This window comes from Toxotes jaculatrix, chromosome 19 (genome assembly GCF_017976425.1).
Source record: "Toxotes jaculatrix isolate fToxJac2 chromosome 19, fToxJac2.pri, whole genome shotgun sequence".
Taxonomy (NCBI): domain Eukaryota; kingdom Metazoa; phylum Chordata; class Actinopteri; family Toxotidae; genus Toxotes; species Toxotes jaculatrix.
The window spans coordinates 21,020,961-21,261,668 of NC_054412.1; the positions used below are offsets into that span (position 1 = coordinate 21,020,961).

At 42.5% G+C, this 240,708-nt stretch overlaps 7 protein-coding genes across 8 annotated transcripts; 3 read left to right on the forward strand and 4 right to left on the reverse strand.

Moving 5' to 3' along the window:
• The first annotated feature begins 115,306 nt into the window (after window positions 1-115,306).
• On the forward strand, window positions 115,307-127,501 carry hsf2 (heat shock transcription factor 2). The gene is made up of 12 exons (XM_041064787.1): window positions 115,307-115,491; window positions 115,956-116,064; window positions 117,805-117,932; window positions 119,996-120,120; window positions 120,868-120,943; window positions 121,638-121,699; window positions 122,430-122,508; window positions 122,691-122,824; window positions 123,837-124,109; window positions 124,894-124,996; window positions 125,191-125,257; window positions 125,428-127,501. The coding sequence occupies exons 1-12, from the start codon at window positions 115,399-115,401 to the stop codon at window positions 125,757-125,759; spliced, it is 1,581 nt and encodes a 526-aa protein (XP_040920721.1). The 5' UTR covers window positions 115,307-115,398; the 3' UTR covers window positions 125,760-127,501.
• Window positions 127,502-128,840: 1,339 nt separating this feature from the next.
• Window positions 128,841-137,424, reverse strand: serinc1 (serine incorporator 1). The gene is made up of 10 exons (XM_041064369.1): window positions 137,293-137,424; window positions 136,202-136,363; window positions 135,277-135,470; window positions 134,327-134,406; window positions 133,851-133,988; window positions 133,287-133,456; window positions 132,970-133,060; window positions 131,596-131,737; window positions 131,225-131,449; window positions 128,841-130,078 (listed from the first exon to the last, which is right to left on the reverse strand). Exons 1-10 carry the CDS (start codon window positions 137,329-137,331, stop codon window positions 129,940-129,942), a joined length of 1,380 nt encoding a protein of 459 aa, XP_040920303.1. The 5' UTR covers window positions 137,332-137,424; the 3' UTR covers window positions 128,841-129,939.
• Window positions 137,425-142,545: 5,121 nt separating this feature from the next.
• slc35f1 (solute carrier family 35 member F1) lies at window positions 142,546-149,097 on the reverse strand. Its single transcript, XM_041064475.1, has 8 exons — window positions 148,738-149,097; window positions 146,905-147,080; window positions 145,185-145,312; window positions 144,847-145,006; window positions 144,418-144,574; window positions 143,995-144,047; window positions 143,746-143,900; window positions 142,546-143,382 (listed from the first exon to the last, which is right to left on the reverse strand). The coding sequence occupies exons 1-8, from the start codon at window positions 148,830-148,832 to the stop codon at window positions 143,149-143,151; spliced, it is 1,158 nt and encodes a 385-aa protein (XP_040920409.1). The 5' UTR covers window positions 148,833-149,097; the 3' UTR covers window positions 142,546-143,148.
• A 2,949-nt stretch (window positions 149,098-152,046) lies between these two features.
• Window positions 152,047-163,053, reverse strand: nus1 (NUS1 dehydrodolichyl diphosphate synthase subunit). Its single transcript, XM_041063701.1, has 5 exons — window positions 162,504-163,053; window positions 161,449-161,580; window positions 155,346-155,498; window positions 153,203-153,302; window positions 152,047-152,993 (listed from the first exon to the last, which is right to left on the reverse strand). The coding sequence occupies exons 1-5, from the start codon at window positions 162,901-162,903 to the stop codon at window positions 152,903-152,905; spliced, it is 876 nt and encodes a 291-aa protein (XP_040919635.1). The 5' UTR covers window positions 162,904-163,053; the 3' UTR covers window positions 152,047-152,902.
• A 2,721-nt stretch (window positions 163,054-165,774) lies between these two features.
• rad51b (RAD51 paralog B) lies at window positions 165,775-204,366 on the forward strand. The gene is made up of 10 exons (XM_041064445.1): window positions 165,775-165,927; window positions 167,067-167,180; window positions 167,390-167,494; window positions 169,699-169,835; window positions 171,649-171,768; window positions 171,985-172,168; window positions 174,302-174,344; window positions 183,420-183,538; window positions 184,409-184,487; window positions 203,404-204,366. Exons 1-10 carry the CDS (start codon window positions 165,844-165,846, stop codon window positions 203,505-203,507), a joined length of 1,089 nt encoding a protein of 362 aa, XP_040920379.1. The 5' UTR covers window positions 165,775-165,843; the 3' UTR covers window positions 203,508-204,366.
• Window positions 204,367-209,263: 4,897 nt separating this feature from the next.
• On the reverse strand, window positions 209,264-219,403 carry zfp36l1b (zinc finger protein 36, C3H type-like 1b). Of its 2 annotated transcripts, XR_005896457.1 has the most exons (3): window positions 219,246-219,403; window positions 216,390-217,866; window positions 209,264-209,309 (listed from the first exon to the last, which is right to left on the reverse strand). XR_005896457.1 is itself a non-coding variant. In XM_041064555.1 (2 exons), exons 1-2 carry the CDS (start codon window positions 219,297-219,299, stop codon window positions 216,838-216,840), a joined length of 1,083 nt encoding a protein of 360 aa, XP_040920489.1. In that variant the 5' UTR covers window positions 219,300-219,403; the 3' UTR covers window positions 213,917-216,837. The 2 variants fall into 2 exon arrangements, 1 of the variants encoding a protein (XP_040920489.1); XM_041064555.1 differs by lacking the exon at window positions 209,264-209,309 and having other exon boundaries at window positions 213,917-217,866.
• A 13,510-nt stretch (window positions 219,404-232,913) lies between these two features.
• ptger2b (prostaglandin E receptor 2b (subtype EP2)) lies at window positions 232,914-236,174 on the forward strand. Its single transcript, XM_041064651.1, has 2 exons — window positions 232,914-233,721; window positions 235,698-236,174. The coding sequence occupies exons 1-2, from the start codon at window positions 232,921-232,923 to the stop codon at window positions 235,944-235,946; spliced, it is 1,050 nt and encodes a 349-aa protein (XP_040920585.1). The 5' UTR covers window positions 232,914-232,920; the 3' UTR covers window positions 235,947-236,174.
• The last annotated feature ends 4,534 nt before the right edge of the window (window positions 236,175-240,708 follow it).

A 240,708-nucleotide genomic window follows, 5' to 3' on the forward strand; every position in this document is an offset into this window, starting at 1 on the left:
CTTCGCTGGGATGGATGGATTATTTTAGGAATACTACACAATGAACCTTGGGTTATTACCCAGCATGCTATTTAAATGGAAACTTTGGAATGAATGTTACTGTGCGGCTGGAGAAGATAGCAGAAGTCTTTGCATTATCAGCTGACAGTAGCAGCTGTACAGTAGGAGTTAACCTTCAGAACCTGATGAGGCTGTCATCTGAAAAACAAAACAATTACACTCACGCTTTGTGAATGCAGTCATGCTATGGAATCAATTTATTTTGCCATATTATTGTAAAGTTGAAATCTTGAAGAGCTGACTTAAATTTCAGTGTGGCACTTTCCACGCAACCCTCAACTGTTTTAGATCTGCTTCAAGCTTGATGTGAAAAACATAACCTCAGCTCTCTCACTAACTGTCTGGTACTGTAGGCCCAGCCTGCAGAAGATGATAGTAATTATCTCAATGGTTTAAGTGCCACTTACAGCTGAAGAATAGAGTTTTGGCCACAACATAAGGGAGTGAGGATATCAAATGAGAAATATCATTATTTACAGTGTGATCTCAGCAGCCAGTCAGGCTCTAAATGAGGGTTTGATGTTTGCACTGACATCCACACACTGAGATAATTACTGCTCTCGAGCTGGATGATGATAAGGCACAGAGCTGATCACACTGTCTCACTGCAGACTGAAAAATAAAGATAGACGAGAGAGAGGACTGTGCAGCTTGGACACACAAACTACATACACGTGTGTGTGTGTTCACAAAGCAATCTTGCCTACGTGTGTGTGTGTGTGTGTGTGTGTGTGTGTGTGTGTGTGTGTGTGTGTGTGTGTGTGTGTGTGTGTGTGTGTGTGTGTGTGTTGACATTCTCCAAGTTGCCTGGTCACATTCAGCACTCCTCTGTGCCTTGCTTATGAGAACAGTAAATGCCGTCATGGGTTGCTTCTTCGTGTAATTGCCTTCCCAACTCCCTTTTCTACACAAACACACACACACACACACAAAGTCAAATGATCAAATCATGCCCTCCTTGCTCCGCCAGTGTATCCCACCGTTGCTGAGTACAAATAACAGTCTAGGCAGGCTTCATTAACAGGGAACAGAGAGCAGAGGAAACCACACTGAGGACAGATGTTTCCAACCATCACTGGTTGTAATTTAGACTCTAAACTCTATGGGGGAGTCTATTGTCTGAGAGGCCAATACACTCAGGAAATCCATAAAAATCCCAACTCCAACAATTGCTGTTCTAATAAAACCCTTTGTTACAAATAAATCAGCATCTGCGGGGTCCATGAGTGATGGGCTTCACTAACCTTGAACCTCATCGTTTTATTTTTGGGCTTTTAGAGAAAACAATCTTCAGCACACCGTGTAACAGATGAAGCACTGTTGGGAGCAGTAGGATATTTCCATCAACTGTAGAGGTGAGTGTAAGAGTTGCAACAGTAAAAATGGCCATGCATTCATAGTTTGACAGCCAGAAAGCAACACCATCTTTTTTCCCTTTGTCTCTCACTCTCTTTTCTTGGCTCTCAGCAGCACTAAGAAACTGGCAGGTTTACCCATACAAGAAAAAAAGATTTTATTGCTCACTCAGAAAAGAGACTACTTTTCAAATGTCATTTTGCTGTGAGCAGCACAAACTAAATTCCATTCACCTCCATTGTGTTGTAGTCGGGACAAATATGTCCAAACACGGACAAATAAAAAGTGTGAAAAGAGTGATACCACTGAAGATAAGTGAGGAAAATATATTGGTTTTGTAACCATCACCATAGTAAATACAATACACCAGCTGTATATTATGGTAATTTATCCGTCAAAAACATACAGTTTCCAGTCACTATATATTTTTCCCACTAACGTCTGCTATATCTCTATTGTTCAGTGTCTTATGACTGAGAAAAACGCACAGAAATGATTGTGCTCCTTAAGTCCTCTATGAACATCCTGCAGCTGAGTGCAAAGCAGCAGAGTCAGCTCCTCCCTTTTGGGAGTGAGTTGCTGAACCAAAGGAAGAAGTATCTAGGAGTATGATGAAAGATGTGGATTGGTGTAGTCTCTTGCTTTACATCACAGTGAAGTATCATAGTGAAGAGGGAGCTGAAACGCTCGGATTGACCAGTGGATCTACATTCAAACCCTTACCTATGTTTATGAGCTTTGGATAGTGACTGAAAGAATGAGATCACAGATTCAAGCAACTGAAATTAGTTTCCTCAGCAGGGTGCTGGCCTCACTCTGGGGAGTAAAGTTTAACAATGGCATGTAAAAGAATCACTTTTAAAAAAGTCATATCTATCAGTGTAATGTAATATATTCAAATATCTCTCGTCTCCAGACAGTAATTCAGAGCTGCTCCTCTGACCCCCTGTGTAACATTCCTGAAGGACATCCTGAAGACGAACAATGGGAGAGAACCAAACTAGTCAGTGGTTCCCAAGCTCCGCTCCTTCCCCATGCTCAGCACTGACAATAATACCAGGATGGACATCCATGGACACTGTGCTAATGCTGGTCTGGACTGTTTGAGAGCAACACCCTCTGACGAGTTCCTGCATCGAGGGTATTTCCTCAGACACATTAGTCACATCTGTTCCAGTGAAACACCAAAGAAACCTGGAAGTGACATTCTTACTCCACATCAGCTGAGGTTTTCCAGTTTGAATTCAAACATTTTGTTTGATTAAAGATTGTAATGGTAATAGTATAACTGAAGCTCCATGCAGATAGCAAATTGTTAAAATGATATTAGACCTACTAACTCTGGTTTACTTTGTCATAGGTCTCATTTTTGTAGTTTAGGGCACCATTTTGATGAATATATATATTATTCAAAGATACACAGATTTTATCTCCGCTAAATATAAATATAAATATAAATATAAATATAAATATATAATAACACTTTATTCAACTTACTTGCTGAGATCTGTAAGGTGACATCACTACAACTGTAAATGACTCTTAAGAAGATCCGTTTTTAATTTCAGCCACTTCCTGTATGCTTTTATTCTTTTAAATGCCATTTTGTTACAGGACTTTTATTTTAAAGGTACTTCCTGTTTGACCGCTTTACTGACCTAAGGAAGCTTAATGGTGTAAAACCCCCTTTTGTTAGCACCTGGCTGGAATGGGAACAAGGTACATTTACAGAACATTTAAATGTATTTCCATTGTAAAAGTTACGCCGAGAGTTAGCTTCTTCTCTCTCTTGCTAGCTTTAGCATTTTCATCTCATCTCTGCTAAGCAGTTTAGATTAGCGGTTCTGTAATTAAGGATGATTTATATAATTAATGCAGTGTACGGATTCTTTTTGTGTTTGTGTGTTTGTAAGAGCTTATTTTTTGTTATTTGTCTGTCCTTTAGCTCTTACTGTGTTTACAGAAGGAAGGAGTTTAAGGAAGAAAACATAGTTCTGTTCATATAAAGGCTAAAGGCTGAACATAAATAAAAACTTCTAGAAACATCAGTACGCTTCATCTGGCCGGGGTTTGCTACAACAACAAAATCTGATGGGTCAACGAACAGGCAATAAGATGATCAGACAGGTTGGAAATAGATCAACAGTTTATCAAGATTATCTGATAAAGTACAGCTCTACCACATCATTAAGGTATACAGTATTACTTTATTGTGCAGAGGAAAACACTGGACTAAGTCTAACCCCCCACCACCCCCACAGAAAAACCTCTAAACCGCTTCTGTCAGGAAGAAAGTCTGTCCAAGTGTACCTTCACTGAATTTATAAATGACAGTGTTCTGCAGGCCACACAAACCACACGCACGCACACACACACACACTTTCTGAGATCTTGACTATTAGTGCGAGTAAGCATCAGGACACCAAACTAAAAGTAGACAGACTGAGATGTGGTTTGTGTTTGCATGCATTTGCGTGCATACAGTACATGTGTGACCACATGGCTCCTCCTGTAAGATGCAGAAACATTTTCTAAACTTGATTAAGGATGTCTGCACACCACAGTTCACTGCGGGCTCACAGCACAGCCATCTGCTTCCGTTTGTCATACACACAACACAGATTTTATCTCCGCTTGAAACATTCCAACTCTCAGCTTTGTCATCATTGCAGAAGAAGATTAGCCTTTGATTTAAGCAGGATTCAGAGGTATTCAATCATAGCTGAAAGCATAGCTTTTTTAGCCCTGCTAGCAGTACAGCTTCATGGATTCCAGTCAGTAAGTTTGTCCAGTTGTTTGTCCACAACTGGGCAAACTTACTGATTATCTGTCTCAGCTACTGGATGGGTACAGTGGAATTTTGGTCAGACACTGGCAGATGCCCCGAGGAAGTAACCTACTGACTTCAGTGGTTCCCTGATTTTTCTTTTGGTGTCAGCATGCTGATGTTAGCATTTTGCTCAAAGCACCAATGTGCCTACACCCTCACAGTGCTGCTAGTATAGCCATATTCTTAGTCTTCACTAAGACTAAGAATATGGACCCTTCAGGGTGACCTAAACTGATCTGTCTGACTTGCTTATTCATGCCGGAGAGCAGAAACCATCCCATCATGCATTAGAATTAATTGCAGGACATTTGTACTTTCTAAATAGGGTTGATTTCTTACATTGTTGAATGGCCAGACTGCCTCAAAGGTACTCTGTGGTGAATTAGTCCAAAGTCTATCATGTAACCTACACCATCTCCACCCACATATGACCACCATCTCGCGACGAAGGCTTCATATCTAGATCACATGATGACAACAAAAACATCTCCATGACAACTAAGCAAACTTCTTTCACTGATGAAGGCCATGAAATCTGGCAGAATGAGAAATCCAAGTAAGTGGACCTTGTGGTAAGTTTTGCTGACCTTAGAAACAGCAGTTTCTAAGGTCAGCAAAACTTCCCCCATTTTCCTCCATCTTGACCTTAGAAACAGCAGTTTCTAAGGTTACATCACTCTGTTTGCTGACTTGCTGAAAATACTAGTTTATATCAAAGAGAGTGTTGGACCAAGGAGGTCTGCTGCTTCCCCAACATCTGGCCCTGGATCAACAGGGACATTAAGGCCTTGTTGAACAGGAAGAAAATTGTTTTCATGGCAGGGGACACTGAAGATGCCAAGAAAGAAATCCAGAAGGAACTGAGGAGGGAGCTGATGAGGGAGATGTGGAAGGATAAAGACTGTTACAGGAACAGAACAGAGGGGAAGTTACGGCAGAAATATCTGAGAGACATGTGCGGGGGGAGTGAGGAACATTACTGGCATGAAAATATCAGAGGAAGCAGTAGAGGGAAGTTGAACATTTTTCAACAGGTTTGAATCACAACTGAACACAGGCTGAACCTCTGTCCACCTTTTCTAATGTCCCCATTCACACCTTGGCTGCTCCCTTCTCCGCATGCCTCCCTGTGGCACCACAAAACTGGGACAGGGCAGCCACTTCCTGTCTCCTTCCAACATTACCCAGCCCCCGGAGAACAACACCACCACCTCCAGCAAACCTCCCTCCTCCTCATACCCCTCAATCCCATCTCTCCCTCCCCTCCCTCCATCTACTCTCCCAATCACCCCCACCACCCCTATCCCTCTCCCTCTACCCCCTCCCTCCCCTCCCCCTTCACACTACTCCCTCATGTTCCCATTCCATTCCTCCCCTCATTCCCTCTCCTTCAACCCCTAACCCTCCTCATTGTGTCCCTTTCTGCCCAGCGCCTGCAATCAAAAGTACAATGGTACAGCCGTAGCATAACCCAGTGGCCGTGGCGCAGCAAGTTAAGAGCTTCGGACTTTGGACCGCCCGGAGATCGGAGTCGCTGGTTCCATTCTTCGACCAAGCCCAACGGATATGGGTACTAGTGTGGGAGATGCCCCCCAAGTTGTGTGTGAGCAGCTGGCAGGAGCATTCTGGTACCTTTCTGAGCTCTCGCTAATGCTGAGAAAGGTGCCAAACATCTGGAAGACATCCTGCATTGTCCCTGTGCCCAAGAAGGGACGTGCCAGTGCAGGTTCTTCCTGAGGAGGCTCAGTTCTTTCAGTACATGTTAGGCTGCTACAGATGCTCTACCCCACAATGCCACAGCACGCAGTACCTCCTACCTACACTGACTGAGACTCACAACCATACACCACTCATAGTTAAACTGTGACCACCACAGATATTGCACACATATGCTGTATGAAGCCAGACCAAGTCTGACATTCTCAGTCCACCCAGTACCAAGCAGTAGTAGTAGTAGTAGTGTGCTGTGCTCAGCAGAGGGACAAATTAGTCAACATAAACTTGTAAGTGGCTCATTTTTCTGATGCATAGGTATTTATGGAAATTTCTTCCTGTGATGTTAACTACTGTAAATCCCTGCCATGACCTGCCATGTCAAACTGAATTTCCAGTGCAGGGATCAGTAGAAGTTCAGACCCACAGTAAACATCCATCAAAGATTACATACTTACTTCCTGCGTCAGCTTTGACCTGTTGCATTAACTATAAAGTTCCAGTGTAAGGACGGATTACTTAAGGTGCAAGATTTAAGGTGGTCTCATTTCCAGTTTAACCTCCAAATAATGTGGTTTTCAACTCTGGATGAACTGTGGGCTTGTGTTTGACTGATTGTGTTTCTAGATATGTCACACTTCACTGTGTTCTCAGATCTCAACCATGACTTTGGCAAGCAGTACACTGCAATTATAACAAAACCAAATTATAATAAAACAGGATTATCTTTTAGTACAGACATAGTGTTGAAATATGCATCGGGAAAATGGGAATACCTAGCTCCTTCAAAAATGCACTTTGGCAGAGTACTTGAGTTAAGTACTTCCCACCTCTGATGTCAACACCATTCAGCCAGCACAAAAAAACAGGTTTCCTATGTTGCAGTTTAGCATCTGTTGCTGCTCTCTCACTCGAAGAGAAGATGTGGGTTTAACAGACTCTCCCTCATATTTATTTGACTTGACACATCTGCTCAAACAACCATGTTCAACAAAGATCAGAGATTGTTTATTGATGGAGAGAGCCATCTGCCCCGCCTGTGAGCTTTGCTCTCTCCCTCCCAGCAGCTTTCAGAGGGGCCTCTGATATGACAATAATAACAGTAAGGTGAATCCTTTCACTCTGACTTTGATAACAGTACGGTCACCACTGAGCTCCGGCTCCATGCTGCTGCACCCCACTGAACCAGCAGGTGCTGAGATGTACAGGAGAACAACAGCAGAGGCTGTTTTTCACAGTTAAACCGAGAAGAGGTGTCTACGCAGCGGGCTTTCAGAGAGCTGAAGGATAAAACTGAAATCATGAGCACAGTGAGGAAATACTGGGAAACCTTAGGAGGATCTGAGAAGCCATGCTGAAGAGTGCAATGAGTCCACCAGCATCCCAGATGTGGCACTTCGCTGACTGGAGGCAAGGGTATCGACAGTAGAATGGTATTCAAGGGCATGAGTGGTCAAGAGAACATAAGAGAGAGAGGGAGGAAGTATCACCCACCTTTCCTATTTGTAAACCACCAGTGAGGATCCTGTGATGGTGAGTCATCCCAATAGTTTTACATGCTCAGTTCTTTTGGGAACTTTAGCCATTATCACTCCATCATCTACCAACAAGGTGTAGCAAAGTTTTGAACATGAAAGAAGTGACAGGTGTTATCATGAAGATGAGGAATTCCACCTTGCAGAGGAGGGAAGAGACTGATGTGGAACACACACAGTTGCTTTCAGGTGCAAACTACAGCTACTTTCAACCAAGCTGAAGCATCATGACCTGCACTACTTCCAAAGCATGCATTAATTGATTATGAGAATCTACCTCGTTCATCCTCCCAACACCAGAGATCCTATGAAAGTAACCTCTCCCTTCTCTGAAATGGACCACATGTCTGCTGTGTAACAGTAGATTTTATGTAACGTAGAGAGACAGAGACTAGTGTCATGACTAGCCCCTAGGGGGCAGATTTTGGATCATTTTGGGACTCTAGAACTCTAGTTCCTGTTTTATTTTGAAATTTCTGCCCTTGTGTATCTGGTCTTGTTGTACTTCCTGTCTTTGTCTTGTTTCCCGCTTTTGTAATTGTTTTCCCCGCCCTAATTGGTTCCACCTGGTTCCCCCTGGTTCCCCTTACCTGTTGTGTATATATAGTCTGCGTTTCCCCTTGTCCAGTGTCAGTTCGTTTTTGTCTCATAGTATTGTCTCATGCCGTTGTCACACGTTTTGCCTTTTGCCCTTGGCTCATGTCTTTCGCTTTTGTTCCTCGTCTTGCCTCTCCTCATCGTATCCCCTGTCAGGTTGTGTATTTATTGGTTACTTTGGTTCTTGTTTAGTTTTAGTTCCTTGATCCATGTTTCTCCTCTCTAAGAGTGATTTTGCGTTTGCGTTTTGTGACTTTTGTTTTAGAGCCTTTTTCCCTTTTATGGGTGATCTTTTGTTTGTTACTTTGTCCAGTTAGCTTTCCTCCTGTTCCGTGAGCGATTTTCTGTTTGTTACTTTGTGAGAATAAACTATTATTATTTTTGACTACGTCTGAGGGGTTCATGCATTTGGGTCCTAGTCCTTGCCTCCCACAGTCCTGACAGAACGAACTGACCAGAATGGACCCAGCAGACCCCATCACAGAGACGGACTTGAAACTCAAGTTCTTGTCCATGTCAAAGGATTATTTAGAAATGAAAGCTGTAAGTGAAGAGCTTTCTGAAACCTCTCCCCGTCTTAGCAGGCTGTTTGAGCTTATGCAGCCCGGAACTAGCTACTGGGAGTGGAATTGGGGTCGGGAAATGCTCCGCGACCTAGTAATGGAAAAACCTCTGTTTCCAGAGATCGCTGTATTGTCAGGACTGTCTCCGTCTGATCCGGCTCTGGTCGTCACCCAAGGTTTTACAAGCAAAATGGTCAAGTACCTCGGGAGTAAGATAATTCCCCGGCCAGCCTCCCAATCAGCTAGCCTCGGTCCTACTAGCCTTCTGCCAGTCTCCCATGCCCCTGCATCGGGGATCCTGGCCATGTCTCCTGTCGGCGGTCCGGCCGACAACAGTTCCTCGTCTCCCGTCAGCGGTCCGGTCGCCATCAGTCCCTTGTCTTCAGGCGACGGTCCGGCTGACACCTGTTTCCCGTCTCCCGTCAGCGGTCCGGCCGACATCAGTCCCTCGTCTTCAGGCGGCGGTCCGGCTGACACCTGTTTCCCGTCTTCTGTCGGCGGTCCGGCCGACAAGAGTTCCTCGTCTCCCGTCAGCGGTCCGGCCGCCATCAGTCCCTCGTCTTCAGGTGGCGGTCCGGCTGACATCAGTTCCTCGTCTCCCGTCAGCGGTCCGGTCGCCATCAGTCCCTTGTCTTCAGGCGACGGTCCAGCTGACACCTGTTTCCCGTCAGCGGTCCGGCCGACATCAGTCCCTCGTCTTCAGGCGGCGGTCCGGCTGACACCTGTTTCCCGTCTCCTGTCGGCGGTCTGGCCGACATCAGTTCCACGTCTCCCGTCAGCGGTCCGGCCGCCATCAGTCCCTCGTCTTCAGGCGGCGGTCCGGCTGACACCTGTTTCCCGCCTTCTGTCGGCGGTCCGGCCGACAAGAGTTCCTCGTCTCCCGTCAGCGGTCCGGCCGACATCAGTCCCTCGTCTTCAGGCGGCGGTCCGGCTGACACCTGTTTCCCGTCTCCTGTCGGCGGTCTGGCCGACATCAGTTCCACGTCTCCCGTCAGCGGTCCGGCCGCCATCAGTCCCTCGTCTTCAGGCGGCGGTCCGGCTGACACCTGTTTCCCGTCTTCTGTCGGCGGTCCAGCCGACAAGAGTTCCTCGTCTCCCGTCAGCGGTCCGGCCGCCATCAGTCCCTCGTCTTCAGGCGGCGGCCCGGCTGACACCTGCTCCACGCGCCCCGCCGGCGGTACGGCCGACACCTGCTCCACGCACCCGGCCGGCGGTACGACTGACTCCTTCTCCACGCCTCCTGTCGGCGGTCCAGCCAATCCCTGCTCCACGCGCCCGGCCGGCGGCACGGCCGACCCCTGCTCCACGCGCCCGGCCGGCGGCACGGCCGACCTCTGCTCCACGCGCCCGGTCGGCGGTCCGGCCGACACCCGCTCCACGCCTCGTGTCGGCGGTCCGGCCGACACCTGCTCCACTACTCCAGCCGGTGATCCGGCCGTCACCTGCTCCCCAGCCAGCTTCCTCCTCATCTCCGGAGGAGACTCGTCTTCACCACCGTCGACCTCCAGCCTCACCTTCAGTGGTGGCTCACCTTTACCTCCATCGTCCTGCAGGTTGGTCATCCGAGCTGCTTCACCTGTCTGGTCATTCTCCCAAGTGCCATCACCTTTCTGTCCAGCGTCCTGGTCGGCCTCCCCAGTGTCTTCCCCATTCTGTCTGGCCTCTGGGTCGTCATCAGTTCCAGGTGACCTCAGGGTCGTCCACCTGAGGTCACCTCACCTGCCCTGGCTCAACCTCCTGGCCGTCCGCCTGAGGTCTCCTGTCCTGCCCTTTTTCAACCCCCAGGCCGTCCGCCTGAGTTCCCCTGTCCTGCCCTGATTCAACCTCCAGGCCGTCCGCCTGAGGTCACATCATCTGACCTGGCTCAACCTCCAGGCCGTCCACCTGAGGTCTCCTGTCCCGCCCTGTTTTGGCACCTAGGCCGTCCACCTGAGATCTCCTGCCTCTCTCACCAGCTCTCTGGTTGCTGTCCACTGACTCCCTCCTCCAGACCCCCTCCACCCACCCTGCTTAGTGTTGCATGTCTGACTGTGGGCCGTCTGGAATCCGGCCCTTAAGGGGGGGGTACTGTCATGACTAGCCCCTAGGGGGCAGATTTTGGATCATTTTGGGACTCTAGAACTCTAGTTCCTGTTTTATTTTGAAATTTCTGCCCTTGTGTATCTGGTCTTGTTGTACTTCCTGTCTTTGTCTTGTTTCCCGCTTTTGTAATTGTTTTCCCCGCCCTAATTGGTTCCACCTGGTTCCCCCTGGTTCCCCTTACCTGTTGTGTATATATAGTCTGCGTTTCCCCTTGTCCAGTGTCAGTTCGTTTTTGTCTCATAGTATTGTCTCATGCCGTTGTCACACGTTTTGCCTTTTGCCCTTGGCTCATGTCTTTCGCTTTTGTTCCTCGTCTTGCCTCTCCTCATCGTATCCCCTGTCAGGTTGTGTATTTATTGGCTACTTTGGTTCTTGTTTAGTTTTAGTTCCTTGATCCATGTTTCTCCTCTCTAAGAGTGATTTTGCGTTTGCGTTTTGTGACTTTTGTTTTAGAGCCTTTTTCCCTTTTATGGGTGATCTTTTGTTTGTTACTTTGTCCAGTTAGCTTTCCTCCTGTTCCGTGAGCGATTTTCTGTTTGTTACTTTGTGAGAATAAACTATTATTATTTTTGACTACGTCTGAGGGGTTCATGCATTTGGGTCCTAGTCCTTGCCTCCCACAGTCCTGACAACTAGATGTTCTGACGATCCAGCAATGCAAAGGAGTCCTGCTGGGACGTGTTCTCTCGTTTCTTCTTGGGAAGGGTGAGATTCTCAGTGTTTACTCCCTGTGTCTGTTTGTGTGGAGTGCCCCTCAGACCTGCCTCACCTTCCTCTCTCTATCCTCCTCCTCACTAACAGATGTTGTGCCCTGTGTTGGAGGGTCCTCACCACTGAGCTTTGATGTTGTAAGTGCTGGTTGGAGTGCACATTAAGATGTTGGTTTGTATGAGTGGGGATCCTGTAAATGGTGGTGTTTATGCTCCTATCAGTCTTCACATGGACACAGGTGTCTAGGATGACATGTGAACTCAATATGTAAAGAAAGGTACTAACAAGTTTATGATTATTGTTATTGCTTTTATTATCATGTACTTTGTACAGTCTGCCTCACGCACAATATGGACTTCATATGTAACCAGCATCACTGAGATCAGCAGCATAGCATTCACAAAATGAATGCATGGGAGCATGGCAGCAGGAAACAGGATATGACATCAGAGCAGCCCAACATGAGTCACTCAGTGTCACTTCCAGTTAAACCACCAGTCTGTCCACTGTTCCACAGCAGAATGACCACACTTGTATTTGCTTTGTGTGTGTGTGTGTGTGTATTTTACTCATCTGCTCTATAGCAGCAAAAAATAGTTGGAACCTGAGGAAAAGCAGGAAGGATCAGAGAGTTAATTTTCTTCCTCTCTGGTCATTAGCTCACAATGACTTGGTGGGAAGAGAGAGAGAGAGAGAGAGAAAGACAAAGAGATACAGAGACAGAGAGAGACAGGGGCAGAGACAGAAAAAGAGAAAAAGACAGAGACAAACAGAGAGAGACAGAGAGAGGGACAGAGAGAGAGAGCGACAGACAGAGAAAGAGTCGGAGGAGAGAGAGACAGTGGAAAAGTTTGGAAGAGAGAGAGAGAGAGACAGACAGAGTGGAAGAGAGAGAGAGAGACAGACAGAGACAGGCACTAACACAGCCAGTTTCCCTTCAGTGCTTTCACAGAAGGACATGCACTGATCTGGGGTGATCCCATATCTCTACATCAACACACACACACACACACACACACAGGGTGAGAGGCCCTCGGAGTATCCCACTGACCAAGGATCAGTTATGAAATGACTCCTCAGGTAGGAGAGCAGTTCCCACCAGCATTAAATGCTGACATCGACTGGATGAGAGCGAGGTTCTTCATCCATACTGTGTGGGAGCTGCTGTTTGACTTTAATAAACTGTATTCTCCTCTGTCTTCAGCTGGCAGGGCTCCAGGCCTCAGTATGTTCTCACACAAAGACCAGAGGGCCAGCCAGTGGAAAAGCTAACAGAGGACCAGAGACAGACCAACCAGATGGATCCTCCCCATCCAGGCCTGTCCGCTCTCTTTTGTCACACTGTTTACACTGCTCTGTGATTCACTGGAACCACACCTCAGACTTAGAAATCAAAAACTGATAACAAAGAACACAGATATCCATGTTGCTCATTCAGTTGTTATCACGTGATCTATCTGTGGCCGTGTGACATGATAACAGGAAGTGACGATGGGACGCGATGTTAACCTCAACGATGGTCTCCGGTGTCAGATGTGAACATCCTCTTTCATCTCCACAGTTACAGTTGCCAACTCTAACTGTGGATGGAGTTGGCAACTGAGCAACTCTATCCACAGGAAAGCTATGAGAGATGTTGAAGTCATTTTGAATTAAAACATAGTCACTATATTTACCTGACAGCAACAAGTCCGCAGACTAAACAACAAAACATTTTGTTTGTCCTCTTAGACGCTATCAGAGTCCATCGGTCAGTGTCTTCTATTACAAACATAGTTTACAGGACTGTTTTCAGTGTGTGTTTCCTGTGATTAAGGTTTGGTTGAGTTTGGGCACAAACACTGCTTGGTAAGGGTTAGAGAAATACGATGTTTGCAGTTCAAAAAAAAAAAAAAAAAAAAGTATTCCTTCAGTGTGAAAGTGGATGACCTTGGATGATGTCGTTCTCCATGTATATCTGTCTTCAAACAGTACTGACATGCTCATATGTCCACTGAAATAGTCTTTGGTTGCTATGATTGTGTTTCCTTTCTGTACTGGTCATTAAGAGATTCCTGCCTAAACAAGTAAATGATGGTGGACAAAAATCCAGTCCTCATTCTGTGTTAGTAACTCTCAATTTGACCATGAAACACATTAGATCCAGACAGACAAACCACTGCAGACCCCCTCACCTCAGGTGTAGACTGACAATCCCTGCATGTTGCAACAGCACGTACCTGTGTTTTACCTGTTCAATTAAAAACATATCAAATTTCAAAAGGTGAGGGCCTTGTTGACAGTGAAATCCATCACACCTTGCTTTTAGGAGGTGTTTTCCAAAAGTGTTGAAAATTAAATTTAAAAATTTTTAGAAACGATGGTAGATTAATGACAAACTCTCTCTCTCCATTTTCCATTTATCTGCTCAACACAGCTTTGCTCTGTGTGTCAGTGTCCACATCACGTAGTAGCAGCATTGCATTCTGGTTCTGCCATGGCTATGATTACATTCTAGCTGTGTGTGTGTCCCGCTCTTTTCCCTACTATATGAACCTTTATGTTCTTGGTCTACTTGTTGGAACTTGCATCGCTGATGCGTGAAATTGACTTAAAATTCAGTTTTGACTTAAATTATTATTGAATCAGTTTTCATAATGCATATCATTTGTTACCAAGTTTACTGACTTTGTCTTATACTGCAAAACTAGTTTTTCATGTTTGTAATTTTAAAGAGAGAGAGAAGGAGGGAAGGAGACGGTTTCCTTCAAAGCTCCTTCACAGGCATAAACTTATTAAATTAAACTGTAAACAGTCAATTTCCAAGCATCCTGTTCTATTTACAACTCTCAGCTACTGCTACTTTCTGCATGTACAGCTGAAGACTTTTATTATTTTCGTAAGAGGAAGTGTTGGACACCTCTGAACACAACTTCACCAGCCTTTCTCCCTCAGAAGAGATCAAAAGCAAAGTGGGAGGGCTGTTTTTTAACTTTACTACGATTTCTATCATTATTTGTTGTTTTGGCACTCCCTATGGGAGATCATCCTGAACACACAGACTCCCATCTCCAGTCATCAGAAAGCTTTACGTTGGGGTAGAGGGGCTTTCTCAGCAGCCTGCCTCACACCTTTGTGGTTGCAGGAGGCGTGTTTTGACTGAGTTCAGAAGAATGTGCTGATGGCCTGTGGCTTCAGGGCTCCACCATAATAACAGCCACATTCCTTCTAGCTACTGACCAGTGAGGATGGAATGCAATTAGCACCTATTAGAGAGAGCCTGGAGGAGGCCTGTCAGGCCCACTGGCATACCCAAGCTACCAGCTCAGACCTGACCTGGGCACAAACACACCCTGGCTGGAATTTACTGTATGCCCAACACAACTTCAGTACTTTACCAACACTGACAATCATCAGCAGAGGAAATTCACTATCAGTGTAAGCTGAACAAAATGAAATCTTATCACTATTATCAACTCATCCCAGAAAAATTGGAAAAATTCCAGCAACTCTTGTAATATATAGCAACTTTGATGTTAGATGATAGAATGTGGCCTTCATCAGAGTCATCAGAAAATATACTATAGACAGTATTTAAATAGGGCAAGAGAGGTAAGGGGAGCCTCCAGTAGAGGACATGGGTAACACCACCAAACAAACTGAGCATCCTTATGGCACGTTGCCACATCTGGGGAAATCTGTAGAGCTCTGACAGTAAAAGCTGCTGGAGGAGGAGGAGGAGGAGGAGACTTCAATAAGACCTTCAAAACACTCCTGTTGCACATCCCGTCCCCCTGTTCTCCTTCTTCATCAACAGAGAAAGAATTTGAGAACAGGTTCATGTTTTCAACGGCAGCAAAATCATCAAAGTGACACATGATGTGAGCACACTCACATTTTTGGTGATGGACAGTAACTAAGTGCATTTACTCAAGTACCGTAGCACAATGTATTACCTAAAGTAGCTAATGTTACTCTATTTTCTGCTACTTTATACTTCTAGTCCATTACAGAGAGAAATATTGTGCTTTTGCACTTTTAGCCACTACATTTAGCCTACTAGTTCCATTTCAGATTAAGAATTACATTGAAAAAAATGAGAAATATAAAATATAATACACTGTTAAAGAAACTAACAAGCTGTACATAAAGTGGTTAAGTTCAGTTCCACCTCCACCATCTACAACAGTACAATGATTTCTGACAGGAAAGCTCCCAGATAGTGCTGCTGATTAATTACTGACTCAGGCAAGCAAAACTTTTTTTTTTTTACCTGCAGATAAATTGCATTAAGTAATGTGTCTGACCACTTTCAACATAAGCAACAGCAACTCACTTTACTGCCAAACCAATACAGGCAGGCGCACATTTCCCCGTAAGACTACTGTGAACCGAGGAGGGTAATGCCAGTGACGTTAAACTCTCACTGTCTCACTGGAAACTGCTGAGCAGGTTTTCAGCATCAGATAAACCTTCAAACTCATCCTCAACACAGGTCCTTCCATTTCCCAGCGCAGTGCTGTTTACAATCTCCTCTCCTCCTCTTTCCTTCCCTCGCTTACCCTCCAAGTTCACGTCCTCAGTCATCTGACATGGAAGTATCCAAGCCTCACCATGACCCCCACATTTACAGAGGCCACAACAACTCCCTCCCAGGCACACACACACACACACACACACACACACACACACACACACACACACACACACACACACACACACACACACACACACACAACACATACAGATATACACAGCTTAAACATGCTACCAATTAAAATAATCAGTGATCGAGTCAAACTGGCATCAGTTTAAGTACCCAGCTCATTGGCACTGGATTATAACTATGTGAAGAGATTCTTACTTTGTAACTTTGTAATTGGTACGTGTCATTTGATGGTTTAATTTGTCCCAGATTTATTCTGAAGCCACAGTAAAGAAGTCGTTTAGGCGTAATTAGCATCATGCTGAGCCTGCCATGTCTCTGGCTGTGGAGAGGTTTCCCTCCTGAAAAGAACATGTGTTCAAACACGATCTGGGAATTAAAAGAAACTGACATTTTCACTAAACATCTGAACACAGATCACTGGAGACAGCTCAGTTCAGTTCATCACACCCTGGTGTGTTGTGTAGAACTTGTGTCTCCAGACAGCGTCATTCCCTGAACAAAATCCTTTGCCATATGAGCTGATAAAATACTAACATTAAGCTTTTAAGTAATTAGTAGTAGTTAGACAACACAATGCAACCAGTAGGATCTTTTCATTATACCTTCTCCACCTGGTAAATACCCAGATCTGACAAACTCCAAACCTCCAAGCCTAAAGTGACGACATCAGTTTAAGATTTTTTTTTACAGAGCCATCTTCACAGGCTGAGCAGATGAGTAAATCTGAGTTTGTTGATACTCAACTCAAATATTCAGTCAGATCTCCACCTGGATAAAGGTTTACTCAACCATCTAAAACCTCTAAACTTTGATGCATTTTACTGTGAACCAAAAGGAAGAAGTGGTGCACCACTTTTTTGATCCCCACCAAAGTTTCTCAGAGATCCAGCTCATTACCATCAATGTAACTGATGTTGCCATGGTCTGCCCTTTGAATGACTCTTTGTTTGGACTCCTTGTTGTTTTGGTTTCTCTGTTTGTTTGGGATTATTGGTTCCTGTTTTACTTTGACTTTTACTGACCTTGTGTGTCTGTTGTTTTACCTCCTGCCCTTGTGCGTGTTTCCCGCTTCCGTGATTGTCTGCTTCACTGTTTCACCTGTTCCCAACGACCCCTGCCTCAGTTGTGTATTTCGCTGTGTTCCCTTCACTCTTTGTCAGTTCGTCTGTTCAGGTTTTTTGAGTCACCTCAATTCTGCTTCAGTTCCTGCTCCTGTTTTTCCTTGCGTTCCTGATTCCTGCCTGAGTTTTTACCTACCAGTGCTCCTGCATCATGCTCATCTGCTTGTAATCCTACTCTTTTTGTTATTAAAATATCATCTCTAAACCCGCCTGCCTTCAAGTGTGGGCTCCAGCCTGCCTAAACTATTACAGATGGTTTGCTGCATATGATGAAAATACATCAGAATTCCGAGAGTTTTTATCTCTTTTTTACGTGTTTAAACAGCAGTCACAGAGACTCTGTGGACATTAAAAGAAAACTCTAACAACTTAATAGCCAGTTTACAGTCATGAGTCACATGCAGTATGAATCAGTTTTTGCTTTCTTTCTTGTGCAGTTACAGTGCAGATGGGCAGACTACAGAAATTTGGTCAGTCCATGAAATGCAGGTACCACTCCGGCAAAGTTCCATGACAAATGCTAACAGGACAGAGAAACGACGGATATCATTTAAACTGTTGAACAGTGTAACTGAATCCCAGTTCAGCTCCAATGATCTATGGCTGCTTTTTCTGTGTTTGTGTGAAAAATGACTGTTATCTGTCTGAAGCAAAGGTGGATGTACAGTGACACTGTAGTCTATTAACTGTAGTCTTTTAAACCAGAGATCAAGTTTCACGTCTCAGCTCCTATCTACACTCAACATTTGTTTCTTTTAAAAGTGATCACTGTCACAGCATCAGTCGTTTCAGTAAATGCCCCAAAATGACACATGTTTACGCTCAATTGACAAAGTCATCCCTCAGCTTTGGGAATCATGTCAGGAGTGACGGAGGAAGGAAGGTGGTGTTGTTACAGAGTCAGCAAAACATCAGACTTTCCTGTTTCCAACCAACAGTCAACACTGGGTACTTTTAACAAATGCCATGATTGTTTCCTCACGCATTGTTACCGCTGTAACTATGTTGATAACTTCAACAAAGGTAAATTTGTTTATATGGCACTGGATCATAACAGAAGTTTTCTCAGGGCACTTTTCATATAGAGCAGGTTCAGACCGAACTCTTTATAATATTATCTACAGAGACACAACATTTCCCCCAAGAGCAGCAGCACCTGGTGACAGTGGAGAGAAAAAAAAATTCCCTTTAACAGGTAGAAATTTTGAACAGAGCCTGGTTCATGGTAGATGACTGTGTGCCATATCACAGGGCAGGTTCCACATAATGATGATAGCAAGACTAAAAATAATATAACAATAAAAACAGTAGAACTAATGACAGCAAGACTAATAATAGGATTAATAATCACAATTAATGAAACTAATAATCTGGCAGTAGGTGGTCCACAGCTACAGATCCAGACTCTACAGCTCCAGAGGCAGATCAACCTGCAGGGAGCGACAGGAGAGGAGAAGAGAGAGGAAAGAGAAGAAGCTGAGTTAGTAACATGTATTAATACCATTTGAATGAGAACAGATGAAGAAGAAGAGGAAAAAAGAGGAGCTCAGTGCTTCATGGGAAGTCCCCTGTCAGTCAGAGCCTAAAGCAGCATAACTAGATGCTGGGTCAAGGAAAGACTGAGCCAGAACTACGTATGAGTGTCATCACATCATTGAACAGATTTAGTTTTCTACACTAACTACTGTAACAATTTTGGATGGAACAGACAAATGAAATCGTCATGTTTGGTGAAACTTGTTTAGACAGTGTAGACACAGAAGTGTTTAGCCTCTATCTGGAAATTATATTCTTTTGAACTACCATACTTCAGGCATGTCTTAAAGACATAAAGGCCTGGATGACCTGTAACTTTCTTCTTCTGAATTCAGACAAAACTGAGGTTATTTTGTTTGGTCCCAAACACTTCAGAAACAGTTTATCTAATCATATAGTTACTCTGGATGGCATTAATTTAGCCTCCAGTACAACTGTGAGGAACCTTGGAGTTATTTTTGATCAGGATCTGTCCTTTAACTCACATATAAAACAAGTCTCTAGGACCGGCTTCTTTCACCTGCGCAATATCAGTAAGATTAGGAACATTCTGTCTCAGAGTGATGCTGAAAAATTAGTCCATGCTTTTGTTACTTCTAGGCTGGACTACTGTAATTCCCTATTATCAGGATGTCCAGTTAACTCTCTAAAAAGCATCCAGCTGATCCAAAATGCTGCAGCGAGAGTACTGACTGGAATTAGCAAGAGAGATCATATTACTCCTGTACTAACTTCTCTTCATTGGCTTCCTGTAAAATCCAGAATTGATTTTAAAATCCTTCTCCTTACATATAAGGCCCTCAATGGCCAGGCTCCTTCATATCTCAAAGAGCTGATAGTACCATATCATCCTAACAGATTGCTTCGTTCCCAGAATGCAGGTTTGCTTATGGTTCCCAAAATCTCTAAAAGTAGAATGGGAGGCCGAGCCTTTAGCTATCAGGCCCCTCTCCTATGGAACCAACTGCCAGTTTGGGTTCGGGAAGCAGACACCCTCTCTAATTTTAAAACGAAGCTTAAAACCTTCTTGTTTGATAAAGCTTATAATTAGTTGTAGTTACAGTCTTAGTTACTATGACTAAACCTATAGTTAGTCACAATTATTTCTATAGACACTGTTACAGTTAAGGATATAGTCCTTAGTAGGGCTGGCTCAGGCAACTGAACCATCCCTTAGTTATTCTGCTATAGGCCTAGGCTGCTGGGGGACATCCCATGATCTTCTGCACACTTCTTCTTCTTTCTCTTTCTCTCCTCAGACCCACTCTCACATTAGCTTTTATTACATGTCATTAACTCTGTGTCCTCTCTGTCCCGTAGTCCTGTGTTTGTTTCTCTCTGGTCTCTCTTTCTCTGTACCTTACTGCAGGTACCTCTGGCTCCGGAGCTGCATGTCCTATGGTCCTGGCTCCACCCACCTGCTGCTGTTTATTGTTTACAATGATCTATTTCTAACATGTTTAATGTTCCGTTCTGCTACAGATAAATATTTGATTAATATTCTTTGCAAACTGTAATGTAAATAATTACCAGTCATGACAGCTTTTTGCCTCCGTGCTCTGTTTCATAATTCTAATCTGCTGAGCACACATTATCCAATAACTGTTCACTAACTGTAATGTAAATACTAACCCACATTGTCTGTATTATGCTGCATGTCTTTCTCCCCCTCTCCTCCATTCCTAGCTGTCCTATCTTCCTCCTTTTCCTCCTTTCACCCAGCCCGGCCATCGGCAGGAGGGTCCCCCATCTGAGCCAGGTTCTGCTCAAGGTTTCTTCCTGTTAAAAGGGAGTTTTCCTTGCCACTGTCGCCTTAAGTGCTTGCTCTGGGGTCAGGCTCTGGGTCTCTGTAAAGCGCTTTGAGACAATTTTGATTGTGGAAGGCGCTATATAAATAAAATTGAATTGAATTGAATTGAACTACTCTGCGTGTTCCAGACAAACCAAATCACCCAAATTGTTTGACTCATTCGTGATACATCTCTATGAAATTTTCAGATATCGTATATGAAGCCGGCTTAAGCTATTAGAGAATGCAAATAAGTATGTACATCCTCTTACACAGAGGACACCATTTGTGTTCAAAGAATGTGGTCATATGTGGTGCAAGCCACCTCTGAATATGGTCTGAGTGATCAGATCTCAGTGTGCCCTCAATGCTTCTTGGGTCCACTTGTCCACCAGATCACCTGAGACAGATGTTAATGCCAGGTCTGAACATGGTCATAGTTGTAGTGCAATTCATTAATTCATTGACAGACTAAATGGGGCAGATGTGTGTCCTTCATTAGTCACATATTCTTCAAGCTGCTGATGAGGTAAATGAACACTTAAGATTACATAATGAAGTTGACATCTGCAAATTTTTCCAATCTGACCTCTTGAATTCAAGCCTTTAACAAAAACAAGAAAGTGAGCTCTCTGACCAAAATAGGTTACTATCTGAAGGAGCAGGACATGCACAGCTACTTTTAAAATAAGAGCAGCACTTGATAAAAACACATTACAAAAAGTAACAAAAAAACAAAAAACAAAAACGTAATGACAGCAGATCCTCACACCACATGTATTTAGGTTAGTGAAGAGTCCACCACTTTATATAGTTCAGCTTTCTCAGTGCTGGCTTCCATCTACGTTCTTAGAGTGGATCTGGAGACTGGATGTTTTCATTCAGAGCAGAGCGGAGACGGCATTTGACAGTAATTACTCTTCATGCTTTGACATTTCAGTGATGCATAATGTTTGAAAAGTAAAGTGGCTGCAGGAAAGGTTAAAGGTTGTTGACGCTGTATTTCTGTTTATTTCTGAAGATATCTGATGGTAACCAGTGAATGTGCAAATGTTGCAGAAATGCAAGTAATTTAAATTTGTACCTAAGCATGAAGAAAGTAAAAAAAAACTTTGAGCGTGTTATGCATCAGAACCTTGTTTCATCAAGAGTGACCCGAAACTCCTTCACAAAGTAGTCTGCACTGTAAAAACAGGAAATTGTACAGTGGGCTATTGAAATGGTGGAGTGTAGCAGGAGTTCTGGACAGAATGGTCACCAGAATGGTCAGATGCATCAGACAGGACAGGACGGTGGGGGTGGTGGGCACAGTGCCTCACTTTAGAGTCCAAAGGCCCCATGAGGTCCCCCAGAATTCAAGGATAGAGAGAGGTAAAATGAGAGAGATAAAGAGGAAAGAGTTGACCTGGTTTAAATAGAATGATCAGAAGCGAGAGAAACAGGATGCAAAGGTGTGGTCCTGCTCCTTAGTGTGTGTTTACATGAGCGTCATTCGTGTTAATCCTCATAACAGCAGGAGTGCTTAAACTGTCATCTTTAAAAAGCAGATTTGTGAACTAAGACCATAACAGATGTCTGATGAGAATCTGAAGTCATTCTTTGAGAGACTGTGGTCCTGGTGGTCTCTCGTCTTCACAAACAGCCTGGAAGGTCCCACAAACAGGTGGACTGTTTATAGGACCTCGCCTAAGGCCTTGAATAAAATATTTAGCTCACTAAACAAACTGGTCAAGAGCCTGGAGTGAGATGGATGAAGTTAAACTTGAGTTAATGCCAAGGATTCAAAGAGTCAGAGGTTTATTTGTCACAAGTCTATAGCCATGATAGAGGATCTGTGAGGATGGTCTGGTACAGTGGTACCTGATCTCACCAAATCCGGCCAGTGCTCACGTTCCTCAAGCTGACTAGTGAACATTGTTTTCTATACATTATTGGAATTGTGTCATTCTTTCAGACCTACTATTGCACAATAGTAGGTCCTCCTCCCTCCTCCCCATCACCACCATGACCACCATGACCTCCATGACGTCCAGGGACACTTGTCCAAGCATGGCCATCAACCAGCCACTCACTCTACTCGACCTGATGATGGCGACAGATAAAAAGCCAGTAGATACATTGTCTGAGGATCATGAGAGTACAAAATTTGGGATGGGGTGAGAGGCTCAAATCCTCAAAAGGGCTTTAGTTTTTCATGTACCCCTACCTGAGGCAGAAAGAAAACATGACCATGTTTTTTTTTTTCAAAATTTTGATACGTCCCCTTCATGAAGTAGATGGTTGTAATAGACTAGTACACCAGTAGAATCATGTCAACGTGGAGCAGAAGCTCAGAGGAAAGTTTCCAACAGCTCCTGAAATCCATGAGAGCAAAGGAAGAAACAACCCAGTTGGTGTGGTTTTCCTGATGAACTCTGAGTGTATGAACTCATTTAAATTTTGAAGAAAATGAAAGAAATAGAATGAACATATGATTGCATTTGCTGTTTATTTGAACTTAAACATGTATAAATTTGCAGAGCATCTGTTGGCTTTTACTCTGAGTAAGTTATATATAATATAATATGATATGATATGATATAATATAATATAATACAATACAATATAATATAACTACTGGCTTGATGTTGTGTTTTGACCCTCACATTCACTGTTCTTATCAGAAAATGTACAGAATTGAATTTTAATCAGCTAGAATTGCTAAAATTTCACAGCAGTTTTCATTTCACTTGACAGAATTTACAGTCACTGGCTAAAAGCTAAAAAGGGAAATCCCGAATGATACTGACACTGCCTTTCAGAGGACTGATGAAATTATCAGTCACTGCAACTCTCAGCTGATCAGTGAGACCTCATATTACTGTATTCTGGCACAGCTCATTCTTAACTCATCAAGTGGCTTGTGAGACAGCATCTATCTGCCCTTTGAAAAGAATCTCCTCTAAGATGATTTCAGCTGATGGTGGCCAATCAAAGCCACATGACAGCACAGATTTAATTTCACACACACACACACACACACACACACACACACACACACACACACACACACACACACACACACACACACACCATACGTATGAGCTCAGTGCCTTGGCTTTCCAGTCATGTCTGAAGGCAGAGACAGTAGTAAATGTGACACAGTGCTCAGAGTTGTTAAAGAAATTAGTTAATCTCCAGGCAGGGGTCACTCAGTCACCTGTAAACAATTTAGATGACGCTGAAAACAAAGAGGCCGCCGACAGGGATTAGTGTGTGTGAGGCTTTCATGCTATGGAAGGCAGATGCAGACTGCTCTGTGTGTGTGTGTGTGTGTGTGTGTGTGTGTGTGTGTGTGTGTGTGTGTGTGTGTGTGTGTGGGTGTGTGTGTAACCCTGACGGAGGAGACAGAGCATCTCCGCTCAGACAAAATGAGAACTAAATACTAAACTGTTGAGAGACAGAAGGCGGAACAGAACTGCCACTGAGTTTAGGAGTGACAACCCAATCGTACTACCTTCAGCCTGACACAGTGACATGGACTGAACCTATGCTGGCAGTCAGTCTGAATGGGTCGGTGAGAGAAAGTGGGTCAGACACAGGTCAGAATTGGTGAACAAGTGTTTCTATTAGAGAGGGCCACAGAAAACCCAGAGTCCACAGGACGACTTTGGTCACAGCAATGCTTTAAATGCTATCAACATGCTATAAACATGAATACATTGACAATGCTACTATGTCATACTATGTTTTCCAGGTACAATGTTTACCATATTTATGTTTACCATTTTACTTAGTTTATTAACATCTCATAATTAAAGCTGAACACAACCATCTTTAGTCTTGCTAGTATTTAGTCATAAACCCAAGACAATTTAAAATAAATGGTGCTAGATAATAAGACAGAGGATCACCAGAAACATTACAATTATGGCTGACCCATCCCACCCCGGTCATAAAATGTTTGAATCACTCCCCTCAGGGAGTGATTCAAACAGCAGGAGGCTGTGGTCCATCAAGACCAAAACCTCACACCACAAGAAGAGCTCCTACTCCACTGCAGCCACCCTAATCAACAAAGCCCAAGACGACCCCCCCGCCGCCCAGAAAGAAAAGTGACACTATGCAACACATTGATATTTTGATCTCATTTCACATTCTTATCTATTTCTGTTTACTGTATGCACCAACAATGCCACAGCAAATTCCTCATATGTAAAAATGTACTTGGCAATAAAACCTGATTCTGAACCTGAATTCATCATGTAGGGAGAATGAATCCAGTCCATCCAGTTCTGTGGACTTAGTTTAGTCTGAAATAAATAAAGTGACAAACTGATTGCCCAACCAGAGCTGTCATCTCTAGGGTCATGCCACTACTTTGGCTAAAATGATTCAGTCTGCAGCTTCATGTGTAATATAACACTAATACAATTAATACACTTGAATTCACTTGAACACAATGAAATGACCATTTATTGCAAGGTCAAAGGTATAGGTTAAATCTGGTGGCTCTGTCCTCTTTAAGGGAGCTTTCAATGAAAGAAGCACCAAAGGGTCTGCTTCTCCCCCATAATGAACACATACAGAAACACTGCATCTCCATTAAGCTCAGCACATAAGGAGGGAGACCACCCGCTTTGTGTTCAGTGGTGAGGTTGAACTGTGGGTTGATATTGTTAAAGTACTGGAGGAAGATGTCAATACCGGGGAATTGCACTGGTCTTACTGTAGTCTGATTAGACTGGGAAAGGTCACCAGTTTTTTAGGTGATCCATTGTGTGCACTGATCAATTTGCAATGCCGCTCTGCTGCACAGGTCAGTTTTACAGAACATGAATATTAGCATGAATATTACATTCATGCTAATATTCACTGTTGTGATTGTGGGCTTGTCAGTTTTCAACAAGTTACAAAAAGTTGTCAGAAGCAGCTCTCCTAACTCTGAAAAAGTGTGGGAGGAGTAGTTTTACTGTAACATTACATAGCACAAGGCAGTGCCCTCCTCTGTTTTGTGACGTGATATGAGATATTTCCCCAAGGAGCTGGAGGAGACCAAAAACAGAGCTAAAAGTAGAGGACATACTGGACTTAGATTCATCTGGTGGACTCAAACACCACTCCAGATGAAGGACCATCTTTAATAATTTTAAAACATCTATAATTGCTGGAAGAGGAAATAAACAAATGTTTGTAAACAACATATCAAAAGATGATGACATGTCAGTGTCTTGTTCACTACTTGTTTGTGCTGTGGACAAGTGGACGAAAAAATCAGTAAACGCAGCTTTAAGAAGCTAGATACTTTACTTCAATTATAACATTTTTAAATGGACTTTCATGTATAAAGGGTGCCATGTACTAAAAGGAGCTGCATACGCTGTCTGTCTCTTTAAAGAGAGTAGAAGATAACAGAGCTAGACTGATATCATCACCACATCTGTCAGGCTAATGTCTGGCGCCTGTTGAAGACACCACTATCTTGATGACCCAGTGTGCATTGTAATCAGAGAGCACAGTCCTTCAGATATTGGAAAAATGCATCATTCTCCAATAGGTGTAATCAAGTTCTAGTTTCTTTCCAGGGTCAAGTCCAACAATCCACCAAGGCAGCTGTCCACATTTTCAGTTCATCAGGCACGCATGAGCCTTGATCTGCTCTTATCTTGTCCTTTTTCCTTTGAACCTTTACACTGTGCTCTTTCATCTCAACAGGAAGAGTTGGACAGAAGTGCTCCAGGCACGATCACACTGCAGAGGAAGTGCCCATGGTCTAGTTTGTTATGCCGAGATAACATTCTGACTGGCTGACACAAAGCTGTGTCAGTAGTTTTGTTTTCTCTGAGTGTGTCCAGCATTCAAAATGCATATATGTAGGCAGGTACAAAGGAAGATTGCTGTCTCATTGCCTGGAATGAACTAATTAAATCTGAAACCAGCAGACTTGAATCATTTGCTGTCATACGTCTGCATAAGGCTTTCAACACAGCTAATATGTAACTTTAAATTTCATTCATTAATGATAAACAGGTTTGGACCAAAGCAGTATTTCATATTTACTGCACAGAAAGCCAACTGAGTGTCAGTAACCTGCTCTTTAGGACTCTTCTTCTGTGATATGAATGTAATGTTTTAGCTTACATCAGGATCTTGTGAGAATAAGGACTCAGTTTTTCTGGGGAGCTGACTGGTGAAGAGGCAGGCATTTTAATCCTTTAATTTTTATTCAACTTGCAGCGGTCAGTTTAGCTCAAGATAAAGCTTTGAATTGAGGGAAGAGACAGCCATGTGTTGCTGCTGTTAGCTCTGGTATAGAGCAGCGCCACATCAGCATGAATCATGGCTATCAGCATAGCTATCCCCTGCTGTGAGGCTACAGTATAAACGTATGTCATGAAGGCTTGGCGTGGATTGGTGCAATTAGAGACTGGCAAACAGCATTTCATGAGGCAGTGCTAAGGTTCAGCTTCTCCGAGGTGCAAATATTAACTCCTAGTTTTACATTTCACTCGCCTAAATTTATCTGCAACATAAAGGAGTGTGTGTTTAGTTAACCAGCTGGTATAGGTAACCAAAACATGTAATGTTTCAACTGTGTAACTAAAGTTGTTTCCATTGAACATTCTAAATCTACACCTTGCACACTAAACAAATGAGAACACAGTTTGTGTAGAAAAGTGTAGAATAAAAAGCATGTAAAGTGTTAGCTATTCTACAAAGCAGCTAAGATGCTTGAATACTCTATGCATTATACTCCATGAGCCATACCATGGGTTGTGCAAGTGGTGCATCTGCATAGGGCCTTGCACTGCAGTTTGTTTTTTGTAGTTGTTGTAGGGCTTGTCTCTATACTTGTCTTGTTAGATCTTCTTGCTGCATTTGATAACACTAACCATCACATCCTATTACAGAGACTGGAACATCTAACTGGCATAAGCTGGTTTAGCTGGTTGAAGTCCTACTTGTCAGATTGATTTCAGTTTGTACACATAAACAATTTATCCTCCATGTGCGCACAAGTTAGAGTTCCACAAGGTTTTGTGCTTGGACCAATTCTGTTCCCATTTTATATGCTTCCCTTAGGCAATATTAGTAAGAAATACCCCATTAACTTTCACTGTTATGCAGATGATACCCAGTTGTACCTGTCAGCAAAGCAAGAGGAAAGTAGTCAGTTGACTAATCTTCAAACTTGCCTTAAGGACATAAAGACATGGATGCCCGCTGTTTTTCTGCTATTAAACTCAAAATTGAAGTTATTGTAATATGGTCTCCAGGACCAGTCTTAACTTTTTTCGCTTCTGTTACTTATAAGTTGGCTTGTTGTAATTCCTTATTGTCAGGCTGCCCAAACAAGTCTCTCAGGGAAAAAATTTGGGTCGGGAAGGCAGACATCCTCTCCACTTTGAAGAGTAGCCGAAAAACTTTCCTTTTTAAAGCTAACACTTAGGGCTGGCTCAGGTTCCTCCCTCCTCCTCTACATCTGTATTCATTTATATCCTATTAATGCTTGTTACTTCTCTTCTCTCTTGTAGTTTTGTGCTTTCTTGTCTCTCTCCTCCTGTAGTTTTCTGCAGGTACATCTACTTCCAGAACCACAGAGTCTCCCCCCTCTCTCTCCCTCTCGCTTCCTCCCTCAATCCAACTGAAAACTGACATCCACTTGTTGAATCCAATGGCCATCCACCATCTGTAAATAATATTATAAAAATACAGTCTGGATCTGCTCTATACGAAAAGTGCCTTGAGATAACTTCTGTTATGATCTGGTGCTATATAAATAAAACTGACTTGACTTATTACCATGGGTGGCATTATCTTGGCCTACAGCTGTACTGTAAGGAACCCTGGGGTCATTTCTAACCAGGATATGTCATTTGCCCCACACATAAAACAAGTCTTTAGAACAGCCTGCGCAACATTGTGAAAATTAGAAACACATGGACTAGTGTCTTGAAAGGACACTAGTCCATGTGTTTGTTACCTCTAGATTGTTATTCCTTATTATCAGGATGTCCCAATAACTCTGAAAAGTCCTAAAATCTTGCTGCACGAGCACTGACAGGAACCAGGAAAAGAGATAATATTTCTCCTGTATTAGAATCAGAGTCAGAAACACTTGATTGCCAGGTATGTTACACATACAAGGAATTTGACGTGGTGTTGTTGGTGCAAAAAGAAGAAGAAGAATTGGACTGACAAGTCCCATAACACACTCAAGTGAAACATACTAAATAAAAGAAAGAAGTAAAAAAGAAAGAATAAGAGGAAGAAAAACGAAACAGTCTGTACAAATAATAATAATGTGCAGAATAGAATTTAAAATCCTGCTCCTTATGTACAAAACCCTTAATGACCTACATCATATCCTGAAGACCTCATAGTACCCTATCATCCCAATAGACTACTTTGCTCTCACAATGCAAGCTTATTTGTGGTTCCTAGATTTTCCAAGAGTAGAATGGGAAACAGAGCCTTCAGCTCTCAGGCTCCTCTACTGTGGAACTATCTACCAGTTTGGTTTGAAGAAACAACTTTAGGGTTGGCTCAGGTGAGCCCTAAACCATCCCGCCGAGGCTGATGGGAAACTCCCATGATGCACTGAGCTGGTCTCTCTCCCCCTCTCCCCCATTTCTTCTTTCTATAATATTATCAGGTCTTGACCTTAATCTGTATTTTGCCTTGAGAAAATATATGTTATGATTTGGTGCTATATAAATCAAACTGAATATATTGTAATGTATATTTGCTTTTAAAAACCCTCCACCAGCCACTGTCTCAGTGATATGGATTTTCTTTCTTTTCTTTTTCTTTTTTTTTTTGCAGGCTTGCTGATGGGTAGTGTGATGCCCAATCTTACATTCTTGGGGGCTTTTAGGGCTTTTGATGAAACAGTAGGGGAGAGAGGCTGGCGGTCTGGGCTGAAAAGCTGGGGAAGGTAATTAGTGCAGAAATCCCACAGAAATATCTCTCATTAAACTCCAGTCAGACCACCATCCCTGCTTCCATCTGGAGGCCTTTCCCTCACTCTCTTTTAATGACAAATGTAGGGTAATTTTATGACACTTTTTTTCTTTATAGCCTCCATTAGAAATCCATCTGGCTATATTAATTCAAACATACGTTAAAAAAGCCTGTTGAGATTTATAGTGCAGGCCCCCAGGACATATACAGTACTTGACAAGTTCATAAAAATAGCACACATACTTCAATATTCATTTTCCAGTTAGTTGTGATTTCTTTCTTCATATATATATTTGTTCTACACTTTAATGCCTGTGTAATTTATGTTTTATGAACCTAAGCTTAGTAATACAGAACTATAACAGCAACATGTAAGAAAACATTATTAAATGAAACCTGCGTCAGTGCAGTCAGGACTCTGAGTGACCTTTGTTTGGCCCAACGCAAAGTTTTTATAAAACAATTACCAAGTACGACAAAATTAAATTTCAGCATTTACTCTGCATTTCTGCTTGTTTGCATATTCTGGGTAAGATTGTTACGAGATTATTTATGACCACTGACTCTCAAGTGGATCTGTAACACACAGCAAATGACACATTACATTTAGGCTGTAGCTTAGGTTGTTAACAGCCAGATTTAGCCAAGAGACAACCTTCCTCCATACAGAGAATTTTCCAACACCAAAGATCACTTTTCTTTTTCAGTGAAGTTAGGGGGCTGGTGCAAAGTTGATTTCAACACTTTTCCAGGGTTGATATGGCTCCACACTTTGTGGAGTTAAATTAACACTTTCAAAATAGTTAAACATTCAACACTCTGTCAGAGTTCCTTCTTTAACTCCCACAGCGGAGTTATATTAACACCTAGGGATTTGATAAATAACACTGGTCAGAGTTACATTTTTCTTTGGGTAGTGTCGATTTCACTCCTGAAATTGGCAAGCTATTAACACTGCAAAAGTGTTAAAATTATATATAAAAATAATAATAATGAATTCAACCAAATATTATTTATTAATAAGATTTATTTTCCCCCTTGCAGTCATGTACACAACTGAATTAAAACATTGTGAATGAAGGAATAATGTACAAACATTCATGTTAAACACAGTATGAGCTTTGATTATCAAATGGTTTATGAAATTTAAGCTCCGACATTTTTATTAAACATCTTTCCTCACTTTGTACACATACCCATGATTATCAATCATGTGAGCCACTAGTATGTTGACCATTTGTTTTCTTGTGGCATCTGTTGTCAGGTTTCGCCCTGGGAGCCAGGGCAGTTTTATTTTGTTCATTTAGTGTTTCCTGTTTTATTTTGGTAATGCTTGAGTTTCCAGTTGTTCACTGTTTTTTCTCTCGTTTCAGGTGTCTTGACTTCCCTCTCCTCGTGTGCTCCTCCCACCTCCTGATTACCCTTCCTCCCTTAATGTGTTTCACCTGTGTGTAATTGTCTCCCCTCCTCCTGATGTATTTAGTCCCCGTCCTCCCTGCACTCACCGCCAGATTGTCTTGTGTGTTCCTTGTGTTTCTACCAAGCTTTCCAGCGTTCCTTTGTTGTACTAGTTATTCAGATTGTTTGACCTCTGCCTGGATTTTTGGATTTCGAGTTTGCCTTCTCCCTGTTGTACCTCTGCCTTATTGGACTGACTTCACATGTATCCAACCTGGACTGATTAAACCGTTTTTTGGTTATCACAAACTCTGACTCTGCACCTGTGTCCACTCCACTACTTACCCAGCCCTGACATCTGTTAGGGGTTCTGTTGTTTGGTACTCCTGCAGTACCTCTTCACCACCAGACTTCTTAGCACATCCTCAATCAACTAATGACAAAAACATGAAAATGCAAAACAAGGTGATAAACAGCTTTTCTAGAATCAAGAATGAAAACCCTGAAAGTAATAAGAACTCATTAGAATGAACCCTTGTTACCACCTGCTTAGCAGACACTGAACGTATATCCTCAATAGGTAGTTTTCACATGACGTCACAACACAGCGGTGCAAGGGTGTTTCAGCCGTTAGCTGACTGACACTGAGAATCTACTGTGTGGAAAAATGCCTATGTTTTGTCTAGTTTACCTGTGCTCAAATCGTTCCAATAGAGAAAAAGAAAAAAACTATTATAAGGTATCAAAAGTCACCCACAAAGGTGAGAAATAAAATTAAAAAATTTACAGAACAACGCAGTAAAAGGTGGATCTTAAACCTACATCTGCAGTCAGGAGGAGCAGTCTGCTAATACCTGTGTCTGCAGTGACCACTTCGTCAAAGGTATGTTAGCTAGCTAACTTGGTTTTTGTGGCTGTGTTTATATCATTAGGTTTTCGCTTAATGCTCATTTACATAGTAATAATTATTAAGTTGCCGGTAGTCTAATATGGACTTCCCTGGGACTTTTTAGGCTGCCCTAGCATTTTAGGGGACAGAGAAAATCCTTTATTAGTCCCTTGCATTTAGCAACAGCAGGGGTACAGCACAGTAAGTAAAAGTAAAATATAAGTAAGAGACCAATATGGCCAGAACAAGATTAAATAAACATTATTCCAATAGTAGAATAACTAAGAACCTAAACTAAGAAAATAGCTGTTGTATATACATACATACATAAATAAATAAATGAGATTGTTGAGTTGTGTGACTATAGTACACAATAAATATTGCACATTGATATTGCACTAATAATTGAATTATTGCACATTGATATTACACTGATAGTTGCATAGTAGTGTAGTCCAAATGCTATTTCGCTGTCATTAATATTTCTATGTAACTGACAAATAAACCCCCTTGTATCCCTGTAAGATGTGTTTGTTGATATTATAGCTGCTATTGCTAGCTGCTAGCTATACATAACCAGTATAAGAATAAACACTCACCCTGGCGAAGACCAAACGTCTTGGAGCCATTTGGTAACAAGGTTGTGGACCCACCTGCTCACAAAAAAGTTATATGCCTCCAGGCTTTTGTAGGCTTTCATTTGCTGTTTCGTATAATAAGAGGTCTGAATTATGAGATAATTGGTGATCTTAACACCCTCGATTGTCGGCAAACGTCCGTTGAAAACTCGCTCATCTTCATGATTAATCGTGTGTATCTCCGTCTCGACACAGGATCGAAACCCATACAATACAGACTCTCTGCTAATATTTCCTCCATTGGCTTCGACATGTAACTTACTTCCTGCCCTCCATGTGAAATCGCTCCACCTACAGTACATGCATCATCATGATCACATGACTGAAACCCAGCTATTCTTTGTCTCTTGCAAGTGTAGCAGGATGAGATGTTTCGCCTTGCATCCCCCAGTGCAGATTTGCGCCGTTTTGTTCACCTCAGTCCTCGTTGGCCTATCACCGCATGAGGGAACTCTATAAAAGAGTGCTGTGGCCAACCTGACCCTCTCTTGCTCCTGGCTCCGAGGCCCACTTCCTGGTCACCCGCTTCCTTCCGCCTCATCGTCGTTGGCGCAGACGCCGGACGGCCGGTCTTTCACCGACGTGCGCGGCTCGTGGGTTATTCCCTGTGCCGCAAACTAGCCGCAGGTTGCTGCTAGCCTCCACTCGTGCTGAGAGAGCACGCGCTCGCTTCCTCTCCCGGACTCATTTGCCAGCTGCTTAGTCCTGTCTGGTCGGAGCAAGAAACACTGCTGCTTTGCTGTGCTTTGCTGTGCCTGCTTGGCTTGTTCTGCCTTACTGGGGTTGTTTCTGCCGCGCTTCCCCGCTGCGGTGTTGCCGGTCACTCGGGCGCTCCGGTGTTGCTGCCGTCGGGCTGCGCAGGTGGACAACGCAATCACCCCCTACCTACGTGGATATTGAATGGGCAGTTTCGTCCGCTTTGGGCCTGGACTTTTAAAAATTGAATGCATGGGTTGCTCCTCATTTAATGTCCCCATTTCCTTTGCTGAATTTAGTTAGAATGGGTTTTGGGTTATTGTTTTGATTATTTTGTTTTCCTTATAGCTTTGTTTCTGTTAGGTTAGGTTATTTGGTTTATTAAATATCCTGTTTAACTAGGCCCTGGGCTGGCTTGTTTGTTTCCTCTTTTTTTCTTTTTTTTTCCTTTCTTTTCTTGTTTGATTTTTGACATTCGGTGGTTCAATTAGCCCTGACATTCGGTTTTGGTTTTTTTTGTTCCTTAACCATTGATTTCCTTTGTTTGTGACAAGAATTTCATGTTATGTTTAGTCATTGGTGCTTTGATTAATCTGTAAGCATTGATTTATTGTTTCTTTTCTTTTGTTATTGTTTGTATATTGGTTGTTTGTTTTCTTGTGTTGGGAGTGACTCTAATTTTATTTCCTTGTCCCCTTTTCAGTGGCTGAGAGCTGAAGGTGGTGGCGGTCGTGGTGCCGGGTGGTGGTTTCCCCCTTTTTCCCGTGTCGTGTGCCTCCCCTGGTCCTGGGTTCCTTTCACTACGTGTGCGTGAGTGTGTGTGGCTGTCACGTGTGGCTGGGGTGATAATTTTTTTGTATATTATTAGGGATCCCTCACCCTTCTCCTCGAGCTGGCCCCCTGGTAAGCCTCAGCCCTGATAGAATCTCCCCCTTTCCCCTTTCGTCCCCTGTGTGTGCATGGTGTTTTATAGTATTTTAATACTCTGTGTGTGTGTGTGTGTGAATGGTGTTTTACCATGTTTTAGCCAGGTGTCAACTATGTGGAATAAAATACATTGATTATTGTTTGGAACGACGTCTCTGTCCCGTTGTAAAACGAACCTGGGTGCCTTAGAGTTGGTACAGTTGTCTAAACTATTTCCTTGGGCGAAATTCCCAAGGTGGCGTTGTCTGGCTTATAGGTTGTTCATAGTTGGGGTGTTGCAGTGCTCGATACTATTTGCTACCACCCCCTATTATCCTCTTATTCCTTCCCCCTTCGCTCGCCACACAAGGGACCTCATCCATGATTATGGTTGATCCACTTGAATTGAAGTCAGAAGCAGAGGCCATCCTGCAATTGCAGAATTCTAAAAGGAACAGAAAAATGTTTTTCTTATAAGGTGTAGAGTGCTTTATCATAATTACCTTAATATCTCACCATCATTTGAGAAAACTGTCAGCACCACATTGCCTTGTCCAACAAGGTCACTGAAAATTTCAGCATCAACTTCTGTCCCTGTTGCATCCTTGAATGTAACTTGTGCATCAGGTGGCAGGCAAAATCGCTCGATGACTGCAAATTATCATAAGATGAAAGTTAATTTTATATCAGCAATGTTTATTGAATGTTAACCTTAAAAATATTCATCCATAACCATAGAATTATTACAGAGACCTAGCTCAGTTTCTCCTCACAAAACCAATCAATTTAAGCCCATTTATGAAATAGTTTGCTAAAGGCCTGACAAGAAATCAGTCCACAACAGTAAGGAACATGAATAAAAAAGTTTTCAATGAATATGGGTGTATTTTTAGGGTTGAAGCTTATATTGGGATTGGGTAGGGAGAGCAGAGAGCGTGACTCGCGTCTCTATCTGCAGCAGCAGCCTCCACGCGGGTGGATGCACACCGACAAAACACCCGCAAAAACCAGTTAGGCGGCTAGCGGGTCTGAGAGGAGGAAGAGATACTGCCATCTGACGTACTCTCCTTACCCCTTTCTCCTCTCAGACCGCAATTCCATTTTTTCGAAGCCAAACTGAAGAAAAAGTACATACCTTTTTGGTATTTCCTTCAACTTCATTCAGCTTCACAAATTTTTGTTCTTGGCAGTACTTGACCTGGACCAGCATTTTACATAATGACGACTGTAATGAAGTTTAATAAAAGACATGTCTTGGTCAAACAGACTGAAACATGTTCGTTTTTTCACAGTCCCTCTCATGTTCATGCAATTTCCCCACTGAGGGACTAATAAAGGATTTTCTTTTTCTTATCTTCTTATGTTCTACAGTTCTTCGGCTAAAAAATAAAGCTAACATAATTATTAGCTCCAGTCGCACACATTTTATGCAGTAAAGAAAAAATATATAAACCTTATCGTTTTGAGCTTGCATGCAAAATACTGTTAAAGTTAACTCTTCACTATTAAGTTAGAGATTGACTTTACTATCAATTAGCTAGCTAGCTAGCCTAGCAGGGTTGAGTTAACACTAATGTGATCAAAAAACTCCACAACTGGACACCATTTAACTCTGAATGTGTTGAAATTACACTTTAGGAGTTAAAATCAACTCCTAAATATTTAACCCTGAAATTTTAACTCTCCAATTTTTGCTGTGTATGATATAGTTAGCCTCTAAATGTAGCAAGTACTTCAAGTTTTCCTGAAACAATATAATTTCTAGTAAGTATACGTTCTAGTAAGCTGCCAGCTACATAAAGTGCATTTTAACAGTTAATAAAAATACACAGTGGGGGCTTAGTGTGTTTCTTCACCTGATTGTACAGAGATAGATAAAAGGATGTGAGCTGGAGCATGTTTCCCATGTCCAAACTGTTAATAAGCTGCTGACTGAGTTAAAATGCAGCAGCGCTTGATGCAGGACTTGTTTTGCTTCATGTTGTTGAGTCTTTTGTCTAAAGGAGAAGACAGTTAATTCACAGAGGAAACCTTCTCTGATGTATCTGTGCCATCTAGGAGTCAACACAAGTCCTTCAGCTGTGCAGGTCCATGAAAAAACACCGGGTAGTCCCTGCTGTAGTTGTGCAACCATCAGCAACAAAAGCACCGTGGGACTTCTATTTTGGATGTGCCTGGGAAAACGTGAAAAGCACACTGAGAAGCCCAACCTCCATACTGCCTCTTTTAAGCCCCACTTTGATAGAGACTTTGCCAAAGTTGGAATGAAAAGCTCATTTTGCTTCTTCCCCTGAACAGCAAAGTACTCAGAAACCCCTCTAAGGTCTCCTCTCAATCCCAGCGCTCTGTTTTATGAAAAGGCAATATGCTTTGAACACTTTGTGGACCTGTTTGGCTTAGGGTGTAATGCCTTTATTATTTAGACTGCAAGCTGTGGAGAGCAATAGTGTGTTAAGGCAGTTATGTTCAGAAGGTATACACACCTACACATTCAGTGGTTCTGGTATCTGGCAGATGTCCTGTGACTTCAGGACCACTCAGCCTAGGAAAAAATATAATTTTATAAGGAAAGTTTCATGAAAAGTCAGGGCATCATGCAGGTAACCAGAGGAGAAAAAATCCTATCATGCTGCTGTCCCGTCACACTGACATCTGAGCACAGACACCGTCATACAGTACTTTGAGTGAAGTGACCGAGGGGGTGGTCCTCGGGGTGGTTGAAACTTGGTTGTGATTGGCCAGTGAGGCCAGTCCGGGAGCACGCGCATAGCACGCTCTCATGCACACCCCCTGAATGGATTTGGTGACAGTCCACTGGCCCACCAATGCAGGATTTGTCCCAGTCCGACCATGGATGGAGCTGTGTAAAAACATATAGATAATCTGTTGTATTTTACCACTTCTGAAATATCAGCAGTTCAAAATTGTTTTGTAAGCAATTTTCATAAAATTAGGGGGAAAAAAATCATTAAAATTGCAGTAAGTGATTTTGACACCTGTAGCAAACAGACATTCAAATAAACCTTTCTTCAAATATTAATCGACTGTTAGTTTTTATTTCATTAGCTAATGAAACAGCATTTGTGACGTGCAAACATTTGAGCACCTCCTCATAACAGAATGAGACTTTTTTTTTTCTTCCTCTGGTCAGTCACATGTACAACAACCACACTGACTAACTCTTCCACCGAAGTCATACTCAAGTCAGGCCAATAAAGTGACAGGGCCTTCTGATTGTTTTTTTTTTTTTTTTTCATTCATTAGAGCATCTTGCGGTGGTGGAAACTTTAGGGTTTTGGGGTGGGGCAGTGACACAGACACAGTCATTGCACAAACAGAGGAAAGAGCGGATTCCATTAAATATCAGAAAATTCTATCACTATCCTCCTCTTAAACTCAAAGCACATTTTAACAAACTTACTTTTCAGTTTTGCTTGAAAAAACCTTCTTTAAGTAACAGGACTTTTACTTGAGTACAGTTTTCCAACACTCTTTCCATCCCTGACGCTGACAAAGAGAGAAAGAAGACAGCAAAGACCGAAAGGTCATTTTTTTAATACTTAAAATCTGAAAAGATGATATTGGAGGCATTGTTACTGGACAAGTGATGTCAGGTCTTCTGCTCTAGAGATAGATATGCGTAGCGTTTTAAAAAAAAACTGTAACCTGTAACCAGTGTTAGTGTTAAAAATTCAGCATTTGCCATTCAGCAGTTGTCATGAGCAGAATACTATTAAAAAAAACCCTAAGTAAACTGTCATTAAATATAATTTGCAGTTTTGTAGTCTGACAACAGATCTTTTTTTACACACACATATATTTATATGCATCTATGCAAGTATATTTTACAAAGTACTTATGTATGTCTATGTATTATATATTTTATATATGTGGGAAAGTAGTCTCAGGCTTTTGGACCCCACTGCATGTTACTTAACATCATCAGTTCCAGTATATCTGTGAACCATCTTGTTGTTCATGTAATAAAAAAACGACTGACTGGTCCTTTATTTGAGCTGTTTGGTCAGTTTGGGTGGCCACAGCATCTTTCATGCATTACTTGTATTTACACCTGTATTTTATGTGTTTGTGCTCTGTCTAATCCAATCACCCTGAACACGGGTTCAAATGAGTTGGACTTTGGTTTTTGCACATAGCAGGTCAATAAAGCAGAGGAGTCATTTTATCCATGCCTTCAGGCCATGTGTGTCAAATCTCACATTTAGAAAGCCGCTGCTCTGCTACATTTAATAAATCTGTTACTGAGCCTCCTCTAGTACTACCGCTGGAACAGGCTGACGGGTTGTTTAGAGGGCAACATCATTATTGGAGAGTGAACAAAATAACATGAAATCCCTCATAAACAGAGTGATTTTGTAAGTCAAGAGCAGGTTTAGATCTGCTGACGGCTCAGTGGTGTGTGTCCTCACATGCCCCGGCCCTTTGGAAGAAATGAAAAAGTTTCACAAAGACCAAGCGCAGGCATGCACGCACATGCGCGCGCACACACACACACACACACACACAGACACACACGCACACATAGTACCTTCAGCTGACTGTAGACACACCCAGCTTCTCAGACTCAGAGAATGAACTGACATTTATCACATCCAACGTGTTCTGTCTCTCTCTCTCCCACACACACACACACACACACACACACACACACACACAGGAAAAACCTTTTACAGTATGTTATATAGTAGCAGAGGGTAGTGTACAAATGGGTAAGTGCTGCTCTCTCTCCCTCACAGAGGCAGCGTATGTCTCTCTCCCTCTCGTCTCATTCATCTAGTATGTAGTGTGGCTGCTTGTAAAGTCCTCCCACCCCGACATGACTTTCAGACTGGCATGCTAATTGAAAACAGCTCTGTTTCCCTGCTTCCTGCCTTTTCAACTGCCTCATATAGCACAAACACACATACACGCACACTATCGAACCTTCTCCCTCACTCAACACACATGCCACACTACATGAGTGTACGCAGTAATAGCTTGAAAATAGCATTGCTAGCTGAGCAGTAAACCTGTTCTTTGTACCCAAGTTAGCAAGTGAAAATATAGAGCCTCAGTGTGTTCTCTGCTCCACTGTGTGCCATGGAGACAGGAATGAATAAAGGCTGGATTCGCCAGGATGCAGTTTTCTGTGAAAACACTGAACACAGAGGAGACATGACATGTCACTTCAAACCAAGACCAGGTGACAGCAGCCTCTGAACTCCCTGCTGCCTGTTTCCTGTCTGTTGATTTAGTTTTCCACTGCTGTAAAGTCTCACACTGCAACACTCATGGTTGCTAACAGTGTCATTCTAATCAAAGAACTTATTTTGAAAACAAATATCACTACTACTTACTCTCTAGCTACTTGCTACATATTTTAAAGAGACTATAAACTTGATGTGAATCATGTGAAGACAATAACTGTAAACAGTCATTGTCTTTTTCCCAGATAATAACAGTTTACAGCAAGTGTAAAAGGGCTGGACTCAACAAAGTGGTGTTTTTGTGTTTTTGCTGGTCACGAATAGGGTGTTCTCATCCAAACATCACACAGATACACACTCACAGACACACACATACATGTTGATCAATGTCAGTTTTGAGGACATTACATAGACTTGCACTCATTTCCTGGAGACTTACTCAACTCTGACTATAACCACCACTTGCCCAACCCTAACCCTTACCCTAAACTTAACCACCAACCCAAAAGTCTGCTTTTTCACAACAGAGGACAGTTTTTGTCCCCAAGTGGACAAGCCCTCCCCCCAGTTAACTAAAATTTGTCTTCAAAAGTAGCCTATGACAGACAGACACACACACGCACGCACACACACACACATCCATTCATTCCCAAGCCTTTTCTTTTTAGCATCTTAGCAACCATCCACAGCAGCTCTAACAGTTACAAAAGCACAGAATTTTAACCCAAAGCAGTGGCCAGTGTTTGCTGCTCAGTCTGGTTGGCAGCATAAATGCAGATGTACGCTGATGTCAGTGAATGACAAATGTGCAGGGAGTGTGTAACATGCACCTCCGCTGTAACAGTGTATGAATGCAGAGGATATTGTAGGTTATTCTACATATTAGAATATGTTGTCAGGGCCCAAACTGATTGTAAGAACCAGATTAATCGCAAAAAGAAATTTAACAGTAAGATCAACAGAGTTTAACATTCTACTAGTGTGAGACCATGCTCCCATGGGACAACACATGATGAGCTACAGCACACACAGTCTGAACCTAAGGACAGATGACGTGCTTGGAACAGGAGCACCTGCCAACACTTTGACTATCTGAGGTGGATTACATCACTGTTGACGTGGTAGTGTTGGTATTCCTCCTCATCCTCACCAGTCCACTGATTTGACTAAAATGCAACCTAAAAGGACGTTCGGCAGGAGTGTTACATTTATGTCTAAATAGCTGACAGTGTTGTGAAGTTTCATTGGCTTTTCAGTTCAATGTTTCACTTGATATTTTCAACTGCAGGGTGAATACTGGTGAGATTTTCAGTTTAGGGCTCTTTGTGGTTTATTTGAAGTTAAATATTTTATAAACTGTGTTCATGTTTGGATGATTCCACATCTCACGTCAGTCTGTGTGATCACTCACTTTAAATGTCAGTACACACAGGAGGTTCTGAGATGATGGACAGGTTGTACTTATGAGCCTTGATCACTGCTCTGCAGGTTCTATTGTCTGACAACAGAAAGAGAAAAATTGTCTGTCTGAGTTTGCGAGACTTAGACTGAACAGAGTTACTGAGCTGTGTCTGCCGCAGTCCTCACCAGATGTTGGTAGACATGCATGGGTTTGTTGTTTGTGCTGACAGAAAGAGGAGGAACATTAACATTTTCCTAAAGTTTAGGCATTTTTGTGTGGATGGAAATCTTTTCAAAATGCTGGAGCAGCATTCTCACATTTCCCCGGTTTAGGGTGGTATTTAGTGTTTTCTGTCATTAGCTTCTTACTGAAAGGTGGGAAATGTAATTATGTGTAAAAGGACACCTACCTGGGAGCTGAGTGGTAGAATAAAGGAGGCTAAACTGTAAACAGTGCTTTTACTTGAACTATAACTAGAGGCTGTGGCAGCCCTGCTGGTCCAGGATGATGCCAAGAAGGAAGCCAGAGGTGGGCCGGTAGAGCCCACAGTAGTCTTTACAGTGTGTCATCAGTGCTGTGAGTTTCACTGTGAGCTGTTAGTTTTGGATGGTTTGTGTGGTCGACATCACTGCAGAGGGAGTGCCAGCATGTGTTACACAGGGGCTTCAAAGTACAACTTCAAACAAAAACCAGAGTACACACACCCAATACCGTCTTTTAGTCGGAGTCATTAATAACACAGCACACTAATCTCCCCCTATCACTGCTCTGATTGGCTGTCAGGCTGGGGGGAAAGGGGTGGTGTCATCACTTGCTGAGTAGAGGACATGCTGAAATAACTTGAGAGTTTCTAAGAACTGTCCACATTCTGTTAATGAATGTGGGTTTGTGAAGGTTGTGTTTCTCTGCAGAGCTATAAGTGCGTAAGTGCACAAAGGAACTGTGAACAGCAGTGCTCTGGACTCACGGGCTGGAGAAGGGACTAGGATGCAGGAGGGTAAAATGACTGGGAGAGTAAGATAAAAATGAAGCACCCATATTTTTTTGAATTCCAACTGATTACAAAACACCCAGATTGTTCTCATTAATTTGAATTCTGACAGATTTCATTGGAACTAAGAATTAACTAAGAGAATTGAGAGTAACTGGGACAATGAGTGTGCAAAGAGATGCTGATTTGCTGATATGCGGAAATTTTTCAAATTTTATTTGTCAGTGCTTTTAGCACCACAAACTAAATTCCATTCAGCTCTGCTGTATTGGGGTTGAATCAGAAATCTGAGGTGTCTGAAAACCTGCATTGAGAGATACCAGTAGAGGTAAGATAGAAAATATGTTGTAATTTAGGTGAACTAACCTTTAGGTTCCACTGAATGAACTGTCCCACGCCACCTGTGGAATAATATAACTAAGAACAGGAATTTCTAAATCTGTTCAGTAGTCCAGGTAACATTTGCCTTCATGTATCTTCTTATAAATAGTGAGTGAATTAAAAATGTATGCAGTTTTATGTCAGTGTTGTTGGCACTCCATATACAAACTGCCATATTAAAAATACTTCACCTAGAAATACTGCGAATGTGAGCTTGGTGTGTGGAATGTTACATTGATATCTGTCCATGCGTAACGTGGCTCACATTGAACTGAGCCTTGCTATACCAACAAATGCAATCCATTCCCGTCATGTAGTCTTTAAAGTAAAGGGATTTGCTTTGAAATGTAGTAAACAGATCATGTGTAGGTCTTTATCTTTGCATTATCTAGAGATGTGAAACAATGGCTACCCCACTCTGAATCATGGTTTAAACAGAGTCTATAAAATCTTTCTTTGACTTTTTCTATTAGTAGCTCTGGTGTGGGCAGCAGCATGTTAAATGCCACAGCAGACCATCAGTGGTTCTGGTGACCAGGAAATGTTACAGAGCTGCTCCAACATTCCTCTGACTCACTGCCACAACCTACAGTCAGCAGACATGGGAAAAAAAAGGGAAAGCATTTTGAATTTTTTGAAAATGTTTGAAAATTTTCCAAGATAAACATAATAATATTCCTCGTGTGTAGAACCTTTGGCTATAATTGCTTTTTAAAAAAAATATATTTTATTCCAAATCCCATCAGATAATTGGCCTTTAAGTCACGGCAGATAAGCAGGACCAGTACTGATGGTGCCATGATGTGTCAAGCTGCAGTACAGAGGAAATGTTTTTACTATGATCTAAATTAAGTGTAAAAAGTATGCACCAAATTTAATATCAGCCCTTTTTTTAACACCGACTCCACAACCAAACTCCCATCCAGACAGAAAAATACCTAGCTGCACTCTGCTTTAATAAAAAACATTTATGCAACCTTAGGTCATGGTTGAACAGTAATTCTTCCTTTCAGGAAAGCAGCCTCTGGCCATCGTGACTGAAAGCTGTTGGCTTCATTCATCCACAATTTGGTTTGGAAAATTCCACCCTGCCACAGGGACATAATACCAGATCAATGGAGTCTAGACTCACTTTATTCCTTTCAGCTGACGTCAAAAGCTTGACAACATGGCACATTAGCCACCAATGGTCCTCCGAGGCTTCTGCTGGCTGAAACCTCCTCATGGTTTGGCTGGCTTTTCTTAAGGTCAGATCTTTGTAACCCCCTGTTTTTCTGCTCTTCAAAAGTTCACGATACACTAAACTGAACTGACTGTCTTCTGAACTTCTTGAGCTTTCTGTTTTTCTAATTGTGTGGCTATGTGTGCATCCTGGCCCTCGTTAAGATGGAAAATATAATGGGTGCTTTATGGGCGGAAAATGTTTAGTGACAATTTGGATGGCTTCAGATTTGAACATATTAGCATAGCACGGTTAACATACCATTTTGAAGAAGGGCAGGCTTGGTTTAGTTGTTGACTGTTCCCTTTTTTGAAGACAAGGCAGCAAAATATGCAAAAATCTAATGGGGTCTTGTGTTGACTAGACCTCAGAGCCACACAGCAAAACACAGTTAACGAGTGTGGGTTTTTTTTCTTTAGACATTTTCTTTGTTGATGTGGGCCTGGATTTAGCATCTTAGAGGGAAATTGGTTCCTACTGGTGCAAAATTCATCTTTCATTCTATTTTTAGGCTTACAAGCAAAAGTCAGGTCAGGTCATTATAGACTGAGGACACTTTTCATATATATATTTTCATAAACGCATGCCATTAACAAATGAAGACTGAGACTATCTTGAACATGCAAACTCGATCAACCTCATTTTCTCTGGCATTACAGAAAAAAATCATGGAAAAATAAAAGACTGAGCTCAAACAACATCAGACAAGTCACCTTCCACAGAGGTCACCGTCTAGTCACGCCATCCAACAACAGACCTTGATCTATCATAGTAAAATTCAAACACTCCACGAGAAAACAGGAATAACGAAACATGTGCTACCCTTGTAGCTCATAGACTGTAAATATTAGGTTTGGCCTATCCATGACTATCATACTCACTTAAACCTTTTACCCAGTATCTGCTCCCACCTAGAACAGTAGATATTTCTCTCCAAGTGTCTTACCATCTGCCAAGTTTCTTACTTGAAAAAGCTATGGACCTAGGCCTGCGCTCACTCTCAGGTACCAGGCTCAAGACTGTGCCTAACCCATCCACTGATGCCTCAGCCTACGAAAGAAGTAGCTTTTCTGAAGTCTGGGTGGCCTTCTCAAACAGACAGACTCCTATTTGAGAACAAGCACTGTTTCAGAACAGGCACTGTTTGATGTTTTCTACAGCCACTCCACATTCAGCAATCCACCCTCAGGCTTCAACCTTCTTGGATGGGTAGAATCAGGTTTCCTTTTCACATCTTTATGCTTGATTTTGCTGACTGGTTGTCAGCTTGAATGGTGGTTTAGCCACAGCTGACAGGCCTGCCATAAAGTGAGAATAATAATTTTCTGTGACTGAAATTATTTAATTTTAGCACTCCTCATATCTGCATGCAGAAGTGTCCTTTGGGACAATGTGGCTTGTAGTGTTAAGTGCTTTGAGCAATCGCTAAAACTTAAAAAAGACAAATTCTGTTTATCTACCATTTGGCTTGAGTTGATTATGAAGTGATGGCAGGCCAATCCAGACGAAAGTCCTGGATTCTGGGATTGAGTGTTGACTGTAGAACTGGAACCAAGAGCTGCTCATCCCTCTCATTGGATAAAAAGATCACAAACTGTATAAGGCCAGCACTTTCTATACTCAACTTGCACAGTTGACCAATTTCCACACTCTGCCCCCCCCCCTTTTGACCTTATTTGAAAAGGACACATCCCTTACCTTTCATCTCCAAACCCATTTCTTGTGCCTGTGGAAGGACAGGGTATTATCATTAATACAATTCACTGTTATGCCTTTGTATAGAGATCTTGCTGAAAGACAAATCTGATGACTTTATGTTGTATTTAAGTTGGAACTTGGATGAGCAGTGTGTTGTAAAATTGTCTCCAGCCAACTTCTCCAGCAAGATTCCAAGATACACATATCTGGGTGCACCCCAGGTTGAAGGGGTAGTCGAGGATAACTCATAGATTCAAACCCCAGGAAGTGCGACACTAAAGAAGATTGTTTTTAAGAAGATTGTTTTTAAGTTTTGCGTTTTTTAAGTTTTAAGATTTTTTTAAGTTGTTTTGTGGTAGGAAAAAATCAAGTGTTACATTGGGCTTGATGTAATTTAATGTATATGTGAATATACTGAGCCATTAACTTTAATTCTTTTCAAACAGGTTTCCGTCTTGTCATTTCTGCCTCCTGCTTTAGTCTAGTGGTAACTTACTGTATTGCCTCACTACCAGCAGTATTAGGAGCTGCAGTGGAGGAAATAAGACCAGAATAAGGAAGTGCTGCAACCAAGCTGAAATGATCAAACTTGTACTGCTAGATTTTAGCAGATGTTATGAAAAACAAATAACAACACTAAGTGAAGGAAAGAATCTACGTTACTGTAACTATCTGAACCTTCACCACAGATGTAATCAAAAGCATTTCATGAGGACGGCAACACCTGTAATAAAAACGGTTTTATGTGGGCTGACTGAGTTCATCCCCACAGGAAACAAATGTTCACAGAAGAAACAATCTCTCTCTCTCTCAATCTGCTCCTCTGGGAACAGACCCCGCAGAAAGCATCAGTTCTAATGGTGTTTCCTTAGAACTAAAACCCTTCCACAGCACAAATACACAGAGCAGAACCTAAGCAGTGTAAAACTTGGGTGCAAGGCAGTTTGTTGCCTTCTAGTGAAAGCCTTAGTAGTCTGTCAGTTTTACTGAAAATGCCCAGTACCAGTAACTGTAATATAGCACAAGAGCATGGCTTACCTAGAAAACCACAAACTGTCCTCAAGCACATATAACCGCGTACACAGTCTGGAGTACACAGTGGAGACTGCCAAAGTAACACACTGATGAATTCAACATGGCTCATTTCTGAGGCCATCAAAAAACAATGCAATGTTCCAATTAAAAGATTAATATTCAAACACATAACACAGAAAATGTACCAGTAGCTGGTCACTCTTGGTCACTTCATCTCTATTGGTCTTGAAGAGATTTTTTTTTTTTTTGACTGACTTAAACTTAAATAGTTAATCACAAAGTAAAGCTGCACTGATCAATATTTTTATACAACAAATGAATGGAAATGATGAATGGAAAGGTGCTGCTCATAGTGATGAACCCACAGAAAATTACCGCCAACTCTGAGGACTACAGAGCTGTGAAGCCTATGTTATCTCATTGCTTTGGTCTTTTGGCCCACAAACTCTCAAGGATGCTCTCATTATCCTTGTTTCCAGCAGCAACACTATCTGATTTCAGAGGAAAAAAGCCTCTGTGCACTACCTGCTCAGCAAGCAAACAGCAGACACACTCAGAGAGCAGCTGGTGAACATGGTGAAGCATGTAGCAGCTAAAGAGCCATCAGGAGCTGGTGGAGATCAAAAATGGAGCTAAAAGAAAGGGAATACTGGACTTAGATTCATCAGGTGGACTCAAACACCACTCCAGATGACTCCACAAATTTATATGACAATAAATATGTCTGACATTATGTTTTCCAGCTTGTTCTGCTGCCCCTACACGACCACGACAGTGGGTTCATGACGTGTTTTGTTTCAGTTGGCTTCACAGTTTGAGCTGCATGCAATCTGACCTTTGGTTCACGTCCTGCTACTAAAATTGCTCCTTGCAAGCATTCAATTTTTTTTTGTGCAAAGTGTTGTGTTTGGACTAATCCTGCGTGAACTCTTAAATGTGTGTGTTTTGCCATTGAACATGTGTTGCACAAGAAAGTGGTGTTCACAAACTCATGGGAATATTGAAAGTCATGAGGGAATTTGGGAATATTGAAAGTCATGTCATGACTAGCCCCTAATGGGGTTGTTTTCTGAACACTTTTATGTTTTGAACCCCTTTGTGGACTCTGAGACTCTTGTTTAGGTTGTTAAATTTTGTTAGTAGTTCCTGTTTTATTTTGAAATCATTGCTCTAGTGTATCTTGTCTTGTTATACTTCCTGTCTTTGTCTTGTTTCCCGCCTTTGTAATTGTTTTCCCCGCCCTAATTGTTTCCACCTGTTTCCCCTTACCTGTTGTGTATATATAGTCTGCGTTTCCCCTTGTCCGGGGTCAGTTCATTTTTGTCTCATGCCCTTGTCTCGTCACGTCTTTCGCCCGGTCTTGTATCTCATGTCAGGTTGTGTACTTTCATTGTTTTCCTAGTCAGGTTAGATATTATTTGTTACTTTGTTTCTGATTTTGTTTTGCACCTTGTTCAGTCTTCCTCATCTCAAAGAGTGATTCTGTGTTCACGTTTTGCATTTTTGTTCTCGTGCCTTTTTTCCCCTTTATGGGTGATTCTGATTCGTTTGTTACTTTGTCCAGTTGGCTTGCCTTTTTCCTTTGTGAGAATTTTCTGTTGATACTTTGTCAGAATAAAAAATTATTATTTTGGACTCTTCTGAGAGGTTGTGCATTTGGGTCCTAGTCCTTGCCTCCAAGTCGTGACAAGTCATGAGGAATGGCTCCACATTTTGAATGCCAGGTCAGTGGAGGTTACGAAAATAAGTTGCTGTGGCATCATGTGGTTACAGGTACATTAATTGCCACCTGCTCGACAAGCATGTCATGTCTAAAAAAATGCCAACACACAGTACACTTCACACTTGATCACACTGATCCTAAATGATCACACAATGCAGTGGGTGGTGATAACACACCTACAAGCTGGTTTTACCACAGGTTAATAATCAACAGAGATGAAGAAGCTGCAGTTTATTACATGGTGGATTCAGCCTGAATATTACATGTCCAACTCATGGCAGAACTTCCACAGTGGTGTTATCTTTTAATATCACAAATTTGTTCTTAGTATCAATAATATTAATATCATATTAGACTCTTATCTTCAGTAAATTTGAGAAATACATTGACGAACTTGAACGAATTGAGCTCTGATGAACCCTCACATGCTTGAAGTATCCAACAGCCACTGGGGCCACTGTTGGCTACCTGCAAGTACCATAAGTGTGGGTATTAGAACAGTCTGTGGAGTGATACTTCATGAAATCTAGCGTGGGGCTACTGTTTAGAACCAGGATGGTGGATTTTCTCATTCAGGCACTATGTGATTACACTCAGGTGGTGTTTCAAAAATCTGAATGTGAAGACTCAAAAGGTCATTGTGGGTCGAAAGGCCATGCTGTTCCAGAGGTTCAGAGAAATGTGACTTTCGTTAGCCTGAACTCAGAGGATATAACCAACCAACAATTGTGGTAGGAGAGAACAAGCTCACACAGAGGATATCAAACATCCAGAACACACCCAGAGAGAAACTCAGCAAAGCCTGTTTCATACTGTGTATATCCTGTAGAGCCTACAGCACTGCTTCTCCCTGCTCCACCTAAACCAGATGTCTGACCTGTTCACCTCCCCCACTCTCCCTGTACACTGAGAGTGACCCACAGGATGTTGGCTGTTCTTGATCATCACCATACAAATCAAATACTTTTTTTTTTCATCAGTTGCTGAATTTGCTTTGTTGGCACAAAAATAATGTGATGTTTTCCTACATTTCTCCATGAAACTGTTGATGTTGATCATCCCCATCACATCATCACTACAAATCCTTTTGTCAAATTAGTGTCACGTTTTTTAAAACACCAAAGGTCTGATATTTTTGTTGTTCATCCCTGACACAGAGTGCAGTGTTTTGTCATCTGATCCTATTCACATCTCTCTCTTAAACAACTTGAATTTGAAACAAACAAAAAATTTGTGGTATGATGTATGTATGCTGTTTCAGGGATTGTTTATTCACAAATATCAATGTAATTTTGTGGAAATGGGCAAATAAACAAGTGATGAGGGTTTTGTTCCACATGATGCCATCATTTGGCTGTTGATAAAGAACTTCCTGTCGTTGCCTGTTCCATACAAATTGCAGAGGCATTCTGGGTTTGATAGATGTCCATTATTGTTTTTGAGAGTACCACTAGATATAGACTACCTAGTTGATAGTACTACTGCTTCATTACGTTCGACCCTTGATTCTGTTGCCCCTCTGAAGAAGGAGGTCATAAATCGGAGGAAGCTAGCTCCATGGTATAATTCACAATTCCTATATATAATTCCTATTCACAAATACATACAAAAGCTGGAAAGGAAGTGGTTATCCACTAATTTAGAGGAATTCCGCCTAGCCTGGAAAGGCAGCTTCATAACGTATAAAAAAGCCCTTCGTAAGGCAAGAACTGTCTATTATTCATCATTAATAGAGGAAAACAAGAACAGCACAGCTTTTCTAGTCTTTACAGTATCTATTTAGCGGACCTTACAGACCAATTGCATGCGAGTTAAGCCATCCCACGTGACGCTGCTCAGCCAATCAAATTTGAGAGTGAAAACGTGACTCTGAATACAGAGATGAGAGAGATGAGAGGTGAGGGACAGGTGGAAAGGGAAGTTAACGATACAGGGAGATGACATTTATAGACAAGTGAGCCGGAGACAGAAAGAGAAGACAGAGAGACGAGTGAGCGGGAGACAGCGAGAGAAGACAGGCGAGTGAGTGGGAGACAGGGAGAGACAATGGCCCTGACACCATTCCAGCCCAGATTTACTTATACTTAAAAAATTAAGTGACAATAAATATTTTTGAATTACTACTCTCATATATATATATGTGTGTGTGTATATATATATATACACACACACACACACATACATATACATGTATACATATGTATACATATACATATATATATATAAATTGCTATGCTGATGATACCCAGCTATATTTATCTATGAAGCCAGATGAAACAGATCAGTTAACCATACTTCAGGCATGTCTTAAAGACCTGTGTGTCAAATGACCTGTAACTTTCTTCTTCTGAATTCAGACAAAACTGAGGTTATTTTGTTTGGTCCCAAACACCTCAGAAACAGTTTTTATAGTTACTCTGGATGGCATTACAACTGTGAGAAACCTTGGAGTTATTTTTGATCAGGATTTGTCCTTTAACTCGCATATAAAACAGGTCTCTAGGACCGCCTTCTTTCACCTGCGCAATATCAGTAAGATTAGGAGCATTCTGTCTCAGAGTGATGCTGACTAGTCCATGCATTTGTTACTTCTATGCTGGACTACTGTAATTCCCTATTATCGTAAAGAAAGAATCAAAAGGTTTTCTGCTTTGTCACCAAAGTTCTTCTTTTTCTCAGTGTCTTTCTGTAATTTTACCACCAATTTTGAATCATGAATCACAGATTTTATTCACACAGTCTCATTTTTGTCCAAAAACAAATATTTTTCTAAACTTACACAAACTTGAATGCAAGTTTGTTTTATAAAGGTGGATTTAAGATAAGATAAGATAAGATAGATACTATTCCAACAGTAGACTAAACTAAGAAAATAGCTGCTGTAAAAATATACAAACATACATATATACATTTATGTATGTATGTATGATTTACAGCTCCAAACGTTGTGCCCATAGAACATTGCTTACTTCCAATTTATGACACAGGTGATGTGAGTCTTGTAACATTACTCTGGATGTATCATTATCCATAATCCATTATGACACCTATTCATTAAACATGAGCACTCAGCCCAAAGCTCTGACTAACCTTATATATATATGGTGAATCATCTCTGACTGCCTGCAACTAAAGCAGTTAGATTTATGAATCCAGTTGGGAGGGCTGCCTGGCCTGCCTGACAGATTCCACTCAGGGCATAAAAAAAGGCCTTCAACCTCCTGGCTGCTCTTCTCTTCCTGTTTATTAGCAGTTTTAGAGCATTAAAGGAGCTGTGGTCTACAAGCTGACTGGTAATGTCCAGTCATTTTTGTAAAGGTGTACACAGCAGCTGCTCTTATATCAGAGAGGAGCAATCACGAAAAGCTAATGAAATAAAACCTAGATTCTAAAAACTATAAATATAAATGTTTTTCACAAAGAGATAATGACAGTTTTTCCTCATTTCTACTGACAATAAAGCTGCAGTTTATAGTTAATGCCTGCACAGAGAAACTGTACAGAGTTACTGAGAATAGCTCCCATACTCCCTCAAGTATAATTGTGGATGATTTGCATGTTTCCACCACAGAATGGAGGATATGAGGCATGTTTATACACAAACAAGAATTGTGTGTGTGTGTGTGTGTGTGTGTGTGTGTGTGTGTGTGTGTGTGTGTGTGTGTGTGTGTGTGTGTGTGTGTGTGTTCAGCTCTCTGAGTCTTGCCGGAACCTTGTGTTCCCCTCACACAGTCAGTTCCCATGGTGAAAAGTTCCTGTCATCACACACACACACACACACACAGACTGAATAACGTGGAAAGGCATACAGATTAGTTCATAGACGTTGTGCCATGCTGGAGCTGGGCTGTAGTTCTGTCAGATGTCACTCAGCCGTGTTTTTCTGTCATCTGTCTCCTCACAGTTGACTTTTTTTGTTTGTTTTTTCCTTCGTAGCAGGATGTTTGGCTGTGTGTCGGAACTCTCTGCACGTGCTTTGACTGTCGTGGGCAGGGAAGCAGACACCACATGTGACATTCTTCCTGATCTTCTGAAGATGCAAACACCCTCTGGTGATTGAAAATAAAACTACAGGATGCTGCATGTGCCAAAAATAAAAAAAAGGTTTAATAATAATTGAAATTATACATTGTATGTATGTACTGTAGCATTGCATGTAATAATGTATTTCCAGAGTAGTTTGTGTGTGTTGTTGTTGTCTATCTAATGTATTTAACCAAAGCTCTAAACACTGGGGTTCTCCAGGATTTTGAATGATTTCTGTTTTCACGTGTTGCCAACACAAACACCAAAATCCTCTAGTGTTAACGGCTCAGTGGATCATGCTAACAAGATACACGGCTACTATGATGGATATTATTTGATGGTCATAATACAGCAGAGGGACATAGAGGCTGTTGTAATGCTGTTTTTTGAGAGAGAGCTGTGTCAAGGTTTACAAGCAGAGCCTCATACAACATATGTTACATATGTTACATATGTTCAGAAGGTACTTGGTAGACTTGTTTACCAAAATCTACAAAAAAAGATGCTAAGGAGTTGCATTACTGGAAATATGGGAATAACACTGTTACACAACCACGAAACAGATAGAATGAAGGCCTAAGTGTTTATAAAGCATGTAGCAGTGATTATCCTGTTTGCTTTAAAAAGAAAGATAAACTGGTGCCGTTATCCTGCTTCATGTAAGCTTCAGTTATTCAATCAATTTGCAGCCTAACCAATCATGTTCAGTAAAACCAATCAGAGTTAGAAATTAAATCATGACGCAGTTTCAGCTACTCATGATCGATGGCTGTCACCCAACTCCATTTATAGGTCTCCTCCCAACCCTAATTCCTCACATCCTCCTGTACATTATAACAGCACACATCCAGTCGTTTGTACTACGCAGACACTCAACACACACTCACATGACGGACTGCTAAATTAAAGTCTTGGACTGCCATCAGCCTCTGTTCTGAGCTGCACATCTGGGACAGTAAAATTAAAGGCTTGTGGTTGGTAAATTCTGCAGCAGGCAGCTAACTGGATTATACAAAAAATGTCAAAATATTGCAGATCCAAAAGAGAATCCTTTTCTTTACTGTTCTGTCCCAAATAATGCAAATAAATATCCTGCATGTAATACTCCTTCATTTTTGCACTTATGTGTTACTATGGCGATCTAAGCAACACAAATGCATCCAGTTGTAAATTAATATAAAGGCAGAGAAAGGTGGCACAGAAAGGTACAGTTCATCCCTGAAATCTTTTTAGCCAGCCCTGGTGCTTCTCCTGCAAGAGCCAGAGGTTGGCAGGTACTTCTCATGTGAGTATTACAAAATGAAGAACATAGAGAACAGTCTCATTTAAATTCAGAGGGTATTCATACATTTTGCTACACAACAACATTGTAGTGGTTTGCTGCAGTTGTTGCAACAGAGATTCAGATACAACAGAGGACCTCATTTATCAAAGCATGTGCGCATACTGTCCTCACTAACATAAATACCCTCAGAATTCCAAATATGGTCAACCACATGTCTCTTAAAGTCCTAGTAGTTTTATTGCAGAATTACTTGTTATGGACACAAAAGTAGCAAAGAAGAATGAGTAAGATGGAAAAACATCACAGACAATAAAGTTTTCTACCCGTGTGGGTGGGGAGAGTTTAGCAATGAACTTGTGAACATACGTCTTATTTTTTTTACATGTAATTCCATATTGTCTCTGGTGCGCCTGTATTTTACACCATTTTCAGTGATGTGGTGTTCACAGTTCATCAAGATCTGCCCACCATACACCATTGTGGTCTGGCTGACATTACATTGTGTCTGTTGTTAGTGTATACACTGTGTAGTGTTGGACATTGTCTCCATGAACGTTTTGTAGCTGAACCCCTGATCACCACGGGTTCCAGAAAACTAGAGAGGCATACTCAGGTCTGGACCTCAAGTACTTTTTTTTCCAGTATTGGTACACACCTCTTATGTTTGATGTTTCATTAGAGCTGCAGAAATAAGCAATGACTTGGGAATGATAAAAGTATTTCAATCATAATGTAAAAAAATTCTTGAAACTAACCAGTTACTAAAAGTTGTCTATCAACTGAGCAGTGCATCTCGACAAACACCACAGGCAGCAGGAGTAGGATCCACAGACTAACCAAGCTTATCATGTGACTCTGGTTTATGAGTGAGTCCAGCGAGCCCTGAAGCTCCCTGTCAGTCTCCTCTGCATTCTTGGGTGCACAAGCTGCAGCTCAACAGGAGTCACTCCTAAGTTCCCAGGGTCCTATGTTCCCCAGATTTATGTGGCACATATTGGGAACGTGACAAAGGATCCCATGTTCCCATGGGTTCGCCAGGGGTCAGGGTTAGGGTAAGAGGGATGGTATCAGCTGCAGCTGAGTGGAGCCGAGTGCACAGGTTGGTTATGGTCTTGTAATTCAGAGAAGGTAGCACATAGAACTACAGTATCAGTCAGTCACCACCACAGCACTGAGTGAGTTTGGAACACTGGTTCAGGTCATAATGCTTCCAGTTCTTATACAGCTGACAGTTAGTTTGGTAACATACAGTTTGAAAGCTGAGTAGCGGGGAGAAGTGTTTGTCAGCATTGGGTTTTAAAGAGCCAGCATATGTCTATTTCCTGGAGGAAGCACAAAACGATTTAGACCTGACATGACTGGAACTTAATAATCAGTGGACAAATCCTATTTTGATTTTCAAACCAGCAATGTAAATGAATGAAATTCCACCAAACTAAACAGTTTGATTTTGGCTTGTCCAAAAATAAACAGGGAATGTATTGTGCTCTGTGAACCACCATTAATGAGATAAAAACAAAAAAACAAACTTTCACTAAGATCTGGGCTGGAAACCACTTTTCCCTTGTTGTTTATGCTTATTCAGAGTTACAAATGGTAGATATGCATCTGCATAGAAGAAGAAGAATCATCATGGGGACAGGTAACTGTCAGAGGATGCACTTGATATACTGGTCAATAAAGAAATGCAGAAAATCAGATACTGTAGATATTGCCCACAGTAACACTATACTGTGCTCAACAGATCATTTTAATTTGCTTTTGAATTGTTGTACTGTTTTAACGGTTTCAGTTGATGAATAACTGCGATCCTCTGCATTAAAAAAATGACAGTTCACACAGTTTGAACAGAAAACTGTGTCCACATGGTTGATAAATGAAGTCGCTGGTTTGCATTTTTTTTCCCCATGTGGCTTTAATTGGCAGAAGTGTGTGCACACACCTTTCCAAAAGTACTAAACACCAGCACAAAAGCAATTCAGCTATTAATGTACTATTTATTGCATAGAGCCAAGACTTTAAAGGATACAGCCAATTTTCAACACTCAGAACTTGTTGAGTGTTGAATTGTGCATAGACAAAAGCAGTGATAGCTGCAGAAACAAGAGACTGTAGAACTGCTGCAGCTTCTCACCCTCAGTGTGTTATGCTCTGTGCACCACCATAAGTCAGACTCACATGAAAACAAGCTTACGTTAGTGTAACAAATCCTGCTTCTTCTGCTCAAAATGAACCTGTATGTGTCCCCTTAGATGTGAATGTTTGGTTTGGCTAAATTCTCTCATCATGGTTAATGGCCCCTGCCTAACCATGACTGTGCAGCTGCTGCATCAAGTATAAAAAGCAGAACACTGGCAAGCTGTAGCCCTAGTTTGTGCCTCTCACACATGGCTGCTGGTTATTAGCAAGACTAATAAGGGCCGATGGAAAAACATCATACACGAATGAGATTTATACCTCTGCAGTGGCAGTAAACACATGGGCTCACCAGTAACACTCAGGACACACTGACTGCATTGCGTGGCAGTTGCAGAAGCAGAACATCTTGGTTTTCATTTTAGTGTGTGTTAACAGGTTACAGCAGCCATAGAGACCATTTTTCACGCTGACGCTCAGTTTTCAGCAGAAGTAGACAAGAAAACGATCTGCTGACAGTGATACTGACATCATATCAGCAACATTACAGGCAGCTGACACTTCTCACTGTGGTTTCAGTGTCTATCTGTGTTTATCTGAATATGACACAGACGTGAAACATATGTAAATCTTATACTTTTTAACCATTTTAGCAATTATATGTTATTACAGGAGAAAGTGGAGCCACGTGTATTATACAGTCATAGCAGAAACCCAGTGTAGGCTATAATTATATTGTGTCAATAATTTCACAGGTGAAGGGCAGTTGTTTTCCAGTGTGCTCTCTTTGTGTGTGTGTGTGTGTGTCTGGTGAACCAGGGTAAACAAAAATCCTATGACTGCTTTTGTTATAACCAGGCAGTCTGTTCCTAATCTGGACCCAAATGCAACACTCAACACACAGAGAATGAATTCCAGTGGTTTATTGCCACAAGAAGTGAGTGAATCAAGGGCTGTAGGTCTGAGTTGGGCAGGCGGCTGGCATCAGACGAGCAGGAGGAGGCTCAGAGCGTGGACGGGCTGGATGGCTGAGCGAGGGCGATCCTGCAGCACAGGTAAGAGAATACAGGTAAGTAATCCACAAAACGAACTGAGGGTTTCTCAATACACATATACACGAGACACACATATGAACAGGTAGAGAAAACATACAGGGACAAACACAAACTCAGTGTAGAAAGACAGGGATGGCAGACACACACACAAACACAGACAACCCCACACCCACACACACACCTGTGCACCGCAACAGTTCAGCAAAGTGGCTATCACCCACGAGCTATGCAGGCAGTTTTTTCTAGGCGTAACTGTGCTATAATTAAATCTTAAAAAGAATTTTAAGGCTCATGAACAGTACAGTGTTCCATGACAAAAAAAAAAAAAAGGCAGGGATCATGGGAAATAGTAACAGGTGTGTAAGTGGGCATGGACGGTGAGTTGGTAGAGAAAGGTAGAAAGACAGGTTTCTGCAGGGCAGGTGAATGAACATGTCAGGTAATGTGTCAGAGAGTATCTGGTAGATGGAAGGGGAAATGTCAATGGCTGAAGGCAGGAAGGACCGAGGCGGTACTCATAACATCATAACACCAGCAGACCTTCTGTCTCTCCAGACAAGAAGCAGAGCATCTGACAGCAGCTTCTCACAGCTGGTTAGCTCTGACCACCAGCTCTACGTCCACTCTCTGTGCAGGCTCCCTCACACCTCCATGTTTTTTGGGCCCACTGAGCATGCTCCCTTAGACTCTTTCTTCAGTCAAATGGCCTGAGAGCTGTGCGTCCGAGGATTCCTGTGGTTCTTGCTGGCTCCCTACATACATGAATGGGATAAAGTAAATTAATAACATGTCTCTTCTAGACTTTTCAAACGTTATTGAACTAAATGATTTTTTTTTAAAATCATAGCAAAAAGATTTGTTTCAGGGGCAGTGTGACCCTCAGAAAAATGTCAAATACAACCTCTTTCTTCGCCCCAGTCTGCTACCCCCCAAAAACATTTTTGACCAGGAAGTGAAAGGGTTAATATTTGGGATGACATGAAGTCAGTGCCACGTAACCGGGGCTTCAGTCAGAGAGGTAGGTCAAAACATGGGCAGCTCTTCGTGCAGGTGATGAGAGACATGAGGATGTGGAGAGGCTGATTCAGTCATCTCATGCAATGCCTGCTGACCATCTGGCCTCAGTGTCATGATCAAAACCTGACAGAGCAACAACACACACACACACACAGCAAGTTCTGAATGAGGCAGGAAAATATATCTTTCATGTCATTGTTGTTACCATGCTGTTTTCCCTCTTCTTCTTCACCCTCTCCTTCTCCACAGCTCTCAGTCAGCCCAGAGACTAAAGCCTGCAGCTATGTCTTTTTAACCTGGCAGAATACTAAATATTTAAAATGTCCAGCTGAAATCGGTGCTGGACACAACAACAGGGGTTAGTCATCAAAACGTGATGTTTGTGTTGTGAAAAATTACCTTCTTCTAGTTTGTTCTGAACATTGTTAACACCAGACTCATACACACAAACATTTACATATCTGACTGTTCCAAACAAACAGGACGGTTTGTCTTCACGGAGCTCTGCTTCTCAGCGTCGGGTAACGTCGTGTATGTTTGTGTGCTCAGTGGTCTCTTGTTTTGAACTGTTACAGCGGTGGTCACACTGTCCAAGGTGCTCCACCTGGAGCATGTTGCAGAGAGGGACTCTGATTCAATGAACATTCAACATTTACTGACCGTGACTCACCCATGACGCCAACCAAACACCAACTCACTTTCATTCTTGAAAATTACCACTGAACATCCATCCAGCTGACCAGAGGAGATGACAGAGCTAGTAGAATGAGAGAGGGAAGACACAAGTTAAATAAATTAAGATAATGTGAAGGGGTTGTAAATAAGGAAACCTCCCCCAGCTATATGCATGATTTAGCTGGTGAGTCCTGACACTTGAGAGAAATTTGAGCAGAGAGGTTATGTTTAGACCACATATTTAAAAGCATCTGTTGTGATTAAACCAGTACCGGGACACAGACTAAACTATCAAACACTGAAAGAGATTTTACATCATTGCAATATGAAATGAAACCACTGGTGTGTCATGCTAACTGAGAGGCAAAAGGCAACTGTGCTGCCAAATGTGACCCCGGGCACATCATGATGGGATAACAGGGCAAAAAGAGTGGTCAGCACTAGCAGATAATTACAGTATATAACACTTTTAATAGGCTAATTCACAGCAGCAGAAAGAAAGTGATGCATTTCAGCCCTAAACTCTGAAGTGATTCACCATAGTTACTGACTGAATGAGGCACTGGAGCTCTTCACTGCAGACTGAGCTCCATTGTCAGCTCAGCTGCGATTCACACTGTTACTTCCTCCTTGAAAACATCTTATAACAAAAGCAAAGCCGCAGAGTCAGTCATAATCTGGTTACTCTGCTGCACAGTAAACTGCTGTACTGTGCTCACATGGCTAGTTTAGAAATGAAGTGAAAGTAACAACTGTGAATGAATTCAGAATCAGAGCAGAAAGTCAGGCAAGCTTTCCTAATGCTGTCTGTACTCAGATGCATTTGATCAGTGATGATTAAAGATGATTCACTTACTGTGCCGAAGAATCTGAACGGTGACGCCTTCACTTACTGTTGTAACTGAAGTTCTTGAACAGTGATGCGTTCCCTTACACTTGTAACTGAAGTTCTTGAACAGTGATGCGTTCCCTTACACTTGTAACTGCATTGACTTGAATGGTGATACCTTCACTGCCTGATGCAGGAATAGGATGCCTTGAGCAGTGATGTGCTCCTACCAGTGCACAACAAAAAAAAATCTGTTTGTACAATGGACTGCGTTTATATAGAACTTGCATCTCATTCATGAATTCACACACACAGATGGCAGTGAGTTACCATGCAAGCCAATAGAGTAACCACTGGGAGCAAAGGTACCTGAGAAAGACACTGGCTCATGCATCGAATCAGTGACCCTGACAACCCCAACCCTGCTTTACCTGCTGAGACACAGCTGTCAGTTTCATACTAGATCTGGTACAGCGTGAAAATTTAAAACCTTTTTCTCAAAGCTTAACCTGAAGACCCAGGGCAACAGTAGGACTCAGTGTGTTTTAATAGTTTCTAAACAACAGTGGAGCCCTGTGGCACAGAAGAATAAGATGACCGTCGGATCCCATATCTAAGTGATGCTTCATGTCCTTATGTCTATGTGCAGTCATCTAAACGTGATGGAAAGTTTCTGTTGACAGTTCTGTGCAACAGATCACAGAACATAGAAAACAGTGTTTCACTGTTTTAATGGTGTGGCCAGCTGAGCCCCTCTCTGCTGTTGGTTCTCCATTTAAGCAGCAAAACTTGGCAGCAGTTCAGATCCTCTCTGTTCATGCCAGCTCCTCTCTCGTTCTCTCACCCTTTCCCTCTCTCTCTGTGCTTCTGCCAACCTTGACGCCAGCCTGCCTGTCAGGGCTAATGCTTCAGGCTGTCATTAACAGGCCAAGCACAACTATTCAGACATGCCTCAGTGTTCGGAGTTGCTAATGTTTATCTTCTGGCCAAGTTCCTGTCACCCTAGAATCAGGTATCAGGTATGTCATTGCTTCATATGTAAATGTATGAAGGATGCAAGTGGTGACCTGCTTGTGATTTAGGTGAAGTTGTAGGTAATGGCTGTGATAATTGTTTACTCACCAGTTATGCTGCTGAAACTCGGGGATCTGGCGACCCCTCAAGACAAAGGTTTAATATGAAGGCAGCTCGATGACCCCCCTGCATGGAAAGAGGAGTTAAAAAGAGTGAAATGTGGACTATGGAAGTCCAGGATACACAACACATCTTGCAATCATGACCTTTACTAAACTTTATGTCCCCTCATCACCAAATCCATACAGTCAATGGATCAATAACAAGTGTGAGCAGAAAATGGAGGTGATGTACCAGGAGCATCTCCATACCTTATCCATTTACATTTCACACCTTGGTGAGGGTCTAATGTGCCTCCATGTTGATTACTAGACTGAAACTCTGATTGGTTGCACTCGCAATACCTTCAAACAGCTGAAAGAATTCTCCCTCACATGCATTGTGTTTCCTTAGGAGTGATGGGATTGGCTTCACTGAAATTTACCCCTCCCACTCATTCAAAATGAATGCTTCAAAGTGACACCCAATGTCATTATTGAGGAGAAGGACATAGAGATGGAGGTGCAGCATGTCCGGGGGGGTTACCCCAGGCTGACAAGTACAAGGAGTGGATGATTAGAATCCTGCCCCAAATCAAGAGCAGACACTGGTGGTCTCCTCTGGGACCACCTGAAACATCCTAGCGGGACTCCATTACATGGATGGACTGTCAGAACATCGGGCCTGATGTTCTGACTAAAACTGCTGGAGAAAGTCCACATTTGTATCTGACACCAGAGGCCACCAGAGACAGAGGTTACTGTCTCACCCCATATACAACTGTTATCACATGACTTACAGTGTAGTTACAGTGTACAACAGAACTGAGTACAGTATCAATTAATGTTAAATCATTCAAAACTGTGTCATTTTACAAAAATTGTGTTATTTTTGAAAGAGCAAGAAGATGTCATTTTTGCTGAGCAGCAGAAACAACATCTGCAGCCACAAGTGGCAATTTACAAGACGAAGATTGTTGTTGTCTTTCAGTGTCAGTCCCTCTCTCTCCAAACCCAACCCTCCGCGCATCATAACCTTAAGTTAAGGACATCAACTTGGACAATTATCAATAGCCTCCCCAGTGCTGACAGTTTTTCTACCCCAGATGAACTACTCTCACATTATAACAACAACCTCCATAACCTTCTAAATAGTCTTGCTCCACTCAAAACCAGATCTGTCTCCTTTACCCTCACTGCACCTTCGTTCACTCCCACTCGTAGACAGTTAAAAGCAAAAGTACGTCAACTCGAAAGACTCTACAGAAAAACTGGTCTCACTGTGCATGCTGTTCATCATCATCTGTTCATCATCTACCTTCTCCCCCTGGTCACATTTTCCGCAAATATCACATTCATTTTCACTGCTACGCGGATGACACCCAGCGATACCTTTCAACCAAACCCAACATTACACTCCCTCCCTCCTCCCTTACCAATTGCCTCCTTGAAATAAAATCCTGGTTCACCTCAAACTTCCTCAAATTAAACAGTAATAAAACAGGACTTCTCTTAATAGGCACAAAACACACCTTAAGCAAACTCCATAACTTCTCTATCCCCATTGATAACTCCTCCGTCTCCCCCTCCCCACAGGTAAAAAGGCTGGGTGTCATCTTCGACAGCACTCTCTCCTTCACCTCCCACATCAATAATGTCACCCAGTCTGCCTACTTACATCTTCGTAACATCAACCGTTTCCGTCCTTCCTTCACTCCTCATTCCACTGCCATTCTGGTCCACAGCCTAGGTACCTGCTGTCTAGATTACTGTAACTCTCTTCTGTTTGGCCTCCCTCATAAAACCCTCCATAAACTACAACTGGTTCAAAACTCTGCTACAAAATACTTCTCCTCCCTTTTAAAGCTATCCACAACCTCGTCCCTCCATATCTCTCTGACCTCCTCCATGCTGTCACACCTGTCTGCACACTCAGATTCTCTTCCTCTATTCATCTCGCTGTCCCCCCTGCCCACCTTGTTACCATGAGGAGCAGAGCATTCAGTCGCTCTGCCCACCAGCTCTGGAACTCTCTCCCACCCGACCTCCATAACACTGACTCACTCCCACATTTCAAATCTAAACTCAAAACCCATCTGTTCAGATTAGCTTACTCCCTCTGACCACAACTGCATTGTCTATTTTAAACTGTATTGTCTTTGTTGTTTTATTGTGTCTATTTTTGTAATGTAAGGTGACCTTGAGTGTTAAGAAAGGCGCCTATAAATATGCTTAGAACAAATGTACTTATGCTAACACACCCCCACTGGGGCAGCACCAGAACAAGTGTACTGGATTAGAATCACGGAGGATACCTTTAACTTTAATAACTTAGGGATGGAATAGGGGTTTAGAGTTGTTTTGACCATTTTAGCATTTAGGACATAATGTGAACACAGCAGCATTGTTCCACACACACACACACACATATAGAAACGCGCACAAGGCAGAGACTTTTAGTGTCCCTGCACACAGAGGTAAAGGTTCATTTCACTGGCTTCACATTCTAAAAAAAAAAACTCAAGTTAGCCTTCATTTGTTTCTACAAACCATGTGATCCTGCTTACCCCACCAACCCCCACCCACACACACAAAGAAACACACTCACACACACTACATAAAAAAAAAAAAAAAACATGTGACACTGTCACAAGAATAACTGACCAATTTCATTAACATTTAAGGACTGCTTTGCAGCTTGTTTCCTATTTACTCCCTAATTGGACCACTACAGCATCAAATTGTACAAGACACTGTTTTTTAAAAAAGTAAGAAATTAAATACAGCCAAGAAAATAACATTTTGTTCCCTCCAGAACTGCCATTCACAATTCAGTACTGTAACTGCAGTGTATAGAGAAAAATCATTTTAATGTGATTCATATCTGTATAATGTAATTCAGCAACACCGTTTCTTATTTTTGGGCATTTGTGTGACTTAATTATATTCAGTGGAGAGGTGAGAGCAAATCCTACTTGTGGACAGTAACGTTCATGGTTGGCATCCAAAACCCCAAGTCAGAGGGAAGCATTCACTATATCCCCCAACAACTTTTACTAAAAGCTACCTACAGTCTTGTGAGTTGTGTGTTTGTGAGTTAATTATATAATAAATACAGTGGTAAACTTAGCTGTCTGAAGAAGACATATGCTGAAAGCTAGCTAGCTTAAGAAAGCTCCAGCTAGCTAACACGAAACATGGATTCTAAGTGAAAAAAAAAGCTAGTAGCAGTAATCATGCTAACTCACACTACAAGTTAGTTCCTTTATTTTCTAAGTGGTGGGAAATGACCCGATTCCAGCGTCCCAGACCATGACTGACCAGCTCGGATTAAGAACACAGAGCCCCCCCATGCCCCCACCCCACACACCCAAGGTTTCAGTAGCCTATATGACATTCCTGCGCTTTCCCACCAAAAGACAAAGCCAGACACTAGTCAGGTGCCAAATGTCTAATGCTCATAAAATTAAATGCCTGCAATATAAGTTTCACGCGTATGAAACTGTGTCAGTACAGGAATGTACTGGGAATGTACTTTTAATAAGTGAAATCATTTATCAGACGCAGGGGATCAGGAGAAGTGTGCACACATCTGTTTACTGTTTTCTGACTACCTAACATCTGTTTTGGATTTTTTTTTTTTTCACTGAAAAAAATCTTAACAAGTGATAAACTTTCTATCCAGATCCACCAGTCTGCCACCTCTATCAACCCTGAAGTACAACTAACAGGCAGCAGTCACCAAGTCGCACACTGAGACTCCAAAGAGCCCAACAGAGAGGCACTGAACACAAACTGACAAAGTCTTGCACTTCTCATGAAACTAGTTATAAACACACAGCAACACAGCACGCAGTGAGCATATTTATTTGTCTTCTTCACCAGTTTATGGGTTGGAGGATCCACCTCATTATTAAAGGGGAACTCCATGTAACTCCATGTTTTTTAAGATAAATTTTCCAACGCTTCAAACACTGTGTTAAAAAAAAAATATGATTCTTGCTGAAAACAATGAATGTGTCTGCTTGGAGCTGAAAGGTCAATTAAGTCAAATTCTGTGGCCCCTCCTCTGCACTGATGAAACATCAAGGACTCATGAAGTAGATTTCAGTCATTGGAGCACTAATAAGTAATACCAGGAGAGCCTCTTGTAACTGAGACACTAACTCTGCAGCACAGGTACCCACGCAGTGACTTTTTCAAAGGGCCAGAAATGAGCATCTAGTAACTGTCACTGAGAGTTTGACAGTAGCCATTGATGTGCATGATATGTTCATTGCCCATGACAATCCCAGAGTACTGCCTGCACCCAGGTTTACTGTGTGATGACCAGTTCCATTTAATTCAAATTAACAGAATAGTTAATATTTTAAACATGCAACATGTCAGCATAATACTGAAGAAATGAAGTTCTTAGAATCTTGGGTTGCTTTTTTTAAATATATATTACAGCCAGTGGTGACTCATCGGTTCAGCCTACACCTACATCTGCTGTCCAGAAGGATTTCATTATTTTTTCACCAAATTTCTGAGACAATTTGTATCTGGCACTGGTGGTGTGAATTGTCCTGCAAATAAATCTCCAGCCATTTTCAAACATCACATGATACAAGAGTTGCTTTGCTGTGCTTTCATTGCACATACCGGTGGATTGCATCATAAAACTGTTGGGTGTAATAAAATTGATTCAGGGAATTAATTACAGAGCGGTACTCAGATTGGGCTGAGAATACCTGGTTCTTTTTATTGGACCATTCGTTGCAGTTTTACTTTTTTCATTAAGGGCCAAACATGCTGGTTTTGTACATTTGTGAAAATACTCTCCCATAGGCTGAAAATCAGAAACAGATCAGCTGAATGCTTAGCTGGCTCCACCTTGACAAGAATACCGAACTGGATAACACTGAAGAACTGGTGGTTTTGATATAAGAGTCAATAACCTTGTCTCAAACATTTTTAGCAGATTATGAGCAAGACTATTCATATGAAGGGACATATCTTCTATCTTGAAACTGACAAAACTTAACAGAGCCCATAACCACCCTCCTCTTTAGGACCCAAATGCTGCCAGTTTAGAGGTCTAATCCCAATCTGACTCAGTGCTGTAGTTTAGTTATTTATTCAAAGGAACTGCCTTTAAATTGTGTCCATGAAAATCACAGGCAGTTACAGTGAATGAATTTCACATACAGCTAATAATGCAGACAGAGCCAACACTGGACATAGAAGGACAGGATGGTTCAGAGCAATGTTGTATCTAATGGATACATAAAATCTAAATGCATTTTTTTTTTAAAATTACTAATTAAAATATTCTTTAAAACAGTGATTTGGCACAGTAAAGTATCTCTACCTGCTTGTCCTGCACAGGGGCTGGAGCCTATTCCAGTCCATGGCCAGGGATGGTGAACACCTCGGTGTTGGTCTTCAGGCAATCATAGGACTGACACAAACAGGAAACTATTCATAGCTTTGGGCAGTTTAGAGTTAGCCTACCCTCTATGTCTGATGCAAGTTAAGTGGAAGGACAGTGGAAATAAATGGGAGCACACAGAGGAAACCCACAAGTGCACAGGGTGAACATGCACACTTCAAACAGGAAGTCCAAGTTCAAACCCAGGACAGTACAAACCACTTAATCACTGTAACACCCCCCAGTACACTAAACCTAGTCAGCGGCAGTACAGTACACTTGGAGGAAAACAGAAAATACAACTTCCTTCTTTATGTGTGTACTTTAAATAAATTACCCTTTTCAAATCCTCTTCTAAAATACCAAAAAGGAAGAATGCCACCCTGGACCTAAAGAATGCAACATTCGGATCCTATGCCCAACCATAAATGTCCAAGTAAAACCCAATGACCCAACCCCTTAAACCAATAAATTTGCAGTTACTGTACAATCACATAACCCATTTGTGTGAGTCTGAAATGTATCTTAACTACTTTAAAATGATAAGAAATAAGAACCTGTGAATAACGGTCGCAAAGGATCTTGATTTTCATTTGATATGCTGACAGATTAGAGTACAGCGCAGCTCAAGCTTTGCTGCAGATGGGCACCACATAGAGAACTGGCATGGAGCTTATTTTTCATGCATGACATGCACAGTTCTCTACTAAAGTAGACCAGGAAGAGAGCTGTTGATAGTAGTTGGGAGTAGCCGAAATGAACACAAAAGCAACATGAATCCCTTCACCCATAAACAGTCAATATTGGTTTCTTTATCTAAACTTAACAGTAGTTTCAGTTTCCTAGACCTGTGGTGAAAAGTCAGAAAATGCTCATATGGATGCCTTTGAAAAGCGATGATAAACAATGCATTTTGTTAATTAGCTTGGAGAGCTAATTGGACTGACCAACTGACCATTAGTGAACAGCATAAAGGATAGGAAAAGCAGATCTTGGCCAGAGGTCATCTTGTAACTGTCATCTTTCAACAAAAACATGTCTTTTCCAAAAAAATGAATAAAGAGCTTTAGAACAGTAACAAAAGACCAACTGAGGGGCATTTTCATTACCAGGCAGATTAAAATGGTGAGAGAAATCACAAATTTACCATGTCGTTGCCTCCTCCACGTGTCTGGGTGTTGTCTCTTCATCACAGTGTATTCTCAGTCACACACATGGATTCAACATAGTGAGTTTTCCTTGAACAGCAGATGGTTTTTGCTTGCATCATTTCTTTTCATATCTTCATAATTCAATAAAGTTGGGGCTATTTTCAGCTTTGTGACTGAACTCTCTTCAAAGTAGCATCTTGAGTGCATTTATGTTGAATCTCAGTGAGGAAGTACTTACAGTTTGAACACATGCTGTTTGTTGAGAATATGCCAACAGGTGCTCTGAAAACACCTGCTGCACCAAGAACACAGTTGTTAAACTGTGTTCTGTGTAAACCTCTTGCTCCCCATGTTTCATGTCTATGTTTGAGGTTGAGAGCAGACAGCAACTCCCGGTGGTCATCGAGCTTTCCACTCTGCCCAGTGTTGCTGCAGCACAGCTGCTCTGTAGCACTCTGGCTTTTTTACTTCTGGCTGGCTGGCATTGACTTGGTCATCCTCAGGTCGTGGTTCTACTTCCTGTCTTTTCCTTCCATTTGCAGCAGTCAGTAGGCTTGGTGCTGTGCTTCACCCCTCGCAATATTTGTTTATGGAGCTGGGGGGGCTTGCACGCCCTGTGGTTTCTTGTTGCCATGGTCTGGTGGCACTGTAGGTCATTTTCTTTCCCGCTTCCCTGCATGAGTTCACCAGTTTGCACCCACAAGAAAGCTGAGGGAAACAGATACACAAGCCCTCAATCAACACATGCACACCTCAACTGCAGGTTGACGGCAAGATGCCTGCTTTGACGCAATTCAGAGAATTTTCTCAATTTCTCCTGTGGAAGGAGCTCTGTCATTGCTTATGGTCTGCCTGACAGCCTCATCCAGTGCTTGAGGCAGAAATATTGAAGCAGCCATGACCAGAGCTGTGGTGTTGGTTTTGGGTGCCAAATCTGATTATTTCTGATGAATCATAGCGTGTTTTTTTTTAATGACCTTTAGCAGTTCTATGGAGTACATACAGTATCAGAGGCAGTGGCAGAAAAATGAGGGAGAGCATCTGTACCCAAGGGAGCCCACCATTCCCTCAGGGAGAACCAATTCTCATACAGAGTTGTCTCTGTGAGGACAGGCTGCTCTGTGCACTACCGAATTGAGCTACAACCGCCAGTTCGTCAGTTTACCCACTGTGACCGACTTTCTTTAGAAAACTTCTCAGTGTTGTACCAACCTTCTCTGTTCCCTGGAGTAATTACTTGTCTCTTGCCTGTGCTGCAGGTCCACCTGCACTAGCCATCAAGATCCACCACTACCCGATTGCTCCATTCTCCTTCCTCCACAAGGCCTCCACACTCAGCCTCTTTTCTGTAATGCCACATACATTAAATTGGTTGGCAAACACCTAAGAAAATGGTTAATTGTGTAAATACAGTGCCGCCTCATTCAAAATAGTTTAAGAAAGTGTAAGATGAAAACCTGAAATAACCCAGTGCTGAAAATGTAGGAAGTGGTGTAGTGTTGGCCATGGTAGGGTCCAATGTACTTGTCATGTGAAAGGTTTACTAATCTATGTCCATTGCAGTCATTTTTGCATGTCACATAACATGAACACCAGAAAATTGCTGTATGTCTTATGACTTTGACCCCAGTGTGCCCTGTTCAGGAATGGAGCTGAAGTCCTGTGTGAATTTTCATCATTGCCCGTCAGAGAGAATAGAGGCCACAGAGGGCACTGGCAGTGCAGTTTCTCTTTTTACAGCTGATAACGAGGGTTGGACAGGACCTGGTACACCCTGGTGCTACACTTTGTACTAGTCCTGACACCTCAGCCCACCAAGAAATACCCAATGTGCTTCCCTCCCCCTCTCCATCTCAGTGTGTCACATACTTTCTTGTGACCCTACCCCAGAAAACACATCATCATCAGTTTTTTTTTTTTTGATCTCCTAACCCATATGCTTTGCTGTGGCTATGCATTTCTACAAATATGTGGCTCTACATTTGTAATTATTGCAGGATTGCAGCCATGGCCCCTTTGTCACTGTGGACATTTTTTATTTATTGCAGCAGGAAAAGGATGCGCGTTACTAATAAACCCTAATTATGAGATATGTTGTGGAGCACTAGTGTGTTTACCTTTTGCTTTACGTGTACATGAAATGTGTTATTATTAGTTATTCAACAATTTCTATAGTAAATCAGCAGGTGTGTTGGAGCCAAATGGTCTATAATTGCTCTACAGAACCACATCTCACCATGTTTACTGGGCTCTGAGACGATCGTGCAAAAAAAGAGATAAAAAACATATTTACTGGATTTTTTTGGAAAAACAGCATAATAATACATCAACCTTCCAGTGACCATTAAAGTCAGTGAATGGCCCATAATGTGGAGCCTCCTTCACACGGAGAGGCCAAATGCAGTTGCTGTGGTTAGAGGAGGACAGCGTGATGATGTGTGTGTCTGAACAAGCATGAATGTATGTCTTTGTGTGCGTGAGTGCTTCATATAATGATTACAGGCTAGTGAAAGCCAGTGAGCAAAAAATATCTGCATCTTGTGGCATTTTAGCTGCACCTGTTTTCTGCTGCTGCTCAGACTTTATAGTTGTTTACTGGTGAGAGCCATGTTTTGATGGAGGCATTGAAGCCTGAAAGCACAGTGTTGTTATATGTCAGCAGATACACACAGACAACATATCACAACAATACACTGCCTCTCAGTGTCATTGTGTCACACTACTATATGCATATGAAGAGCTGCCACATGTCAGACAACACAAATCTTGTCCTTGGTTTAGTCCTCCATTGCATCATGGAAAACTGGAAACAGAGTAGCAATCAAAACAAAAAAATTCTGTCCTGTCAAAAGTAAATAAGTAAATCAATATGATGCTGTTTGCTTGGGGAAAGAAGTATGAGACATAAATATGTTTTAAATGTGCTGTTGAATAATAATCAGTTGTTATTAACAGATGTTATTAGAAATCCTTTTCTTGCCCAACTGGCCAGGCTGTCTACTGCTAATGAGAACAAGTTGGAAACCTTGTTTTCAAGCTGGAGAATGAACTGTTAACCTCCATTTTAAAGCAAACATGTACAAAAATTCCAGATGTGCTCAGAATGATGGAAAGTATGAACATCTACGTTTTCATTTCTAACTTTGAGAATGCGCACACTGCAACACACACCCAAACCTTTGTGAGCTTCATATTTTCAGCTGTATTGCCTCCATCACAGTCGTTTCTACAATTCATGGCAACTCAACAAACTCAGTCTGATGATGACCAGCTGACATGAGATTATTATGTCAACTGCTGTTTTGGTGGTCAAGCACAAACTGTCAGCAAGAGTTCTTAGCAAGCAACTTGTCACAACAGGACCCACAAAAGGTCCGAACCTACAACTGCAGTCTGATGCACCTAGTTAGTCTGCTGTACCTAGCATAGTTGACTGTTGTGAGCTGCTGTGGCCAGGAGCACAAGGGAAGGGACCAAACGCAGACATCACTAGATGGACTGATAATTGATAGTTGTCCTCAGGAAGGACAACAGTCTCATACTCTGATGCCCAGGTTCAGACATCACCACAGGAAGAAACTCTGGGAACAAACACCAAGTACACAACACAGGGACAAATCCAACAAGACAGAAGACAAACTGACAAAGAGACAAGGGAACAACGAAACTTATATGCACAGAGGGTAATTGGACACAGGAGATTCACATAAGGGTGGGGCAGACAATCAGCAAGGCAGAAAACAATCACAGTAAGTAGATAAGACAGAAAAAGATAACAGACACAAGGCAAGGGGCTTCAAAATAGAATAGGACATATTAACAAAATGCAAGAAGCAGGATTTCAAACAAAAAATGGAAATGATTTCAAAATAAAACAGAAGGAATGACAGAACAAAACCAAAGAAGAAAGCAAAACGAGAGTCCTCAGATAGTCTTTAAAATTTTCAACAAAAAATCCAAAAGACTTCAGAGCTCATCATGGGATGAACATATCAGAGTCCAACAAAAGAATCCAAAAAGTCCAACACTGTCCATGACAAGTTCATCCAAAGTACAAAGCAATCCAAAAAGAGTTTCAACACAGTCACCAAGGGGCTGATAACACTGACACGTAGGTCGAAACAAGACAAAAAACACATAGCCAAACACAGAGTCAAATGTCAGCGCAAGACTAGGAAACTGTGATGAAGAGAGGTGACGCAGCTTCTGTGATTGGGAAATGATTTGGATTTCTAAAGCTGGATAAACAGCAGAGCGACACCTGCTGTAAGAGATGCAGTTGAAAGATCCACAGAGTATACATAAAGACAAAGTCTGCAGCACCAGCAGCCACACTCACTAACAAGCCTCTTGTGATAACATTTGTTCAAACTCCATCAAGAGTCACTTGTTTGCCTTTTCAGTCTTCACTGAGTCTCCTCTGTGATAGGAACCAGACCAACAGCCATATCCACAAGCATCTTAATGTACCAGTAAAGTCCATTTAAAACGTCCTAACTAAGAGTTTCCTCTTTAGAGCTGTTCACAGAGCAGCTGAGAAACACTTTTACTGTAGTAAGGAACTGAGAGAAGTCCTGAGCCAAAGGGGAGGGCTGACCACGGTGCAATGGATGATCTAATTTTTCATTCATGAACTTGACTATTTTGTCCATAGTGATTAGTGGATAGTTGATTTGTCAGCATCTTGATCAGTAAAGACAATGTATTTTCATGTTAAGTAGACTGTGTCTGGCATCAAATACCATCAGCTTGTATGTATATTTTTTCCAGCTGACAGAACAAATCAGACTGTGATATGATAATTCCACATATAGGAATGATTTTACTGGATAATCCAAATCACCATTATTACTCAAGTGATATGTAATGTAAAAATGCATCTGTCTTATAAATTTTATTATTATGTGGTACATAAAAGTAAATACAACTGACAGTCCCGTGAGTGGCGTGGTGTGTTGATCATTTGTGTGATGTTATTGCCTTTATGATGCGTAAATGTTACACCCTGTTGGTTGTAGAGAGTATCACGTTAATGATTCCAGAAGAAATGATTAGTTTATAACCATAACAAACTTTGTGATTTACTTAGGATTCAGTCCTAAACTGAATAAACCATTTGAACATCAAATTAAAAGGTGCCCTGTGTTGTGTTGTGTTATGTTATGGGGTTTGTGTTATGCATATAGGGGTTTGCCTGTTTCTATGTGCCAGTGCCTCCCCTCTCCTATCAGTTCTGAAAGTTTTAGGACTCGCTTTGTGTTTGTTCTTCCCCATTAAATTTGTCCTTTCCCTGCCATCAGCCTGTGGTCTGCTTCTGGGTCCTCTATAACACTCAAACATAACCTAACACCCTGTGGACATTTACATTCACTATCACTCACTAAAACACACTGTGTGTTTTTTCTTGAGGTTTAACAGACATGTTGAAAGTGTTTCTGTCCTCATAAACAGTATTAAATGTATAGATGTGCAGACAATTATAGGTGGTTTGACACCTGGCAATCGCAGAACGTCCTCAAGATCACCTTCTTATTCTATTAGACCAGGACATGTGAACCTGCATGTGAATCACTGGATATAAATGAGCGGACTGTGACCATGTCTGAAGCTCATTGTTGTTTGTGCAAGTGTGTGTGTGTGTGTGTGTGTTTCTGTGTACTGATGTGAGGCTATGGCTCTGCATATACAGTATGTGCCAATGAATACCCCTTTGTCCAAATGATGTAGTATCCTATGGGTGCCAAGTGTCTGCCCTGTGTTTCAAAAGCCTGGTCAGAGGGCCTCCAAGCCTCATTATGTGCCTGACTGCCATTATGCTGTGGACACACACACACACACACGCACACACACACACACACACACACACACACACACACACACACACACACACACACACACACACACACACACACACACACACACACACACACACTCATGTAGGGCTTCTAGGGGGATCTCAAACCCAAGACCAGTCCTAAACTGAGACTGATCTTAATCTAATTTATATTTTAATCTCAACCCCAGCCTGAAAACTGAACCTGCAGAAAAACAGGGCTTAGGTACAAGAACAGCCTCGGATCCAGGCAGCACCCAGCCAAGAGAGGCCTGGTCAGGGTGCCAGTGCCCAGGACATCACCACGGAGGTGGCACCCAAACAACCCAGCACAAACACTGCATTTCTTCAGCACTGAAAGATCCAGCTTAGCAACAGCTTTGTCTCTGTCCTATTGGCCAAACTCAAACAGCACAAACACACACACGCACTGATACGCAGGGAATACACACACACACAAACACACATTATCCATACTCTCAATGATAAGCTTTTCATGTATAAAACATGCAGGGACTTCAGGAGCTGAAGACATCTGGGTATACCAGAGGGTGTTACATAACACCAGCTATTAAGATGAATGAAAAGCCCTTTAATGAAGCTAAATGTCTGCTGCAGGGAAACCACATCTTGTCCTACTCCACTGTTCAGTGTAGCGCTCTCGACCCAGCACCTTCCTCATTTCAGTGTCAGCATTAACAAAAAGTTGAGTCCTTTCTTATAGTTTTCCATTCCTGGTCATCAGGAATTTTTAGCCCCTGTTACACTGACTGTTCAAGGTGAGAATGCTGCACCTTTATTCCACCTTGCTGTTCTGTATAAAAGGTGCCTACATGGAGTGGGGGGGCACGCTGTCTGAAATCACACACTGGTGCAGCATTAAGCTGACTCGGTAGAGTTCGGCGTAAAAAGGCAAAGCAGGCAAAATGAGGGGTCTTCTTAACGGCAGTTTAGTGAGATCTGTGTTTAAAAGAGGCATTTGTAAGAGAGAGAGGGCACCCCAGAAGCTCTGACATGAAAAGCAGGTTTTACCCAGAGTAAGAGCCAACTATTCAACAGGCTCTCATTCTGAATAAGAACTGCTTTTGGCGTGAAAGCAGAGACCAGCTGCTGTCCTCTACAAGCTGCCTGCTCCATGGTCAGCAAATCCTCTAACTGCTCTGTACATTCTGTTGGACTTGTTAACATTTCTTGAAGCTTTAAATAAAGGGCCAGTCGACCAATTTGACATGTCAAAGTTGGTTTACTTGTCATAATGAACAGCGCTCAGTCTGTGAAAACATCAGATAATATGTGTTCTATGGCTCTGGAGGAGCTTTGTCAATTCTGAAAATAAATCAAGTGACATCAGCCTTGATTCTGGACCTTCTTATAGCATCAGATAATGGACTCGTCTCTATACTTGTCCTGCTAGATCTTAGTGCTGCATTTGACACCATTGATCATAATATCCTATTGGATAGATTGGAACATGTTATTGGGATTAAAGGAACAGCACTAGGCTGGTTTAAATCATATCTATCAGATAGATACCAGTTTGTTCATGTTAATGATGATCCCTCCATATATACCAGAGTAAGTCATGGAGTTCCACAGGGTTCTGTGCTTGGACCGATACTGTTCACCTTATACATGCTTCCCCTAGGCAATATTATCAGGAAGCATGGAATAAATTTCCATTGCTATGCGGATGATACCCAGCTATATTTATCTATGAAACCAGACGAAACAGATCAGTTAACCATACTTCAGGCATGTCTTAAAGACATAAAGGCCTGGATGACCTGTAACTTTCTTCTTCTGAATTCAGACAAAACTGAGGTTATTTTGTTTGGTCCCAAACACCTCAGAAACAGTTTATCTAATCATATAGTTACTCTGGATGGCATTAATTTAGCCTCCAGTACGACTGTGAGGAACCTTGGAGTTATTTTTGATCAGGATCTGTCCTTTAACTCACATATAAAACAAGTCTCTAGGACCGCCTTCTTTCACCTGCGCAATATCAGTAAGATTAGGAACATTCTGTCGCAGAGTGATGCTGAAAAATTAGTCCATGCTTTTGTTACTTCTAGGCTGGACTACTGTAATTCCCTATTATCAGGATGTCCAGTTAACTCTCTAAAAAGCATCCAGCTGATCCAAAATGCTGCAGCGAGAGTACTGACTGGAATTAGCAAGAGAGATCACATTACTCCTGTACTAACTTCTCTAAAATCCAGAATTGATTTTAAAATCCTTCTCCTTACATATAAGGCCCTCAATGGCCAGGCTCCTTCATATCTCAAAGAGCTGATAGTACCATATCATCCTAACAGATTGCTTCGTTCCCAGAATGCAGGTTTGCTTATGGTTCCCAAAATCTCTAAAAGTAGAATGGGAGGCCAAGCCTTTAGCTATCAGGCCCCTCTCCTATGGAACCAACTGCCAGTTTGGGTTCGGGAAGCAGACACCCTCTCTAATTTTAAAACGAAGCTTAAAACCTTCTTGTTTGATAAAGCTTATAATTAGTTGTAGTTACAGTCCTAGTTATTTATTAAACTTATAGTTAGTCACAATTATCTCTATAGACACTTACAGTTAAGGATATAGCCCTTAGTAGGGCTGGCTCAGGCAACTGAATCATCCCCTAGTTATGCTGCTATAGGCCTAGGCTGCTGGGGGACATCCCATGATTTACTGCGCACTTCTTCTTCTTTCTCTTTCTCTCCTCAGACCCACTCTCAAATTTATTAGCCTTTATTACATGTCATTAACTCTGTGTCCTCTCTGTCCCGTAGTCCTGTGTTTGTTTCTCTCTGGTCTCTCTTTCTCTGTACCTTACTGCAGGTACCTCTGGCTCCGGAGCTGCATGTCCTATGGTCCTGGCTCCACCCACCTGCTGCTGTTTATTGTTTACAATGATCTATTTCTAACATGTTTAATGTTCCGTTCTGCTACAGATAAATATTTGATTAATATTCTTTGCAAACTGTAATGTAAATAATTACCAGTCATGACAGCTTTTTGCCTCCATGCTCTGTTTCATAATTCTAATCTGCTGAGCACACATTATCCAATAACTGTTCACTAACTGTAATGTAAATACTGACCCACATTGTCTGTATTATGCTGCATGTCTTTCTCCCCCTCTCCTCCATTCCTAGCTGTCCTATCTTCCTCCTTTTCCTCCTTTCACCCAGCCCGGCCATCGGCAGGAGGGTCCCCCATCTGAGCCAGGTTCTGCTCAAGGTTTCTTCCTGTTAAAAGGGAGTTTTCCTTGCCACTGTCGCCTTAAGTGCTTGCTCTGGGGTCAGGCTCTGGGTCTCTGTAAAACGCTTTGAGACAATTTTGATTGTGGAAGGCGCTATATAAATAAAATTGAATTGAATTGAATTGAATTGAATTCTCAGCTTGAGCTTGGAGACTACACGTACATGTATGGAGATGTGAGGTCTGAAAGACATGGTCATTTACAAGGCAGGAAGGGTCTCATGAAAGAGACGGCATGTATATCATCCCTTTCATGAGACAATGCAGTGGTTCACTGAGTCGGGTTTTATTGATGTAGTGTCTGAAGTCACCATTGGACTACATGTGTGGATTTGGTTTCTTTTGAAAGGTAATACTCTGAAGGTTTTCCCTTCAGAGCCTTCAGAATCACTGTTAGTGCACCTGGCATTATGAGTCATAAAAGTCGGAACATGCTGTTCAAGTTGAAGTTGTTTTTATTTCTGCCTGAATATATCTTTTTGCCAGCAGATGCCTGCAGGTGTCAGGGTCTCTGCTGGAGCCAGGGCTTTTATTTTGAAGTTTATTGTTTTGCTTACGTTTTAGTTAACTTCCTGTTTTATTTTGTTACTCACTGTTCTCCTCTCGTTTCAGGTGTCTTGTCTTCCCCCGCCTCGTGTGTTCACCTGCCTGTGATTACCTGCTCTTCCCTAATGTGTCACACCTGTGTCCAATTGTCTTCCCATCCCTGGTGTATTTAGTGTGTGTCTTTCCCCCGCACTTGTTGCCAGTTTGTTTTGTGTGCCTTGCCGCAAACTTACCAGCGTATCATAGCTCTCTAGCAGCCTAGTTGTGTTTTTGGATCCTTGCTCTGTTTTTCGACCTGTCTCTCGCCTTGCCCTCTAGTACTTTCGCCCGTGTCTTCTCGTGCTTCGACCTACGCTGGATTACTGGACTCTGCCTTCGCCTGCCCCCCTTGGTACCTCTGCCCCGCGGACTGTCTTCCTGGCTACCGGACCCACTGCTGCCTGATCCCTCTGTGCTTTCGCCTCTACTGACTGCTTGCCTGTGTACCGATCTAGACACTATTAAAGGATTGTGTTTTGAACTCTCTCTGTGCCTGGTCTGCACCTGTGTCCGCCACCCCTCAGAACAGTTCAGGTGGACGCCTGACATTACAAACTGGCCAAACAATGGACACAGCGGACCAGGACGAGGTACACGCCGCCCTGGTTAATCAGGGCGGCTTGATTCAAGACCACGCGGAGTGGCTAGGCAGTCTACAGCAGGGAATGTCCGACCTTTCCGCCAGGACCGAACACCAGATGGCGTCGTTCGGCGAGCTGCTCACCCAGCTGGGCCAGCAGATCCAGCGGCTGCTGCCGGCTACACCACCTCCGCCTCCTGCCCCAGCTGAGATCGTGCGGCCACCTCCGGCGACGCCACCCAGCTTCGCCTGCCTCACTCCACCTGAAAGGTTCTCCGGGGAATCCGGAGACTGTCGGCCGTTCCTCACCCAGTGCAATCTTCACTTCGAGCTCCAACCGCATCTCTTCCCGTCCGAACGATCCAAGGTGGCCTACGTCATCTCCCGCTTGACCGGGCGGGTGGAGGCATGGGCTACATCTGAGTGGGAGAGACGCACTGCCATCTGCGACTCCCTTCCAGCTTTCGTCAACGCCATGACCCTCATCTTTCAGCATACCCGGCCGGGAAGAGAGGCCGCCTGCCACCTGATGAGGCTCCGTCAGGGAGATCGGAGGGCGGCTGACTACGCCATAGAGTTTCGTTCCCTGGCCACGGACAGCGGGTGGAATCCCCCGGCGCTCATGGACGCGTTCGTGCACGGTTTGTCTAGCTCCTTAAAGGACCAGCTGGCTCCGTTGGAGCCACCCTCAACCCTGGATGACCTAATTGCCTTAACTATTAGAATTGACAATAGACTGTTCGACAGGGAGCAGGAGCGGCGCGCCGCTTCTCGCTCCGAGCCCCGTCAGACAGCCAAGACGGTGGCATCCTCTGGCTCACCCCACACCTCTAACCCCTCTGTCTCCTCAGGTTTTCCGCCTCCCCAGATGAGGACCGAGGAGCCGATGCAGCTGGGTCGTAACCGGCTCACGGAGAGGGAGCGCCAGCAGCGGCGGCAGTCAGGTGCGTGTTTCTACTGCGGCCAGGGGGGTCACCTAGTGGCGGAGTGCAGACTGCGCCCAAACGCCCCCGCTCGTCAATAGCTGTGGGCAGTTTGACGAGCGGGGAGGATTCGCCCACTAAGAAGAAGTCTTGTTTTTCTGTGGAGGCGGCAGTCTGCTTTCCGGGGGGCTCTGTTCCTGTTTCGGCCCTAATTGACTCCGGGGCCGAACAGAGCCTCCTGGACGCTGAGCTGGCCAGGCAGGCAGGCATTCAATTGGAACCCCTGGATCATCCCATTCCCGTCACTTCCCTGAATGGCCGCCTAGTGTCCACAGTTAAGTTTCGCACCGCACCCGTTCACTTCATCATTTCTGGTAATCATCACGAGCACCTTCGTTTTTTTGTTTTTTCCTCCCCCCATAACCCTGTAGTTCTTGGTCACCCCTGGTTAATTCTCCACAATCCACTCCTTGATTGGCCCTCCAACCGGATCACCGGCTGGAGTGATCACTGCCACGCCGCCTGCCTGCGTTCAGCTCAGACTCCCGGGGGTGATTCCTCTGGCACGGTGGAGACGCCGCCCGCACCTGACCTCTTCAGCGTGCCCCGGGAGTACCACGACCTAGCTGCTGTGTTTTGTAAGTCCAGAGCTCTGTCTTTGCCCCCTCACAGACCCTATGACTGCCCCATCGACCTCCTGCCAGGGGCCACCTTGCCTAAAGCTAGGCTGTATAGCCTGGCTAAGCCTGAGCGGGAGGCGATGGAGCAGTATATTTCGGACTCTCTGAGCTCTGGCATCATTCGGCCCTCGTCCTCACCTGTGGGGGCGGGATTCTTCTTCGTTGGTAAGAAGGACGGCTCCCTCCGTCCTTGTATTGATTTTCGTGGACTAAATGACATTACAGTAAAGAACCGCTACTCGTTGCCGCTGATGAACTCAGCATTTGAAACACTGCAGGGGGCGCGGGTGTTCACCAAGTTGGACCTCAGGAACGCCTACCACCTGGTCCGTATCCGGGCAGGTGACGAGTGGAAGACGGCCTTCCGAACACCGCTCGGCCACTTTGAATATCTGGTGATGCCCTTCGGCCTAACAAATGCCCCTGCAGTGTTTCAGAACCTGATTAATGATGTCCTCAGGGACTTTTTGCATCGTTTTGTGTTTGTTTATTTAGATGACATTTTAGTTTTTTCTCGGAGCATCACCGAACATAGGCGGCATGTTCGGTTGGTGCTCCAGCGGCTGCTAGAGAACAAATTGTTTGTTAAAGCCGAAAAGTGTGTCTTTCACTCACCTTCTGTTTCGTTTTTAGGTTTTGTTGTGGCGGAAGGAGAGGTGAGACCTGATCCAGAGAAGGTGAGGGCGGTCCTCGAATGGCCTGTCCCAGAGAACCGGAAACAACTGCAGCGGTTCCTGGGATTCGCTAATTTCCTGAGACGCTTCATTCGGAACTACAGTGTCGTGGCCGCCCCCCTGACGGGTCTCACATCCCCTTCCGTCCCCTTCGTTTGGTCCCCTGAAGCTGCTTCTGCTTTCAGACAGCTGAAGGTTTTGTTTACCTCCGCGCCTGTCTTGGTACAACCAGACCCCTCCAGCCAGTTCATTGTGGAGGTGGATGCCTCTGACTCCGGGGTGGGTGCAGTGCTCTCCCAGAGGTCCCCTAAGGACGGGAGACTGCACCCATGCGCGTTTTTCTCCCGCCGGTTATCACCGGCGGAGCGAAATTACGATGTGGGAAACCGAGAGCTACTGGCAATTAAGTTGGCCCTGGAGGAATGGAGACATTGGCTGGAGGGGGCCTCTCAGCCCTTCGTAGTCTGGACTGATCACAAGAATTTGGCCTACATCCAGACTGCGAAGCGGCTGAATTCTAGACAGGCGCGGTGGTCGTTATTTTTTGGTCGTTTTCAATTTTCTATTTCTTTTCGCCCTGGCTCCAAGAACACCAAGCCTGACGCCCTCTCCCGTCAGTTTGAGGCAGCAGAGGTCACTCCCTCTTCAGAGACCATAGTGCCCCCCTCCTGTGTGCTTGGCGCCCTCTCCTGGCGGATAATGGATGAGGTCCGCAACGCCCAGATCCAGGAGCCTGACCCCGGAGGGGGACCCCCCAGCAGGACATTCGTTCCCAGGGCCGTCCGCCCTAAAGCCTTGCAGTGGGCCCACGCAACCCGTCTCACCTGCCACCCAGGGGCCCGTCGGACTGAGTCATTCCTTCGCCGTCGTTTCTGGTGGCCCGGCCTGGCTAAGGACGTCCGGGAGTTTGTGGCCGCCTGCCCGACCTGCGCCTTCAATAAGGGCAGCAACCAGCCACCTGCAGGCGAACTTCACCCTCTGCCAGTGCCGGGTCGCCCCTGGTCCCACATCGCCCTGGACTTTGTAACTGGTTTGCCACCCTCTAAGGGTAAGACTACAATATTGACCATAGTTGACCGGTTCTCCAAGTCTGCACATTTCATAGCCCTGTCCAAGCTTCCATCAGCCCTAGAAACCGCACAATTACTCACCAAGCATGTTTTCAGACTTCACGGAATCCCACAGGACATTGTTTCAGACCGTGGACCCCAGTTCATCTCCCAGGTCTGGCGGGCCTTCTGCTCGGCATTTGGGTCCACTGCAAGCCTTTCCTCGGGGTTCCACCCACAGACCAATGGCCAAACTGAGAGGACCAATCAAGATCTGGAGGCCGCCCTCCGATGCGTCTGTTCCCGCCGCCAAACCACCTGGAGTGTTGACTTACCGTGGGTAGAATACGCACACAATTCCCTCACCTCATCTGCCTCTGGTCTCTCCCCGTTTGAGTGTGCACTAGGTTACCAACCCCCTCTGTTTCCTGAGGATGAGGCCGAACTCTCCGTCCCCTCGGTACAGCATCACTACCGGCGGTGCAGACGCATCTGGAGGGAGGCCCGGGCAGCCCTGCTCCGCTCGTCCGCTACCAACAAGAGGCTGGCTGACCGACATCGCTCCATGGCTCCAACCTACTCTGTAGGACAGTCAGTACTCCTCTCTACCACAAACATCCGGCTCCGCACTGAATCTAGAAAGCTCTCACCCAAGTTCATCGGACCCTTTGAAATCATCAAGATCATCAATCCCGTCGCCGTTAAGCTCCGTCTTCCCAGAACCATGAGAATCCACCCGGTCTTCCACGTTTCTCAGCTTAAGCCACACCAGACCAGCCCGCTTCAACCCACCTCTGCACCACCACCTCCTCCTCGCCTCATCGACGGTCAGCCAGCCTACACTGTACGAAGACTTTTGGACGTTCGGCGGCGGGGCAGGGGCTTCCAGTACCTGGTGGACTGGCAGGGATATGGCCCCGAGGAGAGGTCCTGGGAACCAACATCACGGATTCTGGACCAGACTCTCATCCGGGACTTTCACCGCCGGCATCCTGAGAAGCCAGGAGGTGCGCCAGGAGGCGCCCGTTGAGGGGGGGGTACTGTCAGGGTCTCTGCTGGAGCCAGGGCTTTTATTTTGAAGTTTATTGTTTTGCTTACGTTTTAGTTAACTTCCTGTTTTATTTTGTTACTCACTGTTCTCCTCTCGTTTCAGGTGTCTTGTCTTCCCCCGCCTCGTGTGTTCACCTGCCTGTGATTACCTGCTCTTCCCTAATGTGTCACACCTGTGTCCAATTGTCTTCCCATCCCTGGTGTATTTAGTGTGTGTCTTTCCCCCGCACTTGTTGCCAGTTTGTTTTGTGTGCCTTGCCGCAAACTTACCAGCGTATCATAGCTCTCTAGCAGCCTAGTTGTGTTTTTGGATCCTTGCTCTGTTTTTCGACCTGTCTCTCGCCTTGCCCTCTAGTACTTTCGCCCGTGTCTTCTCGTGCTTCGACCTACGCTGGATTACTGGACTCTGCCTTCGCCTGCCCCCCTTGGTACCTCTGCCCCGCGGACTGTCTTCCTGGCTACCGGACCCACTGCTGCCTGATCCCTCTGTGCTTTCGCCTCTACTGACTGCTTGCCTGTGTACCGATCTAGACACTATTAAAGGATTGTGTTTTGAACTCTCTCTGTGCCTGGTCTGCACCTGTGTCCGCCACCCCTCAGAACAGTTCAGGTGGACGCCTGACAGCAGGTGACTGTAGATGGGACTCATTAGCTGGAAAAACACAATGGGACCAAAGCGGGAAACCTTGACTAGTCCAAGGTCAAATTTAAAAACAATACCACAGAAAATGAAGATTTTACACATTTTCCTATGGGTATGTGTATGGTATGCTGTTTTTCAAAAAAGACCAAAAGACTCAGAAAGTCCCTTTGTAACCATGGTAACACACCTCAGATAAAAAGGCTACTAGTCTTGAATGCTTTAAAGTACAGTCATAATTTGGGCTCTAATGAAAGATGACACTTTCATTGGTGTGTACCCTATCCTGTACACAAATTCAATCAGTGGCTTGCAGGTAGTTTGCTTGCAGAATTTCATTGGCTATATAAAGCATCATCACAATTGGTTCCAACTGGCTTGGTTTTTACAGGAAAGAAAACCAACTCTCATTGGTTGTTGTAGGCTGTGGACAGAGCATGAAAGCTTATAATGGGTCAAGTGAGGAATCAGCTGAAAGGTCAGAGTGCAGCCGTCAGTTTGATTTGATTTCTAATGCTTACATGCCAACTCAAGGTATGACAGAAAATACATAGAAAATGTAATACCACACTAGTTTCTGACCTCAAGCACAGACAAATGCCCATCAGTCAAATAAAAATCAGAGGCCTTCCCTCCAACTGCCTAAACACACACTAACCTCTTCATTTGTTTTCAGGCAGCTACTTGCTGTGGATACTTATGCACTAGCCCGATGGCAAGGCAACCTATGGCCTCCGAGACTACGGCTCTAACCACATTCACTACCATGCTACCACAATACTACTACAACTCACCAGGAACACCACAAACAATTCACATCTGACAACCCATCATTGTGAGAGGTAACAACCTTAAACAAAACAAACCCAGTTACTACTATACCTCCTACGCAAAGTTAGAACAAGCCCCATTTTGTCAAAGATCAGCTCTGGGACTGTGATTCAACTCTGGGACTGTGGTTCAGCTCTGGGACAGGTGTACAAAGTTATATAGTAAATTTATTTTTAACAAAGGAAATAGAAAAATGTGAGTCTTAAGTATCAGTGTTGTAGGTAGTTGATGGTTTGTTTTTATCGTAAAGTAAAAAAAGCTGAAGCGAAGAAAAACCTGATCCTGAGCATATTAAAACCTTCGGACTCCCTCCCCCTTTTTTCTCAGTGTTCATCTCCACTTTGTTTCTTCCTTTCATCCTTCCTTCCCTCCCTCTTCCCTCCTTTCTTGTGACCTTGCTTCTTGTTGCCAAACTCTGAACAGTTCTGCTTTATGTGCTTTATGTGTTGTGTGTGTGTGCGTGTGCATGTGTGCATGTGTTCTCAGGGGGTAAAACGCTTTGAGTGAAATCTACAAGGGATTTGTTGTTTTTTATTGAAGTTGTCTGGTGAATACGTTGCTTTAAGGCCCCAGGAAATTAAAGCACTGTTATAAAGTGTTTCTGAGCAGAGCGCTGTAGAGTTCAAAGGCTTTGTTTGGAATCCGGAGTCTGAGGGATGAGTTGCTACCAGCACAGACATGTTTTGAGTCAAATAAAAACACTGGATTTGAAATGAAAGTCGTACAAAAATGCAAGCAACAGTAATTCCTACATTATTTGTTTTTCCTTCCTGTTTAAGTTTGGACCCCCACAGAAGACCGCAGGCCCTGAGGAGCTGGTCTGTTCATGCCTCTGGTCCGCAATGAGTACAATACTTTTGTTAGGTAGTAAGCTTAAAAGTATGTTTAGACTGAACATGAAGCAAATTGAAGTCAGTGCAAAGATGCAAGTAGACGTGAACAGGTGCACATTTCTTCTGAGACAAGTGTGAGCAGTGAGAATCAAGGTGTAGACATATTTGCGTTGAAGACATTTCAAATTTGTGCTTATCCTGAGGCTTTGTGACTTTCACTTAGAAATATATGGAAACAAAGGAGAGCAACTACAGGGAAAAGACAAAGTAATTCTTCATTAATTCTGTAATTCTGAGTTCTGCATTAATTCTGGCACAGCACTGAAGTGGCACTCACATCAGGTCATCAGCATCAGGTCACTAATTCATGCTCACAATTACTGGCTCTTTCATGCATCTATTTTACTTTTATTTTGTACCAGTGTTGTGGTGTCAGCGTCAGTCACACTCACAAGACTTTCCAAAAGATTTTCAAAGTTGTAACCTGTGTTGTGATAAGTGTTGCAAGTTTCGGAGCAATGTAAGTAACTGCTTACATTTAAATCTAGCTCTCATTGACTGCCTTATAAACTACTGGCTGACCCCTTCCTCTCCATCATTCTTCTTGATTTTACAGATCCTCCCTTGATTTTAAGAAAGTTTAAATATGAGCTAAATTCTTATGATGCTCTTGCTGTAACAGTTAATGTAAAAATCTTATCCCAAAAGCTTTATATCTGAAATGGAGTTTCACAGGCTCAGACAGATGTATGATAATCCCCCTTAACATTCTGCCAGGTTTGAGTCTGATTATCAGTGAGGATAGAACGTGGTTTTCAGCTTTCCAAATACAACCATTGTGTACATGTTGCTTTTACCCGTTCCTCTTCTTCACTCATATAAAAACTTCTTTAAGTTTCCCTTTCTCCAGATGCTCCTTTAATTTTAACACAGTCTAACCAAACAATATATTCTCACATTCAACTGCTCTGCTGCTGACACAGCTAAAAGCTTTGGTTTACGGGCCATTATCCTTTGTCTGTGTGGTTGTGTTGGCTTCAGTGCTGAGCGCTGCAGGGTTGTAAGCAAAAGGTACAGAGTTCAATCCCTGCTGAGGGCAAACAAATATTCCTGACAGCTTTCATTCTCCTTAATGTGTTGTTCTGTTTGCTTTAGTAAAACCACGAAAAAAAAAGTCAAAATGTGTAGTTTTTTCTTTTTTTTTCCTTTTTTATATCTATCTGCATTCATCTCAATGAACTTCACATTTCATGTTTTCTTTTTTGTTGTTGTTGTTGAAATACTAGACATGTGGTTCTTCAAATTTCTGTATAGGGATAAATTCCTGCTAGTTTTTTGGTAAGATGTGAGTATCCACAGTAATTAATTTATAATAAAAGTTGATTGATTTCACATGGCTTTTGTTCATGGGAAATTACATTTTCCTTAAGAGTATGTAAACTTGAGATTCTCCTGATAGTTCTATAATGTCTGAGCCTGAATTCGAACAACTTAAGACTCAAATAAGGAATACTAATTTGAGTTAGTAGTAATATGTCCAGTAATTCTAAATTCACAGAAAATGTGAAGCTGGCATGTTTCTTTCTGTGGAATGAACTGGCCTGGAGGCTGACGCTGCAGTCTTATAATCAGAAGGTGCAGAGTTCAATCTCCACTAAGCACAAGCAGCACAGAGGCAGTAAGTCCCAGCACTCAGGAGCTGTTCTTTCAGGAGTTGATTTCTAATGATACAAACAGACATACAAGTTGGTAGAGTTTTGTTTGTCCAGTGTAATAATACACACTTCAAGCATCAACACAATTAGTCAAGTCACTTTTATTTATATAGAAACAGATATCTCAGGACCTTTCCATGTATAGCAAGTTTAGATGATTCTCTTTATAATATTATTTACAGAGACACAACATTCATCCATGAGCAATGCAATTCAAAACACTTCACTCACAATTATCGCTGTAAGTGAAGTAAAACCACTTCTTGATTTCATAACTTCATGCAGCAATTCAATTCAATTCAATTTTATTTATATAGCGCCTTCCACAATCAAAATTGTCTCAAAGCGCTTTACAGAGACCCAGAACCTGACCCCAGAGCAAGCACAGCTGCATATTTTGAGAGGATAATGAAGCATATTGATTTACTGGCATATCATCTCAGTATGTCCTGCACTCTGTGGCTTATAACACTCAATACAGGAAAAGTCAAAATACTTGAAACACTCAGTGCATCCCAACAATATTTCTGACCCAAAACTGAAAAAAAAGAAAGACCTGAGGCCTCAATTTTAAAACGGTGCACAGGATACATACTGAAAGTATGGACAGATGTGCACACTTTGGCTAACCTCATGCTCCACCAAACCCCTCAGGAACATTGATGAACACGTTGTTCCTGTGGGCAGTGGACACAGTGTTACAGACACAACAAAGTCTGAGGGCTGATGGCTGCAACAGTTGATTCAGCAAACAGGACAATTTCTGAGGTTTACCAGAACCAGACTTTCCTGAATTTGATGCCTCCTGCATCATCCTGGCATCATCCTAGCATTTCAGCAGCTGTGGTGTACAATGATGCAATCACCACCTGACTAACTGCACTGCCAATCTCCCCAGTCTCCAAAATATTCGTAAGCATGGCTCAGATTTTCTTTACAGGTGCATCTGTCTGAGAGCTGGTATCAGCATCAGCTGAGTTGAGGCAAGTTTATAAGATGAACGGTCTCATCAGCCACTTCGCACAGCTAAAGCAAGGGGGTGGGGGGATGTCTCAGTCATTACTGCAACTCAAGTGAGTTTTAAACACTATTTCAGAATGTTTTTCTGTGGTTGTCAGTTTGGTAACACATAAAACGACTTCAGAGGGCAGGCATTTGGTATTTACCAGTCTAAATGTGATTCATATCACAAAACCATGAGCTGAAACTATTCAGTCGTTCATTCTGGGCCAGTGCAAGTCAGAAAACCCAGAATACAAAACTCAAAGAGCAGATTTGAATCATTGAAAAAAACGTTGAAAGCTGAATCTCCATAAAGCAAGTTTCAAACCTTTGAAAACAGATTTGTAACACTGGAAAGAGTGAAGCAGTTTTTTCAGACATTCAGATCTACTTTTGCAGTTCTAAAACCCTAATTTACCCTTAAACACTTACTTTCAGTGTTTCCAATCCTAGTTTTAATCTTATGGAATGTGATCCCAATTACACCTCATAGATTCATTATAAGAGACTACAGGTGAATTCCTCAGTAAACACCAGAGAGCTACAGTATTTGTTAGTATCACAGGATGATGCTTTACTTTAGGAGGCACAACAGTAAGGAAGTATTGGCCAGATAATCAAATAATAATAGGTTACCTAATTAGCCTAGCTTAGTATGAATTAGCATTAGCCTAAGCAGTAAGTAAAGTAAAGGCATGTTAGGCCAGTAGATCTATGACAGCACAGCCTGATATCCACTGTAGGGCCTAATGATGGGTCTTGCAAACTCTATAGAATTCTCTATTTAGATCTGAAAACATTCTTAGAGAGCATAGCACATTTATGAATGTGCCAGTGATACGATTAGTAAATGACTAATTTCAAATCACCATAGAAAATGAGCAATAAATTCTCATTTCCATTTAAGTCTGTTAGCCTGGGACAGCTCATTCTGTTATGGTACTTCATCAGAAGTAGCTCTGTGCAAAGTGTTTTGTCCAGGTGTGATGTGGTCGGGTGTGATGTGAGCACAGGGAGGGCCAGTTTTCTTAGAAACCCTTTTTGTTGTTGGCCTCAGGAGGACAGAAAAAATGCATCAGTCTCACATTAAACTCAGACCTCCAGTGGTGTGTGTGTGTGTGTGTGTGTGTGTGTGTTTTGTTGGGTTTTGTCGGCGTGTAGCCTATCACAGGACTTAATCGTGCACTGCCTTGACCTCTGTACTTAATACCCCCTTAAAGATGATAAAAGAAGGCCCTCTGCTGGACATTGTTTTTGCCAAACCCTGCTTCACTGCTTCACAAACACAAACACACACACACACACACACACACACACACACAAACAAACATTCACACTGGCACAGAGTGTGAAGGACAGGATTAGTTAGAAACAGAGAATAAGTTTCTCCAAGACAACCTGGACTCTCCTCCAAACAAGCCTGAACCCAAGCAGAGCAGTCCAACACAGGAACCACACAGACCACAGCAATGCTGATCTTTTGAGATCTGCAACACAAATGCAGCTAGTTCACTTTAAAGGATCACTCCCATTTATTGGAAATTGTGTATTTTATTATTATGACATTCATAATAATTACAGCCAACTATATCCATGGTTATTATTATTATAATTCCTATAATTAAAACGATATTCTACTAATAGCTCAGGTTTCAGATCTTCAGAATGGAAAGACTATGGAAACCTTATTTCACCCTGAGAGTGTTCAGGGATTAGTCCAAGATGGCTGCCCCCTGCTAGTACTCTACTTTTGCAGTTATCTGTACAGTGACAAATTAAAGGAACAACCTCAATAAATGAGTGGAGAAACATAACGACTGTAGATGCTTCCACACAGGTGCACTGCATGGTACAGTTACACAGTTAACATCCCATCATGCTCTGTGGCATGTATACAGATTCTGAGTAGGCCCAGCTGATTGGCAGGAGCTTCAGTCACAGAGACTATTAAGCTGGCTGTTTGAACAGGAACAGACGTCAGTGAACAGGGTCAGAGACTGTGATCCAGAGAGCTCATTTGATTACTGTGATGCTTGTGCATTAGTGTGATATGAATCTGTCCCAGCAGCACATGGTGGTCCAACATCTTACTAAGACACTTAATGTGGAACTAGGAGACTGAACCATCTCTTACCCTGGTCCTGCTCACTCTCATATACTTTACACTGAGATGTCATCACACACATGAAATGAGCTTGTATGGGGTTGAAACTTGATATCAAGGCTCACCATCCTTAATGCATGCAGTCCACTGATGTCCACTCGCTGATCACTTTATTAGGAACACCTTTTATTGTGAAGCATTTTCAGGCATACCACAGGAGACAGGATTAAAGAGCAAAGTTGATCAGATTCCAGCCATGTTGGCTCACTGCACACATGAATGAGACACAATCATTTAAACATTCAGATCTAGACTTTCCTTTTTTTTTTATTGTGATTAATAAGATAAACACACAACAAGTGTATAAACAAAGGTGAACACAACACATCATACAGACGATGACTAGGGAACTGTACCTACATCAATATTAACAGGTGTTTCAGATGATCTGATCCCTCAGACCACATTCAGAGGTGGCCACATTCTTCTAGGCGTGTGAACACAAATGTGTCCTGGGCACTGAAGGACTGCCTCCTCAGCTGATGTCCTCTGTGTATGTGGATGTACATGTTCATTGTAAACAGATATAAATCGTACAAATCTTTTAAGCTGGCTTTGTCCACAACATCTAAAATTTCAAAAAGTCCATAGGGATATATCACGAGTGAGTCAAAGAAGTTGGGTGATTTGATTTGACTGGAACACAGAGGAACAGACCCAGTCTGTGTTGTGTTGATTTCTTCTTCTTTCTTCTTACTCTCTGGTGGACTCTGGAGGAAAGTGGTGATCACTGGAGACGCAGGTGGAGGCAGGTATGAACTGGTGCTCTTAGAGCTGTCCACTTGTGATTCAGTCATGATTGTGATGTGAAGTAGAGCTGGATTAGATGAAGTACGTGCTGTGAGGGTGGTGATGGGTGTTGTGTGGGTGTGTGTGTATGGGAGTAAAGAATAAGAAACAAGATACAGTGGATGCAAAAAGTCTACACACCCTAATGAAAAGGCAAGTTTTTGTTTCCATCAAACTTTGCTGTTGTAGTCATGTGCTGTGTTCCCAGATCTCAGCAGTTATTTGGGGCTTTAAAACTATTGATTACTCCATATTACTCTTTTCTTTGGGGCAAAAAGCACATTCCTATTCCCAAGAACATTTTTCATTTCCACTGGACATTCATCTAGCTTTGCTCTGTTGACACCATCAGGGTAAAGTGGCAGTTTGGTCAAAATATGACTGTATCCAGTGGGATGGAAACTTTATTTTAAATCTGAAATGAGAAGGGTTTTTTTTTTTTGCCCTGCGGTATTTTTTGCATTCTTAGCCCCAAGCAGCCAATGCACCAAGGGTCCAGATGATAAGGGAACGATACATATGCGATATGTATACATGGTGGATAGAAGAACACAATCTGAAACTCCTCCGCCTCCCACACACACACACATGCACACCTTTCCAGCATCAGATTTTAGAGGAGTGTGTGAGGAGGATTTTTTGTAACTTCCCAAAACCAGCACTCAAACCAACGCCCTCTCAGACAGCAGATGCTGGTTGGACCCACATTGGACCCATTCATATGAGACAGCTGTTTCTCAGAGACACCAGTCTGTGGTGTAGCTCCATAAACTTAACTGATAAACCACAGAATTACCCTGAATTACATCCAGTAATTAGCAGATAAAAGTAAAGTTTCAGTTTTCATCTCTCTGTCTGACCATATGCACACTCCCTCTCTCACGGTCTCCCACACGTGCAGGCTTTCTTTCTCTCTCCCACTCTCTCTCTCTCTCTCTCTCTCTCACTCTCTCTCTCTCTCTCTCCCTCTGCCAGGCAGCGAGGCAATCTCCAACCCACATCCAGCCCAGGTCAGGTGGAACATCAGCTGATGCATGTTAATTCATTCAGATAGACCCCTGATGTGGGTTTGACCCATGTCACTGTGTCAGTCTGAATGGGGTATCAGACTATCGAGCCCCTCCACAGTGACTGGCCATAAGATTGGGGGTGTTACAGTAGACGGGAATTTAATAGTCCTCTTTTTCGGTCTTCAGTCACTTTTTGTGTGAACAACGGACACCAGAAATGCTTTTGGGGAAAGACTGTGAGCCGTCAGTTGGCTGGACAACAGGTTATACGACTAAGTTCAGTTCAAACACACCCCCAGCCTCTGCCTATAGCTACTTAGTAATACACACACTGGCCATATCTGTGGCGTGAGACCGTGCGTCCATGAGACAGATCAGACTCTGACTGATCTCATAAACTCACCAGGACATCCAGTTCTTTCTGTCACACTCTCCTTTCTCTGTACATTTATGTAGATCTAAGTATTTATTTCATTCCCTCCAGTGTTGTATTGTGGGTATAATGAGCACAGCAGCTTCAGAGGGTGCACAATCATGATTTTGTACGTTTACTTATTTTACTTCAGGTGTTCATTTAAAGCTGTCTTCGCTTTGTTCTCAGCTAAATTTATGACTCTTCGATGAGCATATGAATGCTCCACAGACCACTGTGCGGTGCACACTGATGGTAGCACAAAGGCCAGCTTTGCCTTCAACAAATGTTTTTGTTGAAGTTGCAGCTTTACACACACACACACACACACACACTGAGCTGTATGAGGTTTCCGTGTCCCCAGAGCACAAAATTACCCACTGAATCTGTTTGGTTGTGTGAGAGGTTTAATTAACATTCCCAGAGTGTTTACAGTCAATTATTCAACACAGTGGCTTTCTGTGGGAGCTACTCATTACTCTAACGCTGTCACAGAGGGAACAAATCCTCTATTTAAAGGAAAGGAATCCCAGAAAAGGATCTTTTCCCCCCCCAAAAAAGACTATTTTAAAAGCCTTTAAGTTAAGTATTTTTCTCAGTGATATCCACTAATCCTGAAAAATCATCTGAGCAAAAGCAGAAAGAGAAAGTGACCCTGTGGAGTGTTTGTGGTTCAGTGCATAGCAGCTGGTGACAATGTGTGCAGCCAAGCTGTGATATGTGTAGATGTGGGATGGAGTGTTGAGCTGTTTAGCATTTAAAACCCATGTAAATAAACAGAAACCATTCAAGCACTCTGCGTTGCACTGTTTCCCACACTGAGGATATACAACCTTCCCTGGCCAAGGTTTACAGTTTGATAAGTGCATGCATGTTACAGGGTCATTGTGCATATCCGCTGGTTTGATATAAAACAAACCAACTGCTTCCCTGCCCACACACGTGCATAAGCTACATGCAGACGCACACTCATGGCACATACTGTATAGGCACAGAGACACACACACACACACTCAAACCCTCCCACCACGAAACAAGCATGTAGCTCTGCCGCCGCCGAGCAAACGTGCAATTACACGTCGTTCTCAGATGCTCCTACTTCCTTTTTTACACATTCTCTCTCTTTTTCTCTTCCTGTCAGTTCCTCTGAATGACCACAGGATGTGTCATATGTGGCCCAAGGAGACGCCATGAGGGAGGATATACAGTACATCAGGGAATTAACATTCCTGACGGTTTGCTGTAGTTACTGCAAAGGAGCTGCTCAGTTAAAGTCTGGGGTGAAGAGTAACAAGCAGAGGATGGCTCCTACAACCAAGTTTATACCTCAGACTCAAACAATGCAACATACTGAAGGTAGATCCAGGATCCATCCACTCTCACATGATGTCTACACAGACTGTGCAGTGATTACAGATGAGGTTATATTACGAAAATTCTATTCTATCCTAACTGATTTCAATGTTTTAGTGCCCTATATGTGGAGGTGGAGAGGCTGTTCCTTTGGTGGCAGACCTGCTGGGAGTGGCAAAGCCTGCAGGGCCGGGGCCGGACCAGTGGAGACCTGGTCCAGCAGGTATGGAAGCTACCATACTATTATAATAACAGGAAGATAGTTTTAGAAGTTTTAGAAAGTGGGAGCTCAAGGAACTATCATGTCTCTTCACACATATAAGACACAGAGTGGAATAGAAACAGAAGAGAAAAGTGCTTCTTTAATTAGTTACAGTACAATACAATAAGTTACAGTTATTGATAATGTGTGAAACAAACAGGGACGGCCTCCCTTTTGTGAGGTGTTGATTGGCTGCTCAGCTAATCGCTCATGAATCCTGTGGTTTTCATTGGTTGGAGGGTGTGGTCTTCATGCACCCTTTTTATACCCATTTACTTGTATTAAATGCAACTGAACCGTCTACCTTCAAACTATTAGAAAGAGCACAGAGAAAAACGGAAATCAGTCATGTGGAAAAAAAAACTGTTCTAAATTTGTTATAAAGTTTTGGACCACGGTTCCTCACAGTGAGAAGCCGACTGAGAAAAGAGATTTTCAGGAAAAGTATGTTTTGTTTTATTCAGAAAACAGCAGATAACCACCTTTTCATTCCACTGGATACAGGATCATTTCATGAAGCCAGGGCTCATTCCAGTGTTTTAGCAGTCTTGTTGGATCAGTGCTAACAGGCAGAGAGGAAGCGGGGGGGTAACATCAGATTATTGACATGCAGCTGAAAGCAGTTACTTGCCAAACCAGATCAGCCATAACATGCAATCACATTATACTATTAGTGCTGAGCCCTAAACTAGATCCCAATGTGACATTCTCAGTGGTATTTGCTGCTTTAATTGGATTAACACCTCAACACATATGCTGCCAATTAACAGGGAGCTAAATTGGGGGAAATTACATTCACTTAAAAATAGAAACATTAATGGTGTGAAACAAAACCGTGATTCCTTTAACTAGTCCCCATGAAGTTCTTGCTTCATTTATTGATGCAGGTTTAGCCACATTACATGTGTATTGCGAGTTTGGGAAGTGACTGCCAAACCTGTAAATCCCAATTTATTTGCCTCAGTCTTCTAATCATTGCAGCAGAGAATGGAACATTTGTGCAACAACATAAATGGAATGCTGCACCAAGATGTTTAAGTGTTACCTCACACTTTTCACATAAATAAATGTTCATTTCACTTTATCACTGATTGTTATAATGTAACGGTGATTCACTCCAGTATCTGGAAGCTGTTGCACTGGCTGTTCTAAAAACCCAGTAGCAGGAAGATGTTTTCTGGGAAACTCTCTGGTACTCAGGAGATGATGTTTCCAGTTTGTTTGGGATAATTGAAGAAGTTGTTCACATTATGTTGAGATTCAGACTAAATCCAAAGTGAACTTCAAAGTAAATTTAGATAAAGTCAATGTACACAAGTGGACACCAGTTCACCCTGGATGGTGCAAACGGCTCAATCAGAGGCTGAGCTGTGAGAAAACACAGCACATTCACATTGCACACACGTGGCCTGTGCTAATATTACTAGCAAGCTACAACAAACATCTGTACAATCAGTACACTGGGGCAAATAAACAGTGACTGCTCAAACAGTTCAGAAGTCAAATGTGTGTAAACTAAGCAAAAATGTGCTTCACGTTCAGTCTGAACATGCTTCACACATGTATGTGCAAAATGCTATATTATTGGCATTATGGTGTGATGCTGATGAGAGAGGAAGGTTCGTGGAACATCCACTGGGGAGTGGGAATCATGGAAATCTGTCCATTATAGTTTGAGATATCTGTGTCCAAGACAGGAATGTTGCAATCCTGTTTCTCATTATGTTTACATGCCACTAATTTGTAACAACAAATGCATTCTGGGAATGATGTAGTGCTGCTTTGATTAGGATTTTTATTTACATATTGAGGGGAAATGTTTTTAATGAACATATCTGCAAAGTGGCAAATTGTTCATAACAACTCAAAAAACATTTGTGATTATCAATCATCTCATAATCTCTTCACTCTGTAAAGCATGTCTTGTTTTAAAAAGTGCTATATAAATAAACATCTTGGCATTTACTGAGCCAATAGCATGAGTGGTTTCATCCTGTTGATGTTTATGACCGGCCATCGGCAGGAGGGTCCCCCATCTGAGCCAGGTTCTGCTCAAGGTTTCTTCCTGTTAAAAGGGAGTTTTCCTTGCCACTGTCGCCTTAAGTGCTTGCTCTGGGGTCAGGCTCTGGGTCTCTGTAAAGCGCTTTGAGACAATTTTGATTGTGGAAGGCGCTATATAAATAAAATTGAATTGAATTGAATTGAATTGAAACAAACAAAAAAGTCCTTGTCCTTGGGAGAAGTAGTTAAACCCAGAAAATTAAGGTCCACTGACTAGCGCTCTCCAGACATCTCTGAGTCTTCAAATCACAGGTAGTCAGCGCTTACCATAAACTGTTTAGCACCTTAAGATCCCTGATGGTCCACCTTAGAGACAGGAAGACTGGTGTACTTGGGGGGGGGGCAAGAGAGAGCAGGAGGAAAGAGAACATAGCACAGTGCAGGTTCCACATTATTATGATAGCAAGACTAAAAATAATGCAAAGACAAAAATAGGACTAGTAATAGGACTAATGATAATACAAACAATAACAATAGTAGAACTAATAATGATAATGAGACTAATAACAGGACTAATAATAATAGTTAATAAGACTAATTATGGGGCAGGCACAGATCCAGACTCTGGGTGCAGACAAACCTACAGAGAGCGAGAGGAGAGAGACGAGAAAGAACAGAACAACAGGAAAGAGAAGAAGCTGAATTAGTAATATTTATTAATGGAATATGAATGAGAACATATGGAGAGAGAGAGGAGAAGGAGCCTGGTGCATCATGGGAAGACCCCTGGCAGTCTAAGCCTATAGCAGCTTAACTACAGGATGGTTCATGGAAAGCCTGAGTCAGAACTAATGACAAGCTTTATCAAGGAAGAAAGTTTTTAGCCTCCCCCTAAACATGTAGAGGGTGTCTGCCCCCAAGACCCAAACTGGTAGATGGTTCCACAGGAGAGGAGCCTGATAACTGAAGGTTTTGCCTCCTGCTCTACTTTTGGAGACTCTAGGAATCACAGTTAAGTCTGTGTTCTGGGAGCATAGTGTTCCAGCAGGATTACAGGATACTATGAGCTCCTTAAGATATGACAGTACCTGACCATGAAGGTGAGGGGCAGGATTTTTCTACTCTGGATTTTACAGGGAGCCAATGCAGAGAAGCTAATACAGGAGAAATATGATCTTTGTTCCTGGTTCCTGTCAGTACTCTTGCTGCAGTATTTTGGATCAACTGCTGAGTCTTTAGAGACTTGTTGGAGCAGCCTGAAAATAAGGAATTGCAGTGATCCAACCTAGTAGCAACAAAAGCAAGGACAAGTTTTTCTGGATGTGCCTGATTTTTGTGACATCAGTGAAAAAAGGGCAGTCCTTGAAGTTTGTTTTATGGGGGAGTTAAGGCTGGTCCTGGAGACCAGGGCAATATCATCTACAGTAACTATATCATTAGATATGGGCCAATTACAATAGAGTTAAACAGCAGAAAAAAACAGTAGTCATCCAGGTCTTTATGTCCTTAAGGCAAGTTTGGACTTAAACCAGCTTAGTGCAGCTCCTTTGATACCAATTAAATGTTCCAGCCTCTGTAATAGAATGTGACAGTACATGGTATGAAATGCAGCACTAAGTTCTAACAAAACAAGTACAGAGATGAGTCCTTTGTCTGTTGCAGTTGGAAGGTCATTCATGAAAGATAACCTTCAGCAGTGCTCTCTCTGCTCTGTGCTGTGATTCACTCTAATTCCAACTGCTTTCTCAAGGACCTTAGAGAGGAAGGGAAGGTTAGATATAGGTCTGTAGTTGGCTAAAACACCTGCATCAAGAGAAGCAGTTTAATTACAGCTACTTTAAAGGACTATGGTACATAGCCTGTTAGTAAAGAGGAAATTTATCATATCTGGTAAAGAAGCGCTATCTAAGGGTAAAGTTTCCGAAAGCAGCCTGGTTAGGATCAGGTCTAAGGGACACTTTGATATTTCAGATGAAGAAATCATAAAAGTTAGTTGGTGAAAGTCGATGGAAGAGAGACTGTGTAAATATAGATCAGGTTTTCCTATGGAAGAGGTCAAAGGTCATGGAGCAGGAGTCAGTGGACAACAGGAGAAAGATCAAGCAAGACATTTACATCAGAACAGCCACAGAGGTTAATATCTCCCCTCATATACAACCACCTGTTATCATGGGACTGACGTTTCATACATACTAAGTTGTCATGTGATGACAACTTAGCCATCTCCAGAATAACTAAGTAAGTAACTAGCTAAGTAAGCAAAAATGTCAAATTTAGATGAGAGTAGTTGTTACATTTTTAATGCTGGGGACACAGCATAGTGTGACAACTCACTCCAACATTTAACTGAGCAGACAATCGTTTTAAAGAGAGGAGAAATCCTCCCCAGAAATGTGACTCTCTAACGTTTGTTGGCCACATGACAAGAGGACATCAAGTACTTACGAACACAGGCCTCACTATAGTAGTGGGAAAAAACAAGGACATTGAATAATTGAATACTGACTAATTGATGCAGGGGAAATACACCACAGCCCTGAACATTTAGTACCTCAAGTGGAGACAACTGTTAAATATTAAAGCAGCGAGTCTTTAGCATGAAAGATCAACAAGGCTCCTGTAGATTACACTTCAGAATGGCAACAAATTCATTTGAACAAACAGCTTGATTATCTCTCTATTTCCTCACACTCCTTGTATATTAACAAAGCACCAATTGAGGAGGACAGCAACCTGCTCCCCCTCCCACACACACACACACACACACACACACATACAGACACACACACACACACACACACACACACACACACACACACACACACACACACACACACACACATAGAAGTGAACAGACCCTCCCTTATCCACTCAACAAATGTTAGTCCAGAGACAATCTGGGTATTTATAGCCTCAATAACTCAATCTGCTTCATTATAAGTCACAATTCTGCTGGAGAGGCCTTTCATGGGGCCAAAGAAGAAGAGTCCATTGTTGAATTCTTCTTGATCTGAGGCCCTGCAGCAGCTTCCACTATGCCATTATGCTTCAGCTGTGTTTGTCTGGTTGTAAAAGAAAGTCCATTGCAGTGAAATGCAGTGATTAACTCACAAAAGTTGCCGTCTCTTGGGGTTAGTGTGTATGTGCGTGTATGTGTGTGTGTTGGAGGTTGTTATGGTTGGAGGATGTATCCAGAATGTCTAAGTAACTACACAATAGGGGGGTTGCCCTGTGAAAAGGCCAGAGCTGAGCCAAGACAAAGAGGGTCTGTGGATTCCTGAAGCTCACCCACAGGTGGGGGTGGGAGAGTAGGAACCTGCTGATTGAAGTTTTTAATGGTCATTTTAAGGAGTGAAGGTAAACCCAGTACTTGAGGGCAAAATGGGCCGAAATGTTGATTCATCAAACTATTAATAAAAAGACTGCATTGTAGTTATGGATGTGTGACGTCCCTTACTTTAATCAGTCTGTCCGCACAATCCACATACATGACGCAGGTAAGCTCTTAAGACAAAGATTCACTGCGTGGACAGCAGCTGCTGGTGATTAATCAGCTGACCACACACTGGGACTACTCTCACTGAGAGTCTCCTACAGGCGCTGATGCAGATGCTAGTCAGGTCATCTAATAGCATCTGAAACCTCCTCTGCGATGGTGGAATCCAACATAGATGTGGCAACAATCATGGCTGCCTCATGTAGCAAGTGGCCCGCTTCAATCATGAATACTTTTCAGGACACACTGTCTAAAGGTGTGTACATATAGAGGACACAGAGCCATTGAAGAGGGGGAGGCTATGACCTCAGATTTTCCCCCTGCCTTCCACTGCAGCTGTTCAGAGCAGGCAGGAACATGTGTCAGATGACACATCGTACAAACTAGTTCATATGAAGCAGACACACACCTTTAATATGAAGCAAGTAGGTAAATGTTGACACTATCGTGAACTGAGAGCTTTGGTTCTAACTGCATGAGAAAATCAACCTGTTGAAGCAAACCATTTCCAAAGAGACAGTACTGAGTGATGCGCCTGCCTGCTCCCTGCTCACCACTCACTACGGCAGGCATCCAGAGAAACCAAGGAGACGTCATATGCAACAAGCTGAGAGGTCGCAGGGAAAATATTACTCTCATTTTCAGGTTCATATTTATGTTAGAAAATTTTTTTTTTTTTCTCCTTTAGCTATCAGGTCCCTCTCCTGTGGAACCAACCAGTTTGGGTTCAGGAAGCAGACACCCTCTCTAATTAGGCTTAAAACCTTTTAGTTTGATAAAGCTTATAATTAGTTGTAGTTACAGTTTTAGTTGTTATGACTAAACCTATAGTTAGTCACAATTATCTCTATTGACACTATTACAGTTAAGGATAAAGCCCATAGTAGGGCTGGCTCAGGTAACTGAACCATCTCTAAGTTATGCTGCTATAGGCCTAGGCTGCTGGGGGACTTCCCATGATCCTCTGCACACCTCTTCTCTTCTCTCTTTCTCTCCTCAGACCCACTCTCTGATTTATTAACCTTTATCACGTCATTAACTCTGTGTCCTCTCTCTCCCATAGTCCTGTGCTTGTTTCTCTCTGGTCTCTCTTTCTCTGTACCTTTCTGCAGGTATCTCTGGCTCCGGAGCTGCATGTTCTCTGTCTGTGGTCCTGGCTCCACCTGCTGCTGTTTATTGTTATCCATTTCTAACACATTACTATGCTTAGTGTTCCACTCTGCTTATGATACATTTTGGATTAATATTCTGTGCCAACTGTAATGTAAATAATTACCAATCATGACAGCTTTCTGCTTCTGTGCTCTGTTTCCTATCATAACTGTAATCTGCTGAGCACACAGTATCCACCAACTGTTCTGTAATCCTAATCCTGGCCCTCTAACATTGTCCACTGCCAACCCTGTTTGTACCATGTTTTATGCTGCATGTCCTTCTCCTTCTCTCCTCCATTCCCAGCTGTCTTATCTTCCTCCTTTTCCTCCTTTCACCCAGCCCGGCCATCAGCAGGAAGGTCCCCCATATGAGCCAGGTTCTGGAAGGCAAGTTTGGAAGGAAGTCAGAGTGGTTGACACCTATCAGGGTCAGACCGGCCATTGGGGATACCCGGACAAATCCCCCTGGGCTGCCTTACAAAAGTTTTTACCGGCTCCGTCAAGCTATTTACTGACCCCCCTCTGTGTGCCTGTCATTTGGGTGCACATGAGACCAAGCTGTGTGTGAGTGTTCCAGAACTGAGCTAACCCTCACCAACCCCACTTGAGCTGACAATGCTCTTCCGTTTCCTTACATTAGGCATCTTTCAGAGCACATACTGATGAACATCCATATCATTAACAAATCTTTTCTAACATGTTGTCTCTCTGTGTCCATGGACAGCAAAGGACCCACAGATGCTGTTAGTGGACGATCTGTCTTGTCATTATATATTCTGGTTCTGCTGTCATGTCCTCCAAGAAGGAAAAATGACAAGACTAACTTCACTTCTAGTAGCCTCTTTTCCAGAAGGTGTTGTCAATGTTACATTGATTAGTTTTTACAGTACAAACACTGTTCACACACACACACACACACACACACACACACACACACACACACACACACACACACACTGTTACACACTGTCTTACAGCTTAGTGTAATGATGATGTTGGAAAAACTGGACCACATCCAGCTTTTGATTCATATGAAACCCTTTTTGCTAAAATGTTTGATATCAATGACTGATTTCATTCTCAATAAATCAGCAGCACCAAGATCAACAACATTCAGCTGCCTTACAAGTTTAGAGAACTGTTTTCCTCATGTCTAAGTTCTCCTTTGCTAAAGTGTATCTACCTGTCCTCTACCTGTCCTCTGGCCATGCTCAGAGCCTCGCCTGTCTTCACTGTCTCCAAAAGAATAATCCTCGCCTGCTCGAGTCCATGCTCAACCTGGACACAGAGGGATTCATCCCTTTCTCAGTCTCTGGTCTACTCCACCTGTCCTGTTCCAACCTACAAACGCTTACAGTTTTTTGCAAATTTTGCAAATTTTGCAAAAAAACAAAAACAAAACAACTAACTGCTGTTGCACTTTAACCAAGCCTCTGAGTTGAGGTCTATGTTTGGGTCCAACACACAAATAATACATAATAGTTGGCCACTTTACATATTCATACATACAGCCTAACATGAAACACCGAAGGTGTTGTGCACAGTCAAGGTAACAGGCCAGGACCCAAAAGCAGACAGAGAGGGAGTGTTCAGAGGATTTATTGATAAAGGGCCAAAATTAAACAAAGGGAAGAGGAGGGATTCCGGAGCGGTGTGGCGGAGGCTGAAGTGGCGGGACGGAGGCAGGAGAACAAAGACCGGGAGCGTCTGCAGGAGAGGGAGACACGGTGGTTAGATGAGAGAAGGTTAGTCAATCCAAACAAGTACAATAATTACTTTTCTCAAAGTTTTTAGTGGTTCAAAAGAGCTCAGAGAACAAGTCACCACGAACGATGACGGAATGATCTGGTGAGGGTGGACAGGAACGCCAAGCCTCATATACTGTGGAGGCGACTGATCACGCCCAGATTGTGCACAGGTGCGCGCAGTCAGCCTGAGCTGAGAGGTGGGAGTAGGGAGGAGCCGCCCCGGAATCCAGCACCTGAAACACACCCACACCTAAGGCACACATGCACACACACATACAGCCCCATACACACCAAAAGAAAGAAAGAACGGACAAAACAACAGAAAAACCCCAGAGGCAGCAGAGCTGCCTCATGACAGAAGGTTTCATGCTTCAATAACACTTTTATGTTATGTCTAAACTCTGCCTTAGAACCATACTTGGAGGTTGCATTGCTCTTGAGCTATTATCAATAGCTACATGCTAACAGAACTGCTGGAGCTACTGTCTGCTGTGAGGGGAAGAAAAGGGGAAAACTGGCCTCTGTTGCATGCCTGGACCACACCTCCTACCTCACCTGTGCATGACGGCTACCTCACTGAGCTGCTGTAGTTCACACACGTGTCTGTGTCCACACCATCAGCATTGCTGCAGCTACTGATAGCACTAAGAGGATGAAAGTGGAAAAGATCAAATAAAGCCAGAGACAGAATCTAATAACAAAACATTGCTTCGATTTCCTTCATTCTATGATTTAGTACATGCGATGAATGAATGACAGAGGTCCTATAAACAGCCACAGTTATGTGTTGTGGTCTTGTGTAATGACTGCTGCTTCTTCACCTTTCCTTTCAACTTTCCTTTACTTTGATTTATGTAAGAGGGGAAATCACTCTTGAGCATGTGCATCCAGTTCCACAGTGACTGAGATTCATAACACAGCTAACAATGTTGAACCACTCATTTAACTATGCTATAGTTGCCATGCAGAGAATATTGAAAGAATAATTAATGAACAAACATTGGCAATGATTGTTCAAAATGTCGTAATTTAATATAATGTGGGGTTTGCAGAACGGTCCGGTATCAAAGCTCACTCCAGCGAGCGGGTTGGACAGATTGCAAGAACCATTCTTTGATGGTTATTTTTTTTCTGGTTCGTATTTTGTATTTAATTGTTAACTCCTCTCCCACCATCTGCTTACAGGACTGACCTCATTTCATGCTGTGTTGATGCCATAGCTGTGACTTCAGCCCTCACTAATGATAGCCTGACTTTGTAGTTCCCCACCTGACTGAGCTTACTTTCAATTGGCAGATGAGAGAATGGTACATTTGGGTGCTTCCATATGGTTTTGCTCTGCTACTTTCACCCACGCATGTACCCCCACACCCCCACCCCCAACCCAGCCTCCAACTCAACAACACACACACGTACATACACACAATCAAAGACACATGCATACACTACCACATGAAGAAATTATAAGCCATTATATAAGCTTCACACCTCTGTGTCCTACAAATACAACCAACATCCTGTCCATTGGATGAGCCATATGTCTAAAAATGTACCCCTTTCACTGATTGGCCACCTGGGGTTGTAAAATGAAAGCGACTGTGCACTGCATCTCTGTCTCCCAGGGCCTTGTGTATTTGCAGAAAGTATTAGCATTAAAAAAAAAAAGCATTAAAAACAAAATGAATAATATGCATACGATAAAAAGTGTGAGGCAGCTGGCACACAGGTTTTAAAACAATCACATTAACGTTTTATAGCTATGACTTTTTGTATTGTGTGCTAGCAGTATAACATAATTTACAAGGATGGTTGGAGCTGGTAAGAATCCTCACAGTTTCACAAGACCTGACCTGATATGGACCAGGTGACAGTTCAGAATGAGATATACATACATACTGTACAGTGTTTCAGTCATGTGGGATCTGAATGGGATAAAGGACGTGTTTGGGTTTGGGACCCTGTATGTCAGTGATTTACATTGCCAGTGACCACATGTTGAAAGCCCACTGAATCATTCTGTAGGTATTTGACTGTGCTGTGTGAGTATTAATGGCCAAATTATCGTCCTGATTGTCAGTGATCAAAGTTTTTCAGTTTATGTAATGGGCTCTTGCTGTAGCCTACAATTGTTTTAACTGCTTCTGAGAATGTTGTCTGAATTGTTTCTTTGGAAGTCATGAAGTAAAATGTCATAAAACGTCCTTCAAACTGTCAGTCCAATGCAAGGTGAACTCGCCTTGAATGCTCTGTGATGTATTTGCTAACGTACTGCCAGCAAAGCATTCCAGTCATCACACTGTGCTGTATTATCCTGCACATCTTTGTATAATTGTAGTTGGATACTGTGGCGCAGGATCAGAGGGCTGTGGCCCGGTGTGTTTGAGTTAGTACTGTGGACTTCCAACAATGATATAGACCAAAGTGAACAGACTGATCCTAAAAATAACACACAGTGTAAGTTACACACAAGGAAAGTCCAGACTGCAGACAAGTCCCTATGTCCCACCACCTATGTCTGCCAGTTCATTTTGAAAGAGCAAGGGCTGATGGCGAACACTGTTAGGAGTGGACTATTCCCCCCCCTCACCCCCTCATCACAGTGTTCCTGCTGTGTTCTCCCCTCCCTTGTGTTTCTTGTTTGTCCCCGTTTGGTCTCTCTTTCTGTCTGTCTGTCTGTCTGTCTGTCTGTGTGTGTGTGTGTGTGTGCGCGCATGTTCTGGCCTGGGCATGGCGTACCACTATCTCCTTCCTGCCAAGTCTTCTACACACCTGTGGTTAATCAGTTCATCAATCCTCCCAGAAGACAGCAGTATTTAGGACCAGTTCAGCAGTTACTCTTCACCAGACTAGTTTGACTCTTTACTTCTTAGCGTGTAGCTCTTTGTGTTCACTTTGTTTTGACCTGAGACTTACCTGAACTCTACCTGTGCCTCAGGTTCATCACTAATCCTGCCATGCTCAGTTCCCGGTCAGTCTCCTGCCTGTTGGAGGTTTTCACTCAGTTTGCTGGATTTCGTGTCTGAGCTTCACTCTGACAACTCATCTCCAGTTCAGGTTCCATTCAGCTCCCCACCTGCCCAGCTCTATCTACTAAGACTCTCTACTCACATTATTTACAATAAACTGTTCTGTTATCAAGCTGCTGTGATCCAACCATTGTTTCCAGACCACAAGCAGGTCTGACACTGGTTCCTGAAGTCCATCACATCAGTGTGCACAAAAAATATTAACCCATTCCTCACGTTTCAAATGTATAAAAATATTATTTTGTATGAAAATATCAAATGATAGAAAGTAATGTCAATATGCACAAATATAGCTGATAATACAGAATTTTCATTTTGCTTCACTTTGTAGTTATTTGGATTACGAAACAGTCACATCCAACTTGGGAAATGGGTTAAAAATCCTTTTCAGAGGAGGAACACCATGAGTCGTCCATCCATCCATTTTCTATACCATATATAATCCAGGGGGAGCTAGAGCCTATCCCAGCTGACTATGGGCAAGAGGAGGGGTACATCCTGGACTGATTGTGGGAGGAAACCGGAGTACCCGGAGAAAACGCACACAGGCACAGGGAGAACAGACCAGGGTTCGAACCTGGAACCCTCATGCTATGAGGCAACAGTGCAACCACTGCACCACCATGCCACCCTACCATGAGTCATGGAAGTAGGAAATGTTTGTCTGAACTCTCTGGACCAACAGAAGAACTGTGGCACCTCTCACACCTGTCCAGCGTCAGAACTGGGGTGGGGGCTGTGTCCAACAATTTCTGTAAATTCTATCTCCAGCTGTAAGTTCATTCCATTCATTCTACACGATTATTTCACTTTACACGAATATTATCACTTTTCATGTTTGATGCGTTAAATTTAGAGCTGCCTCTTAGATTTTGGTATTTCTACTATCAAAATGGAAATGCTGCTGCAGTGGCTGTAATAAAGGAGAGATCTGAGGATCAGCAGTCATTTGAATAAATCCTTTATTGACAGTGAATATCTACATCACATTTCATGGCAGTTAGTCAGGTAGCAGTTGAGCGGTCTTTGCTCTGGACCACTGTGTAGGACAGACAGACTGGCACCAGCCTCCTTAGGCCCCAGAGCTTTGAGTTGGGGCAACGGAAAACATCACTGCTTTGTAACTTATTGTTTCAACCTGCCAAGTTTCTAGCCAAGACTACGCTGTGTTTATGTTTGTGTTTGTTGTTGTTGCTTTGTTTTGTTTTTTCCTGGCTTGCAGGTAGTTTCCAATAATTTCCAAATCTTCACAGAAATTAATTTCATGATTTTTTTTTTTGTTTTTAAAGAACTTCCGGTGTATAGAAAGAAACAAAGACAGAGGAAAAAATAGCTTTTTCTAATATTTTAAAAAGAACTTCCTGAAAGGGAGGAGAGAAACAGACAAAGTACAAAAACTTGGGAAGGTGTGTTTTATTGTTGCACTACAATAAAAAGGTCTTAAAAATAACTCCTTTTTTTGGTGAGATCATTTATTTTCAATTTTGTGTTGTGGGGGAGGGGGGAGGGATGTAGCAGTTAATATAAAGAAGCATACCTATTGAGTTACACTTAATCAAACATTGTTTGAAAGTGCAGTAAAAGTCATGCTTTGGCAGTCTAGGATGCTTAATACCTGCTTGGCCAACTCCAAAACATATTTATTCATTAAGCTAAAAAATAAATCTGCTGAGGTCAGCAGTAATGCCACACTGTTTTTTCTTTTCTTTTTTTTTTTTCTCCGGGGTCTTTTTTGTCCTGCTAGACTTCAATATTAATCAAGTAATGAGAGGGAACAACAACTATAAAACCAATGTCCAAGTTCTCCATCCAATGGAAAATGTCTGTTCTTTCCAACCACTCTGTGTTCCAGCTCCACAGCACAGTTCAGAATGCAGACTCTTATTCACACACACACACACACACACACACACGCACGCAAGCACACATGCACACAGGCCAGAGTTTGATATTAGTCAGGAATGCTTTGGTTCTACCGAACATATTTAACACTTACAACAACTCTACTGACATAACTGTGTTCCATGTCATTGAATTGAGAGAAAACCAGGATTAATTCTATTGTGGTCAGGGTCAAAGGTCAGTTATGAGGTCACTTGACAGCCACCTTAGAACAGTTCATCATCTTCTATTCCTTTTTCTTTGTTATGGTTCAGTTTTCGTGTGTGTTGAAGAAGGAAAACATCTTTGCTCAGATCCCAATTCACATACATCCACTGTGATGCTACACTCAGCATCCTGTCACCATGTCTGCCCTGATGATGTAATCTCTAGCAGTGTCAGATCAGCATTTTTCAATAAAATAATTCAAATCAACTCACTACTTTTTTTTATTTGAATAAATCATCATGTTAGAGAAAATAATCTTGACTCAAGTTCCACTTACTACCTTTTTCCTGTGCTTTCAAGTATGGAACGTCAGTCCCATGATAAAAGGTGGTTGTGGTAGACAAAAGAGCTTAAGAGCATGTGCATGCAACATAGCCTCAGGATGTGTCACACACTCGTGTTTCACACGCAGAGAGTAATACTGCTAGTAATACTACATGTAATACTACATGCCAATCCTTAAAGTGTACCCTGTGGCCAACTACAGGCTTGGGTGACAGTCAGTGGAGGCCTTAATGAGGCTTCTGCCTTCAAAGTACACTCATAGCTGGTCACATGAGGTACACATTTTAATTACTGTGCCCTGGTTGGCACACAACTTATCATACAGTGTGTTGCCCTGGGCCTTTCATGTTTCTCAGTCTATAATCTGCAGATTGCAGAGTAGAGAAAATTGCAACCCTTCACCCAGGAGGTCATCAGACTGCCCACCACTGGAGCACTGGATGAGGCTGGCCAGGCATTTGCATGGCTGGCCAGCAGACTAGTGTTCTCAAGGTCTGTGGGCACCACCAATGTCTGTCATGTCCACATTAAGACCACCCCTAGGATTACCTTGATAGGAAGGTAATCCTAGCCACATCTAATACATCAATAATCAGCTGTAACCATAAAACCATCCATTTTGGATTCATACTATACATGCAGATGACTTTATTGTCGGTGATGGTGGCTACCCCTGCACTGAGGAACAGTACCTGTGGCCATCATCACTGCATAGGAAATGCAAGGGAAGGTGCAGAGCTGCTGCATTTTCAGGTCCCTCAGCATTTTTCAGTTCATCATCTAATACTGCAAGTGGACCCTGATGTATGTGTGGTTGGGGTGTCTAATTGGGCACCACAACCTGAACCACATTAGTAGTTTTATTAAGAACTCAAACAAGGATTTCAGTGTGGGATCTGCAGCTTGTTCTTTAATGCACAATGTTGGAAATGAGATGGGAAACAGTTTAGTCTGATCCTGTTTCTCTGAAACATGTTCTGCCAGAGGAAGTGCACAGTAGCAAGTGAGAAAACTGAATCTGTGCAGACACGCTTATCAGCTCCAGCTTAGCTTCACTCCTTGCATGTGTCACGGCACAGGAACAAAAAAACTTAGCACATCCATCTGGCTCCTCAGACTCCTGTATGAGTGAACCCACAGATAATAGTAGTGGATTGTCATTGTCTTTGTCTTTGTGTGGGTCACTCAAGTCATTCCCCAGGATTATGTCTGCACTTTTAACTGGCACCTGAGGATGGATACCTGTTGCAGTCTCTCCACATGCTAAATCAGAGAAGAGATGAGAAAGATGGGCCCCCACAGTGGAACCAACCCTATGCCAAGCACAGAAGATTTTCCTCCCTCAGTAGTACAGGTTGAAAAACATCAAATGCTCTCCAAAGTAAAACAAAAACAAAACTCTCAGTAGCCTCTGTGTCTGGCAAGATCTTAACAGATATCTTTCCATCCAAGATAGAAAAACATTTAAGAGAAGAATATCAGATTATTTCTGATGCATCTGCCTCTAGAGCTGTAGAGTCTGGACCTGTGGCTGTGATCTGCCCACTGCCACCATTATTAGTCTCATTAATTATTATTATAAGTCCTACTATTAGTCTTAATATTATTAGTTTTACTATTGTCATTGTTAGTCTTATTATTAGTTGTGTTTTTAGTGCCATTGTTGTCTTCTTCTTGTTATTCTCATCATCATTAGTCTTATTTTTATTATGTGGAAGCTATGCTCGCTCTCTCTCTCTCTCTCTCTCTCTCTCTCTCTCTCTCTCTCTCTCTCTCTCTCTTCTACCATGACCCAGGTTCTGTTCAAGGTTTCTACCTATATGAATAAAATTGACTTGACAAGTCATGTCAAGTTGCAGCCAACTCTTGAACTCTTCGAAGACAATTACACCACACAAATCCTAATAGTCACCCACAGTGGAAGCAGAGCACCATGTGAAGTGAGGCAACATATCTTTTTTTAAATTTGACACAGATTTGTTTTTGTCTTTCTTCTGGTTCCTACATTTGTGCCTGTATGACATGGGGACCAGCTCATCTGCTTTTAGAGCTACAGCTTTAACGTTAGCATAATCACCACTTTTGGCAGAACTCCGAAAAAGCTCTCTGGGCCTCGCCCATGAAAACACATTTCAAAATCAAAGTTTCATGGCTATCAGGCCATCTCCTAACCTCTGCCACATGCTCAAACAATGTGAAAATATGTCAGGATTTTTTTTTTTTAATCAAATTTAGGCTAAAAGTTTTCAGAAACAGTAAAACCAGACCACAACCAAATGCACTTCAAAACAAGGGTTATGTGCATCCAAAAGAACAAAACAAGGCAGTCTGAGTAACACAATATAAAACCACAAAGAGACCCCCAACTGCCTAACCCAAACTGACTAACTGCACCCTAGTCTTCATGTGTGTACTGGCAGTGGGTACTTACAAATCATCTGTAATGGTGATGACTAACTGCCCCAGCCAAAACTTCAGGGTGTTCCTGAGCCAAATTCTGGTGACCACACAGACAACACACAAAAACTATGACCCTGAAAACAAAAAATCAGCCAGTTTTCCTAGTGGGATAACTGCAGCTACAGGGGAACATGATGAATGATCCACGCAGCCAAAAAATGGCCCAGCTACCCAGCTACAATCACTCCCACAGCTGCATACAGCCTAACCCACAACCACTGTTCTTACCGGATACACACCCTAGATGTAAGGCACACTGTTAACACAATATAGAACTAAACTGTCACCAACCCTACCTGCTTAACTCAAACAACAGGAAAATAATCACGGTGGGCCTCCCAACCCAATTATGCACCTCACCTAAAACTTGACAATTTTCAGGTTCACAATAGGCTGAGTGCCTTCTTGCATGTGTCTTAATGTGTACTTAAGATGTATCCAAAACCTCATGTTCCTCTCCCCAGACTCAAAACAAATTAAATACATTTGTCTCCATATTTATTTGGTCTGCTGCTAAGAGCTTTCATAAATACAATTAGCAAATAACTTTCCAGGTCTCCAGTCTCCAGGTTTCCACCTTTATGGCTTTCATTTACACATTTACACATAACCCTGAAAAGCCAGGGTTGAACCCACAGTTACCATGCAAACTTTGTAATAGTACAGGCCTCAGGAGGTAACTCTGTGTGTTGCCATGACAATAAGACAGGCAGGCATTGTTGCTAACTGAGCACCTTTGTCAGATCGATCGACTTTTAGAAGCCTTTAAGAACTTCTTTTTGGTGAAAGCCCAGAGAAAAAAGAACTAGAGGCTTTTTGGACAAGCCTTAGCTACTTTTCAGTCGTCGCTCAACTGCCCCGAGAGCACAAAACATGAATGAGCTTCTAAGTAACTACTGGTTAACATGTTGTCTCAACGGGCCATGTTTCAGTCACTGTTTCATACTTATTCCATTGTCTGACAATAGAAACAGAAACACATGTAAATGGGAACAGCTTTATTGGGAATTTGGCTGTATTAAGTTATATTAATCATATATTAATATTAAATATATTAATGGGGCATCCAGCCATGTACTAGGTTTTGACCTGGTCTTGTTAGGCATTTTCTAAAACCATATCCTCTCACTCATCTCCACCCATCATTCCACCCCCTGCATGCCAGGTTGCCTACAGACCACAAAATACACATGTGGTTCATGAGTCACTAGTATGACTGCCTGGTCAGTGCCCAAACACTGACCTTCTGCAGGTCAAAAAATATTCCCTGGCTCCTGGAAATGTCAGAGCACAATTCCAGTAAAAGCCATACTGAAGATCTGGTGGAGGGAAGATTGAAAATGACTGGTAAATAAACTGGCAACCGTGGTAGGGCTCATGGTATGAGGAACAGGTTCAGGACACTGGCAAAGCGTTGTGAGGGCATCTGGTGAACAGGTTGTCAAGGAATTTTGAATGTGAAAATGCAGGGACACAGGGAACACAGAGGTTGTAAGGTTGTGCTAATCATGGGATGTGTGACCATGTAGGGCAAGCCCAAGACTTTTTAAAGCTGGCCCTAACCTTTAAGCCTAACTCCACCTTGCCACCATCACCTCACACACTACCTAAAAATATTAAGGACTTTTCAAAGTTATTGCCAAACACTACTTTTAAACATCACGGTTAATCTGAGCTTGGTTTACTCCAGTTACAGCTATGCCATTATTTAATTCAGAGGGTTTGAAAAGGAATTCATAAGAATTCTGATCTTACACGCAGAAAGATATACATATACATATACATATGCATATACATATTCATATACATATATATATATATCACCTACACTGGAGGCCTTCAGTTTTCACAGGACGACAATGCTGTATAACATGCAGTACATACAGTATAGCCCAGCAGCGTAATTTGTGTTTACAGCTGTCATGTAATTGTCTGTTGCATCCATCAACACTGAAATGTACATTTACATGTCCCTGACAAGGACCTCTAGTGGCTGTGTAAATTATGGTGGTAGTAGAGTGACTTAACGGTTCTGCAAAACCTTGTAGGGAAGAAGTCCAGGTGGACAGCCCCTGTGACACTAACACTGAAGACTGGTTTTTGCATCAACTCTCTTTCCTAATGTCAACACTGGTTTCTTTTGTGACCACAATGTTTCTTTAACTAATTGTAGAATTTTGCACTTAAAAGAGTCATACACATGTAATTCATAGAAGATTAAGTCTACAAATAAAATGTATTTTTTATAACCAATCAGAATGATGGTTAAATCTTTTGACTTTAAAGAACTGTGAACTGTAGTTACTGTTCAAGTTCCCATTTTTTTAATCCTCTTAAATTTGCATCACTTTGTTGTTATATACATGTTTATTACAATGCAAATTAACAGGAAGTGAAGTCTACAAAAAGGAGGGTACAACCCTGTCTACACTGTATCGTATTATCTTGTGCAGTATGAAATGAAACCTCCTTGTATGTGTCACCTGGGTGGTTATAATGCGCTCTGATTCCTGCTCCTCCATAATCTCCTCTGTGTCCGAGTTAAAGAATGTCCTAATTACAGCCATTTCAAAGGAGCGGGTGACGTCTTTTGATGTAATATTACCCTCCAATCCAATTAGCCCAGCACTTGTCAACCTTACTCAGCAGTGATGGCTGCTAGCCTGAAAATCAGGCCTAGCCACTTACTGGTTCATTCAAATTCAACATGGCCTGCCTCTACTGAAAAACTACACCAGTATAACCCTCTCTACCTGCTCAAGTTTTCTTTAGACGTGAATGAGGTCAGTTCCTTTGTGTGTTCCAGTCAAACCAAAGACCAAGTTGTTTGATGTACTTGTGATATATCTCTATGGGCTTTTTGAAATTTTCAGACTTGGTATACAAAGCCAACTGATTCTATTTAAGAATACAAATGAGTACATACTTCCACGTACCCAGAGGACATCAGTTGAATAGGTGGTCCTTCAGTGTGGCCCAGGACACATTTGCGTCCACACTCCCTAAAAGTGTGGACGCATTTTATTAGCATGTCTCTTGACCCACTAAAATAGACAAAATCTCAGACCATGTTTTCACCAATATGGCTGAGGCCTAAAAAAGCAGACCCTCCCCTACCCAAGACAGTCTGACAACCTCATTATTCTTACTCCCCAAATACACACCACTCATCAAACGTGTGAAAACCATCAGCAAGGACAAATAAAGTACAGTCAGAAGAGCAGGGTGTGATTCCATCAATTCTAGTGTCTCCTCTATTCTGGATTATATAAACACCAGCATCAACAGTAACACCATTACAATATTCCGAAATCAGAAGCAGAAATCAGAAGAATGAACAAAGAGGTCCGCCTACTGCTAAAAGCATGAGACTCTGCTTTCAGATGAGGTAGCATGCAGGCCCACAGATCATCAAGGCTTAACATGAAGATGGGCATCGGGAGGGCCAAGCACACCCACAAGCTAAGGATTAAGGCACACAGACCCCATGTGCCATAACAGATTACAAACCCAACAACACCACACCACTAACCAATGATGCCTCCTTCCTAGGTGAGCTCTACAGCTTTGATGTATTCTTTGACAAGGATCAGAGGGAGCCAGACATCGTCTGTGCTCCCTGCAGACCGCCAGTGGTCCACAGTGGAGTAGGACTAGTGCATGCAAGGCTGCTGGCCCTGATGGCATCCCCTGTGGTCAGTGGGCCTGTTCTGGACAGCTGACTGAGGTTCTGACTGTCTCTGGCCCACACAGCTGTCCCTGTGTGCTTTACATCCACCTGCATCATGCCAGTGCCTAAATACATGAGATGCCTTGATGACTTCTCAGCCCTAAGGCACTTTGCCCCACCATTATGAAGTGCTCCAAGAGGCTGGTCCTGGCTCATCTCAAAACCTGCTTGCCACACTCCCTACCACCAACACCTCCTCAACAGCAAGAAGACCATAGAGATTTCCATGGACTTCAAAAGGACCATACCACACACATCCCCATCTGTATCTATGGGACACAGTTTGATCCTGTCTTCAGTTTCAAGTCTCTGAGCGTTCATGTTCAACCCTGGACAAGAAGGCTAACCAGCACCTCTTCTTCTTGAGGAGAATCACAAAGGGTAGTCTTTGTATTGTAAGGCCCCTGGTCAAGGCCAATGGAAAAATAGTGAAAACCAAAATAATTATAATTATATAATTATGACAATAATTATGCCCTCAGGGAGGGTTCTTACAAAAATGTGAGGTAATGGCCCGATTCTGTCTATAACATAGCTAAAGTAAAGAAAGGCCTCAGCCAGTATTTCAGGATTTACTGCATTATCTCACATTTTTGAGTTTTGCTTGGTTGCCAAAGGAATGTTCATCTCTCTCTGTTGATATTATTAGGCACAGACGCATCTTAAATGAAATGAAATGCAAGTCCATTGAAAAGCTCTTGAACTCTACATACCTGTGATGCTCCCACCAGAGGATTCATCATTAAAAAGTCATCATCAGGAAATAGAGAAAAAAAGACTTTTAAATGTTTAATATTAAGACATGTGATCATCATGAAGTGCAAACTGACAAAGAGCAGACAGGTAAATAGCAAGACCAAGGCATATATGTTTAGTTGTACTGACAGCAGACTGTTAAATTTTAGTAGACAGACTGCATGCAGCAGGCATTTAAGTACCCTGGTTTAGTCAGGATTTGCAACGAATCAAGGATTCCATCTAGTGGCCAAGTGGTGACATGCATTTTCAGAAATGTTTTCAAGATTATCAAAGACCCTGGGAACCCCTCTGTGCTGACCTCTGAGGACCCGACAAGAGGGGCCATCTTAAACATTCATTCATTTTCTACCGCTTAATCCTCTGTCAGGGTCACGGGGGGGGGGCTGGAGCCTATCCCAGCTGACTATGGGCGAGAGGCGGGGTACACCCTGGACTGGTCGCCAGTCAATTGCAGGGCTGACACACAAAGACAGACAACCACACACGCACCCAGACTGGAACCGTCTTGCTGTGAGGCGACAGTGCTAACCACTGCACCACTGTGCCACCCCCATCTTAAACATGATCATCATTAATTCAGTTCTGTTCAGTTCAATTCAATATAAATGATTTGATATTTAACTTATGATGGCAAACCTAAAGTTGCCATCCCAAACTGGTAGATGGTTCCACATTACAGGAGCCTTATAGATGAAGGCTCTGCCTCCTGTTCTACTGGAATAATAGGGTACTATGAGGTCTCTAACATATGATGGAACTTGATCGTTAAGGGTTTTGTATGTAAGGAGTAGGATTTTAAATTCTATTCTGGATTTTACAGGGAGCAAGTACAGAGAAGCTAATTCAAGAGAAATATTATCTTTTTTCCTGGCTCCTGTCAGTGCTTGTGCAGCAAGATTTTAGGACTTTTCACAGAGTTATTGGAACATCCTGATAATAAGGAATTACAGTTGTCTAGTCTAGAGGTAACAAACACATGGACTAGTTTTTTGGCATCCTTTTGAAACAGGATGCATAGGTGAGAGAAGGCTGTACTGAAGACTTAATTTGTGCAGCATGAGATGTTTTATGTCCAGCTGTTACGTTCTGGTCAGAAATGACCTCAAGGTTCCTTAAAGTAGAACTAGAGGCCAGGGTAATGCCATCCTAAGTAACTGTATGATTAGACAGTGTTTTTCTGAGGTGTTTAGGGACAAGTGCAATAATGTGTTTGACAACCCAATTACACTACTCACAATAAGTTAGGGAAATCGTTATTTACATGAGTGCTTTTCCTATTTGGTCTGAATTTTAATGAAATAAGTAAAAATTCCCTTTGATATTACTAATAATGAATGAGAAGAAACACCATTTTCATTAGTTTTTAAAAATTTAGACAATAACAAGGATAGCCACAAATAACAAAAATTGACAATGTCAGTAGCGGGTGTTTCCACCATTTGCCGCAATGACAGCTTGACAGCGACGTCTCATACTCCTCACTAGCCTCATGATGTTGTTCTGAGGCAATGCGTTCCACTCTTCCACAAGTGCTACATGCAGTTCTGCCAGGTGACGTAGGGGGTGGGGTACGATCATCCGGTCTATGGGGTTCAGGTCAGGGGACATTGCTGGGCCATACCATATGAGGCACTCCGACTTCCTGAAGTTGAGCTGTGACAATTCTGGCACGATGTCGTGGAGCATTATCATCGATGAACAGAAAGTTGGGGGTGTGCTGGCAGAATTGGGGGATGATGATGGATTCTATGATGAACTGGGAATGACTTACTGACAATACCAGGTTTTTATACCCTCAGAATGGTGAAATTGATGCCACATTGAAAAGGGTTGTTTTTTTTTTGTATTTTTTTGGTATTGGCCCCAATATGTAAGGCACACTGTACACAGTGAGACCATTATGTGGAAAACACAAAATGAGGTGTGTCTATCACCCCAATACAATTGCCTCCCTATCCCAAAAATTTCTGAAGTGAAACAAACACAGTTTGTATGAGTCTCTCACAATATCCCTAACTTATTGTGAGTAGTGTAGTTCCATCTGGCTTTGTAGGTGAATACAACTGGGTGAATACAACTGGATGTTAACAACGACGACAGTCTCTGACCCTGTTCACTGACGTCTGTCCCATAGATCTAAATGCAGATGTCACTTTAGTCACTGTTCCTGTTAAAACAGCCAGTTGAACAGTCTCTGTGACTGAAGCTCTTTCATCAATCAACCCTCTTTCAAAGTCACTTTTTCGTCTTCGTTCAGCATCTGAATACATGCCACAGAGCATGATGGGATGTAAACTGTTTAACTGTACCGTGCAGTGCACCTGTGTGCATCTGCAGTGGTTATGTTTCTCTGTTCATTTATTCATGTTTTTCCTTTGCTTCGTCACCACTTTTTTGCTCGGGGTAATGTGCCAAACCTCTTTTTGTTTGCATGGAGGTCCACGTGAGGAGTTTTACGTAAAATCATTTTCAACCAATCCGCTCCTGCTGGCTTCGGCCGGAAGTTGTAGGCCATTGGCGTTTTCCTGAAGGCCACAGAGTCGAGGAGCTTTACATTCGTGCTGCGGAATAAAGGGATCACTGCGCAGTTTTAGTTCAGGTGTATCTGTCGTTAGCTTTTAGAGATGAAGCACAACTCGAACGTCCCGGCTTTCCTCACCAAGCTGTGGACGCTGGTGGAGGATGCGGACACGAATGAATTCATTTGCTGGAGTCAGGTAACGTTAAAACTGTGCGCCGTTAGCACGTCAGGTCTGAAAGCTAACGCCAAGCAAACAACTAGCCAGCTAGTCAGACAAGCCTTAATTTAACAAATAACTGTAATACATGCACCAAATACATATACATGCCACCAAACGCCTAGTCGCTTCAGCTCACGGAGCGATTAGCAAGCGTTAGCTGAGGCCAGACATCAGCTGTTAGCACAGCTAGCTACTCATTTTCCTTCATTGTGTTCCTGCTGGGTAGCTCGCATACTAAGCCACATTCGGTCTCTGCGTCATGCCAACATCTTTTCATTTTTGAGTTTTGGAAAGCCGTGCGCGCGCGTGTGTGCATGCGTGTGCGTGTGTGTGTGTGTGAGAGAGAGAGTTTCGGGGCACGGGGTTAAATAGACACACTAACATATATACTTTAGCTCTCTGAAGTGCTTTGTTGTCATGGTGGTGGTGATTGTTTGCAGGAGGGCAACAGCTTCCTCGTGTTGGACGAGCAGCGCTTTGCCAAGGAGATCCTCCCCAAATTCTTCAAGCACAACAACATGGCCAGTTTCATCAGGCAGCTCAACATGTGTAAGACAGCATTCATCACTTGGTCTTTGTGTGTAGTCATGGTAGAAGCCATGAGTCAGTGCTTTGCAGTGGTTTCAGAGTGACCTACAGTGTTGGCTGGTTGATTCGGGCCACACTCGGTGACACACAGCCCAGTAAACCCATACAGCCACAGTTAGCTGCCGTGCAAGGATGATGACCAGGTAACTAACCAGTCAGGTGATTGACCTAGTACCGATCCAATTCTCCACCTATCCAGAGAGCAGGGACAGAAACAGTACTGCAACTAAAAGCTGTTTTCACTATTGATGAATTTACAGGTTATTTTCCTAACTAGTTAGTTAATCATTTTCTCTATTGAGCAAAATAGGGGCCCATTATAATTTCTCATAGTCCAAGGAGATATGTTCTGATAGCTTGTTTACAGGCAGTCTAAAACCCAAATAACACTTGGTTTAGTGCCATATAGGAGAATAGAAAATGTCATATCCTGACATTTTAGAAGCTGGTATGAGCAAATATTTGGCAGAACCAGGTTTTATTCTGTGCAAAACATGGATACAGGGCCAAATGCTATGGTAGCCACGGTAACCACTTGGCAGAGTGTAAACATCAGCGTTGGTCAGAGTTACTTTGTATTTAGCAACAGGATACATACTCAGCTGAGGGGCCCTGTGTTGTGGTTAATTACTTGTGGGATTTATTATGATTTCTTTTTTTACCTGATTGAGACTGAATAATGGGCAATATGGATAAAATCATCTGACAAGGTACATGTGATTTTATATGATATATATTTCTGTATATCATTAAGTAAGTAAACATTTCTGTAAAATCAGTCCCCAAACTATGCATGGATAAAATAACCAGGCAAGAAAGGCTTTTTGGATAATTCAGTGAACTCTAACCCTGACAAATGGAGATTCTTAAATGAATTGCTGCAAAAAGCTTTAAAAAAAAAAGTCAATACTGACAAACAGTTGTTTAGTGATTTGCATCATTACCTAAAATGGCCTAACACAACCAGAGACAGTACACATACAGAACTAAGTGTACAGTATATCATCTCATGGTATCTGTCATCATCATAGATCATAATATTGCTCACCAGTAATTCCACTGACGGTCGAGGTGCAGCTGTATTGAATTGTTATCTAGCCCAACCCTTGGTATCTCCACCATGCAGCTATGAATACTTAAGCAAAAAGGTCTGATTTTGTTAGTCTCAGTCAGGGTTTAGAACATCGCAGTTCAAAGATGGACACTGATTTGAATGGGTATTACACTGAGATACCAGAGAAATAGGAACAACTGTAGCATGTAATTCAAAACCCTTGCGGCCACTGTTGGCACTGTAAGACAGGTCACTTTGGAGACTGTGTTTTATGGTGATACATTGCACTATGCTGAAATGTGTGTCTGTTATTTCACTGTTTGGCATAAACCTCCATGAAAGAAAATTAGTATACATAGTACATCAGCTCAGTTCCTTACCACTATAAGCCATGTGGAGATTGTAAACAGTCTTTACCACTACAGTAATATGAAGATAGCTCTACATTATAGTGTCTTCTGATCATGTGACTACCCATACACTGAGTGTTCTTAAAGGGAACTGCAGATTTCTGTGTCTGTGTTTGCATTCGCATGTACGTTTGCATACATAAGTTTAGGAGGGTGTGTTTTTGCTGCTTTTTAATGTGTTTCCCCTGTTTGTTTGTTTGTTTGTGTGTGTGTGCGCGCGCACATGTGTGCATGCAGATGGGTTCCGTAAAGTGATGCACATTGACACAGGCATTGTGAAACAGGAGAGAGACGGCCCAGTGGAGTTTAAGCACCCCTACTTCAAACATGGACAGGACGACCTGCTAGAAAACATCAAGAGGAAGGTGGGGTCATCTCTCTGTTACCTCTCTTTTTACCAGTCAACACAGTGATTATTGTAAAACGTAGCCAAGGACCCTGTGACTCAGTGGGATTCCAGTAGTGCTTGACAAGCTTAGGTAGCCGCCATTACCAAAATATACTGAACCTTGACTGGATGACTCAAGAAAACATTCATATATATGTACAGTGGCAAGAAAAAGTGAGCCCAGACATGGTCAGATCTTCATCTAAGATAAAAAAAAAAACTCAGGAACTTTCAGCTTGTTATTCACAATAAGCATCAGCTGATGTGAACCAGGCAGAGTCATCTCAGAGAGTTTAAACATTCATCAGTTCACAGTCAAACAAACTCTCTGTAAATGGAGACAGTTTAGTTCTGTGGCTACTCTCCTTAGAAGTGAGCATCCAGCTGAGCACAAAATACTGAATGAGGTTAAAAAGAAGCCCAGAGTAACAGCTAAATGCTTAAAGGAAACACTGGAGCTGGTTAACATCTCTGTTTATGAGTCTTCCATCAGCAGAGCATGGAGCAGAGGAAGCTGCTGGTCTCCAGAAAACCTCACTGAGAGCCTGAAGTTTGCCAAAGAGCAGCTTGACTCAGTGTGACTGGGTGAATGTTAACCCAGTAAATGTGCTGTGAGGAAGAGTGGTCCAAAATTCCTCCTGAACATTGTGCTCGTCTCATACACAGCTAAATGAGGAGCTTGTTTAAGGTTATTGCTGCCAAAGGAGGTTTGACTGGTTATTAAATCCAAGGGTTCACTTTCTCTACTAGCACTGTGAATGTTTAATTGGTGTGTTCAACAAGGACACGAAAGATAGTTGAGTGTTGTTACTTATTCGCTTAGGCACATCGTCTTTGTCTGTACTTGGCACTCAGACTCTGTTCAGATCTTATACTAACATGCGTCTCAGGTGCTCCGATCACAGCTTTAAGTTCAGGTGTGAATCCACCCAAGACAGATTGAGGACGCATATGAGAACTGATCACTCAGACCACATTCTTTTAGGCTTGTGGACGCAAATGTGTCCTGGGCCACACTGAAGGACCAGCTACTTAACTGACGTCCTCTGTGTAAGAAGATGTACACACTCATGCGTATTCTCAAATAGCTTCAGCTGCCTTTGTCTACTAGTTATAGTTTAGTAGGAAAGATGAAAAGGCAGTAAAACATCCTTTATTCATCACTCACTCCTCTGACGTTTCTTTCATCACTGAGCTCCATTTTCCACAGGCTGTTGATGGACTTGGCTCTGAATGGATGTTTCCAGTGAAGCTTCATTTGCTTGCCACAAGTAAATGAAATCATTCAAAACACAAAACTATCTGTGTTCATTGTCAAAAGCAACAACACATTTGGTCTTTTTAAACAGAAGGGATGTTTATTTGCATATAGAGTGGGGAAGAGAGATATGATCACAAGTTTCGGTGGAGACGCATTTTAATGTCTGGTTCTGAACAGGGTTTTATATGATGTGAATCAATGCAAAAAAAAAAACAAACTGTTAATTCCAGACGGTTCACATACTTTTTCTAACCACTGTATGCTTTCCCAATTTCACTGAGATCAAACACTGTAGAACATTGCCAGAAGTATCCTCCTAACAAACTGCTCAGCAGTTCTTTTAGGAAACATATTTGATTTGACACAGAACCCAGAGTCAGACAAGAGGATCCATATCAGTTTCAGCTCGTTACAGCTGAGGTAGAGCTAGGAACAGCTGCTGCTAAGCAAACCTTAATCAGAAGTGAGAGACACTGGCTCTCTGCCGGCCCAGTGGTCTGGTACGACACATTGTATGAATCAGATGTAGGGTGAATTGTGTTTTTTTTACAAACAGAGTTAAGACAAAACGTGATTGAGATGAAATTAATCATCATGAAGACAAACTAAGTTAACTAGAGAAAGTTGCTTGTCAGAATAAAAAGACCATTTTCTCTTGTTTGCAAGCTAATGTCACATCTTGTGCAAAACTCATAATGTTCCTAAGATGGCAGCTTTGCTGTTCTTCTATGCTCTCAGTGTTCAGATACTGTAAAGCCAAGATTTGATTGCAATTTCAGGTTTCTAATGCTCGGCCAGAGGACAGTAAGATTCGACAGGAAGACTTGACCAAGATCTTGGCCAGTGTTCACAGTGTTCACAACAAACAGGAGAGCATTGATGCCAGGCTGGCAACACTCAAGAGGTAAGTGAAAAGCTGGTGTACAGGCTGTATCTGAAAATACACTGAGAACAAAACATTGTATGTAGAGAATTCAGTCAGTAAAGAGCAAACCTAAGACCATTTACTTTTTTCTTATGTATACATCTTGTTTGGACGTCTTTGTGTCGGCATGCACATACTTATTTATTTTCTGCCTACTTTATCTCTGTGAAATAACACAATTACATTAGTGGGGAAAATAATGATGTGCAGTTTGGTTAAGGTGTGGTTAAACTTTGGGCCAAATGTTAGATCATTGTCCAGTAAGTCATTTGCAAGATGAGATTTCATCATGTTCCACAACTTTGACACAAACCTGGCTGAGAGCCGGTAGTGCAGTAACATGTGCCCTGTGAATACCTCTCCCAGGTGAAGTGAACATAGTGGTGAACTAGCTCTAGTTCTTAGAAATGCAAACACCCAAAGCACAGATGTAACTTTTTTTTACCTGAATTTTCAGATTTTACTGCTGGTGTGGCTTGAAAATTCAACAAAATGGAATCGAAACCTTTTCATTTTATTCTGCATATAAATACTGCTGTTTAGAAACAGAGCCATACCCTTGACCTAGTCCTCACGCTGAGCGTGAATACTGGTGAACTTTCATATCTGGCCATTTAACAAAATTGTGTCTCATAGTATTTTCTAAAATACAGGACTTGTAGGAGACAGGGTTGGTTCGTTCAGTTTATTCTCTTGACCATGAATGAAACCTGTTTTGTTGTTTAGGGAGAACGAAGCCCTGTGGAGGGAGATCTCCGACCTGAGACAGAAACATGCCCATCAACAACAGCTCATCAAAAAGGTGAGCACTACACCTGACCTGTCCATCTACACCATCTGGAACTGTATTTACGTACATGCCTCCTGGAAACAAACCTTTGTGTAATCCATTCAGCAGAGGAAAATGTGTTATCTAAACAAGTTTTTCAGATTTCTTTTCATTTTTAGAGTTCGAATTAGACTCAGATGCAGATGCTAGCTTGAGTTATTATGAGCACTTTCAACCACTTTTGTGAGTGGTGCATGTTTCTCAGGAGAACCATCGTTTAATATGTGATGTTATTCTTTTTAGCGGGATAAACACATTGAGAGCTTTCTATTCAGTATCTTTACCGAAACCTGGAATTAAACGGGCACCAGGGCTAAATTAGTAAAGACCATAGCATCCTTAGCTCTAATGTTACCGGTTCTCCTCTTGGTACGGGAGAAATTAAGAAAACAGATTTCCTATTTATAATAGCTACACAAAAGTTAGAGTGTGGGGTGTGTTCATAAATTCAGCCTGAAAATGGTCAGTCTGCATGTTGAAGTGTCCTTGGGCTAGATACTGAACTGAACTTAGTGTTCATGTAAACATTTTTGTGGCATTGGGTTGATGATGTGTGGAAGGGAAAATGTTGTAACAGGACCACAGCCAGCACGTGTTCTATTTATCATCTGAGCTGCATGTCCATTTGCATTTACTTTCTGTTGATTGAGGACTGCTCTTTTTCCAGCTGATACATTTCATCGTCACATTGGTGCAGAACAACCGCATCCTGAATTTAAAACGCAAAAGGTGAGGTCACACGGTTACATCCGAGTACTGGTCCTTTAAATAACTCATCCTCTAAAAACACGGTCCCTGCACCTTATGAAGTGAATAGTGAATACTGAATATTCTCAATTAGACCTCACTGAATGAGATGCCACATAAAATACAAAGAGCTGTCAGATTTACAGTGTGTCACTTCAAAATAAATGCCAAAATAAAAGCTTGTAGGGGGTTTTGTAGCCTAAATGATCACAGACTGTCTGTGGTGGAATAACAACCTGTTTCATACTAACATGTGACAGCTACATCTGGAATGAAAGCTGATTCACTCCACATGGCTAGCTGCCCTTAAAGACATCCTCTGGGTTGTTTTGACACAGCAGTTGGTTTTAAATACACCTTAAATTTTGCTCTGCATATTGAAAATGAGGAATCATCTGTTTTAAAAATCTTCCCCTCTGGTAGTGCAGTGGTGTAATTATTGCAGGTGTCTGAAAATGTAACTTAATGTGTAATTAGTCGTGTATTGATTTTGATTAAATGACAGATCATTATAAAATTAAAATGAAGAGAAGAAAATGAAGTAACCTCTTCATTGTCAAAGGTGCAGTTTTCACCTGACTGAATTTTGAATTTAGACTGTCGCTGTCATATCTTTGTCTTGAACAGCTACATAGTAAATCAGCTGATTGTTTCAGCACTCTCATAATGTAAACTATAGAAAACCTATAATGTTGATGTGTCTTGTTGACAGGCCAATTCTTATGAACAGCAATGGAAAGAAGCCCAAATACATTCATCAGATCTATGATGACAAAGTGTGCGTTGAACAGGTCAGTAAATAGCTCATGATATAAACATGCAAAGTCTTACTGATGGTGAACACTGTGAATCGGTGCGGTTCCGATATGATCAGTTATTTTTCTGTTACTTTACTTCCATGGTTATTTTTTTGTTTTTAAATAGATGATGTTGAATGTGTGAAGTCCAGATTCTGACTGTGTGTCTTGTTTAGTCGTCTGTCAACAGTCTGAATGGTGTGAAGGGCTCTGAGATATCAGATGACGTCATCATCTGCGACTTGACGGAGAATGATGCCGAGGTGACGGCTGAGATCACAGAGGGGTCGCCCAGGACGTATGAACAAGGGTAAGACTTTTTACCTTTGACCTTTCAGACTGCCACCTTACACATGAAGGGAAAGCGGTAGCTGTGAGACAAATGGAAAGTGTCTGCTTTGCAGCAGTGCTCTCCTGAGTGCCAGGGAGAATCAGGCTGTGATCAGAATGAACTGTGCTGACATAGTGAAGGTTCTCTTCGTCTGCAGACCTGTTTTTAATAAAGAATAGTAATGCTGATAAAGCTCTACGAACCTGGTGACAGCTTTTAATTTGAAGCAGAAACAGCAGGAAATGCTTGATTTGTATCAGCAGTGCCTTGACACAGCTCTGATTAAAAACACTATCTGTGAGTAATGATAACCGGCTCCATGTCTCCTCTGCAGCCACAATAATGATAATAATAAAATGATTATTAAGCTAAATAATAAAACAGTACTGATGGTGATTATCCAAATCATCTTTGGTGCTTCCATCAGCTGAATCAGTCGACAGCAGAACTGAAACAGACTGTGAAACAGCCAGAAGCTCCTCTCCCAGTCTCAGATCCCAGTCCCCTAACACATTCCCTGTTACTGCCTCTTATGACAATACAATTGATAGACTGACAAAGTGCAGTCTTACATACAGTATAGGATGTGCATCATTTCCCTAAAATGGTTTCATATGCTAAGACATCTTGTGAATAGGATCTTCCTGTTTCATGACTTCCTGTTTAGGTTTCCAGCTGTTCCTACTTATCTGGGTAAAGGTTCATTAGAGTTATATTTATCCTGGTTCTTCGAGAAACTTAAAATGTTTTCAATTAGAAACCAAACGTACCCATTTATAGTGTAAATACCATGTTAATGAAGCAGAATTCAATAATAGAAATTACAACAGGGTTTCTGTCCAAAAGGAATCCTTTTATGCACGTATGGTTAATATTATTAGGATGTTCCACAGCTTCACCTAAAATCTTACACATACATTGGTTGGGCATCACATTACTGTAAATACATCAAATAAGTTGACATTAAAGAGACTTGGCTGTCACTTCTCAGTGACGTAGAAATCGTGGAAGTAGAGCTGGACACCTGTGCGGTGCAGCCAGCTGAGACGGAGGTGAGCACCACCTGCACAGACGACGTCAAACAGACAGAGGCAGCAGTCGAAGACAGCCAGAAGGGCAGCGCTTTAGACAGCAGTGGACCAACCAGCAGTGCCCTGCAGCTCAATAAACCCTCCGGTCTGAGTCTGGAGGACCCCGTCAAAATGATGGACTCCATACTGAACGAGAATGGAGCAATATCGCAGAACATCAACCTGCTGGGCAAGTAAGTGCCAACATTAAAAAGAACTTTTATTCAAAATGTATATATTTAAATGGCGTTAGAAAAAGACAGGCTAGTCTTTAAAGGTTCAGAATGCTGTTTAGCCATATATATATATATATATTTCCTAATTTCTGTTTAGGAAATTATTACACACACGCACACACGCACACACACGCACTCTGTGCCTCAACTTCCTGTTTTTGTAACTGCTCAGTAATATGAGCCAACATACTGTACTGCTCTTTACCTGAACACATCCTGCCCCAGACATTAAAACTCCATATTCACCCTCCCACCCACACATGCATTTATTCACATGAATAAAATCTACTCTGCTCCATTACACCCATCACTGACCCATTCTGTGGTTCCTTACATTCGTGAAGGTGATCAATTTGCACAATAGCATCATAATAAGAAATTCTGTTTTGAAGCAAAACCTTTTATTCAGGCTGATGCTGCCTCCTTTCTTTCTTTGCCTAAAAGCAGCATGAATATAGCCTAACGCAGAGAATAATTACTGGGTCGTGGTGACATGGGAGGGATAATTCCACAAACCTGGCCCACAGTATTTGGTTTTTCTTAACTATTACCTTACAGTTGTTTATGCTGTGGCTGTTTCATACAACCTGAAGATCCCTCCAGCCTTCAGATGTCACATATGTAACTGCAGTAGTACTGCCCTGCACCGGTTATTCTGGAGGAAAGGAAACTAAGTTGTTTGTTATTGATGGATCATGGTCTTTGTGTGTGTGTTCGTGTGTGTGTTCATGTGTCTTGTCAGGGTGGAGCTGATGGACTATCTGGACAGTATTGACTGTAGTCTGGAGGATTTCCAGGCCATGCTTTATGGAAAACAGTTTGGCATGGACTTCGATTCCATAGAGGTAAAGTAACATCACTCACACACTGAAATGTTGACCTGATCTATACGTCCTTATCACAACATTTGTGTAACTCCGGCTGCTACTTTATATTAGTAGATGTAGTACAAATGTACATGAATACATGTCAAGATTGTTGTCTGTAAAACAGATTTTAAAAACTGACCTTTGATCATGACCTCTCCATGTGTTTGCAGGAGAGCGTGTCCTCCAAAGACAACACCTCACAGCTAAACAGATGCAGGACAGAGGAAGACAACACAGGTGAGTGGAGGACACTCATACGCTCACACCCCTGCCTCCACTCATACACTCATTTTTTTTTTTTGCCACCTGCATTTACATTCAGCAGAGTGAGTGCTTTGTGGAGCCTCTGTGAGTCTGGACTGGACACAGTCCAGGCTGACTCCTTCTATGTCTTGGTCTTTGTGCAGATAAGCAGTTGATCCAGTACACCTCGTGCCCCCTGCTGGCCTTCCTTGATGGCTGTACCCCTCCTCCAGAACTAGATCTGGGCAGCAGCAGCAGCAGCACCACCGGCAACACCCACCTCCAGCCCTCTTCCAGTTCCAGTGCTTCTGTAGAGGCTGAGCCGCCCTCAGAGCTGCTGGACACCAACCTGGAGTCCAAGCAGCTGTCCCGCAGCTCCCTGATCCGCCTGGAGCCTCTGACAGAGGCCGAGGCCAGCGAGGAGACGCTCTTCTACCTTTGTGAACTGAGTCCCGCTGGACTGGAGGCCGACTCCACCCAGCTGGACAAGGTGTGAGCTGGAAGGGAACTGGTGTGACAGTAATGCCCCCTCACGCTGATGTTGTGTCACCACAGATTGCATCCCTCCATCCTCCAGCTAATTCTGACACTGTGTGTTTATGTTCCTCCACCTCTTTGGCCTGAGGTGTGTGTGTGTGTGTTGAGACACAGTAACAGAAATGAAGAAACCACCAGGCGGGTGGAGGAGCAGCTGCAGTTTGTACCATGTACACATTTTTACATAAAAGACTTTTGCATTGATTTAAAGAAATGTTTCACATTCCACCTTTTCATCAAATGCTGTCAGAATAGTTAAAAACCCTTAGAACCCTACAGATGCAGTTTTTATGAAAGATAACTTCACAACACAACAGAACACACACACGTCCATTAAGGATAAATGTCTCCTCATGTCTTCACTCTTTCCCCATAGAAAGGTTCTCATCTGACTGTTGTATCTACGTCCATAGTTCCTGTTTACATCACCCAAAACACAACACATTCCAGTCCCAAACAAATACAAAGAACAATAACAAAGTGAGAAAGCACACCTTAAGCCTGCTTAAGGCTCGGACTGTTCTGTTCATGCAGATATTTACTGTAGATACAGAAACAGGTGAGGACTTTAACACTTTACTGCCACATGTCTGAAAGTGAAAGCTGTTTCTTTTGGAAGGTAAGGAGTACTTTATTTCCAGGACTTCAGGAATGTTTCCTTCAATGCAAAGGTCTAAGATGTAAAAATGGATTCCCATCAGACAGCTTCATCTCTTTGCCATCAAATCTAACGACGACGTCAGCCTTCGTGCTTTGTGCTCTGCTGTATCGGTAAATCAGCGCATCACATCTGGTCCTACAACGTCAGTGAGGAGGTTTGAACTGACTGAACGTTTGTATATACTTCTAAAAATTCTATTTATTCAGATTTTTGTTTAACTTTTGCTACGTTTGTCCACTGAGCTGAGATCCTTCATAAAGCAAGCGTCCTTCAGACGGTGTCGTGTTACTTCGCTCTGAGAACAGTCTTGGAGAAGGTGAATTTGTTCCATTGATTGGAGGGAACTGGGACAGAGGGTGACCTTAACTCAAGACTGTACATATACCTGTTCAACAAGCAGCAGATAATCAGAGGTGACCATGTCACAGTTTTCATTTCCATCAGTGTGGCAGAGCTGGGGATGAGACAGACACAACAGATGTTGTGTGTGTGTGTGTGTGTGTGTTGGAATCTAATGGAGCTGACTGTAACCAGTGAAACACAGCTGTACAGAGCAGGCGTGTGCTTGTGCGTGTGCATCTGCTTGGCTTTCTGTAGTGATGTAACTGCACGCTCCGAGCGTCAGTGTTCATTCTTAATCTTGGAAACGGTAGTTTTATTGTGTGTCGGGACCATAAACACATCACCACAAAGGGACTGAACATGTGTGTGTCTGTATATGTGTGGGTGGGTGTCCGAGTGTGACATCAAAGGTTTTTCACAAACCAAAGCCAAAATGAGACTAACTCAACACAAAAGCCAGCTTCAGCCAGTGTTTGTGTTGATGTGATGTGACATACCATGGCCGCAGTAATGTAGCTGGGCATGTGCAGAAATACTGAAATGGAAATGTTGAGAAGATTTGGGTCAGGTTTTTTTTTTTTTTTTTTGTGGTCAGCTTTGGTTTTATATGTAGCAGATTTCCTGTTTTCAGTTTGAATCACACAGTAACCTGTTGTCCCAGTTGTCAAGAATGAAAAATAAAACCTAACATAAGTTCATGGTCTTTAAAGGAACACTCCCTGATTTTGTTATTGTTCCCCTGTTGTTCCTTAAATCCCTAAATCTCCTCCAGGCTCCATGTTCAGTAAGTCAACACAGTTCGGAAACAGAACTATGAGAAGAATGAAGCTTTGCTGTCGCTGTAACAGAATCAGGAAGTCTGTGTTGAGTGTGTGAGCTGAACTCACATTGGCCCTGATCTCACAGCGGAGCAGCTATAAATGATTTCACTCCCAGTCTGCTGATGTAGATCTCTCCTCACTCATTAAGAAGTGCCTGCATCCTGTCTCCATTTCTTCTGGCAGAGCCACACTGCAGACCTCAGATGCTGTTTATAAGCTACTGTGCACGGTCTCAAAGGTCACATGACTCCTGTGTGACCCCGCCCAGATCCCACAAGCTTGTCTGTCATTGTCACAAAGCCTTGCAGTTACAATAAAGCAAATGCTACAGTGTTTATTTGGAGTGTCACTGCTTCTCATCACACACACACACACACACACACACACACTGATGGTGCATGGAACAACATCCAAACACTGCTGTGAGGCTCCATTTCACTCAGGACACACACACACACACACAGCAACACATCCCAGAAGCTGCTGGTGGGGATATTAGCTTCCTTCAGTCTCACTAATGAAGGAGTGTGTTCTTCACACTGTTTAGTTAAAGCCAGTGTTATTAGTGCTGCCGTTTGTCCCTTCATTAAAACCCTGCAGCTCTGACTGTGGCTCCTTTGAAAACTTTCTTTGAATTTCAGATGAGAGCAGCACATAAGTCCTGAGTATTTCCTTTAGATGATGCAGCTGTAACATAAATAAATAAAGTGCTACATAATGAGCCTTCATGAGTACTTACACTGACACAAATACAAATCTACTTTTTTTTTCATATTTGCACTCAGTATTGGAAAAACAGGAATTATGTGATAAGAATGTGATCCAAATATACAAAGTATACAGATCTCAGTTCAATCATTAGGTTATTTGACAGGGCCTCTCTGAACAGAATGTTCACTGTGTGGCAAATTCACACAGCTTTCGCTTATGCTGTTCTTCCTATTTCCACTGCCTTATTGTATCCAGCTATATATTTTTTAAGCGGTTATTTAATTCATCAAATCTTTACATTGTTTTATACAGCTTTCTGGTGATATTGATGGTTAAATGCAATTGTTGAAATTAGTTTTTAATGTGCAATAAAGGTAATCATGAAGCTCTCTTACTCTAGGTTTTTCTTCTGAAGAAGGGAGTCCTACCGGGCATGGCTGCCTTGTGGGAGTTCAGGGTTACATGGCCCAACAAGGCCACAGAGGCAAGAAATGAAACACCTTCCTTCTTTTTCCTCACTTTTATTAAACGAGTTACAACATACTTTCACTGGTCAAGGGAAAAATCATGTTCAGATAAAAGCACAGGGGAGACAATCGAACTAATATATAACATTAATCTCTGCTAAGCCTGTGAGAAGCTACATGCTAAACACTACCAAATAACTTATCTACAACCTTTCAAACAATCCCGTTTCAATTTTTACATTTAAAGTCAAAAATTCAAAGCAAATCAGAAAGTAACAAAAGCAGGAAAGCTTGTGCTGTGCATGAGCTGAGGAGTGTGCAAGCTGCAGAGTGAACACAGCTGGTAGAGCTTTGACAACTACAACACCACACACACACACACACACAACGCTACACAGCACTGCTCATGCCCGGTGATGGTACTAGTTAGTGAACTGCAGCATGTTGCTTTCACCTTTGGGTGTCACAGCTGGAGTCCTTGCTCTTACACAACTCAGATCCATCTGACAACAGCACAGTCAAAGCAGTTTTGCCCCTTATTTTACATGGAACAGTGTTTCCATATGTAATACTACAGAGTTCAAAGGTCAACCAAAGCCATCATCATCCTCGTCAAAGCTTCATGTACAGCTACAGCTAATGCCACATCAAGTTTTTCAAGGAAAAGCATGCAGCTCTGTCTTTATAGAAAGAAAAACAAAATCATTCACAAGGATAACAGGATATATTTACAATGGAAACAGGGTGGGGAGGGGGGGGGGGGGGGGGGGTGCGCACTACAGCAGGCTGCTGAGGATTCACAATGACATTCCACCAGATTAGACTGGGCTGCAGTCAGGGCTGGGACAGGACACGTTTAAACATCCCTGCTGGCTCTCTAGTCATTGCTCCTGCAGAGAGGAAGCTGCAACAGATGAGTCACAGCCACCACACAGGTTAACAGAAGGTTAACTGAAGGTTAGAACAGTCTGAATATATAGTATGTTCAAGCCAGTCTGAGTGCAGCCGTGCCCTCTCTGGTGGTAACTGATGCACGGTTAGCTACCTAACTGTTTTACTGACTTTGCTGAAACAAAACACAGATGAAGCAGAGCATGAATGTGTGTATGAGCAGTTGGGGACAGTGTGTTGTGTGCTTCAGTCAAAGTCCCTGTTGACCAGGACCAGCGGAGCCACCAGAGTCCACACATAGAGGGCGATGCAGATCCAGCTGGAGGAGATCTTCACCCACACCGATGGCCACTTGCTGGTCATGGCCTCATAGTTGGAGTCAGGGCTGCGGGGAGAACACAGGATGGAGAAACACATCAGCTGACAGGTTTACACTCTGTACACTATGAGATACAACACAACTGTAATGAAAACCAGAAAGACGACGCACAACTGCACAGAGCGGAAGGTTGTGGGTCACTGTGTTGATGTCTCCACCTGTTGTTTTGGTTCATGTAAGTGAAAAAGGGCTGTTAGGGTCAATATAGATCAGGAGGTGTGGTGATTAATAAATACTCGCTCAGCCAATCACATCACTGGTCTCATTGTTCTGAAACAGCTGAGCCAATCACAGTGAAGTATGAGGTGATGAGTTTTTATTTCACTTCTACAATGATGATAGAAAGAAATCCAAAAGGCTGATGAAGCCATTTATACGACATCAATCCGTCAGCTCAGTTTTATTTCTTCTGTATCTCAAATCATAATCATCCTCATCCTGATAATGTGACGCAACTGCGTCATCACTGTGACGTGTCAAGAATAAAACACAAAATGCCACTTTGCTAAAAAGAAAGCTGGAGAGGAGCAACATCACCCACCAACAGAGCAGAACACTAAGATATAAGAGAGCAGTCTGGTGTGTGTGGAGGTGTGTGTGGTTGTTCTGTAGCAGCCTGGTGATGTGCATGTGATTTACTGTAGGTTAACACAGTGGGCGGCTTTGTGTAATGACACTGAGCTCTGACGCAGCTTTGGACAACAGATACTGGAAAAATCACTCACTTCTACATGAACTCATACATTTCCGGTGTTATGCATTTGCTTTGTGTGTGTGTGTGTCTGCACTCAGTGGAGAATTCATGATGCAGTTTCAGCCAAAACACCAACAACTCTCTTTTCTCTGCGCCATCTGAAAGAACCTCACACCTGTTTGTTCCTCCTGCACATAGGTGGCCACAGTTTGGAATTTGGAATAAAAAAAAAAAAAAAGAATTAGCAAAGCCGAGCCACTGGATTGGACAGAGTCTAATTTGTCCACATACTGTCTGTAAATGTCAGACAATGAACAGTACATCGCATACAGAGAATTCAGGAAGAATTCACACCCCTCACTTTCTTCACATCTTATTTTTGTTGCAGCGTGAAGCTGAAATTGTTTCACTTCTGGTTTTATTTGTCCAGATTTCCCCCCCTGCAGTGTGAAGCATACCTGTACCAGTTGGTGAGCGTCATCATGATGTAGAGCGATGCCAGGAACAGCATGAAGTGGAAGAAAGAGTAGGAGTAGGTGACACCGTCCTTCTCATTGTCCACAGCTCTGCTAACACTGCCGCCCTCCTCAAAGCTGTCGCTCTGAGGTCCGTCCTCGATGAGAGCCGACTCGTCGCTGGTCAGGGTGAGCTTGTTCACCTGGGCGTTGGATGAGTTACGAATACTGATCGACAAACAAAAGAAAAGAGAGTCACTTTACTTCAGCTGCTGACTCATCTAAGAGTTTGTTCACACACTGACAACTGAACTAATGTATTATTTATCTTTATTATTATTATTATTATTATTATTATTAAAGGACCTCCTCACCTGGAGTAGAGGACACACATGAGGAAGAGGATCAGTCCCACAATCCCTTGGGCATCCCACCACTGAACCACATGGTCCTGACCTGCAGGAGTGGTGCTGTTCAGTCCAATAATACCCAGAAGGCTCGGGTTACATTTCCGGTCTGTGAGACACAAGAACAACAAACTTAGTGCTGGTTTCACTCGTGATCAACGTTGGGTCACTGTTTGTGTGCTCTCCGAATCCAACACAACAGGTGATGTTTATCTTCTTTAGTGAAACAAACTTTCATCTTATTTTCCCCTCTTCTGGTTACAACACTTGTCAGACACTGGAGGTAACCATCTTATCATCAGCTTTTTGTTGTAATGTTACTTCTTAAATGTGATATATAAGAGTAATCAGGGTGGTGAATTAGAGAAATCAGATTTCCTCAGTCAGAGTTCTCCTGTAAAAGACTATTTCTTGTCTGTGTTTGCAGGTAACCAGGTTTCTAATGGACAAAGACTGAAGACTGAAATATCACTGTGACAGTACAGCAACAGAAATGTGTCTTTGTAATGTGCCTCACACAAATCTAAAGATCACAATGTAAGGACACATCCTCTTATTTTAAATCATTTCAATTAAAGTCCGACTTAAACTGAAAATAATACAAAATCTGAACATGTTGTTTTCCACCACTGAACATTTGACTAATGTTAAAATTCAGACACATCTGCTCTGACAGTCACTGAGTCTGTCCTCTCACTACACACACACACGTCTTACGACCTTTGTGAGGACACTCACTGACATAATTTCCTAGTCCCTTACCCTAGCCTTAACTATCTGAACTGAATGCCTAACCTTAACCAAAAACCTGATTTGAACCTGAACCCTAAAACCAACTCTTAACCCTCAAACAGGTATTTTATGGTGTGAGCACCAACCAAAATGTCCTCACTCTGTAACATTTATGATCAAACTGGTCCCCACAAAGATAGATCTACAAGTACTGACACCCACACGCTTACAGTAACCAGGTTACTACAGTGAATGACAGCTCCTCTGATTTCCTGTGTAACCTGATTTCTCTGACACCCTTTATACATCATAATCAGTGCATATCTGGGTTTTTTCGAGGCAGGAAAGTTTGCCTTCATATTTTTTTTCTGTAAGCAATAAAAAACAATAACTGTTCCTGGCTATTTACACACCAACATCTGCAACATCTTTTTTTTTACAGTGACTGTTGCCCAGAGTGCCCAGATCTCTGCTGGTAACTTAGTTGGAAAAAAAAAAAAAAAACTCAAAGAGCAAGCAGTTCAAGGTGAACACAACACAGGCAGTTACAATACAGCTTTTATAACTGGGATGATAAATGATTTAAACACAGTATGAACATTATCTTACCAGGCTCATTGGTCATAGCAGACCAGGTCAGGTACATGGTGTACAGGGTGACCAGGGAGGACTGCAGCAGGCCAGACCTCGGCTGGGACTCCTTCAACCAGAGAACAGCAGGCATTAGTAGGAAAATAAGTTAAGATCACATCTTTGAGCTTATGTATGACCTGCTAACCACAACTCCAACAAATGTTTTTTACATTTGTTGGAGTTACATTCGGTAAAACTTCTTTATTGGCCATGTTTTTCATCTCTCTGTGATCCATTCTGTGGTATTCTGCTCAAACATGGTAGTAAAGAAAAAAAACAGGGCTGGTGTGAACCTGGATCTGAGGTAGGATGGACATGATGGAGGCAGCAACGCAGAGGAGCATGTTGATGCTGATGAAGACCTTGTTCTCAGTGCAGCCATCAGAGTGGGTGTAGTAAACGTAGAACATGACCAGAGACACCAGAGACAACAAGTAGTTCAGTGCAGTGACTGACAGCAGGGCTGTGGACACATAGCACAACTTCATTACATATGTGTTCTGCAAAACAACAGGAACAGCTCACAGGCTGTATGCATCAATATCAATATTAAACAGGCAGTTTATTGGACGCCCATTACCTGAAAGCTATGAAACTTTCTGTTTCCATGAATCTCTTTCATGACTGTCTCTACTTGTCTAATACATGTCTTCAAGAAATACTGTTTGATTTTATTTCCATAAGTGATGTAAATTGATAGTAAACATGGATTTACATTCTCCATGAAAGCTGCTTCAACCCACCACATCACATTAAAGAGCCAAAAACCAGCTGTAAATAACACACAAAGGTAGAAGCTTGCTGTGAATCAAGTCTCCATCCATATGTTGAGCCTCATAACAGCGCTGTCAGCATACCTGCATACCAGCAGCGAGAGTTGCCCTCCTCCATTTTCTCCACCCAAGACTCATTCCAGGAATGGGCGAAGTCGATGAGTAAGACCAGCTGGATGAGGATGAAGCAGAAGGCTCCAGCCATGCCCACATAGAACCACACTGAGAAAGAGAGAGAGGAGTACTTCACTTTATTTACCTTTATAACATCTGAAAGCTTCTTTAAAGTTCTCCTCGCTCTGAAGCTAATAAACTCTTTAAGAACCAGTCAAACTTTCTTAAGATAAGATAAGATAAGATAAACCTTTAATAGTCCCACAATGGGGAAATTGCACAATGTAATGTCAAAAAACTCAAGGTTCTTCTTCTTTGTACCTAACGTCTTGGAGGCACATGGTTTTGGACAGCACCGTGTAAACAGCAGCAATTTGTCCACAGGTTGCCAGCTACATTAAATGTCATTTAAAAGGCAAAGGACAAAAATGGACAGGGCTAGTTACCCGTAGTGAAGGGACCCTCTGAGATGAAAAACGATCCGATGGTGATGGCAGTGGCTGCAGCAAACTTAAAGAACCAAAACCTGAAAAAGACGCAAATGATCTGAGAGTATTAATCACAAGTTGTTTATTTATTTAACAGAAATATCCGTATTTATCCAAGTAACCGTGTTTTTACCACTTTTGTGTCTAAATTGGCAGCTAAAATCTTTGATACAGATTTTTTTTTTATATTTGACAATCATCCCCATGATCTATTACCAACAGCAGATCATCGAATTCAATCTGCTGAACAGTACATTTAAAGTTTTCCTGTTTGGGGCTCAATGGTTTTTTGGTGAGTTTTCTGGCCTCCAGAGTCAAACTGTGGTCAGAGAGACCAGTTCGCATATTAAACTGATCACAGTTCATATTAGAATCTCCCATAAGGAGTTCCTCTTTGTTAAAGTTATATGATTTAAATATAAATATAAATATATAAATATAAATATATTTAAATATAAATATAAATTTCTCATACAAACTACAACTCGAAGAGGGAGGATGATAAATCACAATAAAAACAGGACAATGTTGGTGACTCCTTCTCCCTTTGAGCCCACCCTCTCTCCTGTAAATGTTAAAACTAGGCACTTTTAAAGCATGAGGCCAAACCTCAGATAAACAAAGTCCTGTAACGTGTCAGCACAGTTTGATTTTAGCAGACAGGGGAGGACGTAGGTCAGGGGTGTCCAAACTGTTCTACAAAGGGCCGTGTGGCTGCAGGTTTTTGTTCCAACCAAGCACCAGCACACCAGGCTTGACTCATTTAATCAATCGATCTCAGTCTTCAACAGTTGATTGGTCAAACTGTGTGCTCTTCATTGGTTGGAACAAAAACCTGCAGCCACACGGCCCTTTGTGGAACAGTTTGGACACCCCTGACGTAGGTGGATGGATGGAGGCTGACTCACCCGTTGTGCAGAGCAGCTCGGGGGTCTTGGCTGCTCTTGACTTTGATCATGAGAAGAGAGAAGAGGAGGAAGAACATGGCCATGCCAAAGCAAACACGGTAAACGGCCTTGTAGCCAACCAGCACATCGCAGTTCACATGTCCCTCCACACCAGGAACAGATGAACCAATCCCTCCTTCACAGAAACCCGGAATCTACAGAAGAAAGAAAGATCACATCCGGCACATAACACACAAGAGATGCTGTAGATTTAACTCTGATAACTGGCCCGCAAACTGCGGGGATCTCAATCTGATCAAGCATCTGTAGAATGTGCTGGAAAAACAGCCTGACATCTTTGTGCTTGTTACCAAAGAACACCTTAACCCTCCATGGTTTGGAGCTGTTTTGTCAGAAGGGGGGGGGTGTTAATGTTGTGATATTTATAAAGCTGTTACGATACAGTAGGCTGGTCTCATTAGCCAAACACCATTACCAAGAGTATCCCAAAATAATCTTTAAGTAGGTGCACTAAGGCCATCTGGCAGTCAAACAGATAAAACCTTAACATGTACTATCTGAAGCAGCTTTTACTCCCCACTGTTTCAGTCAGCTTGGCCTTTTACATTTTACATCATGCTGGGGAGACAGAGCAAGTTATCTGTCCATCATCTCTTAAGTAATGTATCTTTAGGTTAAAAAAATGGCAAAAAGAGAAAAATGTACAAGCAGGAACAGACGTGTCTTCTTCTTCAAAATAAAAGTAACTGCATACCTCCACATTGGACAATTAAAAAAAGCAAACGGGACAGGGTTCCAGCACTGGTGGATCTAATAGTAGTATCAATAATGTGGGAACTCTGAGCAGAAGTCCAGACTGTGTGGTCTACATGTGGTTCTCTCCTGTGTTGTGGTATATATATTCCCTGTGAAGAACCCTGCGTACCTTCTTCAGCTGACCCTCCATGCCGGGCATCAGCATAATGCAGGCAATGCCCACTCCCAGCAGAAGGAAGAAGGCATAGATGAGCCGAGTCACGGTGGAGTTATTCCCACTGGGACAGCATCGACACAGCAGGCAGGGGGCGCTGCCGCACAGGCACGGGATCTGCACACACATTAAATAAGGGTTATTTACGGACCTCGGTAACAAAAACATACAAATGGAATTTGACTGGAGATGTGAGTTGGCCTATATTTTATATATATATATCTGAAAGATTCTTCTGGAACAATCTGCTCACTACAGCAAGTACAGCACCGCTGCTTTGACTGTTCATGATAAAGTGGATCAATAAGTATCGTTTGATATAAAGTGAAACTAAATGTGTATGATGATAAAAAAACCACATGTCCGACGGCGTCACCAATCTTCCCCTCTCTCTCAACAGCAAGGCTCAGAATTGATGCGTGGGAAGTCCTGCGTGCGTCTGTCAAGGCCCCGCTTTGCGCGCACACAAACATCATAAATAAGGGCCTCGGATAGGGAAACATGGGGGGAGATGACGAAGCCCCGCCCTGCTCATGTTTGCCTGCTGACCGCAGCTGATACCCGACTCTGTGTACATGCTGCGGTGTCGCAACAGCGAACTTGTACCTCGACTGCTTTGTTGACATCACCCACAGCCGCGTGTTGACACTATTCACACACATAAAACCACCGGATACAGTATATAATGCTGCGCATTTAGCGGTTCTGTGTTCCCTTATGATAAAAAACAGGGTAGTTCACCGAGCCGGAGTGTTTACGCCGGCTGACCCAAACAAAGGCAGACGTCGTGGACGTAGCCCCGCGGCTAGGTTCTTCTCCATATCTGTGTTTTCCCTGCTGCCTTTGTGCTGGGGGCTAAAGCTGAACACTGAGTGGAGGCTAATCGCCTGACGTTACGTTGTGTTTACTGTCCGCCGCCACCGAGGCCTGATTCCGTGTTACTGCGCAGTCATGGCAGAAAATGAAAAGATGACCCAGCTGAGAGCCACACAACAGACACACAACGCCAGCTGCTGTCACCGTCGGCACGGAGGAGGTGTACTCACCCAGCTCGCCATGGAACACAGTCCCAGGACAGAACCCATGACGGATGGTGTTTATCCTCTCGTCTACCGTTAGATCTGAGGTTGCTGCTTTCCCAGAAGATGGATGCTTTGGCTCCACCCTCCCTCTCCCCCTTCTTCTTTTCTTCCTCTGACACAGTGTTCGGTCGTTCAGATGCACATCGGCGTTGTGCTGCCCTCTGTAGGACAGCGGTCTCATCGTGGCCTCAGCCCTCATATACGGTGACAGCTTCTCTGAATGATCATGCTTAAGAGAAGAAAACCTAAACCCTCTGACGCGTTGACTGGACACCAGGGACTTGGGTTGTGTGTTATTTAATGATCCAACGTGCAACACCCAGGTCCTACATTATACACACTGATGGAGGACAGGGCAGGAAAAAGTGTAAACACATGTAAACAGTAAACCATGCACAACCCCAGATGCCACCTGACACACCTATTGCAACCCCAGACCTAGGTAACACACACTCAAGAAAGGAAGGGGGAAAAGTGCTTTCTATAACTGCTCTGTAGGGATCTGTGATTAGATACCTGTCAGGTGGGTTGCCTCTGATACCCCTTCTCAACCAGATGTTTGAGGGCCATAGGAGCCGGTGCCTAATGTCAAACCAGTTCTTTGTATTTTGACAGCCAAAGGACTGGCTCGCAGCCTGGAAAACTCATTCCAGAGTGGCACCAACTCTCTGCTGGTCTAGACCCAACTGCTTACGTCAGAGGCAGGGGGACAAGACTTTCGCAATTTAAGACCAACTACATTTTTGTGACCGCCATTTTTAAAAAGCAGAGCCAGTGTAACACTAGCACCAGGTTCACACTGGTGGAAAGAAGAGGGTTTGATATGGTATCAGAGAGGGTTTTACTTAACAGCAGATGGGTTCTGTAAAGGGGGACTACTGCTGAGCTATTTAAAACATTTGTGCTTTGTATTCTTGGTTGTTTGTCTAATTCTAATTCTTTGTCTAATTCTAATTCTAACACAGCCAGGGTTAACAAGCTGAACAAGGTTTCGGCAAACACACAACAGATACAGACTACAATTTTAGGTTGGCGAACTGAACGATCTGGCAAAGACTGGACTGTGGAGCCGGGGTGTGTATAACACGAGCTGTGAGTGGATGGGTAAGGGCTGCACAGGTGATTTGGCAGAAAGAGGGAATGGATCGCCACACACACACACACACAGGGGACAAGAACTATTTTATCTGTGTTTTTAAAACCAACCACTTTTAGAGAAAAATGATTTTTAAAAAAATAGTTAATTTTGTTTGAATATTACATTGTCATACAGTAAATGACTTGATGTGATAATGTGTTTCTTATAAATAAAAATACTTTCCCATTGGGAAATTGGTTTCAGCCTTTAAAACCCCAGTGTATTCTGAAACATGTATGATAAAGCTTTTAATTGCTCTCTTGGTTACTGTGCGTGTGCGAACAACAGAATAAACAATGACTGTGCTATAATATAAAGCTATTATCTGAGGGGTCAGATGGATTGATTGGTCCTCCTACTCTCAATAACCTGCACAGTGAAGCCAGAGGGAAGGAGTGGGAAGCATAGTCTCAGAGAAAAGTTATTAAGGCTGCAGTTTTGCGTTGCCTATGTGCATCTGAGAGGCGACCATTTTGTTTATAGAGCAAAGTTGTTGTTTGGTTTGAGTGTTGTCAGTATTCTGCTCAGTCATTAATATCTGCTCCTTTTTCTTTGCTGTGAAATATAATCTTCATGCTTCTTTTGATAGGTCTTCTCTCTTGCTGTGAGTTTGGTTAGGTTATAGTCGGTTGTAGTTCTTATTTCTGTGAAAGAAAAGTTTAGGAACAACTGTAATTATATACTGTTTGGATATAACATATCACATTGTTTGGTTTGAGTTTACTTTAGTGGGAGGAACAGTAAAGGAGGAACCCATGAGGTGTGCTTGTTGTTACCATAGTACACAATGTAAATGTATTATTTTATGTTTTCCCTTTTTCCTTTAGAATCACATGCTATAAGTGTGTATGCTGACTGGTGGCATTTAATCTATAAATCCACTGAACTATAATTTAAATCTCTTCTCTGATCCGATGCCTGTGGTGGTTCGCCTTCTTCCACTCAGAGTAGAATAGTTCACAGTTCTGGATTTGTAAGTTAGCAGAAATTTTGTTTGCCATCTTTATGATATGAGGCGGCTGCATACCTGTTAGCTTGTCTTGATGACTTCCTGTCCCTTAGAGGTCAAAATCCAATGAATGTGTTGCTTTGAAGTTTTTCTTACAACTTTTTCTTACAACTGAAAAGCTACCTTTCAAATTCATAATTTTATTTTTTTCTACATATACATAGAAAAAGGAAACATACACATACAGAAACAAAAAGATGCCAAAATAATAAAAGCCGCATGGTGAACACCCCATAGATCAAAACCCAGCTAGGATCTCACTGACATCAAGATCACATTATACATCAAACAACAGCAAGTTGTATAATAATAGTAGAGCTGAGTCAAACACTCGATTCTTTGATTTTTCAACTTGAAGTAAATTGGAGTGGCAGGTTAGAATGGTCTCAGTTTTAGCACCATGCATCCTGGATACAGAGAGCTCCAAATTAAAGGATGTATTCACAATTGATCCTTTGCAACAATAGTCAGGTGCCCGGCTGTGAAGACATCTCTTTCTAATCTGTTTCCAATGTGACTGATGGGACACAAAATCCACAGTTCTCTTTCCCTGTCCCCCATCGCTTCCATTATCCTATCAGAGGTCTCTTCTGTGTTGAGACTTAACATAAGGTAACATCCTTTACAGCAAAAATTATATGGAGCAGCCAACACCAGAGCATGTGCTAAAACTTTAACTTCTACGTTAATTAATTTTTGCATGATTACAAATAATGCTGCATTTAAATAACTGAAGAACTAACTTCTGTTGATTGACAAGTGATCCGCCACCTTATTCTGGTGGCTAAATGCCCTGGTAGATGTCCTGGGGAATGGACCAGACTAAGAGCGGTTCACAAGCCTCCTATGATTAGAAATGGAACCAGGCCAGTTATGTTGCCCAGTATGGCGTAGCCAGGGCCCCACCCTGGAGCTAGGCCTGGGGTTGGGGCAAGCATGCAAGCGCCTGGTGGCCGGGCCTCTCCCTATGGTGGAGCCCAAAGGAGCGACGTGGGGCTGTCCTCCTGTGGACCCACCACCCGCAGGAGGGCCTCAACGACCCAACCTCTGGACATGGAAACTGGCTCTTGGGACATGGAACATCACCTTGCTGGGGGGGAAGCAGCCTGAGCTTGTGCGAGAGGGTGAAAGGTACCGGATCTGGGAGGAGTTCGGTGAGGCCATGGAGGAGGACTATCAGTCAGCCTCAAAGAGATCCTGGCAAACCATTCGGTGCCTCAGGAGGGGGAAGCAGTGCTCTACCAACACTGTTTACAGTGGAGGTGGGGAGCTGTTGACCTTGACTGAGGACATTATTGGACAGTGGAAAGAATACTTTGAGGATCTCCTCAATCCCACTGACACGCCTTCCATTGAGGAAACAGAGGCTGAAGACTCAGATGTGGACTCATCCATCACCCAAGGTGAAGTGGGTTAGTTAAAGTGGGTAGTTAAAAAGCTCCTTGGTGGCAAGGCGCTGGGGGTGGATGAGATCTGTCCTGAGTCCCTCAAGTCTCTGGATGTTGCAGGGCTGTCTTGGTTGACAGGCCTCTGCAACATCGTGTGGCGGTTGGGGACAGTACCTCTGGAGTGGCAGAGAGGGGTGGTGGTCTCTCTTTTTAAGAAGGGGGACTGGAAAAGTCTACACCAGAGTGCTGGAGAGGAGGATTCGATAGTCAAACATTGGATTCAGGAGGAACAATGTGGTTTTCGTCCTGGTCGTGGAACACTAGACCAGGACCAGCTCTATACCCTCTATAGGGTTCTCAAGGGTTCATGGGAGTTTGCCCAACCAGTCCACACGTGTTTTGTGGACCTGGAGAAGGCGTTCAAGCTCAGAGTACAGCCGCTGCTCCTTCACTTCCAGAGGAGCTAGCAGAGGTGGCTCGGGCATCTGTTTCGGATGCCCCCGGACACCTCCCTGGGGAGGTGTTCCGGGCATGTCCCACCGGGAGGAGTCCCCAGGGAAGACCTAGGAGACGCTGGAGGGACTATGTCCCTCAGCTGGCCTGGGAACGCCTCAGGATTGCCCCAGAAGAGCTAGAGGAAGTGTCCAGGGAGAGGGAAGTCTGTACGTCCCTGCTTAGACTGCTGCCCCCGCAAGCAGATAAGAGGTTGAAGATGAAGAACAGAACACAGAAATTAGAAAAATTTATTAAGTCAGTATTTTTTTGTTTTTTCTTATGAATCCCTTGATTGCACACAAGAATCATCAGCTGTAGCCTCATTGTCTGCAATCAAATCTGTCAAAGCTTTCCTGAAGTGCTCACAGCAGTCTGGTTTTGTGCCTGTGTGAATAAAAACAGTTTTGTCTAGTGGAGGGATTAATGGCCCTGGCATGTAGTAAGTAAAGCTGTGTGATCAAATCCATCAAACCTGTCTCTAAGTAAACAAACACTGGACTAATACATTCAGGAAGAACTAATACAGCACAGTAGCCAGGATTGTAGAAAGGCTGAGATCAAGTAGTGGTTTATGTGGTTTTTCACCACTTCTGTCACTTATACAGGCAATATGTATTTTAAAACTCAAGAGACAACAGTGAGTCACTGAATCATCCAGTCTGTCATCTGTCCACCACGATAGGATGACAAAGTAGTAATTGTACTAGTCTATAAACACTATAAACCTGTGTTTTAGCAGTCCTTTTAGCAGTCCCTCTCAGGGGCATTCTTCCTAGCTTAGCTACTGATGCTGCTGCTCCAGCTGTTCTCCCTCTCCATCACCTTCCTCCACCTCTGGTGGCTCATCCTCTACTCCTGCCACCACCACATCTTCCCATTGTCTCTGACTGGGCAGTCTGGGAGACAGATTGTCATTGTCAACTGACCAGTTACATAATCAGACTATAGGGAAAAGTCCTGAGGAAAACATTATTCCCACAATTTGTATTGGTTTGACAATATGTTAACAACTGCTCTGTGCTGAGGTGGGATTTATTCAAGCTAACTTTAGCTCAGCATGAGGTGAGGGTTGAAACTTGACTGTTTGGGAAACCCAGTCCCAGAACACACACACACAGCATGGTCTCATGCGGCCCCAAATGTCTGGTCCACAGATAGGGCCGGTAAAGAGACTGACAGGGCTGGTAAAATCTTTATGGATTTTATTGTCTGGAACAGGAATTCAACAGTTGAGCAGTTCTTACACATTACCCCTTTAATTGACCCCAGTCTGTTTATTACACTGTAGATTTTAATCAGATAAGAAATGGAATGAATACAGAAATGAAATAAATACAGTTTTAGTTTTAGCATATCCACAGGTATTAAGCACATTCTTGACAGATATAAAAAGAAAGCAGGAGATTACATAAAAGAACAATACCATCTATTTACATGAAGGATCATTTACAGTCACTACTGTCTACTCACAGTCTTTGATCACAGTGAACTCAACATTTTCACTTGCTTTGCTAGTTGATTTAATGACATTCTGCTCATTCATTTATCAGGTACATATTTGGGTACATGAATTTGTCTTAACTTGGTCACTGAGCAGGTTGAGACTCTGTCCCTCAATACAGGCCATTAAAAATAAAAACCTGGACCTACCTGGATGATCACCCAGCTGCCCTGCTCAGCAGACTGGGTACAGTCAGCACTATTTCTCTGAATAACTGTGGGCAGAATCTGGTGGCTTCAGCTGACACACTGACCCACCAGGCCGACAGACTAAACCCTCCCAGATCATCTTAGGCTACACGTACAGGAAGCTCGTCCCTAGGCTCAGGGCCCAGGATGGTGTAGGTGACGGACGGCTCCTGGACTCCAGGACTAAGCGGGGGCGGGTCGGTGGCTGGCTGGCTGCCTGTGTTCCTGAACTGCTTGTAGACTCGCGGATCCTGGGCCACGTAGGTAGAAGAGGAGGAGTAAAGGACCAGGCCCAATATAATGATGAAGAATGATAACAGGTAGAGGACACAGAACTGCAACACAGAGACAGACAGACTTTAAGTCTACGCTGCTGATCCATGATGGTTCTAATCTTCTCCTCTAAACATATATTGGTGTGTAATGATCTATGGCATGGTGTTTGCCATGATTAGTGGTGATCTCACAGTCCCCCAGGGAAGAGTCCCCCCCAAGAGTCCTGGACAGTTTTTTAAAAAATGATCAAAACTGATGCAATAGAACCACAGACAGTCTTTCTTTATTCCACACATCCTTCTTCCTTGTCAAAACTTGATGCCTACATTACCATCAGGGATCCAGGTGTTAGACTAGATGCCTAGCACATTTTTGAACCTGCACCATTACCGAATCAGTGTGTCCTAGCAGTTTGATACTACCTTGTAGTGAAAGAGGAAGAGGCCACAGAAGAGGCTGTACAAGTCAGCTGTGAGCAGAGAGAGATTGACTGAGGTGGCACTCGTCCTCTTCATCACCACCGGCATGAAGCTGTACAGGCCAAACATGAAGGCACTGAAACCAACATAGAGGAGACCTGCAACACACAGAGCCAGCAAATTCTTTCACATCACATTTACACCACTTTTTAATTACCCAGAGGTGATGTTTTGGGGTTTGTGCATTCTCACCTATCTGCCAGTCCCAGGATACCTTCAGCAGCTCCTTGTGTTCCATGATGGCCCTGCAACAGAAGAGTCTTGTTCCATGTTGCCTTTACACTGTACATCAATCCATTAATTTTAACTTCAAACTTCTTCAAACTACAGCAAGAGGCACTTATATTGTCTTAGATCCCGCCATGATCTCATTGACAACGGAAGATCCTATTTTGTCATTGAGAATGCTAACACAAGTTTTAAAAGTCGGTTTTATCTAATTTAGTAAGCAAATTTATGCAGCAAGGCAAAAGCCAAAATCAAAATCAAAATCAGATCATCTGCTCCATATGGGGTACCTGTTCCTACTATGGAGGGAGAGAATTCAAAGAGACAGACATGAATATGTCAGACAACAACGGTGTGTTAAAAAATGGAGAGACCCCCCAAACTTACAGCTGGATGCCACTGAAGAAAGATCCAAAGAGTCCCATCATGCCGAGGAACTCCACACGGCTCAGGTTCTTCACAATGAACTCTTCACAGACGTTGGAGATCCCATACAGTGTTGCTCCTCCCAGAACCAAAAGGTCCCCAAATAGCTTCTGCTCTCCTGGACAGATGAGGGAGAACAAGAAAGGGAAGGAAACAGGGGAAGGAAAGAAACATGAGCAAGGCTGCTTTGAGCAAATGAGCAAGAGACTTACTCCATCAGCTTCAACATGTGTTTGCACATGTGAGTGCCCCATGTTACGGTCAGGGAAGCTTTGTTTGTCAAAGTCAGACTGAAAACTATCTGTACCTCTGGGCCTAGATGAGCTGACTGCAGTCACATGTACATTTGTGGTGCTGTGTTTGTGGAGGGCGGTGGGGTGGGGTACTCACCGAGGCCTTGCTGCCGACCAAGTAGGATGTCAGCTCCCACCATGCAGCCGATACCCAGCAGACACAGTCCTGCCCCGATGAAGTGGGCAGCCTTGTACCTCACCAAGAGAAAGAACCAGGACAGCAGCAGGACCACTGGGATGACAAAACAGTCTAACAGCTGAGAGGGACGGCAGGGACACAGAGAACAAACATGTGATGAATACTTTTATTTATGCTTCACTTATTTCTAGTTGTTTCTTCCACCTGCATGGGGTTTATCACTTTGTGTCCAGCAGTGGGCTGGCTGGTCAGACAAAACTCCCGCAGAGCCACTGTTTCACACATACAGTACTAACCTGCACACTGGAGAGTGTAGTGTACTGGTAGGCCTTCAGGACCAGATAGTTGGCCTCAATGTCTATCAGACCCAGAATCATGTATTTCCACCAGCGCTGCTTCAGAATGGCCAGCAAGTTCCCTTCCCCTGGTTTGACACACAAGGAAGACAATGAAAATAGTGAAGCAACAGTGTGTTATACACAAAACACATCAACACAACAGAGTGGACACACACTGTGTACACTGCTCTCCTCTGAACCTTCTGCCTTTACAGTGTGTAAAGTCCACCTGTAATCCTCACCTACTTGACTCCATGCTCAACCTGTGGTTGAGTCAGTCCGTTCAACATTCAGCTCACATGAAGTGTTGTATGGACCACATTGATCATGTTTCATGATTAACCTTTAACTTGCACAACCTGATTCTGCATTGTATTAAAAAGAGTCAATACTGTATACGCTGTCAATACTGCACTAATGCCATAGATCATTCACACATGTAGAACTGCTGCATCTGTGTGCATCACTCTCTACAGTGTTTCCTACAGCTGGTGGAATGGTTAAAGCTTCTCCACCTGTTGAGCACATGGAGGATACAATGTATTATACAGTAATATTTATTACACAAATGAAATGCTACAATTTGCATCTTCAGATTTGTGAAGAGAAAATCCTGCTCCTCACCTGCAAATCCCTCACTGGTCAGGCTCTGTCATATATTAATAAGCTCATAGTATCCTATTATCCTACTAGAACACTGTGCTTCCAGAAAGCAGGCTTACCTATGGTTCCTATAGTCTCCAAAAGTAGAACAGGAGGCAGAGCCTTCAAGTTATCAGGCTCCTCTACGGTGGAACCATCTTCCACTCTGGGTCTGGGAGGCAGACCCAGAGTGGAGTCTCCATGTTTAAGAGGAGGCAAAAAACTTTCCTCTTTGATAAAGTATATAGTTAGTTCTGCCGCAGTCTTTCCTTGAACCATCCTCTAGTTATGCTGTTATAGGCTTAGACTGCCGGATGCACCAAGCTCCTTTCTTCTCCTCTCCCTCGCCATCTGTTATTATTCAAATGCCATTAATACATGTTACTAACTCAGCTTCTTCTCTTTCCTGTATTTTGGTTTTTCCTCATCTCTCTCTGCTCTTCTTCTGTCGCTCTCTGCAGGTTCATCTGCCTCCAGAGCTGTAGAGTCTGGATTTGGATCTGTGGGCCACCTACTGCCCCCGTTTTTAGTCTCATTAATCTTATTGTAATTAGTTCTATTATTGTTATTGTTTGTATTGTTATTAGTCCTGTTACTAATCCTACTACTATCTTGTTATTCTTAGACTTGCTATCATCATTATATGGAACCTGCCCTGTGATATGGCAGACAGTCGTCCACCATGAATCAGGTTCTGTTCAAGGTTTCTACCTGTTAAAGGGAGTTTTTTCTCTCCACTGTCACCAAGTGCTGCTCATGGGTGAATGTTGTGTCTCTGTAGATAATATTATAAAGAGTACGGTCTGAACCTGCTCTATACGAAAAGTGCCCTGAGATAACTTCTGTTAGGATTCTGTTCTATACAAATAAAACGGACTGACATAACAATTAACGTCTATTACTTTAAAATTGTCTTGTTTTAACATGCATAACATTTGACAGGGAGGAATGAAATTTGTTAGCAAACAGCAATTATTTTGGAGGGGCTTTTTAATAATGCATTCACCTCAGAACATTCTTCAGTTTGTGTCTGTACCTTGTCTGACTGCCAGTGTGGTGGTGTAGACCAGAAACAGCAGGATGTAGTTGAGAAAGCTCTGGAACACCGGTGTGTTAGCATGGAAGTCATCAGCCAGGTACTTGCTGGTCAGACCGATAGCACAGATTAACAAAGACAAGACCTGGCCCAGGGCCAGGGTCACCAGCAGGTCCCTGCAAAGGACAGGAGACATGGACAAAGGCTTATCAGAGTTTAATTTAAAAATGATGGTTTTACATCATGATCATAAGGCAGTAACAGGGTCTCAGTATTATCCAGTATTCCATCAGCAGCACTCAGTGTGTTACATATGTTTCTGTCCATCATGCCAGGCGTGAAATCACACTTCATCCTGCGTTAACAGATTTTTTTTGACCACTTGGGGGCAGTGGAAACACACCAGTTACACACTGGTGGATTCTACTCGCAAAGGAGTGGTTGATGTAAAGGTGAAAGCAATGGTGTAGCTGAGCATTAAAATCCTGGATTATCCAATGGAACCTGACTGACACTGTACATCAGCATGGCTGATATTAGCTTATCATGGATATATACAGTATGTTTCAGCGGAAGGCTAATGAGCAGTACCAGTACAGAAATGCTGAAGACATGTTTGACTACAGACGCCCCCTCTGCTCCAGTAAAGCCTGAGTCCTTGAGAATAATTCAACTACCTGCTGGAACCACTGCTCAGATATGTGTTGTCTATGTGTAAATCACTCCCATAGACTGTCTGCAGATTTGGAATATCCCGTCCCACCTCAGCCTAAAGGTCCCTAATGTAACTGAGATCCAGTGCCCTGTGGAGGCCAGTGGAGTACACACAACACATGTCAATTGTCAGATCAGGGGATGTAGATTATTTCGAGTTTGTGATTGACAGAGACACAGGATCAACAAGCTGGATTCTGATTGGATATTTGCAGCTGGACAGTTGTGCATGTGTTGTTGTTTTTTTTCAAATGTCAAATCTCGCAATCTCTGTAGATCTCTTGGTTACAGCTACATTTCCTGTTCTCATACCTGACATGTGGCCATCTCTGCTGGCATGTTTGCCTGTTTTGTTCTGTCTGTCTTCTTTAATAGAGGTTTCATTAAAAATAGCATCCTTCTGTGTCTGTGGCAGCAGCAATAACACCACAATGCACAAACACAGACACACACACACACACGCTCACATGCGCGTGCTGACAATGGGGCTGATATGTTGGTCTCAATTTCAAGTCCAACAGCCCCAGGATAAACAAGAAAGGCAAGAAATGCCAGGGATGAAAGAAGAGCAGATGGCAGGAAAGGGAAGGGGACTGAGTGTGTGAGTGTTACTAGTCATCTAAGAGTATGTGTCTGAGCACACTGCAAATACAAAAGGGAGTTTGCATGAAATAGTGAGAGTGAGGCAGGTGTTCAGGGACGGATGAGGCAGCAGTGACAGGGACAGGACAGCAGCCATTGTGCAGCACAGGCTCAGAGCGGGCTAACAAACCCACCATGGCAACCTCCTCCTGTGCCAGCACCGTGTCCAGCCAGGCGCTGCTCTGGTACCACAGGATGCAGGAATGCCTCCCACCCCCACCCCCCTCCACTCAAACGCTTGAACACAAACCAAACACACATGACATGTGATGATCATGCAAACGAAAACGCTGTGCTTTTGTTTAACATCTGTTGCTTCCTGCAGCAGCAGCAGACTGAACATGACGGGTCTGATGTTACAGGTTGTGTATGAAACAAAAGGAAAACGATGCCTGAGCCCGCAGTGACGAGCTGCTGCTGCTGCCGTTCTCACTGAGCGTGGAGTGAATGTAAAGGGATGCTCATCCTTATTTTTACCTGGTTAAGACCTTCCTGATCCGCTGGTAAAGGCTCGGCGCCGGGGTGCCCGTACCTCTGGGAACGCTCTCCACCGTGGAGACGACAGAAATCATCCTGCCACAGACAGAGCGGAGATCAACGCATTCTGCTCCGAGGAGGACCGGAGGAATGGGAGGGGATGTGGGGTGCAGGCTCACTTCAGCCGGCGGCGGAGAAGCAGCGGACGCTCCTGGTTTCCTCCGTGTTGCGGGCAGCAGTGCAGTTCAGGGGGGAACACTCCAGCAGTGCGAGGCAGCGACGCTGTGGAGATGGAACGAAGCTGCTGCTGGGACGCCCTTCCCTGATCACAAACTACGGAATTCCGAACCAGGTCCTGCATTTGATATGGAGAAGCTGAATTTACCACAAGGTGGCGTTGTTTCTCCCAGACACCCTCAGGGGGTGAAGACGTAATACATCGGGATGTGTGAACATGTTCCAGCCTCTCACTCAGAGCAGGGTCACATCCCGTGCACCAACAGACCCAACGAGTCCTGAAGAACGAACTCTAAATGATGTTATGTTTTTTAATTATGTGATCTCAGATGGGAATCATTTGGTGGTTGATTCAGGATGAAACAGGGCCACAGTCAGTCACAATCCCTCCAATGCCCCACCCATAAAGTGTTCTCCCCAAAATGATGAATAAAATATTTTTTTTAATTAAACTGGAATTACATTTAATGCATAATAAACATGAACAGTATGTTTTTTATGTTAAGGGCTTCATGTTTAACTCATCAACCAGTAGCTGTCCTCATCCCATTACCTCAAGAACTCCTTCTCACCCTCTGGGCTGTATAGGTACCATCAGGGAGTTCCGTCAGTCTGTACATCTTCATTTTGTTAGTAGTTACAGAAGCTCTGTCACATTTTCTTACCTTATTTTGAGAAAGTTTCTGTTAAGATGAGGCAGGGACCCTCTCTTATCCCCCTTCCCTACCTGCCTGCCTCCCTACTCACAGACTCTGATCCATATCCATTTCCTGTGGGGTAAACTGTTGAACTGCCACTTTGTTTCAGTGTTCTTTGGATCCAGTTTAGTGTGCTACAGCATCATAACAGTTTCTCAGTATTTTAAGAGACTATGTCATTGTATGTCACTCAACAGAGAAGCACATACACCCCTTCCCTACCTGACACCTCCACACTGCGCTTCACTGCTGACCAGGTGAGAAGACAGCTGAATAGACTCCATGCAGGCAAGTTGGCAGGCCCGGCTGGCATGAGCCCAAGGGCCCTGAAGACCTGTGCCCCCCAGCTATGTGGAGTTTTTCATTATGTCTTCAACATGAGTCTCAGTCTTCAGAAGGTCCCCATGCTGTGGAAGACATCATGCCTTGTTCCTGTACCAAAGACACCACGTCCCAGCGACCTCAAGGATTACAGGCCTGTTGCACTGATGTCACACATCATGAAGACTCTGGAGAGACTCATCCTGGAGCAGCTCCGGCCTATGGTCCAACCACTGTTGGACCCGCTTCAATTTGCCTACCAGTCCCGTCTCAGAGTGGACAACGCCACCATCTACCTGCTCAACGAAGTTTACACCCACCTTGACTTCTCCAGTGCATTTGACACCATCAGGCCAACTCTACTGGGTGAGAAGCTGACAACGATGCAGGTGGATGCCCCACTGGTGTCCTTGATTGTGGACTATCTGACTGGCAGACCACAGTACGTGCGCTTGCAGTGCTGTATGTCAGACAGAGTGATCAGCAACACCGGGGCTCCGCAGGGGACCGTCCTCTCTCCCTTCCTCTTCACTCTTTACACCACTGATTTCAGATACTGCACAGAGACCTGCCACCTTCAGAAGTTTTCTGACGACTCTGCAGTAGTAGGATGTATTTCAGGTGGTGATGAGAGTGAGTACAGGACTGTGGTGGACAACTTTGTCACGTGGAGCAGGAGAAACCACCTGCATCTCAATGTGACAAAGACAAAGGAACTGGTGGTGGATTTGAGGAGGACCAAGGCTACGGTGACCCCTGTTACCATTCAACGTCTCGGAGTACAGGTACCTGGGGGTGTACCTTGATTGCAAACTGGACTGGTCCAAAAACGTGGACAGTGCGTACAAAAAGGGCCAGAGCCGTCTCTATTTTCTGAGACAGCTAAGGTCCTTCAACATCTGCCGGACGATACTGCGGATGTTCTATGAGTCTGTGGTGGCCAGTGCCATCCTGTATGCTGTTGCCTGCTGGGGCAGCAGTCTGAGGGTAAAGGACACTAACAGACTCAATAAGATCATCAAGAAGGCCAGCCATGTTGTGGGGGAAGAACTGGACTCACTAAATACAGTGGTGGAGAGAAGAGTGTTGTCCAAAGTTAGGACAATATTGGACTCTCCTTCACACCCTCTCCACCATGTGCTGATCAATCACAGAAGCTCATTCAGCAACAGACTCATTGTTCCACGCTGCACAACAGAGCGACACAGGAAATCATTCCTGCCTGTCGCAAATATAATTCAGAACTCTAAAAAAAAAAAAAAAAAGGCTCATGTATACTGTGTATACATAATTTTTAAACAGTTAAACCACATATCTCATATATATAATGCAAATAAGAAGATGTCTTTATGTTTTTTCTATTTTCTATTTTATTATATTTTCTGTTTGATATTGGATTATATATATATCTTAATCTTTCTGTGTAAGTAACAAAAGAATTTCCCTACAGGGATTAATAAAGTTTTTTCTGATTCTGATTATTTAGAAAAAGAAGCTGGTGCAAAGTTGTTATTACTTATAGAAATATTTGTGAAATGTATAAGAATAAGACCCAAGTACTGCGTGGAAGTTTACTCAAACAGTAGTTTGACAAAATAATCTAAACTCAAGGTCCAGAGTTTCGTCATTCATTGGACATCATCTCATGGTCTTCATCAGTGGATGGCGATAGCTAAATTGTCATCCTCTGACACAAACATGAACCACTGTTTACATGATAACTGATAACTCAGTTAAGGAAAGTTGGTGATAATTAGTAAATATTAGGGGGAACTCAGATTATTTTGTCATAGAATTGTCCTTTAACCCTGTGAGACCTGAACTATGAAAGAATGGTCAGAAAATTCTAATTTTTCAAATATGAACTCTTTATTTGTCCCTTTGACAAAATGTAAAAAAAAAAAAATTAAAAAAATAAATTCTAATTATATTTTTTGTTTGTATCACACATGTCAAAACATTTGGAAAAGTGAGGGGGGTCCACCAGGAGTCAGTATACGAGCATAAGAGTTCATCTAAAAGGGTTAAATGCAAAGTTTATGCTTGATGGTGATGCAATGAGTCCCAGAAATGTGGGTATCATATATGATACGTACGGGCTCACAGGGTTAAAGTGCGAGCAGATAGAGTTTGGTAGAAGAGCTATGGTCAGACACACAGACAGATAGTGCTTTTCTTTATTTCAGAGCATGGTCAGTCATACAGGAGCCTTAATCAAACCTCTGAACAAGTCTGAAGCAACACTACAAATGAACACACGACTGTAAGCTGGAGGCCACAGGGACAAACACAGAGCCACATGAATTTCTCATATTTACACATTATTAACCACCCTGTCCCTACGCTCAACTTCCGCTGCTCAGCTCATGTGGTGCTGGTAGTTAAGCTTCTCCCTATAATGCAGCTGTATTTCCCAGGATGCCTCATAAGGACGGGGACAAAGCCTTGTTTCTTCTTTGTTGTCTGCTGAGTGAAGGCCAGTCATTTTCAGAGTCTCCAGCAGTAAACAGCAGCTGGAGACTGAATGACAAACAGTGAGCCAGAGGCTTTGAGAGGACAGAACAGGGTTTGTGGAACACTGAGTCTGTGCAGACAGTCTTCTCATGCCAGTGTGTGTCTCTGATGTCCTATTTTCTCTTGGCTCGGAGAGCATGTTCCACAAGTCCTGTGGAATGTGAGTTTATTATAAGACAAGAGTTGGTGGCAGGAAGTGAGCTGGCTGGCTCTCCTGGTTTCCTCGTCTTTAAGCTGTCTTAGTCTGTTAGAGATCCAGGAGGTGGACAGATGGGGAGGGGAGTAGTGAGGGACACAGCGAGGTGCGGAGGGGTCGCCACCTGTCCAGACTCTTCCCTGACTGTGTGAACCCCCACACATCTTTCCATCTGAAGAACATGAAGCCAGCCTGAACATCACTGGCCGAGCCGTTGCTGACAGGTGCTGTACTGCTGGAGGGCGCCCAACAGGTCCTCATAGGACATGTTTCTGTGGGACGGCAGGGAGCTGAGGACACAGAAGAGGAGACACACCTCAAACACAAATGACCACATCCAGAGAGATAAACAACCTGCACTGAAAGTTCAACAGTGCCATCTACTGTTCACGTTGGAGGGTTTTTTAATTTCTTTTAGTCATATTCAAACTGCAGTTTGATGATTAAACTTTATGTATTTATCTGAGACACTGAAACAGACTCAAAGACAGTGGCTCACATGAACTCGGTGAGTCTGATGTGCCAGGGGAGGAATCCCAGCGTGCTGTCTACAGGACCAAACTTCACCACCAGCTCAGGGTCAGGAATATTCTTTGACTCTGCAACGAGCACAGACAGACAGCATGTCATCAACACAGTCGACTTAACTTCAATCACACTCCAACACGTGAAACCTGCATTTAAACAGATCTTCTAATGAAACGGTAATGAGGGTAAAGTACAGCAGGTGCTACCCAGTAATATAAGAGCAGAAATGAACCTTTGTGTGCAGTTAAATGACACTAAATGACACCGGGATTCAGGAAATGTTCACCTGAGCGCTGGTCATTATTAATGGTCAGTACTTCCCTGTGACATATCATCAGCATAGCACCCAAAGTGTCCACCAGTGAAGCGCTGGCCCAGGAAGCGTTTCCTGCTGTCTGATTCCAGGGCACTGACCTGACACGTATAACCCCTCATCAAACCTAACTGTGGGGAGGTGATCAGCCGTGTGCCCTGCTGCATCAGACAGACACTGCAGATCATGTGGCACATGCCTGTTTGTGTGCATGCTCTACCTCAGGTTCTGAACCAGACACCTGACTGAAGGAATACTGGATGGACCACGATGGATGTGGAATCTCTTTACAGTGATTCTGATACTAGGGCAGGAAGTGATGAACCCTCATCACTTTACTGCTCAACTCACTGAGAGAACACAGGAAAACTCTGCACAATTTTAAGGGATCAGTACTTTAACATTGTCTCATTAGTTATTATTCAAGAAACAGCATCATTTCTGCTGCCTGAAACGCAATTACTGTGATGTGATGTTGTTGATATGAATGTCTCGCTCTGTGAAACAGGAAGCTGCTTTACATGACATATGTGACACAGGAATGAATGTAGTGAGAAATATTATTTGGAGCAGCGAGCTCCATAAGAACAATGAGCCTTCTGACATAGAGCTCTGAGCGTCACCACACAGCTGTTAAGACCACTTCTTCTAACCAGTGCTGCACTTTTTCAGGCTGATGCTGATACTGATAGGGAGTTCAACAAGTCCAATAATGATTTATTTACTCATAGTCTTCACACATCCCTTAGAGCTGTACATTTCTAAAGAAGTGAAACAAAGCTTCATACTGTATCATACAGTGTCAAACTCAACATGTCAGTGCTCTAAGCATGTAATGATGACATTGTTTCTAAATGACCTCAGACCTTGTTTGACGTTTCTGTGCTGTGTCCAGCTGTGTATAGGCCATGTAATGATCTTCACTCATGCTGTCAATGTGACCTCAAGTTTATTTCACTTCAAGTCTTCAAGTCCAGTCTCCTGTTTCATACTCAGAACTACAAGTTCAGATTCAGATTCTGAATCTGTCCCCGGGGGGCAATTTAAGGCACATTGAGCAGCATGAGGTAGAAAACAAGACACTTAAAAAAAAAAAGAGAGAAACTATATATACAAAATATGTACAAAAGCAGGGTGGATAAAGTGCAGACAGGGTTAATGTAAACTGGAATTATTATTTATTTTACATGTTATTGCAGAGATAGCATGGATAATAAATAATAATAAATAACCACAGAAAACAGGTGCTTTAAAAATGTGCATAAAAAGAAACTGTACAGTAGAGAGTGAGAGGAGAGTGTGTGTGTGTGTGTGTGGGGGGGGGGGTTGTGAGGAGGTGTGAAGATACAGAGAGAAAGAGAGAGAGAGAATGGGGGGGATGGTGTGTTAGTCTTTCCAGTGTGTTAGCTTTGGGGACAAAGTTGACTCTCCTCCTCTGGGTTTTGCAGGCGGGGCAGCGGAGCCGCTGTCCACAGTGACTGTGTCTGAGTGCAACGAAAACACAAGTGACCTACACCCAATACTGTGTCTGAACGTGTCCTGTGAGACGCAGATGGAGAAGTGAAGCTGTTGCTCACGTTAAAATGAATCCTGTCTGAGGTGTGACTGATGCAGTTGTCTGCTCTCTGCCCTGCTACATTAAACCTGCTGTGATGCTGCAGTGCAGTTTGCACTTGGTGTTGTCCACCAAGATTTTCATGAGCACATGATTATGGCAAAGTCATTTTTTGTTTTGTGAGTAGCTTCTTGCAGTAAGACATAATGCTGCACTGTTCTGTTATTAAGAATGGAGAGGCGGTACCTCTGAGCAGTATGTCCAGCATGTTGACGCTGATGTCTTTGGAGCTCCTCTCTTTGTTCTCCACGGAGCGACAAAGCTGCTGTGCTGCCTGGACAATGCTCTGCTTCCCGTCCTCAGGAGACAACACCTTCACTGTAGGCCTGCAGGACACCACTGAGACACACACACACACACACACACACACGATTATTATGATTATTATGATTATTCAGCTGGCCATGACTGAACATTTGAGTGTGATGCACCTTCACAGACAGTGTAAACCTTTCTGGTTCTGTATGTTTAAAGTGAGACTGACTGTCACTGATCCTGCAGCTGTGTAGACAAAATGACACTTTCAAACACTAACATTTGAAATGGGTTGGAGTATTTTGGTAATATCTGGGTCATGGCACTCAGGGGGGCAGTTGTTCATTTGTGTATTCCACTCTCTCGTGAAATACGGAATAAATATGAGAAATGTGCTCTTTAACTCAAAAGTGGCATGCACCATCAGCTCAGTGATTTCTATATATATATATAAATATAATCCATGCTTTATCATTTCAAACAGCAAACCAACAGAGTGGAACCTATCTCTGAGTTAGCAAACAGCTTCGCTGGCTACAGGCTACAGTATATTGTGGTCAAATTGAAGACATTGAATGAAGCCTTCTTCAGCTATATACTGACTGAAGCAAAAACAGTCTTACCAATTGAAATAAGTGAGATTCAGTTCCCACTGCATAAATTCTGTGATACGGTGGAATATGCACCCTTTAGAAAGAGAAGCACATTTATAGAGGAGAGAGAAACACATTGGAAAATGACCAAAAAGACAGCTAAGAAAGATGAATCAAGGCATATTCCTGAGCAGGAATGAGGAAAAATAAACCACTGAATCAAACCTTTTTCTAATTTTTTATAGAATTATAGAATACTATAGAAGCAGCTCAATCCCATAGTTTCTCCAGTTATTAGTTTCTTCCAAAAATGGCCCAAGAATAAGCTTTGGATATTGATGATCTGATCTCAGCGGATGAGGTTAAAGAAATGAGCTTCCACCCACCTCCATAAGGTTGGATGCTCTATGAGGAGAACATTATCAGCCATAATGGCCCCGGTCTGGACAGAATTGTATCATGAGGTAAGAGCCATAAAGGGTTTAACAAAGTCACGTATGGAGGCATTAAGATCCTTGTTGGTCTGTTCTCCACACAGATTCAAAGCAGGCTGTTACTGTGCTCGGTGTGGACAGGGAAGGCCTCTGACAGGGAGGGATGAAATATGTCCTCCACTCACTTGGCTTCGGCACCATAGTTTTTATTGGATCAGTCTATTATATAATAGACCAAAGGTTGCAATACAGATAAATGGAATAATTGCAGACTCTTTTGTATTCCAAAGTGCCCAATAGTAAGAATATTGTGTGATTTCTCCACTGTACCTGGAGCAAATTAAACGCATGTGTCTAAGTTCTGTGTCAATGATCAGGCTGATCCTCAGTGAATGGTAGAGTCCAGATGCAAAATCATTTGAAAACTGGTTAGATTTATTAATTAGAAATGAGTTCATGTTATTATGAAGAAGCAATAAAAGAAATGTGGAATATCAAATAAATTTAAGTTCAAGTTAAGTGGCACTTTTCTCCCAAATATCCCTGGGTGTTTTATGCCTCTCTTTCTCCTGTCTTCTCAACAGCACCTGGACCTCATCTCTCCTGTCCCAGCTGGACTCTGGACCACCATCCACAATGTATTCTACTGCTGTTGGCTGTGGATGCTGCTAGTGTTTACCTAACATCAATGGTGGCCATGCATCTTTATAGTTATTTGCATCTACTGCTGCTATTCACGCCTAAGATACAAAATCTCTACATACCTGAACTAAATGATCTAACGTGAGCTAGCCAGTACATAACCACCACAGCTAACACAAAGGTAAAGATGCTCCACTTTGTCTTTCCCTTCCTGATTGTCCCTCTGTTAGGCAGACTCTTGCTTTAGCCCTCTTCTGTTATTGACTGTAGCTCTGTCAGCACATGCAAGGGAAGGTTACCACCTGCTGGCGTAGCTAGAAACTGCACCTCACATTTGTGGATTTTCTTTCTACAGATTAGCTGCACAAGGAATTTGACCAAAATCCACAAACAAACAAAAGTGATGAAGCCCAGGACCCAGTTTGACAGGGAGGCAGAGAGAGAGAGAGGAGGTTCAACTGGCTCATGTTTCATTTTAAAATGGTTCTGTTTTTTTATATATTTGCAAACATTTTTAAAAACATGTTTTCACTTCGTCATTATGGGTTACTGAGACTTGACAAAGTGTGTAAGTGTTCTTACTCTCCACGTGGAACAGACAAACTGGAGGGGTTGAGTGTGATGGGGAGGGCTGGACTAAAAGTCCTTCGAGGACCAGCTTCTGAAAGCACCTTATGAAGATAGGTACGAGTGCTATGGGGCGGTAATTGTTCAGACAGCACATAGGAGACTTGTCTGAGATAACTCAGGATTCTGTCTGGTCCAGCTGATTTGAGCAGGTTGACCCCTAAGAGGGTCTACCTTACGTCTGTAGTCACACACAGGTCCTGGTCCTCTGGGGGAGTGATCAGGGACCATGGGACCAGTTCCAGAACACATCCATAATGGTGTCACGTAATAATACTAAGAAATGATATTGCTTATTGCTCAGCAAATCAGTGTGTGTGTTTGTGTCACTGGTTTAAACATGGGGGTGAACATGTCTGTGTGTCCCACCCAAATAAATTCTATATACAGGAGCTACACTGGAGCTACAGCTTGTACGAACTACACAGACACTGCAAGGAGCTACATGCCGCCTCAGCCAGCAGTGAGCAAACTGGCTACACCTGCTCCACAGCTTCCTCTGTACAAGACTTCACCACTCTGGAAACTAGATTCCATTTGATGGTTTCACAGGAAGAAAATGTGACAAAAGACCAGTGTATATGGCTGAGGCACTCAAAAATCCAAGACAGGAGGTGGACAGAATGGCAGGTAGTCGATTCACACGCACAGACTCATTTTCCAAGTCTAGTATGGTGTAGAAGGAATTTGCACTTCATGTAAGATCTATGATCATGAATTTCAGTCATAAAACCGTGTTGAGTCAAATCCAGTTCTGCATGTTCACAAGTAACATGTCTGACAAGTTTCAGGCCTTGTTTCCAGCTCACTGTGATTAGCTGCTCTCTGATTCCCAAACCCAGCAACAGTTGCAGCAAAAAGTCTTTCCAATAGAACCAAAACACTATTAATACTGGTTTTAGGCATAGAAAGATCTGACCTAAAGATTTTGTGCATTTGAAGCAACTTTTGTCAGGGATCCTAATTAACTAATAAAACTACCTTGGTGATTAACTGATGAATGATCCAGATTCTGTTTTAGGGATCTCAGTGTGAGATAGAAACCTGTGGATGTCACTTCCTGTGATCTAGTTCACAGTATCATTTTCTGCCTTTTGTGTCCTGGAAAACTAGTCTAACATCACACAGGGGAAAGCAATACTCCTGTCTTGGTATTCATCCCATAGAATGGGATATAGAGGACAGATGAAATTCAGCCTACCTTTGGGCAAACTGAGCACTGTGCCTGTAGTTTGTGTCTGTTCTGTCTGGAAATTAGGGGTGTGCCATCTAAGTCACCTCACGATTCGATTCGATTACGATTCACAGTGCTACGATTCGATTATTCCCCGATTATCGATGCATCTCGATTAATCTTTTTTTTCCCACATAGAATGTTTCTTTTCTCAGTTACTTGTAAAATAATGTATATTTTTACATATCTATTCATTGAAGTAAAACACGTTTATCTCTTTTCTTTTCTAACTCCTCTGATAAAAGAAGAAAAATGCATTAGCTCGCACATGTAATGCCTGTTTCATTTATTGATGTAGATTAAAAACAATAATAATACTAAAAATATATATTTTTATTTGATGTACATAGGGGCTGTACTGACATGATTCTGATTTATTTTATTATGAACATGTACATGAAAAAACATGTTAAAAAACATGTTAAAAAAGAAAAGAAAAAATAGGGAAAGGAAATTGACAATATTTCCACTTCTATTACAATCTGATATCTTGATTTACATGTGCAGAAAGTAATCCTTTAAATCTTATTGTATGTGCATGTCAGCCAGATTGTTTCTCATATGGATTTTGGACACTATATGGTCACTGTGCGTATTCTTACGTTTCCAGTCAACGGAGTGTTGACAGAATATGCAACACTCGGCGCTAACCCCTCAGTACAGAGCCGAGCAGTTCGCGTCGAGTTTCGCAGTTTTTTCGCCGACGAACACAGAGCCGCAGGCAGCCGCTTCGTCATGTTTACATTGTTTTGAAGGGGCTTAGTCTGTGGAAGGGGCTTGTTGTGCCACCCAGATTTGCTTCCCTCCGCGCAGTTTTCCCCAGACACACGTTCCTATTCCACACGAAAACAGCATTGCACTCAAATTATGTCAAATTCCGCGTTAAAAATAGATTCTGTTTTAGTCGGCGAATTCCGCGATTCAGTGATCGCCCCATAGGGCCCCATAATATGTCCGGGGGGCACGCGCTACTTTTTTTTCATTCCGACCGCTGCACTTTCCTTCCGTTATTAAAAGAATCGATTTTTGAACATTTATGAATCGATTCTGAATCGTCAAGTGTCGCGTCACGATTAATCTATGAATCGATGAATCGGGCACACCCCTACTGGAAATGATGTCAAGCAGATGGTAACAGTGGTAACATCATTATTTCAGCCAATTTGTTTGAGTTTGCATTGTGCTCTACAAATGTTTTACATGTCTGAGATGGTGGAAAAGGACTAGCTAGGGCTAGCTAGCAGACAACCCTTTAGCTTAGAGTATGGTCAGAAACCTCAGTATCACATTTCATCAGTTTTTGGGAAGGAAAGAGAAAACACACTAGGAAATGAAAGCTTATGAAACAGAATCTGCTACCAAAACAGGTGGGCAACGTGTTGCAGTAAACTCCTGCTTGCCAGATGTAAATGGCAAATGGGTGCATTTAGATTGCAATTTTATCTAAAACACTTTACGATACTCATTTACGCATTCACACAAATTGCTGCCATCATAAGGTGACTCAGGACACATATTTCATTTGTAGCTTACGTTTTCTTTTTTTTACAAGCAATAGAATCTGTTTTAAATGTGCTGTGGAGAAAATCTGTCTCTAAAACCATATTCCACATGCAAAGATCCCAAACTAATACTACGTATCAAACTTTCACTGTAGAAGCTTGGGATAATATTTGCTGGGGGACCTACATGGTGCTTTGACAACCAGTAGGGTGACTGGAGTTGGAATCCATGGAAAAACATGGCAGAGAAAAGGGCCTCACAATTTACAAAAGGCTGCAAAAAAATGTGAACCATTTCTGGGTGGGGGCAGAGATTACCATAGAAGGCGCTCATCCTCAGGCAGCATCAAGACCTCAATGCAATCATTTTGATACTGCCTGAGGAAGACCCCCGAGCTTGAATCCAGAGCAGCTGCTGATCCGAGCCTTTTCTCTGTTCTACACGCCATTTAGTGATTATATTTGTGGACACACTGAGCATATTACAATCTCTCGCTTTTTCCATTAATAATGGCTTATGTCTCAGTTGCTGAATGAAGGGATGAATTGAATCAGCCTATTCTAAACTGAAGCTCAGTGTGAGTGAGGCAATAAATGACTTCTATACACACTTACACAACCATATTGAGCCAGTCACTCTGTGTCTTTATATGCACTTAAGTCTGACAGCGAAGTGCCTTCACTGTATGAACCTAATACTGTAAATCTATTTACATGCAGCAGGTCAGTAATCAGATTTCTCCCCTACCCCCGACCTTATTTCGGAACCACAGCTTACTTCACTGCTTCACTTACTTCAGTCAGCCACTCACTATTATTTTCCGTATCTACAGTCTTTTGCCATGCGCATTTGTAAAAATATGATCAGAAACACAGTTAGGTATTTAAATGACAAAGAAATCTACATGCTCCAAGAGAAATGTAGAAGGTGTAATCGGGTTTCCTTAATCTGCAACACACATGCAAACACACTGAGTGCACAGCAGAGCCAGCTGTCCTTACCATGGTGCTGGTGTTTGTCGCTGCCATTGCTCAGGAACTCCACATTGTATTTGGACCCATCGACGCCCAGCAAATCCTGCTGCTGCTTTACTATCTCCTCCAACAGACGGCAGTTGTTCTTTCGAAAAATACCTGAGGGACAGCCCAATAAGAATGTAATAAGAATCTGTCCTGGTCACTATCACATATCCAAAGATAGATGTGATGAGGGAAACAGGGCAATGTGACAGTGGAACATCTTTTTACTTAACTCAAAGAAAGAATAGAGATATTCACAAAGCAGAATGTAGTAAAACAGAGCTTTACAGGCCCAATTTGAATCACTTGATCAGATGACAAACGCCAACTTTCTAAGTTGGGATTCAGTCTGTTCTCATAAAGGTGTTTACTTGGGGAATTTGTGTCATGTAAAGTAAAACATAGCTGGTGTCCTAGACTCAGATTGTGTATATGTACTTGTGCACAACCCTCCATTCAAACTATGAGCCTCTGTGATAGGTTGGAATAAATCACACTTATATCAGATTTTCATCAGACAAGACCTAATAATGTAGTCTCATTTGGGCATTTCTGTTTTCTTGGACACTGGAAAATGAGCATAGTCTCTGTGTAACGGTACAGCTGAAGCACATAAACTCTACAGTCACATGAGGTGGGGGCAGGGGTGGTGTATCATGAGGGAGGATCATTTTTCCACTTATATAAATGATGGTCAAATGAGTTAGGAAACATTATGAAAAATGAAAGTCAAACAAACTTATCATATCAAACAAATCAAACACAAAGGGGTGCCTGAATTAATGAGATAAGACAACAATTGTGTAGTTTAGACAGTCTAACATGGATTACTCAAGAGATTGTCCAGTGCATTAAACTACACATATCCACACACAAATAAGTATAAATATTTAGACATATTGAGAGGGTTTTAAACAGTCACGAAAACCTGACAGGAAACAATAAGATCTGCCGGTAAACCTAGACTAACAGAGCCGTGCATTCAGTCAGTACAACCAGCAGAGACACCGAAGAGTAAAATAAAGTAAAATGTTTACCATGATTGTCATAGACGCTGACATAAGATATGCCGACAGCCATACACCACACCACCAGGTTTGCTATGTCCGTATAGCTGGGCTCCTCTTCGGTAACCAACAGGCCGATGTGGACCGGCAGCTTCTCCAGAGACCTGCCGTCGGAGAGCCACCGCGAACGGCGACTGGCTGTTCGGTTTCCAGTCACCGAGTTAGCGTTAGCATCAGGGGTGTGATTTAACCTCTTCTGATGGTCCGGGAACCCAGTCAGGGCTACCGGCAGCAGCAGAGCGGCCATCGCCCGCTCCCATAGCCGGCCCTTCCAGCTCCGAAGCCGGACACGGAGCCAGGAGACGAGTGCTCTGTTAACGTGTAGCAGAACCAACAACAGCCGCCATAACAAGCCGTACAGCAGCGCCATTAGCGTCCTTATTCCTTGCACGTAAAGCTTTAAAGGACAAGGGTCAAAGTGCAGCACTGGCGTTTTACTCTGAACTACTATTTGCCAGCTATATCTGTTTCATCGACACTTGCAGTTCACTCCGCCTGCCGCCATCTTCCTCTCTCCTTGGTAACCCCTAACCTGTGAACCCTCAGCGCGATACACGTAGCTCGCTGATTGGACAGGATGAGAGTGACGTGGTACCGTAACCGCCTAACGTGTCATTCATTACATTCAAAGGAGGCAGGCCGTAAACTACTGGCTTACGTCTCCGAAGAGGGATGCTTGTTTAAGTGTTAGACATTCAGTGGACTAAACAAAATCAAAGAAAATTCAGAATCATGTCAAACTATGACTACACAGTATAAAAAAGAACCGGAGAGGGTGAACAGCTTTACATTTTAATGCCGGGGCTAAACCTAATAACAATTTTGCTGTATATTCACTTTCACTTACAATGCCATGGTCTGCTCACATAAAATTACTGTCTGACTTCTCTCCCAACTTTTTACCACTTACACAAACTCTGCATTAAATGCCTTCACCAAAAAGGTAAGCTGAAGTTTACAGGTGGTTCCAATGGGGCAAGGAAAAAATACATAACACAGGCCATAAGCAATGAATCTTATTCCTTGTCCACATTCAGTCCGTTTGAAGAACATCCACAGAGCTCAGTTGTTGAGAAGGGCTAAAAAATGAGCACTGTATCACAAACAATAAATATACCATACATTTTTGCCTTCCCTCAGTTTAGTCCATGAATGCATCCACCAGGCAGACCAATCATTAATGGAAAGAAATCAATAACAGAACCTGTATCTAAAATCAGTGATTTAACCTTGTGACAAAATTACTATCTTACATTCAAGACAGTACTCACGTGTTGAATAAAACAGCAGATATTTCAAATATTGGTTCATGCATTATGGCATTGTGGTGACGGGGTTTCGAGTTGTGTGTTAGGAACTTGTTTATGTTTTACCTATCTATGTTTCATTTATCTGTGTGCTCTATAATATGGGAAGTTATGGGGATTTCCGCTCTCTAGCAACACCAGCTGCCACTCTGCTTATCTCTGCTGAACCTTGAGGGTGTAATTACTAAAGCTTCTATATGAAAACTGAGGAAGGGAGTAGCTTGGGAAGTTTTTTAAAAAATCAATCATGAAACTCCCTGACACCATTAGAAAACAACATATGACCAGGGCATAGCTTACAGTTGGAGCCTATGACTACTTCACTAGCAGGTATGCTAGTGAAGGTTTTTGCTGCAATAAGACTTACTTACGTTGTAAATAATTTGTACTTTATTTATTTATTTTATCCTGATTTTATGGCAATTTTTTTTTTGTACCTTATTGTGTTTTTCTTTCCATACCTCTAAACTACTGTGATCTTTCCGAGCTGGTGCAACAAAATCTCGTTCCTGAACGTAAGAGTGAATGACAATAAAGTTCTCTGAATCTCTGAATAGTTGATGTTAGATATTATTCAGGCCCAGGCTCTAAAAATATATATTATAGGGCTGTGAGATCATCTCCAATGTGTGTGCTTCAGGTTGATACCTTTGTGGAGGAAACAACTGCTTGAGTCTGAATCTGAGAGGACATGGACACCCAACAAAAACAATATCAGAGGCTTGCTGGGAAAAAGAGAGAACACAAAAGTCAGGTTTTGGGTGGACAGAGGATGGAGTAGAGAGAAGCATGGGAGTAAATTACGTCAGTCCAACTGTGTCATGGCTTCCAGCTCAAACATGGATTCTTGAGACATTTGAAGAGAACTTGGAATGACTAAAAAAGGGAAAAGAGGGAAAGAAATAAAAATCTTAAATAAGGTGACTTTTATCAATATGTAGATATACAGGATTTGTCCAAGCGGGCGGCATGGTGGAACAGTATTTAGCACTGTCACTTTGCAGCAGGTTCTAAATATTGGTTCATGCATTATGGCATCGAACCCTGGTCTGGGCTCTTCTGTGCCTGCGTGGGTTTTCTCTGAGTGCTCTGGCTTCCTCCCACAATCCCAAAAACAAGCATGTTAGGTTAACTGGCTACTCTACATTGCCCCTACATTGCTAAGGTTGCATCAGGAAAAGGCGTCAGAACGTGCCAAATTTGAAAAACAAAAGTTCCCCCGAAAGTGGGGAAAAAAAACAGGATTTATCCAAGCTTACGCTGATGAACCAAATGATACAGGAACAAATGCTAACACATTCACAGATAGTAAGTCAAAGTTCTGAAGTGACATTCATGTGGGTTACAGTTCTTACAGGCAGACAAAAAAATAGTAGGTAGATATTAATATTGAACTCTCTAAGTCAGAGGAGAAGGGAATGGAATAAAATCATCCATGAGTGGCAGTGGTACTGTAATCAACAGAAAAAAAGGTAGATATCTATATGAAATTCAGAATAAAACAGGTGTGGTAAAATGCAGGGGAAGCAATAGAAAAGAGTAGGTCATAGAATAGGTCACAGTAACCTGAACAACCTCCATATCACAGAAAAACATCAGTCTGATCACCAAACAGAAACAGCAGAAATATGTAGAAAATATGTAGTGGACAGTGAGGACATGATGACGGGGATGCTGAGTGGGACCAACAGGGACGGGACTGAGGAGCAGAGGACTTGACTGGTCAAAGTGGGTAAAGTCGAAGACATTTCCTCGATATTTTAGTGAGGATTAAAACGTTAAAAATTTGCAGTTAAATCCTGTAGATGGCAGTAATGCAACTCCATGGATACCAGCCGCCGCGAAACCGAGGAAGAAGAAGAAGCAGAGGACGACGAAGAAGAACTCCATACCATTAGTTGGCGGTAACGAGCATTTTCCTTGTTTGCCAACTACAAAAAAAGACACCTGGTAGAAGCAGCAGCAGAAGTTGGCAGCTGTCTGATGATGAACAGGTTGAAGTTATGGAGAGTAGACCGCTGAGACGAGCTGGAGTCCCAAACGAAATATGTGAGAGACTGAAACGACACGGAGTAGAGAGCTGTAAGGTAAGCTAATGCTGAAGCGACTCTCTAGCAGGGAGACCCAGAGACCCAGTCCCGGGGCGGTCCAAACAGAAACTTAGTGAAGAGAAGTGACTGGGCGCTGCATCCGATGGGAACTGGCGCCGTTAACCAGACGCACATTTACCAAGACAGTCACTTAGTCTTCATCCTTCGAGTCTCTCCTCCTGTAAAACACAAACTATACTACTGGGACACATCCCCAATTTCTGTTTCATTTGAAACCCTGTAGAATGTGTTCCTATTCAGACACGAGAAGAACAAGTACTGTACACTAACTTCAGTGCAGTAACTTCACAGTGAGCGTACTTTAACAACACTATAAAATTTAACATATTAATTTTTCCACAGACTTTATCCAACTTTAAATGCTTGTTTGAATCTTTCGTCCTTGTAGACTTACAAGGAAGTCACCTCATCGCTTTCAAATTTAACAGTAATATTGCAGGGACTGTCTTGTTAAGGAGATGGGATTAGATGGGTCAGTTGTCTGTCACAGTGTACTGTTAAAGCTGTCCAGTGTACAATAAATGACAGCCTATGAGAAATAGCAGTCAGTAAAGATCCAGTGTCACTTCACCTCAAATATAAACATGATGATCACATCTAGAATAGAAAAGAAATGCTAGAAACAATTGTTGAAGTCAGGTTGAGGATTTACTGCAAAAAAGTACAAGAATTATTATGAAGTTTATTGTTGAAATCGTAACAAATTATAACGAATATGTGAAGCAGGTAAAAAAAAGTGAGTTTTCCAGTGATCTGATTGGTCAGTAGTCGGGCTTTGTTAACAACAAATCCTGCTTGGTGGCATAGGCCTCAGTTGCCACTTCTCTCCTTGGTCTGATACTTTTGTACAATGATTCTTTACATATTGTTTTTATCATTTCCACATTAGACCACTAAGCTGTTGAGAAGGAACAGTTTGATAAACACATGCCCTGATTAAAAAACAGGCTTTTCAGTTCTGTTAAAGGCTTTAGATGTGTCCAGTGTCAGGGCTCTGAGCTCTCTTCACCATATTACTGATATGTGTCAATACTAAGATACACACAGGGTATTACGGCACTGACAGGGTGACACAGTATGTTCACACTTGGCTGTGTGTTTTTTTTTCTGTCCAGGACCTGTTGTCTCTGACTCCTGTTGAAGTCATGCATGCTGCAGGGCTGAGCTACCAGAAGGCCACAGCTCTGCTACAGTCAGTGAGCAAGGCCATCGCACCGCCTGTCACCACGGTTTGTTCACTTTTTTTCCACTTTCTTTTTTACTTGTTTGCTTGATAAATTCTGCAAAGCTAAATTATGATTTATTGTGGCTGTGATTTGGGATACTTATCAGAGGTTATGGTCTTATGCAGATGTACTGTTTGATGTGGTTTTCAGTTTTTAAGAGCACCTTATGTTTGAAGGAAAATGAAGAACAGCTGTAGTTGTTGTTTTGGCAGGCTCTGGAGCTGTGGAAGCAACACTCAGGCTCCTGTTTCTCTACATCACTGCCTGCTCTGGATAAACTGCTGAGAGGAGGCCTGCCGCGCGGGACCATCACAGAGGTACACCAGAGGCATTGCTGATAATCAGTCAGATGTGGTCTGTTCTTTTATTGAAATGGTTAGATCAGCATTGGTTCAGTAGTTCAGCATTTCTCAAAACACAGCTTAGCTTAGCATAAAGAAACGGCGATGCTGATAGCCTGGCTGCAAAGGTAACCAGATGCTCACTAATTAAAGGTGCCCTGGGTAATTTTGCAGTACACAAACAAAAGTTATGTTTATTTTGAGTGTTTCACCAAAGACATTGTCTGTTTTCTGTGAGGAGCTGTTGCAAGCCAAAATACACGGTGGATCTCTAGCATATATCCGTTTTGCTCAAACATTCATTCATGCTGTGGTTGGCTTTAGATGCTGAATTCTGGCAAGAAAACACTTACTCCTTCAGAACTCCATTATGGTTTCAGTTGCTTCATTCAGGCCCTCTGTAAGGTGCAGTGGGAGCCATTTTGGAAATGATTGCTCCATGATAGTGGGTGTTGATTGACAGCTGTGATGGACTTTGGTGATTTTTTGTTCAAAGAATAAGCAGTAAACTTTCTGCAGATGCACAATTGTACTGTGTTTGTTGCTAAGGACAACTGGACACTGGTGTGAGCTGTAGGACTTCTGTAGGAATTCCCTGTCCATGTATAAGGGACGCAAATGAACAACCACCTTTTCCCACACTGAGACTTACATTGTATGTGTATACATGTATATACACATAGATCTCTTTGTTGTAGATTGGACATGTACATACAGATAAATCTAGTTGATTGTATCTATGATTGCTCTTCTGTCTTTTTTATTTTCTTGTTTTTTTGGTAGCACTGCAGGCAAACAGACTTCAGGTCGGGCACACACACTTTTCCAGAGATGGCTGTGGGCAATGTGATTATGTAGACATGAAATATAAGCTGAGAGATGAAAGCCTACAACTGTTTTTGTAGTAATATTTTTTAGGTTGTTCTCTAAAATGTCAGGTCAAGCCACATATATACCTTTTTAAATTACTTTTGAGTGATGAATACGTTCAACAGTGGGAGCCATTATTTCCCATTAGTGATCCTTTCATTTGTAGATAGGTTCTGCTGGAGAACCTCGCTGATGCGATGCAGTAGAACTGCGCTTCTTCTTTGCTGTTCTTTTAGTTGACAGAACAAATGGTGGAGTGGGTACAAGTATCCATATTCACACATATGATTCAGAGCATATCTACATCCATTTCTGTCTAACAGTGACTGAGATTTCAGTCCTTTTTTCAGATTTCAGATCCTTGCTATTTGCAGATGATGTGGTTTTTCAGGGCTTTATCAGACCCTGACATTCAACATGCACTGGGGTGATTTGCAGCCAAGTGCGAAGCAGCTGGGACGAGAGTCAGCACCTCCAAGTCTGAGGCCATGATTCTCTGCTGGAAAACAGTGGAGTGCTCCCTTCAGGTGTTGTACCGCTCCACAGTGGTCCAGTTTCCAGTCAGTCTATGTTCTGACCTTCACCAGTGATCATGAGCTTTGGGTCGTGACTGAAAGAATGAGGTCTTGGATACATGTGGCTGAAATGAGTTTCCTCCACAGGGTGTCAGGGCTCACCCTTGGAGAGCCCTGAGAGCCCCTAACCCTAACCCTAACCCTTACAGAGAGGGTTAGGAGCTCTGACATCAGGGGGAGCTTGGAGTAGAGTCACTGCTCCTTCCAGCATGATTTACATCCATGTTTGCTAGCTAGCATTGCTAGCTTTTGTTCTGCAGTTGCTGCAGTTCTTGGCACCTTACAACCATCTGTGTGTATCGCATCGGCCATGTATGTGTGTCCTTGTGCACATGCATAAGAAAATGGGGGCTCACTCATCAAAAATGGCTTCATAGTGCTGCTAGCTAGATCAAGAACTCCACAGGGAACCTTTAATGCATTAGGTCTCATATCTTTACACAAACTGAGGTGTAAAAAGGACTTATGCAGTTTTTCAGGGGGTTATGAGGCAGACATTAACTCCTCAAGAAATAGTCCTGTAAAACCAAAGCTTGTTCGGTTGAGCCTTAGAAGTGCTGGTAGGAGGGTTTGTTTGTTCCTCTCCTCCCACCTGTGCATTGTGTGCTGGAGGTTATATAGAAGCCATCCAGTTGACTGGAGTGCTTTAAATGCGAGTGCATACTCAAAGTGCATAAGTGCACGTGACAGACTGAGATGACAGCCAGCGTTAGTAATAACTCTGCTTCCTCTCAGGTGACAGGGCCGTCTGGCTGTGGGAAGACTCAGATGTGTTTGATGCTGAGTGTTTTGGCCACTCTGCCAAAGAGTGAGGGAGGCCTGGACAGCAGTGTGATCTACATCGACACGGAGTCGGCTTTCTCTGCTGAGAGGTAAGAGCCGCAGCTGTTTGCTGTCTTCATTTACTGGCTGACAGAACACACTGGTGAAATGATGGAAGAAAGTTATATTTTTGTTTTTATGCCATCATCTGGTCAAAAACATCTGGTCCGTCCCACACTAACACCACTACGTGACAAATCACACATCTTTGAGTAAGAAATGTTACACCATTATTAGCACCTCTGTATTCTTTCAAATAACATGTTCATGTGGAAGAAGCTTCTAAATGAACTGTTTATAGAAGAGAGTTGCTACATATATACAATTACTCTGATAAAGGGCGGTTTTCTCTTCTCCCCAGGATTTAAATCTTGAAAACAAAATGGAACTATCATTCAGACAGCACATCCAAGTCCACTTTTCTTATTGCAGACTGAAAAACTGCAGTCCTAGCAGCAAGTGGTAATATACCAGATCTCGTCATTCATTCATTCAGTCAATCAATCCTTCATTATCATCATCAGCCTGCTGCTCTTTAGTCTGAGCAAACACAGATTCTTTGAACAAACAAATGCTGAGCTGGTGGTTATTTGAAAATACTTCAGCAAACAGTGTTGCTCACCGCTTGAATGTAGAAATTCAAATGCCCAGGATAAAGTCTGAGAAGCTTTACACAACTTTGGTTGTGTAACTGAATCACCAATAGTCTGTATGATATAATCAAACAACTGAATCATCACTTGTAGAACAGTGTGCACTGGTATAGTGTAAACCTGTTAAAAACATGTAAAAAAAAGTTTTGAGCCTGTTTGAACATCCTTCAGGTTTTTATTTTCACTTGGGATTTGAACCAGGTTGTGTAAATCTCCTTTAATCCTCCACATGTTGTGGGATCACTGTAGTGGGCCTGTGTATTTATAAGAGATTTAAGTCACACAGATGGTATTTTGACAGAATTGCACAAAATATCAAATAATTTAAGAGATTTTAACGTCTCATTTGGTTGATTTTCATCTCAAGTTGCTATCCCAAATTTTGCTTCATTGATAGCTGTTGGGACAGCACGGTCAGTGAGATACTTAAGGTCCTCATTTACACAGTATTCCTCATTTAACACATGGGTCAGACGTGCTACTTTATAACTCTTATCATCACAATCCGATGCATCGCTGGAGAAAAGACATCTATTAATCACCCAGTCACAGGATTGCCATCAGGCCTCAGCATCTCCATTGATATTTGTCAAACCTGCCTTGGACTCAGAACCTGGATCTTTTGTCAGAGTTACACTGGAAGAATTTCTTTTGTTCCATATGATTTCTTGCACTTCTCCAGCTTTATTATCAACTTTCTGTTCAATTTCCAATCACTACTGTACCTGATATCGATACCAAGTTATTCATCATTTTCAATAAAACTGATTGATGGAAAGCAGAAGATAATAAGTTAGCTGCTGAAGTCTAATTGATTGCTGACAGGATTGGAGGTGTAAGGCAGCGATTCCTCTCAGTCTTAATTAAAAATGTTAACGACAGTAAAGAATGATCTGGAATCTGCATCTGAATCTTTCTCCAGTCAGATTCATACAGTTTGCAATCTTAATGAACTGAACTGGAGCTAATACTTCAAAGGAGTCACACATTTGTAAGCAGTCACATGGTACAAGTAAAATGATATAAAATTATATTTCAAATGGCTTGTCCTTGCATAGATTCTCTTAGATATTCAGTTATTGATCATCAAAAAGGGCTTGGAGGGCACTCCATCCACTTTTAGTGAATGGTGCCACTTTTGAAGTGGCAGAAATGAGCCTGTTGACTGAACGGTGCAGAAAGAGATGTTCTTCACTGCGTGTGGTTTCAGGCTGGTGGAGATCGCACAGAGCCGGTTCCCAGAATACTTCAGCTGTAAGGAGAGAGTCCTGCAGATGGCTGGGCGGGTCCATCTCTTCACAGAGCTCACCTGTCAAGATGTTCTCAACAGGTACACTACACCAACATGAAATGCATTTACATAGCACTTTTCTAGTCTTGTTGACCTCTCAAAGTGCTTTTACACTACAAGTCATATTCACCCATTCACCCACACACATATTCATACAGTGCTTTCCTCCAACACACACATTCATACACTTCCTACATACGTTCCTAAGAGTGGGATTCTCTCTCTGAATGGTGTTTCTGCTGTGACCTTTGTCAGACTGGAGAGACTGGAAGAAGACATCATCTCTACTGGAGCGGGTCTAATCATCCTGGATTCTGTGGCTTCAGTGGTGAGAAAGGAGATTGACACAACGCTGCCTGGCAACCTGATGCACCGCAGCAACCTGCTGTGCCACGAGGCCACCACCCTCAAATACCTGGCCCACCAGTTCAACATACCGGTAAGTACTCACACCAAGCTCCTTCTCTTTGAAGCGCTAGTGGTCTTCTGCGTACACAACTGGAATTTGATGTGCACGCTGTCCACCTAAAATCGTAACATTATCATCAGGACAGGATTTTAGTAAAGTCAGTATAAGTAAAGTTTGTGTAAATAAACAGATGTGACACCGAAGATACAAAATAAACACAAGCGGCTCCAAACAGTGGAGAAAGAGCAACAGAGAGAGAGAGAGAGAGAGAGAGAGAGAGAGTGGGCTGCTGATCTTGAGGGTTAGGGCTTTTAGTTTTACAACCCCAGCCAGTAGTCATCTGCATGCTGAGCGTTCACTGTTGTAATTTCATTTTATCACCACTAGATGTAAGTGCTGTCATATGGAGAGTTTTGTTTCTAATGAGATGCCAGCCATTAGCCATTAAGTCAACCCAATTAAGTCAATTAAAGTCATTAATTGCACAACAGTGACATAAATCAAGGTACTCTGTTTAGTATATCAGTCAGAAAATCACATCAGTTTATCTAAAGAAAAAATCTGAAAAGGAAGACTGGAAAGATGTGGACTTAGTAAACATTCTTTACTAAGAGTCAAATAAAATCACAAGAATGACCAAATAAAAAAGACATATGAGATGACAATAAGAGGATATAAGTAAATTAATTAAAGCATAGAACATTGAGGTGAAATTGTAACGCAACACCGTCGCACACTGTAGCCTCCCTGATTTGCAGCACCAGTTAACCTCATTTACAGATCCTCGGTTGGTTGGAGAAGCCCACATTTGTTGAGTCTTACCACAAGGTTTGAAGAGTATTTATCCTCAGCCGACAATTCTTAATGACAATTCTTCACCTGCCTTACAAGACCTAACAAGTCAGTTAAAGTCTGATGAGTTTATAAAATTCAGAGACTTTACAAGAGCACATGTTCCTATCACTTTTTCATTTTGTAAAGTTTGCTGAATTGGTTGGATCCACTTCTAAGACACCTAAAGACAGTTGTCAACAACAACAATTTAACTATAATTTGTAAGTGTTTATAATAGTTTCTACAATATCATTTATGTACATTTGCAAAGAATATGTGTGTAATATTTGTGCATACAACACAAGCAGTGTAGCAGACAGCTGGCACATGTGTCCTGCCCAGCTGATTTTATTCAAGCCCAAAAGCAGTTTGCTTCATAAAATGCTACTTTTCTCAAACAGAGCAATGATGTTGTGCATACTTTAGCACAGATAGCATGTCTAGCACTCAAACTCAAACTAAGCTAGAGGTCGATTCAAATGATCTGACTGGGCTGCTGACTTTGAATTTAACATTACCTCAGTTTCTGTGTGGTATGTTTTGAGGTGTCTCCTTAGGTTGAAGGTTTTCTTCCCAGCTATGTTGTAGTTGCAGGGCTTCTCTCCTGACTACTACACTCTGACTTTATAATATTACCAACTTTCAGACCAAGCCCTGCTGTTGCATTCATGCATTTTCCCCAGAACCATCTCATGTTTGCCGAGTCATAGGGCACAGCTGGATCCACGCTGTAGCGCTGTAGATGACTCGTTGCTGGGGTGCACAGTCAGCAGGAAGGTTATGAATGTATTCTAGCAACACTAGGTGAAGCTGTTTATATGACTGCATCAATCCAACACCACTTCAGTCATAATTCTAGCATATTTCAAGTTTAAATGGTATTGTCTCACCTTAAGATCTGACACAGCACTGTTTGCTTCATAATACATACATAAAAAAGAAAAAAAGTGGCTGTGACCTACAGGATTAATGAGAAGATGACAGTGTACATAGCTGAACTGCTCTCTGACTGCTGATCTATCAATTTTTGATTGTGATTTAAACACATCTGCTCTCTGCCAATGATGTGTTTAAGGCCTAAAAAATGCCAAATGGTCTGAGTGCTGCTTGAGCTGGTCATTGGTCATTGCAGAGGTCTGTCATACTATCAGAATTACACACATGTATCAGGGTAGGGTGAATCTAACTATTATTCTACACTTTGCTTTCAGTGTTGGTGTCAGTGATTTAGGATTCTTTTAGGATTGTAAACAAATGAAATATTCTCAGGATAAAATGTGTAATGAGTTACCTCCAGCTTATCTATACTTATTTGTTTTCTTTTTCTAGGTGGTCCTGACCAACCAGATCACAACTCATGTGGGGGATCAAGGTGAGAGTTGTTCTGTTATGGAGACATGTTGGAAGATAGGGGGATTTGGGGTCTAGTAGAGGACTGACCACAACAACAAGAGCGTGTGGTCCTCTGAAACCACATTTGTTTCCTCACAGCATGATTCCTGGCAGGAGTTGTGTGTTTGAGTCCCCTTAAAGAGTAACTGAACATCAGGCTGAGAAGCAGTGTTACTCTACCCTCTCTGCCCGAAAGTCTCAAGTCTGTTGTACCAATGTACACCTGTGTGTCACTGCATCATTGGATATCAACAAAGACATCTGCTGTTAAGTTACTCTTTGAAATCTATAGATTTGCATGATGAGGGTGAATGCTGCAGCGTAATGGAGATGAGCTGCCTGTGCAATGGCAGCAGTCATTGTTGTTCTGGTTGTATTTAATCCTTGTGGGCTATTAGCAGTTAGCAGTTAGAAAAGTTACTATATACTTATACTATACTTATTTGTATACTGAGAAAAAAAACATACTAGGTTATTGATTTCTACATGTTCAACCCTCCCAGTCTGATTTATTTTGATGAATGGAGGAACAGATGAGTTCTGCTCCTTGGTTCTAAGCATAGAAAGGTGTTATGGGTAATACATTGCAGACACTCACAGAGCAACCTCTCCCGTACTTCTCTCAAGCCTCAACAATGTCTTGTACAGCTTGTGCATCAAACAGGTTATTTTCACACTGCCCAGCTAACACAATAACAAAGGATATATTGCCTTTGGTGAGTTCTGGGTTTGCGTGATGTGAAACAGCAGCAGTAGCAAATGTTGGGTTAGCATTAGAAGTAACAAAATCTTAAGATTATAACTTTAAACACCTTAACGTGGGACATTTATTGGATGGACGAGTTGATGAAACACAATAAAAAAATCCAGTTTGAGTAAGCTGCCCTGTTAGCTCAGTTGGTAGAGCACGAGGTTTGAACCCACGGCACGCGCCTCACTGTGGGAGCTGCCATAGGACTTCAGTGCATTGTGTACTGGGCGGTAGTCGCCCCCCGTGACCTGGGCCTGGACCCAGAAAAGTCATCATCTGCCGATGACATGACATGACATGTTTGAGTAAAACAGCCATGAGTTTGAAGGCTTATGAGATAAGATTTTAGTCTGTCCATAATTGTGCATCGGACTGTGTGTGCACTTTCAGAACAGGGCTGAGCACACAAAACACATCCAGTCCTGCAGCTGCTCCACAAACAAGACAAGACAAGGTGTAGACAAGGACCTGGATGTAGTGTTTCTGTGACATTCCTGCTGTCGTTCATACACTTTCAAACTGTCTCTCCCTTTCTCTCTTCCAGCATCAGCCCCCCTTTGTCTTGTCAGTGTGTGTGTGCGTTTGTGGATGGAGAAAGAAACTTAGACAACAGAATCCAATTTAGCTGCCTTATGTAATCAGATTCATATCTCCCTCTCCCGCCTTGTCCTTGTTCCTCTTATGTTGGACCTGCTGGTTTCTGTTTCAGCCCAAGGAACTCCATGTGTCATCTTTTCTGTTCCATGTTGGTAGGCAGGGCTGTCATGTCACTATGGCATTACACAATGTCTGTGAAGATTCTCAGTCATCCAGATCATGGTATTTCTAAGTGTTGTACAAAGACAACTGCACTTGCTTGAGGTTCTTGAAGATGAAAGTCTTCTTCGATTTACAGAATTGAAAGTGGGAGAGAAGGATGGTGTGGTTGATGGTGTCAAAAGCTGCAGTAAGGTCGCGGAGGATGCAGATGCTGAGGTGAACAGAATCTCAGGAGAGGTTGTTGGTGACTTTGAAGTGGGCTAATTCTATGCTATGCTGTGAAAAAAAAACTCATATTACTGGAGTTGAGGTGGGCTTTGAGTTGGCTAAATAAAGCTAAAAACCCAGCTTCTGCTCCTCTTCTGCTCATAATTTTCTCTCTGGTGGTGTCTGACTGTCATCCGGTGGCGTCTGACTGTCATCTGTGTTTTGCGCTCTAATGTTTATTAGTTATGTTGTCCTTTAAAATGTACGTTCATATGTCTTTCATTTGTGGCTCTTTGTTATCTGTCTGTTATTGTACATCACCAGACTAATTTCCCCTCCAGGGATTAATTTATCAAAGTAAAAAAAAAAAAAACGGTTTAAAGAGAAACAGCTCTGCTCTCCACCTACTTCTTATCTCCTGTGTGGCAGGACAGAAAAACACTGGGTGAATGTGAGGTTTTCCGCCCTCCTGGTGTTTAATCTAGCGGAGCTGCAGTTGTCCAAACTGAAACTCCCTCTGACCTCATTTAGTGAAGACTCAATAGCTCAGCCGGTGCCAAGAGCTGCCTCTGCCAACAGCATAGCCACCAGGAGAGGAAAAGGACAGGCAGTAGAGAAGGAGATACAAACGGAGGCTGGAACGGCTCCATCCAAAACCCAGAGACAGACAGGGCGAGGTGGAGAAGGCTCCATACACACTGGAGGAACTGGCAGCACTCTGGAAGAGTGAACTGGTTGTGTCTGTATTTGGCAGTTTACAGTCAGAATGTTTCATCACCCAGGACCAAGTTTAATCGGGTTAGAAAAAAAGAGGTTTGGTTTATTTGATCTAAGCTTGAGTTTGCTGTGAAATGCTTGGGTTGTTTTAGTCAAGTTATAATATATAGCAAAGATCTTTTCAGAAATGTATAGAGAGAAAATACATTTATATAAAAGTTGAGATTAAGTTTGGAGTCAGTGGATGAAACTTAGTGTTGAGTTTCTGGAAAACGTAAATGATGTTTTTATCTGTGAAGGTTAGAAAGAAGACCTAGTTCATCCTGTCCTAATCCTAATAAGTCCAGCTTCACTGAGTATTTGTATTTGATATTTATATTTTCCTTCATACAGCAGTAACTTATAGATACAGTCATGTCACCAAAACCAGTTCGTTTTAAGGCATTATTGCCACACTTCCATCTCACAACTGAACAACTGTTCAGTGTCACTTTTACAGGTTCAACACCAAATAATGTCCCTGATATATTCCTAAATCTTGTGCGTGTTTTTTCTAGGAACACAATATGGTTCTTGAACTTTGGATAAGTGAATGAAGTCGTTAACTTTTGGATCCATCACCCCCTCACAATATAGTGCGAAGTAAAATGTCCAATTTCTGGTCCTGAAGGTTCATTCTTGGGATCTGAAGGTGCTGAATGGTTTGTTGTAAGTGCTGACTCCTTGTGACTTGAAGACTCTGGGTAGATGTTCTGTCAGTTCAGTTATGTAAGACAGTTTTACTTGGATGCTTCTGGTGGTCACTGTTGATCTAGCAGTCTGTCCTTGTCTTATGTCAGAGTGGGATTCTCATCATTCACTCCTTGGAGTGCCCCTCCCAGATTTTTGGAGTTGTTGTGCTGCTGGACCCTTGAGTTTTAGGCCATTATTCTTTTCAAATCTGCTCAAATTTAGCTAGGTGTCATCAGGACAGTAAGTAAACAGTTAATTTCTTCCTGCCACAGATTCTTGGCTGGACTGGACCACCCCTACCCTGTGGACAGCGTCTCTTTTTTTCTCTTTGTCTCCAATCCTGTGTGATTGACTGTGTCACAAAGGCTTCAGTGATTTAAGCCCTTTAATGCTGTTTACTAAGACATAATTCATGCTCTTATACTGCTTCTACTGTACTGCTGGCACCACCAAATGACAGCACTGACACCATGCCCCTGTAGTGAAAGCAGCATGTTAGCATAGCAGCAGCAGCAGCAGCTTTCAGTTCTCAAACTGTGTCTGCACAGGAGGCATTCAGGTACAGAACCGAGTGTAGGTTAGCCACGTTTGGCAGCGCTTAGAACCCAACACACAACTGTAGTTACATGCTTAACCCTCGTATTGTCTTCCCATTTACTACGCACCTTTTGTCCTCCCGGGTCAAATTGACCCGTCTATTTTGACTGCTTATAAAGCATGAGGTATAAAATGATCACCAAATTTTTTTGTTTCATCTTTTCAGTGAACTTGTTTCCAACACATTAACATATATTTTACTCTTATTTTTGTAATTTATGGTATAATAGACCTAATTTACATAAAATTACACCTCATTTTTGGGTAAAAAAAAAGCAGAAATTGTGAATTATTTTGACTGTAGTTATGATCAGAGGCACATATGTTGATGCATTATCACAGACTGGTATATGTAAGAGTTTAGTCAGGATACTGTTTTGAAACCATTTAAAAATTTTTAATGGCAGCAAATAGTCACACCTGTTGTCCTCCTGGGTCAAATTGACCCAGTCTATTTTGACTGCTTATAAAGTATGAGGAATGAAATAATCACCATTTTTTTGTTTCTCCTTTTTAGTGAACTTGTTTCCAACACATAAACATATATTTTACACTTATTTTTGTAATGTATTGTATAATAGACCTCATTTACATGAAATTATACCTCGTTTGATTATGATCAGAGGCACCTATGTTGATGCATTATCACAGACTGGTATATGGCAGAGTTCAGTCAGGATATTGGTTTGAAACCATTTAAAATTTTTTAGTGGCAGCAAATAGTCACACCTGTTGTCCTCCCGGGTCAAATTGACCTATCTATGGAATTGATTACTGGTTGACCCCCCCCACCCCGCCTTGACAACAATAACCTCAACCAGGCGCTTCCTGTAGCTGTGAATCAGACCTGCGCATCATTCAGGAGGAATTTTAGCCTATTCATCCTGGCAGAACTGCTTTAGCTTTGTCATATTTGGATGTCTCGTGTGTATGGCTCTCTTCAAGTCATTCTATTGCATTTCGCATCTGTATTGGGTTGAGGTCTGGGCTCTGACTTGGCCACTCCAAAAGGTGGATTTTGTTTTTCTGAAGCCAGTCTATTGTGGACTTGCTCTGGTGTTTTGGGTCATTGTCCTTTTGGATCATCCAAATACTACAGAGTTTCAGCTGACATTCTTACATTATCCTGAAGAATTTTTTTTATACACTTATGAGAATTTTCCCATCAATGATTGCAATGATTGCATAATGTGCCTAAAATAATAACACAAAAAAATCAGATCTTTCAAGTCTTGAGAACAACCATCTCATTGAGAACAACTACAAAAACGAGTTTGGACTCTTTGGACTAGAGCTACTCTGACTGATAAAAACCACTCAAACTTTTTGAGTTTGCTCCGCACAAGAAGAATATGCATATGTGAGCCATGCCTCGCCAAAAAGAGCTTTCAGAGGATCTATGATCAAGAATTATTGATTTACATAAAGCTGGAAAGGGTTACAAAGTGATTTCTTTGCGGACTTTAGAAATTCACCAGTCCAATCATTCCAACCATAAAGTATGGTGGAGGAAACATCATGATTCGGGCCTGCTTTGCTGCATCAGGCCAGCTTGCAGTCATTGAGAGGAAGATGAATTCCCAAATGTATCAAAAAATTCTTCAGGATAATGTGAGAATGTCAGCTGAAACTCTGTAGTATTTGGATGATCTAACAGGACAATGACCCAAAATATCAGAGCAAGTCCACAACAGACTGGCTTCAGAAAAACAAAATCCACCTTTTGGAGTGGCCAAGTCAGAGCCCGGACCTCAACCCAATACAGATGCTATGGAATGACTTGAAGAGAGCCATACACATGAGACATCCAAAGAATATGGCAGAGCTAAAGCAGTTCTGGCAGGAAGAATAGTCTAAAATTCCTCCTGAACGATGCGCAGGTCTGACTCAAAGCTACAGGAAGCGCCTGGTTGAGGTTATTGCTGCCAAGGTTGGGGGGGAGATCAGATCACATTTTATGACAAATTTATGCAGAAAACCATGAAATTCAAAAAGGTTTACATACTTTTTCTTGCCACTGTGTTTTGGGTGATCACTGACAGGCATATGTCAAACAGTAGCTAGGAGCCAAACAAATATGATTTACGAAGCACAATACTTATTTCAAAACATGCCTAAAACTGTTTTGAACTTTAGAAAAATACAATCAACAGAGAAACTGTGTGTGTGTGTGCGTGTGCGTGCGTGCGTGTGCAGCCCCATGTAGGTAAATCAGAAGTTGTGATGAAATCAGGTTTACACATCTGTAGCTTTGAAGTTGTATGTGTGTGTGTGTGTGTGTGTGTGTGTGTGTGTGTGTGTGTGTGTGTGTGTGTGTGTGTGTGTGTGTGTGTGTGTGTGTGCGAGCGTGCATGTGTGTGTGAGTGCATGCATGTGTGTGTAGCCCCATGTAGGTAAATCAGAAGTTGTGATGAAATCAGGTTTACACATCTGTAGTTTTGAAGTTGTGTGTGGGTTAGGGTTAGGGTGGGTGTGTGTGTGTGTGTGTGTGTGTGTGTGTGTGTGTGTGTGTGTGTGTGTGTGTGTGTGTGTGTGTGTGCATGTGTGTGTTAGAGGTAATTTTGTTTGTTTGTGTGTATGTTCATTGTGCTGGAAAGAGCAATAGTGTGACCCACTGCACCACTAAATATGGCTGGGTCAAATTGACCCGGGAGGACCACAGATGCTATAAATTTGAATAAAACACACATACTTCAACAAAAAAAGTCATAATTAATTTTCCCTGCAAAGAGCATAGTGTGGAACCATCCATGTACTTTTCAGGCAATTGTATGGAAGAAAACCAAAGTTATGGCATATTAACTTTTGAAAACGGGTCAAATTGACCCGAAGACAACACGAGGATTAAAAAAGAAGAAAATACACAAAGTGTTTTAAAAAAATGCGCTTTGGTAACAAACGCAAATTGTTACGTAGCCTATGGAGACCACTGGGCTGATTTTAGATAGAAGTGTATCTGTTCCATCAGACCTGAATGGACCTTGAATTTAGATTACTTGGCCCTTGCATTGTAATTTGTGGTGCTAGAGTAATGGCATGTGGAACTTATAGGAAAATTTATTTTTAGGTTTAAAATTGTTTTGCCTGAGAGTGGAGGCAAATGATTCATCATCAAAAACATTCTGTTTCCTGCTCTGGGGATGTATTCAAATTTCTTCCAGCCCAGCTGTGTGGTTCATGTTGGTGTTAAGGGGGTCGGTTCAGGGAGATGATGGTGTTGTCAGGACACGGAGTCTGTTAGAGGTTTTGCCTCTGAAATTAGTGAAGTCAGAGTTGCTGATGTGACAGTAGTGAGACAGGACCCCTGCTTAGCATGTGGAAAAAACATGACGGCAGAGAGCAGGGGGGACATTGGTGTAAAATCTCAGTGAACCCCTGACAGGTTAGAAAAAGGTTGTACTAGCAGTTATACTTGTAAGAGAGGCTGGGCTTCATGTCCCAAACCCACATTTGAGCTGCTCAGTTTACTAACATCAGACACTTGTCAGGATTCAACAGTGAGGCTCAGAGGCTTTAGCTACAGATGTGCTACCAAATCATGTGTGATGCCATAGGTGTGAAATGCCATGAAAATTCACATCTGCGAGTATGCAAGGGTCTGCTGGGGTCCGAGTGATATAAATTTGGTCATCAGAAGGTGTGAGGCTCTGTGTGGACGTTCATGTACTCTCCGTTTGGTTGATCTGTGGCAAGTGGACTCCAAGCAGAGTAGGAAGTAATATAAATAGAACAACTGTGCATCCCTGATGTCTGCTTCTGTTCGTGTACACATCTGTTATAATTAAGTCCTTAGCTTGGTGTATCATCGTCTCCTTCAGCACCACTCATATCCTACTGTGCTTGTACGAGGGATCGAACGGGCGACCCTCAGATCTCAGGTCATTCCAAAGTCCAAAACTGCACTCTTTACCTGCTGCGCCATGGCCGCCCCTCAGACTCCTGATAACATAAGCCCTTTTCTGGAATCAAGGCTATTTCTAGCCCATTAGCAACTGACTGTAACTAACGTTGGGTATCTTATAACTATGAAATCAGTTGCTTACGGTAGCAGCTTGTGGACTTGAGACGAGACGAGAGGTTCATCAGTTCTGTCCCCATCTTCTTCCTGAGCTGACAGCAAGTGCTGCTGGCTTTGTCCACCTGAGAATAGTTCTTCTAGCTGGCTGTTAATGTTACTCTACTGCTGGCAAAGTGCATTGGCATGATCATGTCAATAACTGGCATTGAAAATATGTTTATGTTAATTTGTTTATGCTATGTAATGTGCTTAACAATGGCAAATGGCCACTTGGACTCTGTGTAGTATATCCTGTATTATTTTGAAAATCCTTACCTTTTGTGTCTGTTGTTGTTGTTTTACTTCCTTCCGTTTTCCGCCTGTTTTCTGTATAGTTGAACTTGTTTGCCTCTATTGGACGGTTTTCAACATTTTGGACCGCTGCCTGACTCACCCTCTCGTAAGCATTTTGTTCGACTTTGTTTAATAAATCACAGATCTTCACTATGTCCTTCTCTGGCTTCTGTAATTGAGTCTAATCGCCTACTTTCCTGTAACCCTGTTTGCACCAGTTTTAACAGTTTCTTTGTCATTGTCACTATAAAATTAGTGTTTCTGTTACCAGTTACATTAATTCAGTTACGGCGTGCAAACACAAATACACCATAGGACCTTTTAGTTTTTGATTTTGTTTATGAGGTTGGGGCCTGTTTAGTTCCTGGGAGTATTGAACTGAAAAAGTCCTCCTTAGTACTTACACTGTACTACCGATGGCAACAGGGACACACTATATCACTCAGCTTATGGGTATCAGGCAGTTATTCCTTAAAACTATGTCATCAGATTTCAGATATGAAAAGTCTACATTTTTATTGATTTTAGCTTTAGGCTGTTTCTGATTAAAGAATAAGTAACAGACAATCACTGCCCATTTTTGCAAAGATAAAACAAATGTTTGACTTTGAGTAGTCATTAAAAGTAGAACAGTTTAATTGCTGTGGTCAACACTATTGGTTTTAGAGACAATCTTGGGGACTGGGATCAGGTTTACCAATGTGCCATCTTGTTTTTTATTTTACAGTTAAAGGACCATGTACAGTATGAAACATAAATGTTATGATGTGATGTACTGGATTAGAGTTAGCCTACACTAATCTATTTAACAAGTGTTCAATAGTTATTTGACAGTTTGGCATATGAATGATTAATTCATCATAAGGCCATAATTATCATCATCTCATTAAAACCCTTGTTCTACAGTCCAGAGACCATGTCTGGTCTGCTGTGTGTTTCAGGGTCTGCCCTGCCTGCTGAAGTGGATTCTGGGTTCGTGACTGCGGCTCTGGGGAACACATGGAGTCACAGCGTCAACACACGTCTTATTGTCCAGTATGTGAACGCACATCAGAGACAGGTGAGAGATGCAAGTGTACAATGCTCATTTACACTTGACCTTAGAGGCTGATCCTGGTGTATAAGCTGATAAAGTAGGACATTTGGGGCACAGCAGTCTCAGTTCAGAGTATACGTAGAGGGACAAATAGAATAATGCTGTGGCGAAAAAAGTTTAAGGCCATAAGCAGAAAAAGTGTTCCATCATCCTTTTCAGAGCTGAGGATGATTATGTGTTCTCCTTCATCAAAAAATATCTGTAATTGTTGTGTTAAACTGTTGCTGAAGACTTCATGCTGCTGCTTTGCATTAAACACTTAAGCAGCAAGGAAGACTTGTATTAATTAATTGTGAAGCAGCTACAGCAAGTACAACCTCAACCGCAAGGAAGTGGTCTTTATTATAATATGAATACTTAGTGATGTATGTAAATTGAAATTTTGGATTTAAAAAAAGTTTAAGAACCCCATATCTAAAGGGACCACACTACCCTATTGTCAGTGGCTTATGGATCCCATATGAAGGGATTCCACAAGGAACTCTGTGGGGTTTCCTAAGATAGTCCATAGTCAGGACAAGGTTCCTTCAAGCCCATCACCACCACTTCTGCCTTCTTGTTTTCACTTGCTGGTATCTGACTTTAATTCTGTATGACACTACCCCTGATCCTTGAGCACACTCTGGGTCTCTTCAGATCAAATGGACTGCTAAGCTAACTCTTCGCATTGCGTAAGTCCAAACACTCAGTGAGTGCACATGAGTAACACAACCAACTAAAAACTTTCATCCCTCCTCTCACTCTTATCCTCCCTGGTTTTTTTTCTGTCGTTTTTCTGTCTTTTTGTGACCTTTTCTTACTCCGCTTTTCTTTCACTGTCTTCTTGTTTTTCAGATATTGATAGCCAAGTCACCTGTGGCTCCATTTGCTGTGCTGAACTACACCATTCAGAAGCAGGGAATCTGTATAGATGGTGAGTGAACATCTGTCAGTTTGTTAGACCGCAGTCACAGTATTCAGACAGTGCTGTGGCTGTCCTGTTTTGGATTTAGTGTTTATGTAGCAGTGCTTATTGTACAAAGTGATTTATCATCATTTATTATTGGAAATCAAAGATCAAACAAAACAAAAGTCACCAAAGCACAGAGAAATTCCAACAGAGGGACAAAGGTCCAAATGAAAAGTTTCAAAGGAAACTTCCAGAGTGGAATTCATATTCATTTTGTGAGCTAATGTTAGCCAAACTGCCAAATGAAACTGTCGGCCGTTACCTGGTCAACATGCATCCTAAGCCAGCGTCTATACACTCGCCCTGAGATGGACTGTTAGGAAAACTTCTCTTTGTATATTTCTGATATTTAATTTAAATTATAGGTAGGTTTCATCATATTTGTTATTCAACAACATAACATTATTTTCCAAACCTCTACATTCTAACTAAATTGCTGTCGAGTACTGACCAGAGGCTACAGTTGTGTTAACAGATAATAAACAGCAGTCGTAATCTCTCAGTCATACTTGAACTGCCAGCTCCAGATGCTTCAGGACACAGCAGCAGCTTGTCCTGTCAGTCTGTCAGCATTAGCTCAGCAGCTAAAGTACAGACTGAGAGCTGTCCACATCAGTTTAGATCATATCTGATATCTTCAGTTTTAATTGTTATCCTTAAGGGAAACCACATAGCAGCCAGTGCTGTTAATTTGTGCATACAGATGAACAGAAAAATGTTCTTTCTATTCTATTTTTTTTTTCAACTTGTGTTTATATATTCCCCCTCAGACAGAGTAGTGGGAAGTACTAATTACCCTCTCATGTGAATATATGACCCCCCTCCTCCTCCTTGCTAAATCAAAGCCTGGAACCAAATTTTATCTCTTGCATTAGATTCCTTGTTTGACTTGCCAGTTAACAGGATCTTGCATAATTCCTATTGTGCAGTGGGAGTAAACACCCTGCTGAGCAGATCTTTAGTAAGTCCTCATAATGTTGACATGCCAAGTAAATAGGCACTGAATGTTTCTGACTAACGTTTCAGGATTAACTGGTCTAATGAGAGGACACAGTCTGGCACATGGTTTATTGTCCTTCAGTCCCAACAGACACTCATCAGGCTGATGTTACTACTAATTGAGCACGTTATTTTATGGCAGCACTGTTTAGTTGACCTCTTTTCATAAAAAGTTAGATCATTGGTGACTGATCAACAGACTGATGACTCTCCAAGAGCTTTAGTTCTTAATGCTACAATAACTTCACATTATTAGCTGATGGAACAAATGAACTTGTTTTTAAAACTGTGCTTGTTCTGAACAAGGCTAGATGCACAGAGATGTTCATCTCTAGAGGTAGAACTAAAAAGATTGTATTGGACTTATTCAGCTTGCCCCTCCTTTCTCTAGTCAAGCCAGTTTTATTTCTATAGTGCTGAATCCTAAAATGAAATGATCTCGAAATGATCTCAGGGCACTTTTCCTATAGATTTTAAATAGATTATTTATACAGAGACACAGCTTTTCCCCCATGAGCAGCACTTGGTGACAGTGGAGAAGAAACACTCCCTTTAACAGGTAGAAACCTTGTACAGTACCCGGCTCATGGTGGCCTGGTGGTTAAAACAAAACAGGTGCCTGCCCTGGATTCTGATAGGCAGGGAACTCTTTTCAACGCGTATTACTTTAGCTGATCTGAATGAAGTTTATTCCTTGTTTACAATACTCAGTACTCAGTACCCATAACCCATAACCCAGTGATGTACCATCATGCTGGGCCAAATCAGCTAAATCAACATTTTATAATAGTGTTATAGGTTCACTTACATTGCATGCTCCCTCGCTCACCCTCGTACCAAGGCCTCATCACTTTAATTTGTCGTTTCTTCACATTTAGTTCAGAGGCACTTCTGAGTGCCTGTGACAGATCAGATCAGACATCAGTGATGGTTGGTACTCAAACTCAGACAGAGTGAATGGATGGTGTTTACCAGATGTTGAGTTTTTAACATCAAGATCTCAACTATATTATCTGCCCAGAGAATTCACCAGTGTGTTTTTTTTATTGCTGTTTATGTTCCTCCTCAAATTCAGCTACAAAGCTGATAAAAAGAGTCAAACCATCATTAAAAATGTGGACAAATGCACAGTGTGCCACATGTTCAGAGACGCTGCCACCCAGTAGAACCACATCAGTCTGAAGGAATATGCATCATTAGTGACATCATACATCAGCTGATGTGTTGATAATGTGGTGATCACAAAGAAGATAAAAACATTCCCCAACCAGAAAGCCTGGGGGAATGGGGAGCTGACGGCTCTATCCAGGGCCAAAAAGCAGAGACATCAACAGAGACTTAAGAAGGCTAAAATCTATGTGCCAAGGCCTTCAACTTTTACAGAGGCGCAACAGAAAGCATTGCTAAGTGGAAACATCACAAACTGTCATGGGATGTGCACGCCCAAGGACAGTGAGGCTCTGTAGCAGGTGATTAAAACCAGCCAGAAGGTCCCTGCACAGAGCCCAAAGGATACTGAAAGATAATACCCCCCTGCCACGGCCTGTTCAGCTTGCTGCCAGTTGCTTTCCTCAGTCTGTGAGACAACTAAATTCATCGTCCACACTCCACCACAATAATAGTTTTATTTATTCATCCATTTATATAACTTTTGTTTTTTTGTGAGTAGCACAAAGGGGCTCCATCTGTAATTTTGTTCTACAATCCTGTGTTACATAATGATAATTAAAATCAACCTTTAATCTTGAATCCCACATGATTAATAGGCTGGAACTGTGACCAGAAACATTGTGGTTCCATGCTGATTGCTTAAAAATCTGAAACTCTGCTCATTTCTAGGATTTTTGGTGTTTTAGTGTCATGTTTCCCTGGTGACACTAACGTTTCTCTAACTCCAACTCATCCATTATTGTTTCATCCATAGTCCCTAATACAACTAGCATGTAGCTCCCTCACTTGCAGGCTAAAGGTTCTCCACAAGGAGGAGCTGTTTTTTCATTGTCATTGTCCACACAATGTGGACACTTGTGCCACCTTTAGCAAAGGAAAATAATAGACCAGTGAAAACCTGCATGTTTGTGTGGCTGCCTGTAGGCATGGACAGTAATATCACCCATCACAGATGAAGTTTTTCTTTAGTACACAGTAGGTGTTGTTTTGTTGGCAGTTGACACCTTGGCCACGCCTCTGTAACAGTTTGATCTCACCAAACTTGAAAACAACAAGGGAGTAAAGTCATCTGATACAATATATTAATATACTAATGAACTTGATGACAGTGTCAATAATGGTAAATAAGAGTAACATTTAACGTTTGCTACATTGTAATGTTATTGTTAGCATTGTCATAACAGTGACGTAGAGATATGGTTTGCAAGGTCAGTAGTGTTAGCTAGCATTTTTTTTCCTAATGGATAGCTGACACAGGTAAAGACAGTGCCCCCTACTGCTGCTGTCTGGCAAGCGATACTGACGTATCTACTGCCTTACCACCAAGGGGGGAGTTTCAGCAGTGAGGATCACTTCCACGTTCAAAAAGCTGCAGTTCCTCGTCTGCTGCCGGGGGCTGGCTCCAGAAGTGAGCAATTCTCCATTGATCCCCATGTTAAAATTGCCAACTTTACAACCTAAAAAAACATATCTACAGCCTGGTACATTTTTTGTTTTTTGTCTCTATTTATAGTTTCCACCAACGTGAACACTGTGGAGGGGATGAATTCTTTTGTACCACAAGAATTTTAGTGTTATTTAGGCTTAAAATTCTTTCATAAATTAGGGCGCAGTTGAGTGACAGCTCCATAGACAAGCACTGGCAGTTAGCTCTTTGCTAGCATCGGCTGGGCTAGACGGCTACATCCAGAGGCTTACGGCTACCTCCAGCGGGTGACAGGGGCTGCAGTGTCCGTGTTTGTTTGCCAATGTTCGGATAGGTTTTTGTGACAATATGGCTTGTTGTAGTGTAGACTGTACTGAGTGTCGAAGGAGTCTGTGTTGCAGTTTTTTAAGTAAATTTATCACTATTTTACCTGGATGTTTGCACTAATTAGCATGTATTAGCACTCAATTGCCGATTTATGGTCACTGCTGATACAGATAGAAGACCGGTAGGAGAAGATCCCAGCCAGTTTCTTGCAGAGGCCCATTGCACGATCCTGGGATCCTTCATTGCATTCTCTAAGATTACAAAAATATATGTATTAACACATTATCATGATGATCAAAAAATGTATCATGATGATCATTATCAATTTATCATAGCTGTGAAGTAGAAATATTTGACTGTAATTTGGCTGGAGAGATGACAGAGCCTATCTTCATTACATTTTGCTGTTATTCATTTATTTTCTACCGCTTAATCCTCAGGGTCGCGGGGGAGCTGGAGCCTATCCCAGCTGACTATGGTCGAGAGGCGGGGTACACCCTGGACTGGACACCAGTCAATCACACAAAGATAGACAACCACACACGCACACACTCACATGCTAATTAACCTATCCCATTTTTGGTATTGTGGGAGGAAGCCAGAGTACCCGGAGAGAACCCACGCAGGCACAGAGAGAACACAGAAGGGCCCAGACCGGGGTTCGAACCTGGTACCCTCTTGCTGTGAGGCAACAGTGCTAACCACTGCACCATCGTGCCACTCACATTTTTCTGTTATTAATTATTAATTAACCACACAATCAGGAGAAAGAGAACCTACTCACCTATGGTCAAGTGGAGCCTGTGCCTGAAATAGTGCAGCCTCGTCCAGCCACTGATTTCAGCCGCCAGTCTTACGTTTGAGGCATTGTCTGTGGTAATACAGACGAGGTTCTCCTCCTTTAAATCCCACGCAGCCATCACTTGCCTCAGGCCATCGACAGTGTTTTGCCCCGTGTGGTCTTCGGGAAAGACACTTTGTCTTCAGGTTGAAGTCCGTGTCAATATAATGTAGCGTGAGGCTTGACCACAGGTCCGTTGTAGCGGCGAAATGTTCTGCTGTATGAACATCTTGTGCAACTTTCTCACGACATTCATGAAAAAGTGCAGGCAGTGCAACACTGCTGAAATGGTGACGCGATGGCAGTGTGTAACGCTTTTCCAAAGTAGTCACCAATTTCTTGAACCCCGGGTTGCTAACAGTGTTGATTGGGCTAAACTACTGTTTGTGTTCGGGGGCGGGGTTCATCTTCTGTTGTCATCAGTCTTACAACTCCCTGACAGATTTGGCCACTGTAACATTTGCTTGTTCGGCCACTGTAACATTTACTTGCAACTAGGAAAAAAAACATGCTCTTCTTCACACACAGGTCAGTTGGAGAGCTAGTCTGTTAACTGCTCCAACCCTCTCTGGCTGAAGGTAACTACTGGGTGATGGAACACACATCACTAACTGGGCTCAGCTTGCGATTTTTTGGCATGGGGGTGTCGTCCCAGACAATCCCAGACATTCTGTACCACCACCACCATTGTGTTAATAGACAGTGACTTAACAGACATTTATTTAAATGGAAATCTTTTTAATCTGTTCTTAAGTGTAACACACTGACATAATTTCAGGTTATGCAGTGTTGCGTAACAGAGTCATGTCATTAGATGCACATCAGCTGACGGCAGTAGTATGCACTGGACATGCCCTACATACCGAAGAAGTCAGGGTACAGCAGCCAGGATGCACCATCAAGATACGGGCAGACTGACAGAATTTAGACAAGCACATGATGTATTTGAACATGGATATTGTTGCTCTGTGACTGACAGCGAACTTATTGCTTTGCACCATAAAGCCCTGCCAACATGTACTTGAAAATAAATGATCAAATAGTTCTAAATAGTGAATAATCTACTTTAACCCAGGCTTATTATCTTATGTAGCCTTCCTCCAAATCTGTCAGGGAGTTGTAGGTTTAGCTGGGGAAAGCTGATGTAAGAAGGAGGTAAGCTTGTGTGGGATATTCTAATCCTGAATCCTGGAACTGATGTAAAATTACCTTCCCTGTTAGGAAAATGATTGGAAAGCAGACTGTAGATAGCAGGGGAAGGGAATAAGTAGAGGACAGAGAGATACTCAGTGCACCTTAGCAAGATGCAGCATGCCTGGGAAATCGCTTACTGTCACTGCCTTGAGGATTATTCCTGGGCCTGTCTAGAGAGGCCAAACTGGCAGAGCATGTGGAAAGAAAAAGTGCTCTCACTGCATAACTGCCCCACTGTATAAGGCTACAGAAACTAGCTCAGTTCGAGTTGTGTTCCATGTGGTATCTGGCTGCAGGAGAACAGGTTCTAACGCATCATTGGAGTCCCAGGGGAAAGACTGGTGTCTCAGAGAGAAGGTGACAGGAACATGAGCGCTCACACACATGCCTGATGTAGTATGAACAGAACCGTGTGTGTGTCCGCTGTCTGCCACCGTTTTTGCCTGTAAGGACAGACAGTTGTTTGGCATGTGCATATTTGCTTTCTTGAGTATGTCCAGTTAAATTTGATATTGCTGTTATGGGATGCACTGGTTTTGAACTGGTAGTGTTGGTGTTTCCTTTGGGGTTGTATTCACAAAACGCCTTGACAAAGCTCCCAGTTGGCTGAGCTAGAAAAACCTGTAAAGCTAAAGGGCAGTCCTAACATTAGGATTCCTCTGTTTTTGGTTTGAGAGTTCACAAAGTATTTTAAAAGCGTCTATCCAGTCTGAGAGAAGTTCGAGGTCCAGAGGAATCACTGAGCCCCTGCTCACAGCCAGTAATGTGCTGCAGCTAATGTGCCTCATGTCAACAGGGTTTTGGAAAAATGCAACAATAATGAACTTTTAACAGCATATTTTTTATGGTGGAGAGTTGATAAGAATCAAATCAGCTCACCAACATTCTGAAACAATCCAGTAGCTGAATTCTTCACTACTTGGAAAGATGTAATTTGCAGCACTGATGAACTTCATGATGACTATCTGAGCTGCTGTGAGAATTATTCCTACAACCAAAAATGTTCTGCTCAGATCCACATATGTTTGACAGTTCATTAAGTGTGCATTAATCACCAGATGAAATAAATAAAACTGATTTTATAACCATCAGCAGACTACCTTCAGAATATGTGCTAAATGTAGAATGAAAGGATGAAGACTTGTTCAATCCAAATATTGGCTTTCTTCCATATATGGAAATTTTAGGCATGTTTTATTAAATGATATATAATATTTAATTTTGTATCCATTTAAGTTGATTTATAATTTAATTTTTATTTTATTTTATTTAATCTCATCCAGTCTTGTTCCTTTTCACACCCCTGTGTACTGATGAATATTTTATTTCTCATTCACTCCTGACCTGTTCAAGATATATATGCATATGTATCTATAATTTATTTCCATTTCTTTCTGACAAAGCACTGATAATGACATCTGGCTTCTATCCTAGAGTAAATAGCATGAAAGCCAAACCTCCTGTAACTCCTGAGTGTGGGCAGCAGTTCAGAATGTGGTGATCTTCCTTCCTTTGCGTCTCGTGTTGGAGGTTCATCCTGCTTTTCAATCGAGCTGCCAGGCAGCTGCTGAGGATGAGCCAAACCCAGTGGAATGTAGGGTGTTTTCACCCGCTCATCAAAGCTCAATGCATCTAGTTAATAATTCATGGTGAACTATTAAATAACTAGTCTAGTTATTGCTTCATACTGAGCTGGGTCCACTGAAGGACATTCTTTTTACCACAAGGCCACCCTGTTGTTTAAGTCTCATGTACCTTAGTAACTGGTCACATGTAGCAGTGTTTTACTGCAGAGCTTGGTGGACGTTTAGACTATACTGATTAAGGTCACACACACACACACACACACACAGGAAATCTTACTGTCTAAGTTAGCTTTGACTTAGACACCAGTGGATGACTTTGACTAATCATCTCTCTGGGTCACTAATCTTCCACACACACAGTGATATTTGTCACCACCTTCATAGGTCAATGTAGTTTCCATAGCCTTCTGACATACAACAGTACAATCATCAAACTAACACGCAAACATTGAATGTTTGGTCAGATTTGTAGTCTTTTTGCTTACTGTTTAGTTGGATAATTCATGGTTCAAATGAAAATGTTACAAGCTAGTTTGATTTTATTTCAGTAAATGTCTTTATGGCATTCGATATGGTAGAACTTTGGCTTCCTTGGTCAAGTAATAAAAATGTTGTAGAAAAACATTTTTTATATTTATCAAGGTAAATAACTGAAAAAGTGTTGTTTTGGTATCAGTGCTGAAACTTGGGTGTTGTATTAACACTGAGCAGAAGTAGAGTCTCTGCTACATCTGCTGAAGCTGCCCTAAGCTAAGCAGTTCAAGCAAGTCCAGCTCGGATCCACCAACTGGACCCTCAGTGAAGGTGGAGACTCTCGGGAACTGCGGCTCTGCAACTCTGCTTTCAGTGTCGGCCGATAAAAATGACATTTTAGCTTGTGTGAGTGAAACACAGGCTGTCACTCCACTGATGGACATATTACTGTGAGTTCAGATGTATTATCTTGACATTAACATGGCAGATCATAGGTAGCCTAGCATAAAGACCACAGGCAAAGGCAAATGGTAGCTGTAACTCTGAGTATTACGCTGTACTCCATTTGTTAAACCATACACATACAAACAGAAATGTAAGAAGAGGGATTTCCAGAATTTCCCAAAGTCCTGAGCAGTTCTTTTAAATCAGAGGTGTCCAAACTGTTCCACAAAGGGCCGTGTGGCTGCAGGTTTTTGTTCCAACCAAGCAGCAGCACACCAGACTGCACTCATTTAATCAACTGATCTCAGTCTTCAGACAGTTGATTGATCAAACTGTGTGCCCTTCATTGGTTGGAACAAAGACCTGCGGCCACACGGCCCTTTGTGGAACAGTTTGGACAATATTGACTTAGAGAAAAATGAGATGCGAGGGCCGAGATGAAGAGGAGCCTCTCTGGTTCCACGTCCCCCTGTGCCTGCCTGCCATGAGTCTGCAAGCCAAGGCAAGCAGAAAGAGGATAATTGAGCCCCTGTTTGCTGTGTGAGACTTAAGAGTAACTGCAGAGTGAATAATGTGGGTGGAGGGGGAGTGGACAGGGGGAGCTGGGGTGGGGGGCAGGAAGCAGGGGAAAGCCTATGGGAACACCAACATCCTCTTAGAATGAAATCACCAGTCCTGGCTTTGATGGCTCTGAGAGGGGATTTTATTCTGAGCCACTTTTCACTTGCCCTCCTTTGCCCACCCAGACCACCATCCTCTTCCCACTCACGTCTCACCACCCCCACCCAACTACCACAGACCCACAACTACCCTCTTCATGCTTAACAGCTGGGCATGTGACAATGCAGTTGTTCACCAAGCTATGGGAAGGCAGCATCAAAAGCATAGGCTCTCCAGTGTGGTTGCTGCTTGATTTTTGGCAAGTTTACAGGGGACAAGGGCCACAATCTTATCTCCTCTGTCTCATGTAATCTCTAAAAGAAATGCAGTCCTTCTACCACTGATTAGCAGTGATGTGGTCTTGGAAGAAGACTTACAGTTACTTTAATCTCAGAATTCTATTTTATTTATTCATTCATTCACATGTGGCCGTAATTCTCTTCTGTAAAATTGCTTCATAAAACTCTTGTTTGTTTGGTGGCTCTATGCCCTCCCAGGGGCAGGCCCCACAGTTTGAGAACCAAAGAGTTACACCCACATTAAGCATTTTGCAGCATAAATGTAGCAGCAATAGCAACTTTTCCCTGACTCTTTCCAGGTATAGCTGCAGCAGGATACATTCTGGATGAATGGTTGAGTACAATATGTCTACACTGCTTGGGATACAAGAGAAACTAAAGTGTACAGAAGGTGAGTAGAGTGACAGAGAGAACTCACTGGCATGAGTTCATTCAAACATGTAGGAACTGGTGGCCAGACCTGAAGCTGCAGTAATTCAGTGTCTCCTGCATAAATTGGCAAAATACAAATGGAGCAGTCTGATGTGAGTGCAGGTGTGTGGTTGTTCTGGAGCAGCCTGGTGTCATGTGCATGTGATTTAATGAAGGTTAACACAGTGGACGGCTTTGTGTAATGACACTGACCTCCGATGCAGCACTTTTATCAACATATGTTACTGTTGCTACCATGGAGGAGCATTTCCTCTCATTTTTGACAAAGTACTTCTTACTTTACTTACGTAACCTAACCTAACCACATATCTACATCTTCATGAATAAAAAGAAGTAATATCTAAAAGGGGTAAGAGATAAAAAAAAAAAAGAAGCAGTTATCAGGAGAAGCCAAACATCTTAAGCATATCTTTTTTATTGATGTACTTATTGCAATTTGAAGCATCAAGCTCATTGTATGGAAAAGTTGCTAGTGCTTCTATGTTTATGCTGAAAATTTAAAGTAGGTGTAACTCAGTGATTCCATAACTGTAGGGCCTGAGATGGCATAGAGCCACTACAGGGGGTCACGTGGACCAGACCAAGCTTAGAAGGTGTTGATATCGTCTGATAAGGAGGCAGATGATCCCACATCACATTGCTTTATACCTTTGTAGTCCATGATAGAGAGCAGGCCATTCCACATCAACTACAAGAAAGCTATATTCAGCCTGGTCTTTGTAGTTCCTCTTTGCCATCTCGATGGACCTCAGGAGATCATATCTACCTTTCCTGTAAGCCACAGGGTCTCCAGAATTTCAGGCTGAAGTTTAAGCCCCTAGTTTGGCCCTGGCATCCACATTAACCCAGGCTTTCAGATTCGGACAGAATTTAATGTTGTTCAAGTCAAGTCAAAGTGTTTCTTGTCATGTGTACAGCGAGGAAACATGTTTCCCTGTACAATGGAATTCTTACTTTGCTGTCCACACTGAATGCCTAAACAATACACAATATAAATTCTAAAAACACTATAGATTCTAAACAGTATAAAATAAGATAGATAAATAATAGTTCCACCTTAGGAACCACGTTTTCAGTTGACATATTTATATAGCTGGTGACAGTGTCTTTGTATTCATGGATGTCTGAGTCTACTGCATTCTGAAAAATCTGCAAAAGTCTGTGGAATGAAAGCAGTCCTGGAGTGTAAATATGGCGATACACTGTTTTTTTTCCTGCTTTGGCTTTTGTTTGTAAGCAGGCAGGAGAAGAATGAAAGTATGATCTGCTTTTCCAAATGTGGGATGGGTGAAGGCAATTGTAACAGTCCTTCATTGGTGTACAACGACGGTACAGAGTCTGGTCAGTGGTCAACAGTCCACTCTCCTTGTATGGGAAAGCTAATGTGTGCGAAAGTTAATGTATAATATTTTGTGTAGTATTTTGGCTAAGCATTTTCCTGATTCACCCTCTTAAAGTCTTCATGATAAAAACAGCATCTGGATGAGAATTTTCTAGATAGTTGATTATCTCGTACAAACTGTCCAGTGTCTAAGCTCTGTCTGCCTGAGGTGGAATGTAGGTCAATGTTAGAATGATTCAACTGAATTCCTGAGGGAGAGAGAAAGGGCTGACTTTAGCTGTATTGAGGTCAATGTTCGGAGAGCAGTGTTCAGCAGCTACAGATATATTTGTGCCCCAGTGAGAGTTCACCAAACACCATCTCCTTTGTGCTTTTACCAGTTACCAGTTTTACTTTCCGTTGACTGGATGTTTGGGTGTTGTTAGGACACTCGGGGTGGGTGTGGAGGGTTGAAGCACCTTTTCTGAGTTCTGCAGAGAATCCTGGTGAGTCTGCCTCTCTTACCCTTCTTCCTTCTCCACTGGTGATGTAGATAAAGCAGCAGAGCCCCCAAAGTGGCAGGTGGTGTTCAAAATTCCCATGCATCGTACCTGCGAGGTCCGTTTTGAGTGATGATCTGATGTTTGGTGGTCATAACTTAAATTTCATATAAAAGCTAACAAGCAAATCAATAAAGCACAAAAGCTATAGAGTTTACTTGGAGCTCTCACCAGAGTAGACATCTTATGGTGCTTCAGAATACAAGATTCTTGGCGTGAAGTCTGCACTCTTTTCTTTCAAGTGACCAAGTTTGACCACGGTGGATTCTTTCACTACCTGAAATGTTTTCATTGTTAACTCAAGATTTGAAAGCAGCCAGCAGTTTAGCAGAGGATATTATTCCTCTCCTGCTGCTGTCCCACTAGCTTGGTTCATGTCACTGAAATGCAAGTACCGGTAGTCAGAGATTGATGACTGGATATTTTGGATTGAGGGTGGTGTTTGAGGAAAAATCATAGGTCATCAATACTAAGAAAGATTCGTCTACTGAGTAGCATGAAGATGCTGACTAATCTTTGTGATAATCCACCAAATAGATTTAGAGAAATATTGCCTCGGAGTAAAGTGCTAAACAGACAGCTGACACAGCCTCCCTGAGGCCCTGTTTGAGCAAATGCTTCAGGAACTTTTGCAATATTTTCTATATGTGAGACTGTGACTCAGACCATGGATCAGAACTGTGGCTAGATAAAAACATAGACAGTACAATACTAAGTGGTGAGGAGCACCAAGATTCCCTTTAACAGCTCATGGCTCAAGGAGAGAAGACAGAGAGAGGGGCAGAGAGCGGGAGGGAAAGAGAGAGAGGAGGAGGGAGAGGGAGAGAGAGAGTGGGAGCGCCAGAGAGAGAAAGAGGGGGAGAGAGGATATGGGGGATGCATAGCATACTGCAGGTTCCACATAATAATATTAACAGGACTAATAACGATAATTAGAAGAAGACAATGACAAACAATAACAATAGTAAAACTAATAATAATAAGACTAATGATAATAATTAGTGAGAGTACATCCCCTAGATTTAGGAGTGTAAATAACAGTGGCCACAGATAATCTCAATAATAACACAGTAAATGAATTAATATCACTAGAACAGTCTGTTAATACTGGAGATGAATATAGAAGATTAATGTTTGCTGTGCTGAGTGGTTGATGTTATTGTCTGTCTGTGTCTGTGAGCACATTGTGAACAAGGAAACAAAGGTAGCATGGTAAGGACATAGCTCTGTGTCAACACTCTCACTTCTACTACCAGGTTCACTTCCCTGTCTCTGTGCTCTGAGAAAATTTTTGTTTTTCTTCTTCTTACCACTATCACATACAGATGGGTGACATATGAAACACCACTTCTCTAGTCTGTCAACCACTTAACGGGCATTTACACACACACACACACACACTGATGACACAGCATCAGGAGCAGGTAGGGTTTGAGTGTATTGCTCGAAGACACTTCGGCCTGGTCCCCCAAACCAGGAACCTTACTAGACAACTTCTCAGTAATTTCAAAGTAAAACAGGAAATAATGATCCCAAACAAACAGAAATGAGTTCTCAGAGCTGGGCGTTCAGGGAGTCGCATTTTTCATGGCCAGCACACGATCTTGTCTTTGTTGATGGTTTTTCTATCTCTGTCACACAAAGTGGTTCCACATGTCCCTTTTTAGATGGTTTGGTGTCATAATTATCAGCACCACTCACTAGTTTCCACAATTTTGCGCTGAGAACAGATGGATGAACAACAGCTAAGTTAACTGAAAGAGCAACATGAAATATATCAGAGTGAGAGTGCATTTTATGAATGCTTTCAGCTGAAGTACATTACATGGCTTATTTTGAACTTGAACAGATCATTACAATTGAATATTTAATATTTCCCCACTTTCAATTTGTCAGTTTGTATTTAGAATAAAGTGTGACATCTGTAGTTCACAGGTAGAAGCCATGGCCAGTCTAATAAACTTCAAAACTCAAAAGACGAGCTGAAACTGAAGCAGTAAGGAAGAAGTGGCTGATAAAGAGAAAAAAGAAGAGTGAGTCGCAGAAAGCAGGAGGAGGGAAGGGCAGAGAAAAGTCTGGAGGAGAATAAATCAAAAGTGGCTCGTAATCACAAAACAGGAATGCAGTCAGTGTACACTGTTAAACACTCCCTAAGCCCTGGCTCCACTACACTCCCTAAGCACTGCACACAAAGCCCTCTTTGTTCTGCTGCTGTTGTAAAGAAATAACCCCCCTTTCTATCTCTATTTCCTTGACTCAATATCTTTGCCTCTCTCTATCCTTTTTTTTTCCTCTCCTCTTTTCAGTCTGGCCTTTGTTGTTTTGTTGTTCAGCTTCCATTCTCATGTCCTCCTACCCTGCCCTTTGGCCCTCTGTGTCATTTCTAATATGCTGCTGTTCAGAGAAACTCACACTGAGTATGACAGCAGAGGAAGCTGAAGTTCTTTGAGAGCTGACATAACAAGCAATCAGTCGTTCGGAGTACAAAGGTGAAAGCTGACGTGACCCAGGTGCTTGATAAAACTCTCTGGAGAAGAAGAGCTAGCTAATGAAATACTGAGAGATTACAGGACTCATAAACTAGCATCAGACACAACTTACGTATCAGTGTGTTTTCTGGAAGTAGCTGCGGTCAGTCCTGATATGTACCCTCTAGAGTATCATTTAGAAATAATGTGTATGTGTCACTGCTTCTGTCTGTCTGCAGTGGGAGGGGTTTATAGCCAGGCTGTGCGACTTCTCTCATGCAGTTCATGGAGTGTTACTGTGGTGTGAAGTAGTGTTTCTCCTCCACCACAGTGCAGAGAGCTGCTTCTTCTTTGCCCTGTCTTGGTTCAGCTGCTGCTCAGTATTCCTACCACCACATCCACTTTACTACAGCCTGTGTGTGTGTAATGAGACAAGGGAAGAGAGTTGGCCCCACACTCAGCACTGTCACTGAGGTACATTTTAAAGGATAACACCTGTTTATTAGAACTGGGGTCTTTATAGTTTTGACCATCATTCCTGTCTATATATGACACAGTATGACAATTGCATTAATATCTGCAATACAGGATTTATGTCCAGTAAATTTAGAAGGTAATGGTATGGATGTAACGCCTTAGAGTTTGAGTCTTGTCATAGACCTGCAGTTAATGTTTGCTAACTGTAGTCCTGTGGCCCTCTCCCCCTAACTGTTTTTAACAAGGAGCACCATAACCTTAAGTGTTCTAACCATGTTCCCACATCTCAGTAATTAAAAATTCTTCATCTCAGTAAACAAAAACAAACAAAAAAAAAACCCCACACACACAGATGCCTCAAGACATCCAGGAAACCATGATTCAGTAAATGGACTGACAGTTTGTTTACAAAGAGGGAAAATGTGAGAACAATTGAAAAAAAAAAACTTGTTTCTGTTAGGACATAATTTCCTCCAGAAATGGACTTTTCTGTCCAGCAGGGTCTACTTCTCTGGGTCTGCTTCTGTCTCTGGAAACGGCATGCGTTCAGAGTGTGAATGTGTGTCAACTGTCTTCATACAAACACAGTCATCACCAAACTGTCAAACAAAAGCAATTGGTGATGTCAGCGTCCCAGTTATATAAGGAGGGAATTACACAACACAGAGTTTAATTCTCTCCATATTTAGTCAGTGTTTGGGAGGGGAGCGAGGAAATGAAGCACCCATGATTCATTTGGTGTATCATTTTATCTCTGTTGGTCAGGGCTGCTTTTAAGATTAGACGGACATGGTTATACACAAGGTGCTTTGGCTTGCAACGATAACGTCTGCTCATCATCACTTCACGCAGAGCTGCCGTTTGACTGCCAATCCCAACAAACAGGTAGTTTTACTATCACATTTTAGGTGTGCTCTACATTTATAACCCTGTGGTCTGGAGCTCATGGAGAGCAGAGCGAATGACGTGATATATATTTTTAAAGAAGTACATTACTTCTTTGAAATACTGTGTAACAGCATGTTCAACAGCATGTCAACATGACCGTGCTCCAGCGGCTGGGGTCATGAGAAGCTGATCAGGTCATACAGGTGATGCAGAGGTATAATTATCAACCACCTCTGCAGGGACCTGTGCTCTACTCTTAGCAGGCAGTATCACATGCTGCTGCTCTGCCAGTGGCCACTGGTTAGCAACTGTGCTGCTGAGAAGAAAGCAACTAATAAAAAACAATGACCTCCCAGACTTATCCGTCTTTGTCAGTCAGTCAGTCCTGGGATCTGCTCTGTGAGACTTTAAAAGGACATTTATAAACAGAAATCGTAGAATATTACACCATGACGAATCCAATCTCTATCTCCTTCAGTGATAAACCGCGTCAAGTTCTCTTCTGAGATGCATTTCCAGTTTACATTTTGAAATCAGATAGTTGTTTGATCTGCCCATGAAGCAACTGAGTAGACCATGTGCATACACACATGGTCTGTTGTTTCATGCACCGGTGACAAAACAAAGTACAGAGAAGAGGAGACAGACTCTGGGATGGAAGCAGAATCTGGAAGCCTTTTGCTGGCAGAGCTGTGAGAGTGAGCGAGGCCAGGGTCCCATGACCAAACTGCTGTGAGGCTGAACTGCATGCAGAGCCATAATGAGTCTCCTCTGTAATTTAACAGTTTGATTTGATTATTGGTGTGTTTGTGTTGGGTTGGGGGCCTATGAGAGGAGGGGGCAAATTAGGGCTATTATGTAAGACTTCAAACAGGTCCGGGCACAGTAGTGGGCCGGTGCTGGGAGTGTGGTAATGTCAGGAACGCTCACCCTGCTGCCTTCCCCTCACTCCCCTACTCTGTCTTCCCAGAACTGTTCTCACACAGTCCTACAGATGACTCTACGGGAACGCCGGTTGTTCACTTTACTGCAGCTTTACTTTTTATAAATTAGAAGACTTTTTGGCAGAAATAATAAAAAAAACTGTATGATAGAGACATAGAAAACACACCTCATTCCCTTTATTTTGTTCACACTGAATGGTGCTTTTACACATTCAAAACAGAGCTTTTCAAAATCACAGTCTGGAGTCAAAGCTGATGTCTGCTTTCACAGAAAATGAGTACTTCTGCTTTTCAGTACATTTAAGAAGTAAACTTTCTCTTACCTCAGACTGGCTCTGTAATAGCTTGTTTTGTATGTAAACTATGCTGTCCAATGACTCAAGGAAAGTTGATAGCAGGTAGCATGCTCAGCTCTTTAGTCAGACTCAAAGACAAGTGTTTGAGATGATTCAGTTATATTTTATTTAGATTTTTTGCATTACACAGAACAAAAACAAAAAACGTAAACTGTGATTTCATAAAAACCATACTAGGTATCAAAATACCGATTTCACCCAATATAGTCCGAAGTCTTGTCACCTATTTCAAGTTTCAACCATGTTCCTATGTGAAATTCAATTCAGTTTTATATATATATAGCGCCTTCCACAATCAAAATTGTCTCAAAGTGGGTTAGGGTTAGGGGTTAGGGTCTTCACAGAGACCCAGAGCCTGACTCCAGAGCGAGCACTAGGGGCGACAGTGGCAAGAAAAAACTCCCTTTTAACAGGAAGAAACCTTGAGCAGAACCTGGCTCATATGGGGGACCCTCCTGCTGATGGCCAGGCTGGGTGAAAGGAGGAAAAAGAGGAAGATAGGACAGCTAGGAATGGAGGAGAGGAAGAGAAGGACATGCAACATACAAAACATGATACACACAGGAGAGAGCCAGCATTCAGATTACAGAACAAGTCATTTATGTGATGAAGTGTGAGATGAAGCAATACGGCTCCGAAAAGGGATGGGTTTGATCATTTCTTTGGGACTTATGTCGCCATGGTTACTCAAATCAGTACCAAAAGTCTTAACACGCTATTCCTGATGGAACCACACATTCATTGCACAATGAATGAGATATGTACCTTCTGTGCTTTCACAACAGGCACATAATTATCACCCAGTCCTATAAAATATCATTTTATATTAAATATATTATATTTTTGTTTCTAAGGACTAGTAAATCTGATGATACTGAATGTAATGGTGAAGGCTTATAAAGTCCCCTGATTACAAAAAGAGGCACAGTGGTGATCTGTTATTCTGCCTGTCCTCTCTGCCCTGTGCTGTCTTTGAAGAATGAATATAGATTATGGCAAAACAAGTGAATGTTATAAAAATACCTCCACTGACGTCAGGAGCTGTGGAAGTAATCCATCCCCTATTTTCCTTCAGCTGTTCTGTTTTATAGAGTCTGTTTTGGAGCAACATTTTTTGTGACTGTTTACTTCATACATGCCCACATGGTGACTGGTAGAAACAAAGCAGCAACAGACTGTTTCCTCCAGCTCTGCCAACACATATCAGCTCTCTGCGCCTGATGCAGAAGAGGGGATGGAAGTTAAGGTACTGAGTGCTGAGCTAGGACACAAGGACACACAGCAGGTGTCCTGTACTTGATCTTAAACCCTCCCACATTCGGAGAAATAGACTTTTTGACTAAGCAGATTGATATCAGTTTCATCTGTGTGTACTGACCTCCTGCAGTGGAAAAGGTCACACTGGTTAGCACAAAGATTTGGCAGCTAGCCTATCTTCATGAACAGTGAACAGCTCTAAAGCTGCCTTATTCATGTTGGCTCTGATTAGGTAACAAGCCACTCACCAATCCATCTGAGTTCTCACTAAAGAATCAGGATTGTCTTCTTCTTCCTTTCTTAATTCATTCACAGACTTTGATTAATGCAGTTTCTCCTCACTACATATGCTGTGTCAGGACAGTCTTAATTTGGCCAACCTGATCATTGAGTGCATTTCTGATTTTAAAAGAGGCACTGATGTGTTGTAGGATGTCGTGTACTGCTACAGGAAAATACACCCATGGAGAGAAATGTGGGGGGCAAGGAGCACAGATAGACAGAGCTGGTAGCAGTGTAAAGTCTCACTTAACTGTGCAGAGTTGTGCTCAGCTGAGGTGTAAAAACTTGGTGCTGAAATCCTGACGGTGGGTCTCAAACCTGTGACAGTCTTCTGTCTAAAAAGAAGACAGTAGCTGAATGTAGAGGGATTAAAGTGATACACAGAGAACGTCTTGTTTGGCCTGTGGGAACCCTGATATAGGTGACGTGTGTTTGACTCTGTCTCTGTTTGTGTTTGCTCTTTTTTTTTTTCCAGGAAACAACAGTCAGGAAACCCTGTATGAGGGCACAGACCCAAGCCTTCAGCCAATCAGGGTACGGACTGGATTCAACTACAACCTGACGGGATCTGTGGACTGAGCTGACCAAACACTGCTGTGACTCGTGTGTGTGTGTGTGTGTGTGTGTGTGTGTGTGTGTGTGTGTGTGTGTGTGTGTGTGTGTGTGTGTGTGTGTGTGTGTGTGTGTGTGTACAGAGTCATTATCCAAAGCTGTGCCCACATAGACTGACCTTCTGACCTTAACCCTAAAACCACATTTTAAGCATCACTCAGCCATTTAAATTTGTGGGATCCAGCAGTGTAGTCCCCATAAAGCAGTTGGGCCCCACAAGTATAGTGGACTCCCAGTTTTCAGACCCCACAAATATAGTAAACACATGCACACACCGTATGAAATGAAAACACTTGGGATGAAGGCCACTGTCATACTCTCTCTCTCTCTCTCTCTCTCTCTCTCTCTCTCTCTCTCTCTCTCTCTCTCTCTCTCTCTCTCTCTCTCTGTGTGTGTGTGAGTGAGTGTGAGAGTCATAGTCAGATACCACACATACTCCCCTCTGTGATGACTGAACTGGCTGAGGTACAGTAAGTTTAGAATCCAGGACACTGGCTGGAAAACTGAAGCAGGGAGTGGGGGCCCTGGTGGCCTGATGGTTAAGGCACATACCAAATACTGTAACCACAATGTTCATGGTTCAGTTCCAGTCCAGGTCTCTCGTTACATATCATACACTCCTCTCTCTTTCCCCACATTCCTGTCTCCTTACAGTAACTATGAAATAAAATGCCAAATAAATGAATAAAAACACGAGGGAGTGTTTCCTGCCAAAGGGTTTAATCCACTCACTTTTGACTCATTTTGACTCATTGTAATCTTCTCAGTTTACTGTGTAAATAGAGGACAATATACAGAACTTTTCTGTTCTATGTCAGAAGGTACCATGATGGCATGCGTCTCTGACTTTGTGGATCCACACTCCATCTATTTGGGTTTCTAATTCTGAAATTTAAAAAAAAGTTTCAGACTATCACCTCTAACCCAACATGAAGAAGGAATAATAGGTAACTAGAGCTGAACAGGTAAGATGGCCACTGGTGGAGCCAGGTGGACTTAGAGCAGGTTGCAAGAGTGAAGCAGGCCGTGGAGAGCTGAGCAGGTCCACATTACTTCACATCAGTGTGACATAGTGAGAAGCTTCAACTCTTCTAACTTAAGTGGATTATTGAAGTTAACCTTAACTGTTTCTTTTGTTACAACTTTTTTTTTTCAGTTTTCAGCCACTGAGATTTTGAAATCTCATGTTACAGTGACATGGGTCCATGAATCTTGATATATTTGTACAGACTAAGGCTGCATCACCACAGATCACATAGATCAGGTCAGGTTAATGCAGTTATTCTCCACACTTGGAATCAAAGTAAATAAAACACAGTTTACTTGGGTTCAACAGACTTAGACAACAGCTGACCCAGACTTTGGAACTCAGGTGCCAGCTCAGGTTAGGGTTACTAACTGAAGTATCTCCATGACATCTCCATACAGTGGCAAGAAAAAGTAAGCAAACCCTTTGGAATTAGCCAGATCTTCATCTAAGGTACAATTATGGACACAACATAATCTGTTTTAACTAATAATAACACAAATTATTGTATTGTTCTTGTCCACACTGAACACATCAGGAGTCAGGAGTTAGCAAACCTGTCTAAATGGAGGTGATGCTCTGGAAAATAGTGCCAGCACACGTCAGAGCAGTAAACCTCACCTAATGCATTCCTATTTCAAACCAGGTCCTCGTCTGTTGCTTTTTTGCTTTATGTATCATGCAGATCAAACTGCTTAGTCACCACTGGAGACTAATAGGAGGAGAGAAGCATTAGCCATAATTCAGTTTGATATTAGTTTGATTTCGGCCTTCTCTGCTGCCTTCTGAACAGACCAGCTAAGAGTGGATAAGAGTGAGTCCTGCTAAAAGACTGCAGCCTTTGAATAATTCACAGGGTGGATAAATAAGTTTATCAAAATGAAAATGACAAATAAAAAAAAAGTAGAATCAAGGCTGGATCACTTTGGGCAGATAAGAAGAAATACTGACCTCAGTCCCAGTTCCTGCCTCACGTGCGTCATACATTTGATACAGCAGAACTTCACCAGCGTATTTGGAAGTTCAACTCAACTCTCAACAAGTAACAAGTAAAATTACAGCCTTTTTCTCGTAATATCATGACTTTACTCTCATGACATCAAAGATTATTTTCCCATTTGCACTAATACTCGAAGACTAGAGGTTGAAATCAGTGGTTGCAAATAGATGTATGTCTCATATGTTTGTTTGGTGGCATTTAATATTATAAAGTTTGTTTTGCCTCAGTCACAAGAAAGAGTGTCCACTTCTGTGCGATTTAAGACGCTCTGGATTCCATCTTTGTGTGGTTGCCTTGGCAGTGCGTGTCCATGATTTCAGAAAGAATGGAACTTCTAAAATCAACAGTCAACAGTGTAAACTTATTGATTCTTTTGTCCAACTCAGGCTCTTTAACTTCAGCTGCTGAGTTTTTTTTACATGTCACACATTAACATTTCTCCATTCTTCATTTGCTCCACTGGATTAAAATGGAAGCTCTGCTGTTAAAATTTACCCTTTGCCATAGTGAATCGTAGTATCAGCTCCAGTGAATAGGTCCCTGACCCACAACTATTGGAAGCACTTGTTTGAGGCTATTGGCGTCAAAGGAGGTTTGATCCAAGTTCCAAGTGCTCACTTTTTCCACCAGCACTGTGACTGTTTAATGCTTGTGTTCAATAAAGACATAAAAGATTATAACTGTGTGTTATTACTGTGACTGAGGTGAAGATCAACTCACATTTTATGACCAATGAATGCAGAAAACCAGCTCATTCCAAAGGGTTCAGTGACTCTTTCTGCTGCCTTTAAAACATTCCCATCAGCCTCAGCTATAGTGTGTGTTTAGTTTCTAAGTTACACATTAGCATGTGAGCATTCTAGGACACTAAACTATGATGAAGGTTGGAGATGTGGGCAGTGATTCGGAGGTTTGCATCCAGATCAGCAGGTAGTTTGAGAATCACCAAACTGCTACCACTGCCTTGATGTCCTGATCTCACCTTCAGTATTGTGTTGTCCTTTAACTTATTGCCTAATTCCTGACGGTGAAATATCACAACTGTTTTCCAGTGTAATTTTACATTGTACAATATCATGACTTAGTGAGAAATCATAGAACCATAGGGATTTTACCACCCACTTGGTGTATTGAGTATAACTTGTGTGTAAATTCAGACCTGCTGTTTTAATTTAATCTGAATTAGTGAGGGAAGATTAGATTTAACTCAAACTAAAGCTCAAGCGTCAACTTCAACTTTAGTTGAAGTCTGAGTGTGTGCTGATTGTGTTATACTTTTAACATGAGGAAAACTTCTTCATTAAGTCAAGTCCATTTTGTTTCTATAGTACTGAATCATAACAGATGTTTTCTCAGGGCACTTTTCATATTGAGCAGGCTTAGACCATACTTTTTACAATATTATCTACTGAGACATTACATTTTCCCCAAGAACAGCACTTCGAAACAGTGGAGAGGAAAAACTCCCTTTAACAGGTAGAAACCTTGAACAGAACCTGACTCATGGTGGATGACTGATGACACAGCATTTTCGATCAACTGGAGAGTCTTTATGACTTGTTGGAACAGCCTGATAATAAGGAATTGCAATATTCCAACCTAGAAGTAACAAACGCATGGATTCAAGTTTTTCTGCATGTCTTTGAGACGGGATATGCCTGATTTTTGTAATGTTATGAAGGTGAAAAAAACAACCCTTGAAGTTTCTTTGATTAAGTTGGTGTCTTGCACAGATGACTCCCTGAAAAGTGTAAGGACTGCCTCAGTGTACACACTGCAGAGGAAGAGTGGCAGTGCAGCGCAGGTTCCGGGTGGTGAGGCCTGCTTCCACCTCCACAGATCAGCTGCTTCAGCACTCAGCAGCCTGAATGAGCTGCTAGTGCTCAGGACTGAACATGACCCTTCATAGTCTTGCAGGTCATTAACAAGCTCTGACAGGCTGTTACCACGGTGACTGTTCCCATGACTTGAGTTCCCATGGCCAAGAGCCTTCAGGGGAAGTTTGACCACTCAGCTGAACAATGGTGTTATTTCTGGTGGTTCCTCCTGGTTTCTATGACCAAAGGACACACAGTCTGTCTGCCTGCTCAGCTTCAGGAGCATGAAGGCACTGCATGCTGTTTACAGCTTGTAGTGATTGTGTGTGTGTGTGTGTTGAGGTTAATTGGTGAAAAAGCAATGAGATATTCATGCCCTTTTTGTTTTCCTCCTGGTCATATGCTGTTCATTCCAGAGACATTCTTTTCACTAAAGGATGATGGGAAGTTGCACACTTGTTGTGTCCTACTTGTGAAGATGGTGTGATTGTTTTTTTACCTACTGTTCTCTGCTGAACTTTGAGTCTCCTCACAGCTCAGCGATGTACAGTATCTACAGTATGATGTTCTGAAGAACTGTCATTATCCAATGTAAAATTTCCTCAGACATGTTCCTTTTTCTCTTTGTCAAACAGACACAAACACAGACACAGACACAGACACACACAGCCCCCCCTGAGCTGTGGTTAGAGGACTGAGGTGTTCTCTCAAGGTCACCTGATTACCTGTTTAAGCTAACCCTCCCTCGCTGACAGGCTCTTGGGGGGGGGGGGGGTGGTGGCAGCACCAGCAGAGAGGTGGCGCTTCATGCTGTACGCCAAGGTCAGCAGCCCAGAGGTAAATAAAGGGTCTGAAATATGTGTTTAGGTGTCCATCACTCCCAGCTATTAATAACATCTGTTACACAGCAGCTGGTTTGGAAAGAAAGGGCCATGGCCATTCCATTAGTCTTAGAAAATATCAGTGGGCGTCCCAGAGCTGTCTCTGTGGCTGAGGGTTCACTCACAGCAGAGCAGAGTTCCATCTTGGTGTAGCCTGATAATCAGACTATGTTGCCATTTTGCTTTGCTTCATCATTCACTCTGACATGTTAGCTGATTTCTCTTTAAGAGGGGGAGTTGTTTAGTTTTGCTCTACCTAGCAGTGAATTAGCTAATCTGTCCTGCAGACCTTGTTTCCAGTGGACACAGAACCTTTACATGTTGATTTAAGTTATCGCTGAAAGTCACCTCACAACCAGCCTGTACAGCTGTGTCCATCTCTTCCACGCCTGTTGCCTCTTTTCTGCTTTGACACATGAATCTGATCCATTGATCCATTGCAGACTTGACAGGCCCGAACTGCAATCGTTCAGTTAAAAGTCACAGAGTTAGCATTTAATTTTTTTGCTCTATATGACCACACTTGCAGCAGGACACGTTAATGAAGGAATTTGGCTTTGCTGGGTCCAGGTCTGACTCAGCTTCAAGTAACATCAGGACTCATCATACATATACAGTGTATTCACTCGAGGTGCTGTAACACAGTTCAGTGCCTGTTAGCATAGTGTTAGGCGAGAAAACCCACCTCAACTATAGAAAAAACTGAGAATCCCAAAGTTGCCTTATAAACACTTACACAGTCATATAATAGAAAAGTACTCACTTTTGCAGTAGTATATGTATTTTCATGAAGGAAAACTGTAGATCGGTGGATGTTTGTTTTAGAGTAATCAGTGGTTACACAGAGCAGACCTGAGTACCACACAGAGCACAGACCTGGGGGTTAGATTAGCCCAGTCTGGAAAATCTGTGTCACAATAATGAGCAAGGAACTGGAGCAAAGTCACGAGGCCTTTTCAGCAGAGAGCAAAGTCCTCACTCAGAGAAAACACACACACACACACACACACACACACACACACACACACACACACACACACACAACTGTATGCTTTCAGATTCACCTCCACTGTACAGCTGACACTGTCCTGCTGTGCAAACAAAGAGAAACAGTGCAGTTACAGAGCATCAGCTGAAATGTGACATCATGTCAGACAAACAACACGTGACACAGCTTGATATTTTCCAACTATCAGCATCATTCACCTGTCAATCAGCAGCCTGTGCTTCTTTTTTTTTTATTTCTGTAGACCTGCAGTGCTTCCTCAGTCATGTCTCACTGTTTGCAAGTATCTTGTGTTCCAGTCTTACATAACTAGAGATTCCTTGAGGTCAAAAGCACAGAGGAAAGCTCTAAATGGATGACAGGGCTACAGAGTCCCTGGAATGTTGTGGTAGGAATTAATTTTCTGAACCACAGCTTTTTGGTTTTGCTCTTTGCTGTGGTTAGCTTGTCACAGTAGGTAACCCTGCATCACCACAGCTAATGTGCAGATAACTAGTTGGGTTAGTTCTCCATACTATGTTGCTGCTGTTGCTGGTAGTGACAGGCAGCAGCTGTGGCTGTGGGAGCAGCGTGGCTGTGATCAGAGCTGTGGTTGTGCTGTCATGATTACAGTGGCTGTTACTAGGTAGAGCAAAACTACTAGTTCCTGAGAAGTGAAGATTCACAGGAACTAAATTCATTTACAAACACGAGGGGGAAACAATATTGGAAACACATCAGATGTCTGTGACAGTGTCAGTAAAAGGTGAACATCACTATCTTTGTGTAAGGGCGAATTTATGGTTCATTGCATAAGGTGTGCCTAATAAAGTGGCCACTGAGTATAATTTGTCACTCATCTGGGTGTATTAGAAATCTCTTGCAGTCCGGTCTACATAGCTGGCCTCATGTCTGTGTTTGGATCATAAAGGAGGTCCTGAGGAACACAGTTTGCAGACTCCTTGGTGGTTTAATGTTCATCGCTGACAGACTCAAACAGAAGGCAGCTCTGTATTCAGTCTGGGATGGGTTTGCTTTGTTTTCTTTTGATGTCTACACTTCCATGTGTCAGCCTGATGCTATCAGCTATGATTCAGCCCATGGATAAACTTAGCTGGCTGTATTTATTCTCCCAGGCAGTCTTGGATGGGCAGTACAGAGTTGTAATCTCTCATCTGAGCAGCTGGAATGTGTTCCAGTGAAGTGTGGCATTAGCAGGAGATATGCTGTACACTCAGTCCTCCTCCATGTGCCCTCATTTTCTTTTCCTCTACTCTTCACCGTATCTTTAAAATACATCCTCTGAGCTCATCCCTCTTGGCTCCAGCTGTGATGTCAGTATTTTCACTGGAGATTCTGCATCAGTTTGAATCGCTTCTTTTTCAGCTGGGACAAAATAACACTGCTAGTGAAACTGTAAAGTTGGTGGCAATGATAAACACTCAGCTGCAGGTGCTGTGTCTTTAAACCCTGCAGCAGACGGAGTGCCTTGCACTGCACGAGGCAGCCTGCTCCTTCACACCTGAAACCACCTGTTGAGGCAAGTTTAGCTCGGCTGGATGGTTTAACTACACACAGACTCCTTGGTATTAGAAATAAAGTTTTTGACATGGTGTATATTATCGACGACAGTGCTAACCACTGCACCACTGTGCTGCCCCTCATTTAACTCAGATGTCTATTAAAAATAGATTTTTTCCTGCCGGTCTACATATTTGTGCCCCTGTTTATTTTCTCCTCAACTCTAATGGCCCACAAGGTTAAATAAACAGCAAGGGGAGAGGAGCCAGTCCACCAGTTCTGAGCTGGATTATAGGCTGGGAGGTAAGCAACACAAGAGATGTTGTTTGGTTCAGGGGTCAGGGTACTACAAGGGAAGCAGAAACTTTCTCCACCAAGCTTGTGTGTACTCTGGAACTGAGCTGCCAATCATCTGCTTTTCTGTGAGGAAATCAGGCTGGGATTAGTCCTGGGGGCTTGGTTCATTAACATTGCTAACAGCTGCTCTATTAAAGCTGAGGGCTGACATGAAATGACATATCACAGTCCACGGGATTTGTTTCCCAGCAGTTCCTGAAACTTAACTTCTGGATTATTTCTCCAACAAAAGCCTTAGTTCCATGCTATTAGGTTTACAGAAACACTAGCATGGAAATCAGAGGACTGTTGAACTGCAGAAATCAATAATTCCATGGCTCAACAGAGGATAAAACCCTTTATAAGATATTATTGATTTTATGAAGCCGTCTGGTTAGCTCAGTTGATAGACCACCAGACTCAGGCTCTCAGGGTCGTGGGTTTGAGCCCTACTCCGGGCGGCACTGCCTCCCATGGGCCCACCACCTGTGGGAGGTGCCATAGGACTTTGGTGCATTGTGGACTGGGCGACAGTTGCCCCTGCGACCTGCGCCTGGACCCAGATAAGTGGCCGATGATGACATGACATGATTTCCTGAAAGCCATTCCTGTGAATGTGTTCTCTGTAAATCTAACCTTATCACAGGTTTATACTTTGTGATGCTACATGATAGCATTCCCCACACATGAACCATTACACTCCACCCTACCAGAAAAGAAGGCTCCAGACAATACGCCATACAGCATGGGTGCATGGGAAACAGATGAAATCTTGACAATAACATAACTTACTGCCTCATTATGTGGGAAGCAGCAGTGAAATCCCAGGATTTGCAGGAGTTCTACTAGAATTTCTGCTGCCTTTTTTTCCCTGTGACATTTTTAACTATAATCACATTACAGCAGCTGATGGAAATGCACTGTGCTGCATTTTCTTTGACCCTGAGGAAAATCGTGCACCGTTCCTGCTGCGGTTGGATGGAAACAAACAGTCTCTGTGATTGTTTGCAGGTAAACTACACCAACTGCAGGTAATTACACCAACACAACGATCAATGCTAGTGGGAGAGAGGGATGTTAATATCTGAGTCAGCAGTTTCTCATGAATGGAAAGGTTGAGCAAAACACAATGAAGACCAACAGTTAGCGTTCAGGTATTCATCACAGGAGAGAGGAGCACAACACATGCTGTAAAAGCAGATGGATGATTTTCCTGGTTTTGGACACTGGTCAAATACAAACGCTACTGTACCTGTGGCCATGTAGGTTCACTTTGTAATCAACATTTCAGTCATATCTCAACCTTCTCAAATAAGTATAATGAAATATGTTTGACTTTTCTACAAGGGCCCAGACTTCATTAAACAAAGTTAAAGTAAAAAAACTAAGTTGTAAAAAAAAAAAAGTGTGCATGTGTACAGGTATGTGAGTGTACTCATGCACACATCGAGGAGTGTAAAGAGCAGGGAGGATGACGAAGAAGACAGACTGCAGCTATACCATAATCTCTCACAGTGTCTGTAAGTGTCTCTGTTTCTTTAAGTGTCTCTCACAGTTCAGTCCCTCTGTCTGGCTGTCATCAGCTATGCAAGCAAAGCATGCTTTGGAAAAAGAGCAGCAGTAATGTCACATGATACGTATGGGTTGAAACTCCACGGGTTGTATGGATTATGGACTGTTGAGCAGCTGCAGCCCGACCGTAGCAGCAGTGGAGTTGGTGGTGAATCTGAAACATAAAGTATTTATAGTTTAAAGTCTGTCAATGTTCTCATTCATCCAGGTCATAGTTCTCTCTCTCTCAAATTGAATCGAAGGCAACTGGACTTGTATGTCCTGACTTCAGTCAGACTGGTGCGGACTAGAAAGACTGATGCGTACGAACTGATGAAGCCCCTTGGATAAGAGGCGAAACGTCTTCCCAGACAAATACAAGTCCAGTTGCCTTCGATTCAATTTGAGAGAGAGTTATAGTTTAAAGGTTTCAGATGTCACAGAATTGAAAACATTTTCACTGCACAAAATGAACATCAGCTGATCTCATATTTAAACGTCTGTGGTTAAGTGTTTTTGTGAAGTGAAAATGGCTCCTAAAGTGAGTTAAGACATCAGGTCCTTTTTAGAGAGGAACTGAAGTGAAAGAATCAGCTGAGCTTAGCTAATAAGAATGTTCTGTGATCAATGTTCTGCAATCAGCCCAAACGTGTGTCTTCTTTGACATTAGCTGGAGATATATTTCCTGTTTAAAGCCTCCCTCCCTCCTTCCATGAGTGGATCAGGAGCAGAGTTCTCACTGCATGTGGATCATTAAGTTTGTTAATATCAGGCATCGTTTTACTGTGAAAATCCTGTCAGCAGCAGCCTGAGCAACACAGACACACTGACAAGTGAGCTGCAGTGCTCTCAGGTGAGCTGTGATTTAAGAAACAGTCAAATGGGCTTTGAAAATAGCTGAGAGCAGATAGCTGGTTCTAACAGAGTAGCACATTGCTCCTCCTCCTCCTCCTGATTTCTATTAAGCTAATTAAAAAAAAAAAAAAGTTTAAAAAAATCTGTTTAAAATGAGAGAATCCTGTTTTTCAGGCCAGTTTTACAAGCAAACACATCCAAGTAAACTCTCTGCAGTCAGATCTTTATCTGTGTATGAATGAATATTTGCATATGAATTAAAAGAAAGAGAGAACAAGTGAGCCTATTATTCTGGCCATCTGACAAAGAATGTCCAAACCAAATGTAAAATCAAACCTACATCCTTTGTCTAAGTTCAGTAAACTTCTGGATGTCAGGCTGAGTCAGAAGATCCACTCACATACTCAATATAAAGATGTTTTATTGGTTTTAACTGCAATCTGTCATTACAAAATAAACCAGACACAAAGTCATTACTGTAGTGACAGCCACGACTGCTGGAGAATACATTCAACAGGTGCTTTTCATGTGTGAATACACTTTAGACTTTTAACTGCTCTGTTACAGAAACATATCAACACAACATTTGGGAAACCTGGAATGTATTTATAGGCACTTCGTTGGAGAAAGTGGTCAAAAATAACCTTTACATCATCATGATGATAATTCAAAGTGCTGGTAAGTCGGTGCATGATGCAGTGGAACAGGTATGTGCCTGTTATCCTTTCAAATTAGGAATTAATGTTTTTGTCAGTAAAACTGATTTAGTAACTGATCATCACAGGACACTGATGTGAGTACAGGACTATTCCAGAGCCAGTCTGCACTGTAGAGAACGAGCTACAACAGGAATGAGAGGCCTGGACACACTGGAAGCTATGGTCAACACTACACACTACTCCATCGGAGATCTGACATTCTGTAGAGGGCAGGTGGGAGATTTCAACAGGGTTCAGAATTCAATCAAATTCAGTTGACCAACATAGTCTCTTTTGAATAACCTGTTCAAAATGATTTGTGCAGATGCTGTGTAGAAAAGGGTTTCCCACTGAAGGCACTGTTCTGTGTATCTGAGGAATAGAAAACTATTTTCCCATCATGGTTCAAAGGCCTTCACATGAACTGTAATTGAAGAATTATTGGCCTTTATTTACATTCACAGTAAATTTCACACTTTAGAGTGATGAGCTGCTCCAGACACAGAGCCGGTAAACAAATAAACAAACAAACACACGCACTCTGACCACAACGGCAGTGTATCATCTCCGGCAGACGTGACAGAGCCAGATGTTGTTTACGTTGGCTGGAAGAACCCTGTTAAACCAGCACCACCTGCACCTTGAGTGCATTCATACTTAGTTAACTAGCTCAGTTATCTGATTAGTTTGCAATTACTGTATTAGCTTTTTCCATCATTTGAATTGGATCATGGCAGCTGCAGAATGTCATCCCCTCTCTGTAAAGACAGCTTGTAGCTATGCCTCTAGCATCTAGTGGGACTTTGACACTTCTAGTGCATATGTGGCTTCAGACTGCAACAGAGAACCCGACCCGCAGTCCAACACGAGGGAGGAACAAATAATAAATACAACCTTTGTGTTTTAAATTAAGATTCACTTTCAAAATAAATCAAGTGTTACAAAAAAAAGTCAATGCAGTATAATATATTAACTGTGAATAAAAATAACAGACAGGTCTTCACAATCTTACGATTAATATGGAAGATCATAATTTAACATAACAGAAAATATATATTCTATTGTTTCATTAACCAGATAAATACAAAATAAAAATGCTTAAGATCAGCAATAAATACATTTTGATAAATAAGCAGTGACAGCCAAAGCCTGAACTCTGAGGGCTTTGGGAAACAAACCAATATAATAACCAACATAATAAGATCATAATATTGAACATGGTGGAATTAACAGGAGTTTCCGCTCATATGATTTCAAACAGCTGACTGAGACATCAGCGCAGACACAGAATTGACCTACAGGGTCTGGGGGGGAAAAAAAGGTTCTGAGCTGCTGGAGTTTAATGATCAAAACTTTGAGGCAGATTAAGAGCAGGAAACTATCAACTGTAGGTTGACTTAGCCTACTGGCACTTTGTGAAGGACTCACTCAATTACCCAAATTACCAAAATAAAAAGAAGAAAGACAACATTCTCTTCAATTGCTTTTTCAACAACAGCACATTCTCTTTCTTCCTTCTTTGCCAAATTGTTGAATTCCAAATTTTTAACACCTGCAGTGTCCCTGACTTCAGGGAGAACAGCTATCTACAAAACAAACTGCCTCCAGTGTGCTCTGTGGATGATCCACAAGTGATGCTCAATTAATGCAAACGCATTCTTTAATGTAGTGAAAATAAAGATGATGGCAGATGAGGCAGAAATCTCAGTGACAGGTACGTCCGAATGTGGTCACTGAAAGCCTAAACCATACATGTTTGGCACATGAGGTGAGAGAATGTTTTCTTGTAATTTGAGTGAAATGGCCCTTTAACTGAACTTCCAACTCCAGAATTTTGTTTTGAATTCTGTTCAAAGTTTGCGTGCACTCAAAATCGCAGAGAATGGTAACTCACAACCAGCTCAGTGAAAGGGGGCCCACAGCACCAGAATCCCAGCCTGACTGAAGGAAACACACAATGACACAAGACAGAGGAACAGGAATCTGGGCGATTAGAAGAAGCTTACTGTTGGTCATGGTTAAACTCCAAGGCACTTTTATAAATACTGTCTACTGACTTTCTCTTGTTCATTTTATGGTGATGATCCTTTAAACGTTCAACACTGAGATGTCACAAGCCAGTAGGAGGTGTAAAGGTTGCAGAGGCAGTAACAGGCAATAACCCTGTACTGAACGAACACACACACACACACACACACACACACACACACACACACACACACACACACACACAGAGAGACCCTGCTGCCACTCCTATTAAATTACTTTATAATGGGATCTCTGAGCTACTCTTCACAATTATTCGCATTCCTCCTACTATGGCACCAGTACAGGGCCCAAACATGAAAATGATTCTGCTTTACCGACTGTTCATCATATTGAAGAGACTTGATCGGGACTGGGGGGGTTACACCTTAAGGCAAGGTAAGACAATCCTCAAATGAGAAAAGGCATACGGTGTTCTGATGTGACTCACTGGCGACAACTTCAATGCACAGACCAGGCGTTTTCTGCTGTAAACAGAGTTGAGAGGAGGAGGAGGAGGGAGTTATGAAGCTGAATGGTATCTCTCTCTCTCTCTCTCCCCCTCCATCACTCCCATCTCAGGCCCAGGGATGCAGACACCTTAATCATCAGAGACAGAGAGCCTGCTGAAGATGGGGAGGCGACGGGAGGCATCCAGGAGGGGGGACTCAGAGCCACTTTGACTGCCCATGCTGCTCTGGTATCCCTCCTGGTCAGACAGTGAGTCTGGGGGGCCATGGGGGCTCTCAGATGTGGGCTGAAAAAAGAAGGGGGTGGTCGGGGAAGGTGGGGCCAGGCCACCTTGAGGCTCAGACACAGGTGTGGGCCCCAAGCTCGGGCCAAACAGGCTGGCAAGCTCCTGGCTGGAGTAGGTGAAGGGGTTGCTCTGCCACTCTGTCACGTCTTCGGTGGAGAAGACGGGTGGAGGTGTGACAGAGGTAGGGCTGTCCTGCGAACCACCAGAGCTTGGGAAGCCGGCGAAACTGAAGCTGTGCTGCAGCCGAGGTCGCTCCACCTTGTTGAAAGCAGAGAGGGGAGGGGGCCCGCGGCGCTCCTCTGCATTGTGGATGAAGTGGCAGCGGGGGCCATATGGGCAGAAACCGATGGTATGGAAAGTGCGGCACAGCTCAGTCTTGTACTTTGGGTGACGACTCAGGCTGCGCAACTCATGCATGCCGTGGGCGAACTGGCACTTATCACCATACTTGCAGGTGCCATTCTCTTCAAACGGTCGGCACAGCTCCGTTTTATAGCGGCTTGAGTTGACTTGGCTGCTTGCACCCACCATCACCTGATTACCAGGACGCAGCCTGTCCCCCAGCTCTGAGTACGAGCGCTCACGGAAACGGTTCTCCTTGTTGTTGCTGCTGCAGCTGCTACCCAACAACAGTGAAGGATCCGTTTTAAGGCTGTTGACAAACTGATTCTGGCTGAACTTTGTATTGGGGGGGCTGACTGATTGACGCCGTTGGAACAGGCCTCCTGCAGAGGGGGCCCCCACCACCCTCCTGTCCAGCAGAGACCCAGTGGGGGTGCAAGAGGAGAGTTTGGCACTGGAGCATGGGGCAGATTTCAGCTGAGGTCCACTAAGACTGTTGTTGTTGTTGCTGTAGTTTAACATCTTATTGTTCTGAAAAGAGAAATGTGTAGCAGTACTTGAATAAACACAGCATTTCCTCTTTGGTAATTAGAATGCTCAGTGATATGCTGTGTTTGTCAACTCTTTCTGACCAGTGCACCCATTATATACCTTGACAGACTCCTTTTAATATTATTTAATAAAAAACTAGTGGTTTATTGAGAAACATGACTTTTAATTCAACTTCTAATGTGTTTCTGTTTACATCAGCATTTACACACCAGTCACGTGTAGTGTCCAACATGACACAGCATTTCCCACAGGAAGGTATAAGAATGTGTGTTCAAAATCCACAATGAGTCATACATATACTTCACATATATACATATACTTTTTTTAACCACTGTCCCCAGGTGCTAATGAAAAAAGGACTATTAATGGCAGTTTAAATCTGCTGAAAATAGAATGCCATTTCCTTAAATCAGAAGAACCACAACTGATAAGCAGAGTCTAAATGATAACCAATACCTGGTCACAAGATCCGTTTGTGGCTCACTTTTCCATCCTACTGTTAGGAGCACAGGGGCATATGTATATGTCCTGCATAAACTGACACTGACAGTGATTTCCCATTGTTTTAGGAGCCCACTGATTACTGTGTACAGCACGTAAACATGCACAGCGTGGTTGTACAGAGTCCTCTGCGCTGGGCTCTGTCGTGGCTCAGTATTGGACTGAACTGCAGTTTGACCTTCCTGTGTTTTGATACTAACGTCCACGCAGTTTATTAGCTAAGCAACAGCAACTCACACAACGTCTTATGCCCTCAATAGAAACTGCGCACTGCGTAGGTGGACACAAAAAGTGAACAGTCTAGTTTCTCACACTCCACAGGACATGCAGCCAATTCACGACTCTAACTACTAACGTAAAGCCGATAAAACAATGTGTTGCTGTTTGAAAACTAGTAAACACGGTGACGTTAAACCAGCTCACTCAGCACAGAGTTCATGTCCAGACAGACGGAGACAGGGTCTGCTAATAAACGCTGGTTAACTTCAAATGGCTAACGTCTGGGCAACATCCAAACGCTTAAGACGTTTACATCTAACTAAATTCATCTGAGTGTAATTTTAAACTGTGACTGCTTAGTGTGCGCCATACTCACATTAACCCACAAACGATGCTAACTCTGCGCCAACATTCACCAGTTAGCCAGAAGCGCAAATACTTACTTTTAATCACTTTAAGTAAACCAACTAGACGACATGTGCTGAAACTAGCCAACAATGTAGCGGGTGACAAGTTAAGAGTCTGAAAAACTTCACATCAAACTTGCAGTAAGAAAAGTGGCTAGGCTAATGTTAGCATGTTTTGTCCAGGAAAGAAAAAGTTAACTGACCGGTTCCTCTAAGGGAGCCGTCATTTACCTTGTTGGAGACTTCTCTGTATTCCAGGAAAGGAGACATAACAGTCGCTGTCATGTTTATCGGTAAAGAATAACAGCTGCTGGTTATATACGACAGTTTGTATTATTTCTGCCCCGTGGAGAGCCCCCTCTGCCGTGCCGCTGCGCTGCGCACTTCCTTTTCAGAAGGCATTTGCCATGGCTGCGGGGTGGGCGGGCTTCCTGCTGACACGGCGCACACTAGCAGCCACAGCTTGAGGACACACAGCGCCCCTGCACGACCGACGTACCCCGGTGTCTGATCTGTGGGGGGCGGAGACGCTCGTTTCATGGGCTACTATACTACAAATACTAAGGAAATTTTAGGTGTGTGTGAACTCTGATTAAATCACGAACTTTTCCCTCCATAAAAAACAAAACAAAACAACTGAAAGAAATCTTGAATAACTATTTTCTCCTTCTGCATACGGATACACAAGGTAGACATTAATCGCCTGATGTGTGTATGGCTGTACTTTCACATGTACACAGTCACACAGCTGACAGACTCACACCTCCAGCAGGATGAGGTTAATATGGCTGACAAGTTCACAAACAGCTGTCCATACTTACACACGAATATTAACTGACAACTGGACAAATGAAGTCAAACTGCTCTTTTAGCTCTGAGCCTTGAAGTAAACGCAGTGGCGCTTCTACATGGAATTACTCCCTGGCCGAGACCCCCTCCGAGCGCACCCCCCAAACCCTAACCCTAACCCCAACCCCAACCCACGAACAGCCATGTTTTATTATAACAATATTTATACACAATCAACCACAATCTCCAACTCCAACATTGCCTAAACAATTTAGAAATTAAAGTGATCAGAAATTAAATAAATATACTCTATATACATAAAAGTGGCAAAAATACACACAATCACACATAACAACAGCAGAGAATAACCATGACATAAAAACACAATATAATTTTATTATTATGTACAACCAAAACAATGAGCTAGGAGGGGTTGAGCAGCTTAGTGGAAATTTTCTGTGTGACCTGTGACCCCTTTCACATTACAGGTGCTGTGAAAATACAGATCCATCAAACTCTTACAAAAGAGGTACTTGGCACACAAGTTAAGGTGTGAGTCACTAGAAATAACAAATAACAGTTTATATCAAGAGTGATTCATAGTGATTTCACTAAAAGATGGTGCTGTCAGATTTTAACTGGCAACTTTAACTTTCAGATTCAGATTCAGAGAACTTTATTGTCATTCCCTTTACGTACAGGTACCTATTAGAGATTTCGTTGCACCAGCTCAGAAGATCACAGTATTTAGAGGTAGAGAAGGAAAACCACAATAAGGTACAAGAAAAATAAATTACCATAAAAATAAGGATAAAATAAAATAACATAAAATACAAAGTATTTACAAAGTAACAAAGTAAGTCTTTTCAGTGCACTGTGCATAGTGGAGGCTGAGGTTGAAAGAATATACATGTACACACACACACACATATATACACACACACACACACACACACACACACACACAGTTGGCCCTTTTGATTCCCAGTGATTTTCTCCGCTGTCCTTACCACCCTCTGGAGGCTTTTCCAGTCTGCAGCTGTGCAGCTGCCGCACCACACAGAGATACAGTTTGTGAGTACACTCTCTATGGTGCTTCTGTAGAAGGTGGTGAGGATGGGAGGGGGAGGTGTGATCTTCTCATCCTGCGGAGGAAGTGCAAACGCTGCTGTGCTTGTTTCACCAGAGACATGGTGTTGTCAGACCAGGTTAGTCTGTTTGTTAGGTGCACCCCCAGGAACGTGGTGCTCCCCACCACCTCCACTGCTGTGTTATCAATTAGCAGTGGGGAGTGGCAGGGCTGGTTCTTCCGGAAGTCCACAATCATCTACTTCGTTTTATTAAAGTTAAGGATTAGATAGATAGATAGATATACTTTATTCATCCCTCAGAGGGAAATTGTTATAGACTGTTATTTCTGCACCAGTCCACCAGCTGCGCCACCTCCTGTCTGTATGCACTGTCATCATTGTTTTGGATGACTTACGCTAATGTACGTGTGATTAAGTTGCAGCATCAGGACCTGATTCAAAATATATATATAAAATGTAAAATAAATGAAATACTGTAAGCTAAAATAAAACAAAGCAGCCCCAGATCTCTAGTTTATCTACAAGCAAGGAGTCGTACATGGTGTACATTTAAACAACCAACATTTCTACAAAGTTTCAGTGAAACCAATTCATTTTGAATCATTAAGCCCATCGTGAGATGATCCTTCTGACAATTTGTCATAGTCTTAATGGACCCAGAGGCCAAAGGATGACATGCACATTTATTCTGAAGGGACATTGTTATGAACACAGCTTGTATTGGACAAACATTGCACGCACACTCTTAGACACTCAGACAGGTTGTCATGTTAATGCATGTCACACCACAGGTGTCATGTTATGTTTGAGTTGATTCTAGCTTTTTTTTTTCATGTGATATGGATTTGAGGGTCAAGCTCTCCATGATTCCCATGGTTCTGTTAACCATCCTCATCAGATGTCCAGTGTTGAGATTTAGCCCTGGATGTTCTGGGTTATGGTCTCGTGGAGGAGGAGAGACTGTATCTGTCTCCATGTCACCACAGCTACATATTACTGGTTGTTGGGATCTAACACTGTCTTGCATTTTTTAAAATATAAAATTGCATTTTATATAATTGTATAATATCTATGTGTCCCCCACATCACGTCTTTGCTTTTTACCTTCAGGTCTCAAGCAAGTTGATTGTTTTGGAAGTTGAATCTCAGGCAAGGCAGACAAGTTCAAGCTAAGTCACAAGCACTCATTTCCACACAGAGTCTGACTCAAGTCCAAGTCACAAGTCACAAGTCCCCAGTCTACAGCTCTGGTTTGGATCTGGACTGATGAAGGACACTTCAGATATGCACAGGAATGGTTTGGAACAGTTTAGAGTAGTGGAGCTCTGTTCTTCCTTGACAAAGAAGTCTGTATTTTCACTTCACTGAGAGGTCAGAGGTCAGCCACAGTACTTTAGACTTCTAAAATTCAAACATTGTGTTAACAAACATTTGGAGAAGATATGTGCTGGTTTATTATATTTGTAACGGGGTGTTCTGAATTGTGCAAACAAAATTAAATTCACTTCCAGTGTACAGGGGTGGAGTCAGAAATTTCTGGACACAGAAAAGCAAAAGTGAGACACATAGAAGGAGGGGAGGAGAGGAGAGGTTTCCACTGACCTCAGTAGAGTTAGTATTTCCCAGGAGCTGGCATGTGGTTGTTATATGTCAAACCTCATCTTAACACCCTTCCACGCTGGTTTCTATGGAATGGAATTGTTTGGACATTGATTAAAAGTAATTCATCACCATATTAAATGAATAAATACAGCTAATTCATGGTCAGTGACGGATGAATGATATGTGCTAAATAAAGAATCAACCCATTAAAGATGAAGATTTATTCAGTCAAAAAACAGATCATCATACTTTTAACTCAGGAACTTATTGAGCTTCTGCTCCATGTTGACATGATTCATTACATCATTCAAGCTGCCAGTCTCCTATCACATCCCAAAGGTGTCCTACTGGATTCAGGTCTGGAAATTGGGGAGGCCACTGAAGTTCACTGAACTCACTGTCATGTTCATGAAACCAGTCTGAGACGGCTTTAGCTTTGTGACATGGAGCATTATCCTGCTGGAAGAAGCCATTAGAAGATGATAAACTGTGGTCATAAAGCATGAATGAATGAATGAATGAACATGGTCAGAAACAATACTCAGATAGACTGCAACCCCCCACACCATCACACCATCACCAGCCTGGAGTGTGGACACAAGGCGGGTTGGGTCCATGGATTCATGTTGTTGATGCCAAACGCTGATCGTACCATCTGCAGCCTGAGCAGAAATCCAGATTCATCACACCAGGCTACGTTTTTCCAGTCTTCATTTGTCCAGTTTTGGTGAGCTTGTGTCCACTGCAGTCTCAGATTAGACCACATCAGACTGGAACCTGATGTGGTCTCTGCTGTTGTAGTCCATCCTCTTTAAGGTTTGATGTGTTGTTCATTCTGAGATCATTTTCTGTTCACCACAGTAGTAAAGAATGGTTATCTGAGTTAGCATAGCTTTTCTGTCAGCTTTTCTTTTCAGTCAGACCTCTTTCATCAGCAAAGTGTTTCTGTCGCATCATTCTGATGTTTGATGAGAACATGAACTGAGGCTCCTGACCCGTTTCTTCAGGAGTTTTTACTCTTCACTGCTGTCACGTGATTGACTAGTTAGATAATGGCCTAAACAAGCAAGTGTGCAGGTGTTCCTAATAAAGTGATCGCTGGGCACTTTTTTCTCATCTCAGATTCAGTACCTCCACTGACATGTGAAGACAGAGGGCAATGACAGACATCTATTCAATATTCAGCAAACATATTCTCAGTATTTCTTGGAATAAGGTGGCAGCTCTGGGACTGAGGAACTCTGCTGTTGCCTAGAAATGTGAGGCTTGAACTTGTGCCAGCTCACACTGAATACTGTAAATAATAAATGATAGAGCTGCCATTATAGTTTTTGTACTCCAGTGTTTTCTAGTATGATTTTGCTACAAACCTAGTTAAAAACATCCATGCTTCTTGAAGTGGAGGGCTTGTGGGTAGCGGCCTCAGCTTAGAATAACAAGCTGTCACACTGAGCTATTACACCATTAAAGGATTAATGTCACAAATTATGTGATTATGGTGTAACAGCAGGAGTTTCACCTCTGGGGTGATGGGAACAGGAATTTGGGTGATTGCGGGATTTATAGTGCTGCTCCAAATGTGGATCCATGGTTCTTCTCAAGGAGAAGTGTTTGAAATGAAATTGGCTCATCGATTTCAATTTTGATGATAATGATAATAAGCTCAGAAGATTGCTCATCAGTGAAGCTAAATATAGACTTTTTGGCTACATTGTGTTATTTGACAAGGCATTGCACTGCCCTGTCTTTCATTTCCATGGAGCAATAATCCAGTTTCAATGAACAGCACATGGACTACCTTTTGAAGTAAAAGCCTGCTTCTTCCCCACTGTCCCTTCTCTGCCTCTCTAACAGCTACAGATCTGCTGTGGCAATCTTCCTACCATGGGCCTCATGGAATTCCAGAGACTTTGGCATTGAATGCTGGTTGCCTGACTGTTGACATGGTGGTATTTTGCAACACAAAGTACACTGTGGTTTATTTTTGAGAATCTTCTCTGGTTGTTTTTGTTGTGGGGCGCTGAGGTCTGTGTGCACAGCAGGGAGGATATTTGATTTATTTGGCTGCACACACTGCGGTATGTTGTACACTCCAAAAACTTAAACTATGATGTACTCAATTTCTTTGGTGAAACAATTTTACTCTCAAAATATATTGTATAGATTTTAAAGTTGTGAAATTGAAATTGTCTACCTTATGAATTAAGTAAATGTAGGTACGAAGTTAAAGTAGTCTGGAATAACCACATTTAATACCATGACATGTAAAACTGAGTAAATATAATTCAAATCCTGAGACAATTCAATAGTAACTGTGAGCTAAAACCATAAAATAAATCAGTAGCTATGATAGAAATGCTGGATCGACATTACAGAAATTTTTTTAACAAAACAGATGTGGTACATTTCCTAGATAAAAAACATAAAATTATTATTTTGTTTGTTGTATTTACTTTTGATTCCAGGAGTACTTCACTCGTGATGAATATGTGTGTGTGTGTATACTCTCTCTCTCTCTCTCTCTCTGTCTATCACTATCAATCATTGTCAAGATGGCGACCACTGAGCTCCTCCTGATCTCTACTGTGGACCACTTCCTTTTAATTCATTCATTTCATTCATTTTCTACCGCTTAATCCGTCAGGGTCGCGTGGGAGCTGGAGCCTATCCCAGCTGACTATGGGCGAGAGGTGGGGTACACCCTGGACTGGTCGCCAGTCAATCGCAGGGCTGACACACAAAGATAGACAACCACACACACACACACACACACACACACTCACACCTACGGGCAATTTAGAGTAGCCAATTAACCTAACCCATGCATGTTTTTGGGATTGTGGGAGGAAGCCAGAATACCTGGAGAGAACCCACGCAGGCACAGGGAGAACATGCAAACTCCACACAGAAGAGCCCAGATCGGGGACCCCAGAGCAAAGCTGTCATAATTGGTAATCATTTACATTACAATCTGCATAGAATATTAATCCAAAATGTATCTGTAGCAGAGTGGAACATTAAACATAGTAATGTGTTAGAAATGGATAATTGTAGACAGGATAAAGATATTTGTTAGACTAATAAAGACTAGATATGAGAAATGATTAATAATGATTAATGTTTAAGTACACTCACAGTTCACAGAGATATAAAATAACCCCTGTCTTTCTCAGGCTTTAATGTTGAATGGTTTCCTTAGCCTGAGCTTCAGAGTATTACCTATAATATCACCTCATATGCATCACCTGTTGATACAGTGCAATCTTGTATTTTAGGACACAAAGTTTAGTCTACAATGGAGACTCTACATTGTTTGATGTAATAATTCTAAAAGCCTTGTTCTGCTTTACAGCATCTTCACTCAACTGCACTTTGGGGACAAATGTCATTTTTCTTTGCTACCTTTTTTTTCTTTGCAGGATTCAGTTATTCCGCCCCTCACTTGTGGAATAAGCTTCTGGAATACCTGAGGTCAGCCCAAACACTTAGTTTATTTAAGTCAGGCCTGAAAACATTTGTTTACTGAAGCATTCTCTTAAATTATCTTAACTGCACTCTTCTTATTTAATTATTTTACTATTTTCTATTTTTTCTGCTCCGTTGTTCTAATATATTGCTTTTATTCTATGATTTTAATGTAATCTGTAAAGCACTATGAATTACCTTGTGTATGAATGGTGCCATATAAATAAACCTTGCCTTGCCTTGCCTTTTATTTGACAACTAATTACCTGCTACTTTACACAGTATATTTTATTTTAGAAGGTGTACTCAAGCTTTTAACTGGTATTTTAACTGGAGATGTTTTAATGACGTTTAATATTAGTTTAAATTTCCATGTTTTGTCCTGTATCCAGCCAGTTAGGGTTAGGAGAACAAGTAGATGATGGCCTTGCATCATTAGCATCCTCAGCACATACCCCCCCCACTGTGGACACAAGATGAAGCAAAGGGCCACACAAGCTGGCAGAGGGGCCAAAACCGAGATTATGACAGTGCACAATGATGTTTTCAGTTGACCAGACCTCGACCCTAATTGGAATCTTGCATAGACAGAGGTAAAACCTTTTAAAACCTCTGGGTCAGCAGGACTGTGACAAAACAATCTGCTGTTTAGTGTTTGAAGTAACGGTTCACGATCAGCACTGTGGAGCTTAATACTCTCAACCTCTATGACAAGGACCAGGGTTCAAACCCAGACCGGCTGCTCTGTGTGTGTGTGTGTGTAATGCTGACTGAACTCTCTGATCCTGTCAGAGTGGAGTTTTCCTCCAGTGCTGATCCAGAGGAGAACCTCCAGAGGAGAGCAGGCCCATTCCTGGGTGGCAGAAAAGGTGGTGTTAGGACACAGAGGCTGGGAGGTCTGGTGCTTGTGGCCAGCGACTAGACCTCTCTGTGTTTTGGCAGCCAGCCCAAACTGTTTGTTTTACGATACCAGCCCACTCATTCCCAGGAATAGGGCCATGTGGTCTGCTGGAGCAACCAGCTTTTAGCTGATGTTCTTCAGGAACTATTTTCATTCCTGCACTATACACAACCACTACAGCTAAATACTGTGGTCTTAGACAACAAAGTACAACAAAATGTCTGTTTGTTTGCATTTGTCTTTTTCTAAAGTGGGTATATAAATAAATACACAACCATACAGCCCCAAGCTGTAACCTTGTTTATCATGCATACTGAAACAAAATGAGAACATTAACTAGTGTGCTGACTCAGTAATAGCTGAAAGAACTCCTGTGTGATCAACACAAAGCTGGTCTTCATCATTTCACACCCATTAGATGCTGTTCATTTATCAAGAGGGCACATCAGCAATTTGGTATTGCATTCATAAGTTTGGGGACTTGGAGATAGACCAAGAGATAACCCCTGTGACATCATCAGGGTTATCTTGTGGGACTTGACAGAGCTCCTCCAGAGCCACAGAAGAGATCTGACTGTCTGACCAGCAGAGTAGAGCTGACTATGACTGACACACTTCATGCCCCTGAAAATGCACAAACAACTCTTCAGTCTGCTGAAATTAAGCTGTTGTCACAGTGGGCATGAACTCTGCTGTTTACTCACACAGAGGTGACCATGAAGTTCTTTCACATAAATACATGGAGGCAAAAGAATAGGCAGCTCCCACAGAGTCATGGAAAGTCATTTTGGCCTGAAAAAGCCCAACTTTCCATTCACAGAACCGCCTGTGGGTCATTCTCTCCCCTACTTAGCGTAACACAGCATAATTACATAACCACACGTAATTACTGCAGTGGAACAACATGGCTCCAGTGTTGGAGGAAGGTCAAGCATGAACAAGCACATGAAGCATACTGAGCTGAGGCTTCACATGCTCAATGCTGCTTGATGAGCTTTAGGAATGAAGGATGAATACATCCTCATTTTGTAAGTGTCCTCAGTTACAGTAAAAGACACTGACAAGACGTTGTCCGTCCACAGCATGTGTCAGAACTGTACAATTTGATTTCCATGAAATGTATCGGGAGAGGGTGAGTCTGTGCTGAGATACAGCTGATAACATTCCAGTAGAGACCCAAATATCCTCAGTTAGAGACAGTCATTTTGGTTAATGGCAACCCTAAGCATAACCTTAACCTTAACCACTGACCCTTATCGGGATTTCAGGTCCCAGTGCTGCACATAGCATCAAAATGAATTTAGTCAACTTGTATTTGAATGGAAGGAGAGGAGCAAGATTCCAGTACAAAGATACAGACAGGAAACAAATTCAGGAAAGAAGCTGAATTAATAAATGTAAAAATATAAGAAGCACAAATGCTTCTATTCAGCTCACAGGGCTCACTGAATGCTTTGATGAGGATGTAAATGACGTGATCCACTGTCTCCACATCTCAACTTAACTGAACACCTGTGTCTTCACAGTGAAAGAAACTAAGAGACAGCTTTTTAATTGGAGTTGTTCGCCGTTGACAGAATGCTGTAGTCTTAAATTAAGACGATACGCTGTACATTGTGAGATTATATAAATCTGGCAGCTGTCAGTGATTTTGCGGTATTGATCCTTGTGATGTGACTCGTAAGGTTGTACACCAATGAGCAGAACTGATTTATGACAATATTTTTGCCTCAGTGAGAGAAAGTGCTTTGATCTGTCAGGTATTAATGTGCTGGATATTTTATCCTTTTTCAGTTAATGTTCCAGAGAATGTACCTTATCATCATACATATCAATATAGTCACATAAATCACATTTAGCATTTCTCCCACATGGAGGACTCAGCCAGCTGTTCCCAGCTGCTTCCAGGCTTTGTGCTCAGATAGTCTAAACATCCTGTTGCTCAGTTCATAAAGTACCACAATAGCAGTGATGTGTGGTGGTGCAAATTTGTGAGTTAAAGAATGTAGCATTAGCGGGTGGAGATAACATTTGTTTTCGCTCAGTTTTTTGCTGAGGCTAGGGTCAGTGATTTGAAGCTCTATCTGCATAAGTAGTTACAGCACAGTTCTAGTGAAACCTGGTGCAGTCTACATGTTGCTCCGCAGTGTTGCTGTTAGCTTGACATGATGGCAGTGAGGGAAGACGGAACAGCAGCACAGAGACTAACACTCCTCCCTCCCCCTGCATGCTGCGGTTCTTTCATTGCTGTGAAATTACATGGCTTCTGTTTGTGGATGGCTGAAAAGAAGTCCAAGCAAACAGAGTGCTGCATGTACTCAGCACTGTTGGAATTTCCAGAGTGAGCCTTCCATGATTGTGGCCGTAGCAGTTACAGCTCTGTGGTCGCTGCATTGAAGGAGCACATCACGTCAGTGATGAGGCTGACAGAGGTCACAGCCAGGGAGACCAGAAGCCTTCACCACCTACACACCAGGGCTTGTTAGGTTTCACAGGAAACATACAACCATGGAATCATAGTCAATCATGATAAACTCTAAATAAATTGTTAACTATTTAACCATGTGACTGACCAATCATCCTTTGCCTAGATGCATCACTTTAATATTTGGCTAAACATATCATTTCTTGTGTTTTACACAAATCTTGATATATTTGTTTTCTAGCTGGTTCTGGCTGCAGCAGTGTCAGGCGAGCATACCATGAGCTTTTAACAATTGTATGAACTCTAATTTCAGTACAATTCTTCATCATTCAAAAAAAAAAGCTTTCTAAATGGGAAATGTGACAGGAAAGCCCAGACCTGAAGTTAATGTTTTGCTTTTTTTTTTTTAATTTGAAAAAGTTAAAGCGTGTATTTGTTGTTTTTGATTGAAAACATCATTCATAATGCACCACGAGCAGCCTTTAAAACAAAAACTTCTCACTGAAAATCATTCAGTTTGATTGGATGTGATTCATACATTTATCATTTACAGTATCACAATTGGTGCGGTTTGTAAATGTTACTGAGGAAAAACCAACAAATAACAACAGTATTAAAACATGTTTACAACTGTGGACAGTACTGTGACAAATCTTGGTCCATGGCGCCATCTACAGGACACAAACTCCACCACATAAACACTGATGTCACTTCCCTCTGAAAATTCAAACACAACTCTTAGAGAACAGTATCACTTTTCTCCTTGTCATTTTTTCTCTTTTATGGTTTCTTCAAAGACATCATTCATCCTGTTTGTTGGTTAAATTAGTTAGTTGAATAATATCTGCCGCTTGATTCATCAGGGTCATGATGGATCAGCGTCCATAGTTAGCTGTCTCTTGCCCAGCTGACTATGGGCGAGAGGCAGGGTACACCCTGGATTGGTGGATTGCACCACCAATCGCAGGGCTGACACACAAAGACAGACAACCACTCACACACACACTCACACCTAGGGGAAATTTTGAGTAGCCAATTAACATAATTGTTGGGGATTGTGGGAGGAAGCCGGAGTACCTGGAAAAAACCCAAGCAGGCACAGGGATAACATGCAAACTCCACACAGAAGAGCCCAGACCAGGGTTCAAACCTGGAACCCTTTTGTTGTGAGGCAACAGTGCTAACCACTGCACCACCGTGCCGCCCTAGTTGAATAATATATTTATGTAAATAATCTTTGAGAAAGTTTACATTAGATATTAATTGGAATTTAACACATTCTAAGCACTTGTTCATCGGAATCTGAAACTAAAACACCAGTAATGTTTGTAGCAGCTCAGTGAAATGTGTCCTCCATCCATCCGTTCATTCATCTTCTGCTTATCCATGTCCAAGTTCCAAAAGCAGCAGGCTCCAGTTACCTCCAGATGTGACGTTACTCCTGGAGGTTCTCAGTGTTTCCAGGATAGATGGGATATGTAGTCCTTCTTGCCTAATCTGGGTGAGGTGACTGTAGTTTTCTGTAGTAGGCTGTAGTCATCTTGGACATTTCAAACCACTGCTATTACTCTGTCCTGAACAAAAAGTTGACAGAAAGCTCTGAATGAACTCTCTTGCTGTTCCATGATGAGCCTGATGAAGCTCTTACTGAAATTAATACATTACATTATGTAAGAGCTGATTCTGTATCAAACACATTTTATTATACAGTTGTAGTTTATCTTTAGTTTAGTTCCATTACCTTGGAAATTCAGGAGATTGTAGCATGTTTGCCTTCTTTTTCACTTGCATCCATCTCCTCTAAGTCCCATGACACGCTGGCATCAGTGGGACACAGTCATGTTTCTCTGAAATGCACAACTCAGTCAGGCACTGGAAGCTCTGCTGTTGATTCTGCTCCATGTTGACATGATTCATCAAATCATTCAAGTTGCCAGACTCCTGTTCTACCACATCCCAAAGCTGTTCTACTGGATTCAGGTCTGGAGACTGGGGGGAGGCCACTGAAGTTCACTGAACTCACTGTCATGTTCATGAAACCAGTTTGAAATGACTTCCTGCTGGAAGTAGCCATTAGAAGATGGTGAACTGTGGCCATAAAGAGATGAACATGGTCAGCAACAATACTCAGATGGACTGTGGCATTCAGACCAGAGTGGTAATGTGGCCCAAAGTGAGCCAAGACAACATTTTCCACACCACCACAACCACCAGCCTGGACTCTTGAGACAAAGCAGGTTGGGTCCATGGATTCATGCTATTGATGCCAAATTCTGATCCTACCATCTGTAGCCTCAGCAGAAATCCAGATTCATCAGACCAGGCTACGTTTTTCCACTCTTCAGATGACCAGTTTTGATGAACCTGTGTCCACTGCAGCCTCAGAACTCTGTTCCTGGCTGACAGCACTGTAAACACCTTGGACAACAGGTGCAGAGGCACAGAGGATGTTTTATATGGTTCAGATGTCAGTCAATTTATTAAATATCAACAGAATCAAAAAGACAAATGCAAACACTATCTAAACTAATCACTTGTGATGTCAGTGACAACAGGAAGTCTCCAGCTTCACTGATCTGATATCCACACAGATGATACCATTTCCTGCAGCAGGCAACATACCACACTGCTCACAACGACCCACTTTAACTGAGGCTTAACTCAAACCTGCTGCAGCCCCTGTTCAGCTGAATTTTCAATGGAATCTGCCTGGGCAAAAGTTCAGGGTTTTTTTGTGTCCTTTAAAAGAAAGCCTAATAGACAGATTACAAAAAAAGAAAAAGAAATCAGTCATCATTTCCTGATTGAAATGAAGTTTTGCCAGAGTTCAGTCTGGAGGACTGTCTCCCTGCACTGAACATGCACTATTTCTGAACTCCACTCATTCTCATCTTTATCCAGTCACGACCTGACATGCTCACCTTTAGCCAATCCCTCATAAGCTGTCAAACTTTAAAAGTCTTCTCAAACCCTTCATTCTGAAGTCTCTTTGTCATGAAGACCTTGAGCTCCATTCCTCATCACCAACCACTACTGTCTCAGCTCCGGGAGAGTCTGGAAGCACGTAATCCATGGTATAGCTTCCCGTGGGCATATGCTTTCTGCTAGGTTCGAAGTGCCAAAGTCTATCCCTCCTGTTCACAAAAAATTGAATTCACTGCAAATTTTCTCATTCTCTTTGATTCCTCTTGCATGTGTCTCTGATTGAACTGAAAATCCTCAGTTTCACTGAGGTTTAACGCAAACCTGCCTCAAACCAGGTTTAACTAAAGTTTAACTTAAACCTCCTGCATTTGTCATTTAACTGAGGTGTAAATGAGGGTGCACCGTTTAACTGAGAATTAAGTCAAAGTTGCCGCAGATCCGGTTTTAAATTAGATTGGCTCAGTATACTTTAACAGAGGTGCAAATGACGTTCAATTGCGGTTTAAAATTAAAATTGCTGCTGTATAACCGAAGATGTGTGTGTGTTGGGGGGGCGCTGACGCGCGCGCTCAGAAGGGGTAATTTATAAGCTCTTGTCAGCAGATCAGATAAGGGGCGGGGCGCAAACCCGAGCTCTGTGTTTCCAACATATGCGCTGATTTTCAGCAGATGCAGCCGAAGTTTACTGGCTCTGATCCCGGGTCCTTCATGTCTGCGGAAAATGAATCAAATTTGAGCTGCCGTGGCAATGTCACCCTGGCCTTCGGAGAACCCATCACCTCGGCGGTGATGTTCTCGGCCGGTGTCGTGGTCAACATCTTGGCACTGGCCCTGCTAGAGATCCGGCGCAGGAGGACCAGCCGGTCCCTTTACCAGATTCTGGTGACTGCCCTCCTCCTGACAGACCTGCTCGGCTCCATCTCTGTCAGTCCTGTTGTACTGTCAGCTTATGCTCAGAACTTGACGCTATTGGGAATGAGTAAAAACATGGAGCTATGCTTCTACTTTGGCTTCAGCATGACCTTCCTGAGCCTTTGCACGCTGTCTATCCTGTGCGTAATGGCACTCGAGCGCTACTTCTCCATAGGCCACCCTTACTTTTACGAGCGGCACCTGAACAAACGCTGTGTTAGTATCACTGTTGTGGTCATCTACCTGGGCAGTATGCTTTTTTGCATCTCTCCTTTTCTGGGTTTTGGTGAACGTTACGTGCAGTACTGCCCGGGGACCTGGTGCTTCCTTGACATGAACCACACGGATGTAAAGAATAAAGTTTACATCGGATTTTACGCATCTTTCATCCTCATCATAATCTCTACCACGGTGGTGTGCAACATATCTGTCATCGTCCTCCTGGTGAGGATGTACAAGAGGGGCAAAGTGCGCCGGAGGAGAGTGGCTGCGCAGTCCCGGTATCACAAGTCTCTGTCCTTGACTGAGGAAGTGGAGCATCTCCTTCCACTGATTATCACCACTGTGGTCTTCATCTGCTGCACCTTCCCCTTAGTGGTAAGAGCTCTGCAAATGGTTGAAATGTGAACAGTCTGGCAACCGTTTAATCGAGCTTGTCATTTACAAAGTCATTGTGTGAATTAGATACCAACAAAACACAGATGGTTCCTGTTGGTGCTTAAATGTAGGTACAGAGGAAGAAAATAAAACTATGTAGAACAACTGGTCATTTTAGGGGAAAGGAAAAATAAATTATACTCCCAAGTACTTTTCCTACATGCTGGCTTCCTATAGGGTGCAGTGCTGGGAAACAAATGTGAAAAAGGGCATTAAATAGTTCAAGTGGTGCTTATTGTAAAATCCACCATGAAGTTTTCCACCATTACTGTGGTGTGAAGGACAGTAGGTGTTTTCTGACCCAAACATCAATCGTGTTGCTGTGTTCTTACCCTTCCTAGTCTATAGTTAACTGGTGCAAATCCCCTAACCAAATTACCAAGGACCAGGTGACATGCAGTGAAGGTTTTTAAGGCCCACGAGGGTCTACAGACTTGGCCATGTTGTTAATCCACCCTGAGAGAGAGAGAGAGAGAGAGAGAGAGAGAGAGAGAGAGAGAGAGAGAGAGAGAGAATGCAGGTTCTCTTTCCTCGTGAACATAGGACAGTGCAGGTTCCACATAATAATAAACATGCAAGATTGAAAGTAATAAGAAGACAACAGTAGGATTAGTAACAGGACTAATAACAATACAAAAAATAACAATAGTAGAACTGATGATATTAAGACTTTTGTGACTGGTAACTGGTCCTTTGGAAACAAATCATTTTACCTGTCAGGTAAACCACAATGTGATGAGATTTTCTGACAGTGTTTTCTTGACATTTTCTGACATCTGCGAGGTTATGACAAAGAGCACCTGTGCACTGTCCCCTTTGCTTTGTTGGTTCTGACTGGGGAGCCCCAGACTACCATAAAAAGAAACCATAGCCTGTGAAATGGCAATTACTAATAGTGAAACCCTTAGTTATAGAAAGAACAAAGAAAGCTGCGTTTCAATAACTGTTCCTTTTCTCAGGTTGATTTTCCAATGGAATCATCCATCTGTCACACTACTACATGAAAATATATGATCAACAAATGGTCATAAACACACAGTTAAAGATGAACCTACCTAACAGGATATAAAGTACGATAGTTACGGTTCCATCTCAACTTGCTAAAATGCTGCTTACAAATCAATTTATCAGTGATGGTAAAAATATAATAATAACATACGTATAAACACTTCATTCAGCATCATGCACACTTTCACATTTGATACCTGAGTACTTCACCACACATAACAGATTGTTGCACATTCAAGGATTCAATAATTCAAGGGGTTTCATTGTCATTTCTATTACACATTTACATGTGAATGAAAATGAAATTGGGTACTGAGGGTAATATCAAGATACACTTAAATATTATAAATACAACAACAAGAAAGTAGCAATGAAAAATGTAATAAAGAAATAAAAAATTAAAATATAAAATAAAGAAATGTAAAATTTAAAACAAAAAAATAAATATAGAAATGTAGGAGGTAGGAAGGTTACAAAAGTACAAGGCACCTAAGCACACGTGTGGAGTATTGTGCAATAATAGTGCGAGTAGTGCAAAAGTGGCTCAAGATGTAAACATGAATGGAGATGAACAGAGACATTGCAGCCTAGGGAACACTACCAGTGTTCAGCTGTCTCGCAGCTGTTTTGAAGAAGCTGTTTTTCAGTCTGGTGGTCCTGCTCCGGATGTTCCGCAGCCTCCTCCCTGAGGGTAGAGGGGCAAAGAGTATGTGTACAGGGTGGGTGTTGATGTGTGGTTGAAGTCTGCTCCTCCTGAAGTCCCCCTCTCTGAACCTCCATGTTGGTACCATTGTACATGGTTGCTAACTTTGCGATGCATCTGTAAGGCCTTTAATCAGCTGTAACTCACCTGACTGTATTTAGTTATAATTATGGATTCTTCTTTTCTCTTTGTTCCCCCTCCCCAGGTCCGAGTGTACGTGAACTTAACAGGCAGCCATGGGAATCAACACAAAGCTGACCTCAGAGCTCTCCGTTTACTGTCATTCCACTCCATCATTAATCCCTGGGTCTTCATCATCCTCCGCCCCTCTGTTCTGAAAGTCCTTTGGAGCTATTTGCACAAACCGCATACGTCCACATTCACCTGGGGGAAGACTGTGAGTTCTCAGAACAAACAGACGGTGGGCTGTAAAGCTACAGAGGCAGGAAAATGAGGATGAATTAGAATTGATATAATAAATCTAATGAATAAATACTTCTAATTTCATTTTCATATAAATTTAATTATTCGTTGATAACAAATATGTAAATAAATGCTAAGGTGTAAAAACCCCTCATGACACATTATATCTATCTATCTATCTATCTATACATACCCACGCACATACATATATATCGTTATACGTCAGACTAGTGCGGACTAGATAGACCGATGCATACGAACTGATGAAGCCCCTTGGATAAGAGGCGAAACGTCTTCCCAGACAAACATATGTCCAGTTGCCTTCGATTCAATTTTCAAAGAGAGAACTATGACCTGGATGAATGAAAACATTCACAGACATCGTTATTCAAGTGTTTATATACTCCTGACGAACTGTTATCCTACATAGACTTGACATTACTGCTGATGATCAACAAAGCATATCAGTCATTTTGATTTTTGAATGAGAGATGGTGGTTTCAATTCATTCCAGTAAACTAATCAAAAATCATTTATCAGCATGGACGTCATGTCTGCATATATCTTTGTCATAATCACAGTGCGTTGGATGTAAAGCACAAACATTTCAAATCAAGTTACCACAACTGGGTTAACACAGATCAGACAGGATGTCAGTTGTAAAGGATCAAAGACTGTGCAGAGGTGAAGTTAGGACGAACACACAATTTTAAAACACCACATCATGCATGTTGAGAGTGCCCTCTGACCACAGACCTCCAAAGATGGAGGAAAGTAAAGAGAGTTAATTAATCAATCTCTTCAACACTCTAGAGCTCTGGCAGATCACTTAAAAGTATGTTTTAACTGTTCACTGCAGTTTATGGTAAAGGAGCAACCACAACCAGCTGCTATCATGACAACTGAGGCAGCTCCAAGATCAATGAGAATACTCCATCTGCTGATGAAGACCATGGGCTGTGGTGGAAAACAGTAAATGTAAATGAGCTGCTGATTATACGCTAGAGTCCAGTTAATAATTAAACAGAAAGACACAGAAACCTTTAATTTTATCAGCTGATTGATGGTAAAGGTACAGTGCAAAATTCCATTCAAATGATCTAATGAACAGTGTATTTCTTTCAGAATGGTGTCTGATTTGTGACAGCTGTTTTTTTCTGGCTGAGATTTGGAGGCAACAGTTTGGGGTTGAGGAAATGCCGAGTGTGACAACCCAAATTGTGTCACCCTGGTTCTCTCTCTCTCACTCTCTCTCTCTCTCCCTCTCACAGACATACACACACACACACACATACGCTAACAAAACAGGCTGTATCTTCTCTGCAATCACAGCACTATCATTCAAAGAAATACAAGCCACTTCCTGCAACAACCACGTGTGATCCTACATCTTACTACTGAACTAATGTTGCACATATTTATACAGTAGATGACAGTGCCTTGATTGGTGTGTTGGGAAAAGTGGTAGGTTTTTTCTTTTTCTTAAGCAGGATCTTGTGGTCATAACTGGAACTGCAGCTTGATTCATTGCGGCATGAGAGGAAAAATCTTTTTCATCATAGCACTGTTAACATAGGAGTAAGGATGTTGAGATTTTGTTTCTCATTTTGTTTGCTTTAAGCTGCACATTGGATTTGCTTTCATTTGTGTGTGTGTGTGTTTTTTTCTTTTCCTGCATATGACTCCACTCCTGCTGGCCATATTTGCTACATACCACCAGAGCTGCATGCTGGTCACCTTTAGTAACTCAAGAGTGATCAATAAGACAGTCACCAGTGCCCCTCCCAGGCCAAGTTATTGCCCATGGCTATTTCTGACTTGTTTGAGCAGCAGCTAAAAGCTTCTCCCTGGTTCAGACCTGTGCCGAGTTTCTGCTTTAGTCCAAACTGCACTTCAGATTCTAACTTGACTAAAATGGCAGGTTTACTTCTGCTGAAAGACTGAATTCTTTGCCAAATACCCCAATGATCCATAAAACAAGAATAGCAGATGGTGAACTTTCACACGAGAAACTTGTAAACAATGAAAGTTCACTTCCTGTTGTGTAGCGAGGAACCGGGATAGGACTACTATGTGCATCCAGATGCTCAGCTTCAACACATCAACAGCTTACCATGCTCTCTTCAGGTCACATAAGATTACCCTCTGACAGTGCTGGGGAAATGCTTTCCTCCCCAGTAAATGTCATAAGTGGTATAGAGGGGAACTTCCTGACACTGAAGACTGAAGTGACAAACTGGTAAGAGCAACCGCAGAAAGTTTACTGACGTGGCTGCTTGAACCACATGCATCAGCAGCTTTCAGTCTCTCCTTTCTGCTGTGCTGAGTCTGTCAGTGTCCAGCACATATTTTATTGGCACATATAAGGAGTAATGTTTATACCTGTTATGTCCCCTAGGGGAAATAGGAATGGCCACAGTTCAACAACGAAAACTGAGAGAGTCAGAGCAGTGAACAATGCAAAATTATTTTAATCCTATTTGCTCTCACATCACAGAGGGGTTACAACAATGTGGGGGAGGATGAGTAAAATGAGGTTGTGCCAAATAAATGAAACCAATAAAACAAAACCAGGCCCAACTACCCCTACCTCTAAAAAACAAATCCAAACAAAAGGGCTAACTAGCTTCTCTAAATAAAAGATGATTTAACCAAAACCAATAAAGGGGGTGGCACCCCTGGGTTAAGATTTCATTTGACAGGCGTGTGAAAACCTCTCTCAGTGTAGCCACGTGACTGATCCAATCATCAGAATACACAACAATGTCATCAAGATAGGCCTCACAGTTTTCAACATTTCCCAGTACCTTGTTTACGAGCCTTTGAAACGTAGCAGGTGCATTGCACATGCCAAAGGGCATGACTGTATACTGTAAATGGTCAAGGATCACAAAATCTGAAATATCCGAAGCATGTGAGGTTAAAGGAACTTGCCAGTACCCTTTTAACATGTCACGTTTAATAGCAGGACCAATTTCATCAATACAGTCATCAATGAGAGGCAAGGGATATGCATCCGGGACAGTTACAGTGTTCACCTTGCGGAAGTCAGTACAGAATCTGGGACTTCCATCAGATTTTGTATCTAGGAGACAAGGAGAACTCCACGGACTTGAACTTGGCACTGCAAATCCATTCTGCACCAGATATTCAACTTCCCTCTTCATGACTTCCCTTTTACTGAGAGTAACCCTATAAGCATGCTGCTTGATTGGTCTAGGGTTAGTCAGAACTATGTCATGGCAAATGGGACAAAATCTCAGAATTGCTTAACCTAGCTCCCTGTGGTTTGGCATTATGCATCACCAACTCATCATCATCACCATCATCAATATCAGTGAAGCCCACCTTTGATACAGAAGCCATGGGTGAGACAGTAGCTTTCACATGGGCTGAAGATGAGTGAGTCTGATCCTCTCTGGAGCAGTACAGCTTCATCATATTGACACGACGCACTCTGGTCTGTTGTCTGTGCTCAGGAATTTTGACAATGTAGTTATTCTCACTGAGTTTCTTCTCTACAACATAAGGACCTGAAAATTTTGTAGAGAGAGCAGAACCAGGTATGGGTAAAAGCAGCAAAACTTTGTCACCTGGTTGGAATGAACCAACTACTACTTTTCGGTCATAATGTTTTTTCATTTTCAACTGAGAAGAGGTCAGGGCCTCTCTTGCCATTGAGCAGGCTGACTGGAGGCGATCTTTTAGCTTGGTGACGTACTCAGGAATGCTTTTGACACTTGTCTTTGGCATCACTAATATCCTTTAAGGAGGACCTCTAATCTCGTGTCCAAACACTAGCTCAGCAGGACTGAACCCCAGTGACTCCTGTACAGCTTCACGAGCAGCAAATGACACAAGTGGAACACCTTCGTCCCAGTCCCTCTGTGAGTCATGGCAGTACTTCCGTAGCATGGATTTTAAGGTCTGATGAAACTGTTCTAATGCCCCCTGGCTTTCAGGGTGGTAGGGGCTAGATGTTACATGGTTAATCCCAAGTGTTTTAAGTGCCTGGGCAAACACCCTGAAATTGGTGCCCTGATCACTTTGAACATCCTTTGGCAAACCGAACACAGAGAAGAACTTCACCAGAGCCTTGGTGATTACTGGAGCTGTAATCTTCTGCAGCGGGATGCCTTCTGGGAACCTAGTAGAAGCACACATGACAGTTAACAGAAACTGACTGCCAGTTTTAGTCCTTGGCAATGGTCCCACACAGTCAATAATCCCCTTTTCAAATGGCTCACCCAGTGCTGGAATGGGGTAAAGAGGAGCAGGGGGGATCACTTGATTTGGTTTTCCAGCAAGCTGACAAACATGGCAGGTATGACAATGGTGGACAACATCAGATTTCAATCCTGGCCACCTTTGTTCATTTAGAAACATTACAATCTTCTTTGTCAAAGTACTCTTAAAGTCCTCTAAGAGAATTAGTTGACGAAGGGATTCAAAACTGTTCTTAACCTCTGAAGCCATACACCATTTGTCAAAGAGAACCCCCTTATCCCATGCAAACTCAACATAAGTTTGACCACTGGACTTTTTCCTGAACTTTTGTCTGTATGCCTCCGGCACAAGTTCATAAGCACGCAGGATTGCCTCTTTAAGTAATTACATATTGCAAACTGTCCTCTAAGGAAAGAGACGACACAATCTGTGCTTTGCCTACTAGCTTGCATTGAAGCAGGATAGGCCACATGTCCCTAGGCCAATCGAGTGCAGTAGCAATTCTTTCAAATGCATTAAAATAAGAGTCAACTTCTGTCTCCCGAAATGCTGGCACCAAGGCAATA

What these genes read in the sequence shown, in the direction of transcription:
- hsf2 (XM_041064787.1), top strand. Translation starts at nt 115,399, where the DNA reads ATGAAGCACAACTCGAACGTCCCGGCTTTCCTCACCAAGCTGTGGACG. An exon ending in CCCAGGACGTATGAACAAGG is followed by an intron (nt 122,825 to 123,836) that starts GTAAGACTTTTT and finishes GTCACTTCTCAG; the next exon opens with TGACGTAGAAATCGTGGAAG. An exon ending in TGGACTTCGATTCCATAGAG is followed by an intron (nt 124,997 to 125,190) that starts GTAAAGTAACAT and finishes ATGTGTTTGCAG; the next exon opens with GAGAGCGTGTCCTCCAAAGA.
- ptger2b (XM_041064651.1), top strand. Translation starts at nt 232,921, where the DNA reads ATGTCTGCGGAAAATGAATCAAATTTGAGCTGCCGTGGCAATGTCACC. An exon ending in GCTGCACCTTCCCCTTAGTG is followed by an intron (nt 233,722 to 235,697) that starts GTAAGAGCTCTG and finishes CCCCCTCCCCAG; the next exon opens with GTCCGAGTGTACGTGAACTT.
- nus1 (XM_041063701.1), bottom strand. Translation starts at nt 162,903, where the DNA reads ATGGCGCTGCTGTACGGCTTGTTATGGCGGCTGTTGTTGGTTCTGCTA. An exon ending in CGACAAACACCAGCACCATG is followed by an intron (nt 155,499 to 161,448) that starts GTAAGGACAGCT and finishes TGTGTGTCTCAG; the next exon opens with TGGTGTCCTGCAGGCCTACA. An exon ending in GCTGGACATACTGCTCAGAG is followed by an intron (nt 153,303 to 155,345) that starts GTACCGCCTCTC and finishes TGCTCGTTGCAG; the next exon opens with AGTCAAAGAATATTCCTGAC.
- serinc1 (XM_041064369.1), bottom strand. Translation starts at nt 137,331, where the DNA reads ATGGGTTCTGTCCTGGGACTGTGTTCCATGGCGAGCTGG. An exon ending in TGGAGGGTCAGCTGAAGAAG is followed by an intron (nt 135,471 to 136,201) that starts GTACGCAGGGTT and finishes TTTCTTCTGTAG; the next exon opens with ATTCCGGGTTTCTGTGAAGG. An exon ending in CGAGCTGCTCTGCACAACGG is followed by an intron (nt 134,407 to 135,276) that starts GTGAGTCAGCCT and finishes CGTCTTTTTCAG; the next exon opens with GTTTTGGTTCTTTAAGTTTG.
- zfp36l1b (XM_041064555.1), bottom strand. Translation starts at nt 219,299, where the DNA reads ATGACAGCGACTGTTATGTCTCCTTTCCTGGAATACAGAGAAGTCTCC. An exon ending in ACAGAGAAGTCTCCAACAAG is followed by an intron (nt 217,867 to 219,245) that starts GTAAATGACGGC and finishes TTCTCTTTTCAG; the next exon opens with AACAATAAGATGTTAAACTA.
- rad51b (XM_041064445.1), top strand. Translation starts at nt 165,844, where the DNA reads ATGGAGAGTAGACCGCTGAGACGAGCTGGAGTCCCAAACGAAATATGT. An exon ending in ACGGAGTAGAGAGCTGTAAG is followed by an intron (nt 165,928 to 167,066) that starts GTAAGCTAATGC and finishes TTTTCTGTCCAG; the next exon opens with GACCTGTTGTCTCTGACTCC. An exon ending in CCCACCAGTTCAACATACCG is followed by an intron (nt 172,169 to 174,301) that starts GTAAGTACTCAC and finishes TTCTTTTTCTAG; the next exon opens with GTGGTCCTGACCAACCAGAT.
- slc35f1 (XM_041064475.1), bottom strand. Translation starts at nt 148,832, where the DNA reads ATGATTTCTGTCGTCTCCACGGTGGAGAGCGTTCCCAGAGGTACGGGC. An exon ending in CACACTGGCAGTCAGACAAG is followed by an intron (nt 145,313 to 146,904) that starts GTACAGACACAA and finishes GTGTCAAACCAG; the next exon opens with GGGAAGGGAACTTGCTGGCC. An exon ending in TCTTCCTCTTTCACTACAAG is followed by an intron (nt 143,383 to 143,745) that starts GTAGTATCAAAC and finishes TCTGTGTTGCAG; the next exon opens with TTCTGTGTCCTCTACCTGTT.